The following is a 222,795-nucleotide window of genomic DNA, read 5'->3' on the forward strand; positions in this document are numbered from 1 at the left end:
GAGCAAAGCCCCGGGAGCAATCCCATGGGGCAGGGGCGAAATTCTCTGCTCAGGCACCAGGCAAACCTTCCATGTAGCAGTGGACAAGGAGCAGGTGTCCTTGCACATGCTAGGGGGGTGAAATGAGATCTTTAAGGTCCCTTCCAACACAAAGCACTCCATGATTCTATGATGGACAGCCCTGGGAATGATGCCCTTGAGCCAGCACTACCTCCATCCCCCTGCATCACAGCGAGGATGGAGCATCACTTCTGGCACAGGGAGAACAATGACAAAAACCAATTTACTTGCTGTTGAAGGATGCAGTGGCAGGGGAACACAGCCACCCTCATTACCATGGGGGCAGTGTCATGGGCTGCACTATGAGAACATTCAGGACACCCAGCTCAGCAGCCCTGCCTGACAGCTGAGCATGTGTGTGCCAGCACGGTCCAAGGGAGCGTAACGCATCTCCTCCCCAGCAATCCTCAAGGGCTCCACCAACAAATAATCGAGCTACAGAGATTTGACAAATTAACCTGTTAAACATTGCTGGCAAAGCCCAGCTTGTCTGAGACACCAGCAGGCAGCTCTCAGTGGGGCACCCAACCAGGGTAACGGAGCAAGGCCAGCACACACCAACTCAGAGCCTGGCTCCAGCCACCAGCATGTTTAAAAAAAAGGGTGTATAAACCACTGAGGCTGGGATTTGGTCAGGAGAGATGGGCTGAGCCCTCCTGCCACATGCACAGTGTACAGTGAAGGCTCTAGGTCCCCAAGAGAAAAGGACAGCAGGGACAGCTCCAGCCCAACAACCTGGCTCTGGATTCCAACACAAGCTGCTCAAGTGACAAGGTTGCTTTTTCTTTTGCTTTTAAATCCCTCTGGCAATCTGGCCTTCAAGTGCTCATCAATCCATTCAGGGCCGTCTCCCCCCCACCACATCACTGCTCTGCAAATTTGACTGAAATTGATATTTTCCTATCAGAAACATGAATTTTCAAACACACAGAACATTGGATTTGAAAGCTGACTTTTGTTGGGAAGGTGCCTGTCTCTTTGTTCACAAAAGGGCTCATTTTTCCTGGAAAAAGGCCCAGATTTTGAGTGAAAGATCAATAACATGCAGAAAACGGGTCCTTTTATTTAATTTTGCCATGATACTAGAAAGAAAAGAAAGAATCCAATGCTGAGACTGAATGATTTCAAAATATTTTGCATTTGTTTACCCCAGTGCCATGCTGGAGCATCTATTCAGAGGAACTCAGTGGGAAGGATGCAGCCTTTGGGGCTCCCCTAGAGCATCCCTTTATCACCTGCTGGTACCCCACTGGGACAGCATCCCTGGAACTGCTCCAGTCCATTTTTGGGGGTATTATTAGAGATTTAATTGCTGCTTCCTCTGCCCTGCCTTGTCCAAGGGGTTCTCTCACCACAATGTTCAAGGGTGACCTTCTGCCTACACTCATTATGAGCAAGGGTGAATCAAACTTAAAATTGCAATTACAGCCAGGGTGGGGGGAATAAAGGAAAAAAAAAAAAACTACACCACGAAGACACAGCATTCAAGATGCCGTGCAACAGTCATGACATGCTGCATCCTCCCCATCCATATGGGGGAAAACTAACACTTTGGCAAATTTATGAGGATGTGTGAAAGTGATTATATATTCCTGAAAATATCTCAAGTGGAACGGCCTACCTGGCATATTTTGTTAGTCATGAAACACGCTCCTTCCACCGACTGTAGTTTGTGGCTTTCCATCTGCTTAAATACTTTAAATACTGAAACTTTCTTCTTTTTTTTTTTCCCCCTGAGCTGAAATAGCATGCCAGCAGCAGAGTGCTGACTCAGGGGCACGGGATGAGGACATGCTCACCATCACCAAAGGGATGCAGGAGATGCCATGCCACAAGGGCAGGAGAGCAGAGGATTCACCACGTGGGTGGTAAGTCCTGCTGCCCCTGGCCAAGAAAAGCAAGAGGTCAGCTTGTGTTAATTAATTAACTGAATTAATTGAATTAGTGTCCAGCAAGGAAGCACCAAGAAAGAATATTATTTTGGGTCAAGTGTGGACATGAAAGGGAAAAGGTTAAAGGAAAGAAATGGCACTGGTTGGCCATTTTCATTTCATTTGGCCAAGAAAAAATGGGCAACAGTTGTAAAGGTTACAGGTCAGTGCTGCCAAGCCCAAATTTTAGCAAGATGGGGTTTATGGGCACTTTCTCCAGTGCAGTCAGCACCCTGATCCCCCCAGTTCTTGCTTTCATGGGGAGTGATGCCCCTTTTGTCCTGGCAGAGCTGGGGAAAAGGCTCCAAGGCATGAAGGGGATCCAGGGCTGCTTCTCTCCTGCCCTCTCCTGCTCTGTAGTTAAGAGTTGCTATTTTACAGCCCTGGCTGGAGTTTCTATGGCCACAGGGGCTGGAAGTGGGGTGGGCCTGCACAGGGATGCAGCCAGAGCTCAGCACTGGTGCAGAGAAACCCAGCCAAGACTCCCAGTACCAAAGGAGATGGCCAAGGGGCAGCCACAGCAGCAGAGGAACATCCCCTAAAAGCCCATTCCCACCAGGGAGGTGCCCTTAGATGTGCTTGAGGGTAGTGAGGCCCTGGCACAGGGTGCCCAGAGCAGCTGTGGCTGCCCCTGCATCCCTGGAAGTGTCCCAGGCCGCACAGGACAGGGCTTGGAGCACCCTGGGACAGTGAAAGGTGTCCCTGCCCATGGCAGGGGGTGGCACTGAATGAGCTTTGAGGTTCCTTCCAACCCAAACTGATTTTATGATTCTACTATTGTGTACCCTGGAAAAACTTGGAATATCAACACTGTGATTTATCCACAAAGGGATCATTTTGAGTCATTGAAGCAGTTATCTACTTGTTGCATGAAGCAATGGCAATTGTGCCCCTCAAAGCAACAGTGAACAGCACTCAGGGTGTAACTACAGTGCAACTTCTCTTTGCCTGATTACAGAGAATGATCCAAAAACAGGAGCACCTCGGCCCAATCACCTCCCCCTGGGCGTGCAGGCTGTGCAAGAGAAACCCAGGCACAGACACATATCAGCTGCAGCAGGGACATGGGGAATATGATGAGCATTTTCCCAAATGGCAGTGCTAAGCTGAATATTAGGTGATTTGTGGCAGATTTCTTCCAAGAGAAAATCTCTCCTACCATGGTGGTAAGGTTTTCACAGCTCATTTGGCTTTTCATTTGCTGAACGGCTTTGAGCTGTTCTCCCTTGCAGGGAGGACAAGGCCTCATCATTTGTGTTTTCTAACAGGTTTTTTTTTGTTGTTTTTTGGGGTTTTTTTTGTTTTTTTGTTGTGTTTTTTTTTTTTTTTGCCTAGGAGAAAACCATCTCTCTTCCTGCTCTCTGTGAGCCTAATTCTGCATCTCCAGCTGACATTCAAGGGTTTTGGAGTTACTCTCACTTTTCAGGGGGATAAATAATCTTGGAGGGCAGGGGTTTTTTTTCAAGGTTCAATACCCAGAGAAGGAGTTTCTCCTTCCAAATGCAGATAGTCCCTGAGAGAAATAATCCCATGGGAAATAATCCAGTACAAAGAGGGTTTATTGTATCTTTTCACAGAGTCTTTCTCACTAACAATTGATGAGTTCATAGGTACCAACATCCATTAGAGGGTTTATTTTATTTCTTGTTAGAAAATAAAAAAGGCAGAGCCTAAGAAGAGTAAAACCAGCCACAGAGACTGAAGACTGACAGGAGCTGCCTGGCAGACAGTGAGTGAAAATGCTCTGACAAGATGAAATGTTTTTTCTTTCATTGAAATCACTCCCTTTCCGAATGACTAATACACAGCTATCGCACCATGGATATTTCCAGAGTGATGAGATGTTTTTAAAATATCTCACTGTGCCTCAAAATATCTCACTCTGGCTCAATAGATCATCCAAAACACCACCCACGGAAATCATAAATAAATAGATACTATAGTGCTGTAAAAGAGCAGACTGGCCAGGGCCAGGGCAGCATCCTTCATCGGGCAATTCAATGAGGCCACTGAACCCCTCCCCTCGGCACGTGGCTCCTGCAGCCAGGCTTTGTGGAGGTGGAGACACTGAGCCCTTGCAAAGGGAGCTGGGCACCTCCTACTCTCCCAGCACCTCCACAAAGCTGTCCTGTACAGCTCCTTGATGACACAGATATCTCCTTCAATGAGCAAACTGGATATAAGAGCTACAGCGGACTCCATGGTCCACTCAACCGCCCACACTCAACAGCACAGCGGCCACCAAGCAGGCAGGTGACATTCCCTGGCACATGGGCCACCCCTGGAAATCCATGTGCCCTCCTGGAGACCCCCACTGCCTACACAACAATTTCAGACCTCAAGCTGCAGCAACCAGAAACACTCCCTCCTACTCCTGCCCCAAAACACATCACTCCCATCGGGAAAGGGACACCCACACCCTGGGCACAGCTGGCACTGGGTGACATGCTGCAGGGGGTGACTGCCAGCCCAGCAGCCTCCACACCACTCACCCTGCGTGGCAGGGACCAGCCCAGCACAGCACCCACTGCAGAGCCAGGAAATCCCCTTCTCCTGACAAAGGGATTGGACCGAGCCAGGAACCTCCTGCTCTCCTGACAAAGGGATTGAACCAAGACAGGATGCTCCTGCTCTCCTGACTCCAAGGGATTGAACCAAGCCAGGAAGCTCCTGCTCTCCTGACAAAGACTCCAAGGGATTGAGCCAAGCCAGGAAGCTCCTGCTCTCCTGACAAAGGGATTTAACCAAGCCTGGAAGCTCCTGCTCTCCTGACAAAGGCTCCAAGGGATTGCAAGGACTGAAGGGTTGCAAAGCTGCCCCCAGGCAGCTGATTTTTTACACATTTGGATGCACTTGCTCCAGGCTTGGAGAGGGAAAAAGGCAGCAAAATGGCAACAAGGAATCAAGGAGCAGGGTTGACTTGCCTTGCATGTGCTCCAACCATTCTGTGTGCAGAGAGGGCTCATCCCAGATCCCCATGCCATTGTCCTCACTGAAGGGAAGAGATCAGAGTCCATCCCAGGCTGGGATCCCAATACAAGGACAACTCTGCTTGGTAGCTCAAGCAAAACTTCCAGAGAGTTGGAGTGCAGACTTATTTTTGAAAGCTCCCTAACACAGCTTAGATCCAGCCCAAGGAGAGCTGTGACTCTCAAAACCTCAGCCCAGCCCCAGTTCACTCTGCAGAAGCTGAGTGTCCTTCTCTTCCCTAGGCATTACTCAGGCATCACTCTGTTTTGCTGATTGAAAGCAAAGAGAGCAAATCATTCTGAGGAACTAAAAATGGGCTCTTTTGCTTTTCTCAGCAAGATAAGAAAATGGTTCAGATCGCCCAGCCTGTGCTACTCCCGAGTTGTTTCCTCATTAGTGGCATTTACTGAAGTACATTTTGAAACTTTGGGTGATGAAGCAGCTTTTCAGAACAGGAGCTAGAATATATCCTTTGGAAACCACAGACAGTCTGATACTTGTAGTCTTCTTTCAAAAGGGCTGAAGCTACTTGTCCAGCACAGCAGGAACTGGTAGATTCCCTGGGTTCAAGGAAGAAAAACACTTTCCCACAGAAATTGTACATGGGAGCCCAGCAGCAATGCAACGTTCACAGAGCTCTGCCAGCTTCTGTGCTTCCTGTCAACCTCTGCTTGGTTTTTCCTTAAATTTTCCCTTCTTCCCACTGGGAACAGGCAGCACTGAGAAGCTGCAGAGAGATGACAGAGATGCTGCAAAGGCAGGAGGGAGAAAGACAAGGCCCTGCATTTCCAATGAAGATAGCTCCAACATCTGTCCTCAGCCACAAATGTATTCACCCGCACAGACACACTCATCAGATGAGGCTCTAAAATATTTACTGCCCAAATATCAATCCTCATAAAGCCAGGCAGCCATTTGGGCTTGGGGAGGGGGAAGGAGACGGGGTGGGTTGTCAATAATGTCATAACCACGGGCAATTTTATGTATCTCTGGAAATGGCCAAGGAACACGCAGCTTGACAGATGTGCAAACGGGTAATGCAGGCTCCCTAGTTATGAGCATGAGGATGTCAAGAGGAATAGATGAGCAGTAATTCAAAGTATATTGGGCTTAGAGAAGTACATGGGCACCATAATGAATGCGGGATGGGCACTGCGGTGGAGGGAGGGCTGAAGGAGGATGAGGAGGGAGCGGGGTGCTGGCCAAAGAATGCAGCCCCTGTGGTGCTCAAGAGTGACTGAAGGGACAGGGGACCAGGCTGGGCATTTGGTGGCCTGAGTCACACTGCCATAAGATGCTATTGCACCAAGGGATGTATCAGCCTGAGTGCTGCTGCCAGAGGCTGGACCAACCTCGAGGCTCCTTCTTCCTCCTTCACAGCTGCATCTCTACACAATCTTCTCTCACCATTGTGCCACCTTTCCTTTCCGTTGCTCTGAAACTCAAACTTTTAGCCAAATACCTATATTTGTCACCAAGAGTCAAAAAAACCCTCACCAAGGAACCAAATTATGTTTCAATTTTCATCTCAGCAGAACTACAGCTTTTTTTGCCTTCATCTCCAAAGCAGAAAACAAACCCGACACCGCAGCAAGGGCTGCCGCCGCCCCCGGCTCCCGCCTGCGAGGCGCAGGCTCCGCTCACACCTCTGACTGTGCCTCGGCCGGCATTTCCCCATCCCACTGCGGCGGGTTTTAAAAAGCAGCATCACACAGACGCGCACTGCGCCCCCGGCCGCACGCTCCCGCCCCAGAGCTGAATCGCAGCCGCACGACGCCACGGAGCCTGGCCGGCTTCCAGCCTGGGGGGCTGCAAAGAACGGAAAACCAGTTTAATAGGGATGGCATGCTGGGACACTCCTGCTCAGGTGTTTGGGGCAGCACGGTGCAAAGAGGACCATTACCGGTCCCAGCTGGCCTCACTTGGCCAGCCCAGAACAGCACACATGGACATCTCAGCTCCACTCGTTTTTCCGTAAGATTCGCCTCCTTCAGCACTTCTGGCAGTGAAATTCCCCCTCTCCCACGTCCTCCAATGCTCTTTGAAGGGACACAGTCATTGGCTGTGGCAGTGGAGCCACGCACACCCTTCCTCCCTCTCAGCTCCTGCGGAGAAGTTCATCATTTTTCCACACCCTGGTGCTTTTGGAGCTGGGGGGAATTACTCATGAAGGCAAGCAGGCACCCCACACACCAGCAATCACCATAAAGGTGGTTTTTCCTGTGGAAAAATCCATGAATCACTGTAAAAGTCAGTCAGGCTCAAATCAAGCCACACTACTCACCATTGTTTATTAAAAAGAATTAATCACCAATCTTTTTCTTGGCCGGTTTTATGAAATATTACTTATCCCAAGCATTCACTACTAAGTTGTAACAATATCCAGCTGCAAACATCCTCTGTGTGTGCTCTGGCAGCCTTCCCCATGGCTCATGGTCAAATGACCAATGACTGGAAAAGCTTGAATCCTGAAGGAATATTTCCTACAAGTTTCAGGCCCCAGATTTTCACTCTGGAGATGCACTGCTGGCACTGGCTGCTCCTGTGAATGCACTGCTCAGTGAAAAGTCCCACTGGAGCTGAAGAGCCCTGGGGTGTTGCAGCCCTGGGCAAGGGGTGACACCACGAGGAGGACAGGCAGAGCAGGAGCTGAGATACACACACAGAGCACAGGTTCTCTACCTTCCATAAAAAACACCCTCTGCCACCGTCCCAACCAAGCCACATGCAGGCAGGTACCAGGATGGGGAGGCAGGGGCTGGCATCACTCTGCATGGCACAGCAGCTCTGATACAGAGAGATAACCAAGCAGTAACAAATCCTTAATAAAAAAAAACTTCTTTTTCTTTCCAAAAAATGTCCTTGTTATAATTTCTTTCTCCTGGTGGCACCCTCCTGTGCACAAGAGCTTGGCCATGACATGGTGTAAGAGCAGGAAACTTCAATGCCCACAGTTGTGAGAGCAGAAAAGAGATAATTGCACTTCTTACAGCAGCACTAACTTATCTTGGGGAAACTTTCCCTGTTAATGAGGCCATTCTGTTCAGACATTCAGCAAGATTTGAGAGGGCTGCTGCTGCTGCCAGCCCATCGTGGGTGCAGGCAGAGGGCAGGCAGGGGTGAGAAAAGCAGCCCAGGAAACACCACCATGGTCCCAACCTCATCACTTTGCAGCTTACTGGAGCTCACTTTTCCTGACCTGGCTTTAATTTATTTCTCTTCAAAAACAACAAAAAATCTCACTACATCAGCTATTGTCTGCTCTGCCTCCTCTTGCCTTTGGCTACATGCTGGTTTCAAGGCATCTCCTGGCAGAGCTGCACCTGCCATCCAATCCTAGGCCTCTGCAAAGGATTTTCTTTCTGCATCGGTGCCCACACCCGTGCAGGTCCCGGGGAGGCCATGGCTGGCACTGCCAGGGGCAGCTGGGGACAGGCTCTGTGTTGATGAGTGCCAGCTGCTGAGCAGGATGCCTGGGCTGCAGCAGCTGGAGGCAGAGGTAGCGATTTGTGTACTCACCTGGAAAGGCAGACATCCTCTCATCCCTTGCAGAGCTGCTGAGAAACCAGCTCCTGGCTTTTTTCCTAGGAGTTTAACATCACCATACTCCAGCTACTAGGAGCAGATGCAAAATCCCCTCTCCCTTGAGTGCAGAAAACCCCACAGCAGGATCAGAGGTGAGACAGTCTGCAGAACAGCCAGCTTCCAGGAAAAATGCTTGGAAGGTGGCAGTTGCAGCCAGATGGGATTGCATCTCTTGTTGTGAAGGGAACCATGGGACAGTGCCTGCAGTGTGGCTCTGCTTTGGCACAGCCCAGGCTGAGCTGCCAGCACCAGCCTTGCTCCTCATTGGCATGCCAGGCACATGCCCCCAGTGGCATGGGGCTGCTCTTCCTGCAATCTGTGTACCAAGCAGCAGCACCAGGAAGGCTTGGAGAAGTACAGTGAGAGTGGAGAAAAGGAGGGAAGGGAAAGAAAACCACAGCTGAGCACAGCACCACAGCTAAGGCTGTAAAGCCAAGGCTGGCAGTGTTGCTCCAGTTGCCTGCATGACCTTGACAAGCTGCAGGGAGGAAGAGGAAAGCCTCCAGTGTCAGCTCTGTGTGCTAACAGGGATGGGGAAGTCAGGCAGGGGACAGAGGGGTGGGTGCCATTTGGAACAGAGCACACCAGATGGACCAGGCTGCTTTTACCTCTGTCTCAGCCCCAGAAAGGCAGCTCACAACCCACACCTTCTTTGGACAGTATTTTGTGGCTCTTGGGTTTGTTCCCATGGGAGCACATGTGTAGGAAGAGGTGAACACCTCCTGCCACTCCTCTGGGACCCAGCACAAGGCAGTAGGAGGGGGAGTAAGCTCTGCCTGTGCTCCCCAGAGGGAAGGACAGCCAGCCCTGTTCTGCCAGGCAGAAGATGCTACCAACACACAGGCAGGCCCCCGAGATCACAGCGTGTGTATCTTGAGAGCTCAGAATAAATATTTAAAGGTGGAGGGAAAAAAAATCTGCTTGTCTCTGTGAGCAAGTTCTCTGTCTTTGCTCTGGGATTTGAGACAGAGACAGAAGAATGACAAAGGAGACACAGGTTTCATCAAATCATGGGCACATCAGAAGCGATGGCTTTCAGATGCCAGCTTTGCTGCAAGACAAATTCTCTCCCAGCCAGATGCCTGACAACCCCGACAGCCCTCAGGGACTGCAGGTCTGTGTTCCCTCAGACACAGGGGCTGCAGTGAGCCCACCTTCTTACACCTCCCCACTCCAGCCAGGGATGGGAGCCAGGCTGTTCCCCAAATCCCTTTCCAAGCCAGTAAGAACTGGTCCTGACCTGTGGGGACATGTGACCCTCCTTGCCCTGTCCTGAGAGGATGCACAAGGTGATAAACTGCATCACAGTGTTGGACAAATGTTCCCAAATCCCTGTCCCCACAACAGAGCTCTGCCAGAGGAGCAAACCATGGCTCAGTTTTCTCAATTCCTCACATGAGCAATGACTGGGGGGAAGGATGGGAGGTGACAGCTCTGCTCAGCTCCCAACAGCCCTGTGCTGGGCCATCGCTCAGAGGCAGTGGCCAGAGCAGCCACAGAGAACGGGATGTTCTGTATCACAAGGCTGTCCTTAGGATGCTTTTATTTCCAGAGAGAGCTCATTAGTTCTGGTTGTGCAGGAGTTCAGGGTTTTTTTCTCCCTGTTACTAAGAGCTGGAAAACTCCACTGAATAACATCTCTGAGCACGGGTGGAACAAAGGCAGGGCATGGCAGGGAGAGGAGCAACTAAACCAGAGATAATCAAAGCTATTGCTGCAGCCTCACATCACTTACAATCTACATCTCCTTTGGATTTCCCAGCTGGACTGGTCTCTGCTTGCTCAGCCCCACTCACCATTGTGCCAGGGCTGCAGGGCTTGGCTCTGCTCAGCTCCAAGGGGGAAAAAGATGCAGAGGAGTTTTAGATAGCAGGCAACTGGGCTCAAGGCAGCCCACTGGATCAGATGGGCTGCCAGGAGCTAAAGGGACTTACAAATTCACTAGCAAGGAGGAAGGCTCTCTCAGGCACTGTCACAGGAGGGGTTTAACACAGGGATGCTCCAGCTGTGATGCCTTGCTGCCATCAGTGTGGAGCAGCCGCCTCCTTACCAAGCCCTGGCACTCCTCTCCCATCACCACAGGTTCAGCACATGCTGCAGGAGATGCAGCCAAGAAATCACATAGAAACAGCAGGAGATAAGCCACCTTCCCAGATATGATCACAGGCCCCATTATCTCCTTAACCCTTATGCATTCACTTATCCATCCCAGATCTATTCCTCCTTATCTAAATTCTCCTCCTGCTCATTCCCATCTCTCACCATGGTTGGTCTCTCCAGAAGCGAGGAGGCAGCAGGAGAGCCTGATGCCCCAGGCAGCCTCTCACCACAGCTAATGGGATAGGCTCTGATTGACTGGCCCCAGTGGTTGAAAGTTAATAAAATGTTAAAAGCAGCCCTATAAATCACCCATGCAGGAAGTGACCTGGACAGGAGGCCTAACGAGTTAGCAGAAGTTTTATTTAAAAACCATTTGTCTGAGAAGTGCAACACAAAGAGTCAAATAACTCTTAGGAAAACAGCAGTGATAGAGCTACTGGGAGGATTAGAGCTGGCTGGAGATTTACAGCCTGAGGATGTCAGTCTCCCCAGTGCTAACTGGCCTCTGCTTCCCAGCTGGAGCATCCCAGCTGATCCCAGCTCCAGGTAGGGAGCTCCCAAAGTGAACCAGGACAAGGCAGGTCACAGCTGTAACTCGTACTTTTAGCTCTCTGGGTCCACTGTGACTTTCTCACAGACCTCTCAAAACAGGAGTGTCATGCCCATGTTCATCCTGTGACAAGCTGGTAGCATCCTCATCTTCCTCCAGGCCTCAGCTCCTCTGCCCATGTGTGGGATCACACATGGAGAAACTGCTATTTTCATATGCTACTGCACACAGCTCACATCTCTGTTTGCATGTAGAAGCTTGAAAACAAGAGGCCCCAAAAATATCCAACTCCAAAACCACCCCAGAAACCAGTTTTTGGTTTCTAATCCCAATTTCCAGTCCTCTTCCATGAATACTGAATTTGTAGCCATTAGGAGGGCAGCTAGGCCACATCATCCTCAGCCCCTGCTCACTCCCCACAAGCTGAGCTCTACTTTTTTAACTTTAAAAAAACCCTACTGCCAAGTGCAAGGAACAGACAAGGGTGTTTCCCTGGGAGAGGGACTTGGTCCCCACCCAAATGCTCTGTCCCAGCCATTCCTTACTCTCCCATCACAGGAAGCCTCCAATACCCCAAAGACCTTTTACATCTGGGAAGAAAGGTGGCTTGTGCTTGGGAAGCCTCCAGAGCATCGTTAAGAGGAAAATTATACACAATTATCCTCAGGAGGTACATCAGGGAAGCAGAGGCAGTCACAAGGCACCAGTCCCACCCAAGCCTGGCTCCTTGCAGCAGCAGAGTAGTTTCTAAAACTATGAGCAAATTCCAATGGGATACAGTCTGCAAGGAACAGTCTTCACAAGCAGCTACCTCATCTTCAAAATCACCTTTTAATTGCAAGAGAAGTTCCTATCCCCAGGCCAGCACCTTTCCTCCCAGCAAAACAAGGGAGAGAGGAGTAGGTAGGAGATGCAACAACACAGCAACAACCTGATTTCACTTGAATTTGCCAAGTGAAATTTGGTTTCCTTTGCTTTTCACAGACATCCTTACCTGGGAGGGATGCAGGAGGCTGGGTGCAGGTGCAGCTGGTTCTCCTGGGAAGAGATGAGCACCTTCCAGGGGGCAGGGAAGCCTAAGAGTGCCGGGGGGCTGTGGCTGGGAGGCTGCTCTGGTGGCTCTGCGGGCACTGAGGGCAGCTCATGGCTCCAGGGCACAGGGGGCTGTGGGTGGGAAGGCACAGAAGGTCTCAGTCAGGAAACACACACCAAGCAAACCCAACCCCACAGAAAGGCTGACTTGAAAGTTAGGAAGGTGAAGAACTTAATATATTGATATTTTTCTGTATTGCTCCTATTTCCCCACCTCCCAATCATCAAGGAGAGGAAACCAGTGAGATCTGCTTGGATCTGGACACTGAGCAGATGTGGATACCTTAAGAGGTCCAGCACGGCCCAAGGGGCTCCTGCCAGGCACAGGGGGATTCTTGGGAGCACTTTCCCAGAGGGTGTGACATGCTTCCAGCATCACTAGTGGGGAAGGAGAGAAGGCACAAGCTCACCTGGGCAGCAGCCCTGGCCTGTGCTGATGCACACAACCATGAACATGCAAGGGAAGGACCCCCCAGCTCAACAGGCCCAGCCAAAGGGTCTCACAAGAAAAGGGGAGCTCTCTCCATTCCTCACAAGTCAAGGGGTTCCACTGGCACCTAGGAAAAGCTAAGAGAAAGCAGGTCCTTGACCCACCAATCTGTGACCACTCCTCCCAAATTCAAAACTGAAAGGGAAGCAAGACCCTTTGCTGATGCAGGTGGTACATCCAGCCATCCTCTAACCAGCTCCAGCTTCACATGCAGCACTCTCCTCTCCAGCAAGAGTTTGATTTAATACATTTATTTAGTGGTGAGGTCACCAAGGCAGAACTCACATCCTCTTTTTGCGTCTCAAACAGTTTTGAGCAGTCAGTGTTTAACAAATTAATAATAATGTGATGGCACCTTGAAAAATAGACTGTCCTGTCCTAAGAAAAGGGGCCACATTTCCCAATTACTCCAAAGGGCACTGCTTCAGACCTCACTGAGCAAATGGCATTTCGGTGCAGCCACCTTTTAATGGCAATGATGTGATCCTGCTACAGCTGCAGTCACACAACTGCTAGGGTTGAAAGGGACCCCTGGAGGTCACCTAGTCCAAGCTCCCTAATTAAAACAGACCCTTAAAAACTACTAAAAGCACTATTACACATCTCCCAAATGATGGTATTACTGAAAATACAATGAAAATAATCCCCACCCCACCACGAAGAAGGTGAACAATGCCAGGGTGGGTGGGCACAGCAGAGCAGAGCCCCCCGAGCCCACATGCCCCACCACTGTCCCCTGCAGCACTGGGGGCCCACTGGGACCCAGGACCAAACTGTGGGCCACAGGGCCAAACCCATCCCTGCCACCTCCTGCCTGCCCATCCACCAGTGACATCAAAGGCCACCACAGGGACCCTTCCCACACTCACCCCATGCCCCATGGAGGGAAAAGTGGCTGTGGGGGTGTGTCACAGACATCCTTTATGGAAAATCCTTTCCTTAGGATTTTTCCTCCTGAGAAGCTGAGAGGCCTCAGGAACAAAATGTAAACATTGATTATCTGCTGCTGTGGAATGCAACAGGTAGATCTGTGATTGGCCCATGTTGCATGTTTGTAATTAATGGCCAATCACAGCCCAGCTGGCTTGGACAGAGAGCCAAGCCACAAACCACTGTTATCATTCTTTGCTATTCTATTCTTAGCTAGCCATCTGATGAAACCTTTTCTTCAATTCTTTTAGTATGGTTTTAATGTAATATATATCATAAACATGGAGTCAGATCCTCGTCTCTTCCCTCGTCCAAAAACCCCTGTGAACGCCGTCACGGGTGCTTGCCCGTTCCCCCGTCCCACAGCCTGTGGGAGCTATGCTGACCTGTGGGTGCAGTGTCACCATGTCCCCATGCCCATGGGCTGGCCCTCACACCCACATGCACCATCCAGCATGGGGGGCAGGTGTATCCCATCTCCACGCTGCACAGTGTGAGGGTAGGGGACAAGAAGGGTGGAAGCAAGTTAAAAATACCTCTTAGCTCAGGTATTTTTTAGCAGCCATCCCCTACCCGAGGTCTGCCATCCTACCCCAAGTTGGCAGCTAAGCCCAGCATCTCTCTGTCATAAAAAGTATTCACGAGGTTTGCGGTGGAGGCTGGCAAATATTTGCCAAGGATTCTTCCAAATCTCCAAGCCCACCATGAGCTCGCTGCAAATTTGTTTGCTGATCGTGGTCCTTGGACTAATTTGCAAATGGAGAGCAAAAAAATGCAGCTGTACTGTGCAGGGGAAGATGAACAAGCAGGATCCTATTCCATGGGGAAGGCAACCCCACCGACTCTAACGAGGGCTCATTAATTAACACCTGCAGCACTGGTGCAACGCCCAGCTCCTGATGCTGATTGTGGCCAGGGAAGTGATGTCTCAGCAAAGGCAGCACCAGGGAATGGGAGGATGCTGCTGGGGATGGCAACAGCAGCACCTGCAGGCTGTAAGACCAGTGCTAGCCCCAGTCTGACCTGTCTGTGTGGCAAGTTGCAAAGAGGTGCTGGGAAAGCATCCTCTCCCCTTCCCTGCTCCCTCCCCAAAGCAGTCCCAATCAGAGTTTCTCCTGTGGCTTCGCCTCTGATTTTGGCACCTCACCAAGTTCCAGCCCAGGCCAAGCACATTGCTAATTAGCTGCACTAATTAATCATAGTTTCCATTGTTTATTCTTTTGTTCTCGCACAAAGGCCCATGCTGCCCAGTTTGGTGAGCTGCCATGGCATTCATGGAGCACCAGCACAGCTGGTGGAGCTGACCCCAGCCAATGTGGGTCACTGGCTGCTGGGCTCACTGCTGGAGACCAGAACAGAGCCCATCCCCGGTCCTGCTGGAAAGTGAGTGAAGAGCCAAAGCCATCAATTCTGGCCTGACACAGTACAAGATTCACAACCCCTCTCACTCTTCCAGCCTGGAATTGCTCATGTCAGAGCAGCTCAGACCACATTTCTGAAACTTCCAGGAGCCCAGGAGCTGCTGGTGGGTCATTTAGTCCATTCCTTCCTTTGGGAACTGGGATTTACTGTGCCTAAAGCATGCCCAGTCATCAAGCCTGGCCTCCAACATCTCCAGCAAAGCCAATTCTACAGCTTCCCTTGGCTTCCTGAGGCTGCTGCCACCACTGTCAGGACACAGTGTGGGCTGCAGTTCACTTGCCACCATCCTTGATCCCTCCTGCAGCCATCAGTGCCACAGCCCATTCCTCCTCTCTGCAGCCATGGGGATGGCTGCCTGGCTGCCACTCCATCAGATCCCCCCAGGAGACACCCCACACTTGCTCCCAGGAGTGGGCACAGCAGGCAGAGCTGGCACATAGCCCCAACACAGAGGCAGCCATCCATCCTGTGCCCAGCTAATCCCACCGAAATCCTGCCTTTGTGCTCATCACATCCACTGCCTGAGCATTAGGCACCCGCCGAGCCCGAGCTAATCTCCAGAAAGCTCCCTCACCCAGGGGGGTTCCCCTTCCCTTCCCTGGGCTGCCCTGGCACCCCAGAGGCACGGGGGGACAGGAGGACAGGCTGGCTGGGACTGCTTGCCAGCGCTGGCATGATGTGCTGGGAATGAACCCAACAACCACGCTGCTCGCTCCTTCTTGTCAGGGATTTTTTAACCAGGTATTCTTTGCAAAAAAAAAAAAAAAACCAAAAAAACACCAAGGGCGGGGGGGGGGGGGGGGGGGGGGGGAAGAACTGTTAGTCCAAAGGAGTCTGTGTTGTTAAACACAGAGAAATCCAAGTCTGAAGTCCAGCAGAGGCCAAGGTTTCTGGGCTTTGACACAGCTGACAAGCTAGAGCACAATGAGAAAATACGCACACAGAAATAGCCAGTCAGGATAAAGGATTTACTGCTCCTTTCACAGAAAACAAAAGAATAGGCTTAAACACTCCATTTAGGAGTGGTAAAAAAAAATAAAAGAAAGATAAAAACCAGATCTGCAGGAAGAATATTTGAGTCCAGGATTACCAGGAGGTGAAGGAAAACCAGATCCTGCCTGTCCTGGGTGCAGCAGGGCAGCAGCATCCCCAGGGACCCTCTGCCCAGGCCAGCAGCATCTTGCAGCGAGCACACACACAAAACACCAGGTCTCACCTCAGGGCCACACAGCCAGTTCTCTCCTGCCCTGGGTCAGAGCATCCCAGCACAGCCCACATTCCAGCTGTCATGCCAACATCTGCATGGTCTTGCCTCTGGAGCATTTCTCGTGGGCTGATTCTGGCTGTAGGATTGCCCTCTTCACTCAAATCCCTCTTCTCCAGGGTCTCCTTCCCCAGTGCCAACCACCCCAGCTAATGAGGCTGAGGCTCCCTGCCTTTCAGACTGGCTTTTCCATGACAGGAAGGCTCCAGGCTCTTGGCTGGCCTCCCTTCCATAAGGAAGTGATCCCAGAACACCTCTTGGGACCTCAGCTGAGGAGGCCTGATGGAAAGAGAGCTAGGGCTGGCAGGGGCTTTGGAAACAGCTTCCTCCCATCATCTCTCCAGGTGTGTCCTCATTGAAGAGGGAAGTTTTCAGTTCCCTCTAAGTTTCCTCTAACTTGTGATGAAAGAGAAACTCTTTGGAGAACAGACAAGAACCCAGTTTCCCTGATGAAAGCACTGCAGTGGGATTTTTTGGGTTTCTTTTCTTTTGAGTAGCATCAGCCAGAACAGAGCTTTGCAACCAGGCAGGCAGAAGGTCTTACCCTTTCCATGGCAGGAGCCTAAATCTCCCAGCTGGAGACCAGGACAGAAACCAACCCTGGTCCTGCTGGGAAGTGAATTAAAAGCCAAAGCCATCAATTCTGGCTCAAAACAGCATGAGATTCACAAACCCACTCACTCCATCAGCTTGGAATTGCTCATGCCAGAGCAGCTCAGACTGTCTGTGTGGAACTCCCAGGAGCCCAGGGGCTACTGGTGGGTTATTTAGTCCATTCCCCCTTTGGAAACTGGGATTTACTGTGCCTAAAGCACACACAATGGCTACGGTCAAGCCTGGCCTCCAACATCTCCAGCAAAGCCAATTCTACAACCTTCCTTGGCAGCTCACAAGCTGCTTAATTGCCCTGATAGTTATGCATTGAGGGTTTTTTTTGTAAAAAGCAGCTGATTTCTCAGCAGCAACAAATACTTGGGAAAGCTTTCTCTCTGGCAAACTCTCTCTATTGTTCATCTCTTTCACATAAAATGTTTCTAATGAAGAGGGAAAGCAGGATCTTGGCTTCTTTCAAAACAATCTGAAATATTATATTAAAAACATGCACTGAGTGTTGACATATTTAGCGCGTTGCTTTATAAAACAAATTGCCCGAGCTCATTCAGAGCTTGACACCATTCAGACAACACAGAAATACATGACTGGGAGGATACCACTGCAAGAAGTGCCACTCTGGGGAGCTGTGGAGCACCTTGGAGCAGCCAGACAGTCTTGACTCCATCCTAGTGAGAAGTGGAAGCCACCAGCATCATCATCCCCTAAGAGAGGGATGCACAAGCAGCACTCAACATGCTAATGCGACAACTAAAGCAGGTTTCAGACCATGAATCCTCCCCACACAAACCCTCAGCTCTTCATATAGGCATCTCCAAATATCCAAGGCTGGGAGGACATGGTATGTACAAGGCTCTCACAGCAATGGATCTGTGCTGTGGGAGCAAAGCTCAGTGTCTCCCTCAACACACCAAGCCAAATCCCTTGGAAGCAGGAAGCTGGCTGTGGTGGCTGGCCAGGTTTCTCAGCACACCTGGCATAGGCAGGGTCCCTACAGAGCCCCCTCCTCTCCTGCAGTGTCTTTGAAGTGCTCCAGGCTCTGCTGCAACAGGATTTTTCAGACATTAAACTGATGCTCAGAAAGCAAACAGACCTAGAGAAAGCTTTCATTACAAGGCTGGTTCATGTCCAAGAGCAGCCCAGGGGCCAGCTAAGGCAGTGGTGCTTTAACAGCCTCTCACCAGAGGCCAGTGTGAGCTATGGCTCCCTGTGGGCTCCCAGTGCATGCCAGCTCTGCACTCACTCTGCAGGAGCAGGGCAGGAGAAATGAGCAGGTTTTATGGCACATTGGCTCTCCTCCAGGGACCGAAAGCTTTGATGCTGACAAAGCCACTGCATCCTCTCTTGCTGTGAGGGTGCCCAGACAAGACATTTCTGGGTGCATCTGGAGATGCTGCTGGCCTCTGTAGGGACATGATAACCACCAGCATGATCCCTGCCTGCTGTGGGTGGTAGTCCTGGGGGATCACACCTTCTCCTCCAAGCAGGAGAACAGCACTTTAGGGGGTCTGAGCACAGGGCAGGGAACACTGCAGCCATAGTGTGTATAGAGCATGTTCAGGTTTGTTTACCTGTGACCATAACTCCACCTGCAGTGAGGGCAGCTGACACAAGGGCCTGGTTCACGTTGGTCCAGAACCAAAGACAACTGCTGCCCCATGCCAGAGTGACACTAAAACCCCCAAGCAGGGCACAGACCCTTGGAAAACCTGGTGTGCCTCAACCTCCTTTAACTCTGGACCCCAAGTCCTCCAGGAAGGTCCAGCAACTTCTCATGACTTCCACCATCTCCAGCCCCTCTTGGGTTTATCAGCACCAGTGAGTGGACAGGCTCCCTGCAGCGAGATCCACTGAGCACAAGGCACCACAGCAGATCAGAGAGACCTGGGGCTCCTCCTCATTTATATTCCCCTCCAGCCACAGCCTTCAACATGGCTGAGGAAGGCAAGGCAAGACAAGGCCTACAGAGAATGCCTAAAGATTATTTCTCTCGGATTCCAATTTATTTTCCATCATTAATGTCTTTGAAAGCCCAACACGTCCTGCAGACAGAAAGAGCATGTTAAATGTGCGCGTGGTGGAGCTGCAAAACCGCGGTGAACACGTACCTGGCACAGGTACCCATCCCACCAGGGAGATCAGCCCAGCCAAGGAAAGGGCTTTGCTGCCAGAGAGCGTTGCCCTTGCTCAGCAGAAGCTGTGGTAGAAGCCACTTTTTCCCCACAAAGAGATCCCCACCGTGCACCACTTGAGCCCAGAAAAGTGAGAGCTTCATTTGGGAAAGCAGAGGTACCACCAGCTCCAGTGGTGAGCATTGCACAGTGGCAGAGAGAAGGCAGAGCTGGGGGAGAGTGACTTGCATGAAGGATGAGAGGAGCTGGAGTCTTCTGTAATGGAGAGAAAATTGCTTTCGCCAACTATCTGCAGTTTTAAAGCAATTACATTTGGGGGGAAGCCGAGAGCATGTCTGAGCGCTCCGCGCGTGGCAGGCATGTTTTGAAATACAAGAACCAAGTCAGGAAAAAATAGAAAAAGAAAATGCCATTTAAAAAGAAATATTTGATGCAGTGGGCACTGAGAAGATAAAGTATTTATAACTCAGGGAGGGGATAGATACTGGAAGCAGCCAGACATGCCAGCAATGGGACAACTGAGAGGAGGTGGGGCAGCTTGCTCCTATCTGTGGTCCCTTTCCGCCTGAGAATGAGAAATCTTCCTTGGGAAGGATTTCCTCTGAAAACACAGCAGCTGAGTGCAGCCTGGTCCAGTAGAAATAAATAAAATTTGTTCTAATTGAAGCACTGCTCGCCCTCCGCTTCACCTGCTCGTGCAGTAGGGACGGTAACAAAAGTCACTGCAGTGACATCAGGGTCAGGTCTCCATGGGCTGGGAATGTGCTGCCCTCAGCCAAAACATGGAGCTGCCTTAATACTTCCCCTCACAGACCTGCAGGCTGACCCAAAACCCAGTAAGCACCCAGCAGCTACCGGTAAAAGCCTTTTCAGAACCAGAGGCAACAGCTTGATTTGGCCACAGATAAGAACCTCCTTCAAGCTGTACAAAATACTGCTGATCTTCCCTACAAGCCATCACCTTTCACTACCATCCTTCTCCTCTAATCTGCTGGAATTAGGAAGGATCCCGGGCCATAAGCACATCTCCTCTAATGACCAAGGTGGCAGGGCCCGAGCTGCCCTGATCCCCAGAGCTGCTGCACTGACTGCTGCCGGCACTGCTCAGACATCCAATTTATCAGGAGGCTGTCCCTTTTGCTTTCAGGCCACGCGCCTTCCCCTTGTCTTTATCTGCTCTGGGGACAAGTGTGGGAAGCGGAGAAGTGGCATCCAGGGCTGCTGGTGACAGTCCCTTTTCAAAGGATGTTGTTCAGCTGTTATTACCAACTCTCGCCAAGTGGAATTGAGACATGAAGTAGATTTGTGCCCAAGATAATGGCGTTTATTAGACAAGCTATTGAGGAGAAAACAAAAGCTAACAGTGGAGAGCCACTAAGAGCAACGCCTAAAGAGAATCCATCACGAATACAAAGAGAAGTGCTAATAGTTAGTGCTTCCCATCAATGATTTGAAACCTCAAGCAGTCCCTTAACGACTCCAGGAGAGTGAAGGTTAGTGTCACCCAGCAAGAGGTGACAAACAGCACCAAGGCATCCACGCCCTCAAACAAAGCAGCATCCAGCCCCTTCTGCTCTGGTCAGATGTGGCTGAGCATCTCTGCCCCAAGGTGGCAGCCCTCAGCTTGCCCATGACCCTTCTCCTCACCTGTATCAGCATCACATAACACCTACAGCCCCCCACATCCTGACCTCAGCAGGACGGCAAGGAAGGAGAATTCCATCTCTGCACACCCCTGCAGCAACCAGGCCCCTTTTGGTAAATCCCCCTGGGAAACACTTTGAAAATCATGGGTCCATCTGGATTTTCCTGTTGGAGACCATCCCCTTCTTTCCTCACCAAAGGAGACATGTTCCTGCAAAACCTTCCAATAAAAAAAATGCATTTTTAATGGGAATGAAAGTCTTCATAGGATCTTCACTGGCATGTTGGTTCACTGCCAGGCAGCCCAAACCCCTGGTGAGATTAGCTGGAGCCTGGCACAATGTTCACACCCTGAGGCACAGCTGAGATCTTTGGGAAAACGCAACAGAGATCATGGCTGCTAAACAACAGCTTGTCTGGGTCTTTGACAGATTTCTACTTTCCAATTTCCATCCCAGACAAACAATATAGGAAGCCCCCAAATCCCCAGCTTTGAGATCACCAATTGAGGCTAGCCCAAAGAGATCACCAATTTCACACTCTTCATCCCAACCCTCCTCTCCTTTGCTCAAGGGCTGGGCTGGGGCAGCAGCACAGGGTGATGTGGAGGAGGCTGAGCAAGGCAAGAGCGTGAGGGCATCCACGCAGCCCAGAAGCTGCTGAGAAATTTATTGCTTGTGACACGCTGTCAAAGCGAGGCACATCTCATTAGTCAGAACCAAAGCAAATGAGAGGGCTCCTCAGCCAATTAAAAATTAAATAAATAAGGAAGGGATGCTCCGTGGGGCTCACCACCTCCCCTTTGGCCCTGTTGGTGAGTGGGAAACCCAAGGCAAGATGTAACACAAGTCTGAGTCACAGCTTTGTCCCCTTCCAAGATGGTGAATTCCCTACTTCCAGCAAACAGCTGGGAGCAGCCAGTGACCACCACAGCCTTGCTGGATCTGGCACAGCCAGATGGAAAACAACAAGCTTGAGGAGCCACACCTGACACTCAGGGAGTTGGAAAAGGAAAGACTTCCTTTCACAGCCCCTGGAGCATTTTGTTTCCCAGCTCTTGAAACGGATCTCATTGACTCCTCTGAGTGTCATTCTCTGCTAAAAATTTCTATTTTTAACAGCTTTTCTTTTTTAAATGATGTGGTTTTCCTTTGAGGGTTAAGCTGAGCAGGCACATGACTTTTTTTTGTTGTTTTTTCTTTGGTTTTTCCTCCAAGATTTATCAGCCATTGGAGCAGAGGGCATTACAACTCTTCTCCAGCTTGATGGCAACAACAACCCTCTGGAGTGTCACACTGCCCTCCTCCACACCTCCTTGCAGCACCAAGGAGTGGGAGAGCCCATCCCAGACCCCCAAACAGAGGTGAAGGGACCATTTTGAGCAGGCACTACAGGGCAAAGTTCAGCTTCCCCATCATGAGCCAGATTGAAATTTTACAAGAGCACAGAGGTGCCTGTTGGCAGCAAACATCCCAGCTCACCACATTCCAAATGGGTGCTGGAGGAACCTGAGGGCTGCAGACAGACACATGGGTGTTGGATGGATTGGTGGGGGCACCTGAGCAGCAAACAGGGGAGGCACCCTGAGAAGAGCCCTCTCTCCTCCACCCATACAGGACCCAGCGAGGGAGGGAGCGAGCCTGAAGGATGCCATGCCCAGGAGAGACCCCAGCCCAGGTCAAACAGGCACACCCCCTCTTCCCACAGCACTCCCAAAATGTACCCCTTAAAAACAGCACAGACCTGAAACATGAGCCCAGCCGAGCAGCATTTCCCAAATCAAACAATAAGCAAGGAGCCGTTCCTTGCAGGTTTCCCTTACGCTGCAGGTCCAGATTAATCCCCACAGTAAACACAAAGGAAGAGAACCACCCTAAGGGGGATGCTGTCTGTTTAAAGGCACAAATGGATGGTAAAAGTAGACAAAGAAGCTGAGCAGAGGCATGGCAAGTTTGGGAGCAAGAAAGGAGTGGGGAGAAGCCCATGGGCTCCAGTGTGGGAAGGAAGAGCGATGGGAATTCTGCCAGCCATGCCCAGCAGATCCTAACCCCCGGAGCCATCCTCAGGGTCTGTCACCCTGGCAGGAGGGGGCACCATCCCAAAACATCCCAGCCCAAACAAGCTCTTCCCTCCTAACAGTCCCCAAGGCCAGGCAAGTTGGTTGGGGCTCTCAGGACACAGGCAGCAAAACAACACTTCCCCTTATGGAAAAGGGCCACAACCCTGGAACTAACCCCCTGTGCCCAGAGACTAATGCTGCACAAGGCTGGTTTAACAAGAAAAGGACATTTGAAGCTTAACAGCTCTTACCAGCAGATTCCCCCCTCTCATCCCACTGATGCTGCTTCCCATACGGCACACCCAGCTAATTAATTACAGAGCACAATCCAATCAGTCAGGCCATCCTATTGCAGTTAAAGGCATTTAAGAGATAATGCCATGAAACTCCAGATGGACTGGCCTGACCCCAGACTCTGACACCACTGGGGGCTCGGGCAATGATGTTGCTCCAGCTGATGCCCCAGGTCCAAACACCCTGGGAAAAAACCTTCAGCCTTGCAGTGCTCCCTGTGGGCTGGGCTTGAGAGTCCCTGCTGACTTTACCAAAGATGTGCTGTCCTGCTCCACTGGCACATTGCCCCAGGGCAATCTGGGCTCGCTGCTGCCCGTGGAGCACACACCAGCCTGGCTCAGCACAAGCACCAGTGACAGAGGTGTCACCTGCCCTACTTCTGGCTCTGAGTTTGCTTTCAGCGTGGCAGAAGGACAGATCTGAAGGCCAGATGCCAGCCCATCTTCTCCCCACTGCTGCTACACACACCCCACATAGTCAGCTTCAGCAGTGGCTGCCTCAGGGTATCATGCACCACTGATGTGCCAGGACAGCCTGATCCCATCACATCTCACCATGCACCATCCACCTCCCCACCACCCCAATACAGAGAGGATGGCCCCTGATCACCAGCAGCAGGGACTGGCCTCACTGGAGAGGGGCTTTGGTGGCAAATGGATATAGGAGAGTGGCTAAATTGATGGGATGCTGTACCACCAGCCCCTTTACTCTTCTCACTGTTGGCACTGATGTGCTGATCTGTAGATAAGATGTTCCCAGCTTTGCAGGGACAGCCTAAATTTCCTCCCTGGGCTAAAAGTGTGGGTGTTCTCCCTGCTCAGCACCTCAGTTATTGGTTGATGTTATCAGACCCCTTTGACAAAGGTGGGGGCTTACATTAGCTCAGCCCCTTTGGCCCTGAATGAGCCACTGTCCTTCACAGAGCCCCAGTAAGAGGTTCATTCAGTGGGTGTCCTCTGTTCCACGAGCAGCTTTGTTTCTCCATCACAGCCAGGTGAAGCCCAACCCCATCCACATATGGCTGGGATCCCTGCTGATTGCCAAGCTGCTCACTGAAAAGGTATTAAAGGAAAAACCCACGGTGCCAGGTCCTGATCATACTCCCAAGGACTCAGTGTGGTTATGCTGCTCCATGCCAGCTGTGTCCCAGCCCTGATGTTTGATGATGAAAGTGGCTGATTCTGTGATTTACTGATCCTACCCTTGGTTAGTTTTTCCTACCCAGAGTGAGGATAAGCCCTTGGATTTGCAGACATTTTGAGGATTGTGGTTTTAATTTTTTTTCCCCTTATTGTGTATGCAAGCTTCAAAAGCTCTTATGCCTTGATCCAAAGCCCAAAGTCAAGGCAGGGGATATATATCAAGTCTAGGTATGTTCCTGTCACAGGCAGCACCAAAAGATTGTTGGAGTTGAAATGAGTGAGGGTGCTGCTCTTACTTGGTCCAGCCCATCTCCCAGATGCTTGACCTCCAAGGAGAAGCAAGGAGGAGCCTCTGCTCCTCAGTCTCACCTGCAAAACGCCTTTGTCAGAGACTCAGGCACAGTTAACTAGGACAAAGGACAGAAAGCCTCCTCTCAGAGCTGCCCTCCCTCGAGCTAGCCAGATACCCAGCACTCCTGCATCAGGGCCAGCACCACACAGGTCACAGCACCAGGAGCATCCACAAGGTTTTCACCCAAGCAACAGCCAACAAGTTTCACTAATGCAGATTTGCAAAGGAGGGATGTGACTCTGGCTGAACTGGAGCATGGCTACAAGCAAATGGCAGCGTTCACCAAGCACAAGCATGAAGGGAATGATGCCAAAATGACATTTAATAATTGGGTCTTCCTGAAAACAGCATCTCAGCACAACTACAAAACTCACCAAGTTTACTGAATGTCCTCTCACAGTGTCAGAAAAAGACAGCAGCAATTAGCAAGGGGGGCTAGAACATGATTGCTGTAGATGAGAGAGGACCAACCCCAGACTTCTAATGCCAGCTTCTGTTTTGTGCTTTAGGAACTGCATGAGGGCTGGCTTGTTGCACCCAGCCCTGAAATGAAGTACAGCTAATTCATTATGTTGGACCCTAAAACAAAGAACCTAACTACAATAGCACAACACCATGACTTCACCAGAAAAATCAGGATACCACATCCCTTCCAAGGAGCCAGAAGAGATGGGAGCATGGTTTCTTTACAACATCTGTCCTGTGGTCCCCAGGGAATGAGCACAGAGAAAAGCTCAGCACATCTTGATAAAAAATAAAATTAAATAAAATTAAATGAAATAAGGCATCCTTCTTTCTTGTGCTGGAGTGTCCCACACCAGGCTGATTACAGGGTCTGGATATAAAGAGGTCCCATTTTGTGGTAGCAATATGGCCATTGTGGGATGCCACAGCTGGAGGAGGTTATGCGACGACAGCTACGGCCCAGGAGACAGCCCCAGAGTGCCCTGGTTCAGGAGCAATTCACTCGTTCTCAGCTCTTGGATGCCCCATAAAACAGGGCACATCTCCCAGTGGCCCTGCAAGGACTCTCATGGGAGCTCACTGAAAAGCTGAGAACCAAAGTGAGGCTGAAAACACATCAGCACCTCACAGGTCACAGGATTTGAGGACGTGCTACCAGCCTGGAGCACCCTCTCTGCTCCAAGCCCACAAAACAATGCACCAGAGAAAGTTCTTAGCCTTCAGCATCCATCTTCCCTTCCCACAGCTGCAGCAGCAGGATCACTGCTGGAGCCTGCACCGTCCCATTTTCTGTACCCTGATATGAACCCTTCCAATTAAACCACTGAACTGTTCCCAGCTCAGCCTCCCATGCATGAAAACGTCCTGTTATTTTGCACCTGCCAAGAGCTGTGTCCCAGCAGATCTATCTTGAACTGACACTTGAGGATAATTAAACCTCTCTCTCCTCCACTGGCAGCGCAGCAGATAAAAGGAGAGCCCTGGGGCCCTCGAGTCGCTGTTGTGGTGGGTTGCTCGTGTACAAGTCGTGGAACGTGAGATGAGACTCAGTTTCTCAATAGAGACATGGGCAAGAGAGCAGGGGCCCAGCTTGGCAATTTGCCCTAATTTAGCAGGGGAGCAAGATGTCAGAAGCACGCAGGCAGCTCCCCTAGCCGGGCGGATCCTCTGATGAGCAGAGAGCTGAAAACAAAGTGTCTGGCTGAGATCAAATGGAACCCCTGCTGTTGCTAAACCTGGGGTATCATCCCTCATGCAGCCAGCAGTCCCTAGGGACCCAGCTGTGATGTTCCAGGCACCCTTGGCATCTTCTCTAGCTTTAGTCCGAGCAAGGACTGGCTCCCATTGCCCCCACCAGCACCACTGGAAGCCAAGTGCCCCACAGCATCAGCCCGAAGTTGGCTGGTTTTGGGAGCTAGCGGCAAGATGGGAACCTGTCACCTCACACCACACTGTGCCTATCTCCTGCGCCAGCTGCCTGAGGTTGCTGGATGCATCCAACCTCAAAGCCGAGCTTCGATCGGGGTGGTTTTGAGGTTGGCACTGAGCATCTGCCGTTGCTCCGAGCTGGGCCTCCAGCCCCTCGGGGCATTGGGGGGACCCAGAGCACGGCCACCCTGTCTCTGCCCGCCCCACAGAGCCCTTCGCGCCGGGAGCGCCCTTCACTCCGCGGAGGGACCCTTCCCTCATCCCCGCCCCGCTGCGAGGGGATCCAGTCCCACTTGCCGAGTGATGCGCTGCAGAGCCGCAGGTCCCCGGGGACTATGGATGTCCCCCCCGGCTCCGGGAGGATGGATGGATGTTCTCCCCCCACCAAACCCCATGCCGGCGCCCCCGATCCCCTCCGCCGCCGTTACCTGCGCGGGCTGGGGCGGCGGCCGGGCGGGACGCGCCGCGCTGCAGCTGGGCTCGACTCCCCGGGGCTCGGCGCATCCTCCGCCGCTCGGGAGGGCTCGGCCGGGCTCCCTCGCCCCGCTCCCCGCCGCTCTCCGCCTTCCTCCACGTTCCTCTCCCGCTCACCCGCATACCCCGGGGCTGGCGGCTACTGCCGGGCTCCGCTCGCCGCCGCGGCGCCGCCACCTCCCGCAGCAGCCGCCGCCGAAGCGAGGCGCCGCGCCCCCCGTCCGCCCCCGCCTCCTCCCCGCTCTCGGCCCCGCGACTGCTTTAAAGGGAGAGCGCCTGCATTGAGGGAGCGCTGTCTGACATCCCCTCCAAGATGCACCGCACCCCCGTAGCTCTCCATCCCTCCCCGGGCGGCTGGGTGTGCCATGAGGCTGAGTCCCGACAGCCGGACCCAGTGATGGCCTTCGTTCCCCTGCAGAGCCCGTTTTAGTGAGCGCGTTCGTCCACTCATCCAGAAAATTCTTATCCCACGGGCTGAGTTTGCCTTACCCCTTCCCAGGGCTGCAGGGAGTGGAGCCACCAAGGGCTCGGCACAGCAGACCCTGTCCAGGAGAAAGCTGTGAACCCCTTTCCCAAAGCTGCCACCCTGCCACACTTCTGCTTCAGATATCATCGGATGTTTTCGTTTTCTCCTGCCAATATTATCCTTATTCAAGTGGGAGCCGAAGCTTGCAGGTCTGTGGGTTTTAATCAAAACTGGAATTCTCTTCACACAGTCACTTATCTCTGTTTGTCTTGCCGGAATGAAGCAAGGTGTTTTAGAGCATTTTGGGCTGTGAGTGCATCCCTGCCCCGAGCAATCTCCAGCTGCCACAGTGAGGGCAGGAGCCGGGGGCAGGAGCAGGCAGCCGGCTCAGGTGTCTAGAGCTGGGATCGGGGCGGTGGATTTGGGCTCTGCAGCATCCCACAGCCCTGATGCTCGCTGCTTTCCGCTTGGTGTTTTTCATCAGCGAGCACCATCTGTACCAGAGCCGGCAATTGTTATGACCTTTAAGGCTCCATCCAGTGGCCACTTCCTTCAGATGCTTTTGTGTCTTACTACGATCCCAGGCATGCTGCCAAACTCTAAACGCACAATGAAGGCAGGGAGCATCTTTCCTTCAGTTTCACAAAGGAGAAACATCACCAAAAACACCTGCCCAGATGCCAGGAGTGGGTCTAGAATTATTCCTGTTCCATTAATACAAGAGATGAGTGAGATAGGAAAGCACACCTGGTAGGAGGATTGTAAAATAATTAATGCATAATGTTAATAATGATCTTCTTATTCCAGCTCGGCTTATTACCACAAGCTTTGCTTGAGTCCACCATGATGTGCTGCATAAAGCAGATATCTCCTGAATCTGATTTCCTGTTTGGAGATGATCTCTAGCTGAGAAATTACCTGCTCTCAAAACTGATTAGAGTCCTCATCAACAGATTCTTCACCCATCCTTTAGGAAGGCCCTAGAATATACAGGGAATTGAGAATAATTTCATGCAGGAGGTAAAATCTGGAGTTGGTGGCTCAGCTGTGTGCCATTCCCAGTGAAAATCCAGACCAAGCAGTGATGGCAGCAGATTCCCAGCCCTAATCCAGGTGCTCTGAGCTGCCCTGTTTTGATCAGTGAAGGTTTTGCTCCTGTGCCATCTTCCAAACTGATAGAAGGTTTGCTGCCTCTGGTTCATTACCCCTTCCACCCCAAGCACTTTGGGGGGGCTGTCCCAAGTGCCAGGTGCCTGCCAGCCCCTGAACAGAGGCAGACTGGTGTCAGCAGGCCCTGCCCTCAGGACCAGTGTTCCCTGCCTTGGGACACTGGGACCTCTGAAGTTGCTGGCTGTGCACCATGCACCCAGTCACCCTGGAGAGAGCCAGGCATGCCAGGACACTGCTGGCTGCCCCCCAGAGATCCCTGCAGTTGCAGGCAGCTGGATTTCTGCTCCCTTCACATGGTGGTCCAGCTCCATTTGGAAAAGCAATGAGCTATTTTTCCTCCTCGGCTTCCCATGGTTAAAAACTGTCTCCTAATTTCCAGCCTACATTAGCCAGTTTAAGCCTTTTTGTTCTTGTGCCACAACAGTCTTTTAGCTTAAATAGTTCCTTTCTGTACCTGGTGTTTACTGGCTTGATATATTTATGGAGGGTAATCATATTCCTGTTTTGCCTTTCTTTGCTGGGCTAAACAAGCCAAGTGCTTTCAGCTTCATCTTACAAGACAGGCTCTCCATTCTGCCCCATGCTAATAGCCCTTCTCTGCACCACTCCCAGCATGAATTCATCCTGCTGCAAGATGGGCCATCATGGCTCTGTGCAACTCCCAGGGCTTGGCACAGCCACCAGCACCCATCCTGCCTACACTGGTGCCACCCCAAAGCAGCTCCAGGCATGGTGGTGCTGCACAGCTGCTGGCCTTCCCCCCACCAGACTGTCACCTGGATGAGGTGACACTGGCAGGAGGCACTGCCTTCTGCCTCAGGCTGGCAGCAGAAAGGCCAGGTGTTCCTGCACACTGAGGAGAGCTGGTTTCTCCCCTCTCTGCCACACTGCATTGGTGCACAGGTGCAGCTCTCTCACAGGGGCTTATAAACTTCCATAGCCTTAAAGGGAACTCACAGAGGACGCGCAGACTCATCCCCCTAAACGCAGGAGAGAGATGGTATCACCATGCTCTGATGGTCACTAATAACTTTACCTCTCCTGTGCTATTCTCAGCAGAGATAAACTTCCAGTGTCTGATGAGCCAGAACAGAAATATCCAATGGCTTTCTGTTCTTTTCTATTTTTGCTGCAAGCTGGTTAACCCTGAAATCCAATTACTGCTCATTATTCAGTGGAACTTGCCTCTTATCAAATGGACACACTGCAGGGCTGCTATGCTGACTCCTAGTGCTAATGGAGCCACAAATTACTCCTGCCACGCTCATGGACCCATAGGTGTGAGCCCGAGGGTACAGCACTCCACACACATGCAGAGCTCCTGCATGCTCACTCCTGCATTCCTTCCTGGGGCAGGCAGCCCATTGCTGCTGAGCACACCAGCTGTGGGATAATGGGATAACACACTCCCCAGAGCTGCACCTGGCTCCCAAGGTTGGTGAGGCATGGTCTTGCTGCAGTCACCCTGCCCAGCCACCCATGGGTGCCGAGGGCCAGTCCCAGTCCCTGCATGGGCTGAGCAGGCAGGGAGCAGCCTTTAAGCTCCAGGGGTTACGTGCACAGTGTGAAATGCCAGAGGCTGATCCAGGCACGCCTGCCTCGGATTAGCCTGGGAGGCTCCGAGTGCGGGAGTCTGGCTCCCTGCATTAGCACGGGAAGCGGGCGCGCAGCCAAGCCCGAACGCCGCCTAATTCGCATTCGGTGCTGAATTCAGCAGGTGGGGAAAAGGAAAAAAAAAGGCTTTGCAGTTTTCTTTGCTGATTAAAGTCATGGCACAGCAAGTTTCACCTACGTTCGTTATCTGGAGGGGAGGGAAGGGGATGTTCCCAGCAGCATCTGTTGTGATGCTCCCCATGCTCCCCCAGCACAGAGGAGGCAGCGGGCATAGATCAAACCTGCCTGTGACCCTCTGCTCCCGGGGCTGGATGCAGCCCCAGGGCCTGCATCAGTCTTCCTCCTCTGGCATGGTCTCAGGGACAGTTTCTCTGGTCAGCCTATCTTAAGCAGGTTCCACAATAGTCTCTTTTTCTTTCAGATGGTTGGTCAGTCCTTCTAAAAAACAGTTTAAGCTGATCCCCAGCAGAGAGAGATGATGGGAATGGCTAGGGACACTCCCACTGAGGAGTCCTGATGCCTGCCACACTTTCTGGCATTAAGCATCACTGGGTTGCTGGTGAGCCCTTACAAGCCCTGCCTGCTGCTCCCTCCCTCCCCACTTCTCCCTGCCTGCAATATCCACCCTCAAGTTTGTCTTTGACTGGACCAGTGAGCGATCCAGTGGGGATCCAGCCAGCCATGGGCACAGAGCAGCATCACAGCCTCATTACAGTGACACAAAGCCCTGGACCAGCGTTCACTTGCTCATCCTCACCACAGAGCTGCTGCTGTCGGCTCTTCCCTGCCTTCCCTGGCTGCAGCAGCCTTTTATTCATTGTGCTGGCCTCCCATGCCCTTCAGAGAGGTGCTCATGTGAAGTGCCATCCACTCACACCCGAGGCTTCGTGGCTGCTGGAGGATGGGAGCAGGGTGATGGATGCTTGGGCAGGATCATCCCCAGCCAAATTTCAGCTCCTGCACCCAGTCCTCTGCTTCCACTTCCTCCTGCCTTGTCAGCTCCAATTGTCCTTATTACAGCTGATTAATTCCCTGTGCCACTCTCCCAGTTGGTTAAAGGAATTAGCACCCTGGGAACGACACCAGGGATACCCAGCAGTGGTTTCCCCTCCATTGCAGGGAACAATGCTGGGCATCCACAAGAACAAAAGCCTTCAAGGTGGCAATCTGAGCTCCTGTGGGACACAGCAGGTCCTCTTGGTCCATGTCTGCTTCACAGTCTCCAGCCCTGGCTTAGCTTCCTCCTGCCCCAGCCAAAGGCAGAGCACCCCAGGGATCCGCCGGAGGGGGAAGGAGACAAAGAAACCAATGCAACTCAGTAAGTGAAAGATTAAACATAATGCCAAGTAAATTAATATACAAGAAGGGAAGGCAGGTTTTAAATTAACTCATTATACAGCCTGGTTTTCCAACCCATTTATTTATCCCATAGGTCCTGCAGCTTCATATGGAAAATGGCTTCTGCTTGAGTGCTATCAGAGCCCGAGCGCAGCACGATGTGGCTGCGCAGCGCTGCCCGAGGCTGGCAGGCGACACCTGAGCGTGCCCACAGCGATGTGCGGGGACGGGTAATTGCACATGCAAAACGTTCGGCTGTGACAGCAAACAGGACAATTGAGCAGAGAAATGGGAATCCATTTCCATGCACAATTACCTGGGGAAGGCTAAACCGTGGCTCCAGGAGGCAACAGAGATAGTCCCCCCCTTCTCCCCCTCCCAGAGCCACCTCCTCTCGGTGCTGCCTGTTTCCCTGGGGAGCAGGGCACTTCCATCCTCCCAGGAACCGGGGGATGCTGTGCCGAGCTGGATGAGCCCGGTGCTTATTACTGGGTTAGTCTGATTATGGAGCAGACAGCTTATTGAACAAGCTGTTCTTTGGGGTGGATTTTCTGGGAAAAGGGGCAGGGAAGGAAGTGAATAGTCTGAGCCTCTTTGTTTGGGAAGTGGCTGCGATCAGGCAAAGCTTTTCTACAGCATCTCTCTTATTCAGGAATTGCTGTTCCCAGGTCTTACTGATGAGCTGGAGCTGCCTCTTAATAGAGGAGAATAAATAAAAGGGCAAGGGGAAAAAAGAAAAAGCCCAGACCTCATTCTCTTCCCAGTGACTCCTCTTGAGCTGGCAAACAAAAGCCAAGCTGCATGGCAGGATGCTGGGAGCTCAGGAGAGGTGGCTGGTGCTGGAGGCAGATGCAGGTTTCCTGGGGTCTCTGCGGGCCAGGGGCAAGGTCTGGTGCTGGCTCTGCCACGGGGAGCAGCAGGGGCCAGGCCAGCAGCCAGCTGGCAGCCTGGCTTTGTCCCCACTCCTGCCTGCTGGCTTTGCTGCACTACAATTCCCAGCAGCCTGCAGGAATTGTACGCCTTTGCCTTGGAAAGCAGCATCTGAGCAGGTCAGGATAATGCACTTGAGGGGCACAGGCTCAGCGCTGACTGATGGAGGTGGAAACAGGCTGTGACACAGCACCAGGGGTTTTTGAGGGCAGGAACAGGGCCTGGGGACACAGTTATTCCCCAGCAGCACTGCAGTGGGCAGGGCAGGACTGAGGGCAGGGTGACAGGATCACCCCTTGCACATTCCCACCTCCTCCCAGGATGAGGGTGATGCTCTGTTTCACCCTCCAGCAAGAAGGATCTGCTGTCCTACTGCCTGGACAGGGAGAGGAGATGGTCCCAGATAACCCAGAAAAGGCTTCTCCTGGTCCAGTCTGGGGTCCACCTCTGTGTCCAGGCTGAAGCAAACCCATCTCTCCAAGCACTCTGAGGGCTTTTGAGTCCTAGATTCACATGGGAAATCCTGGAAGGAGGCAGCCTCCAAGCCCCCTCTGCATGTGCCTCTAATTATCACACCTTCAGCTCCAGGAGCACCAGTCCTACTTTACCCCATTCATAATTCAGCCTGACATAGCCCAGCAAAAATCAATTCACTCTTATAAGAAAGTGCCAAGGCAAATTATTTCCCAAAGCCTTCGACAAGGCTTTCTTCTCTCCCAACAACTGTATCTTTGGTGTTGAGTCCTAAATTACAGATTAACCCTTTAATTTCTTACAGTTTGCCAGGGAGCACAGCCAGACAGGTGACTAATGAAGCCCTCAGCAAGAGCACCTTGTCACCTTGCTGGCCCATCTATTAGAGGATGGGCCCATATAGCTGCGAGTCCATTCATTTGTCCTTCCCTAATTCATCCCTCCAGACACGCTATCAGCTGTACAACCCTTGCCATATGACCTTGGCAGGGAAGCAAGTGAAGCAAGGACTGCCTCAATTCCTAGAGAGGCTGCTCAGGCACATGGGTCTCTGGAGATCCCTGTCTGGCCTTCCCCAAGGCAGTTTGTGGCCATTAGAGGTTCTCCTTTTTCCTTTTCACAATGTCCCAGTAAAGTCACCATAAGGGAAAATCCAGCTTGGCATCCCTGCTGCCTTGAAAGCCACAGGCCAGGGTCCAGTCCTGATGCGCCCTGCAGCCTCCCCAGGTGAGATCCCTGGCAGTACCCACCAGCTCCTGAGCAGACCTGGCAAGAAAATACCAGAATGCTAAAAAGCCTTCAAATCTGCTCAATGAAAAGGCTTTCCCCAGCCTTGGACCACAAAGGTTAGAAATCAGAGAGAGCCCATGAAAGAGCAAATCTAATAAAGGGAGTTTTAATCAGAGCCAAGAGAAGGGGGTGAGAGAATGGATCAGAGTTGTAAACTGGCTGAAAATCAGTCCCTTCGTTATCACAAACACATCATTGGAACTTAATAGTATTTGACATCTCATTAATTTAAACCAGGAGTCTGGGGAATAGAGAGAGAAAAAGAAAGAACATTATTAATTTTAAAGACCTCCTCCTGTAAGGGCTCACATTGAAAAAGAAAAGAAAAATGTCAGAGGAAAATTGTTTCTTTATGTTTTTCCTCAATTTCCTGCCCTGTCTTTTTTCCTATAGCTTGGAAGAGGTTGATAGGCATGGAGAACTCTGGCCGAGGCTTCGCTTGTCCTCCCCACCCCAAGGGGGGAATGTTGAAAGGCCAGCCCAGCTCTGGGTTCCCATGGGGTGGATGTGGGGTGGGATATGGAGTGCACATGGCACAGCCAGGTGTCCCTAGAGCCACCTGGCTATAAACCAGCAAGAGCCACATGCTGTGAGTCATTCATGGACAGGCTCACACAGCCTCGGCATGCTGCCCGACAACGTCCGTCTGTCCTGCATGCACCGCTGGGAGAGGAGCTGAGGACCAAAATAGCCATCCCTAAATCCAAGAGCATCCTCAGAGGCTGCAGTGAGGGGGATATCTGCTCCCTGCTCCCCTGCCAATGAGGAGCGGAAGGCAGAGCTGCCAAAACTAAAACGATTTAGGACACCGGCTCTATTGTAAGGGCAGATGGAAGGCGCTGGGGCTGCACTTGAAAAGGCAGATCTGAAAGGATGGAATTAAAGGGACTTTGGAGAAAGAGAGGCTTTCTGCTAAAGCTGATGTGCTGCTCTGCAGATAAGGCTCCACAGGTGGAGTGGCAGGCACTCTTTGGATCTAATTGGGAAAGGGAAAAACCCACCTCAACTGTCCCCAGATGCCTCTGGCAGCAGGAAGGTGGCTTCCCTTGCTCCTCCAGCTCCCACTGCCAACTTTTTAAAAAGCACTTCTGCATCTTGCCCTGGTATTTCAAGAGAATTCAATAATCTTAGGCAATTATTTCAAAGGATTTTTGAAATTGTCCTATTTTTTCCCCTTTCAGTGTGGCTGCACATCACAATGCCCGAGAAGGCCCGGCTGCCTGCGGGGTGGCCAATTTAGCTCCATGGGTTTTGACTGCTTTCTCAAGTCCCACTATTGATTTTCTGCTGGGTCCAACTGAGAATTCGGCTTATTATAAAAATCACAACTGGGGCAGAGCAATGTAGCTGGTGCTGCCTCTAGATGAGGCTTCCACCTTCCCTGACAGTGGGTCCTGCTGCCCTGCAGGCCCTGTGCTTGTAGGGCTGATGGAGTGATGTGGCCTGTTGATAAAGGAGAGACATTTCCCTGGCTTCCCCAGCATGCCCAGGGTTTGCTCTGTGCTGGCAAATACCTGTTTCCTGTCTCATGCCCTGTTTAACAGCATTCACTCTCACCTGTTTCCTCCACAGACAGTTTTAAGTCCTCAATTTCTCTCTTCAGCCAAGGACTTCATTCGCTCTCAATGAAGCTGGTGGTTTCAAGAGCTGGGCCAGGTGACTTGCCTTAAGGCAGATGTTCAGTGTTACTCAGCCAGCTGAAAATGGGGAAATAATAGGAAAAACAATGACTTCCATGCTGAGCTGCTTGTACTGGCTCCCAACCTCACCATCTCATGCCCAGAGGACACCCCAGTGCCACCATCTCCCCCCAGCTAACTGAGTTTTACTCCTCATTGCTATTCAACATGCCCTGGAAGGGGTAAGAAGGCATCAGAAATGCTGAAGCCACCCCACAATGGCTTTGGCTTTTGTTCCCTGTTATTGCAGCCTCCTGACAGAGCAGGAGCACAGAGGGGATATTTATGAGCCCTACCAGCAGTGGGCTCAGCTCTGGGCTGTGTTTAAAGCATCTCTGTGTTTTCCCAGCTTTAACCATCTCCCAGATATTTACAGCATTTGACAGCTGGAGACAGAGTCAGGCTAAAGTGCTCATCTGCTTCCATGAACGGCCTTGCACCTCAGGGGGATATTGTTAGGGGATACTGGAGGAGAGGGGAGGGCAGCTCCTGGATGGAAATATGGACATTTCTCTAGCACAGCAGGTCCCTCTCCCCAAATTCTCCAAGTGAGCATGGCCAGGAGGAGCTGGGAAGAGGCATATTATACCAGTGTGAGGGACCCCCTGGTCCCTGGCTTCAAGCATAGGGGCCAGGCTGGCTGGGGTTTAGCAGGTTCCCTCTTGCCTTCCCTCTGCTTCCCATCCCAGCTACAGATCCGCCTCGTTTTTCTCTCTCTCCCACACCCCCTTTATCTCCTGTTTATTTTTCTTCACTGCTTTTGCATCCTATTCATCTGCCTTTCTTTCCATCCCATCTCCCCCATCCTGAAAGGCTTGTCAGGAGAAGAAAGAGCAAGCCCAGCTTCTCCCAGCTCTATTTGCCAAATAAGGCCTAGAGTCAGGTTTTATTCAACAAAAGGAGAATGAACTGAATGCAAGTAGGCCAGAAGAAGCGCCTGTGGATAAAAAGGATGACGGCAAAGAGAAGGATGAGCGCGGCAGAGGCAGAGCATCCCCTTGGGGTTCTGGGCACAAGCTTATTGCCAGAGCCCAGGTCCAGTGCTGGGGCAGCCCTCGGCCGCTGTGCTCGTTAGTGGTGCTAAAACAGCGTGACAAATACGGGAGTGTCACAGGAGGTTGGGGAGCCAGTCAGGTGCCTAATGAGCTGGGATAGGGCGTCGTTATCTGAAGCCAAAGCAGTGTTTTCTTTCCCCCCATTGGCTATAATGCAATTAGAGAGGCAGCAGCTATTGGGAGCGGCAGCAGCAGATGTGGGGGAGCAAGGAGGGAGAGAAAAGCTGTGGAAACCCCTCCTGCTCCACGCCATGGTGTGGGAAGCACAGCCTGAAAAGGAAGAGAAACTGCAAGTCCAGCCAGAGGATGGTCTGTCTCATCAGGCCCCCAAGGACATAGAGCATCAAACCCCACAAACAACCTGAGGACAAACTCAGCTCAGCCCTAACCTGCAGCACATCTGCCCAGACTCTCTGTCCCTAAATCTCACCTCTTCTGGTGCCTCCCTTCCCAGCCAGGGGCATCTCTTGGTGCTGGGGATGCATCTGCCCTCAGTCAGCATTGGGCACGGACGGGGCTTTGCCTTGCCTGATGGCAAACCCTTCTCCATGCCCTGCGGGCTGCAAGGCATCCCCCACCTCCCTCCAGCCTTCCTCAGTGATGCTAAGGTCCCTTTCAGAGCCCTTATAACACTCATGGGGCTCCTTGAGGGATCCAGGGGGGATATAAGGCCAGCTCCTCTCAGTCTGCACCCCCTCCTTCAAGCCCAGGCTTTCAGGGTTCTTTCTGCATACAGTTCACTCAAGCAGGCTCAAGGCAGCTGAATCAAAAGCAACTCGAAATACATTTTTGCAGCCTTTCTGGAAAAATAGCCTTTAAAGAGGGGCCTGGCCCCATGCCCAGGGAAGTTAACTTCAATTGACTCGGCTGCATTTCGCTCCAGGCCCACTCTGATTTTTCTGGAGCGCCTTGTAATATCAAAGTGCTACTGCGAGGAAATTAAATCCACTGCACTTAGCACCAGTGTAAGCTCTTTCCTCCATGCCACACTCTTACACAGGCACCAGAGTATCTTTACCATCACCTACCTCAGCCTGCATCACTGCAAACACACATCCCACAGCATCTGCTGGATCAGGTACACAGCTCTCCTCCCAGGAATTTGCAGGTTATGGCTCCTGGCTTCACGTCATTCGCCAGGCTTGCTCCCGAGATGGCAAGAAAAGAGACCCACAGCAGAAACACTACTGCATAGAGCTTGGTGTTGGGATTTAGGATTTTTTCTTGTGTTTCTTTCTCTCATGGAATTTCATCCCATCTGTCGCTAAGAAACCAAAACGACCAGTACTTATGAGAGACCAAAGAAGTTGCCAAGGGAAGAGTGCGGCTGGCTACTCTCTTATCTGAGGGGTTTCTCTTGGAGGGGCAGAGAAACTTCGAGATCTGTCCGGGGGAAGTGCATTGGGTGCAGATCCCTGAGATCTGTCTGGGGAAGTGTACTGGGTGCAGCTCCTCGCTCTCTCTCCTGTCCCTCGGCTCCGTCTCCTGCTGCCTTTGCCACCGGGAGCGAAGCTGTGCTTGTGGAAGCGGCTGTGGCAGCGGGGCCTTACCAACACCCGACCCCAGGAAAAAAGGGCCCTTCACCATCTGCTCGGGTGCCTCAGGGCAAGCCCCGGAACCCCGGGGCCCTTTCCCCTCAGGGGAGCCTCTCCCGGCAGTGTTCGGGAGCCGGACCCCGTCATTTCTCTGTCACTGCTCCGGGTTTTTGCTACACTGTAACCGCACACCCCGTGCCTCCCGGCACAACTGCTCAGTTTCTGCCGCCTCTTGCTCGCTGCCGGCTGAGCTGCCGCGCCGTTCCTGCCGTTTCTGCCCCAGCCCGGCCCGGCCGCGCCATCGCCCCGTGAGGGAGACGCGCACAGCGCCCCCTGCCGGCGCGGGGAGCCCCGCCCGCCTGCCCGGCCGGGAGCCCGCAGCGCCCCCTGCGGCCGGGCCGGGAACTGCAGCGCTGGCCGGGCCGGGCGGGGCCGGGAAAGGGAAAGGGAAAGGGAAAGGGAAAGGGAAAGGGAAAGGGAAAGGGAAAGGGAAAGGGCCAGCACTACTGCCCTGGGACAGACACAGCGGGAAAGGGCCAGCACTGCTTCTCCAGCTTTGTGTTCCCATCTTCCCCATTCTTAAAGCCAGCTCTGCCCAAAAGCCCCAAAGTTACGATAATTCAGAGGGAAGGGGGTCATATTCTCTATTCCAAGGGAGGTTCCCACCTGTCTTTCAAACCAAGACACTTGTACATTATATAACTCCCCATGTGTATCATACCTTCTCCCATCAGTACTCTGCAATGGGAGCCTTTGCGCTTCCTTTAACTTAAACTCTAATTTAGCCAAATAAGCAGGACTTATTTGAGGCTGCTGAATTCCTGTGGCTTTTTCCCATTCCCACTCTCATTTGCTGTTCCTGGCCATCACCAACTAACTGGCCCCTTTAGCTTGATTTTCTGGGGGAAAATACAAGCCTAGAGCCCTCATAAGAAGACTGGCATGTGATGCAGTTTTCAGATAGTTGGAGCAGTGGGGCTGGGGAGTCTGGGATGCTCTTGGGGAGTGGGTACTGACCCACTGGATGTGCATCACCCATTAAGGAAGGGGCTGCATGACCAACAGCCTGTTCTCCCAGGGGAACCTGGTGTTTCCTTTTCCACAGCTGGAGAAGCTGCCTGGCCAACTCTCTGCCTTGCCTGAAATGTAGCACTTCTTAAAACAAAGGCATTTGGCCTTAAATCCCCTTTTACTCCTCCTCGAGACCAGCTTTGCTCTGGGAGCTGGGTGTGCTCAGCAGCAAACCCACGTACAAGGAAAGCACATCAGCTCCTGGTGGGAAAGTGAATTATTGAAGCCAAGGGAAGCTGTGACGAAGCAATCAGGGTGGACTGCCGTATGCTCCCAGTGAATTATTCAAAGCCTGGTTTTAAAGCAATTCCTGAAATAAAGATGACAGAGAAATGGGGGTGAAGGGAAAAAGCACTGTAAAGGGCCACTGTGATGCCTCCCTAGGTGTGGGGACCAGGCTGTCCCCTCCACAGGGTGCTGCTGCCTGGTAGAGATGGGCACACACACAAAAATACACCCTGGATGTATCTTTTAATGCTCTTTTATCCTAAAGTCAGACAATTTAGTCTGCATGGGCCGGTTTAACCCCACTGGCAGGAGAGCCAGGCAAAGAAAAGTCCCTGCTTCAGAGGACATCCTGTGAATTTATTTGATTTCAACAGACCTGAAAGCACAAGAGCTAGAGGAGACGTGCGGTGCAGGGAATGGGGAAAACCAGGCTGAACTGCCTCGAAGGCTCCTAAAGAAAGCCAAACCACAAAGGAAAACAAGAAGGAAAGAGAAAATACTTTATTACATCTGTTTGAAGTGAGGAAGATACGGGAATGAGCAAACACTGAACTGTTTTGCTTCTGCTCACAAATGAACACACCACTGAGCCTAATGGGATTTTAGATTAAAAGTTTTAACAAAAAAATAACAACCACCTCCACAAATAGAGTTTTATAAGGTCAAATAATAGATGCAGGGGAGTAAAAACCACTGCCAGTGTTTTACCTCCTTCTGCAGGGATCCTTCTCCCAGCCTGAACCCCTGTCTTCAGGTGTCCTCCTCTAATTCCTGTGTTTATTCATTCAGTGGTTGCATTTGCTGCTGAGGATGGCTGGGGAATAATCCTCTGGCATCCTCTTTTGGCTGCCTTTTCCAGGCAGGGTTTTACAAGTAGTTTGGCTCCCATGAGCCAAGGCCACCTTTGGGGAGCAGCCGGGCTGGGGACAGGCAGCAGAGATGGCCTGGGTGACAACGGGATGCTCCAGAGGGAAAGGCACTTGCCCACAGGGTTTCCTGTCAGGATCTCTAGCTGGTCAGAGTGACCCCAAGAAAAGTTGGAAAGTCTCTTTTCCCAGCCCGACGCTTGAAGAAGGAGTCAGGGCTCTTCATTTCTCGATCTCAAGGTTGTTTAATGTATCTTATCTATAAAATTCTTTCTCCTGCCCTGCCGAGGTCCATCCAGCAGGGCAGTTCCAGACCCTCTGCCTGCCCCCAGGGTAGTGTTATGTCTTTATACTAAAAACTACATGTATAATATTTACAATTACTTTCCAATACCTATCACCTACATTAGATAGTGAGCTTCTACACTAAACCAATCTAAAAGTGCCAGCATCGCAGCAGAAGATGGAGGCCAAGAAGAAGAAGAAAAAGGCTGGACATGCCCATTCTCCATCTTGCCTCTTGAACCCACATACCAAAAACCCCAAAATCTACTTTTCCACCCCATGATAACTTCACTATTATTCTACCTAAACTGTTGTGGCTTGCTGATCTTCATATAAGGTTAGTAACTTGCTCCACGGGTCATAATCAAGCCCACAGGTGTTTTGGGCTCTGTGCCAGGGCCTCTGAGCCTCCTGGCAGGGGTCCTGGCTGTCCTGGACAGCCAGAGGGATGCCCTGGGTTCCCACAGTTTCCCATCACTCTTGGGGTTTCTCCAGCAATGCAGGGCTCCAGTCTGCCTTGCCATCAGTCAGGGGATCACTCCCCAACACCCGGGAGGGTTCTGACACACACTAACACCCCCTTTGCTAATAGAACAACATCCATTCCACACACAGCCCGGCCCTTTACCCACCTATTTCTGCTGGGCACCAGATGCACGTGCCCATGACTCATTTTTGGAGGTGTCAGGTACTTTCAGCAACAACCGACTTCAAGGACATCGGGGGGTTGCAGCACCCTTGAAAAATTAGGCAACTTCTGCACGCCTAAATAGATGCTTAATGACAGACACTTGTGGGTGAGCTGTTGGCAGCAGCCCAGGCCCGCGGTGAATCAGACAGAGCCAGGGAGGGTGATGGGTTTATCCCGGGAGCTCTTCCCTGCTGTGCCTGCCCGGGACAGCGTGTCCCGCATCCCACAGCGAGGGGAAGGGCTCTGCAGAGCACATCCCGCACTCCCCAGAGTGGGATCACACAAAGAGAGATCGCAAAAAGAGGGATCATGCAAAGAGCGGGATCACGCAAAGATGGATCACACAAAGAGCGGGATCACGCAAAAAGGGATCATAGAAAGAGGGATCACACAAAGGGCAGGATCATACAAAGAGGGGGATCGCGCAAAGAGGGATCACACAAAGAGGGGGATCGCACACAAAGAATGGGATCACGCAAAGAGCGGGATCGCACACAGAGAGCGGGATCGCACACAGAGAGCGGGATCGCACACAGAGAGCGGGATCGCACACAGAGAGCGGGATCGCACAGCGCCATCCTGCCGAGGGGGGTGCAAGGAGCATCCCGGATCCGTCCCCAGCCCCGCGTGGGTCGTGCCAGGGAGCGGATCCTCTCCAGCAGCCCCCCGGACCACCGGCGGATTGAGAAGCATCGTTGGCCTCTCCAGCGCTCTCAGTCCCCCTTCTTCCCCGCTGATTGCAATCAACACCTCATTCATACGCCTCTGTTTACCAGTTTTCCGGGAGGTATCATGCTAATGAAGGGAGCCAGGCAATCAAGCAGCAGAAGTGGGGAAAAGAAGGAGGAAGAAAGAAAGGGCTGCTGCCGCTGATAAAAGAGGGGAATGGGCCAGGCAAGGTAGGGAGAACACAATGGGGTTCACTCTGCCCCACAGCCAGCCCTGCATCCCTTTCAAAGTGCAGCTGTGAGGAGAGAGATGCCATTACCTGTTGGGCAACATCTGCAGCACCCTCAGGAGAGGTGCTGAGGTAGCTGGGTACCACACTGAGGAAGATGAGGATGCTGGCCACAGCACTGCAAGGAAAGTTTACAGCTCCTGGAAAGTTCAGCTCAACCTCTGGAGTGCGCAGTGCTGAGCCCGGGCTCATGGGCTGTGCTCTGCAATAATATTTGCCCCAGGAATTACAGAAGTGTGTACAAGCAAGGGCTCCATGCAGGTAATAGAGGTCAAATTGAGTGCCAGGTCCTTCAGGACACCCTCTTGGCTGCCTGGAGGTGGCATCACGAAAGCCTGTGCTGGGCTTACCAGTCCTACTCACCTGGTACAATGTTGAGATGGGTAGGAAAGTTCACTCCCTTCTCACTAAGATACAGAATAAAGGGTATGATCCTCTGCCCACAATGCTACTCTGGCAGTGAGCCTGAAGCCCCCTTGGCCCAGGGGATGCCCAGGCAGCATCTCCATCTAGCACAGAGGCTGGAGAGCAGCAGGTCCATGCAGGCAGAGCTGGCAGCAGCAGGGCGGTTTGGGGCTGGATGGAGAGGCCAGAGGAGTGACAGGCAGGGCTGTGTCCCCGCCATGTCCCCATGCCTTCAGCTGTCTGATTCATGCAGGCCAGGAGTGACAGCCTTGCCAGACAGGGCAGCTCTGAGCTGGCAGCTCCTGGAGCCCCTTCCCAGCTCCAGTGTGCTCACCCATCACTCAGCAGGGAGGACAGGCACAGGCAGGGCAGGACTGACCCCCAGAGCCACCGTGTCCCTGTCCCACAGGGTTTGGTGCTGAGAGGTGTTGAAATTACCCTTAGGGCGTCTCTCCCATAACAGCACAGCAGCCACAAAGGATTGTCCCGCAGGGTTTGCAGACCCCGCGCTGCCCATAAAATGCTCTTTACAGCCTGTTCCTGTCCCTCCGGCGAGGCTGGGCGAGGCTGAGTGCCCTGGGGCAGATGGAGACAGGCTCTCCATCATCACCTCCCGCTGCCTGCTGGAGCGAAGCTGCCACGGGTCAGCTGCCCATTCCCTGCCTGCTGCCTCCCTTCTGCCAGGACTACACGTTTAGGGAGGATTTTTGAGGCAAGGCCCTATTTTTCAGAGCAGAAAGCTCCTCGGGGCAGGGTTTCCAGCGCTGGTGGACTGGAAGAAGGGACCCGAGGGCGGTGCTGAGGCTGTGCAGCTGAGGCCATCTCCCTGCCAGGAAGCCGAGCAGAAAGGATGGCTTACAGGTGGCAATCGGGCAACAAATAACACGGCGGAAGACAGCCGTGATTCCAGCCAGATGGAGAAACAGCAACAAACAATCTGTCTCCGGCAGAGGGGCCCGGCAGCCCAGCCAGCACAGAGAGGGGAGCAGCCTTGAGGAGAGGGGAGCACCCTGGCAGGCACCCGGCTGGGTTTGGAGCCCACCGGGACTTTGAGACCTCCCCACCCCACTCTGATCCCGGGATACCCCCCCTTTTCCCGCAGTTTGAGGCACCCAGAGCTGCCTGTGCTCCCCCCTTGCCTGCTAAGCCCCAGGCGCAGCTGATTGATGAATGGGCTCTCGGCATGATTGATCTCATTGACAGTGTGAAACATGGTGATTACCTGGTGCTGGCAGATTTTCCTAAGTGTAGCTCACGCAGCTACAGGACGTTTGTGCCATTATCATTATTAACTCCATTGTTAACGACTAATCTGTGCAAAGATTTGGCCTGGCCTCTTTGAAACACAGGAGGCGGCTGTTGTGCTCATGCTGGAGATGGACCCTGCAGGAGGAAAGGGGATTTTTTATCCATTTAATTTTTTTTTTTTTCTTTTCGGAGTCTATGTATAGAGGTGAGCATCCCCCGGGCATTCCTGCTCTCTCCCGTGTCCCTTCAGCCCTGGGGGCTCAACATTTCTGGGTGCTGATGACAAGGTATTTCAGGAGCTCTGCCCCATCCACTCCCATTAAAATCCACCGCAGGTCTCAGCTTTCCCTGAGAGAAAAAAAAAAAAACCTCCAAACCTCTTTTTAAAATGTTTTCTTCCCAAATATCTACCATTTGCCAAACCTAAATTTCAGCCCAGAAACTTAACCACAATAAATGAGCCTTTTGCTTGCAGACCCCCCTGGAGCACAGTCGGCGTTTCCTCCTTTGAAGGCAGCAGTCAGCTGAGACCTAATCAACATCTTTCCAAAGAGGGAAGAAAAAAATATAAATAAACCCTGCACCAAGGCGTTGTGGCTGATGCTCAAGTCAGGGGATCATTTAGGGGATGATTTATTGAATAGCAAACAGGTAAAAGGGAGATTGGGCTAAGGGGGGGACAGGCACAACAAAACAGGAGGGATTTAGCAACAAGGTAAAAATAGCCTAAAAATACGGCAAATGAGGAAATAGTGACAGTTGCCATCCCCACAAGGATGAGTTAAAAGCCTGGCTGGTGTAACTCAGCAGAGAGCCCGGGAAGCCAATGGAGCTGCAGTAATTTACAATAACTGCTAGTTTGGCTCAATTTAAATAGCTCCACTTTATGAATACCAGGAATACGTGTGCGAAAGAGGAGAGGAGAGTTGGGAAGGTTTTATTTACACTGCAGCTTAGAAGCTGCTTAAACTGATTTGGAAGCAGGTGAATAATTAATTGCATCTTTAAGGAATCGAGCTGTTAATAATACTCCCCACAGTGGCAGTTTATAAATGTTCCTGTCAGGGTGGAACATGGAGCATCGCAGAGGGAAGGTGGTGAGGGGAGGAAAAGCCTCGAGGAAAATCTTCCCCCCACTCCCCTGCCTGCAAAATGAATTAAAGTTGCCATTTTTTCTGCCATCCAGCTGTTTCTGACACCTGGATGTCAAATCAATATTATAATGACAGCACTATAGCAAAAAAAAATATTTGTAAAAAAGGAAATTTTTTAAAAAGTCCTATTACTACATGGAAAATATCTGTATTGCCTCCCACTCTCCAGGGTACAGCCTGTTAATTGGGCACAAAGGGTAGGATCTGCCTGGAGCCTGCAGAACCCATTAGGGAAGCAGCTGCTAATGTTATGATGGAATTGGTTAAACAGGTTCTGCAAGGGGAAGAGGGTCCTCAGCAGGGCAGGGGTTGGTCCCTCCTTCTGGAAAGCCCAGGACCTTCTGTTGCATTCCATCCATCCATCCATCCATCCATCCATCCATCCATCCATCCATCCATCCATCCATCCATCCATCCATCCAGGAGGTGCTTGCAGAAGGAGGATGGATGAGCAAACAGGTGCCTCCACAGCATTTTGCCCAGTGAATCTCCCCCAGCCAAGAGAATCCAAAGTTGCACCAGCCAGCACAGCCAGGGCTAAAGGATTAAACCAGCACAAACCTCCAGAGCCAGGAGTTCTGGGAAGAATCTAAATGCTTACACTCCAGCACAGAAATGTAATAAGGAGTTGGGAAGGGAAAGCTGGGAGAAAAGCTGTTTGCCTCAGGGAATCTTAGGCTGGGAGAATGATTTGGTCATGGAAAATGGTGCAAGCAGCCACAGCAGGGCTGGATGGGGACATCACCAAGCACCCCCAGCCCTGGGGTGGCATCAGCCCCTCCATTCCCACCCAGGATGGGAGCAAGAATATCCAAGGTTTTGCTCCTGCTCTCTTTTGGTGTTTTCTTGCCTCTTTATTCCAGCTGGGGACAAACCCATCACCCACCTCTCCCTTTGTCCCAGGGCCTGTGGGCAGGGGAGGGGGTGGCAAGGGGATCTCCCTTGCTGATGCTCCCAGCCCACCTCTGAGGTGGGAAATCAGCACCTGCAGAGCCCTGTCTCATTTTCCATGATTAATCAGTTTGCTTGAGAGCAGCAGGACTCCCACCCTCATCCATCCCCCCCGACAGCCACGTGTGAAGCCTGACGTTAATCAGATAAATTCCTTTGCAGGAGCACCAACAATTTTTCTAAAGCACAGTCTCCCTGGAGCTACTAATAATTACTCCAGATCCAGACATTAAAGCAGCACCAAAAAAAAATGTTTTTAATTAAAAAATTAATTTTTCTGACAGACCCACTGATGCTAAACTTGGAACAGCACAGCATCCATCAGGAGGGAAAGGAGAGGGATGGCAATGACCTGCTCACAAGCCTCTGCTGGGAAAGGGCAAGGGAGAAGATTTGCATCCCTCAGGGCTTTGGAGGAGCTATCCCATCTCCAAATGCCCTGTAAAGTCCCTGCTGTGTTGAACACATCTCAAACGGGGCAGAGTTAAGATGATGCCCAGCTCAGTATTGCACCTTTCCCAGGAAACACCTCTGTGCTGCTGGCAGAAGGAGCCAGGAAAGGGCTGCATTTCCAAGCATCATCTCCCCAAACCTCTGGCAATGACACCCCACTGGCAGGACACCCTCAGCCTCACCAGGTACAGGAAGAACCCTACAGAATCATCTCCTTCCCTGAAGGCACCTGAACAGTCCAGCCAGGCTGGATTCATTATCCCTGGGCTGGGAAGGGAAAGGAGAGGAAAGAATGGAAATAAAACATATCATCCATGGAAAAAAACCTCCATTACCTCAAAGGGTTTTTGATGGGGAGAAAAAGGTTCCGTTTGGGAAGCCAAACTGAGATGCACCACAGTAATACAGTGTTAAAAAAAAACCTGGGATGATGCTCTGACAAGATCCATCCCAATTCCTGGGGCTACAGCCCCGAATTTTCCTGACTAACCACAGCAATGCTTGAGCTCTCCTTCCCTCTGGCCGCCTCTCATCCAGGGGGTGAAGCTCAGACTATAATGAACCTCTTCCCTTGCCCTTCCCAGCACCAAGGTTTGCAGTGAGGGTAATGAACATCCCTGTCCTGCAGGGTTTGGGGCTGGCTCACACCAGCCTGGCGGAGCAGCGCGCCGCTAACAAAAGAGGCTTTATTGCGGCAGGATGAAAGGCAGGATGGATCCAGGCAGGGGCTGGATTAATTGGATATGGGAAAATACCTAAATATATACATGGAGGGAGAAGCAACGAGGTGCTCCTGCAGGACTAGGTTCAGGAAAAGCCAAATTGATGCACTTAGATAAAGACGCTGAGAGCTGCAAGTGGTGCTGCCAGATTTCTGCAAAAGAGGGAAGGGCAAAAAAGTGCTCAAAACTGCTTAAAATATCCCCTGTACCCTCCCAAGGCATCATGGCAGGGGAAGAATACTCACCTCCAGTGATGAGCCTGGGGCTCTGGCAGGACCTTCCCTCCTCCTGGCCCAAGAACCCACTAATGAATTCAATGAAGTCAGTGCAGGAGATCTGGGGAACACAAAAGGTTGAATGAATTTGAGTTGCTTAACCCAGAGAAGAGAGTGTCAAGGGCAAAACTGAGTCTGCAAATGCAGCTGGTGATGGCTGCAAGGTGGGAAGAGAGAAAGCTGTTCCCTGCCTCCAGTGTGAGGAGGAGAAGAAGGGACAGGTTAGATGCTACCAATCCTCTTCCCAGCTGCACTGGGGAGGATCTGGGCAGCCCAGGTCCCAGCCAAGGGTAGTTTTTATGGAGGAAAGCTGCAATTTTTGCAGTTCCCAAGGCAGGTGGAACGCTGGTGTGCTGTGGGTAATTACACCAGTACATCTTCCCACAGCATCCCACAGCCAAACACAGCAGCTTGGCCTCTGTCAGAGCAGGGAATGCGGAAGAGGAATAGGACTTGATTTTCCATCAGCTCACCAAGCAGGTGAGAAAATAACCTGCAGAGCCACTGCCCCTCATGTACAGCGAGCAGAGATTAACAGGGATTTATCTCAGCACTGCCCCTGATAAGCAGCCCCCTCTCTGGCCTGCAGAGATGCTGGGTGCCGGGGAAAAGGGAGGAAGGCAAACACCTGTGGGACCTTGAGAACCACAAATCACTGTTTTTCGCCTCTCACTGAGGATAATTCAGTGGCTAGAGCTCTTTTGGAGATCTCAAACCCATCTCTGCCTTCCTGTGTCTCACTTCTGCCTTATTATGGTGCATTTTCCTCTTTTTCCCTCAAAAAAGGCAAGAAAAACCCCAACCCAACCCTTCAGCTTTTCTGTGATGAGGCAAGAATGTTTCTGCTCACCTGAAAGCCTTCAAAATCAATACATAACTTACCTGTAATAATCCCACACTTCAGAAAATTGCTTCAAATCACATCTATTTGGGGGAGACAGTAATTCAGACTGGCTTCCCCCAGGAATTTCTCCTCTGGAGGTGCATGGCTCAGTCCTGGGAGCAGCAGGTGGATGGAGCAGGTACATAAACACCCCTGGAGAGCAGCCTGGCCCTGGGTCTCACCCACCTCACAGCTGGCCATGCCTCTCCTGGCTGCAGCCCCAGCTGAATTCCAGGCCTCCATCACTTCTCAACACTTTTTTTTTTTCCCTCTGGGTTCTTGAAATTAAATGCTGCTGATTTATTTTGCAGAAAACCCTGCAACCTGCTGGTACGTTCTCTGCCGGCTGTGACCTCATCCCCCAGTGATTGGATTTTGGAGTAAATTAATAGAACCAGTTCATTAATTAATTGCAACTAACTTGTGCGGTGAACTGGACCCATCTCTCATGTTCCCAGGCTGCCCAGGAGCTGCTCCAGATTCCAGCTCAGGAAGCACTTACTGTGTTTTAATTTCAGCTGAGTGCTTTGGATGATCACTTCCCCGCGTTCCAGCTGTTAGCAAAGAGCAAACCTTAAATTAACCCCCTTCTCAGCTCCTGCATCCCACCCCCCAAAATAAAGGGGGATCCCTGAAAACAGCATCCCCAAAGCTCCTACAGCCAAGGATAATGCTGAACATCTACATGCTGTTGCAGACAGGAGCTGGCAGCAAGTGAATGCTCCAGCGAAATCTCTAAACACTGCACATATATTTTGGGTTTATTTGCTGGGCTTACCACCGAATCTTATTTGCTGGCGAGGTTTGGGTTGGGTTTTTTTTTGGTTTTTTTTTTTTTTCTTTCCTTCTTTCTCCCTGGGACAACTTAATAAATCTTTGAAATCATCAAAAAGAAATGCAGCTTCAACACTTAGAGAGCACGGTTAAGTTACTTCCTGGCAATATAAACTAAGGCTGTAAAGTCAAACATTTCCATGCCATAACACAAGGTAAAAATGAGGGTTCGGGAACAGGAGGAGCAGGAACAGCCCAACAAGGGAAAAATGAGGGTTTGGGAACAGAAGGAGCAGGAAGAGCACAATGAGGTAAAAATGAGGGTTTGGGAACAGAAGGAGCAGCCCAACCTCAGCTCTGCCCTCACCCGGGGCTGGACAAACCTGGAATGCTCACGGCTGGCTGGAGGTGGTGACAGGGATGTCACTGTCCCCTCCACCCCAGCTTTTTCCATGTTCCCCTCCTGCCACATGCAGAATTTCAGCTGTTCTGCTTTTGGGGCTGCCCTTGCACAACCCCAAAGCAGGGTGGGACTGCCGCGATCAATCTCACCTGCACCGAGGCAGGGACAGAGTGAATGACCCGGGGGTGCCACCTCCTCCCCGCTCTCTCTCTCCATCTCCTAGCAATGCTTTGTGCAGTTGGCAGAGATGGGGGAACCCCTCTGGAGCCCCGAGGGAGGAGCCTGGTGGCACTCACGGGCTGCAGGACCAGGCTGGGATGCCGGCAGGACCCAGCCAGGACCACGGCAGGATGGAGACAGGCAGGACCAGGGAGGGATGCAGGCAGCATTTCCATGGCAACACAACAAAAAAGCAGCAGGGCCACAGCTCCCAGAGGAGAAAGGGGTCAGGAGAAACTTTGTTGCCATGGAGGGCACAGGGACACCAGTGCTCCAGCACCGGGGATGAGCTGAGGTTCCCACCCCAGAGCGTGTCACCCACCAGCATCTCGGGGTGCAGGTCCTGGTGCTGGGGTCCCTCGCCCTTTCCCAGTGCCAGGGTAATTGTGATGCAGAGAGCTGAGGCTGTAGCGTGCCCTTGATTTACTCTCTCCAGCCTCCTGCTTTCTAAATCTCTCTTTATTAGTATCACCACACAGCAGAGTGCAATTAGCAGTATATTAGCAATAAAAAAGCAGCCAGAGCCAGAAGTACTGCAGGTTATGGCTGCAAATCCTGCCTCTGATGGGGTGGCTGTGGACACAAACCCTTCCTGTGACCCCAGCCCAGGCTGCCATGCCATCCATCCCCACAGAGCAGGGGAACCCAGCACCCTGCAGCAGCTCATCCCCCCTCTCCAGAGCTTTTATGGGTGCTGCAGCAGAGCTGACACTAGTCCTGGCCACATTTAACAATTTATATTGATTACCCTGTCAGCTCATTTGAATAATTAAAACCAGATGGAGTCCTTTTAAGCATTTAAGGGAACAGCACCAGGAGCATCCCCGGAGCTGTGTGGTTTTGGCAGATGGGTGCAGGGGAAGCTGGGCAGCTTTTGCTGTCAAACCTTCCTCTGGGTGACATCTGCCACGCTGTGTGGCACCTCCCATGCCCCTGCTGTTGGGGATGGGGTGGTGGAATCAGCACAGCTCCCACCCCCGGGCAGATTGGTGGGAATAATTGCTCTTGTACACTGCTACCGTTCCTTAAATAAACAGCATTAAAGCTGCCAGCCAGCCACAAGCCTGATTAACAGCAGCAAATAAACGAAGGCAGTGCCAACAGCCCAACGTTCCAGTGTGTGTGGGGAAGGGGGGGGCCCAGCATCCAGCCCCACCTTGGCATCCTGACCCCCAGCTCCTGCTCCAAACCTCACCCCCCTGCACAGCTCTCACACCAGGCCCTTTGCCAGGCACCTCTGGCTCCTTAAAATGGATGGGTGATGCCAGCTCAACTCTGGTTACTTGTTATTCCATCGTCTTTTCAAAGGGAGTAAAATATTCCTGGCGTGGTGCTGGTTATGCACTCCTGCCATCAGGCAGGGATGAGTTATTTTACAGAAAGAAGCATAGATTAATACGTCAAATGAAAATGAACTATCGGCAGAATGAGATGAAAACGCAATGGCCGGTGACAGGGAGAAAAAGAGGAGAAGAAAGAAAGCCAGGCTTCTTGGGAGGACAGGAACATTAAAAGCTGAGGAATTGATCAGCATTGGTGAAGTTGGATGGAGCTCGAACACCCTGCACAGGGCAGGGAGCTTTTCCTCCTGCCCAGAGCAGAGCTCCACACCCTCACTGGGGTTTGTCTGGAGACCTGGTCCCACCATCCCCACCCCTGCCCCGAGGTTAAGGGCATGTCCCAGGGGCAGGGGAGCAGTTGGACTGCTTGGAGCAGCTCTCCTCTTGCAGCACAGCACCCCTGCCCCTGGATCTGCTCAAAGCCTCATGCTTCAGGCTGCTTTGGAGCTCCTGGCCCAGCTGCAGAAGGTGACCCTGTCAGAGGGCATCCATCCCACCACCAAACACATGCCCCCTTTTCCCCAGAACCACCCTGCTCTTGGCTGCCCCTCACTGCACCATCCAGCCCTGCCATGATTTCCCAACCACCAGAGATAAACACCACTCCAAAATATTTTTCCAAGGGGGAATGGGTGTGCTCCAGGAGTGCGTCACAGGTACCTCACAATTTACAGGTGTTTATTGTCTGGGACAAGCACTTGAGCTGAGCTGGTTTTATTTAGACATTCTTCCAGTTCCTGGAAATAGCTATTTATGTGTCCAAGTGTTTTGACATGGTTAGGTGCCTGGGTTTTGATGGATCAAACCATGAGCAGCAGGCTGGCAGGTCTCTGTTTCCTTTCCTCCCTGCAGATTCCCGTGCTCAGGTATCAGGGTGGGAATGGGGAGCCCCTCTGCTGGGCAAAGTCCAGCAGCCTCCCTTGCTCTCCAGCTCCTCAGCATGGAGAAGAGGCCAGAAAGATCCCTTTTCCTGCCTGCTGCCTCTGTCAGAGACAAGAATTAATTTCATTTCCCTGCCTTTGTGACTGCCTGGGGAATTTTTCAGCTCCCTCCACCACGGGGTCGACTTGATTTAAGGGGGGAAGAGGGCTATACTCAGTTTCACATGTGCTAATATTGCAGATGGGATATCACCCCGAGCATCAAACACACTGCCACAGGAATATTTGCAGAGCTGCTTCTCCATTCCCCAGTCCCTGGGGTGCCACAGTCCCCTCCAGCAGCCCTGGAGTGGGCAGGGCCCAGCCTGACCATCAATCCCACAGGCCTGGAGCCTGTGGGAGCTTGCACAGCAGAAGAAGGGATGGTTCCCTCCAAAAACCCACCAGTAATTTGGGTTCTCCTGCTCTCTGGGACTTTCAGAGCTCATGGGACCCTTCCAGAGCCACAGAGGTTGGTTCACCCACACCATAGCACCAGCAAGAAGACAGAGAGGCTGCTGCTGCCAGCCAGAGGAAGAGGAGCAGACTGTGCCATCCCCATGGGACAGCTGATGCCACTCAGAGCCACCTGAGGGCTCCAGCCCATGGAGACGCAGCGTGCCTGGGCAAGCAGCATCCCCCAGCCCAGCACAGGCCACCCCTGCCCTGTCCTTGCCTGCCCAAGGGTGGCAGGGCTGTAAATGCTCTTGGTGGAGGGGCCTGCCATGAATCACTCTGGATTTACAGCTGAGCTGCAGGAAAGGGAATTATATAACTCTCAGGAGACAGGCTGGTGTGGAACGAACATCCATCAAGCACGAATTCTGGGTTATTTACCACTGCTGGATCTTGCCAAGGGAAACACCCCCTGGGCTGGACAGCCTGGGGGTGGATTCAGCCATGGGGACTGCTCAGCAGGTGAAAAGTTTCTGTCCTGCTTCCAGATGAATCTGGGGTGTTTAGTCCCCCCTCTGCCCACGGGATGAGCCCAGGGCCCTGCAGAGGATGGGTCTCAGCTCGGCACAGCCCCATCTGGATCACGGATCCTGGAGCCAGAGGAGTCTGGCAGCAGTGCCAAGCAACCCTTTTTATGAGCAGCGCTTAATTATTCACCCTTTTAAAACGTTTTGCATCATAAACCTGGGATGAAGCAGGGGAAGGTGATTGCTGCGCCGCTCGCTCTCCCCTGCTGCAGGCCAGGGCTGTGTGCTGGCACGGGGGCACAGCCTGGGGACCCCATCTGAGCCAGCACCCAGCCCTGGTGACACCTGCAGGGTCACTTTGTACTGAATAAAGACCCGTACAGGGAGAATTAGGGAGGTGAGATGTGCCACACATCATCAAACCCTTGTGTCCTCAACACCAACAGCCTTAAATGAAGGCATGGGAAGGGGGCAGGAGACACCCCCCAAAGCACAGCCAGGTGGCCACAGGGGTCCCTGTGCTACACAGGTGCCATCTTTCCAGACACAGGCTGTATTCTGTTCTCCCTAGCTCCTGGCCATGCCAGGCTGTCGATCCCACCTTTGGGGAGCATCACTTTTCTGCTTGGCTGGTTTAGGAGCAAGGCAGTGTGATGGCCCAAGAGCTAAACTAAACCTTTGTCACATAATAGCCCCCTAATTGTGCCCTGTTATATCCCTTGAACTTAAGGGAAGTGTTTCCTTAGCCAGAGGAGGATCTGAGCTTTACTTTGAAGGTAAGACTTGCAAATCCCAGGAAACCTGAGCACCTTGCTCTAGTGGAAGGTGTCCCTGCAGGGGGATTGGAGCTGGGTGATCTTTAAAGCCCCTGCCAACCCAAAGCAATCTGAAATTCTATGATGTGAGCCATCACAACGAGCTTCTCGGTCTCCTCAGCCCTTGCAGAGAGAAAAACAGATTTGATCTGCCCAAATGCTGGCTTTTTAGGAGGGATTTTGGATCCTCTCCCAACCTGGGAACTTTCTATCAGTTCTTTGCCATTTTCCTTAAATTGGCAGTAAAAATTGAGGGAGACTAAAAGTCTGTGATTTGTACTTTGCACATGGGGAGCGGAACAATCTTTTGTTCATTTACTGTGACAACTGCAGCTCAGATTTAATTATTTACGATAATGTTCCAAGGCGCATTAGGGAATGTTCTCCGAGCTCATAAAAAATAACGCCTTGGTGCTGAGTGGCACCTAGCTACAGGCTCTGCTACTGCACTGGGGAGGCACGTGCAGCTCCAGGGATGGAGCACAACCCTCTGCTCACACCTCCCTGAGCCACCCAAGCCATTCCCATGTCACCTTCTGTCTTGGTTTGGAAAGGCAGGTGTCTGCTAAGGAAGGCAGGAGCCTCCCCTGAAATGGAGAATGTGAACCCTCCCCACCCCTCTCAATTGGTATAAATTTTAAATTAAGGGGGTCTCAGGCAAAAATATGGGAGCAGGAAACAACAGTTATTTAATAGGGAAAGGAAAAAAAATAAAAGGATAAAATAAACAGTGCAGTACACTAGAACAACACTGACAGAGTCAGAGCCCAGCCTGACACCCTGTTGGTCAGCGTGTTGGTGGCAGTCCCACTGGAATTGTGGCTGCAGCCCTCCTGCAGTGTCAGGGGTGGTTCTGGTGGAGCAGGGATCTGTAGAGCAGGATGCATTCTTCCTCTGAAGATCCAGTGGAAGGAGAGGCAGCTGCTGCTCCTCCGGGGAATCCCGTGCAGAAAGCCGTGCTGGTGTCTCAAAACCTCTGGATTATATCTGGGTAGCAATGCTTGGCTCCTCCCTCTGGGCTCACATCTCCCAATGGGATGTTATAGTTCTTATCAGCCATGCAGTGACATTCAATAGTCTGTTATCAGCAATGTCCCGTCCCAGGGAGGTGTGAATGTGGTCACTCAGAGATAAGACAAACTGCCCACTTGACAAAGATAATCTGCCATGCAGATGGTAATGGAAAACATCTTGCATTGCAATCTTCAACACACTCCCCACCCAGAGTCCAGGACAGGATCACTCCACCAGCCCCCTGAGCTGCTGCAGCCTCTGCACCAGCTCTCTCCAGCAGCCCCAGCTCCCCTGGCTGTGTCCGTGGGTGTATTTTTATTCCCCTCTGTCACAGACATCTTTTATGAAATATCCTTTCCTTAGGATTTTTCCTCCTGAGAAGCTGAGAGGCCTCAGGGACAAAATGTAAACAATGGTTATCTGCTGCTGTGGAATGCAACAATTGGATCTGTGATTGGCCCATGTTGGATGTTTGTAATTAATGGCCAATCACAGCTGGCTCAGACAGAGAGCCAAGCCACAAACATTTCTTATCATTCTTTCCTATTCTATTCTAAGCTAGCCTTCTGATGAAACCTTTTCTTCTATTCTTTTAGTATAGTTTTAATGTAATATATATAATAAAATAATAAATCAAGCCTTCTGGAACATGGAGTCAGATCCTCACCTCTTCCTCAGTCCGAAAACCCCTGTGAACACGGTGACACTCCTCTCCTGAAATACAGCCTGGAAACTCCCATTCCCTCCTGAACCTCTCCTGAAATACAGCCTGGAAACTCCCATTCCCTCCTGAACCCTCCCTTGGTTCCTGTTTTCTCTTTGTCCTTGTCTAAACACTCCCTGCCCCACCTCAGTCTGTCTTCCAGCACTTTTTGCCATGTCCTTCTCCATTAGTCACAGGAATCAGGGGAGACAGTTGGTATTTCATTATTAAATGTCTCACATCCAATATATAGATCATTATTCTCCTCTGATTAGCAGCTCCACTTCCATCAGTTCAGAATAGTTATGGGGTTTTTTCCCTTCCCATCTTCAAGGAGCAGCACAGTTTCTCCTAAGATCTGTTATAATCAAAAGATTAGAGCTCTGGAAATGTCCTCTGCATACACAGGAAGATTTTTTCCTTCTCTCCCTCTCTCAGAGCGAGCGTGCTTTGAAACTCTGGCTCCAGGCTCCACGATACTGCCTGTACCTGACCTGGTTTAATTTTAGTCTTGCCCAAATCTGCCACCAGCTCATTTAGCTGCAGCACTGAGAGCTCTCTATGGAGCTGGCCACAGGTCAGCTCACATACTTTTATTACAATTGCAGAGCCCAAGCATATCCTGCAGCTCTGGGTGTTGGACACCTTCCCTGTGAGGGCTGCAAACTCCCTCTTCTCCAGCCAGCCAGCACTACTGGGCACAGCTCCTCTCTTCTCACACTACAGGTGTCAACATCAGGCTTCACATCATATCCACAGCCTCAAAGGCTGCACAGAAAATCAGGGGTGGATGCTGCCTTTTGGGACATTTCCAGCATTTCTGACAGGGCAAGCAGTGCCCTGGAAAGCGCTGACCCAGCTGCCCAGTTACAGCCATGATGGGCCAAGCAAGATGTAAGAGCATGAAAATTCCAATGAATATTCATTTCAAAACTTGCTCAAATATTCCCAAGGTAAATGTGGCTCTGTGTTAACTTCACTCTGCACACTGAGCACATTGGCATTGCAGACAGAAAGCTGCACAACCAGATAAAAACAGGTTTGGGGTTCTCTCACCAGGGCAGGACAGTTTTAGGTCCCCCAGGATTGCAGTGCCCTGCAGCTCTCCCTGCTCATGTGCTGAAGGAACATCTTCCCCCAGGCACAGCTCAGCCAGGCCTGGGGCAGCAGGTCCCAGCAGGCTCAGAGCAGAGGGCAATTCCCTTTCAGCCTGCATTTTTCCAGAGGTGTGGAAAAAGCCCCCTCTGAAGAGAGCCACGGAAATGCTCTCTCAGGACGTTCAGCTCAATTAGCTCTGCTGGCCTCAGAGCCAGGGCTGCAGCTCCGTCTCACAGGTCACAGGAACAGGGCAGCACAATTAGCCAGGGAAGTCCAGAGCAGTGAATCCCAGTGGGAGGCAGATCTTCCCCCAATAACCCAACCACTCGAGCTCCTCCTTCAGTCACAGCTCCTCCTCCACTGAGTCTCTGGATTTTCAAACCCTGGTTTGCCCCACTCTGCTGACACCCCTTCCATCCATTCCCATTCCTCACACCCTGCAGCTCTTCCCAGGCCATAACTGGGATGATTTGCAGACGTATCTGTCCTCCAGCTCATCTTTCCATCCCCTCCAAAACACAAGTCCTGCTCCTGTGGATGCATCCATCACCTCTGTGTGCTGCTCTGGCACTGACATCCCTGGGAGGGGACAAGTTTGCATCTCCAACAGCTCCTCCAATGTTTGTACCCGGCTCCATCCCTGCCTGGCTGCCTCTCCCCCGTTCCAGGAGGTCTCCAGGAGCTGTGCGAGGTGTGGGTGCAACCGGGATCCCAAATCACTGTGTCACAGCCGGGGACCTCCAAGCACCACCTTGGGACCGACTGGCCCCGGTGACATCCCAGGCAGCTCCGCACAGCGCCAGGAATGGGGATGAGGATGGCAGGGAGGGGCACAGCACAGCGGCACCTTTGTGTTGATGTTGATTCCCTTTCACGACCGGGACAGGGCTGCTGGGGTTTGTTCCTTGAGCTTCATCCGCAGCATCAGCCTCATCACATGCCTGAGACAGCAGGAGGATGGCAAAGCTCACGTACAGCCAGCAGCAGCCAAAGATTTCTGTGTTACAGAGCATCTTAAAAACTTTTTAACCCATAGCATATTGCTAAAGCTTACAGACAGTTGTTTTAACCAATTACTAAAAGTACACACACACACCCGCCTCACACAATACTTGCTGGCCTTCTTTCCATTAACAATACACAACACTCATTATTAAGCTTAAAACCTTCTCTCTTAAAACTGAGATTATGAGTGTGTAGTTTAAATAAAAGTGTGTCATATCATACAGAAAACTTAGAGTTTAAAGTTTTAGAATATGGTACTATATATAAAACTAAGAAATTTTAAGGCAGTGACTAGCGACTAATTTCTTCTTCAGAGTTTAAGCAGTGTTTTATAATTAAACAGAAAAGTCTACATTACAAAACACAAAAGATTAGTTATTGAGTTAAAACGGAGTAATTTAAATATAATTTCTTAATTAAATAGTTTAACCTTAAAAAACCTTTTAAAAACAATTAATCATTTTATACCTTACTAGTAAAATACTACGAAACTCACAGCTTACAAGTCTGTGATATAAATAAAAATAATAAACACCTAAATCTAAACACAAAATGTCAACACTTCAAACACTTCAATCCCAACCTTAACAAAAACAAAACAAAGAGAGAACCAGCATTTAGTGGTGCCCCAGTGCAAATTTCTGCCCTCACTCAGTGCTGGAAACCAATCCCTTCCATGCTCTTCATTCCCATAAATCACAGCCCCTCACTTTCCACCTGTAAATCTGGGGAGCAGCACCTTGTGCTCCATGGGTTAAAAGACACCATGAACTGTTTGGGATGGTGGTTGGGCCTCTCCGTCCCGTGCCAGAGGGTTACCCTGGCTCTCCCCACATCCTGTGAGCACCAGGATGAACCAGCACTGAAAAAACAACACCCAGCCAGGAGGGATTTGAGGAGGGGCCGGGCCTGAGCCGCCCCCAGCCCTCCCTCCACCCTGTAGCTGAGGATGCTGCAGCTCTTTCCTCATCCCACTCCTTGTTCAGTGGCTTGTTCTGCTCTGGGCTCAGAGGGTATTTCAGCCATCTCAGTGCTTCTAATCTCTTCGGGAACATTGCTGAGAAACACAATTTCAAGCCTCCCAAGATGTGACATGACTTGTAATTTGAGGCAGAGGTGAGAGCCTACCACCCAAGGGACAGAAAACAAACTGCCTCTGCAGGATTCTGCTCCCTGTGCTGCTCCCCTTTTCAACTGAGCCCCAAAACCCGGGGCTGGGGTCTCTGGGCAGCATCTTGTGGGAGCACTCCCCAAACTGGGGCAGGGGCTGCCCACACCAGCGCCAGGTAATTCTGGAACATTCCACCCCAGGTCCCAGTGCTCTGGTGGGTGATGCTGAAACAAGAGGAGAAATAACAATGGGGCCAAAACAAGGGGAGGCAGAGGAGTGGAAAAAAATCTGGCATTAAATCTCAGCACCAGCAAAGCCAGTAGAGCATCCCAAATTTCACTCTTTAAAAAACCAAAAGGAAATCTATTATTGATTTTGCCAGGGAACACAGAGATTCTGCAGATCGATGTTCGAGTGCTGGCAGGACCCGTCCATGGATCTGCAAACCCTCAAGCCCCCCATGAGGGCCTGGCTGGCAAAGGCATGGGAAGGAAATGAGTGGGATGGAGCCGGCCATGCTGGCACATGTGCCTTTGTTTCACATCACAGGAGGAGATAATAACCACCTGTGATCCTGTAAATTTTGATTTACACTCCAGCATCCCAAGCAATGCTCTGTTCGTGGCTCAGGTGTTAATTGGGAGATTCCTCCTCGTTTGTGAATGCAGCAGCTCCCCAGCTTCTTGGCTGGGTGATGGTTTCATTATCATTTCCTATATGTTAGCTTTAAATCCCCAATAATCCCACACGACTGGAGCCCATTCCAAGTGAGCAGTGAAATCCAATTTAGGATCCTATTCTCTCAGACTGTGTAACCAGAGCCCGCTTCATGCAGGCACAAAAATCCAATTCAGCTTCTTTGCCTCTCAACAGCTGCCCCCATGAGACTTCTCCAGATGAAAAAAGCATAAACACAAAATCCCACAAGCCACACTGGGAGGTCTGAGCCCCTCTGGGAAGGCAGGCACTGGGGGAGGGGGTGTGGGGCTGCTCCTGCATCCCTGCCTGCCCCCAGAGCATCCTGCAGGATGTTCTCTCACATCATCCCCAGCTCCACCTCCAGGCACTTTCCAGGTAACCCTTCTCCCATACAGCCTATTCCCAAAGCAGTTTAGTCCTCTCAGGCTTCTCAGCCATTCTCATTTAATTTCCATTAGCTCCCATAACACTCACAAGTCACTCCAGTGCCGGATATTTAAAGATTGCCCAAATTCAGTGACTTACCTTGTGTCAGTGCCAGGCTGAGGATGTTCCCTACATCCCAGGGCTAGAGCAATGCTGGAAAATCAGGGTTGGGAGTCAGTGATAGCACTCCCAAAACCAGAATTTGGGCAAGACTGAGTTTTCAGTAGGACTGAATTTCCAGTTTCCTGAATTGTCTTTTCAAGGTACTGGATTTCAGACACTTTCTTCTAGAAACGATAGGAAAAGGCTTTGTCACCCAAAAGGGCTGCTGTCCTCACTGCAGAGACAGAGGTGGCCAGGAAGGGCTGCAAGGAAAGAATGGGAGCCAAACTCACCCCAGCAGAAATCCTGACTGGATTCAGTCATCAAGCTTTGCTTCACTTTAGATGCAGCACAGCAAACTCACATTTCCTAGGCAAAAAGTCTTTTGAACCAACTCTTCAGTGTTTTGGATGCTTACAAATCACAGGAATGGACGTTTTGGAGCACTTCTGGATGCCTGCTTTCAAACTGGGGAGATTTATAGAACCTGACCTTCCCCACACACTCTGACAAAGGAGCAGTTCCAACAACCACATCCCAAAGCTACTCCAAAAATCCATCCTCACAGCCTCCCTGCTCTCTCCTGCTTTCTTTACAGCTGCCTCAGCCTTTCTTCCTCCTCCAGCTTGAGTTCTTCTTCTTGTAGTTAATTCTCCCAGGGTCTGGCTTCTCTGGGGATCATCTGCACCCACATGGAGATTTCTTGATCCTTTCTCCACACCCATCCTGGCAGCCTTGGCTTTCACAGGAAAGTCTTCTGGTATGTCCCTGGCCCTTCTAACAAGCTAGAAAATAAAAATAATGGTTACCTGTACAGGAATTAAATTTTATATGCCTCCCTAAGAGCCTGTGGAATGAGCAAAGTCAGCAACAAGGGGAAATTTTCATCCATTTAAGGAGATGGGGTGAGGAGAGGGGTGCATGACTTTGGGGAAGTAGGTACAGCTCCTTAGCAGGGGGTTCTGATGGGGTAAGAGAGGCTGGGAACGTGCATGGGGTCAGGTGGAAAGGCTCAGAGGATGTAGGAGTCGGGGGGAAGAGGGACATTGACTGGAGGTGAGGAATGGTGAGGAATGGCTGAGGAGGTGATGGAATGGCTGAAGCACACCCATGCCTCAGGGATGGGGCTCTTCTCTCACCTTAAGCACTTTTACCCCATTTCCTTCTCCAACTAGTCAGTCTTTGGTGGCTCTTGTCCCATTTCTGTAATTTTTCCTTCCCTATCTCCATCTGCAGTGTGACCGGGGTGCACTCCAGTGCACACAGCCGGGGGTTCACCAAGAGCACATCAAATGGAAACACCACAGAGGATGTTTTGTGTGGATTTTCCAGTGAAACAGCTCTATTTGTGCCATGTCAGTGGATGACAGCTTTCCAGGGGCTCAGTGCAGCTGCTGGTGGGCTGCAGGAACTGAGCTGCCAGTCTCCTTGACATTTTTGGTATGCCTGGAGAGCAGCTCTCCCGCATCCCATGGGCACCACCTGAGGTCTCAGCGAGGCTCCATGCATCTCCAGTCCCACCAGCTCCTCCCCACACACAGCACATCCATGGTCCCACCAGTATTTGGAGCTCAAAGAGGCTCCAGACAGCTCAAGATATTTTTCATGGGTAAATAGACCCTTTTTCCTCCGTGTCATTGGCTCAGCTCCAGCCCAGGGTCAATGGAGACAGAAAGTCATTGCCAGCTGATGAATTCATGCAAGGGAATAAGGCATTGCTCTCACTCTAGTTATGGGGAGACAGATGTCCACGTTGCAGCTGCTCCTGTCACACCACTGCTAACCAGGCCAGAAAATTCCCTTCCCACCAAGAAAAGTCAAATACCCACAAGGGGATTATTTCTGGAGGAACCTTCTCCACTGCCTTGTGCCTTCACAGCAAAAAGCCAGTGGCTGGTTCCTTCCCACCAGCACATGGCCTGGATCCTCCACATTGCCAGTTTTTATTGGGAATCAGGCAGGGAATGTTCACAGAAACCCTGCTTGGTTAAGGGAGAAACTTATCCCCAGGACCTTCTCTCTGACTCTTTCCACAGGTACTGCATTCACAGGAAAATGTCACAGCTGGCCCTCATCCTCCTTCCTGCCATCTACAAACTGCTGCTCACATTCATGGACTGAAACAGCTCACAGGAACTCTGACATCTCACCCTCCAGGAGGAACAGGCAATGACCGAAGCAGAAACCACCCTGTAAGCACCTCCCTCTCATGTCAGTGAGGGGGGACACCAGAGAGTGCCCACATGCAGCTGAAGAGGCAGTTTCTGCCCCAAAAAGGCAGTTTCTGCCCCAAAAGCTCCACCTTTGACCCCTGGATTTATGGGGTGGATTTAGTGGGTCCTTGGAGCAGCAGCCCAGGTGCTCTGGGGGGGAAAAGGGAAGGGAGCCAGGCAAGAAGGCAGCAGGAGATGGGCAAGGGGAGGCTGCTATCACACAGAGCAAGGGGGCACAACACAGGGCTGTCCTTGGGGACACTCTTTGCTCCCTGGAGGACACAGCCAGGGGGACAAATCCTGGCAGCAACCAGCCCTCGTTACTATGGCGATTGGTGCTGCCTTCAAACACATCCCAGTGCCACCAGCTGGCTTGGTGGGCGAGCAGACAGCGAGGGATGCTCCAGGCAGCCCAGCCCTCCCTGCTGGGCACAGGCAGAGCAGAGCCCCCCGGGACACAGCCTGGGGGTTCCAGCTGACGAGCAGGTTTAATTGAATGTTTCTCTCTTTATGTTGCTCTTTCCAGCAAATAAAACCAGGGCAGGATAAAAATATATGGTGCTTAAAGGGGACACTGCCAAGGAATTTTTATCTGTTTTAATTTGCATTTTACTCGCCGTTTGTTTGCAGCACTGTGGCTGCAAAATCGCATTTTTTTAAATTTTTTTATTGTCTTTCCTGAGTTTTTTGTCATGTTTCCAGCTGGCAAATAGTGACTGAGGCCTCTTGTCCCACTGCTGTCCCCCAGGCTGCTCCCACCCAGAGAGAGGTGCAGGTAACCCTGCAGACCAAGCAGGGTGATGCTGTTTGTCCCAGCCTTGTTGTTATTATAGCTTCATTTATACCCTGGCTCCTGGAATTAACAACTGGAAGGAGGATATTAGCCTTTGGATAAAACCCCAACGCTTGAGAGATCCCAGCTATTCTGCCCTGTAAATTTTGATAGAATTTATTGCTCTCTGCTGCGTCAGGACCTGAAGGTGGAAATCCAAGGCTCTGGTTTTGTTCTCAGGACAAACTAACACCAAGCCAGAAACAGTCCAGCTAGAATTCCCCACAACCTCTACTTAGAGCTCCAGGACAAGCCCAATTTCCCTCCTCCCTGCCCGGGCCCTGCTAATTTCCCCAGCTGCCGTGATAAATGGCTGTGCCTGCACAGTGACATCTTTCTAATCTGCTCCAAGACAGATGGGTTCCTCTGCTGGGAGAGAAATCCCACGGCTAAACCTGGCTGGGAGGGAAACCACAGCACTGGAAGCTGGAGCAGTGTGAAGGGGGGGAGTGCTGGGGTGGTGCCATGGCAGCTTTCTCTGCTTATTTATCCTCACATTAGGTGAGAAGGAATAAGAGCTTTGGGGGCTTCAGGCACCATGAGCTTTGATGGGGATGGACAGAGGGAGTATGAGCATCTTGCCTGGCCAGGTCAGTGCACCTGGAGCAACCACCACCTTCCCAGGTAAGGAAACACCTTCATCTTCCTCTGAGCAGCAGGTGAAGCAGCAGCCAGGGCTTTCCAGGGTCAGGGCTTGGTGCTGCTGCTGTTCTGGTGTGCTTGCAGATATGTGTTTGGAAAGGGAGCACCAGCACACCTTCCCAGGTTTAGGATAGCAGAGATGGGCAACAATGGGCCAAATAGCAGCAAGGTGAGACTCTCCCAAATTAGCACCAGTGCTAGACCAGGAGCAGGGAATCAGTCCCCAGCGTGTCCCCACCTGAGTGAGACCACAGCCCGAGCTGGCAGTGGGGTCTGCACAGTCCCTGGGGTCCCAGCCCCCCGGAGCATCCTATCCTGAACTCCGAGAGCATCCATCCCTCCACCCCTCCATCCTTTCCTCCATCCATCACTGCATCCCTCCCTCCCGTCGCCGGCCGGGCGAGCGCGGAGCGCTGGTGCCATCTCCTGGTGCCACCTCCTGGGCTGCCCTGCCCGCTGCCGGAGGGACCCGCACCCACCACAGCCCCGTTCCCCGGGACACCGAGGCACCCTGAGCACACCCTGGCTGTCACACCCGGCCGAGCAGCGCCGCCCCAGCCTTCCTCCTGCAGGCAGCACCCGCATCTTCCTCAGCTCCCAGTGCCAACCCAGCCGCCAGAGCCTGCCCTGGCTTGGTGAGCGAGAGCATTTCTTCAGACACTGTCCTTGTCACAGCGAGTGATGGGACAAGGGGCAGGGTTAGATGGGACATTAGGGAGAAATTCCTCCCCGTGAGGGTGGCCAGACCCTGGCACAGGTTGTCCAGAGAAGTTGTGGCTGCCTCACAAAAAAGGCCAAAATTGGGTTGGAGCAACTTGGGATAGTGGAAGGTGTCCCTGCCCATGGCAGGAGTTGGATGAGCTTTAAATTTGCTAGATTGCCTTTTTAAAGTCCCTTTAAAAATAAAGTCCCCCCATTGCTAGATAACCTTTTTTAAGTCCCTTCCAACCCAAACCCCTCTACAGTTCCACTATCACAAGGTGCCCAAGACCAAGCCCAGCCCTGCCACAGCCTAGTTAGATCCTGAGAGCTCACTGGATACACAAAATCAGCCCGAGCAGCCAGCACAGCTCACCACTGCTCTCTCCAGCCCCTTCTCAAGCCCTTACAGAATTCCTCACTCACACAGTGGGGCATTAGTGCCTTGAGAACACATCAGTCAATATCTACCTAGTGTTAAAAGCTGGCTCCTCTGTCTGACAAGCCCTGGAGAAGATGGTGAGCCTGCTGCCTCCAAATCACAGCTCAGTTCCTCTTCCAAGGCATCCTAAATCCCAGCTAAAAATAAATGGGCTGTATTGATTTCCTTTTTAAAACTAATGCTGGGGAGTGATGTGTTCTGTGCTCAAGGAAGAGCAAAAGGCATTAGTCACACAGTCACAGCCCTCCAAACCCCCCACAGGTGTAAATAAAACTCACCTCACATCAAACCCCTCCACAGGGTGTGGGGGAGCAGCAGCAGAGCTGTGGGGCTGGTCCAGAGGGCTTGTCCCAGGCTCCAACACTGCTCCAAGCCCCAGCAGGTGACTTTTCAGGCACTTAAAACCCCATTCCTGGTCAGAGGCTATTGAGGTACTGTCCTGGTGGCGACACTGCAAAGTAGCACCAAATGAAGGGACAGGAGAGGTTTACTCACTGTGCTGGTGACACATCCTCATCCTCTGAGGGGAACGGACTCCCCAAAACTGGGGAAGGGGTGCAGACCCTCTATCCAGGCCCAGTATCTACCCAGGGCCACAGCACAGCTGTGAAGAGAAGGAGCAAAAGCTGAAGGCACCTGAATTTAAGGGCAGCCAGGGTGGAGGGTGTGGTGAGAGCCCAGGTGCATCTTGTCAGGACAATCAGCACCCCCTGCCCAGCTGGATGTGTCCTTAAATTAACAGCACCACAAGGGCCAAGTCGGGTTTGTGGGTGGTTGTAGACATGAAACAGGCTCTGGACTGTGCTTCTCCCACCTAATGCAGAGGGAGGCAGCATTCCCAATTTCCCTGCAGCATTCTCTTCCTCCTTGACTCCATCCCAAGCACGTCAGAAGCACCAAACAACCCCTGTGACATCCCACTCTACTCCCCTGGGTGAGCCCAGCACATCTGCCCAGCTGTTCCCAGCCACAGACACCAGGTTCACATCACTTTTGCCCCAAGTCCCCCTGCTCCCGGGGAAAGGGGTGCCTGGCCAGGGCTGCAGTCCTGCCACCTCGGGCCAGCCCCACCCTCCACCTCCAGCTAGGGCACTGCTCCAGCCAGGTCACATCCCAGGGCTTTGTTTCCTTTCCTCTTCTAATCCCTGCAGCACATGGGAAGGCAGATGCTGAGAAGCCAAATCCCAGCAGCATTCATGAATGTGCTCTCTGCTGCCAGCGCCGGATGGGATATTCCTTCCAGAGGAGGAGAGGAATGGGATATTCCTTCCAGGGGCCGAGAGGAATGGGATGTTCCTTCCAGGAGAGGAATGGGATATTCCTTCCAGGAGAGGAGAGAAATGGGATATTCCTTCCAGGAGCTCGCTGCTCTCCTCCCTCTGCTTCCCCAGCTGCTGCTGGTGGGTGGCACAGGGGAGCCAGGCCCTGGCACAAGGCCCAGCCAGGGTGCAGGGTGTAGCTTTGGGGGGAAAAGGCAAGTGGAGGAGCTGGGCTCTGCTGTATTGAAGGGTGCACAGGCAGCCTCTGCCCTGCAGGTGAATGTTGGCATTCCAGGGAAATTGTTGCCAGGGGTGGCTTTGCCCATGCCAAGCAAACACAGCTGTCCATGGGAAGGGCTGTCCCATGGAAAGGGCTCCCAGCTCACCAGCCCTCACAGGGCTCAGATGCAGTGGGTGAGGTGGGGTTCCCGTGACAGATGGGGTGCCCGAGAGGTGCCCATGTGAGCAGGGTGCCCGCAGGCATGGCAGGGCTCTGGGTGGGGGGCTGCAGCTGTGGACCCCCTGGGCAGCCCTCCCCACCTCCCTCTGTACCGGCTGCCCTGGAAACACATCCCAAATAAAGCTGGGCTGGGATAAATAACTGCGTCCGGAGGCCGGCGGGTCAGCCAGCACCGGCAGCAGCAGCAGGAGGAGGAGGAGGAGGGGAGCAGCCAGAAGGGATGGGAGCAGTGGCTGCCTCGAGCACCGGCCCCAGGACTGCAGGAGAAGGAAAGAATTAAATTTTTCTTATTTTTTTTCCATCCTCCAAGTCTCCCCAAGCCTCCAGCCCCCCACGGTGGGCACTCACCAAAGGGCAAGGGCATCCCCCATGCCTGCAAATGGAGCTGGCACTGGAGCTGGGGTTGGAGCTGCCTTGGGGGGAAGGACGAGGGTCCCTGAGCAGAACCAGGCTGCCAGCCCTGCCCGGAGGGCAAAGACACCGCTCAGCCCTGGCCCTGCCCCTCTGCTCGCAGCCAGATGTTGGCTGGGAAAGGGAAAAACAAATCCCCCGCTGCTGCCGGCGGGCCTGGCTGAGGGACGGAAATGTGCTGGCCAGATGTGGGGCACGGGGCTGGGCTCGGGGCTCGCCGAGGGGGTGGCAGCAGCTGCCTGGGGCAGGACTCACTGGGGATGTTCCAGGAAGTTTCCAGCAGAACTTGTGATTTCCTTGTTGGAGGGGAGGAATATAAAAATTTAAATATTTTAAAATGTAAATATTTTAACATTTAAATATTTTGAATATAAAAATGTAAAAAGCAGTGGAAGTTTTCCTCTGTGTTTGCTGTGGACAGATTTGGACAGATATTTTCCCACCAGCCTCCTGCCTGTGGAGTGGACCCTGAGCATCCTTGAGGGGGAGGATACTCAGGTTGCTTGGAACCATTTCCCTGCTCAAGCCTGATGCTCCCATGGCAAAGGGTGATTCATTCCCAGTGGCCCAATGAGCAAAGCAAACCTGAGGACAGAGAGCCTGAAGTAGAGCCAGGGATGCCTGTTGGTGGGCTGGAGGTAGTCCTGGTGTTTTGGGGATTGTCCTGGTGGTTTGGGGATTGTCCTGGTGAGTTGGAGGTGGTTCTGGTGGGTTGGAGATGGTCCTGGTAGGTGGGAGAGGAATGGATGTGCACAGCCCACCTGTTGCTCATGGCATGATGGGGACAGCAGGGATTGAACTCCACCCTGAAGGCTAAAGCCCTGCACCCCCCTCTTCCTTCATCAGGCCCTAAGAGGGGCAAGGAGAGGGGACTGATGAGCACAGACAGAGAGAAAAGCCTCCCAAAGCCCTCAGCAGACCCTAAGATAAAGAGCAGGAAAGGAAAAACTTTGCAAAATTGAATCTGCTCAAATCAGCCGGCATGGCTAATATGAAACCCCCAGACTAAACAGAATTAGCTAATGAACTTACCGAGCCCCTGGCAATTACTCAGAAAAAGTTACTGAAAAAACAGCGCATCCCAGGTTTATTTAATGTCTTTATTAATGATCTGAAAGCAAAAGTAAACAACAAATTAATTATGTTTGCAGATGACTGTACGCTGGAAGGTGTTGCAAATGCTGCCAAAGACGGCAAAGTCACGCTGAGGGCCCTGGAGGGGTTAGAATTAACCCAGCAGGAAACAAGGCACATGTCATCCATCAGCCAAGCGTGGCACGGGGGGAAAAGGGCCTGAAACCCAGGCTTCCATGAGGAAGGAGGGGTGTGCTGCACCAGAGCCAAGGAGGAGGATGGGAGCACCTTTGGATAGGGTTGGAAAGATGGGGCATGAGCAGGGAGCCAGGCTGGGGGGATGCTGAGTGTCCAAAGGGTGGTGGCCTTGTCCTAAATCAGCTTTGCGACAGGAGGAGAAGCTGGAAAGTTCTTTCCCAGTGTTGTGCTAGCACAGCTGGAGTGCTGTGAGCCCTGAGGGCCAAAGGTCAGCATGGCTGCCAGCTGAGAGAGGTGTGAGGTCTGCAGGAACACGGCCAGGGTGGGTAACAGCAGCTTTGGGACCATCAGAGTCACTGATCTGGGTCTGCGTGCGCACCAGGAACTGGCTTTGCTCCCCCAGAAGTGCCGAGGGATCTGTGGAGATTAGCCCAGTGGGTTGGAGCACGGCGCTAATAGCACCAGGCTTTGATCCCTGCACGGGCCGCTCACTGAACAGTCGGATTCGATGATCCTCGTGGGTCGCTTCCAAGCCAGAGTATTTTGGGACTGTGACATCCTGCTCAGCCCTGAGCAGGCGGTGCCTCCGGAGCCGCCCCTCGCACCCCACGTCGGGCTCTGTCCCGCTCCTCCCTCCGTGGCCGGCGGGAACAAGGCTGCTTTCAGGAGCGGGTGTGGGTGGCGAGGGCCTCTAGCTCTTTAAGAGGGGAAAAATTGGGGTTGTAATCTGAGCGAACTTCTCCTTTCTGACAGGCGGGAGAAGTTGCAGGTCCCTCCCTCGCTCCGCTTTATTAAATATAGTAGTAGCGGGAGCCCGGGCTGGAGCAGGCGCCGGCCGAGGCGGTGCCGTCCCGCAGCCCCGGGGACGCGATGGGTGCCCGCGGTGGCATCGCCACCCCCACTCTGCTGCTGCTGCTGCTGCTGGCCGGCCACCCCCGGCCCCTCAGCGCGGGACCCCCTGCCGGAGGTGAGTCCTGTCCCCAAACCGAGAGTGACAATCCTTGGGGATAATCCTGCTCCTGGGAGAGCCGGGGAGGCAGCGGACACGGGTGACCCATGCGGGCTGTCCCTCTCGGGTGGCGGTGCAGTCGCCAGGCTAGCAGCAGCGCTGTGTTTTGGGGCAGGGCGTGTGGGCGAGCGGGGGCTGGAGAGGAGCGGCTCGCAGGGCGGGGGGAGCCTCGCTGGGCGCTTCCCACAGAGGGCACGGTGTGTATGTGCCCCGTGCTCCGTGTGGGACACGGCTCGGAGCAGCACGGTGTGTGTGTGCTCCGTGTGTGTGTGTGTGCTCCGTGTGTGTGTGTGTGCTCCGTGTGGGCTGTGTGTGTGCCCCGTGCTCTGTGTGTGTGTGCTCCGTGTGTGTGTGTGCTCCGTGTGTGTGTGTGCTCCGTGTGGGCTGTGTGTGTGCCCCGTGCTCTGTGTGTGTGTGCTCCGTGTGTGTGCGTGTGCCCCGTGCTCCGTGTGGGCCGTGTGTGTGTGTGTGTGTGTGTGTGTGTGCTCCGCGTGTGTGTGTGCCCCGTGCTCTGTGTGTGTGTGTGCCCCGTGCTCCGTGTGGGACGCGGCTCGCAGCGGCCGCGCTCGGCGCCAGGGGCAGCCGGCCGGGGAAAGGCACCGAGGCTGCCCCGCCAAGCCCGGCGCCACCGGGAGGGAGCTCGCCAGCCCTCCGTGCCCATGTTTGGCCCTGCCACGGGAGCGCCTGCGAGGGCAGCCCCTGTGCAGCCCGGCAGCGGGGGCGGCTGTGTCCCCGCCCGGGCCGCCCGTCAGTGAGTGGCTCACCTCTCCCATCAGCACAGCCCCTGAAGGGTCGTAGGACCACAGGGCTGGGGCTGAGGGTCCCCCCGTGGTGGCACAGGGCTGGCAGCTCCGGCGGGACAGAGGTGTGGGATTTATACCCAGTTTTCTCCGTAGAACAGCCAGGTTTGCACACCCAGCTCTCGTCACGGCCGTGTGTCCAGCCTGAGCATGCTGCCAGCCGTGCCACAGCCCTGCTCCTCCCGGCCTCAGCAGGCTCCACGGCTCTGGACAGGCTCTGTCCCACTGGGTCTGACCCTCCAAGCTGTGCCTGGGCTCTGACTGGTCACTGCATCAGCAGCATCTACAGCTTTGAACTTGAAGGGCATTTAAAAAGCACTTTTGTGTCCCTAACTCACCCCAAAAATGATGTATCATTTCACTGAGGAGTGTCTCTTCCCCAAACTTCCCCCCAGGGAGCAGGACTCTGACCAGCAGAGAGGCAGGAGCTTGCTCTCAGCAGTTCCCAAAGGAATTACTGAAAACCTCCAGCCTTTTGCTTCCTAACCAACTTCTGCATCCAAGCCTGTTTCAGTGCAAGGAGGAGGATGGTCCCAGAGCCCAGCCTTGTGGCCCTCAGCACCTGCAGGGCTGCTGTTGGTCTCCTGCTGTCCCCATTCCCTCCCAGAGAGCAGCTGGCCTCTGGGACATGCTCCTTTCATTACCTTAGGCCTTGTTCTTTCTATTTTTTGTCATGCACCAAAATAGGAGGGTGCCTGGCAAGCTGAGTGGAAAAAGAATCCCTTTTGTTAATGAACAAAGTGGTCTCCTTCCTCCCAGCCCTGACCTTTCCATCCCGGGATGGGATTTCCCCACATGGATCTGTTGCTTGTGCAGTGTCCAGGGTGGGTCTGAGGGCTGCCCTGGCAGTCCCAAATTTTTTCATGGGGCTGGAGAAACCCCAAAAAAAACCCAAAATCCCCATGGCTTTCAGTGAGAGCCCCAGACTGACATCCCTAGGTGACTCGCCCATGGCTCTGGGGATCAGTGGGCACCTCCCTGGTCAACACGTGGGGCTGGGGAGGAAAAGGGGGTTTACCCTCATGTTCAAATGCTGGTGACTGTCTCTGCATTGGGCTGGAACAGATGTGCCAGCTGTGACCCTGGGCCTGGGCAGCAGCTTCCCACCAGCTCCTGCAGCTGAGAACATCCCTGCTGAGCCCAGCAGTGCTCATTCCAGCTGTTCCCATGGGCTGCCCACTGTGGAACATCCCCTGTTCCCATCAGGGGAAGCCATGAGCAGCATGCTGAGTATAGGGCTGAGGTTTTTGGGGTGAAGCCTGTGTTTTGTGTTCCCTCCAAGCTCAGGTTCAGGAACCCAGGCCTTCCTGCCCAGCCCAGCATGGGAAAAGTCATCATCCACTTCATCAAATACAGGATTATACCAAAAAGAAAAAACACTCATAAAACTTGTCCTTTTGACATCAGAGTGTGAAGCTTTATAAACTGTTTTTCGACAGCCTGGCTCCCCTCTGATCCTCAGTGAGTTTACCCACAGGCTGGGCTCCCCTTTCCCCAAAATCCCTGTTAGTGGAGGTTTGGAGTGAGGGAGAGAATTGGATGTGTGGACTCCCCATGAGCAGCGTTCACCCCAAGATTTCAGCAAGTGGTGCCAAAAATGTGACACCCTCCAAAGTTTAGGCAGACCCCAAGGCAGTGATGGGGTCCTGGGGAGGCAGGAGGGATCCTGGCATATCCAGGATCCTGCCCATGGACAGGGAGCAGTGTCTGGGACACCCTGGGGTGTCCATCCAGGATCCCTTCTGCTCTCTCCGCGTTCCTCAGCTCCACGGAGCCACCTTGGCTCTTCCTTTCCTCCACTTTTGGAAATCTGACTGATTTATTCAAACTTTCTTTTTTATGGCCGCGCCACATGTTTTAAGGTCATAGCTCAAAGCAGCTGGAAAAGTTTCCAGCTGATGGGAAAGAACAGGAAAAATGCTGAAAAGGGGGGAGAACACAAACTGGTATCGTGGGAATCGGGGAGGAATATTCTTGTCTCACTCTTATATTTAGCAACAGAGAGCTGTGGGCAAAAATATAGTAAGTACATTCCTGCAGGATTGCAGGATAGGGTTAAGCTCACCCCGAGGAGCTCATGTCAGGTTGAAGGCTGGACAGGAACAGGGCCTGGGAGGGGGAGCCTGCGTGCCTAAATAAAGCTCCAAGCACAGACTGTTCACAGCAGGCCCTGGCCCAGCCCAGCCTCGGCTCCCCGGGGCTGCTCCCCGGCCCTTTCCAGGTGCTGGGCTCGCTTTGTCTCCTTTTTGGGAAAGCTGAGTGTGAGCATCACCCCCAGCCTTCAGCTGGGACACTCCTGGAAACTCCTGTGCCCTTCCCAGCTCTCACCTGGGCGTCCCAAGCCTCATTTGCCACCAGCCCCTTCAGCATCTGCATCTCCAAACCCTTGAGACACAGAGAGATGAGGTGCCCACCAGAGCTCCCTCAGTCCCAAACCAGCCCTTCTGAGCTGTATCCATCGTGCCCTGTGTTTGGTTGGACACTGCCATGCTGCACTGGCATGGGAAACTCCTCAGACCTTTCCTGAGGTAAATAGACCAAAAAAAGGGAGGTCGAGTTTACCAATGTAATATACTGGTTATATATATAATATGTATATATGTATTAAAAATAGATTACCAATATAAAAATATATTGGTTGTATATATTATATATATAATATATATATATATATATATATATATATTTAAAAATATATTACCAATACAATATATTGACCAATACAGCAGAATGTTGTTAGGTATTGTTATATGAGGATAATTTATCATTTTTAGTCTGTTGTATTGACAGAATATTAATATATTCCATGAAGCATATCCCCAATATGTTCTATGAAGTCAGAGAACCTTTCACAAAGCCTTTTGCAAAGCAAAGCTGAGAGTCAGGGCAGCACTGGGATCTGCAAAGCCAGGCTAAAATCCATAGGAGCAGGGCTGCTGCAGCTCTTCCCAACCCCAGGACAGGGAACATGCATTTGCTGCCTGGTTTGTCAGCATTGCCTGTCCTTTACCCTCAGGACAGACCAAACAGGGCCTCTCAGCTGGCATCAGGGTGGGGTGGGGGATGTTTGTGCCCTGGGCTGTGGATGCAGGAGGGTGACAAATGCCCATTTTCCATCCCCGTTCCCCGGGTGTGCCGCCCATGGCTCCAGGCAGTGCCTCTGGGAGCTGCCCTGTGCCCAGGGACTGCCCTGGCTGCCTGACAGCCCCGAGAAGGGTTCCAAAAACTGCTGGGAGTGGAGAGAGTGATGGGGCAAACACGGTTTGGAGGTGGCCAGGCCCATCACGTGCCTCCCAGACAGGGAGACAGAGAAGCAACACTGGATCCATCACCATGACTCACTGGCTGGGGAAAGAGCTGTGAGTCAGCTGGGGATGGCCCTGTGAATCCCTGCTGCTACTTTTGCCCAAGTCTTGGCTTTCTGGAAGTTGTTTTTCCTCTGTGCTGCAGGCAGGCGAGGCATGGGAGGGTTTGGAGCCACCAAGAGCTCGTGGTGCCATCCCCAGCCGTGTTGATGGGTGCTCCCCATCCTCGACCACCTCACAGCCCTGGCGTGGTGCAGCCCTGGCAGAGAGAGGGGCGGGCAGCAGGAATTTCCCATTCCCTTTCCCAGCCTCTGGTTAACTGAGCTTCAGAAGGGCTTCAAGGTTTTCAACATCCCATCCCACAGAAATTTCTGAGCCCACCAGGGTCATTTCCTCTGGGAGCTTGGGAGAAGAGAGGGAAGTCTTGGCCCGAGGTGGATGTGGCTGAGAAAGCCCTGCAGCCCTGGGAGGGGATGTGAGCACCGGCCTCCACACCCCCACAGCCCCCCAGCCAGGCCTCCCCCCGGGCTACAAATAGAGCAGGCATTTATTTTCTCTATAAACATCACCCCAGAGGGTGTTTCTCATGGATGGAAAAGTCAGGGATAGCAGGAGTGGGGAGGGGGACCTCTGGAAGGGTGGGGGAAGAGAGGACTGGACAGGACAGGAGAGGACCAAGCTTTCAGCTCTAGAAGGAGCGGGGAAAAAGAAAATACTCATTTTCTTTGCAGACAGTTTAGCATGTCAGCCCCAGAGGAGCAAAAAATGTCCTCTCTTTCCCCCATCTCTGTCCGTGGAGACACTTTTCTCTGCCCCTCACAGCATTCAGGATCACCTAAAGCTCATCCTGGCCATGGTCCCTGGTGCACTGTGGGGTGCAGGGTGCTGTGGGTGCTGCCTTACCAGCACAACTAAAGCTGAATAACCCAAATTTACACATTTTACACCGCAATTGCACGTTTTGCCATCCCTCTTGACACATTTCCCCATCCCTGCATGCTGCAGTTAAGGCAAGCAGGTATCTTCTGGCGAGGTTTCAAGGCTCCTGCTCGTGCTCATTCTTCCCCCGCAATTTTGGCTGATAACTCCCCCCATCCTGGCGCGTCGGGAGCCACTTGACACCAGCGGGGCTGGGAACCATCAGAGCCGGGCGGCTGGAGCCGGCCCCTGTGCCGCGGGCTGTTTGTTGACAGCAGGCAGGATCTCTCCGGTAACACCGAGCTGCTCCAGGCTGTCTGTGAGCATCCCTGGCCCGGCTGCTCCCGTACCCCCGCCAGCTCCTTCCCTCACTGAGCTTGGGAACAGCCACTGGCAGGGATGGGGTTCAGGGATCTGCAGGTGGGATGTGCACCAGGGGCTGGCTGGGATTGTCCCCTCCTGTGCCACCACATGCTCTTCCTCAGCTCTGCAAGCTTCTCCTCAGCTGGATGGGGTGAGGAGCACGGTGGCAGCGGGTGCCAGGATGGGCAGGGTGGGGCTGGAAGACCTGCCAGCCTGTGAGACAGGGGAAGAGGGCTTGGGAGAGAGAAAAAAGACAGAAAGAAATAGAACAAAACCCGACTTCGAATGGTTTGGAAACCACGTCCTCTGGGGCTGATACAATATTTCCAGGCCAACTTCTCCTGGCAGCGGGAGCCTGAGCGAGCCTGAGTCACGCTGCAGGGGACGGCACAAAAGCCCCATTGAGCCTCCTGCTTCCCCAAATCCTCCCACTTTCTCCCCCCGCTTCACTTCCCAGGGCAAACACTCCAAACTCTGCTTCCAGCTTGGGCTGATTCCTTCAGTCCCTCCGGAGCCATTGAGTCACTCATCGTTAAAAGCTCTGCATCCCTGCTCTGCTGCTGCCAGGCTTTGGGGGCACAGCTCTTCCCCAAAGCACTGTGACCTTTGTGGGGGGTTTCAGGCTGGCTCCCAGCTCCTGGCCCTCCCCTCCATGGCTCTGCATCTGGCTGAGCAGGAGAGCTCAGGAAATACCATCAGCTTTAGGGCTGTGCTTGAATCATCGTAAAACCATGCTGGATAAGCGATGGAGCTCTGGAGCTCTAGCCAAGCCTCCTGGACCCTGCTTTATGGCCTCCCTGCTGTATCACAGCTCCTAAGGATGGGGAAGGCAGGCAGGAGCAGGCACAGGCGCTGGGCAGGGGTTGGGAGCTGGCAGGACACGGGAAGGTACAAGCAGCCCCCTCCCAGACAGCACAGAATTAGCAGGGGGCATGTTCTCATGTTTTCATGTTTTCCCCTGACCCCAGAGTCCGTGGGCTGTGAAAAGGCTGTTTTTTCCCCAAAGCTGTCAGGCTGGGGAAGGCGAGCGCAGAGCAGCTGGCCAGGGAACGGGGAAGAGGAACTGAAGGAATAAACACAGGAGGAGGGGTTCAAAGCAGCGTGGTGCAGCCAGAGGCCACCCGGGTGGGATGGGGGCAAAGCAAAGCACCCTGGCCAGGACTCTCCTCCCACGCCCAAAGCAAGGGTGATGGCACTTGTGGTGGTCGGCAGCCCTGGGAAGGTGACCAGAGCTGGGAAGGTGACCAGCCATGGCTTTCCTGGTGGTTTTGTGGGTGCTGCTTTCCAGCAATCTCTGCTGGCCAGCACTCCTGGAAAGCAGCGGCCCCTGGGAGCCCCGCCGTGAGGAAGGGCCAGATGGAGGGGGAGGCGAGAACCAGAGCACTGATTCCCATTGCTGGGGCTGGAAAAGCACGCACAGCCCTGGCTCAGGATGTGGGAGCAGCCATCCCTGGAATCACTGGGACTGGGAATAAAAGGAAAAGTCCTTCTTGGTGCCAGGAGCTGTCACAGCAGGGATGGATCTGTGCCTGTGACTACCCATCCCATAAATCTTGAGGCAGAACCCCAGTCTTTCCTGGGGCAGGCACAAGGGGACTGTGGTGTGATCCCTGCCGGGTTTGAATGCCCTTGCTGCAGACTAAACCCAGCTCATCTCCATTGCACTGGGATCTCTTTGCTGTGGAGACCCAGGTGGGTGCTCAGCTCGGGTCTCAGGGCATGTCTGAAGGCAGCAGCCCCCCATTTGTCCCCCCAGCAGAGCCCCAGCCAAAGCTGCGCACTACGGTGTTTGCCTTAACCTCCTCGCAGGCTGCTCATTTCCTTCCCTGGCCATAAATAAAACCACACCATAAAACGAAGGGAATGTGGAGCATAATGAAGCCTTTCTCCAAAAGCCCGTTGGATCCCTTCCTCCCGTGGCCCCTCCACCCTGTGTGGGGACGGGGCACAGCCCAGCTCCAGCTCTGGGGGGCTGCAGGTCCCATTGGGCATCAGAGCCCCAGGATGGGGACAAGGGAGCCGAGCCCCCAGGACCACCCACGGTGCTGGTCCTGCCCACCCAGCGGGATGGGAGCCTTGAGCTCACACTGCGGGGGGAACAGGAGGGGACCGAGCTGCTGAGCAGCATCCCCAGCGCTGGGCAGCCACCCCTGAGCCCTTCCAGTGCTGTTCACATGGCCCAGCTCCTCTGCTGTTGGCATTGCCCTGAACCCCTCGGGTATTTTCACCCCCCGAATCTCTCCCATGTTCACATCCCCCGAATCTCTCCGGGGTTCACATCCCCCCAATCTCTCCAGTACTCACATCCCACAGCCCCTCCGCCCTTTGCACAGCCGATGGACGTGCAGCACAATGAGGCTGGCAGTGGGTGACCTCACTACCTTAAAAGTCACACAAATTAAAAAAACCATCCCCAAACAACTCAGAGAACCTCCAAACCAGCTCCGTGGTTGAGGCTGTGGAGAAGGATGGCAGCAGGCTGCCCAGTGGCGGCCCGGCAGCGGGCACAGCCCAGGGGCCGCCTGTTGGCACAGGGGAATGGCAGGAAGGAGGGCAGCCGGCGGGCAGGGCCGCACCAGCGGCCGCACAAGCCCGGGGCTGTTCGGGCAACAAGGAGCTTTCACTGCCCGGCTGTTTTTCCACCGCTGGAAAAGCGGTGTGGCCGGGATGGGAAGCGGCTGCGAACACAGGGAGCCTTTCAGGGGGGCGCGTGCGTCTGCACGGGGCTCTCCTGGCACCGCTGCGCTCATTAAAGAGCTGCTTTAATGAATTCCAGTCGCCTCCCTGCAAACACAGCTGGTCCTGGCCCCCACCTGCCCCACCGCAGCCTGAATGGAGCCTTGTTGAGCATCCAGCCCCCGGCTCCACACCCGATCCTCGGGCAGGCTTTGCTCCGCTCCTTCCTCCTCAGCCTCGGTGTCCTGCCGTGGCCAGAGCGATGGGGACCCTGCAGCCCCTCAGCTGTACCCCGAGCTGCTCCTCTTGCCCCCCAGAATGCTGTCCTAGGATGCCCCAGGCTGGGGTGGGAGCCTTGGGCAGGGCAGCAGCCCCTCACTAGCCCCGTGCCCTCCATACACCCAGGACTGTCCCTGCTGCACAAACCCTCCGTGCCCAGGGCCGCTCCTCTCTGCGCTGAGCTTTCCCAGCTCTTCCCTTCGCCTGGGCCTGGACTTGGCGCCTTCAGCCTCCTACGTGCAGGGAAGGAGCTGGGAGAAGTTTCTGTGCTGTGATGCGTGTTAAAAACACAAAGGAGAGCCCAAAACAGCCTCGCTGAGCCCCAAACACTCGGAGAGCCTCCTGAGCGGATGGGGATCCTCCCCAGGCTCTGCTCCTGCTCCCCCAGGCAGAAAATTCCCTGAGCACCAAAGAAGCCGCTGCTGGAGAGGCCAGACCAGCCGTGTTTTCAGCTGGAGAGCAGGGGAAGAGGGCCAGAGCTCCCGGGGCCGGCGCGTGGCTGGAGGCCGCTGGGGCAGGCCCGGCTCGCACGGAGGCCTCGCTGTTTGCAGGCCCAGAACAGGGGCCTTGCTCCCAGAGCCCTCTTAGAGCTCTTGGCTCATCTCCTTGTTTTATTCCGTACAAAAAAAAAGAAAAAAAACCACCTCAAACCCAAGTGACACTGCAGTCTATAATCTGCTGGCTGCTGGCTGGCTGCTCGGAAACTGTGACGGAGGAGGCTGCTCTCGCCTCCTCGTCAACGCCTTTCAATCGGCTTGGCAAGGCACCCATGCTGATTTCCTGTGGGACGCAGCAAGATGGGAATGTCAATTGTTTTTATCCGGGGTGAGTGGGACATCTGGGGTGTCCACTCCAACCCGTGGCCAGGATTTGGGGAACTCTTGCTCCCCATGGCAGGAGAGGAGGGGTCCCCTTGGGCATCTGCATCCAGGGATGAGGGGCACAACACTCCTGCGGTATGATGGTGGCAGCCTTTGATGACTTGAGATAGGTGCTTTTGGGGCATGGGAACTCATCCTCATGGGATGATCCCAGCAGCTCACCTGAGCCTGCCCAGGATGGGGGTGGGTGCCTGGAAGTCCCTGCTTGCTTCAGGTGATGGACCAGGATGGGGCACCCTGTCCCATGGAGGCTCCTGCAGAGCAAAATGCATTTCCAAAAAAAAAAACCCAAAAATCCATGTTTTCTGCGTCTTTTCCAAAGTGGAGGGCAAGGAAGAGGGGAGATAGAGGTGAGAAGCTGCAGGTCCCTTGTGAAAGTGAAATGTCACAGGCTAAGTGGTTTCACATCCTGGCTGGGCTGATGAGGGAGGAGGAGAGTGGCCCTGAAATAAAGCAGGAATTTGGGAGGACAAACAACAGTAACTGCCTCTGCTGCTGGAGAAAAATTTCAGCGCCTCCTGGATCCAGGCAAGGGTCCTTCCTCCTCCCCAACAAACAGCACCACTCCCCTAGGCATCCGCACCTCTGGGAGGTTTTTATTATTAGAATTTTATGAGAGAACAAGGAAAACATTTCTGGCAGCTTTGGTGGAGTGCAGGCAGGACAAAATGTGCTGGCTGCAGGAGCTGGTGCCCCCTGGCACACTGGAAAACAAACTGGCCTTGCTGGAGCAACCCCAAACCCTCATCCCCAGCACCCACAGCGAGACACTGCCCAGCCCCTGGCGGGCATGGGAGCTGCTGGTGAGTCCAGCCCAGCCAAGCTTTCCCTCCCTGTGAGAGCAGCCACTCAGTACCCATCTGAAAAACATTTTTGAATTAGGGGAAGCCACTAAAATGTAGCAAAATCCCAGTGGGAGCTGGAGCATGGAGCATGCTCAGGGAAGCTCATTGGGAGGCAGCACATAACGTCCATGGATGTCTCTGGGGACCACGTGTGCCTGTGGTTGTGCAAGGAGGGACAGGAACATTCCCTTTTCCACTGTGCCACGTCACTCCTGGTCACCAAGCCCCAGGACAAGGCGGTGCTGAGAGCCCCAGCACCCACCACCACCCTTGGCCGCTGGGCAAGGCTGGTTTTGCTGGACCATGGGAAGGAGGGAGAAGGTCAGGGAAGGACAGAGCCCTGCAGAGAACAGAACAGCTCCTCTGAGTCACTGGCTGCGCTGGAGAGGACAAGGAAGCCAAAGTGCCCCATGCCAGCAGCAGGCACCCTGACAGCCTTGCCCTGGGCTGGGCAAAGGGCTCGGTCTTGCAGCAAAGGCCAAATATTTCCATGGTGCCATTTCCTCCCTGTCCAGAACGGGTGGGGTGATGGTCCTTTGCAACACCCACGTCATCCTCCCAGACCACAGGGGAAAACTGAGGCACTTTCTTCTGCTGCCAGTGGCAGGAAATGATTTTTTTGTGGTGTCCCGGACAAGGAGGTCTCCCCATTCCCAAAGGGCTCAGGAAAGCTTCCCCCAGGCACTGCAGGGCTCAGCTCTGAAGAAAATGGGAAAAGTTAAATCAGAGTGTTCCGACTCTGTCTCTGCCACTCCAACTTTTGCCATCACCTCTACAGATGGTCCCCTTCCAAATGCCTCAGTGACTGTGGCTGTCCTGCAGGGTTGGGTTTTCACTTAGTGCACCACCCTGTGAGCAAAGCCTGCATTGCCCATTCCCAGCCTGGTCATCCCACAGAAACTTGGGTAAGAGGAAAATGCATCCAGGGAAACAATTTTAAGAACAGATGTGGGTGTTTATACCCAGACCTCACTGTGCAGAAGATTGGTGTCACCCCAGCATCCAACATCCATCCCTGCCTCCTCCAAAAAAGATCAGGGGCTGGGACCCTGAAAACCAAATTCCTGTTCTAGTTCAGCAAGACAGATCTGGGACCCCAAACCAAAGTGTAGTTCACCCACTGGGTGGATCTGATAAGTGCTCTAGGAAAGCACAGCAGGAAAGCTTCACACATATAAACTCCAGCAGAGCCTGTGACTACATATGGACTGAAAATGTGCATTTGCCCCCGTCCCTGACATATCCTCCCCAAACATTTCCAGCTTACAGGGCTGCAGTGTTTATGCTTAAGCACAGAGCTTTGCCACAGCCAAGCAGGATGGGTGGCTGCAGGCCCCAGCCACACACATTTGACATGTGTGAGATGCACATGCATGCATTGAGTCAGCTAAAAACTAAAAGCGCTCTAAAATTAAGCCTGGCCACTCCCTGTACTCTTAATCCTGCACTCTCCTGCCTCTGCCCTGTGACACAGTCTGTCATTTCATGACCACATGCCATTGAGCTGAGTCCTCCAGGGCTGATGCACACTGGGTGTTGAACGTGTTCCAGCTGCATCTCCAGGCACCCACTTTGAGCTGAGGTTTCCATCCACTGTCACATCCACCTATGGATCACTGACACTCCTGTTTATTCCTCCTGCACTGAGGAGAAACACAGTTCCTTTAATCAGAAGGTACTGAGGCCCTGCCACAGGTTGCCCAGAGAAGCTCTGGCTGCCCCATCCCTGGAGGTGTCCAAGGCCAGGTTGGACAGGGCTTGGAGCAACCTGGGACAGTGGAAAATTTCTGCGTCTTTTCCAAAGTGGAGGGCAAGGAAGAGGGGAGATAGAGGTGAGAAGCTGCAGGTCCCTTGTGAAAGTGAAATGTCATAGGCCTTAGCAGGGGACTTGGACTAGATGAGCTTTAAGTTTCCTTCCAACCCAAGCCCATTCTAGGATATCTTTAGGAAAATCAGAAAAACAGACTCTCCCGCAAGGGCCTTTTTAGGCTGCTGGACTCCAGCAACCTGTCAGACGGCAAACAAGGGAAGGGCTGATGGATGGGCTCCATAACCACAGCACCCACCTGGACGGGGCTTGCAGGAGGTGTCCTTCCCTGCCTGACCTTTCTCCCTTCTCTCCCCAGCCTCTTTCTTCGGGGACAGCTTCGTGGAGATGCCGCTGTCGGACGCGTCGCGCGCGGTGCGGCTGCGGCTGCAGCTGTTCACCAGCCAGGGCAACGGGCTGCTCTTCCTGGCTGCCGGCCAGCCCGACCACCTCCTGCTCCAGCTGCGAGCCGGCCGCCTGCAGGTCAGCACCCCCCTCTCCATGGGCTGGGGGCTCTGTCATGGCTCAAAGTGTACATATATGGGAGTGTGATTTCACAGAATCACAGAATGATGAGGTTGGAAGGGACCTCTAAGATCATCGGGTCCAACCTGTGCCCTAACACCTCACCTAGACTATAGCACCAAGTGCCATGTCCAGTCTTTTTTTAAACACATCCAGAGATGGTGATTCTACCACCTCCTTGGGAAGAGCATTCAAGTACTTTATTATTCTTCTGCTGAATTTTTTTCCTAATATCCAACCTATCCCTTCCCTGATGTAGCTGGAGACTGTGTCCTCCTCACTTCATCCAGTGAGAGGATGAAGGGGCAGCCCAGCTGCCAGGACCCCTGACAGGGAGCTCCAAGAGGAGAGTGGACACAGTCTTGGAAGATTTGGTTAAATACAGAGAACCAGGCTCCATCTGGGGAAGCTGCTGACCCACTGCCTGGGTGATGCTGGGGGTGATCAAAGGGACACCCCGACACTGGCACCCCGAGTGCATTGCGTGGTCAGACACAGTGCACAGCACCCTCAGTGTGAGGAGGTGAGACACAGAGGATCCAGGGGAAAAAAAGAGATCTCCCTTGTCCCAGCTGGAACATGGGAAGCAATCAAGACAGAGCAATAAAATTCCCTGTTGTGGTTATGGTATTGGCATCCACCATGAAGGAAAAAGAGCAGGGAGCATCCGAGGCACACATCCTGCCTCTCCTGCAGCCTGGGCTGGGCTACCAATCACATTAAACCAAAGCAAAAGAGCCAGAGAGCCACTGGCCAGAGGTGTCCCTAATGCAGGCCATGTGTCTCACCAGCTAAACCTCTACTTAGGCAGGCTCCAGGCTGCTGCCCACGAGGAGCAAAGCCTGCTATTTTCCCTGCCAGTTCCCAGGGAAAGGGCTGGAAGCAGCCCAGGTTGCAAGGATGGAGGGCAGTGGGCAAGACAGGGCAGGGAAGGAGGAGCCAGCATCTGGCAGGGCTGCTCTGTGAGGGGAGAGGAAAAGCCCAGCTGTGGGACTGGGAGATGGAGGAGCCCAGCCCTGAGACTCGGTTTTGCTGAGAATGAGTGAAAAATTAGAGAAATTCAGAGAGCAGGATGAAGAAGGCAGGCCCATGGGGAGGATGAAGGAGGAGCACATCCAGAGGTGGAGGGGTGAACCAAGGGACCAAAACCCTTGCGAGCACCTGGGTGTGGGTCCATGCAGGTGCTACTGGAAGGTGGAGAGGTCCCGCTTGAGCTGAGGATTTTGTGTCTTTCCCTGCAGGCCAGGCTGCAGTTGGGCTCGGAGGAGGTGACCTTGCAGTCCCCAGCAGGGCTACAGCTTGATAACCTGGCAGTGCACGACGTGGAGCTGCTGGTGGAAGATGGCAGGATGACACTGACCATCGATGGCCTCTTCAACAGCTCTGCAGACATCGCAGGGCCAGCGAGGGAGCTGGACATCCAGCACGGCCTCTATGCCGGCGGGACGGGCAGGCTGGACCTGCCCTACCTTGCCCAGGCCAGCCCTCCCTTCAGGGGGTGCCTTCACTCGGTGACATTCAACGGCCTGGATGTCCTCTCCCATCTGTCTGCTGATGGCAGCTCCAAGACCTTCCACCATGTCCAGGAAGGGTGCAGCACACAGTTCTCTGCAGAGCCTGAGGAGCCATTCGGCTTCCCGGGGCCACACTCCTACATTGCATTCCCCACGTGGGACGCAAGGCAGGAGGCGACCATCGAGTTTGTGATAACGACGAGCATCACCCAGGCACCCCTCATCTACCACGCAGGGCTGGAGAATGACTTCTTCTACCTGGAGATCTCCAATGGGCGCCTGCGAGGGTTTGTGGAGAAGGGGAACGGCGTCATCGTCCTGCACAACAACGTCTTCATCAGCGACGAGCAGCAACACTACGTCAAGGTCCACACAGACATCCACAAGTTTGAGATACTGATCGATTACTATGCTTCATCCACGTCCAACCGGGGCATCAACAACTACCTGGACCTTCAGGGAAACCTCTTCATTGGAGGTATGGATGAAAAAGCTTTGCAGAGGCTGAGGGAGCACCATCTTTCTTTCATCTCGTTGTGGACCATGACCAACCACTCGTTTGTTGGCTGCTTGGAGGACCTCCGGATAAACATGCAGAGGAGGAGCCTGCAGGATGCTGTGATCACAAAGGACATCACAGTAGGCTGTGGGAAGCAGGACCACTACTGGGACTATGAGGAGGTGTATGAGCAGGATGAGGCATCCACTTCCCCACCTCCAAATGGCTTTTCTGGAGCACCAGGCCTGGTGGTGGAGCCATGCCGGCCCGACAGCAGCTTCCCACCCGCCTTTGCCAACATCAGCAGGCTGCTGCACGTCAGCCCCCTCATCGTCTCCGAAGGGGGCATGGCCTACCTGGAGTGGAAACACGCCCAGCCTACGGTAGACTTGAGCCTGGCCAACATCCGTCAGTCCCAAATCCTCTTCAGCATCACCAGTGACCCCAGGCACGGCCAGCTGGAGCTGGACATTCCCGGGTCCAGGAGCAGAAGGAAGTTCACCCTGTTAGACATTGTGAATCGGAAAGTCAGGTACATCCACGATGGCTCCGAAGGGCCCATGGACCAGCTGATGCTGGAGGTGACAGTGACCACCCAGCAAGGGGTCCCAGAGTGCCTGCGGCAGGGGCAGGTGTACCTGCTGCCCATCATGATCAACCCTGTCAACGATGCCCCACAGGTGATCTTCCCCCATGGGAACCACATGACAATCCTGAAGCACACACGGAAACACCTGACCACCGACATCCTGCAGGTCCTGGATGATGACTCGTCCTGCGATGACCTCGAGTTCCAGCTGCACAGTCAGCAGATGGAGGAGGGCTATGTGGAGCTAGACTTCCACCCTGGAGTGCCCATTGAAGAGTTCTCCTGCAGGGACCTGGAAGCTGGCAACGTGGTCTATGTGCACCAGGGTGGGACAAACATACAGCTCACCTTGCAGGTGAGTGATGGCGCCGTGCCAAGCCCCATTGCCACCCTGAGGATCCTGGCCATTGATCCTGAGATCCGCCTGCTCAATAACACCGGCCTCTCCCTCTCCCAAGGAGGGGCTGCACGCATCACCACAGCCAACCTGTCTGTGGAGACCAACGCCGTGGAACAACGGGTCTCCATCCTGTACATCCTCACGGAGCCTCTGAAGTATGGTGAGGTCCAGAAGCAAGGGAGCATGGGAGGGGAATGGAAAAAAGTCGAGTCCTTCCACCAACAAGACCTGGAGCAAGGGCGCATCCAGTATTTTAGCACAGACCCGGAGCACCGTCTGGAAGACAGCGTGGAGGAGGTGAGATTCAAAGTCCAGGTGGGGCAGAAGGTCTTGCCAAACAACACCTTCCTCATAAGGATTAAAAGAGCTACCATTAAGATGAGGACCATGGCTCCCCTCCAGATGAAGAATAAGCGGCACAGAAATATCACCAGCAAGGAGCTGGAGGCAATGCTGGAAGATCCAAACTCTGCCCCAGTTCCCTTCCACTACATGATCATCCAGGCTCCCAAAAAGGGAAACCTGGAGCTGCTTGGCAACAGGCTGACTGAAGGTTTTGGATTTACTGAAGAGGACCTGCAGGACAACCGCCTGAGCTACAGCGTGACCATCAGGAACTCCCAGCAAGCTGAGGACTTCTTCCAGTTCCGCGTCCATGCTGGTGAGCAGCACTCGCCCGTCTACACCTACAGAATCAGCATTGGTGGGGACCCCGATGCACCAAATTTGACCAACGTGCTGCTGACCGTGCCGGAAGGCGGACAGGCCGTCATCTCCAAGGATCACTTGTTTGTGCAGAGCGTGAACAGCATGGACTACGTCTATGAGGTGATTGAGGGGCCAGCGCACGGGAGGCTGGCCTGGGCTGCGTCCCACGGCTGGGCCTCCCTGGAGGAGATCACCGAGTTCACCAACGACGACATCCTGCAGCGCCGGCTGCTGTACCAGCACGATGACTCTGAGACGCTGGAGGACGACATCCCCTTCGTAGCCATCAGGCAGGGCGAGGGCAGTGCTGGGTCTGAGGCCGAGGAGGTGAGGGGCGTGTTCAGGGTCTCCATCCAGCCCGTCAATGACCACAGCCCTGTCCGGGCGGTGAACAGAGTCTTCAACGTGGTGCGCAATGGGCAGCACCTGCTGACCACTGACCACATCGCCTTCACTGACAAGGACTCTGGCTTCTCCGACGCGCAGCTGGTGCTGACCAGGAAGGACATCTTGTTCGGCAGCATTGTGTCTGTCGATGACAGGCGCCACCAGGTCTATCGGTTCACACAGGATGACTTGAGGAAGAAGAAGATCCTCTTTGTCCATTCCGGCGCTGACCGGGGCTGGATCCAGCTGCAGGTCTCGGATGGCCTCCACCAAACCACAGCCCTCCTGGAAGTGCAGGCATCTGACCCCTACATCAGAATAGTCAACAACACTGGTCTGGTCATCCACCAGGGCACCCAGGGGAGCATTGACTCCTCTGTCCTCAGCCTGGAGACCAACATGGACATCAGGTCAGATGAAGAGATACGGTTCCTAATAACCACGCCCCCAAGGTGGGGGACTATACTGAGAGGGGAGCAGCCAGTCATGGCCTTCTCCCAGAGGGACCTGCTGGCTGGAGAGATCTCCTACCACCACAACGGGAGCAGGAACACCCGGGATGAGCTCCAGTTCACTGTAGAAGCAAATGAGGTGGCAGTGGAGGACACACTGGCCATCAGCGTGTTCTTGGAGACCCACCCCAGCCCCCTGAGCATAGTTAACCACAAGGAGATCTATGTTTTCCAGGGGGAAGCATCTGGGATCAAGGAGGAGGACTTAATGGTGAGTATCCCCTTCTCTAGTCATTCCCCATGCCTGTATGACTTCCGTGGCCACCAAACCAGGATGGCCACCCCCAGTACTCCATTTTACTCCCACCTGCTCAGAGCCAAGGCCTTTGTCAGGCTTTGCCCGGGGGGCAAAGAGAGAGGGCTTCAGGCATGGCCTCAGTAAGGTGGTTCTTGCAGTCCATCCCACAGCAAAGCTTTGAGGGATGGATTGCACAGCAGGTGGGCTGTGGGGCAGCCCAGCCTCAGTTTCCAGCCCTCCCACTCATGCCTCATCTCCCCACACTCCCAGGTTACCCATGAAGAGATACCTTCCCAAGACATAGTCTACCTGGTGAGCAGGCCCCCAGCCTCCGGCTTCCTGGCAATGCTTCAGCACAGTCAGGACATGAATGAGCAGCCCAGCCTGGACCCCATCCAGTCCTTCACCCAGGAGGACATCAACAATGGCAGAGTCCTCTACCTCCACTCCAAGCCCAGCAAGGAGCGTGACCAGTTTGTCCTGGACATCACCGCCCGCGGCGCAGACCCTCTGGAGGGGGTGGTGGTCAGCCTGGTTGTGCTGCCCATCACCGTCCCCTTGGATGTCCATAACATCACAGTGCCAGGAGGTGGCTCTGCCATCATCTCCTCGAGCATCCTCCGCATTCCCAACGCCCACTACCCAGCTCTCGTCCTGGAGTTCAGGGTGTTGGAGCCCCCCCGGTTTGGCACCCTCCTGAGCAGCCAGCGGCCCGAGCAGGGCAGGCTGCACAGCTTCACCTGGAGCGAGGTACAGCACCCACCTGCCCACCAGGCTGCTTTCCCAGGGGTTTGGGGACAGCTTGGGGTGGCCTCCAGCCCCCAGCCACACTAGGAGGTTGGGGTGGGCTGCAGGAGTCCTCTCCCCATCGGAAGGGATGGAGGTATTTGGGGTGGGGGGTTTGCTCTGCAGCCTCAGATACGGGATAAGGGATACGGGGTGGGGATGCAGGCAGAGCACCCATGCTGGGCTCCAATTCTGCTTCCCACAGAGAACCCACAGAGTTATTACCCCTGAGCTTGTAGTGGGTTGCCATCATCCTCCCGGGACGGTTCAGGGTCACCTCCCCAGAGGGGCCGGTGGGCTGTGTCCTCCGTGGAGGATCACCTGGCCCTCGCCCCGCAGGTGGAGAACCAGCAGATCCAGTACAGGCAGGATGGTCGCGGATCCCTCAGTGACAGTTTCACCATCCTGGCCAACGCCTCCGAGGTGTCCCGGCAGAGCCATGCCCGCACTGTGTTCATCACCATCCTGCCCCGCAGCACCAGGGCGCCCCGGCTGAAGGTCAACGCCGGTTTGCAGGTGAGGCTGAGAGGCCGCGGGGAGGGAACCGGCGTGGAGACCGCGCTCGGCAGAGCCGGGCTGCCGCCCAGAGGCGGACCGCCGGGAATGGCAATGGCAATGGGAAGGGAGGAGCGTTTCCCGCCGGGGCGAGGCTCTGGAGGAGGCGGAGAACGAGCGGGGCTCGCCCCCAGCTGGTGCGGGGAGCGGCCGCGAGGTGGGAGCATCGCCCCGCGCTCCCGGCGCTGCCACGGCGGCAGCGGCAGCGCCTCCGCAGCCCTGCCCGCCCGCGGGATAATCCCCGGCAGCTCCCGGAGCAGCCTGCCCGCCTTTCACCAACACAGGCTGGGATTGCTCACTCAGTCATCCGGGCAGCTCTCACACCTCTCTTTTCGTCCATCCCAGGCAGAAGGGAAGAGGTCTCAGCTGCTGCTGAACTCCCACCTTCTGCTTCCAACCCCTCCCTGTCCCATTCGGGGTCGCTAATGCAAAATTCCAGCAAAGAATTTAGTAGGGAACACAATCATGCCTCCCCCCACCGCCCTGCACTCATTTTCACTATCCCAGATCTGGGATTTCTCAGACTGGCAGCTGGAAAGCAATCTACTCCCTGGGGATCATCACACAGCTGCCTTGGGAAGGGTTCTGGGAGCCTGGACTCTGGAGAAGATGCCCCAGGGGAAGGGGCTGCCCTGCCTGGCCCCAGAGACAGCCATTCTGAGGGATACCAGCAAAGTTTGGGAGGTACCCAGGCCCCAGCTCTGTGCCTGCCCCAGTTTTCCCCCTCCAGCCCAGGAAGCTTCTGACCAAATCCCTTTGGTAGACCTGCTTCACCTGGGCCAAAATTCAGGGAGAAGTTGACCCCTCAGCTGCTGGGCCCATGCCAGCTCCTTTTCCCCACTCCAAACATCCAGTGTAAGCATGGCCTTCCCTTCCCCCCAGCCATCATGCTAAGAATAAGGGTGAAAAGACAGAAAAACCTCCTAAAATTGAACTCTGAGGCAGCAACATGTCTGCCTTTCCTTGGGAATCCCTTAGCACCCTGGGAAGAGTGACCACAGCTGCCCAGAGGAGCTCTGGAGCAGGGAAAAGCTTCCTTCCCCCAACGGGAATGATGGGAGAGGCCCGGCCCTGCCGTGTTTGTGCTCTGCTGAGGGATGACTTCAGTGTTTAAAGGTCAGGCCAGGCCCGGGAGAGGGATTGCACAAAGGTTTCCAGGGATGCCGAAGGACAACAGGCTGGGTCTAGACCCCAAAGTGGAGCCCCTTGGGAAGGAGCAGCAGTTTTTGGGCTGGATCTGAAGGAAGGATGGCTGGGTGCCACCGAGGCAGAGGCTTCCACCACCCTGGAGCAGCCGGCCACGCTCCCCGGGAGCGGAGGCGACACGGAGGCTGAGCAAACACAAAGAGCCCAGAGTGAGCGAGCACAGAGCCAGGGGAAGGCTTTAATAATGCAGAGAGAATGAGGAGCAGGGAGAAATGGGTCAGCTCCTGCAGTGCAGGCTCCGGGCTGGGAGCAGAGCTGCTCCAGCTGTTCAAACTGTCCCTTCCCAGGGGACAGCGGTGCCCCAGGGCTGCCATCCCTCCTGCTTTGCCCACAGGGAGTTTGTTATGGCTCCAAGCCCCCAGTGTGACTGCAGTTCCAGCTGCTGTGGGTGCTGGGGAGAGGAAGCAGCCCAAAGAGCTCAGTGAGGCTCCTGTCCCGGCTGTGTGTCCAGCAGCACTTCCCCCACCCTGCCTCTCCAAAGCTGTGTTTTCCAGCCTGCCTCTGCCATCCCGTGGGGACTGCTGAGGGATTCAATTTCTCTGTCGGCACCCACACCCACTCAAGCAATGTTTTGGGTTAGGCCAGCTGAAAACAGCAGAAAAGAGCTCATCCAGCAGAGCACCTCCTCCAGCGCCTGCCTGGGTGTTGTCCTGCAGATTCCCGAGATGCAGATTTCCAAGGTCCCAGCCCCATTATGCTGTGGGATGCTGCACATGCCACCCCTCCACCCCACACGGGCCCTGGCACAGCTCCATCCATGCACCCCATGATTTCCAGGCATCCTGAGGGCAAAGGGCAGCTCTGGGCTGTGTGGGCAGGACTTGTTTGGCAGCACAACATTCATCCCTGTGGTCTGCCAAGATGGGGATGTGGCACAGGGTCACGAGCAGGGAAAATCGTTGCCTCCAGCTGGAGATGGGAGATGCCAAGGTTTTTGGGGTGGCAATGTTCCCACGTGAGGGTCAGCACCACTGGATGGGAGGAAGTGGTCCTGGGAAATTCCTCAGTGGCTCTGAACTCAGCCACATATTTGTCATTCCTGGAGGGTTTGCTGGGACAGCGGGCCTTGCTGCAGCTTTGTGAGGGGGCGGTGGGATGGAAACTGGGACACTGGGATGGGAGCAGGAGTGAGCAGAAACACCCAGTCAGGGAGAGACAGGGCTGCTTGTGGTCACTGTGTGCCCAGCAGCAGCTTGTGCACCCCACTAAAACCCCTTCCTTGCAAAGCAAGGTCCCAAAGGCACAGCCCCTGCCCCAGGGCACCGTGCCCTCTTCCATTTCCAGGACCTGGGGAAACTGAGGCACACTTGCCCTCCAGCAGACCCAGCTGTGTGGCACGTGCTGGCAAACACGGCAGCGCTGACGCAGGGCTGGGCAGAGGCCAGAGGCTGGAGGCGTCCCCAGGAGGCAGACAAGGCGCCCTTGTTGGGCTGGGATGTGCTCTGGCACCCAGCAGAGCGCTCTGAGCTGGGATGGGAAGGAGGGGAGAGGTGCCGGGGGTCTGGCAGGGGGATCTCAGCCTCTCCCTGTCCCCCAGCTGCGGGAAGGGGCCACGGCTGTCCTCAGCCCCCACATCCTGAGTGCCGAGGATGAGGACTCCCCAGCAGAGGAGGTGACCTACTCCATCCAGCCCCCGGCCAACGGGAAGGTCGTGCTGCGGTCAGCGCCCGGCACGGAGCTCCAGAGGTTCACCCAGGCCCAGATAGACAACGGCCTCGTCCTCTTCGTGCACCAAGGTAGGGCAGCACTGAGTGCCCCAGGCCCCTGCACCACCCCAGGGTGGTGGGGACACTGTGCCACCACAGGGGATGCCAACCCCATCCCAAAAAATTCCTGATGGGTTAATGGGGAGCTGCATCTCCTCTGGCCCCACAAATGCCCAGGTCTGTGCTTTCCACAGGACCCCTGGATGGTGGCTTTGCCTTCGATCTGTGGGATGGTGAGAACCTATCTCCTGGGCACTTCTTCCTCATCAGGGCCCAGAGAGAGCCTGTCATCAGCCTGGCCAGGAAGCAGAGCCTCACTGTGTGCCCAGGTGGGTACCAGCACATTCTCCATCCTCATCCAGTTCCAATGGGGCCCCCTTGGGACTCCCGCCCTTGCCCAAGCACTGCTGAGATGCCCCTGGCAGAGGTTGCCGGTGGGTGGCAAGGTGACTGGTTAAAATCCATAGTGGATGTGTTTTCCAGGTGCCCTGCAGCCTATCACCAGCCAGAACCTGCAGGCAGTGAGCAACAGCCCCACCAGCTCCACCGCTCTGTACTACAGCATTGAGCAAGCCCCACGCCTGGGCAGGCTGACCACCTCACAGGGGGAGGAAATCAGGAACTTCACCCAAGCCCAGGTGAGATTTCAATTCCTCCAGCCCCCCAGAACCCCAAACACAGCCCTTCATCACCCCCCACCACACATGGGGGTCCCAGTATGAGCCCCACCACAGGCCCCTGATCCCAGGCAGGAGGCAGCACAAGGTTCCAGCCGTGCTGTGACTTTCCCAGCTCTGCCACCAGCTGCTAAGAGGGATTAAGAGCTGCTGCCTCAGCCTTGGATTTAGCACTGGGGGAGGCTGAGGGAGCTATAATCCCTTTTCCTAGGCCATCTCCCGGCTGCAGAGCCAGCCAGCGTGGCTGCTGCTGAAGGGAAGAGCCAAGCATGATTTTTTCACCCCTGCTCTGGAAAAACCCTTCTCCTGAGGGGCCAAATTTTGCAGGGTCTAGCAAGGGTCTTATTTTATTCCATCACTCAGAGACACATAGGTTTACCCTCCCTGGAAGCTCCTCTGTGCTGTGCTCACCCTCAGAGGATGCTGAGCAACCTCAACCATTCCTCTGAGCCTAAATTCCCCTAATTGCTGGGAGAAACATCACAGAGTCACAGAAGAGTTTGGGTTGGAAGGGAGATTAAAGGTCACCTTGTTCCCCCCCACAGACAGGGTCACCTTTTACTAGTTTGCTCCAAGCCCTGTCCAACCTGGCTTTGAACACTTCCAGGGATGGGGCAGCCACAATTTCACATCCTGGTCAAGAAACACCATGAGCTCTCCATGGTCACTACTGTGCCATGGCTAGTGAAAATCCCCATTTCTTACCTAATGACAGCTTAGTTACTCCATCCCAGAGTCAAGGGTTTATGTAAATTTTCAGGTGGACAGCGAGCTGATTTTCTACCAGCACGAGATGCCAGGCCAGCCCTTCTGGCTGGCCCAAGATGCCATCCGCTTCCGTGTGGTCACTCCCACGACCATCTCTGATTCTTTCATCCTCCTCGTCCTGATCTCCTTCGAGGAGAATTGTCCCCAGCGCCTGACTCAGCTTTGGAAAAACACAGGTAAGGGTAGGATGAGGAAGCATGGGATAAACCAGCTCTTCAGGAGGGCTTGTTTGTCTGAAGAAGACAAATGTGCTGTTCAACATCTAAAACTGCATCCAATTCCTTCTTCCATCGCTGCAACAAACCCTGACCAACTTTCATTCATTGATTCTTACTCCTTTTCTCTCCAGGTCTGCAGCTCACAAGGGCTCAGCAGGCTGAGATTGACACCTCGGTGTTGGATGCCTCCAACCTCCTGAGCAGAATCCTGGTCCCTGAGCGGGCTGGATATGATGTTGTCTTCCTGGTGACAGAGCCACCAGCTCATGGACAGCTCCTGGTGGCCGGTGTGCCCCTGGAGCAGTCACGGCCATTCTTCCTGCAGTCAGACCTGGCAGCGAGGCGTTTGGTGTACGCCCATGGTGGGGACAGCGTCTCCAAAGACCACTTCACTTTCAGGGCGTGGCTCCAGCCCCAGGAGCAGCGGTCTGTCCGTCCTCCACAGGATGGGGTGGTCATCTCTGAAGCATTCAACATAACAGTGGCCGGCAGCCCCGCGGCACCACGGGTGGTGAAGCGGCAAGGGGCGCTGCAGGTGCCGCCAGGCTCCGTGGTCACCTTGTCACAGGAGTACCTGGATGTGGCAGATCCGCTGGTGTCCCCACAGGAGATGGTGTACAGCGTCCTCCAGAGACCCCTCTCTGGCCACGTGGCCAGTGCCCACGACCCCCGGGAGCCCATCAGCCGCTTCACCCAGGCGGATGTCAACGCTGGCCGCGTGGTGTTCGTTGCCACTGGGAGCCCTGCCCCAGGCTCCTTAGCCCTGAGCCTCTCCAGTGGCCACCACCCACCCATCCAGACCTCACTGGAGATCGAGGTGCTGCCTGTCCTGAGCACCACTGCCAGCCCATCACTGCTGGAGGTGCCCCAAGACCTGAACAGGGCCCCCGTGTTCCAGCATCACCTGCTGGGTGCCGCACCACGAGGGGCAGGGAATGTCCTGTACAGGATCACCAGGGAGCCCAGGTTTGGACAGCTGCAAGTCAACCAAAAGCCATCACGGGGCTTCTCACAGAAGCAGCTGGATCGTGGGGAGGTGACGTTCACCTTCAGTGACCTCAGGTCCCCTCAGGATGACTTCCAGTTCGTTGCCATTTCGCGGGCCGGGAACAGGAGCGGGGTGGTGAACGTGACCGTCCGAGCTGCGGTGAAGACCCGAGCGGGCAGCCTGTGGCCCCGAGGCACCACAGCCCTCCTGGACACCAGTGTCCTCGATGCCAGTGAGCTGGCCAACCACACCAAGAGCGTGCCAGTCTTCAAGGTCCGCAGGGCGCCCCATGCCAGCCGTCTTGTGAGGGTACCCAGGGATCCAGGACAGCCCACATCCCCCATCGAAACCTTCAGCCAGAGCGAGCTGGAGCAGGGGCTGGTGGGGCTGGAGGTGCTGGATGCTGGGGACACCCAACAACCCCTGCAGAGGGACAGCTTTGTCTTCGAGCTGGTGGCTGATGGCGTGCCACCAGCGCTGGCATCCCTGGAGTATGGCATCGAGCCCTACAATGCCTCCAAATCCTACGGTGTCACCTTGCTGACAGTCCCACTGGCACCCTCACCCCCAGTGCCCCGTGGCACAGCACGGAGCAGCCCCAATGCCAGTGAGCTAGGCATGTTCCCCACTCCCTGGCTGGCCCCCAGTGCCACCACTAGTCCCAGCCCCGGGGCAGGGGGCACCTTCCTCAGCTTCATTGAGGCCAACATGTTCAGCGTCATCATCCCCATTTGCCTCATCTTCCTCCTGCTGGCCCTCATCCTGCCCCTTCTCTTCTACCTGCACAAGCGCAACAAGACGGGGAAGCACCACGTGCAGGGCACCCCCAGCGCCAAGGCCAAGAACGGCGCCGTGCCAGACCACGAGACCTTCCGGAGGACAGAGCCCGGCCAAAGCATCCCCCTAACAACTGTCACCACCCTGGAGGGCAAGGGCACGGGCCCCCCGCCCCCTGGCACGGGCTCTGGGGCACCTCCGGACCCCGAGCTCCTGCAGTACTGCCGGACTTCCAACCCCCCCCTGAAAAACAACCAGTACTGGGTGTGAAGGGCTCAGCTGCGACCACCGGGGCACCCAGCCCCTCCTGCAGCACCACCAGCCACCTCCTCCCGGCTCTCCTCCTCCTCCTCCCTGGGAGCTGGAATCCCACACATGCAGGAGGGCCTGGGGATGCAGGGGCTGCTGCTCCAGCCCACCTTGTAGCCCCACATCTCCTTTGGGCAGGGGAGGGGGGCACTGCATAAGCAACTGGGGACAGGCAAAATTCCTGAGCATCGCTGGGAATTGCTGACTTTGGGTGCTCATTTGGGCCACCTGATGGAGGCCACAGTGCTGGGGGGCACCTGATGACACTGGTCCCCACAGAGCCACCCAGGCTGGTCCAGTGGTGGCTGCTCTGAAGGCAGCACAGTCACCACAGGGGTGCTTTTCACAGCTCCTGGTAAGAGATGGAGGATGAGGAGCAGCTTGCGCTGAGTCAGGCTGGGGATGAAGCTGCCCAAATTCCCCAGGGCTAGGCGAGACACTGAGACACTGAGACACTGGAGCAGAGGCTCAGAAAATATTCTGTGGCCAATGCCAGGGGAATTTAGGAGTCCCTGCCCACTTGGAAAAACACCCGCCTCGCTCTTTCTCTACTTGCCGTGTGCTGCATGAAGCCAATTGCACCGAGCCCTGGGGGGGTTGCACAACAGGTAGGACTTGGCAGGGAGGGATGGCTGGAGCTCACCTGGGCAGTGTGAAACCAGAGAGGAGAGCAGAGAAGCGGAGCCAGCACGGTTTTCCACTGTATACTCCAGTATGGCAGAAGTAAACAGAATAAAGTGCCTTTTCCGAGGTGCATCACTGTTTTCCTAAGCTGTCTCCTTTGCCCGGCCTGTTTTAAGCTGCTGAGCAACATTTGGAGGTAATGGACCATATTCTGGGCTCTTGCTCAAATTTTCCCCAGCCTGGAGTCTTAAAAACTTAAATAGAAACTGTCTGAGGGAGGGCAGAGGAAAAACTGAGCGCTGAGCTCAGGAGGGGACCCAACAATAATACCCAGTGCTGCTGCAGCTGGGAATCTCATCACAGGGCACATCCTGCTCACACACGTCTGGTGGGAAGCCAACATGAGCCCCCAGGGACCAGGGGGGACCACTTGCACCCCTCTCACCCAAGATAAAATCCAGCCCGTGATCCCTCCCTAAACAGTGACCCTGTGTGGTCCCACTCCAGGGCTGCAGCAGAGCTGGGTGTTTGCCTGGATCATGCCAGCAGTTTTCCTGGCCAGGTTTATGGTGCCAGACCTTTGCTGAGCAGTAAATCACACCTGCCCTGCTTCAGCTGGTGCTGGCACATCTCATGGGCACCCAAAGCCATGAGGGTGCAGGCAGGCTCCCCGTGTCCCCACAGGACAGGGCACGGTGGAAATCTGGCACCTCTGAGCCTGTTTGGCCAAAGGGGGAGGCTGAGGGATGTCTGCTCCCCACCTCCAAAACTCTCTCCTGCCTCATCTAGAGGGAAAAACAAGGTTTCCTTCTGCTCAGAGGCAAATTACTCCCTCTCCCCTGTGTGAAATAGGGTCAGGGTGACCGTGCTGCCCAGGCCATCACTGGGGGATTGCCAGGGCTGTGCTGCTCCCAAGGGCTGGGACAACCTCTGCCATTGACTCCAGATCACAGCTCTGCACCTCCCCATCTCATTCAAACACACGTTTTCATTCTCTTCCCTATTTCCATCCCCACAGTGAGGGATGGGGGCTGCGTCCACCTCCATCCACCAAGGGGTGTGTTTTCCTTCCCAGCGATTCTCGCCTCGTGCCCAGGGATTAAACAGAAGGAACGTGGCCTATTTTGTAAGGAACACTGAAAGCAAACCAGGTTATTTTTAAGGCTTGTGGTTGTATTCCTGCTGCTGGGAAACATCCCCTTCCTGAGGTCAGGGGAGGACAGGCAGTAACCTGGAAAAAGGACAGCAGCTCTCCAGGGCCAAGCTCTGCTGGCAAAGTTTAAATCCTCAGAACTGAAGGATTGGGTTATTCCAGGTTTGCAGGATCAGATGCTGCTTCTGTGCTGCCACCCCACCACCTGAGGAAGGGCTAAGGGCCCAGGAGGGCTCCTGCCTGGACATGAAACACAAACCACAGCCCAATCAATCTCAGAAGTTTCCTGGCCAGGCCCTTCCCTGCCAAGCTGGCCATAAAGCTGGCAGAGGTTCAGGGAAGATCATGGCATGGTTTGGGTTGGAAGGGGCCTTAAAGGTCATCTTGTTCCACCCTCCTTCCATGGGCAGAGACACCTTCCACTCTCCCAGGTTGCTCCAAGCCTCATTTAACGTGGCCTGAACACTTCCAGGGATGGGGCACCCAAAGCTTCTATGGGCACTCTGTGCCAGGGCTCAGCACCCTCACAGGGAACAATTTCTTCCCAATATTCCATCTATCCCTGCCCTCTGCAGTGGGAAGCCATTCACCCCCCGTCCTGTCACTCCAGGACCTTGTCCAAAGTCCCTCTCCAGGTCCCTTGGAGCCTGTTTTGGCCTTTGGAAGGGCTCTAAGATCTCCCTGGAGCCTTCTCCTCTCCAGGTGAACACCCCCAGTGCTCCCAGCCTGTCCCCAGAGTCCTGGGAGAGCATCTGGGGAAGAAGGAAGGGGACCATAACCCCAGGGCCATCCCACCTGTGACAGGCTGGGTCCAACACCTCTGCTGGGTGAGGAACACCAGCAGCTGGTCTCAGGTCAGGTTTCAGCAGGATCTGGAGGCACTGGGGCTCACAGGTAGAGATGGACACAGAGCAGGAGGGGAGGCTGTCACAGCTCGGGTGACTGAACCAGTTTCCAGGCACCTATTCAAATGCAAACAAAGAATTCACCCGGGGCAGGATGGATCCTTTGGCTTTGAAACCCCTCCGGGGAGCTTTAGACATGCAAATGCAGGGGTTCAACAAAGGTGGGACTCCATTCCCAGCCCGGCTTCAGGAGACTGGGACCCAGGGAAGCATCACACGCCTCCAAAATCCCCACTGCTCTGGGCCACAGCAGCTGCAGGAGCTTGGAACAGCATTGTCCACACTTCTGGGAGTGAGCACAGAAGCCCCCTGAGCTCACAGCAACGCCACTCTGTTTTGGGGAGGCATGGTCCCAGGGCTCCAGCCTCCCTGTCCCAATCCCAAAACCTCCCTGGCAGCTCTCAGCAGCCCAGGAGATGCTCTGGATTTCACCAGGAGCCAGGAGCAGCATCCCAGGGTGCCTCAGGGGGCACAGGGCTGAGGGCAGATGATGAGGACAGTCTCCTGGGAGGGCAGGAGGACACCAAGGCAGGTGAGGGGGGGGTCAGATCCTCCTAGGAGCTGTTTGATGAGGAAAGCTCAGAGCCAGGGCCGAGCTGACAGCTGCCTGGTGTGACAGGGCTCAGTACCTCCAGTGGGCTCCAGGCCAAGCCCAGTGCCCCGGGATGCCGGAGCCCTCCCTGCCTGCTACGTGCCTGTCTGATCGGGGCCAGCCGTGCCCACAGCCGGCAGAACAGGCTCGGCTGGCAGCGAGCCCGGCACGGCGGGATGGAGCCCCGGGGAAGAGCTGGAACGTCACCCTGGGAGCACCTCAAACAAACGCACACAGGGCCGCTGCTGGCCCCGGGAGCCTGGCATCTGTCCCACCACCTGCCCATGGGAGATAAAGCACGCGGATTTACACTGCAGGGCCGCAGGAGATCCCCAGCTCCCAGGGAACGAGCACCCAGCCACCAGAAAGCATCCCTGTGCCTGCCATGGCTCCCCAGGCCAGCTGCGATTTAAATTTCAGACAAATTGAGCCTGACCTCTGTTTCCACACCCAGCAACTGCAAGGCAGACAGACAATGACGGAGGGATAACCACAGCCCAGAGCCTGGGCTCCCCACCCCTCCTGCACAAACAACACACCCGGAGACACAGCTCCGTGGCACTGCAGGACTGAGCTCCCTACGCCCAGCACCTTCCCAGGACTGCAGAGAGGGAATCCGGGCAGGCACAGAGGGCTGGGACAGGGTCTGACCTCACCTGACCTGGCTGTGCCTAGCAGGGGGAACCTGAGGTTCATTCACACTCATGGGAGGAGCTGGCTTGGGTCATACCCCCATTAGAGCTGGTTTCCAGCTTATTCCCTAAAACAGACAGCACTGATCCACCATAATTTCCCTGGGCTGGGAGCAGGAGGGAGCTTTATTATATCCACAGCCAAGAGAATACAGGGGTGCTCAAGGCAACCAGCTGCTGCTTGTATATTTGCCTGGAGGAGCCAACTCAGGGTCATGCTTCGGAAATATTTGAGAAGCACAGCAATTAAAAGATTGGAGCTGGCAGAATGAGCTGTCTCCCTCTGCCCTGATCCACGCCTGTGTCCACCCACCCGCATCCGCCCGGAATCACTCCTCTGGGCGGGAGGGGTGGCACGGTGGGGGTGGCACTGAAACTCCGCTTGGCTCCATGCCCCGAGCTGCTGCTGACCCCGACGGGCAGGCAGGGCTGTGCTGCTGACCCCGACGGGCAGGCAGGGCTTCTCCCCGCTCCCCCGGGGGTGCTCCCCGCTCCCCGTTGGCGGCTGTGCCTCTCCAGCCCCGTGGCAGCGCGGTGTGCACAGCAAGCCCCATCCTGCCCGCCGCAGCAGCAGCTGCACCCTGCGCTCCCCTCGCTGGGAGGAGCTGGGTTGGGTCACCGCGCTCCTTTGGCGGCTGATCCCGAATCGTTGAGCACTGCTGGGTGGATCCGTGTGGCTGACAGCGCTCTGATCAGCAGCTCTGCTTGCCCCAGCGTTCCCATCCTCTGCCCTCCAGCTGTTTGGCTGATGCTGCCCACCCTGGAGCATCTTGGTGAGCTCGGGATACAAACACAGGAGGTACCTACAGCCTGATAACCTGGCCCATGCACAAACCCTGGGCTCCCAGAGCTCAGAACGAGGATGCCAGGTTTTCTTCCCATGGTGGAGAGAGCCCAAAGAGAAGCAGCAAGACAGGAGCTCCGGGAAGCCTCACATAGGAAGGGAGGCAGGCACAGGCTCTGGTGCTGGCTGCAGCGCTCTCCAGGCAGGATGCTCCAGCCACCACCACTGCTGCCACCTCCCAGTCCTGCTGTCAGCACTGATGGGACTCACACAGGGCCTCAGCCTCGGCTTTCCCACGCAGGAGCTGCCTTGGGAAGTGGGAGGAGGAAACGGATCTGCTCCGTGTCCCCGGTGCTTCCTCTCAGCCCTCCATGCCCTGGTTTTTTTTCTCTTGTGAGAGCAGAGAACAGCCAGTGTCACAGATAACAGAGGCTGTGACAGACACTGCTGGGACATGTGAAGCACTGTGCACAGCCCCAGACTCCTCCCCACCACCATCCTGCACCTGGGACAGCCACCAAAATGCTCGGGGCTGGGTCTATCCTCCAACCCAGGGCATGTTTGCAGGATGCTGTCGGAAGTATGGGGGGCAGCAGCAGGATGCTCAGCCTCCCCATCTGGCCAAGGCAGACTCTGAAATGCCCACCATGGGCAGTGAAGGCCCAGCTGCCTACTGCCAGGTGGGAAAAGGCAGGAATGCTAATGGAATACAGGTTCTAGCCAATGGATTTGCTGTGTCCTGGGAGTGTGACCCAGACATGAGGGTACAGAGTGGGTGGATGGTGGAGCAGGGAGATCTTCATGGATGCTGAAGGATCACAGAGAGCACCTTTGGGGAAACTGAGGCACAGCCTTCCAAAGGGGTGCATGCAGCCCACAGGAACCTTATCCCATCCCTGTCCCCATGACAGGACACCAGAGCAGAGGATGAACTCCTGGGGTGCTGGGACATCTCCCTGCTCCAGCTGCACAGCCCAGCTCCAGGACATCCCAGGGACCGAGTTCCCACAGGGCTCCCCAGGCAGGGGATGCCCTTGCTCAGGCAGTCCAGGGGAGCTGGGATGTTGGCTCAGCTCTGGAGGCCGCCTGCAGTGCCAGAGGCTGGCTGCCAGCCCGGGGACGGCGGTGGCAGGCTCAGCCCCAGTGCCATTGTGCTCCAGAGGGAGCGGGGCTGGGGGAAGGGACACGTTGTGGCCTCAGCGTGGGGCCAAGGCCACCGTGGTCACCCAGAGCAGGGCCAGCAGGGCTGGGGACACGTCACTCCTGCAGGATTAGCACAGGGTCAGACACCATTCCCACGGCTGCTGAGCTGGGATGGGGATGGGATGAGGAGGGAATGGGGTGAGATGGTGCCAAGGAAGGATCTGGTCAGGTGAGGAAGAGGATGGGGTGGGATGGGGCTGGGGCAGGATGGGACCAGGCTGGGACAGGGCCAAGGTGGAACACGGCCAGGGTAGGATGGAATTGCAGTAGGATGGGATTGGCATAGGATGGGGCCAGAGTGGGATGGGACTGGGATGGAAATGGAGAGGGATGGTGCCATGTAGGGATGCAGCCTGGCTGGGATGGGACTAGAGTGGAACAGGGCCAGGCTAGGATGTGGCCAGGCTAAAACAGGGTTGGGATGGGATGGGATTGGGGGGGGATGGGATTGGGATGGGGTGGGATGGGGATGGGATGGGATTGGGATGGGATTGGGTTAGGGTGGGATGGTACCAGAACGTGCTGGGAATGGGGCAGAATGGAGCCAAGTCAGGATGTGGTGAGGGTGGGATGAGGCTGGGCTAGGATGGGACTGATGTGGGATGGGGCCACGGTGAAGGGGCCTGCCCTGGCTGTGGGATGCAGGAGGAAGCACGTCCTGCCTGGATGGAGGCTGTGAGCAGGGCTGTACCTCAGAGTGCTTGTCCTGCAGCCTGGGGCCAGGGAGGGCTCGGGAGGATGGAGCACAGCCCGCAGCATTCCCAGCGTCGCTGTTAGTTTAACAATACCCCGCTGGCCTGCATGCCGGGGCTAATTTTATCCCTGGAGGCAGGCCAAGGCGGCCCTAACTTTCCTCGCTGTGATTTATCCCAGCCATTTCCCTTCAAAAACAAGGCCCCCGTGCCAGCCCTGCTGTCTCCAGGCAGCAGCACACTGTCCCAGCCAGGGCAGAGAGGGGCAGGATCTGCCCCTTGGGGGGCTGTTTAGAGAGCACGAGGGGGGTTGCTGTGGGAACCCCTCCTAGGGTCATTCCCCCCACAGCACGGGGATGTTTAAAGCTGACTGGAAGCCAGGGGATGCTCAGGCAGAACCTTCCCTGGGATCCTGGAGCAGCTCTATTTTCCACAGACATCTCTGGGAAGGAGGTGGGTGTTTTTTCTACCAATGATTTTATTGAAAAGGCTGTGGGGCTATTTTTTCCCTTTTTTTCCTTTTTTCTCCCTTTTCCCAGTCAGCAGCCATACTTGAGAAAGAGCTTTCTCTTTGCCTCTGTGCATCTAGTTAAAAACTGATCAGTAAAAATGCTGCAGAAAAATGGAAAATATTGAAAACATCTTGTGACAAACAAACAAAAAAAAAATCTCTTCCAAATAAAGATCTCTTTTCCTCTCTCTTATTTTTTTTCCATCAGAAAAGCTTTTAGTGTGCAAAATGTCGACCGCTTGGATTTCTCCTCCCAGCGGGCTGGGATGCACCCACCCCTGCTCCAGGAGAGTGGGCTTCAGAAAGCTAAAAATCACTGGACAGACACCCCAGCACCGTTACCTCCCCACCTGTCCCTCTAGTGATCTCCTCATACTCCTGCCAGACCCGTGGCAGGGTGGGAGATCGCCAGGGAAAGAAAGAAAGGAAGAGGTGGCACGGCCAGCCCGCGGGCAAGCCCTTCCCTGCCAGCGCGGGAAGGGGGAGCAGCCCAGAGTCATTTGGTCACTAGCGTGGTGAGTTCCAGCCCGTGCGAGGAGCCCCGGGGGCTGCGGGCAGGGCGGGATGAGGGTTAGAGGTTGTCGTACATGCGCAGCGTCTTCTCCAGCTGCTGGCTGACGCGCTGGTAGAAGACGATCTGCTGCCTCAGGTAGGACTGCATCATCCTCTTGAAGTCGGCCACGCGGCGCTCGTGGAAGTGGTTCATCTCGGCCTGCAGGGCGAAGCCCACCACGCGGCAGCGCTTGCGGATCCCGTCCGCCTCCTCCTGGTCCATCCTGCCCTCGTCGCTCATCCGCTGGCTCTCCTTCACCTTGGCGAAGGCGCCTGCCGGGGCAGGACAGCGTCAGGGGATGGGTGCGACCCTCGGGCCCTTCCCTGGGCAGCCCTGCTTGAGCCCATGGCCCCCCGTGCTGGGGCACCAGCCTGGCCCCAAAGAAGAGGCACAGACCTGCCCCATGGCAGGGAGGGAGCTGCCTGCATCTCCCCCTGCCCATCAAACCCTTCCCTCTCCTCCTGGATGGCAAAGACCAGGAGCATTTCCCCTCTTTTTCCCTCTTGACTCTGGCATCCCCAGCTCCCTTTCCATCCTGGGCAATCAGCCTCATGTATAGCCGGTTTTGGGGGTCTGGGCTCCTGAGTGCTGTGACTCAAGGCTTGGGGTGCAAAGCTGACATGGGGCAGTGTTAGCACAGTGAAGCAGCCCAGCCAAGGCTGCCCTCCAAATATTCCATGCCATTTCATGAACAGGGGTCGGGAGCAGCCCTGGGAGACCTCATGAATAGGGGTCAGGAGCAGCCCTGGGAGACCCCAGCCCAAGGAAGCAGTGAACCAGGATGTGGCAAGGGCACGTGGTGCTGTCTGGAGGTCAGCTGGGAAAGCATCTCCCACTCCCAGAGGCAGCTGATGCTCTGACACCAGTTTTTCCCTCTCCTTCCATGTTTTTTTACAGCTCGGTTTCGAAAGAATCCTGCCTGGCTCCAGCCCTGCATTCCTCCCCCTCATTAGCACAGAGGCTAAAAAACTAAAAACAGGATCTGGCCCGCTCTGGGCTCTCTTCCCTTCTCCCTGCCCCTTGCCGGGAGCACCAGACCCGGGGTTACAGCGCTCCCGCTGCGCCAGCCCTGCTCCCAGAGGGGAGGAGGAGGAGGAGGAGGAAGAAGCAAAGTTTGGAGGCCAAATCCTGCCTTCCGCTGTGCCCACGCGGCCTCGCTTCCGGACAGGATCCAGCCCCTCTCCATGGGTAAACAACACTCAGAGGAAAGGCAGGGAAGCTGCCCGGGCAGGACTGAATCCTCCCTGCGCCCTTTGCCTTCCCAGCCTCCCCCAGGGATGCCGAGTGATGCACAGACATCCCTGCATGCTGGACACAAACAGCCCTGGCTTCACCCTGGGGAAAACCTGTCCTGCACACTCTGGGGACACTGGTGTGGGTGTCCCCTCCCTGCTGCGGGCAGCTGGGCGGGGAGGAGTGTGTGTGGACTTTGGCCCCACACCCACAGTGCTGGCTGCCTGGGTGCAAAGGGACACCGAGCCCTGCCTGCCTGCTGCCTGCCCCAGGGAGAGAACAACTGACACTTCTCCCCCCCTCTGATCCCACCAAATCCAGGGAACCAGGACAAACGGGACGCGGGGAGCTCTGATGCCCTGGGGGTGCTAACCCCCTTCTGCTGGGCTTGGAGGTGCAGGGATATACTCTTGAAAAGGACAACCCTGGTTGTCCCCAGAGGTTCAGTGTGTCCCCTATCCCACTGCCCTGCCCCCTTGGGCCCTCTGACCAACCCAAGCCCATGTCCAGCCATGTCCCAGCCCTGGGGGAGCAAGCTCTGGTATTCCTGCTGGCCACCCATTCTCTGCCTTGGCAGAAAGGGAGGATGAGGGGGGACAAGTGGCAGTGGGTGGGGATGCACAAGAGGTGCAGGGCAGGTCACCTCAGACCCAACAGCAGCAGTGCTGGCTCCTGCTCACAGTCTGGGGGAAGTGACATCCATGCTGACGACCCCAGCAGTGCTTTGGGTAGCACCAGCAGCAATTACAGAGTCCACAGGATCACTGGGGCAGACTCTGGACCCAACAGCCCTAGCAGACTCTGCCAGGCTGGGCTGACTGGAGGGCTGTGCCAGTGGGGACCACACCGTGCCCCTAAGAGGCATAGGCAGTGGTTCCCATCCCCATTCCCATCCCTATTCCCCATTCCCTTCAAGGCCCAACAGAGGCCTCATTGCATCCCCATCCCACTTGCAGTACCATTCCCACTCACATGGGACCATTCCTGGGGAGAAGAATGCCCCCTTACCTTTCTGCAGGTGGATGATGTCTGGGAAGTTGGAGAGGAGACCTTGGTACAAGGAGAGAGTGTCCAGCATGAGGAACAGGTCGTTCTTGGGCTGCTCAGCAAACATCTCCCCCACAGTCTCGTACGTCTTGCCCGTGTGGGAGATGGCGTTGTTGAGGGCATCCAAGCTGTAGGGAGGGTCCATGTGGAAGGAGTGGCTGATGGCCTGGAAGGCATTGCCCAGCTTCTGGAACTCCTTCCGGAAGCCCCCCACGTGCTTGCGCACCAGCTCCGACGCCACGTTGGTCAGCTGCAGCACGCTGTCATCCATCTTCTTGCTGAAGGCCTTGAAGGCATCCACGCGGTCCTCCACATCCTGCAGGTCCTGGTGCTCCGTGGGAATCTGGATGGTGAGGAGGAAACTGGCGCCCACCATCTCGTCCTTCTCCGCCCGGCGTTTGCCCAGCTTCCACTGCTTCTCGTCGCGGCAGCAGAGGAAGTGCTGGAAGCCCTCATACTGGGAGAGCACGGGGTGGCTGGTCATGTGCTCCATCCAGAGGATCAGCCGCCGCTTGCGCTTCTCGATGAAGTCCTCCTCGAAGCGGCCGGTGGCCTGCTTCTCGGGCAGGTGCGGCACCGAGATCACCGTGAACTTGTGCAGCAGGCGGTTGTAGAGCCAGTCGAAGTGCTTGTAGCGCCGGTACACGGGAGAGTTGAAGTTGCTGGGCGTCAGCTTGTAGGAGATGTAGCTCTTGATGCCCTTGAACTTGGTTTGCTTGGTGGGGTCCTCCACAGAGCAGATGAACGGGTGGGGGTTGGCCCTCCACTGCGGGCCTCTGGAGCCCATCTCGATGCAGTAGGTCTCGGCGATCTTGGACATCAGGGGCACGTCGCCCAGGATGAAGGCTTCCACCCCGGAGCGGACGAAGCAGGAGAAGCGGTTGAGGTTTCTGCCCACCACGCTGCCCCTCTTGGAGGAGCTCATGCTGTCCTGCCTCTCCAGGGCCGGCTTGGGCCGGTAGCCGGCATGCTGGTGGTGCCCATAGGCCGCCGGGCACGGCAGGCTGGGCGAGGGGTGCCCGTTGGTGCCCGGCGCGCTCCGCGGCTCCTCCACCACCGTGCACGCGTCGTCCCAGTCATCCCAATCGTCATCATCATCGTCCTCAAAACTGCCCTGGTAGGAGATGCCGGGGTTGGGGGATGCCGAGTACAAGGAGGAATCGTGCCCGGGGGAGCCGGCCGGGCTGCTGGAATAGTCCGTGTAGTTGGAGCCCGAGCGGGAGCGGAGGATCTCGACGTAGGAAGCGGGGAAGAGGCCGGTCTCCCCACGGCTGTTTTGGCCCTGTAACCACCCGTCTAGGGAGTTCTCGCTGAAGATGACGAGCTCCTCGTTCTCCTGGATGCTGATCTCCTCTTTGTTTTCGCTCTGGAAGTTGTAAAGCGCTCTGGCTTTCAACGCCATGGCCGGTCCCGGCTCGGGAAGAGGGGGGGGAGCCAGAGGAACGCAACCCCCCCGGCCAAAACACCCCCCCGATCCCGGCAATACCGCGGGCTAGCGCGGCTCCGGGATCACCACCACGCGCTGTGGGAAATGGCTTGGCCGCTTTCCCAGGAAAATAATAATAATTAAAAAAAAAAAAAAAAAAAAAAAAAAAAAAAAAAAAAAGGTGGAGAAGAAATCCCTTACGAGGTGACGCCAATGTCCCTATGTCCAAGTGACCCCCCGTGATCCCGGCGCCCCGGTTAAAAAGAACATTCCCCGTTTAAAAACGGCATTCCCTGGATGAAAACAAGATCCCCGGTCACGCGAGCGGCGTTCCCCTGGCTCCTCCGGGATGCGGATCCCGGCCGGCCCGAGAGCCGGGCTCTGCCATGTCCGCGCAGGGTTTATCTCCCTGGGAGGCTGATCCCGAGCTTTCACTCTCCGGGAGGAAAACCCCCGGCTGCCAACGAGGAAATAAATCCGAAGCGATTTTTCTCGGGGCTCCTGTGGGTCAAACACACTAAATTTCCCGTCGGTGGGTGCTGGGAGAGCGCCGGGCGCGACCCCAAACCCTGCCCAACCTCCCGGTGATCCCGGGATTTTGCAATTCCTTTCCGGGCCGACTTTCCCGATGGTTGGTGGGGTCTGGTTTTTCCCTGAAATCCGTAAATCTCACGCAGGACGGAGGCGGCGCCGGCGGTGGTGCCCGTGTCGGTGTCGGGGCCGCTCCTGCCGCCACCGGCTATGACGGGGCAGCGCCGGGGCCGCTCCCGTTGCCGAAGGGGTGGCGGAGCCGGCCGCCAGCCTCCCGTGACGCAGGGCAGCGCTCCCCGCTCCGCCGCCCGGTTCGCGGCGGGGAGCGGCCCGGCCCGGCCCGGCCAGCCGCACGCTGCCCTCTGCAGGCAGCCGGCGCCGGGGGCACGACTCCCCGCCCGCGGGGGCTGCGGCTGCTCCCGCGTCCCTGCCGGGTTGTGCCCCTCACCAGTGCCCGGTCCCAGCCCGCAGCGCCCCGTGCCGGTGCCCGGTTGCGGGGGAAACTGAGGCACGGGGAGACGGGCTGAGGGGGGCGCGGGGCCTCCGCGCCAGGCGGGGGCGCTGCGGGCGGCGCGGGCGGAAGCGCGGCGGGCGGGCCGCGGGGTTGCCATGGAGGAGCTGAGCGCGGCGCTGGCGGCGGGCGTGGGGCTGGCGGGGCCCTGCAGCCCGGCCGCGCCGCACCCCCGTCTGGCCGCCTACAAACCCCGCGGGGGCCCCGGGCAGGCCGAGCGCCGGCAGCGCCTCCTCCGCATCCAGAGAGAGTGAGCGCGGCGGCGGGCGGGATGGGAGCCGCCGGGAGGGGAGCGCGGGGCGCGCTGGGCCGGCCCGGAGCCGCCTGAGGGGAGCGGCACGGGCCGCGTGTGCCGTGCGGGACCTCACACCCCGCGGGTTGTTTGCTCGACCCCAGGAGGCGGCTGGACTACGTGAACCATGCCAGGAGGCTGGCGGAGGACGACTGGGCCGGGGTGGAGAGCGAGGACGAGGACAAGGAAGGGGAAGATGCGGAGGAAGAGGCGATGGACGTGGATGCTGGTAAAAAGCTGCCCAAGCGCTACGCCAATCAGGTGAGGAGCCAGCTGTGTCCCTGTGGCGGGGTGTGGCTGTGGGGCAGGGATGTGGAGTGTTTTGAGCCAACGGTGATGGCCATTTGCGGGCTCAGAGGAGTGTGTCCTGCTCGGCTTGGTGCTCAGAAAGAAATTGTGCTTAGCTCGCCTCCAAAACACATGGAGGTGGGATGTGCTTTAGAATCACTTAGATTTAAAAGGTCTCGAAGGTCAGTGATTCCAGCCATTAATTCTGCGTCGCTGTGTTCCCCACTTTAGGAGATTTCAGCTCAGCCAGCAGCATGAGTACCCTGTTAGGCAGTATTCAGCTAAAGATTTCTGTTTCCCTGTGTTTGGAAAGGAAAAAAAAGGGCAAACTCAGCTGGATTTTATCAGCCTGGGTGCTGTATTGGTTCTAGATAACACACAGCCACTTAGGCAGCCTCTGAAGGGGTCAGCTTGTCCAGGCTCTTTACTCCTGAGGTTTTGGAATCTCTAAGCCCTGCTGTGTTTTTAAACCCCAAGGTGTGGGATGCCCAGTGTGAGCCCTGTGCTGTGGTCTGAAGCTCAGTCAGCAGCTGGGAAGCAAGAGGAAGGCTTGGGGAAGAATGTGTTAGGCAGGTTGGACTTCATTAGAGGGAAGGGACAGAGCCCTTTGGGGGGTGACAAGCAGTGCCAGCTGCCCTTAAAACACCCAGTGTCAAAGCAAAGCCAAAGCCTCCTTGCTCTACCCTTGAGCTGTTTGTTGTCCTTAACTTCAGGAGAGGTGTTACTGACTGGTTCTTCTCCCTGGGCTCCCTGTAGCTGATGCTGTCGGAGTGGCTGGTGGATGTGCCCTCAGATCTGGAGCAGGAGTGGGTTGTGGTGGTGTGTCCCGTCGGGAAAAGGGCTCTTGTCGTGGCCTCCAGGGTAAGTGGGCTTCCAGCAGCTGCTGAAGGATGTCTACCCATTCACAGCCAACACAAAACTGGCTTGACTGTGTTTTTTCTCTCCTTTTTTCCTCACAGGGCACAACAGCAGCTTACACCAAGAGTGGCTTCTGTGTCAACAGGTTCCCATCCCTGCTGCCGGGGGGAAACCGGCACAACTCAACCAGTGACAAAGGTACAGGTGTGAGGAGGGTCTGGATGGAGAGAGGGGAACTGCCTGGGAGTTTGTGTGTGCTCACAGACCCAGTGCTGCTCCTCCAGCTCCCCCAGGTTCCACGGCTGTGCCCCTTTTCTGTGCTGGGGGTGCTCAGCTTCAGGCCAGTTTCTGTGTCTCTGGAGATAACTAGATGGGAGCAATATCAGATGCCTTTATGCTAGATAAGCATGTAGAATACCTGAATGGTTTGGGTTGGAAGAGACCTTAAAGCTCATCTTGTTCCACTGCCCTGCCAAGGACAGGGAACCTTCCTCTAAAACAGGGTGCTCCAAACCCTGTCCAACCTGGCCTTGGATACTTCCATGGATCGGGCAGCCACAGCTGCTCTGGGCAACCTTTGCCAGGCACTCAGCACCTTCACAGGAAAGAATTTCTTCCTAACATCTAATCTGAAATTGCCCTTATCCAGTTTAAAACCATTGCCTCATGTCCTGCCACATCTTTTAATAAACTTCCTGTTTGACTGACACTCTTAAACCCTGACATCTTCTCTGTCCTTTAACAGACACCTTTGTATGGTGTCATCTTCCTCAATATGTCTTGGAATTTTATTTTTTTTTTGCCCCAAAAAGAGAGGCTTATTGTCTGGCAAATGCCATTTTCTGAAACATGCCCTTGCTTGTTGTGCCTCTGACTGGTCCCTTTGCAGCCTGGTGGGATCCTCAAGCTCAATGCTTTTTGTGGCTGCAGTTTGTGCTGGCAGGAGGGGATCCCACAGTCCCACATCAGGGCAGGATTAATGTCAGAGAGCTGGGACCTGGTGTTGGCCAGCTGGCTTGGGCAGTGCCAGGAGCAGGTGTGGACCTCCCTGTGTTTGTGTGTGCAGTGTACAGCATCCTGGACTGCATCTACAACGAGGCCAAGCAGACCTACTACATCCTGGACGTGATGTGCTGGAGAGGACACCCTGTTTATGACTGCCAGGTACTGACCCTGCCCTCCCTGCTGTTCCCTGAGCTGCTTTGCTCCAGCACTGTGTGAAGCTCACTCTGCTAAAGGCAGAAATTTCTCCTAAGCACAGCTTTAGAGCTGCTGGATAAGGGGGGGGGCAGCAGGGTTTGGGGTGCTGTTTCTGCAGATTAAGTCAGTTTGTAAATCTCCCAGGTGAGGGCAGAGGAACAAATGTGGTCAGCAAACACTGCCAGGTGATGTGTGGTGAATGGTGAATGGTCACTAACTCTGCCTCCTTTCACAGACTGACTTCAGATTCTTCTGGCTCTCCTCAAAACTCCAAGAAGAGGAAGGGCTGGGAGAGAAAAGCAGGATTAATCCAGTAAGTCCTTTTGTTCTGAGGAGGAGGCTGAGGGGGGGTAAGCTCTCCTGTTCAGCAGGCTTCAGCAGTTTCTTTCACAAGTGGAAGCTTTTTTTCCTTTCCCCTCACAGATCAGGCTTCAAAGTGTAGATCTGATGAAATGGGATGCCGTGGTCAGGATGTAAATAGAACCACTGCATATTGTAAATGAGTTTAGTGGGGTTTTTTCCCCCCCATCCAAAGTGCTGAGGGAGATCACACTGCAGGGTATCAGCTAACTTCCATGCTGTTTTTAGCTTTCCCTTGTAATGGAATGGAAAGCCAGTGTGGTTTCTTCAGGAGCTGTATTGGTTGGCAGCCTGACTACAATGGGGTTTATTCTGGCAGTCTTGTGGGTTTGTAAAGCTTTAAGCCTTCCCTCTGTTTAAACTGATCATTGAAGTTGTCAGGATGAATGCTGGCTTGCCACTCAGAGTCCCTGCTGAGCCAGAATAAAAAGTCTTCCTTTGAAGGCTTACACATGGGGGTCAGACCTAGAGTCCACAGCAGCTTGGAACATGAATTTTGGGTACAGACATGAGAGATTTGTCTGCTCAAACATGGCCAAGCAGAACAGCTCCTGTGAGCTGAGCATCTCGGTGATAAATGGAGCTGACTGCAGTGAGGGTGTCTGTGTTCAGAGAACATCCTGTCCTGACTCCCAACAGGAATATCCAGAAGATAACTACCTAATGGAGGGGGGGGTCGTTTCAGCTTTCATTTCCTGGGTGGAAAGATTGGCTTGGCTGAGGCAGCAGCCTGGAGCAGACATCTGTCTGCTTTGCATCCTGCCCGGAGGTCATCCTTTTCTATTTTGGTTAGAAGAGCCATCTCTGGGTCAGGTCTCCTGAAAAGTCCTTCCTGCAGTCTTAGGTGCTTGGGAAAAAAGGTATCAGGAATGTGGGAGCTGTTCCTCACCCTTTCCCTCTTATGTCACGTCCTGCACCAGAGGAATCCTTCCTCTTTAGCTGCCTACACACCAGTGCTGGATTCAGGAACTTGTTCACGTGTAGATCAGGGAATTTTGACTTCTAACCCTCTCTTACTCTTCCAGTACAAATTTGTGGGCCTGCAGAACTTCCCCTGCTCCTCGGACAGCCTGTGTGAGCTGCTGGCTACAGACTTTCCCTTTGAGGTGAGAACACTCAGGTGGGGGCCTGGACTCTCTTCCAGTGCTGGGAGAGAGTGCGTCCCCTCTCCTTGGGAATTTGCTCTCCTGAGGCTGCAGAGAGTTTGCCAAGTTGCTGTTTGCTGTGTGTGAGATGGATGCCTCTGTGCCCATGTTTGATCTGTTGCCTTGTCACACACCTCACTCAACCACACAAACGAGCAAGAGTTAAACCATGGCACTCCCTGGGTTTGTGCTGCCCTTGCTGCAGTTGGCTGTGTCTGAAAGAGCCTCTTGGGGTGAGAGACCACTCAGGCTGCCTCCACAGCAGCACAACTCAGGTTCACATAGCAGTGTGATGGACAGCTGACCTTTTTAGGGCCAAAACTGGTACTGACCACTACCCTGGGTGGGCTTGTGTGCATCTCCTTGGTGTTGGTGCTTCCAACAAGGCAGCTGGCTGTTTTGTGGGGAGGAAGGACAAGGGTGATGGTGAGATCCCAATGTTTCTAGGGGGTTTGGGTGTTCATGATGGGTGCCTGAGGTGTACTGGAGCTGGGGGCAGTTGGCTGTGACAGAAATCACTGAACAGTGTTGTTTACAAAGCAGAACACCTGTGTTTGCTTCATCAGCTTTAAAAGTAGAATTATACAATATTGAGTGGAAAGGGACCTGCTAGTAGCTCAAATTCCAGCTCTGGCCCTGCACAGGACAGCTCCAAGAATCCCACCCTGGGCCTGAGAGTGTTGTCCAAAGGCTCCCTGAGCTCTGGCAAGCTTGGGGCTAATGGCTGCTGCTCTGGAGAGCCTATTCCAGTGCCTGACCATCCCCGGGGGGAAGATATTTCCTATATCCACCCTAAACTTCCCCTCCCACAGCTGTTGTGCTGTTCTGACCTTTGTGGGAGGGCAGGACAGGAACAGCCACGTGCCACCCAGCTCAGTTCTGTGTTGTTGTGAGCAGTGAGTCTCAGCCCCTTGTGGAATCAGCTCTGGCTGCTTTTGCCTGCCCTGGCTGATTGTCACTCCCAGGGAAGGGGATGGAGGAGGCAGTGGCATTCTGACCTGGTGACAGTGACAACATCTGTGAGCCAGAGCTCCTCCAGTGGCTGCAGCTGTTCCTGGGAGTGCCCAGCTCAGCCCTACGTCAGGAACAGCTTCCACAGAGATTTCTTGTCCCACAAAGCCAAAAGCCACATTGATGTGACAGTGTCTCTCATGGTCTCCCATCCTGAGTTAGCCATTAAAATAGGTGTAGGTTTAAGTTAAGGGCACTAACTTGGCTACGAGGGATGACTTTGCTTTCTGCTTGTGAAAGCCAGGACAGTCATCAGAGCAAGTTGGAAAGTCCCAACCCCTCGCTGGTCTTGCCAGACCCTGCTCTGAACATGGATTGAAGAGTCTTCCCAGCTTTCTTTCAGCTGGCTTGCTCAATAATAAATGCTCCTCTGTAATACAGTTGTTCCTGGCTTTCCTGAGTAAAGTCTTCATCCCCTCCTGAGGCATCTGCTCCCGTGAGGAAAGGCTGAGGAGCATTTGCCCACTGCAGTCAGAGCAGCAAACCTCTGGGCTACAAAGGAGGCCATTGCAAAACTCTGGAGCAGGAGATGGAGCTGAACAGGCTCCAGCTGTGTAATCCAGCTGTGATTTGCCCCCCCAAACCCTCTGCTGTATCAGGGAGTGACTCCGAGAAGCAAAACGTGGTGTACGTTGGCTCAAAGCAGCCCCAACAGTGCAGGAACCTTGGTGCTTTTTCCAGGAAGAAGGGAGCTGTGGGTCTGTGTGGTGTGCCACAAGAGGGAGCCCAAAAATCCCCAAAAACACCTTCTACCACGGGCACAGAACGGAGTAAACTTTGCAGGAGGCAAAATACATCCTGACTATGGGTGGAGGGTAACAGAGGTGGGTCTTAGGTGTGGACCCAGCATCTTTTGATGCTGACAGGGATCCTGTGTGTGTGGTGGCCACAGACGAGGTCAGTCCTTTCAGATCTGGGTCTTCTTCAGAGTTAATCTGTAACCTTAGAGCCAGGGCCTGATCCACTCTGTTCAGTGGACTCTTATTCCCTGGAATTCACTAGATTTTGGATCAGTTGGCTGGCTCTGAATTTCAAGTGGTTTTTGGAGTGGATCTTAAGAGCTGCTGTCTCTCACAGATCTGTGTAAAACCATGCTTTCCATGAAGGCAGGGCAGCCAAAGCCTCTGAGAAACCCTGATGCTTAGGAATGGGAGGACTATTAGGCACCTAAAATCTGGAAAGCATGGCTGTGGAATGTTAAATCCTGCCAGGCCAGTCTCTCCTCAGGTTCAGGCCTTCAGGGACAGCGTCAGTCCTCATTCTGATGTGGCCATTGTCACTGTGGTGACTTGGCCAACAAATGAAATAAATGGGAAGGAATATAGGAGTAAATATAGGGAACCTGACCTGTCTCCACCAGGCTGAATGCTCTGGCTTGGGGAAGGTATTTGGAGTGGTCTGGAAGGCCTTCCAGGCTCTGATCTGTACCAAAACATTCCTGTGGGTACCGGAGAATCCCCGTTGCTCATCGAGTGCCACGCACCCACAGGAATGGGCTGGATGTACTGGAGTGCTGCAGAATCTGATTCCTGCCAGGAGGCAGGGTGGGGGAAAACTTTAACTTTATATGTCCAGAGGGGTTGCACAAGCTCATCATGATGTTTACTGTTCTGGTTTTATGTTTTCCTAGCACAGAAATCCCCCTTTTTCTGGGATTATTTTGCAAGATGTTAACAGTGACTGAAAATTATGGACAGAATAGTGCCAGAAGCTTTACCCTCTCTGCCAGAGGTTAGCATCTGTGGAGCAGAAGTGGACATATGCTGCTTTGTGCTCAGCCAGTGTTTCTGTTCTGGAGTCTGTAGGATCGGGGAGGGGTCTGGGAGCAGTTCATCCTGAGGTGGGCTCTTGTTCTCCCCTTTTCTGCCCACTCAGCCACTCTTCCTCATAGCCAAATGGCCTTTTAAGAGCTTGTGAAGCTGAGCTAAGAGGAGCACCACCTCCAGCATTAGTCAGCCTGACAGCAGGATCCAACCTCGCAGAGCACACCCCTGGGAAGCGTGGGAAGAGGGGGGATGAGAATCCCTGAGCACGGTGAGGAAGTGGGGGAAACGTCAGCCAGCTGCAGCACTGCAGAGTGTGGAAATAGTAGCACAAGAGTTAGGGCCTAAACCTTTAAAGTCCTGAGTGCCCTTAACTGTCACTGATTGCTAGGAGAAGTTCTCTCCTGGGAAACGTTAAGAATTTTTTTGGCATAAGCCAGCTGAAAGAGCTGTTAGGAATCAGGGCTCCTTGGCGTCACACGCTCGGGCTAATTACTTTCCAAATGTATTATTTAAAATAGCCCTAATCCAGTAAAGTGGGCTGCCTTATTCAGAGACTCTCTGGCTTTTCTGCAGAATGGGATGAAAGCATCCAGACGACGTTGCTCTGTACCGACACCAAGCTGGACTCATTTGCCTTTGACAATTTAAAGCCATCTGGGAGTCGCTGATCTTTCAGGGCAGCAGCTCTGCAGGTTTCTCCTTTCCCTTCCGCTATTTATTGCACTGCTTGAGGAAAAATGATCCAGCTGGTGGTTTTGGCCTGCAAAGAGAGAGCAGAGCCATTGTCTGGTGCCTGGTCATTCACCTGCAGGAATGACCTCAGCTCTGCCCTTTCATTCATTGTCTCTCTTGCCTGCAGGTTGATGGGCTGCTCTTCTACCACAAGCAGACCCACTACACCCCGGGCAGCACCCCGCTGGTGGGCTGGCTGCGGCCCTACATGGTCCCTGAGATCCTGGGGCTCACCGTGCCCACCACTGAGCTCACAGCCAAGCCCGACTACGCTGGGAGGCAGCTCCAGCAGATCATTGAGAGCAAGAGGAGCAAAAAGCTGGCGGGGGAAAAGGGCCAGGCAGCCACGAGGAATGGACACTACGAGCTGGAACACTTGTCCACCCCTCAGCCAGAAAAGTCTCTGGAGGGCCGGGATGGAGCAGTGAGCCAGATGGAGAGTTGAGCTGCTGGGACAGCCCAGCTGGGCAGAGAGCAGGGAAAAACTCCCTGCTCCTCACTGTGCCTCGTGCTCCTGAGAGGGCAGGGCAATAATGATAGGATGGCTTTGTTTAAAGGGCATGACAGTGGAATATCTTGCCCCAGGTGCTGCTGGATATTTTGTATTTGTTGTTACTATGTACCTATATACTCTTTGCCAGGACTTCTGTGAGGCCTTAACAGTCTGGTTCTTCACTAAAGCAGTCATGTGTTGGGAAATTATCTGTCCCCATAGCACAGGGATACAGTTCAGCTCCTGACCCCGCTTCTGTTAGAGTCTTGGCAAAACTCCAGCATAGGAACAGTGCTTGGACCTCTGAGGTGCAGCTGCTGCTTGTGACCCTTGCAGCAGCCCCACCTTCCCAGCCCTGGAAATTGGGGCTTCTCAGCCTTTGATCCAGCTGTTTTCTGAGGCCTTTCCAATGAAAGTTGTTACTAACAAAAAGTTTGCAGTGATCTGCTGTAAATGCAACGGCTGGACTTTCCACACCCACGCGTTCTTGGGGAAAATCTAAATTTCCCTGCGTTGCAGCAGGACCTGCTTTGGAGCAGGGCTTTGTGCAGCGTGAGCACGGCAGAAGCCTCTCTCTCCTTGAGGCTTTTCTCCCCAGTGGGGGGAGGAAGGAATGGGTTCTCTCTGAAAAACGCTACCATTGATCGTGCCAAATAAAAGGTTTCTCAGAAAGACAAATTCTTGAGCGTCTTCCTGCTACCTAAGGGTGGATGCGTGCTGTGCCTCCCAAATAGGGATTGAAAAATTGGTTCCAGTGCTGACGGGAGCAGAGGAAACGCTTGTGTGGGTTGAATTCTCTGCACATCGAGGTACTTCAGTCTCTTGTCCTGTCTTTCTCATCCCCAAGCCCAACCCCACCTTTTAAGCACCGGCTGCTCCCCCTCCCTGGTTTTGGGGGGATGAAATGGGGTTCTCACTGTCCCCATGTTGGTTTCCAGAGAGGGATGAAAAGGAAGGAGATGAAATACCAAGCTCACGGCAGTGTTGGGGACTCTCCTCCCAGCTCTCTATGGAAATTCCCCTGGAGGAGATACTGAGAGTGGGGATGGCCACCTGCAGATAGCGGGTGCACTTGTATCCTGCCCTTGCACCCCCCGTTTTTCCCAGAAAGAGCCTGGTTTCTGTGCCAAGCGTGTGGGCTGTGTGCGACCATCTGGCCGTGCAGCGCTATTGATGATAGCAGCGGGCAGCAGGACCCGGCCTGGCTGTGGGAGGGGGCTGCCCTCCCTCCCCTCCCCTTCCCCGCCAGGGAAGTGGCACCCTGGCCCCACGGTGTTAGAGCTGTCGCTTTCTAACAGCTGCTTCAGTTACTGGTTTCGGTATCTTTAACTTATGAAGCAGCTGACCCAGGGAAAGAGGATGAGCACCTGGACTGCCTTAGCCTCCCAATCCCTCAAAGGTTCCCACCTTCAGCCTCCCTGGCTGGCAGACGTCTGCAGGGAGAGCGCTGAGCAGGATACAGCATCCAGCCTCCTGTCAGCACAGTTTTCCTTCCATCAGGCAATTAAACCCGGAGGTGGGCATCTGGATGGAAGATTTGTGCATCCCTTAGGGCAGAGAAAGCTGCAGCTCAGGTTACTGCCCTCCAGCAGCTTTCCAAGGTCCTCCAGGAGGGAAGGAGAGGAAATACAGCCGAAAAGGGGCTGTGTGCGCTGATGGAGGAGAGCAAGAGGGAAGCGACTGCAGCTTCCCGCCGGCTCCAGATGATGCCTCATAGTTTCCCTTTTAAAAGCATGAGCTGGGCTGGAGAAATAAATATTTGCGTTACAATTCCTGTTGGGAACGAGAGGCTGTTTTTGGAGGGAGGGTGTCAAACGGAAGTCGCAGGAGCCAGCACAGTTTGGTGCCGTGACTATTCTGTTTGCTGGGTGCGATCCCACTCCCAGCAGGAGCAGGCAGCGGCTCCGCTGGAGGGGTCACCCCACCGGGGGCTGAAATCTGGCCTGGGGCAGGAGAGCTGAGCAGGCAGATCGACCAGGAGCCTGGAGCCCTCATCCAGCCGGGGCTCTCAGCCCCTTCCCTCTGCCCTGCTTCCATTTTCTCCCAGTTAGGTGCAGAGGCTCCGGCTGTAGGCACGCTGCCAGCACAGTGCTCCTCGGCTGAACAAAATGTCCCCTTGTCCCAGGGCCTGGCTTTTTGGAGCGACCGCTGCTGCGCTTGCCGGGATCCCCGCTCCTTCCCGGAGGAGCTTCGGGACTCTCCGTCCAGGCGCTGACACCTGCGCTCGGCTGGGAAATGCAATTTAAGGACCGTAGAGGAGGGAGTGCAAAGAGACGCCTGGAAACCCCGGACTCGCGCTCGTGGGGGGAAGGCTGGAATCCCGGCAAGGGAGAAAGCTGTGCCGGGAATTTTATCCAGTAACAGCAAGGGAGGATGCGGCTGCCGGGAATTTTATACAGCACCAGCAAAGGGAGGAGGATGCTGCCACCATTTTAGCGGCGGCGCTCCCGCCTGCCGCGGCCGGAACCGGGGCTGGGGGAGCCGCCGCGGAGCCGGGGGGGCTCCGGGCCCCTCCGGCCCCATCCCGGCTGCTGTCCCCCGCTCCCCCCCCCGCCGGGGAGCGCTTCCTGTCCCCCGCCCGCCCTGCGGGGTCGGCCGAGCCGCGGGGAGGGGACGGGGAGGAGGGACCGGGGGCTGCGGGCGCTTCCTGCCGCCGCCCCCGCCGGGGCAGAGCGGAGCGGGGCGGGAGCTCGGCTCGGCCCGGCCCAGCCGAGCGGCGCTCCCGGGCCGAGCCAAACTTCCCGGGGGGCTCGCACCAACACACGCACACGCTTACATAGATATTTAATTTAATTTTTTTGTTCCCCCGTTTTATTTTAATTTTCTCGGCACTTTCGGCGGGGCCCCCGGGGCGGAGCCGCCCTCGCCGCCGGGAGGGGCCGGTGCCCGCAGCGCCGGGGATGGGCTCCGCCGGGGCGTCCTCCGCCTAGAGCAGCCCGGCTCGGCTCGGCCCGGCCCGGCCCGGCGCGGCGGCAGCATGGCCGCGGAGCTCAGCGCCGAGGAGGAGCAGGTAGGTCCCGCCGGGCTCCTCTTCCCCGGGTCGGGCTGGGCAGGACCCCGGGGGCTCCTTCCCCACACCACTCCTTTCCCATCGTTATTTGGCTAGCCCGGGTTGCCAGGCTGGTTTTTCTCCCAGCCAGGCGATTCTCCCGATGGGAACCCCCCACATCCCCACGCAGCCCCCCGTCCATCCATGCCAAACCCGCAGGCTCCCAACCCACGCAGCGCCCACCCTGCAACCCCCATCCACGCACCCCCCCAGCCTTCTCGCTCCCCAGGAGCTCTCGCAAGGCCCCCGCCGTGGGTGCTGGGGCGTGGGTCCCGCATCCCCAGGGCAGCGTGGCCCCCAGGCAAGGCTCCCTGCCGTGGGGATGGTGCGTGGGGATGGGGATGGATGGATGGATGGATAGATGGATGGATAGATGGATGGATGCGTGTGCACGCGCTTCCCACGCCCCAGGCCTCCCGTGACGTCCCGGCTTCCTCCGCCGGCCTTGCGTCACCGCGGGAGGATGTTGCTGGGCTCGGGGAACGGGGCCCTGGAGCCGGCCCGGCCGCCTCGGGTGGCCGCAGCCATCCCTGCCCGTCCCCTCCTTTGTCCTCTCTCCGCCAGGCTTGCCCGCCCGCGGCCGCTGGGCTTCCCCGTGCATGGGGATGTGGAGCCTGGCAGCGGGGCTGGGCGAGCTGCCGGCATCCCTCTGCCCCCTCGGGCTGTCACACTGGCCACGTTGGTGGCGCTGGGCACTGCACAGCAAAAAGTCCCGTTTTCCTTCCAAAATGGTCGGGTTTCCAGTTGGTTGGCTGGTTGGTTTTCTCCTTTAAAAATGCTTCGTTTCTACAGGGAGGTTTAGGAGGGCTGGGATGGAGATGCCGAGTCCCAAAACCTCCATGGAAGTGCCCCTCCTGCAGCCTGCGGTGGTGCTCAGCAAATGCAGAGCTACCAGGCTGTTTCCTCCTGGGAGCAGCACTGCTCTCTCCAGGGTGATCAAATCCCAAGGAATGGGGAGTGTCCTTGGAGTGTCCAAGGAGGGAGTGTCCTCTGTCCCCACAGGTGCCTGAGATTTGCGTTTCTCCTGTGTCATGGAGGGGGCAAAGCTTCTAGAAATAGAGGTTTTGGAGATCCTTCACCGGCAGGGAAGGCTGGTTTGCAGTGGGAGCAGCATCTCAGGGGAGGGATCTGAGATGTCTGGTTTGTTTGGGAATATTGGATGGAGAAGGTGAAGAGATGTTTGCAATAGTGGCTCCACATTTGGGTCATCAGCTTGGTGTGGGGAAGGCTGCCTTCCGTGCTGCCCTCGGTGGCCTGGAAGCCAAAATAACAAAGTTTCCTTCTTTTCATGGGTAAGTTGTGGTTTGGGCTGGAACATGCCCTTCCTGCCATCCCTTCATCAAGATTCCTCCACTCTCCCCTGTTACCAACAGCAAGCCAGGGGGAAATTCACCCGTCTCCTCTTAGGCCAGCCTTGGGACATCTCTTCTACTGGCTCTCTGCAGCTCCCTCCCTGGCCTATCCCCAAGGAGCCAAACCAATTTTCCTTGAAGGTTTTCAGCCCAGCTGCAGTTTCCACAGCTTTATCCCCCACTTCCCCATGCTGAAGAAGGAGGGCAGGTTTGCTGCCTGGGGGAGGAGGGCTGGGAGAACCCCTGGATTCCAGCAGCAGTGGCTTTGTCACCACCCTGCTCCAGCGCAGCGGGGACGGGGATGACGCCAGCACTCCAAAGACCAGCATTGTTCCAAACGCCTGGCCACGGACAGTTTCACTCCCAGTGCTACAGAGGCAGGACTTCTTACTGCAGCTCTGGGTCACAGGCTTTGTTTTTGGCACGTGGAGCGATCCCTGCTCCGCTGGGATTGACATGTGTATAAATCCATTTGGGATTGGGGCTGGGAATGGTGATGAGACCCAGTGGAGCACAAAGGGGGCAGAGCTATGGCTGGCATTGATGCTCAGCTCTGTAATGCCTGGCTCCCTGCTGTTGAATGGCAGCACTGGTAAGTTTGGAATTTGGTTGTGTTCCCAGGGAAAGCTGGAATTCATGGCTGAGCTGCCCTGCAAAGATAGTGCTTGTTCTTGTGCATCTTCCCCTTGCAAAAGCCCATCACCCCTCGTGACAGCTGCTGGAAATGGGATTGTGTGAAGTGTGCCGGGTTAGGTGTTGAGGAAGAAGACCTGAACTGCAGGCTGCATGCTCTCCTCATTGCCATCATGCCCTCTGGGCCTCTCTTCCCGTCATCTGGGGACTCCCTTCCCGTTATTTTGGAGTATCATTGCCAGCTCAGGCTGTGGTGTCAGCTCTGGTCTTTGTCCAAGGGAAGTAAGTGGGATTTGTACCTGGCTCTCACTCCCACACCTTGCCTGTGCTGGGGAAGGATCTTCTTCACTTATTTTGGGTTTGCATCTGCTGCCCTGGATTTTGAGCAACTGGGTGCCACAGGGGATGCCCTGGCAAAGCAGAGGTGTGCCCAGGATATATTGATAGGATATGTTTACAGATATGGATGTGGGGATGTGTGCTATGTTAAGGCTGAAGATGGTTCCTGTAGTATTGCCCCATTTATTATCCTGTGGTGCTTGCCTGGCTGCTTTGTGTGACTCTGGGACCACATTAGGGATCTCCTGGCTGCAGAGTGTGGGGAGAGACCCCGGGATGAGCCGGGCTCCTGGGGCCCATCCCATGAGAGGGGCTCGCTGTCCCTGCCGAGCCTCGCGCCGCCGATAAACCCCGGCCCTTCGCTTCCTCCTGTCGGAAGTCATTAACACCGACAAGCTTTTCTGGCTCAATAGCTCCCAGTAACTCTGAATAGTTCCCAGTAACTCCGTGCCTGACATCCTACACCGCCGCCTGGCTGCCTCCCTCCCTCCCGGAGCCAGCCTTCAGCACTGCCCTCCCTCCTCCACCTCCTTGCTCACCATCCTCCGCTCTGGGAGCCTGGAAGCTGCATTATTTGGCGTGTGCCTGGGTGGGAGGAAGGCATTTTGGTGTCTCCTTCCATTGAGCAGGATGCTGTGGAAGACTGGGCTGCACTGCCCTGTCTCCCCTGGGGGACAGGGGATCAATCCGCGGCAGAAGGCAAAGCTGTGTCCTGGGACCCTCCTGGTGTTCCATGTATGTGTGAAACTGGTGTTACTGGGCAAGCTGGTCGAAGTATCAGCCCTCCAATGTCACTGCCTGTGTTCCCTCAGCCGAGTTCACTGCCCCATGGTGGAGCTGCAGCCCCAGGAGGCCACTGCCACTGTGCTGGGGATGCTGTGTCTGAATGGGAGTTTGTTGCCTGTAAAATCCTCCTTTTGCTCCCCCTCTCCCTTCCATAAGTGTCCCCCAGCCTCCAGGCCATTTTTCTCACTCCTTGCTCCCTTTCTGCCACTGCCCTCACCCCTTTTGTTGTGGAGCTCCCTGCTTCACCCCGAGAAGCTGCTGGGTCTGTTGAGGATTGTAGCTCCAACAATGACCAGGGATGCTCCTTGGCCACTTCTCCTCCTTCTCCTCTTCCTCTCACCCTGTCTCACTGCATGCCCCTGATCTCTCCCACAGGCCACCAAGCAGTTCCTGGAGGAGATCAACAAGTGGACAGGCCAGTACAATGTGTCCCCGCTCTCCTGGAATGTGGCTGTCAAGTTCCTCATGGCCCGCAAGTTCGACGTCCTGCGGGCCATCGAGCTCTTCCACTCCTACCGGGTGAGTGAGATGGGAACCCCCCCATCTGAGGGCTTCCTGCTCCCTGGGACCACCCTCCCCCTCCTCCTTTTTCTTTCTCTCTCTCCCTTACAAGTTTTATCCAGCTGGAAAATCCTTTTTCAGCCAAGGCGGGTTGCCATGGAGATCTCACCGATCCCGATCCCTTCCCGTGCTCTGGGAGCAGCTCATGGGGTGCCCTCCTGCCTGGTGTGTGCTGCCCACAGAGCATTTCCCTATGTGTTAAGGATATACATCCATGATTGCCTTTTCCAACCTGGTGTTGCAAAGCTGCTCCTTCTGTTACTGGGGGGTGTGCTGGAAGATGATCCCATGGAGCAGAGGTTCCCTGGGACAGCTGGGTGGGCTGTGCCTGTGCCCCCTGTGCCCGCTGTCACTGCCCTCTGTGCCACAGGAGACGCGGCTGAAGGAGGGGATTGTGAAGCTGAAGCCGCACGAGGAGCCACTGCGCTCGGAGCTGCTCAGTGGGAAATTCACCATTCTGGTAGGTGGGGTGTCCCCCAGGGAGCTCCCCCAGCTGGGGGGCTTCTCCCAGCTCTGTTCCATGGGGATGCTGCGGGAACCTGACCCTGTTTCCTTGGCAGAGCGTGCGGGACCCCTCGGGAGCCTCCATCGCCCTGTTCACAGCCAAGCTGCACCACCCCAGCAAGAGCGTGCAGCACGTGGTGCTCCAGGCACTCTTCTACCTGCTGGACCGAGCTGTGGAGAGGTGAGCCTGCCTCTGCAGGGCTACCCTGTCTCATACTGAAGGGTCCCAGGGAGATCACTGCTCCCCATGGCTTGAAATTCCCTGCTTTGAGCTCTAGCCAGCCCTCCTTTTACGGAGCTGTTCAGCAGGGGAGCAAAATCCCCCAAGCCCTGAGCCAGGCTCTTTGCTGCCTTGCCCTGTCCACGCCCTGGGTTCAGTTTAGCAAAGTCCTGGATTCCTGCAGGCTCTGGCTGGGGAAGAGGCAGCCCCACCATCGGCGAGACGTAACGTGAGCCCTGCCAAAAATATAAACCCAGGACATTCCCCTGCCATTTATCCTGCTGGGCTCTTTCTGTTTTTGACCTTACCCATCACGAGTGATGCTGCTGAGGCAGGCTTAAGGCACGAGTCTGGCTTAAATGAGGGTTGTAGGAAGAGATGGTGAAGCAGCTGGGAAGTGCAGAAGCAAGGTTTGGGTCTGTGAGTCCTTCTGGAAGCATGGGAAGGGATTTTTGGTGGTCAGTATGGGGCAGAGCTGCTGATGCAGGGGCCAGGTGGTTGCATGTTGTGGGATTGATGTTGTTCTTTTCCTCCTCTCAGCTTTGAGACACAAAGGAATGGGCTGGTATTCATCTACGACATGGCAGGGTCACAGTACACCAACTTCGAGCTGGACCTCAGCAAGAAGATCCTCAACCTGCTCAAGGTGGTACCTGGGGGTTAATTGATATCTGAGGACAGTGTGTGGGCCACTCACTCACCAAGAACCCAAAGTCCTGTGGTTTTGGCATCAGTTTGCCCCCCAGACCACGCTGACCACGTCTCAGCCAGCAGCACCAGCTGCAGGACCTCGGGAGGCACTGGGAGCTTTCCAGGCTGCACCCGGCTGCGGCTGCGGTGTGGCGCGGGCGGGAGGGATCAGCTGTCCTCAGGCTGGATTCCTCTCACAGCTGCTGGCAGCACTTTTGGGAAAACAGATGCAAATTATTTTTTAATCGTGCTGGCATTTGGTGCCTCCTCCCTTCTCCGGAAAAAAATCAATAAGAGTAAATACTGGCCAGGGTGTGTTCTTTGCATAATCCCAGTTCCCAGTCTTCACCTCTCCCTGTGGAGCCAAACCCTCTGCTTACCTAATTCCAAGGAAGTAATTTGGTTCCTTATCAAGTCATAAAAGCAAGCACAGCTGCGAGCGTGTGAGGCACACTTCAGATGTGGCATTGCCCTCATGGGTTCCTGTGCTGGCTGTCACCTCTGCTGGGATATGTCCCCTGCCACAGCAGAGTGGGTCTGACCCCCTCTTCACGCCCACAGGGTGCCTTCCCAGCTCGGCTGAAGAAGGTTTTCATCGTGGGAGCACCCATGTGGTTCCGTGTGCCCTACTCCATCATCAGCCTGCTACTGAAGGAGAAGCTGCGGGAGCGGGTGAGTGGGGACCCTCCTGGCATGGGACTCTCCTGGCACAGGAGCCTCAGCAGGCAGGGCTGAGGCTGCTTTCCCTTCGTGCCAGGGTGGTGAAAGCAGCTTGTGCCATTCAGCCCCATCTGCTGGAAGCTGCCGAGCACCAGACCTTTGGCATCCCTGTTCCATCCCTGGCGAATCCTCTCCAGCCTTCTTGGAGTCACCCCCGCCTGTCCCCTTCCTCTCACAGGTGCAGATGGTGAAGATGTCGGAGCTGAAGGATCACCTGCCCCGGGAGTGCCTCCCTGAGTACCTCGGGGGGTCCCTCAAGCTGGACCCTCTGAGCTGGAACTGCCGGTTCCTGCCCCAGCAGAACGGGCACCCCGACCCCCTGGACGAGCTCATCCTGGTGCCGCTGGCGGCCCCCAAAGATAACGGCTCCGTCCACGTCCCCGGGCCCAAGTCTGTCACCCTGCAGGAGCTGCTGGACCACGTCAGCCACAAGCAGAAACGTGGCATCTATGAGGAGTATGAAGACATTCGGCGCAGGAGCCCAGCCGGCACCTTCGCCTGCTCTTTGTGAGTTGTGGGAGGGAGCCGGGTGCCCCTCTCACCCCAAAAAGCTGTGTGCCCCCTCATCCCACCATGCTTCTGCTGCTGGGTGGGGTTTATTGGCCTCTTCATGGTGTGGTGCTTTGGGTTAGCAACACAGAACCCCGGCCTAGGGATGGTGGGAGCCCCCTTTGTGGGTCCTGCAGCCTCTGGGAATAAGGGGGAGCTGCAGAGGACAGCAGGGACCAGGACCTGGCCGGGACTCTGCTTCCCGAGGCTTTGGCCAGGTGATGGCAGCAGAGCCCAGGCTACGGGCCCCAGAGGCTTGCACAGAGGGAGGGATGCTGCCTTTGCCTTGCCTGGAATCCATCCCTGCTTCCCTCTCCAGGGCACCCTACAACCAGGACAAGAACCGGTACGGGGACGTGCCCTGCCTGGACCAAACCCGTGTCAAGCTGGCAAAGCCATACAGCCGCCCGGAGGTGAGCCAGCCCAGGAGGGAACCCCACAGTCCTGTGGGAAGCTGGCACAGCTGTCCCAGGGGTCTGGAGGCCTTCTCTCACCCATGCTTTTCTCCCTGCAGCTGACTGACTACATCAATGCGAGCTTCATGGATGGCTACAAGCAGAGGAATGCTTACATTGGCACTCAGGGTATGGCTGAGCCAGCAAGGGGATGTTCTGCTCCTGGTGCAGCCGTGGGTTCCACCTCTCTGCCCAGTGTCAGCTGCTGGCCATGGGGGACATCCCAGGAGCTGGGCACTGCCCAGCAGGTCCCCCTTCTCCCAGGGTGTATTTACTCCTCCCTGGGTGTATTTATTCCTCTATCAGTTTCCAGCTAGTGGACTGAAGTTTTTCCTTCTCCCCTTGGAAGAGAGCAAGGGGATTCGTCTCCATCCATGATAGCAGCCCTCTCCCTGCCCCTATCCCAGCTCTGGATTTGCCCCATCTGCCCAGGGATGGGCAGAGAGGCAGGATCAGTGCTGAGCCATAGGGACACTGGTGCTGGAGGTGACAGTCAGTGACAGCTCCTGGCTGTTCATGGAGCCACACCTGGGTCAGCCCCTGCAGGAAGGGGCTGTGGTTCCCTGGGGGGGTGAGGGGGGGCTGGTGGCTGCTGCTGGCCAAGGGGTTGCCCAGATCCATGAGGTTTTGGGCTGATGTGTGGCTTTCCCTGCAGGGCCTCTGGAAAACACCTATGGTGACTTCTGGCGCATGGTGTGGGAGCAGAATGTCCTGGTGATCGTGATGACAACCCGGTGAGCGCTCATGGAGGGACACAACCCCCTTTTTCTGTGCCAAATGAGCATTTTTGGTGTGGGATAAGCAGTGCTGGGCTCGGGGCAGTGATCCTGCAGCAGTGGTGCCAGCCAGAGCCCCACAGAAATGGGACATGGGGTCAAGGACAGACTGTTTGGTCCCTGTGGGATCCCCAAAGGACCAAGGCTGGGTGGCATGGGAGGTGTCTCAGGCAGGACAAGGAGGACATTACCAGCTTGTCGTTGTCATGTTCCCAGGCTGGAGGAGGGAGGCAGGAGGAAGTGCGGCCAGTACTGGCCCCTGGAAAAGGATTTCCAGGCGTGCTTTGGGGCCCTGACCATCACCAACCTGGGCGTAGAGAACCTCAACCATTACAAGAAGACCATCCTGGAGATCCACAGCTCAGAGGTGCGTGGGCACAGCTGCCTGGTGGAGGAATGGCATGGGGGCACCAGGGGTCAGGGGAGGAAAGAGAGTCTAAAGCCCTTGCTTTCTCCAGACCAGGGAGCGGCGGCTGGTGTCCCACTTCCAGTACCTGAGCTGGCCAGATTATGGTGTCCCCTCTTCCGCTGCCACTCTCATTGACTTTCTGGGGGCCGTGAAGCAGCAGCAGAGAGTGGCTGTCAGCGCCCTGGGACCTCGCTTCAAGGGCCACCCCGGGGGACCCCCAGTCGTGGTGCACTGCAGCGCTGGCATTGGCAGGACAGGTAATGGGTGTGGGGGAGGTTTGGGGATGGTGGGGTGACAAGTGCAGCTTCCCTGGGGCATTTCCATCCTGGGGACCCACTGTCTCTGTCTCTCTGGGAGCCTCTCAGGATCCCCAGCCAGTCCCGAGTCGGCAGACACCGGGGGGCAACCCTGACACCACAGACAGCAGGGAGACACTCTCTGTGCCCCGAGGGTACTGAGGGCACCTTTGCAGCACAAGAGACACCAGAGACATCGGTAGAAGATAAAGGGCCGTCTCTTAGCAGGGGTTACTCCAAGGTTTTATTCAGGGGCTCTGGGGAGCTCCTGCACCTTAGGGGGCCTCCTGCTGAGAGCCCCAGGAGATGTGCCAAGGTTACAGTTAAAGGGAGGTGGATGCTGAAAGTAGATAACATTTTACTAACCAATAAGTGACACTAAGGGATGGATACTGGGGATAGACATTTAGGACAGCATATGGGGCAAGGCTTGGGGGGCTGAACCCTGGCCTCTGGCTGATCACTCGGCGACCTGGACCAAAGCTTCTAGATGGAGGGGATGAGATGCTGAGTGATTGACAGAGAGCCAGGCTGGGGATTTGGGGATGGTCTCACCCAGGGAGAGGGATTACACAGGTAAAGGGAGGGGGGTACAGTCTGGGATAAACCATTTGGGAAAAATATGGGGATACAAAACAAAACTACTTCAAAGTATTACAGAGTATAAAAACACACTACAACAACCCTGAGACATGTCCTCAGGACCTCCCACAACCATCAGACGTGGGAGAAGTCCCCAGATGCCCTGAGGAGATCAGTGTGGGGCTGAGCACCAGCACTCCAGTTCTCACAAGGGGCGGTGATGGTGCCATTCGGTGTCTGATGCCATCCCATCACCGTTCCTAGGTACCTTCTGCGCGCTGGACATCTGCCTGTCACAGCTGCAGGACGTGGGCACGCTGAACATCTACCAGACAGTGCTGCGCATGCGGAGCCAGCGCGCCTTCAGCATCCAGACCCCCGAGCAGTATTACTTCTGCTACACGGCCATCCTGGAGCACGCCCAGCGCGAGGGGCTGCTGCTCTCCAACCACAGCCGGGCCGCCCAGGAGAGGAGCTCGCCGGGGCACTGAGAGCCTCCGCCTCCCTCGGACGCCGCTGCCCATCCTCGGGGGCTGCCCCGCCGGGACTCAGCAGGGCCGGAGCGCCTCGGCTGTCAGCACTGCTATGGAACTGTGCCTTATTCAACCCAAACGGTGGCTGCCACTTTGCCGGCACGGGAAGGGGCTCAGACTCCTCCCCGTCGTGTTTCGGTTGGGTTTGGATGGTTGGGGAGGTGGTTTGTCTTCTCTTCGAGTTGTTGGGTTTTTTAATTTTGTTTTCGTTTTTTTATGTTGATGTTGGGACCACCTAAGATGCACCTAGAGAGGGGCTTTGCAAAGTCCTATGAAATGTATTCCCAGTCCTGGGGCTGAGGAAGAGGCGCGTGCTTCGGCCTCACCTGACGCTCCATGTGTGTGTCTGTATGTATGTGTGTATATAATATACCCCCGCTGTGACCCCCCCGGCTATTATATAGATACATATATACAACCTCCCCTGTAGCAGCTCCCAAGGGTCCCCGCTGTCCTGCCACCTCACTGCTGTGATCTCTGGAGCGGTGAGTTTGGTCCTGGCTCTGTCTTGTCTCCCCCCTTGCCCTTATTTCCCCTCATGGGCAGCGTTGGGACCCAGTACCCACTCCTGTGCCCATCCCGCTGGAGGCACAAGGATACCCGATGGTGTCCCCCCTGTTTCTTTGTCTCATCCTCCCCACGGAGAGAGATAGCAGCAGTGCTCCTGGGAGGATCTGGAGGATTGGGTTGTCTGGGGATGCTGAGCTGGCAGGCATCCCCTGCCCTTGGGTGCCGCTGAGGGAGTCACTAGGTACGAGGTGACAGGGTGACAGGGTGACGGGGCTGTGGGGACCGACTGGCTCTCCAGGTTGCCCGGCTTTCCCAAGCTGCCCCTGGGAACCCGCAGGCCCAGCCCTGCCTTGAGTCATGGGCTGGGAAAGCGCTGAGCAAGAGTAAACCCCAAACCCTGGAGAGGCACCGAGCCTCTGCCCCAGCCCCGCCACTGCCTGGGCCTCCCCAACTTTATACTGTAATAAGCTCTTTGAATGTGTATATTCTTATTTTTTTATAATCTTGGGGAAGGGGGGCGCGGGGTTTGGGAGGTTTTGTTTTGTTTTCTTTTGGGGGTTTTTTTTTGTGTTTGGTTTTTTTTTTTTTTTTTTTTGTATTTAACATTAACTTGATCCAAGCCAGAGCCAGAAGTATTTGTAAATGTTCCTATTTTGCTCTCAGAGAAACCTTTTTGTTGTTGTTACTTTTTTGGGAGTTGTTTTGTTTTTATTTGTATTGATATATAAATATACCACCAGTGACAAGTCCTCTTTGCTGTCGTGGGGGCATTGGGAAGGACAGAAGGAGAGAATTCAGGGCTTTGCATGGGCTGTGATCTCTAAAAACCAGCTGGCCCCATCCCTGGCTACACGTGGACTTTGAGGAGCACAGGGCTGTGTTTTGGGCTTCTTCTGGCCTGGGTGAGGCTGAGGCAGAGATAACCAGGCTGCAGGAAGCTTTCCTGGGCAGGCAGGATAGTGTCAGGAGGGAAGGCAGCACAATGAGCTGGCGTAGCTAGGGGGGCACAAGCCACCCTGCTCCAAGCTCCTGCCTCTTTTCCCAGGGCCTTGACAAGCCTCAGGATATCAGGCTCCTGTCTGGCCATGGGATCTGCCTGCTGCTGTCTTTTGCTGCAGGATTTGGGGGTGCAGGCATGGCCTCTGTGCTTCTGGATCCCCTCTGAGATGGCATGTAGGGCAGAAAAATTAGGGGGAACTCCTGGGCTGTACCAGTGCCCTCAGGTGCAAGCAATGCCAGTCCTGGAGCAGCAGCAGCAGCCTGAGGCTTAGGGATGAGGGAATAAAAAAGGCAGCTTGTGCAAATGAAGCCCTAGAGCCAGCCAGAGAGCTCGTGCCCCAGAGCAGGGCAGCTGGCGGGTGTGAAGAGCAGCACCTGTGTTTGTTCAGCTGGAGCCTACAAAAGTGAGGGATGCCAGTGTCTTTCTAGGACTAGCACAGGGAGAAGCTTTCCCCTGTGCTCTGGGGGTGGACTGGCGTGGCTGTGCCAAACTGAGGTCGGACACAAGCACTGGAAGGCTGGAACAGAACCAGAGGCAGCAGGGAATCTGTCTGGAAGGGCTGCATGTCTCAGGGCATAGTGCACTGGAGGGAGAGAAGTGGGTGTTGGGAGCACCCCTGGAGCTGTGCACAACCTGCCTGAGAGTGATTCTGGTTCAGCTGCAGTGTCCCATCCTTCCAGGTACCATTTTCCACCCAGCTGTCTCCTGGAGCAGCATCAGCCCAGGCAGTGTGATCTGCTCCTCTGGCTCAGGCTGCCCCAGAGTTTCCCTCCAGGCTCCCATTCCCTCTGAAGGAAGGCTCCTGGGGCCCTCCCTCCTCACTGCCAAACTTTTTCACCCAGATGGGATTTCTTCTCTGCACACGTGCAGGAGGGGAGTGTTGGCAGTTCATTGTTAATCCTGTGCTGTCAGCAGCAGCTCTCTGTGGCTCAGCGGGGCTTTTGGCAAAGTGTTGGATCCAGATCAGAAAGCTGCAGGTGATGCCAAGTGTCCCACGTGGCCCCACGCATGTGCCCAGCCCATGTCTGTGAAATCCCAACCAAGCCTGCTCTGTGCACACAGTAAAGGTGGCTGTGTCTTCTAGGTCAATCCCACAGGATGTGGGCACAGAGAACCAAAAGGTTTCCAAGACTCACGTGCTGGCTATCTGATAGGAATAACCAGAGAAGAGGGAGGGAGATAACCAACTCTGGCTCTGCATGGGAACAGCTCGGATATGCTGCTCCCTTCGAGGAGGGATGAAGAGCCCATCTGTGCTGGAGGCGGAGGAAAAGGTTGTAAACCTTTTCTATGGGAAAACAACCCAAACATTCACCCTCCCTTACTATTTCCAGGGCTGTGTTTCTTCTCAAAGCCAGCATTTTCAGTCCTCTTGCACAACATGATGTTTTGTTCCATCCATTCCTTCTGTGCCAACAGGTCCTGCTCAGCAGTAGAAACAAGGATTTCTCTGGAAATGGTCACTTCACCCAGACAGCCAAAAGTTACTGGAAAGAAAAACTTTGTATTGTTTGGAGAGCGGTGGGAAATACGGGCTGTTGAATGCAAGCAGCCTGGTGCCTGAAGGATCTCCCCTTCCCTGGAGTGGCCCAGAGATGGGGATTAGCCACCACGGGCAAAAGTTAACAACACAGAACGAAATCCAAAGTTCTGCAGGAGTTTGGAAACGGGGATTTAGAGGCATTGCAGGGCAATCCTAAAGCGGCGCTGCCATCGCTGTGCCCACCTGTCTCATTTGGCTTTCTTGGCTGCGCGCACGCCTCGCTAATGACGATTACTTTAGTGCTTGTAATTTTGTACCCTGGGAGTTTGGAAAGAGCCTGGCTCCAGAGCGCTTCATTTCCCAGCCCTTCTGCTTCCTTGCCTCCGGTTTCCAAGGCTCAGGCTCGATCTCCAGCGGCACCGCAGTCCGTGCAGGCTCAAACCCCCGTGTCGAAAGCCCTTCCAGGGGTTAAACCGAGCTGCAGCTCCCAGACACAGAGAGAGAGGAGAGAGCTCCTCTGCTTGTCCCGGCACCACCCCGCTGCCTGCGCCTGCAACGCTCTCCCGCTCTGAGGAAGGGAAGAACAGCTGCAAAGAAAACAAAAAAAAAATAACTAGGAGATTTGGACCTTGTTTGAGTAAAGGTGCTTGTAACACACATTTTAACACAAGTGTGGAACATGTGTGTTTGTATTTCACCCTTTCGCGAGCACGCTCTAGATGCCCAGACGAGAACTAACGCGGGCCAGGCCTGGCTGCTGCAGCCTCCGTCTGGGGAGCCCAGCAGCGCACTCCACAACTTTCCAAAGGGAGAGGAACACGGTGATCGCAGGCATCAACCCCCACGTCCACCTCGTGTTCTAGCGGAGGGGAAGGCCGGCTGCCGCCGCGGGGGCACCGGCTGGCCCGGCTCCCTCCCGCCCTCCGCCGCCGGGAGAGGCCTGTCCCTCACACCCCCCTCCCTCCCTCCCTCCCGCCGTGGGCGGTGCGGCCGTGACGATCGGCACCGCGGGGCCAATCCGCCCCGGGGGGAGTTCCCCCTCCATTCAGGGCTGCTCGCCTGCGCGTTGAGGGTAGGTAACAGCTGCTTCCCCCACACGCACTTTCCCAGTTTCGCCCCCCTTCACGGGAATCGCTTCCCAAGGGCCGGGCGGGCGGCCGGGCGGGAACCTGAGGGAAAAGCGGGGGGGGTGGGAGGGGAGGGAGGCGCGCGCGCGCTCCGGATCCCGCCGGCGGGAAGCGCGCGACGGGCGGGGGGGGGGAGGCGAGTGACTGAGTGTGTGTGTGCGGGGGGGGGGGAGGGAGGGAGGGGGCCATTGCCGCGGCGGCCACGCCCCCTTCCTGGCACGCCATTGGCTGTGGCTGCTGAAGGCACCGCCCCCCGCGGCGCGCACCGCCCACGGCCCCCCTCCTCCTCCTCCTCGGTGCGTGCGTGCGTGAGTGTGAGCGTGTGCGAGTGTGCGGGGCGTGTGCGGGAGCGAGTGTGTGTGTGCGCCCTGTGCCCCCCGCCCGCACGTGTAACCGACCCGCCCCACGTGGGGCGCCGCCATCCCGGAAGTGAAGGGGTCGGGGACAAAAGGCAGCGCCGCGCCGCCCCCGGGCTCGGGCCCCACCGCCGAGCCCCCCCCTCCACTCTCGCCGCCGAACCGGTTGGCACCGGTGCCCGGGGCCGGGGGGAGGACGGCGGGGGGAGCCGCTGGCGCGGGCCGCGGCCGCGATGTAAACATTCCACAAAAGGGCTCCCCAGAGAGGGGGGCGTGGTCTCGCCGGTGGCGGGCGGGGCCAATTCGCCGCGTGGGTGGGCTTCTCGCCGTGACGGCGGCGCGGCCCCGCTCGGCAATTGGCCGGCGCTTTGGTATCGCAGCCAATAGGGCGGTGGGGGAGGCGGGACGGGGGCGGGGCGCGCTGCTTATACGGACATTTTTCTTCGGCGGTCGCTCCCCCCCCTCCTCTCCTCCCTCCCTTCCTCTCCACATCCCCTTCCTGGGGGCCGCGGCCAATAGGGGTGGGCCGGGTGGGCGGGGCCAGCGCTCCCATTGGCCGAGACGGTGACGGGCGCGCGTCTCAGCCAACGGGCGCTCGGGGCTCCCCCCCTGCGCGAGGAGGGGCGGGATTTCCCGGGGAACAGAGAAGCGGGCAGCGCTCCGCCGCGGCGGCCGACAGACGGTTACTCCATCTTACCCCCCCCGCCGAGCCCCCCACCCCCGCCTGGGCACCGGCGCCGCCCCCGCCCGCCCCCCCCCTCCGGGAGGAGGGGCGCGGGGACCCCCCCTTCTCACTGCGCCGGGGACAGCCCGCCCCCGCCGCCCGCCCGGGAGGTGCCCGCCACCCCCGGACCCTGAGGGAGACCCGGCCGCTGCCAGGAGCCGCTTCGAGGTAAGGAAGAGCGGGACGGCGGGGACGGGAGGCCGCCGGGCCCGGGGCCGGCCCCCTCCGGCGATCCGTAGGGGGCGGGGCCCGGCGCCGGTGCGGCGGCGGCGCGGGGTTGGTGGGGGGGGCCGGCCGGTGCCCGCGGCGCGGCTCCCCGGGGAGCCCCGGCCCGCGCGGGCGGCCGCGCGTCCTCCCGCCCCGCCCCGCCCCGCCGGGGTGTCCCGGCCCCGGCATGGCGGGAGCGGCGGGCGGAGCGTGCGGCGGCCGCTGGGCGCGCTACGAGCCGGGCGCCGCCTCCTCCCCCCGCCCCTCCGCCCGCCCTCCGCCCGGTGCCGCTCCCGGGCTGCGGCGGGACCGCCCCCGGCAGCGCTCGCCCGCATTGCACGGCCCCGGTACCGGCCGCGCCGCGCGCCGCGGCTCCCGCCCGCCCGGGGGGCGTTCCGAGAGGTGGGCGGGCGGCGCGGAGCTCTCCGGTGCCGGTGCTCGCCCAACTTGCCGGCGGAGTTGCCATGAAGGCGCTGTGCCGGTGCCGGTGCCCGCGCTTCCGGGCTGGCCGGGGTTCCCCCGTGGCTCTCGCCGCTCTCCCGCTCCGCAGCGCGGCTCTCCGGAAGGACCTGTTGGAGCGGCACCGGCGCGGAAACCCGAGAGCTCCCCGTGCACCCGTTAATTTATCTGCGATTTCAATAGCGAGCCGGAGCCCTCTGTGCGTCCTCCCGTGCTCTGAACTTGGCACATGCTTACATCGGTATTTCATCCATTTTTTTAAATTCTTCAGGCCGTTGTACATCCCTACAAACTACTTTAGGGTTGGTTTTTTTTGATAGCAGGAGGCTGGTGGAGTTCAGGTAGCTTTAAAAGTATGACTGTGCTTTATAGCTGCTTAACTAAATTCTGTTTTTTCTGCCTCTTCCTGGCCTGGGTTCAGGCCCATTCTGAATTTTAACAGTCATTTGTGTGAATAGCACACGTGCTCAGATACAAGTTACATCCCTGAAGAAACTTATTTATTTGGACCACTGAAATGGGGCAAAATAAGTTGTGTCAGCTCTGTTTTAAACTCATTATCAAAGGCAGCTCCAGCTGTCTGATTTTCAGTCTCCCACGCTGTCCAGAGGAACCTAAACCTGGTCTGTGTGTTAAAGTGTAGCTTAAGGCTGACATAACACCTCATGTTTCTTTTAACTTGCCGCTTTTAGTTGTGCTATAAGGTGCAGGCTCAGTAAACAAGTGGGAAATGCCCAACTTAATTCAGTACAGCTCAGCTGTATCTGTACTGGCCATTTTCCACTCCTGACTTGTAATTATTTTAAAAAATACACTTTCAGAAAAGTAAGCATTACTATATAGGATCAACTGTACAGTGTAGTATTTTAAATTAAAATGGCGTTTTATTTTAATACACTCATTTTAAAGCATCTGTAAAACTTTCTTCATCACATAAAGTGCCTTGGCAGCCTGGTGTCAGCCTGTGCTGGATCTCCAAGAGTAGAAAACCCCTTTTTAGGGTCTTTTTTTTTTCCCCTGCTGAGATGAAGTTAGCAGTTTTTCACATGGGTACGCTCTTTGCAAAAGGAAATCGTGCTTTCTCCCCCCCAGAGTCTCTTCTCCTCATCCCTCCCACCTTCTGCTTCGGCAGAAGACACATGCTCTCAGCATGAATTAGTCTGAGACGCTGCAACGTAGTCGTTCATCCAGAAAAACAGCACTAATTTGCTCAAGTTTGGGGAGAGTCAGGCTGTTTTTGTGAGCAGTGTGGGGAAGGGGGATGCTCTCCCCCTGGCCCCAGCCTGGCTTGCTGGGGGAGCCCTCTGCTCAGGCTCCTGGCACGTGTGGGGCTGGGAGCATCGTGTTGGAATTGGCAGGCGGATCATTTACGTTTCCAGGATTTATGAATCGTTTTCTGTCCAGATTGCTGTTCTGGACTTCTCCAGCGCTGGAAAGCTTTTATGGCTGTTGGAGCTGGAGCAGAAAAGAGCCCCATAATAGCTGTCACTTCAGCCTGGGCTGTGCTTTTGGGACCAGGCTACTTTTTTCCAACCCTGCTGGGGTCTTGTCTTTTTTCATTTGGTTAAATAAAAGGATTCTGATCATTCCCTCTGTGCATGGGGTAGGTGCAGTTAGGAAACAGGGCAGAACAGTGCTCTGAGCTCCTCTGAGCGTGTTTTGGATCGTGTCTGTGGTGGAGTTTGGCACCTGGGCCACTTTTTGGCTAAGCAGGGATCAATGCCTCACCAACTTGTTCCTCATCTGGACGAGTGGGGTTTGTTTGTGTCCCATCTGCCTCTTGGTGAGCGCTGGCACAATGTCACCCTGCAGAAAACTCTCCCAAAGCTTCAGGTCGTGCTTTTCCAGCACCTTTTTCTAAGGATGCTTCTCATTTCATTGTGGAACGATGCTCTGATCCCAGATGTGCCTTTCTGTATTGTGGCCAAGGGGTTATCCCCGTGCTGCAGGGCTGTGTGGCACCGTGAAAACAAAGTGTAGCAGTGACTGCTGAACAAGCTGGGTCATGTTCTGGAAGTCGTGTGGCTGGGTTAGCAGCACTGCTGGAACCTGAGCTGGCTCCTTTCAGTAGGCACTGCTGTGCACACCTCCATAATCCCGTGTGGGATGTGTCCTGCAGGACATCCGTGACTGTTCCGGGAGCAGAGCTGACACACTTGCTGCTCCCTACTTTTGAGTCCTCTCTCCCTCAAAGAAAACCTTTTAAAAAACCCTCACGTGTGTTAAACAAGTCCTCTGCAGCTCTGCCGTTTCCCTGCAGTTTCTCAGAGGGATCCAAATCCTCTCCAGTGGATTTTTACAGCTTGTTGGTGGAGCTGGTGTTTATCCACAGGTGTGCTGCGTTTCCAACAGGTGTTGAGGCACTGCACCTTCCCAATTTGCTTTCTTCTTAATCCCTCTTTGGCTTTTTCTTTTAACTCTACCAGCTGATCTCCAATGCCTGAAGACCCTGCTTATCTTGTGGGAAAACCTGCAGTAGAGATAATGGAGATTTTTGGGATATTTTGTGGTAAAAAGCTGGGGAGCAGAGCTGCCACCAATGAGGCGGCTTTGTGAGGGTGCCTCTGTTGCTCCCATGGAGCAGTGAGCAGGCAGGAGGAGAGCCCTGCAGTGCTCCTCCAGCTATATCCAGCCTTGTCCCCTCTTTGTTCCTTCTCCTTCTGTGTCAGTACTGCCATTCCTCTGCTTTCCTCAGCAGAGGGGAAGGGATGTGCTCCACTTGCCCTTATCTGTCCCACCAGCTCATGTGGGGCAGATGGATGGGGAAACCCCCTGATGAAGCTGGTGAGGTAAAATTCCATAATTCTAGCATTGTTACTGAGATACAACATAGCTTTTCCTTTAATTTTTCCTGTGCTTTACCAGCTGAAGATCCTGTGTGTGTCTGCCTGATGCATCCTACCTGTGGCACGGAGCTGGGAGGTGGCACAGGTGGGAAGGTCCAGGGATGTGTTCCCTTTTCCTGCAAAAAAAACCCTCAAAAAGCCTAAAAACTAAAAACCTCAGGGGAAAATAACCCCAATAATTTTCATCCTCCCCTAGACAGAATGAAGTGTGCTCCTTTTAAGGAGTTAAAAGGGAATTTGGGTAGAAATGCTGCTGGGGAATTCAATTCTTGACTTGGTCTGCTCAGGTGGAGCTAAGATCTCCTGCATACATCCTGTTGATGCTTTTAACAAAGGAAAGTACCTGAATTTTGTGACTTACTTTCAGTCCCTGCTGTATTTTGAGGGCTTTTCAACCCTCAAATTAAGGTTGCAGATGTTGCAGCTTGAATTGGGGCTCTCTCAATCTGCACTTCAAAGTCCATGAGGGGATGCCAGAGATGTGTGCTGCATTTCTGAGATGATGCATAAGCATAGTATTGTTTGTAATGTGGAGGGAAAACTCTTGCTACAAGTCTTTGATGTTGTGTGCTTATTCTCAAAATACCTTTCCCTTAGCTGGGCTTTGCCATCATTAAGGAGAAATCAGTTGTTACTGAGGGTGGAAGTGGGTGGAATTGCCCCTTAGAGCAGCGTGCTTTGCTAAATCAGTTCAAAATGACATGTCTAGTCCTGGGTTTCTCTCATTGTTCCTTCCTCAGCTTTTTTTTGGTGGGCTGTAGGAGGAGAGGGACTTTCTGCAGGACAGATTTCTCCAGCTTTGAACAGAGGAGATTGGTGGGAGATGCCAGGTGAAGATCAGCAGGACTTCAGTGAGGAAATGAATGCACTTTGGGACCATCCAGCACCATGTCTCCTCCTGCAGGATGCAGACCAGTCACTGCTGTGGTGCTGGTCTGCTTTCCTCTCTCTCTCTAGTTTGGGTGGTGGTGGATGCAGAGTTACCATCACCAGTCTCTGTCTGGGCACAGCAGAGCTTTGATGCCATCTCTCTGCTAGGATTTTATTAAATCAATTAGCAGCCTTCATTAAGGGCTGGTTTGCTGTGAGACACTCTTATTCAGTGGGTTGCAGACCCTTGGTGTTAGTTAAATGGAGAAATTGATTGCTGCTATTGACTATTACCTATATATTGACTGTATATATATCTATATACACACCCTTAGATAATACAGAATTTCACAGCTGAAGCAGCTCCAGTGCTTGAATAAAAGCAGAGTCTAAGCTTAGTTGGTGAAGGTGAGGGGAATTCAGAAGGAAGATGAACATACATGAGCTTTAGTTTTTGCTTTACAGAAGTTTCAATTAACTTACAATTAAATTACAGAAGTTTCAACCATAGAATAAACTAGATTTTTGGAAAATTGTACACTTGGCCTGCAAGAATTGGGAGCTTCAAAAACTGATGTTCACGCTGCTGGTGTGTGTGTGGTGATGGATCCTTGGTGCTGTCATGATTCCTGTGGCCTCACAGGCCAAGAATTGTGGTGTCTTCACAGGGAAAAGTCTTCTCAGACAGCCTGAGGTGGCATTTTAATCCTCATAAGGGCACATGAGCCTTGCAGCCATCCTCTGCCCTCAAACAGCCTCTGCTGCAGGGGCTGGTGAGTGCATCTGGAGGGCTGAGTGTGGAGTGATGCTCTGGGAAGTGAGTCCCAGGGGTGGGACACTGAGCAGCCACCACACCACGTGGATCTGCACACAATATTGGAAGGATGAGGGCAGAACCAGCCTGGGAGGGCAGAGGTGAGTGGCAGGGCTGGCTGGGGGAGCAGGGTTCAGAGCAGGAGGGTTTCCAAGTAGGTGAGTAGCTTGTAAATAGCTGCCACCAAGGCTTTGCCCAGACTTTAGTCATGCATTCAGCCATTGTCATGCAAAATCCTGGCCAGCTCTGCTGTGGGTGGATGGGGTGAGGCCAGATTTACTCAGTTTAGTCCCAGCCTTATTAGCATAAAACTCTGGTTTTGCAAAGAGAAATGTGGCCTGTGCCTGAGAGGGATATCTCCATGAGGGGAGTAGCTCCATGTTAACCTTCCTGGCTCTTCATTTATCAGCAGAGACTGGTTGAAAAGCCAACCAGTGCAGCACCATTAGAGAAGTGAGCTCCTGGAGTGTGTTCCTCTGCTTGCTGAGTGTGTGTGTGGGGTTCCAGGCTTACTCATGGTTTGTAACTTGCAATTAAGATGCAGTTGATGAGCTTTTCCCCTTTACTTTGAACAAGGAGTCCTCCTCTGCTTCCTGTCTGTGACCTGCCAGGTGATTTGGGGACCTCTTGAGAGGTTTAAACTTGGAGAGTAACTTCAGAAATAAATTAAGTCATCTTCCTTGTTGTCCTGCCCTCTCCAAGTGAAAGGAGGGACTAATAGGGAAAGTTTATATTGGATAGGGGGAAGAAATTTTTTCCTGTTGAGGATGGGGAGGTCCTGGCACAGGGTGCCCAGAGCAGTTGTCGCTGCCTCATCCCTGGAAGTGTCCAAGGCCAGGTTGGACAGGGCTTGGAGTACCCTGGGATAGTGGAAGGTGTCCCTGCCCATGGCAGAGACTGGAATGAAATGATCTCTAGGGTCCCTTCCAAAACAAATTTTTCCAAATTTTCCATGTTTTATGTCATGGAGAAGAAAATTTGCACCTTTGTCCTGCTGATTCCATATTTGATGTGAGATCTCAGTGAATGGTCTTTGGGTTATTTGATTAGTGACAGGTTTAGACTGTGCAGAGCTGTCCTGACTTGGTAGATGGGGATTGGCTCAGTTGGCTGTTACCATTATTCTGTGGGAATGTTGTTCCCTCTCATTTATCCATGTGCTTGCCTTAGCAATGATTGTGTCTTTACTGCACTGAACTGAAGAGGGCTTGCTTTGGAGAGATCCTGAGTCTAAAGAGGGTGGTTTCACTGTTTTCTGTCCTTCCAACATCTTACCAGGCTGCCTGTGCTTTTGATAAACAGCAGATAACATCTCAAGGATGGCAATAACTATCAATGGACAGAAAACAGCACTGGGATTTGCTTGCAGTGAAGAGTGCTGGGGTGACTGGTTCAATCCAACAGAGCCAGGAATTCATGGCTCCTTTTGGAGTGGGACAGTGGCAGAATGACCTGTTGGATTTGAAGTGAAATCAAGTTGCAGAAAAGCAACTTGGGGTTGGGCAGGAACATGAAAAGAAATACAGGGGAGTAAATGAGGGAGCTGCTGACCTGTGCTCCCTGGCAGACAGGCAGGAATCCAGCTTCTGAGTGGGGCCAGGGTGCTGGCAGCACCACAGGTGTGGCATGTGGTACCCAAAATACTCCTAGGTATTTCCCTAAAGTTACGCATGAAATACACACGTATTAAATACACACACGTATTAAATGCTTTGGGGCTTTGTAAGCAGCTTCAAACTGTGATTCTGCATTCTGCTTTTTTCCCATGTTTTAAAGCATCTCTCGCAGCTCTCATCCTACCTGGACTGTCCAAGAGGGTTTTTTTTTTCTGTTGTCAGTACAAACAGTGTGTAGGTAACACATCCTTCCTTCCCTAGCCTGTTGTGTTCAAGCACTGCATTCACGAGCTTTGCATCAGTCAGGGTCTGTGTGCTAGCAACATCCTTTAGGATCTCTCACAGCTGTGATCCTACCTGGACTGACCAACAGGATTTTTTTTTCTGTTGTCAGTACGAACAGTGTGTAGGTAACACATCCTTCTCCAGCCTGTTGTGTTCAAACACTGTGTTCACGAGCTCTGCATCGCTCGGGATCTGTGTGTTAGCAACATCCTTTAGGTGAGACTGAAGAAATCCTTACCTTTCAAGTTCCTACAACAATAAGGCTGTACTTTTTGTGCTGGGATACGGTTGCATGTTTTATGCTGAAAGCTAAATCTTTAATTCCATTTTCCCTTTACAAGACACAAGCACCGGAACGGACAGAAACTCACCGTGCCTGGTCACGGTGATCTCTGCAGGACAGGAGCGCTGGATCAATTTCCCTGTGTGCTTTCCCCAGGTTTTGAGGTGCTTCCCGAGCATGAGTTCAGCATGAAGCGGCGATTGGACGAGCAGGAGTCTCCCGTGTATGCGTCGCAGCAGAGACGTATCACCAGCAGCACCGAGGCTTTCCCGCACCAGCACCGCGTGCTCGCCCCGGCCCCGCCGGTCTATGAGGCCGTGTCCGACACCATGCAGTCAGCCACGGGCATCCAGTACTCTGTAACTCCCAGCTACCAGGTGTGTGTGCTCAGCCCTTAGCTCCATGGACAGTCAGCACTGTGTTGTAGCACCACAGAGTTCCGTATTTAACACAAAGTTTTGTTTTGGTAACCGGGATTTTCTTTAAAAAATGGACAATGTGTGTCTCGTTGTCAGTACTTGCTTTGTTGGCTTCATTCATGAACCAACATGGTGTGACTTAGCTTTCTTGAACATGGTTCTCTCAGACCAAGGTCTCTGAATCAGACTGGTTTGTGGAGGGTTTTTCCTCTGTTTTTCTGTTTTTCAGCAGGAAAAGGTTTGCTGTTGTAAAAGACGTATGGTATCTTGGGTGATCTTAAGCTTAACGGACTAGATCAGCATTTAGATTGAAGACTTTCAGGAAAATTGAAATGTTTCGTAAAACATTACCCCAGAGTCTTTAGGTGGCACTCTTCCCTCTCTTGCCTCCTTTACAAGGAGCTGGCAGGTGGGAACAGGGAAAAAAAGAATCTTTTTAAGAGTACACTGGAGATAGCCTTTTCCTTCTCTTTCACTGACAGCTATTTGTGGCATATTTGTCTCTGCCACATTTCTGGTATGTTCAATCTTCCACACTTGTGTTGCTGGTGAGCTGCTCTCCCTGTCCAGTGCCTGATTTTACACACAGCTTCATCCTTGCTTCTGCAGAAAGGATATTCACACTGATAGTGGCAGCCACTGAGCTGAAGAGCTGCAGGCAGACCCTTTGTAAGAGGGTGTGTTGATACTGGCAGTCCTTCCTAAAAAGAACTTAGATGGGCCAGCAGGGAAACCTTATTTTGTCCATGAAGATTGAATTAAGTATGTCCCATCTAAAAGAGGCTTGGATGGAAAACTGGGTTTGTGAAAATGATTTTCCAAATTGAAATTTTCCTGGTTTATGGTATGAAGAAGTCCTGAAAGTGCATGGTTTCTGTTCTTTCCCTGGTTTTCTAGGGGAAATACCAAGCTGGGTTTTGAGCTTGGTATTTCCCCTAGAGCCTGCTGATGCCAGAGAGCCACAATTTGAGTTTTAGTACCCAAACTGAATTATCAAGACTGTCAATTCATTCATTCAGATTATTACTTGTGACATATCGGGAAAGGAGAGAACCGTGGCTCTTGCCAGATGAAAAATTCCATTTTACCCTCCTTTTCCAGGTCTTTGTGTCAGGGGATGTGCAGGACAGGCAGTGAGTGTGCAGGCTGGGGACAACCTGTGTTTGGCACGTGTCTGCAGGGAGGGTGGGATGAGAGTTGTCTGGATTTGGTCAAGCAAAGCTGTTAGCAGTCATGGTTAAAGCTCAAACCAGCTGCCTTCTGCTTCCTTGACTGTCCTGCAGTGTCTGGGGAGCTGGGAGGCCGTGCCTGATGTGCTGTTTGCCTTGGCAGGTGTCGGCCGTGCCGCAGAGCTCGGGCAGCCACGGGCCGGCCATCGCCGCCGTGCACAGCGGCCACCACCACCCCGCGCCCGTGCAGCCCCACGGCAGCCAGGTGGTGCAGAGCCACACACACCCCACGCCCCCAGCCGTGCCTGTGCAGGGCCAGCAGCAGTTCCAGAGGCTCAAGGTAACATCAGAAGCTGCCTGATGTCAGCCATCCTCTCCCAAAATTCCTTCTGTGGCCAGGTCCCTTTTTCTGTCCATTTTTAACTCCCTTTTCCTTTTCCCCCCCTTTTCCTTTTCCCCCCCTTTTCCTTTTCCCCCCCTTTTCCTTTCCCCCCCCTTTTCCTTTCCCCCCCCTTTTCCTTTTCCCCCCCCTTTTCCTTTTCCCCCCCTTTTCCTTTTCCCCCCCTTTTCCTTTTCCCCCCCTTTTCCTTTTCCCCCCCTTTTCCTTTTCCCCCCTTTTCCTTTTCCCCCCCTTTCCTTTTTTTTCCCCCCTTTCCTTTCCCATGTTTGGGAGTCTATTAAACACAGAAATGGACTTCTCTTTCTGCTGAAGCCCTGTTGTCTCACATAGCCATAATAAAAAGAAATTGGACTGGCCAGGAAAAGATTTGTGGCAGGGAGGGAAAGGAGGAATGTATTGCTTAAGAGTATTTGGATGAATGGGTTAAATTACCAAAACATTTGGTGCTTTTCTGAACACATGGCATATGTGGGTGGTTGTGTGGGAGTAATTTGGGAGTAAGGAAGGCTCTATTCTCAGATTATGTGCTGTAAAGCCCTTAAACAAAGAGAAAAGTCCACCAAAAATAACCCCTTTAAGTTGCTACATTTGGAGAAGGCACATACATACAAATTGATGCCTGTTTCAGCTTCTTCCAAATACGGTGTGAGTCTTTTCCAGTTTTGGTGGAAACCACCATTCCTTTTGCTGAATGTGGGAAACTTCATTTCTACAAACCTCTGAAAACCAGTTTCAAAAAGAGTGCTTCTTCCTCACAGTGAAATCCATGGAAAGTCCTGTGCTGATGCAAGGTTGGGGCTATACATGAGCTTTTCTTCCATTGTGTAATTTCAGACCCAAGAGGGGTCCCATGTGCAGCTCTTGCAGCTGCTGAGTGCTTGGCCAGGCTGCTGGAGGCTCAGGGACCCAGAACTCTCTGTTTGGGCCAGGAATCTTCTTCCTGCACCTCTGAAAATTGGCTGTTGGTACACAAATCATGAACCTCTTGCTGTTTGAGGTGTAAAACAATTTGCCACCCACAGTTGCCATTTTCAAAGCCCTTCTATGTTGAACTGAAATGTCTGGCTTTTTGAGAGAAGTGCAAGCGTGTACCTGGCAGACATCTACTACACTGAATATGTCATTTCCACTTTCTGCTTATTCTTAGAGTTCCATAATAATTTCCACATATGAATGCAGGAAAAATACTCAGTCTAGTTCTGTTTATCCTAGCAGTCACTTCAGTGATGGTAGATTTGGAGCATGTTGGGTTTTGAGTTTTTTTTTTCATTCTGAGTAATTCTGCTGATCTGTGTTGCTTTTTTTTTTTTTTTCCTTTTTGGCTTTTTTTTTTTTTTTTTTGGTACAGTTTTATCTTGTGGGCCAGGAGTGGGGAGTGAGTACTTCTTATTCAAACAGTGCTGGTAGTACACAAACCAGGCTCATGAGCTTTTTGCTCCTTAATTCCCTGCCCAGGCTCAGGGCTAACAGCTGTGTTTTCAAATGCTGAGTGTTTTACAGAACAATGGGAGGTGAAATCAAATCTTCTCTGCTAATATGACCTGTCTGTTCTGTCTCCAGGTGGAGGATGCATTGTCTTACCTTGACCAGGTGAAGCTACAGTTTGGTAGTCAGCCACAGGTCTACAATGACTTCTTGGATATTATGAAGGAATTTAAATCTCAAAGGTAACAAGCTGCATTTGCTTCTTCCTTCCAGAGTGTGTGTGGACATGGGAGCACAGGGCAGGAGCTGAATTCTGTCCTTTGTATACAGAACAACACACCTGGAAAATGATGTAAAAGCAGTTGTGTCCTTTATTTTCTGAAAATGAAATGCATCCCTTCATTTATACTAAATCTCTGCCTAGAGTGGGAGTTCACAAGTTCAGCCTTGACAGCTGATTCATCTGGTTGTCTGCCCATTAATAATGGTCAGACTTGGGACTGGATCTCATGGATATAAAGCCCTGTCTGGGCTGATAAAATAATGCTAATGTCACTCTTGAGTTCAGCAGTCTGTAGGATTCATTTTTGCATTGTTTTATGTGTTAGAGGTGATAAGGGGAAGGAAAAGTGTACTGGAAGATTGCTGTGTGGAGAACTTTGTCCCAGTGCAAGGTGCCAGGGGACAGTGACATTGTGATCTTATTCCTCGCCCAGCATCGACACTCCGGGCGTGATCAGCCGTGTGTCGCAGCTCTTCAAGGGCCACCCTGACCTCATCATGGGCTTCAACACCTTCCTGCCACCTGGCTACAAGATTGAGGTGCAGACCAATGACATGGTGAACGTGACCACCCCGGGGCAGGTTCACCAGATCCCCACGCACGGGCTGCAGCCCCAGCCGCAGCCGCAGCCGCCGCATCCGTCGCAGCCTTCGGCGCAGTCGACCCCGACACCAGCACAGCCAGCACCACAGCCCACACCTGCCAAAATCAGCAAGGTGAGGGGCTCTGGGTGACCTGCTCTGAGAGCACAGAGACCCTGCTGCCTCCAGCTGAAGCTGGTGTGCAGCTAGAGGGTGAAAAATTAACTCCCAGCTGCTTTCCCACAGTATTCGTGAACCTTCATGTGTTCCCCTTCTGCTGCTGGATTCATTTCTCGTTTTCAAACTTGAAGAAGTTAATGTGACAGCAATTCAAATAAGCTTTCCAAAACATTAAGGGTTTGGAGAAGCCTTGTTGCTGGCAGTGGGGAGCTGAAAGACAGTCAGACATCTGGTAAATGGCACACACATTATTCAAGAAGTGATCCAGCAACCTAGGGAAAAGGTTCCTAGTTAAAGCACTGGGCACACACTATCTGCCTGCTTTTGTGTGTGTTGTCTTAGACCTAAAGTCCCAAAAAATTGCCCATAAAACAGAGGTTGTGATAAAGATGTTCTCTTTGGTGTGGAAGTGTGTGAGTAATTTCAAATGCTTGAGGCAATTAAGCCTTTAGGAAACCTTCATTTGTTATTTGGTGGCTTCTGCATTGCTTGAAGTCTTGTTTTCAGATTGAATGTTTTTTGTAGAGGGGTCTGGTTCAGCTGTCAGCTGGAAGGGTTCAGGAGTTATTGGCAACATCTAAAGTGCAAGAGTTTAGCAGAATTACCATGGTGTTGCCTGTAGGTATTGGTTGTGTTTGTCCAAAACAGAGACCTTTGAGTAACAAAGGAAATTTGACTCTGGTTTAGATATAATCCAGATTCTACTGTCCAAAAAATTTATTTTGTGTGAAACAGAACAGGATAATAGACATTCAAGGAGATTACTCCAGATGAAATTTCATGTATTTTAGCCTCGAAGTGCAAAAAGATTTCAGAGCCTTAGGGAGGGGATCTCCAAAGTTTCCAGGGTTAATCCCTAAACTGTTAGATAACAATTGCCTGGAAAAGCTAAAGGAAGAGGTAACATGCAGTTAAAAAGCAGCAGGGTTTAAAATGTGGCAGTTAGCTGATCTCTGGGCAAACATTGTTGGGACATGCAACTTCCTGCTCAGAAATGGCAAACAAAAACATGCTGAAAGATTTGCTAAAAGATTTGCCAAGCTGGACACTGCAGATCATTCCAGAATGAACTTGCCTGTGCTAGATTTCAGGGATTTTTTTCTGAAGAGGTACATGCTCTCAGTAAAGATGTAGCAGTCTCCTTAACACCATAGGATAAGTGATTTTCTCCCTATCACACCTGCAAAGTGTTGAACTGTCCTTGCTGAAGCTTTAAAATGAGCCTGAGGGACAGGCTAGACAATGAGGTAAGATGTCCCTACCAGGCAGGTAAAGGCAGGACAGGATATTGTAACACGATATTTATGCCCATCCTAAGACAGTTATTTAAATTCTCAGTCCTGAAAACTCATGTTTTAAATTTCAAAACTCATATTAAACAGAGGGGAATAAGTACTTCCATTTCCATTTCAAATGCCACCTCAAAACTAAATTTTCACCTGGCTGTTCAATGTCCATCGAGAGTATTCAAAATAATTACTCACTGCCTGCTTTTTGTCTGAAGAAACTCATGTTTTCCTTTGCTATTGCCTCCATTCATCCCACAATTGTTGACTAGTGCCAAAGTGACTGGCTGTGTGGGAGCCAGCTATATCTATGCATCTTGTCTCTGTTAAGTTTTTGAGGTAGTTTGTGTCTCTTGTCAGGTTTCAGTCCAAAGCAGTTAGCAAGGAAAATAATAACTGCTTGAATGGCCCAGGTATTTTGTCTTGGTGATGTGGTTTAGTCTTTGCTGGCCCAGTAAATATTTATCTATTTTTATTTATTTATTGATTTATCCGTAAGTGGATTAAAATTGCTTTATCCTGACCATGAGGGGGGTCTGCTGCATCCTAACAGAGCCTGTGTTCCCCTCAGCCATCACAGTTGCAGTTTAATCTCTGCTAGCCCGCTAAATATTTATCTATTTTTATTTATTGATTTATTTATACCTAAGTGGGTTAAAGTTGCTTTATCCTGACCATGAGGGGGATCCGCTGCTTCCTAACAGAGCCTGTGTTCCCCTCAGCCATCGCAGCTGCAGGCCCACACTCCTGCCAGCCAGCAGACGCCGCCGATCCCGCCGTACGCGTCGCCGCGCTCGCCGCCGGTGCAGCCGCACACGCCCGTGACAATCTCCCTGGGCACCACACCGTCCCTGCAGAACAATCAGCCCGTGGAGTTCAACCACGCCATCAACTACGTCAACAAGATCAAAAACCGCTTCCAGGGACAGCCAGACATCTACAAAGCCTTCCTGGAGATTCTCCATACGTATCAGGTGAGTGTTGGAAATGTGAGTTTGTGTCTGTGTATGGTTCTTCCTCTTGCTTTGCTTTGAGGGCTCTCCAAAACCTGCATTTGGGTCTTCTGCTGTACTAGCAGTGGCCGGCAGGTAATCATGGACTGGTTTGGATTGGAAGGGGCCTTAAAGATCGTCTAGTCCAACCCTTTGCCATAGGCAGGGGCACCTTCTGCTAGGTCAGGTTGCTCCAAGCCCTGCCCAGCTGGTCTTGAAGTCTGCTTGAACTAAGCAGAAGTCTGGCAAGTTAAAAAGATTACATAGCAGGATGAAGTAATAGATCTCAATCCATCATCTTTATTTGGAAGTCTCTGCAATACTTGTTTAGAAACTGGGTTTGGCGTTTTTCTATGAGCACGTGTCAGGATGAGGCAATGTGGCTGTAGCTCTATGTTAAAAGCAAAAAAAAAACCACTTCCTTGGTCAGTGTCTTACTGTTCCAGGGCCAGTTGGGCATTTAGGATGCATTTGTAGTGTATATATATACTTAGAATATATGAGTCATACCATTAATATATATAGCTTTATAAAAGAAGCTGAGACCTTTGCTGTTCCATTATTCCCATTGTTTTTTCTTTGCCACTTGAATAGTTTGTGCATCCTTTCTTCTGACACCTCTCCTCTTTCCTCTGGCAGAAAGAGCAGCGTAATGCCAAGGAGGCAGGAGGGAACTACACACCAGCCCTGACAGAGCAGGAGGTCTATGCCCAGGTGGCTCGCCTCTTCAAGAACCAGGAGGATCTGCTCTCAGAATTCGGGCAGTTCCTGCCTGATGCCAACAGCTCTGTGGTGAGTACCCTTGGAGACAGGGTGAAATACCTAGTGCAGACTGTTCTGTATGAAGCCAGTGTTCATAAAAATGAGCTTTTGCTCTAGCTTTCCTGGGGTGTAGGAAGGAGATCAGGGGGGTAGACTGTGTTTTCTGGCTACAACTTGTCTCTTAAATAACTTTTATTTTAAATGCAATTCCTTTGCCTAAGAAGGCTCTTCTAAGTTAGGGCTGTAACTGCAGTAAAATCCATTGATCATCTAGAGCTATGAGCTTTGGGGTCCCCAGCACAGGAAAGACATGGATCTGTCAGAGCAAGTCCAGAGGCCACCAGAATGATCAGAGGGATGAAGCACATCTCCTGTGACCAAAGGCTGAGAGAATTAGGATTGTTCTCCCTGGAAAAGAGAAGGCTCGGGGTCACCTAATTGTGGCCTTCCAGTATCTGAAGAGAGCCTCAAAAAAAGATGGAGAGAGACTCTTTACAAGAATATTGAGTGGCAGGACAAGGGGGAATGGCTTCAAACTGAAAGAGAGTAGATTTAGATTAGATAATAGAAAAAAATTCTTCCCTGTGAGGGTGGTGAGACAGGGTGGCAGAGGCTACCCTGAGGAGCTATGGCTGCCCCATCCCTGGAGGTGTTCAAGGGCAGGTCGAATGGAACTCTGAGCAACTTGAGTAGTGAGAGGTGTCCCTGGCCATGGCATGGCGTTGGAACTGAATGACCTTAAAGGTCCCTTCCAACCCAACCCATTCAGTGACATTTTGTGTGGAACATAGCCCTTAATGGTCTTATGGGTTTGTCTCTGAACAAGCTGTTGAGCAAGACAACTGCAGAGAAAGTGGAATCAGTCAGGAATGACCACGGGGGCACAGTGAAGAAGCCACAGCTCAACAACAAGCAGCAGAGACCCAACCAGAATGGCTGCCAGATCCGACGGCACTCGGGCACCGGAGCCACCCCTCCGGTGAAGGTAAGAGCCTGGGCTGCTCCTTCAGGATGTGTCTTCCAAGTCCTTGTGGTTTTTGTGGCACAGGCTGCAGCTTGAGAACATGGAAAATAGTGTTTGTCTTTAAACCTTTCAGAAGTCCTTGTTTCCAAGCACAAGTGTTGGCCTCTGATTTTTGCGAACTGATGGTGGTATCTGTTCCTGAGGGTGGGACATAGTTACTTTAATGGCTTGGGGAAACAGAGTTTTCATCACTTTCTAATAAAGATGTAGTTTTAATAGCAGTGTTTAATGAGGGGGAGTGATGGAGTGTGGCGACAAAAGTCTCAGTAATGCCACAGAATAAATTTGCCCAATATTTGTAGCAAGTGTTCCTAAGGCACGTAGGAAAAGATGAGCTGAAAAGGTGTGCCTGAAAGCTTTGTTGTAGTAGAACTTGGAGGAGATGCAGTAGAATCATGTTTGCTCATCTTTCCTGTGATGAAGCTTTTAATGCAATGATAAATGATTACTCTCTCAGCAGAGTTTGCCCTTTTCAAATGACACATGATTTGTGAGAGCAGCAAGACTTTGTAGTGCAACAAAAATTGTCCTGTGGCCAGGTGGCCTCGTGTTTGTGCATGAGGGATAAATTTGCCTGATTTTTTTGAAGCCAGTATATCTTCCTTTGTCATGAGAAGCATTAGCAGGCATAATTGTACCATTTAAGTCCCCTTCTGCCCTTTCTCCTCCTCTTCAAATCGAGGGCACCAAAATAAAGCACGTTTTGGAAGCACCTTTCAGCCTTTCTGAGAATGGGGAAAATAAAACATCTTTCAGTAGAATGTAAGAGAGAAAAAAATTGTCATTCTGGGGAGATATAAGACTTGCAAAACTGGATGAGTGATAGGAGAATCATCTATTCTGGCAGTTTTCCAAACTAGTTATCAAAGTAAGATACGCTGTAGTGTGATTGAAACAATCAGCTAGTTACAGGAAAGGGTGAAACAATGTATTACAGATATGTGGAATGCCATGCTACTTATTAACATTCAGTAAATTAACTTGTAGCACATGCTTTAATAGACTTTTCTTCTTTAAAAAGCCACCTTTCCTTTAATGGGAAGCACATGCTGAGGTCAGGGAGCTGGCACTCACCTATGATAAATAATCAAATTATCCCAACTTGTTGAACACACCTTTTATTTTTAATTGTCTAATTACCTTTCTTTTTTTTTTTTTTCTTTTTTTTTTTTTTTTGATAACAGAAGAAACCAAAGCTGCTTGGTTTGAAAGACCAGTCTTTGGCAGAAGCCAGCAAACATGGTGTGGGGACAGAATCTCTCTTCTTTGAGAAGGTGAGAGGCAGGATGCAGATGTTGCATGTCCTTGATGTATGTCCTTCCTATGTACACATCTGGATTTTTATCACAGTGAAGTGTGAGATTTACACCACCCTGATAACATTTCTCAGCTTAACCTCAGATGTGTCCTGCGACCTCTAAGTCAGATACATTGATTTTTTTAAAATTGATGACATTTTTTACATGTGTCTTTTCCCCAAAACTCCTTCTCCAGCTTTCCACCTGCTGCTGCTGGGCAATTTGTTTAAAGGGAATGGGATTATTTTCTTGTAGCCCACACTCCAAGTGGTTTTCCCCTTTATAAGATCCCCCTACAGCTGATGATGTGTCTTGCTGTGTTGGCACAGCTTGTACCCATCTACAGCCAGCTGGCTGCAGGGGGGGAGCTCAGTTTACAAAGCACCTGATTCATGTTTACATTGGGTTGGGTTTTTTTAGTTTCCCCTCAGAGATTAATCTAATTAATTGCACAATTGCTACCTGTTGCTGGTTTAGCACACAGATCGAGTGAAAGGAGATATGGGATGTTTCCAAGTGGTACCTTGGTGTCTTCTCTGAGATGTCCATACAGGGCCTTATAGCTCAGAGGGGAGTATGGGATGAAGTTAAAACCATCTTTTAAGCAATATTCACGCACTGATGACAGTCTTGGTTGCTCCCTGCTGATCTGGTGAATTCTGCAGCGTGATGGGAACCAGCTAATGGTAACTGGGAACCAATTTATTGCTTGGAGGATGTGTAGGTGTTAACATGAGTAAACCTAGGAATCCCTGCTGTGGAATTATAGCCATAATGATGAATAACTTAACAGTGATAGATTTCAGTCTGATGTGTAGATCCTGCTGTTCTTGTGGGAAAGGTGGTGGTGTTGGGATGAATAGTTTGGCTTTCTCATTTTGTGAAGGTCGGGGTTACAAGAAGGAGGATTACAGAGGTCACAGAAGAAGGATTGTCTGTGACAATCCAAGCTGGAAGGAGGGAGAGGCTGGAGAGGTGTTACCCAGGGCATGGGTCTCATATCCCCCACTCCCTGCTTGAAATACTATATGAAGTTTAAAAGCAGCCTAGGTGGGTTTGTGGTGCTGCAGTTGTAACTGATGTTGTCCAGTGATTCCAGTGCTTTGTGATCCAGCTGTTAGAGGGTTCTCTGAAGGATTTAGTTCTTCACTTGCAGCTCCTCTCTTAGAGTAATGCCCCAGTGCTGACATTGCAGGGGATCCCAGCATGGGGGTGGCTCCAGCAGTACCAGTTTGTCTGGCCCTGTGTACAGGGCGAGTTCTCTCTGTTAAACTCAAAGATTTATGTGCCTTGGTGGGAAACACAGTGTCAAACCCAGGTCTCCTGGACCTCCCCATGCTGAGTGTCACCCTGACAGCTCCTCTTCTCTTGTCTCTCTGGCTCAGGTCCGCAAAGCTCTGCGCAGCACCGAGGCGTACGAGAACTTCCTGCGCTGCCTGGTCATCTTCAACCAGGAGGTGATCTCCAGGGCTGAGCTCGTGCAGCTGGTCTCTCCATTCCTGGGGTAAGTGCAGCCCCTTTCCTGGTCTGTTTCTCTTGTGGAGCGAGGAAAGAAACATTCACCTTCATGGTCTTCTGCACTGCCCTTTCCTGTTCCTTATCCCAGAGAGATTCCCAGCTGTGTCCTGACAGGCAGCGTGCAGGAGCAGCACAGGTGTTGCTTGCTATGTGCCTTCCCTTTCCAGTAGGGCAAACAAAATTATTAGCAGCCTGTTTTATTGCAGTTTGTTGCTCTGGAATCATTCTCAAATTATGTCATTTGAGAAAAGATCAACTGTCTAATTACACAGGGAAACGTCCCCCCAAAAAAGCAGAGTGCTGATATAAGCTCACTAAAGTTTCCAAAAAGCAGCTGAATTCTGTCACAAAACCAAAAATGTTAAGAGGAACTCTGTACTTTAAATCATGGTAATCATAATTCCTGTAAGTAATCTGTACTTATAGGAATTTATGATTTTCATGATTGTCAGCAGTGTATAAAACAGCTCTATTAATTGCTTAAAACCAACAGATATCCTCTCATCTACTTTGGGCAGCAGGATTTCAGTGTTTCTTTTATCTGGGCACTGAATTCCTGGTTCCAAGGGAGAAGGCAGTAGCAACATAAATTGGGTTCAGGACCCCATTACAGTAGCTACTGTGCAGAGAAACTGCCCTAAGGAGCTTCCACTCTCTCTGTAGGTCCACTGGAATTAGCCAGGCATCAGCAGGATGCCTGACTTTAGGTAAAAAAGGTGCAATATTTGACAGGAAAATTCTGTACTTTTCCCATCTACTGCCTGTGCTGCTAACTACAGGGAAAGATAAAATACAGGGGGGTTTTTATTCTGGGGTTGGACATTGTCTTTTGCCATATAACAAAAAAGCATTTAATAACTAGTGATTCAATTAGTAACAGGTTCAGTTCATCCTGTTGCTGGAGCTTTGCATGAAATAAGAGGATGTGAACAAATGCTGTATTTTAGACAAATAAATTTTTCAGGAAATTCTGCAAACAGGCAAACTTGGGCCTTGCAGGCAAAGGTTTCTCTGTGATTCATGCTGCTCTGTGAAGTCTGGTTGAAGCAATTGCTTGGCACTGAAACCTTTTGTGTAGTTACAGAATTGCCTTTGGGTTTCTTCTTGCTGCCTCTGGAAAGGAAAGGTCTGGTTTAACATTCAAACCATTGGGAAACAACGAGGAGCCTGGCCTGAGTTCTGTACCAGGGTGGTTTGGGAGACCCAGATGTGACTGTGCCATGAGTGCTGTCCCTGTAGCAAAAGCTGTGACAGCTGCTCCTTGCTGGTCACTAATCCTAAAGCACCTTAGCTGCACCAGGAGAGCAATCCCCACCTGATCAACAGCAGGTGCTTGTGTCCCATTTTTGTTCAGGCTCTGTGGGAGTGGGGTTGAGCAGAGAGGGTCTTCTCACCAGATTGATAATTTAGAGGATTCTCTGTAGTAATCAATCCTAGCCTCAGCTTCACAGCTCAGCACTGTTTGCATTCTGTTTAGCTCATTTTTCACTTTGTTCCTTTTATTTTAGGAAATTCCCAGAACTGTTCACTTGGTTTAAAAACTTCCTGGGATATAAGGAGTCTGTTCACATGGAGACATATCCCAAGGAACGGGCTACTGAGGGGATTGCCATGGAGATTGACTATGCCTCCTGCAAGAGGCTGGGCTCCAGCTACAGAGCCTTGCCCAAGAGCTACCAGCAGCCCAAGTGCACGGGGAGGACTCCACTGTGTAAAGAGGTAAGGCAGGGGCTGTGCCACACAGCAAGGCTCTTCCCAGCCTTTTTAGAGCAAAACAGAGCAGGATGGGGGATTTTGTTTGTATCCCTGTGTTGGAAAGGTTCCTGGGGGTGGTGGGCATGGGGCTGGGGTCAGGCAGCTGCTTTCCCAGCACTGATGCATGCTGCTCCTGCAGCCAGGCATGTGTGGGCACACCATCCTGGCTCAGGATCACCACTGTGCGTGTGGCAGCCCCAGGGGAGCACAGCTCAGGAATTCCTGGTGGCACTCCCATAAACATCTGGATCATAGCCAGAAGTTATTGCACAGGCTGAGGTGTCAGTCTAGGAACTGGGTTATGCTGGGAGTTGTGGTAGCCACGTGGCTGTGATGGTTGGCATCAGCTCTTCTGCAGAAGTTTGTGAAAGGTTTGCATAGAGTGTTGGGAGGCAGCTGGAGAAAAACCTACTGAATAGTTATGATGGTTAATTACTGACATACCTAATGCTCCTACATCTTGTTTATGATGTGTTATGTGGTATGACCTGTGAAAGGAACATTAAGATTGCAAACTTAAGTAGGAGATGACAGAACTGGTTTTCTGTGTGATCTTAATGTGATCTCAGAGGTCCTTTACAAGGTAGTATGTAATTCAGGATTATTGCCACCTTTTTACCTAAATTCTCACTTAGTCTGCTTTCAGAGTTGTCTCTAGGCCAACTTTAAAAGAAAATCATGTTTTCTGTAGACAGATTCTCCCACGTATTCCCTCAGATGCATCTCTCTTTCTCCCTGAAATGCTGAATTTTTAATCCATGTCTTGACACGTCTCTCAAAAGCTTCTTGTGTGATGCAGTTACAAACTTTTCTCCTGTGAGAATCTAATGACTCAGTTGTTCAGGCTTTGAGTTTATGGAAACTGGATCTGGTTTTCAAGACTACTTGCCAAAATTACTGTTTCTATGCCTTTGGCCTCTTTGAGGTGGTTGTTGGGTTGTTTGTTTGCTTGCTTTTTAATATTTTGCTCCTATATTGAAAGCTGCAGGTGCTGAGCTGTTTTGTCAGGAAAGGTGATGCTGGGGTATGGTTTTATACTTCCAATTAGCCTTATTTGGAGGCAGCAACTGTGTCCTGTCTAACAGTCAGGTCTGCTGTGGTGACTATACAGTGTTGATGGTGAATCACACATGGGGAACCAGCTGGTTGCAGCTGACTAATCCAAAGTAGCAGAAAAAGCTCCTTTCACCTTTGTTTTCCCCCTTTCCATAAGGTTTTTCCTCACAGCTCCAGCCTATGAATTTTTCAGGCTGCCTGGCTGTTTGGCTTCTGGCTGTTTGGGGTTGCTCTGTGAATGCTGGGCTTTGGAAGGCACACACACTTTTTCCAGCTGGAAATTAGATTGCCCCATCAGTAGACTGTTCTTGAAGTTGGCCAGGTGTGATCCCCTTCAACACTGACCACAACTCTTGTTCTCTCTCTGCCTCCCTCAAAGGTTTTGAATGACACCTGGGTCTCCTTCCCATCCTGGTCTGAAGATTCCACATTTGTGAGCTCCAAGAAGACCCAATATGAAGAGCACATCTACAGGTGTGAGGACGAGCGTTTTGAGGTAAATTGCCTTTCCTTGGTTCATGTCTCAGAAAGCTCTGTTCTGTGAACAGTTAATGAGTTTGATGTAATGATACCTTTAATTCTGCATCTTTTATTGTGTCTGCCACCTGGTCTTGGCATAAAAGTTTGTTTTCTCTTCATGCAAGAAGCAGTGGCTGCATAACCACTAAGCTGCCACACCTGCCCCTCACCTTTTGTGTGGAGAATTTAGTTCACCCTGCTCTACATGAAGTTGTTGAATGGACAAGCATGGAATTGCTGCATCTTTTCTTCCCCCACATAGTACATGAGAACATGCATTCCCCTGTAATCATCTGCAAAGCAATATGTTCAGGATTTTAAATGACATTTTGACTGGAAATGGAAGTTAGCTGGGCAGTTACCTGAATCTGCACAGATTTGGCACGTCCTTTTGTAGAGTAACTGTCAATTGTGTTCTATTCCCAGCTGGAAGATGTAATTTCCGAACTGTATCATTCTGGTAGCCTTTAAATTCTTCCACAGTATTATTTAGGTAGCAGATGAAATGTAATTGGGTTATTTTAGAGCAGCTGAACACCAAAGTGCTCGAGTACACCTTGTTAAACAGGCGCAGCTTCTTGATTCGTGTCACTTGAATGTTTGCCTCCGTCAAGTATCATGTTTTGTCTATTCAAACGCTGCGGCTAATGGCACTGTTCTCTCCAGCTGGATGTTGTCTTGGAGACCAACCTGGCAACCATCCGCGTTCTCGAGGCAATCCAGAAGAAGCTGTCACGCTTGTCTGCGGAGGAGCAGGCCAAATTCCGGCTGGACAACACCCTGGGGGGCACCTCGGAGGTGATCCACCGCAAGGCTCTCCAGAGGATATACGCTGACAAAGCAGCGGACATCATCGATGGGCTGCGCAAGAACCCCTCTGTGGCTGTGCCCATCGTGCTGAAAAGGTACTGATTGCCCCAGCACCCTGCCCCAGGCTCCCCTCACAAGGGTGATGCACTCTATGCCCTCCAAATTTACGGAAACGTGGCTGAGTGTGCCCTCCACAAGGCTGTGAATTTACCCCAAAAGGTTGTTGTGACTGTGTTCATAGGGGTTCTTGGATGAGGGAAGAGACGAAGATCTGACTCCGTGTTTCAAAAGGCTTGATTTATTATTTTATTTTATATATTGCATTAAAACTATACTAAAAGAATAGAAGAAAAGGATATCATCAGAAGGCTAGCTAAGAATAGAATTGGAAAGAATGATAACAAAAGCTTCTGTCTCGGACAGAGAGTCCGAGCCAGCTGACTGTGATTGGCCATTAATTAGAAACAACTCTATGAGACCAATCACAGATCCACTTGTTGCATTCCACAGCAGCAGATAATCAATGTTTACTTTTTTTCCTGAGGCCTCTCAGCTTCTCAGGAGGAAAAATCTTAAGGAAAGGGTTTTCCATAAAAATTGTCTGCAACAGGTTGTGGCTGCCCAACCCCTGGAAGTGTTCAAGGCCGGGCAGGGCTTGGAGCAACATGGTCCAGTGGGAAGTGTCCCTGTCCATGGCAGGGGGTGGAATAGGATGATCTGCAAGGTCCCTTCCGAACCAAGCCATTCCATGATTCTATTCTTGTGTGAAACTAAAAAATTCATTTATATTCTGGACAGTTGGTTATTCCAAAATAATCACCCAGAGGGAATTGCCCTCCTCAAGCAAAATCCTTACAGCTCAGCTGGAAGGATATAGAGCTCTTGTTGTCTCCTGTTGAGCTTTTTTCTTCCCTGGTGTCAGCACTGTGTGTAAGATAAGGGAACTGTTGTCCTAGGGGTAACTGTGATCCCTTTCCAAATCCTATGGGTGTGTGTGCCCAGATCCTGCTGTCTCTGCTATGCTCAGATTCCCAGTCCTGTTTCTGTTGTCAGCCTCCCCTTCCTCAGTTAAAAGGAAGTGGGTGCTGCAACTCCTTGGGGAAGGTCGAGGGGATGTGTAAGCAGCACATGCTGTTTTATCTCTGTGGGGCTCTTGGTCCTGTGTTTTGGAGTTCTGGGGCTGGGCAGAGCAGCCTTCCCAGGATGCCTGCAAGGTCCCAGTTTCCCTACCCTTCTTCAGCTGAATCAGGGGTGCTTTGCTTGGGATGCTGAGTCAAGGTTCAGGAATGCATTCCCAGGATACTCAGGTGTCCATGCTTTGTTTGGTTGTCCAAACTAAGCTGCCCTCATTCCACAGGTGGAGCTTTCTGGGGATTTCTGAGAGACCAGGGCCGTTTTTGCCTTCCCTGTCCCTTTATTCCCTCTCCTAGGGTTACTTTGTTTCTGCATGGTTTTACCTAAATGTGAAAGGATCCCAGAGTGGTTTCTCCAGAAAGGTGTGTTGAGGGGGCACCTCCTGGAAAGCTCCTTTCTGTGGGATCTTTGATCCATGCCCATTTCATTGGGAGTTCAGCTCTTGTCTACACTCACTAAGAACCACAAGCTGAGGTTTTTCTTATATGCTCACCTCTTAGCTCACCTTTGTTTTCTTGATCCAAGGTTAAAGATGAAAGAGGAAGAGTGGCGAGAAGCCCAGAGAGGATTTAATAAAGTCTGGCGAGAGCAGAATGAGAAGTATTACCTGAAATCCTTGGACCACCAGGGCATCAACTTCAAGCAGAATGATACCAAGGTCCTAAGGTCAAAGAGTCTCCTCAATGAGATTGAAAGCATCTATGATGAGGTGAGATGGTCACCAGTAGTTTCCTTCCCTCGAGCTTATGCATTTTGCTAGTCCAGTTTCGGCTCCTCTTCCTCACAGCTTGATGAGGGAGGAAATCTGTTTCTAGCAGGCTCTTGGGTGGTGGAGAGGGATTGTTTAGGCTGATTTTTATGCTGTTTCTTCTTTGCAGAGGCAAGAACAGGCTTCAGAAGACAATGCTGGAGTCCCCACAGGCCCACACCTCTCACTAGCCTATGAAGACAAGCAGATTCTGGAAGATGCTGCCTCTCTCATCATCCACCACGTGAAGCGGCAGACAGGAATCCAGAAAGAGGACAAGTACAAAATCAAGCAGATCATGTATCACTTCATTCCAGACCTGCTGTTTGCTCAGCGAGGTGAACTCTCAGATGTGGAAGAGGAAGAAGAGGAAGAAATGGATGTGGATGAAGCCACTGGGGCTGCAAAAAAGCACAACGGTGTTGGGGGCAGCCCTCCCAAAACCAAGCTGATGTTCAACAACACGACAGCCCAGAAGCTGCGGGGCATGGATGAGGTCTACAACCTCTTCTACGTGAACAGCAACTGGTACATCTTCATGAGGCTGCACCAGATCCTGTGCTTGCGGCTGCTGCGGATCTGCACCCAGGCCGAGCGGCAGATCGAGGAGGAGACGCGGGAACGGGAGTGGGAGAGGGAAGTGCTGGGCATAAAGCGAGACAAGAGTGACAGTCCTGCCATCCAGCTGCGACTCAAGGAGCCCAGTGAGTGACTTCTGCTGGGAGGCTGGGGGAAAATGGTGTTTCTGTGTGAGGGTGTTCACAGGGGTTCTTGGATGAGGGAAGAGACGAGAATGCTGACTTTATGTTTTAGAAGGTTTGATTTATTATTTTATGATATATATTACATTAAAACTGTACTAAAAGAATAGAAGAAAAGGTTCTCATCAGAAGGCCAGCTAAGAATAGAAAAGAAAGGAATGATAACAAAGGTTTGTGGATCAGGCTCTGTGTCTAAGCTGGGCTGAGATTGGCCATTAATTACAAACAACCACATGAGACCAATCACAGATCTACCTGTTGCATTCTACAGCAGCAGATAATCATTGTTTACATTTTGTTCTTGAGGCTTCTCAGGAGGAAAAATCTTAAGGAAAGGATTTTTCATAAAAGTTGTCTGCGACATTTCTGTTTGTAGTGTGCTGACAGGGTGTTTGGTGTCTTCAGACACGTGACAGCAGTGAGCCTTTAACATGGGCTCTCTTTTATTATCCCTGGGAAGATGGGGAAACATAGGACTTGCACTAGCAGAAGGATAATAAGCAGTAGTTATTTCATTGTTGTACACTTGTGTATTCTTAAGTTCCCTAAGTAAAACCTTTCAGAAATAAATTGCTCATGGAGGAGGCTAGAGCTAGAAAGCAAAATATTGTGAAAATACCTGTGGCCATAAAAGGTATGGTTTTATGTACAAAGATTTATGTCCATAAAGGACAAGTTCAAGTAACTCTTCAGCTTATGTGGGTCACCTGAGGACCTAAAATCCCAGCAGCCCTTCCTGGGGGTGGTGTTTCCATGTGTCCCCTTCTCTCCTGCTGCAGTGGACATTGATGTTGAGGATTATTACCCGGCCTTCCTGGACATGGTGCGCAACCTGCTGGACGGGAACATGGACTCGTCGCAGTACGAGGACTCGCTGCGCGAGATGTTCACCATCCACGCCTACATCGCCTTCACCATGGACAAGCTGATCCAGAGCATTGTCAGACAGGTGCCTGCAGCACGCCCTGGGGGCTGGGTGGGGTGGGGCAGGGACAGCAGGCAGGCTGTTTGCTCCAGGCTCACATTGGAGGCAGTGTTGTATGCCCACATGGGGAATTTCAGCTAAATTCAAGGTATTTCTTCACCCAGCTCTCTGACCCTCATAGTAAAGAAGTGATAGAGAGTGATTTTTGATCTGTTTGAATTATTGAGAATATCCTCTTTAAAGTTTTCCATATCTTTTAGGATGTAAGTATTCAAAGCATGTCCAGAGCTAATCTTGCTTTAGCTTTGAAAAAAAAAAAAAAACAAAGAAATTACATCTAAATAGTTCCTTTCCTTTCCATCAGTGCTGTAGGAGTGCATGCTTTTTCTAAAAACCTTTTGTCTCTTTTATCTGGCTGCTGGAGTAGCTCATTTTGGCTGTTAAACTCCAGTCCTTTTATTGGGTTGGTAGGAAGAATGCGTGAGCAAGGGAAAAATTCTTGTGCCTTTTTGTAGCATAAAGAACAAAAACAGACACAAGGGGCTGGAAGTGGAATAGCTTGAAAGGGCTTTCCTCTTTCAGAAGGGTAGAGCTGCTCTTCAGAAGCCCTTCAGTCCAGAGATTAACTGAATTCAGAAGACAGTTGGGAGACCTTTGATTTTTACACTTACACAAAATATGGATTTGATCTTAAACCTCCCACCCCTCTTCTCAGACACAGCAGCAGCCTCTTGGTGAGGAGGGGACACGCTGTGTCATGGAGCTCTGGCCCTTCCTCCCCTGCTGCTGATCAGAATGTTCTCTGTGTGTAGTTTTTCTCTGAGTACTTGTGCTTTGTCACCTGCTAATTTCTCTAAAGATCTTGTAAGCTTTTCACATAGCAGCAGAGATCATCTGCAAGTGGAAGAAGCTAAGGGATTTTTTTTTTGCTTGAGCTCAATTCCATTGTCGCACCCTTACTTTATTCTATTCTGATGGGGGTGTAGCAGCCTCCCTGACAAACCCCTTGTCCCTGTTGCTCCTGCTTGCAGCTGCAGCACATCGTGAGCGATGAGATCTGTGTGCAGGTGACAGACCTGTACCTGTCAGAGAACAGCAACGGGGCCACCGGAGGGCTCCTGGCGTCCCAGTCCTCCCGCACGCTCCTGGAGGCCGCCTACCAGCGCAAAGCCGAGCAGCTCATGTCCGAGGAGAACTGCTTCAAGGTAAAGCCAGGCTCTGAATGCAGTGCAAAACCAATAGGAGCTGAGGGGGTGCCTTTGAAGGAGGGAGAGACACTGGTCTTTTGAAAAAGAGCCTTGTTTAGGCACCCAAAAATGAAGAAAATTAACTCCGTCCCAGCCAAAACCAGCGCACGTGCAGCCAGCTTTTGGAACATAGGTTAATGCTTCTGTAAGGGCCCCTCAGACATGAAGTTTCAAGGAGGAATATATTTCCTGGAACAGCAATGAATATCCCCTGTGCTTTACAGCAGCTTTGGGCTGTATCATACTGACTGCTTGGCTGCCCCCGCTTTGATTTGTTAGCTCAAACTCTCCTGTTTCTCTGGTGTCTCAGTTTTGTCGACTGTTGGGAGATCTGCCACTGCTCACTGGGCATTAAATCACTGCTGCCTGCATACATTGCTAATAAACCTGTGCTAATCAAATCCATACTTCCTTTGCTGAAGAGGCAGGAAGTGGTCAGGCCCTTTCTGAGCCAGAGAAGTACTTTGGATAAAAGCCTGAGTGTATAATATCTCTTCCTGTGCCCACAAACTTAATTTGAGAGCCCAAGAAGGCCCCAAAACTACCAACTTGCTTCATTGTCCCTTTGCCCCAGTGAGAAGTGAAGGTGTCTGTTTCTATTTCATACCTCCTCTTGCTGAAGTTCCTTCTGCTTTTTCTTTGTAGCTGATGTTCATTCAGAGCAGAGGTCAAGTTCAGTTAACCATTGAGCTGCTGGACACAGAAGAGGAAAACTCAGATGACCCTGTGGAAGCAGAGGTAAGGGCAGCTTGTCCAGAGAGCTGACTGCGATGGCCAAGGTTGAGTGTCCAGCTGAGTGATGGTGTGGTCCATTAGCACAAGACAAAGAAACATCAAGGATGTGCCTTAAAGCTTCCATTGATGTGAGCAGGCAAATCCTTCTTGGTTTATTTCATATTAGAAAATACTCAAAGCCACATAAAGAACCATTGTACCTGCCTTTTTGGGCATAAGGTGCACAGAAGCCTTCAGAAGGCATGTTGTGTTCTGACTTCCAGCTTAGCCTCCTCAAGCCCTACAGTTGTTTGGTGGGAGGGCAGTGGCTGATGTGTGCTCTGTGCTTGCTTCCAGCGCTGGTCTGACTACGTGGAGCGGTACGTCAACTCCGACTCTACCTCCCCCGAGCTTCGCGAGCACCTGGCCCAGAAACCCGTCTTCCTGCCCAGGTGAGTGGCCAGCCTGTGCTGGGAAAGGCCCTTGGAGCTCCTCTCATTCCACCCCCCGCCATGTGCACACACCTCCCATAGACCCTGTCCAGCCTGGCCTAAGCTGAGCTTACACCCAGGGGTGGGTGAGTGCTAATCCCAAGAGGGGTTCTCTGGTTTGCAGGAATCTGAGGCGGATCCGCAAGTGTCAGCGTGGTCGGGAGCAGCAGGAGAAGGAAGGGAAGGAGGGAAACAGTAAGAAGTCCGTGGAGAACATAGAGACCCTGGACAAGATGGAGTGTAAATTCAAGCTGAACTCCTATAAGATGGTGTACGTGATCAAATCAGAGGATTACATGTATAGGAGGACTGCGCTGCTGCGAGCTCAGCAGGTAGGAGCCAGCCAGAGAACGGGCTGGGCTGCTGGTGTTTCCTGGGACCCAGGGGAAGGGAGGAGGCATTGCCTTTCCAGCTGTTTGGGAAGCTGTAAAGGTTTGGGTTTGTCCAAAATGAAAACAGCCTGTGACTCCAGATGGGTGAAATTTTGGAGGATTGCACTGGAGGAAACTGATCTGGTCATCTGGATGCTTTGACACACTCCTTTTTTCATCTTATGGGAATATTTCCATCCACTTCTGTCATGTATTTAGGTTTATAAAACAACTGTTTACCATGTTTCTTGCTGATGAGATACAGGTAGTTGCTTTAGTTCATTAGTTGTAAAGTAATTCTCTTAAACTTTGCATCCACGTCAGATGAGAGCATTTTATTGCAGCATAGTGATACTGATACATGCTGATACTGAGGATTTTGATTGAATTCCATCTATCTCATTCAACTGGCACGAACCTCAAGGAAATGTAAGCTTATAAGCAGGATACTGTGTGCCAGTGCTCTTTACAGAGAATCTGAGCATAAGTTCTTGAAGTGTTAAATATGTAGTGTGCAGCTTATCCCTTGGTTACTGGAATAAACTGAGGAAGCTGTAGAAGATACATTGGATTTTGGAAACAAAGCTATTGGATTTAGCAGTTAACGCCCAAAGCAGTTCAGTCTCTGGGAGAAGAACAAACAAATAATAAAATCTGTAAGTTTTAATCTGGAGGTTTAATTATATTGGCTGTTTTTAATTGTGACTGTAGCCATGGCTTTATACCATCTGTCCTGCATTTTACATTCCTTAGGCAGATGCTCTTACCCAAAAAAGTGCACACTTCTTCCTCTCCTGATGTTTCTGTTAAGTCAGAGCTTCTTGAGCCTGTTAGACCTGGCCTGGGTCTTAATTCTCTGTAGCAATTGTGTCCCCATTATGTGTAACACATGTTGAACTATTTGTTTCCTGGGACTGTGGCCCTCTTGAGGGGCTCTGGACAGACTCTGAGGGCTGGAAAGAGCAGGATTGCCTGGTCCTGGGTGCTAGCAGAGGAAGGTAATGCAGAAGGGACTCACTATATTTCTGACCTCATTTTACCACGTATTTGCTTGGAGAGGAGACTGGGCGAGCCTTCATCAGAGCTTTCCCTCTGTTGCTAGTCCAGTGCCTGCATTACAAATTCCCTGTGTGTTTGATCCCCTTGCCTGTGTCACCCAGTAGCCAGGCTTGGTGTAATCTGGAGTTTGGGGGCCAGAGCTGCCTTTTCCTAACACCTCTCCCTGTCTCTGCAGTCCCACGAAAGGGTGAGCAAGAGGCTGCACCAGCGGTTCCAGGCCTGGGTGGACAAATGGACCAAGGAGCACGTGCCCCGCGAAATGGCAGCCGAGACAAACAAGTGGCTCATGGGTGAAGGCTTGGAGGGCTTGGTGCCCTGCACCACCACCTGTGACACAGAGACCCTGCACTTTGTCAGCATCAACAAGTACCGCGTCAAATACGGCACGATATTCAAGACACCCTAGGAGTGCCCCGGGGCGAGGAAGAGCCCGGGGGATGTGTGTGTGTGTGCGCGCAGCCAGGGAAGGAGGGAGATGCCTTTCTCCCCTCACTGTGCATCTCCGTCACATGGCCACTTGACTAGTGCGTGGCTGGTGCAGCCTGTCCCGCTGGGGACGTGGATCTCTGCCCGGGGCCGTGGGCTGCCGGCCCTTTGTGGGCAGGAAGGACCCTTCTCTGAACTGAGCCATCCCAGAGAAACACCACGAGCTCGTACACACCAGCAGCGTTGAGGCTTTGACTCCCCGGAGGCCCCGAGCGGCGAGGGAGGGGAACAGGATGCTCTCCACCACCGGCCTGCTGGGATGTGTCCCCAAAATCCCCAGGTGCCTGGACTGCTGGGATGTGTCCCTGAAGTCCCCAGGTGCCTGGACTGCTGGGATGTGTCCCTAAAGTCCCCAGGTCACCACTGGATGGATTCCCCTTTCCCGGCAGGCTCCGGCGCGGGCCGGGGCAGCGCAGCCCGGGTTCTTCTCGCTCCCTCCCCTCCCTCCCAGGCTGGACTCACCCTGTGCAGATCGGTCTGTCCTTTCTAGTGCCAGTGGAACTGTTTTATTTTTATTTTGGGTTTTTGGTTTTGTTTTTTTTGTTGTTTGTTTTTTTTTTTTTTTTTTGTACCTGCTTGTTTACTAGTCTCTCCTAGTGCCATGCACCAGCTTTTCACACACACGTACGTACACACACACAGCAGAGAACAACACGATTTTAACATGTTCCCCTCCTTTTTTGTAAATAAATGTACAAATTGTCAATTTTTTTGGGTTTTTTTTTTTGTTTTGTTTTTTTTTCTTTTTTAATTAAAGGAATTATGCTTGATGTGCTAGCATAACTGTACTAGCTTCTTGTGTACCATAGTACCAGGTGGCTTGAGAATTAGTACCGACAGACAGACCGATGGAGACATTTATTACACTTTTTACCAAAGGGAGTTATCATTGTAGTGCTTTTGTGTGGAAACTTTTTTCTCCTTTTTTTGTAAATAAAAAAAATAATGTCTTTGTTCTTAACTGGAGGAAGACACTCGCTCACCCACAGCCGTGTTCCTGGTCTGAGGCACTGTTGCAGCATGCAGGTTTTGGGGTGGGAGAGGGGAGGGGGGAAGAGGGAGGTGTAATCCAACCCCTTTTCTAAGGCTGGCAAGAGGAAACAGCAGAAGCAGCATGTGCACTTGGGGGTTAAACAACTGAGGTATAAGCAGCCTGAAAGAAATATAAATATAGAGTATATAATTTTAATTTTTTTTAATGTTTGGCTTTTTTCCTGGTGGGTAATTTTTATCCACCTTGTCTTCCAGCTCCAAGGATGTTTGCTTTTGGGAAGTGTTGCTGAGCAACTCAGCTGGGGCTGATTGTGCTGATGTATTTTTCCCTTTCTGTCTTGGAGAAAACATCATGGGAAATACCAAGCCAGTACTCGACAGAGCTGCTGTGTGTGTGTGTGTGGGCAAGAGAAGGAGGAGGGACTGAGGGGGGGCTTGGTGCATTTCACTCCAGAAATCCACATATGGGATATATATTTTTTTAAGCAGAGAAATTTAACGCTGGCAGATATTTAAAACACGGGGGAAGATTCTGAATTTAAAAATAAAGAAGTCAGCACAGACTTTGTAAGCCGCGACAGCCACCACTGCACCGTGCCTCCTCAAACGGAGGTGGCTTTCCTAGCAAAAATCCCTGCTGCCAGTGCTGCACACCTGGAGTGGCTTCCATCGTCCCTGGACTCACTGTGCAGGTTCACAGAATCATAGAACACACACTTTGCTAGCAATAAATCACCTGCGTCCTTTCTCCTTGCTGTAACCAGGCAGGAAGGGGCTCTCATGTGTCCTCTTCCATTCCAAAGGTATCATGCACGCTCCCCTATTACTTCCCCCCTTTTTTTATTCTGGTGTATGCTCAAGGTGATGTGGGAGGGAAAATCTTTGGTGATTAAGACTTCTGGCCAGCTTGGAAGTACCAGCTGCTGCTGCTTGGTGGGTCCTATGCCTGCACGTCATTGAGCCAAGGGGGCTGGTGCAGGTCCCTGGGACACACCATGGGGAGACCTCTGCCTCTGGTGCTCCATCTGACACCCCAGCTCTGCTCCCAGCCTGTACAATAGCAGAGGTTTGCTTTTTTTTCCAATTTTCTTTTTATTTGATCTTGCTTTTTGTATTCTGTAATGTGATCCCCGGCTCTGGGCGGGCTCGGCCGCGCCTGCGCCGAGCCGGGCGGGGCGGGGGCTCGGCCGCTGCCATGGCCGCGATCAAGCACCGGCGCACGGCGCTGGAGCGAGTGGAGAAGTTCCTGTCCGACTCCTACTTCACCGACTGCAACCTGCGGGGCAGGTGGGCGGCGCGGGGACTCTCCGGGACACTCTCGGGGCGCTCCGCTGGGTCCCCGCGGGCTGGGGACGCTGCCCCGGGCGCTGCCGGCCGTGGGTGCGGGGCTCGGGGGGCTCAGTGGTCTCACGCTGAGGGGACAAATCTCACACACACACACTCTCCTTAGTGGGCATAGAGCGCTGTCCTGGGGCTCCACGGCACAGCCCCGCAGCCCCCTGCCCTCCCCTGGCCGCCCAGGCCCTTTATTCCCCAGCCATCTGTTAATATTATTGAGGGTGATGGGTGCTGGCAGGGCGATTCAGCCGAGCTGTGAAAGCTCTCTGTCCCTGGGCTTGTCCGAGCGGGACTGATCTTGTTCATGTGCCCGTCTCGGACCGCAGGCTTTTCGGGGATCGCTGTCCCCCGGCATCGCTGTCCTGCCTCCAGACCCCGCGGCGCATCCCGTACCAGGAGGCTGTGGCGCAGCAATTCGGGCCGGCGCAAGTGGGAGAATCCTTCGGGCCCACGTGAGTAGCAGGTTTCGGTGGTGCTGTGCCCCTGGTGGGGTCGGAGCTCGTGTCTCAGAGGTGTTTGTGTGGGTGGGTGCTCACAAGCTCTCCCTGGTGAAGGCTTGAGTTGATCTTCCCTGCTGAGTGCTTGGAGGTGGCTGCTCAGAAGCCCTAAGGGAGATTTCATGAGGGAACTCACAAGTTTCTTGCTGGTTTTTGCTGATAGCTCCTTGTGACCGTGGTTGTGTCTCTGACGCTTCTTGGGGGGATGTGTTTGCTTGTCAAGTTTGGGAGGAGATTCTTAACCCAGCAGTGGGCAGACAAGATGCCACTGCCGGTTTCTCTGGGGTTCCAGAAAGGCACAGGTTAAATCAGGTGTGTATGTGGACAGGCAGCATCCTGTGTGTGAATCCCATCAAACTCGTGGGCTGTCCCCTCTCTGGTTTTTCCATGGAGGGCTCTGAGGGAGCGTGCTGTCCCTCGGGAGAAGGTCACACAGTGGACTGAGGTTGCTGCCTGCTCTCTTCCAGGTGGGAGACGTGCTGGTTTAAGGTGGAGCTGAGCATCCCCCCGGCGTGGGCAGGGCGGGAAGTGCACTTCGTCTGGGAGAGTGACGGGGAGGGCATGGTGTGGCGAGATGCCCAGCCCGTCCAGGTATGGAGACACGGATCAGAGGTGTGCCAGTGCCCTGCTGTGTACACAGGGTGACCTTTGGAATCCATATCGTGGTTTGTGCAGGGCTCTGTTCCTGTTCCTGTGCCAACAATTATCCCACAGTGTGTGGGACCAGCCCCTCTGGACTTTGGGGTATCTTATCCTGCCCATCCAGCCTGCTGTCATGGACTTCTGCTGAATGTGCCATCTCCCTGTGCAGGGATTGACCAAGGAAGGTGAGAAGACCAGCTACATCCTGACAAGAAGCCTGAAAGAGTCAGAGCCCCACAGGTGGGTGATCAGGCATGCCAGAGCCCCCCGCTGCTGGGAGACCTTGGTGTTGCTGGAAGCCAAGGGGCTGAGGACACACACACGTCCTTGTCTGTGTCCTGGTGCTTGTGACTGCTCCCTGATGGTTTCCTCATGTCCCCACAGCCTGACACTGTACGTGGAGCTGGCCTGCAATGGGCTCTTTGGAGCTGGCAAGGGCAGCATGATCGCCCCTCCAGACCCGGACAGGAGGGTTACCCTGAGCAAGGCTGAGCTGGTTGTCTTCAACAGAGATGTCTATGAACTGCTGGTGGATCTGGAAATACTGCTGGACATGGCTCAGGTCTGGGAGCTCTTCTTCCCTTTTTCACCTTTTCCTCAGCTTCACTGCTTCTTCTCCTGCTGCTGTTCTATGGCCTGAGACCTTGGAGGAGAAAATGTTTGCTGCTTCTGCAATTTAGCACAATTGACACTGTCTAGGCTTGATGATCCTTGTGGGTCCCTTCCAACTCAGGATATTCTAGAGTTGGAGAAAACTGAATTGAGAGAAGCCAATAGGTGTTTTTTCATCTGCTTTCTGCTCCAAAGCAGGCTATGTTTACCACAGTCCCCTGGAATGGGCATATGTGGAACCTGGATTGGGAAGGCATGTGAGAAAAGGCCAAAGGCTGTGTTTGTGAAGCAGAGACATGGTGTTTACCTGTTATGACTGCCTGAGATAGATGTTGAAAGAAGGTAGCAGGTTCTCCTGGAGACAGGTAACATCTGAGCTGATACAGTGGCCAGAGTCATGCTTTTATCCCTCTCAACCCCAGCTCCTCGGGGAGGAGAACCAGAGGAGTTTCCAGGCACTCTACACTGCCAACCAGATGGTCAACGTGTGTGATGTTACAGACCCCTCCACCTTCCCTGCTGCACGGGACCAGGCTGCAGCCATCTTCAGCCAGAGGAACGGCGAGAGCCAGCACACCATCCATGCCATGGGACACTGCCACATTGACTCTGGTGAGAGCAGCAGCGCTCCCTCTCCTCTCACTGGAGGCCAGGGTGTGCTGCCCAAGGGGAGAACAGGCTGCCCTTGGGCTCCAGGCACACCTTGAGAGCAGGGAATGGGCCCTGTGTGCTGCCACATTGCTGGTTTGTCACTGGGGCAGTGAGGAGTATGAGTCTGGCTGGCTGAGCCCTTTGGAACACTGATGGGACTGGGGATGAGGGGTGAATTACAGCCTGCTGTCTTACACCTGTTGGGCTTCACCCCTCAATTTCCCATCCCAGGAGGGGTTTCAGAGAGGCTCCAGCTCCGTGAGGAGCTTGTGTTAGGTGATAACCATGGCTGCCTGTCCCTGCAGCCTGGCTGTGGCCCTATGAGGAGACCATCCGTAAGTGTGCCCGGAGCTGGGTCACCGTGGTGCATCTGATGGAGCACAATCCAGAGCTCACCTTTGCCTGCTCCCAGGTGAGGGATCTCCCTCTGGACACCTCTCCTCTGCTCCTGGCATGTTGCTTCTCCAGCAAAGAAGATGGGGGGATGTAACTGGGTTGAGGCTGTTTGGGGTCTGGGCTCTTCAAGGAGACAAGGGCAATTGTTAGTGGATATAAAGTTGTTTATTGCATGAATACATCAGTCTTGAAGGCAGAGAGTTCAAGGTGTTAAAAGTCCATGCTAAAGTATTAAAACCCATGCTAAAAGCTTTCTGGCATAGAGTCTCAGGCAAGAGCTGCAGCTGCAACAGCTGCTCTCTGGTGTAGGGAAGTCCCAGGCTTCGTGCAGGAACAGCAGCAGCAGGGACCACGGCCTTCCTTCTTTCTTCTTTCTTCTTTCTTCTTTCTTCTTTCTTCTTTCTTCTTTCTTCTTTCTTCTTTCTTCTTTCTTCTTTCTTCTTTCTTCTTTCTCCTTTCTTCTTTCTTCTTTCTTCTTTCTTCTTTCTTCTTTCTTCTTTCTTCTTTCTCCTTTCTTTCTTTTTTCTTTATTCTTCTTTCTTTTCTTCTTTCTTCTTCCTTCTTATCTTCTTCTTCTTGTTCCTTTTAATACAGGGGGACTCTTATACACAAAACTACCAATCTAAGCTAAAAGCATGATTCTAAAACATTCTTTCTAAACCAATCTAAACTTCATTCTAATCTGCGAAAGTAGTATGAAAGTAGTGTCAGCTCTTACCTAAAAAACTAGGTATATAATATTGTCTATATACACAGATACACTATCTGTTTTCTTACTTATAATTTACATGTATAAGTTTATCATCTATTCATGTGAATAGTTCTATCTATTTACACATATAGTTCTGTCTGTTCTAGAGATGCAGTCAAAGTTCTGCTGTGTTTTTGATATGTCTGGAGCTAAGTTACTGAACTTTAAACTAGGCCTTAGGGCCTTTACTAGCTAACACAGTTTCTTAAGGTACTTAAAATATATTTCTACTTTCTTAAAACTGTAACTTACACTTGCACTTAAACCTACACTTCTGCTTCGTATCTATGTGGCTTAATACATCTTAATTTCTCCAAAGGCTTTAATTCAGCCGCTGCATTCATGTGTCTCTCTGAGGAGCTCAGAGAGGCTTGCAATCCCACAAGTGACGAGCCAGAAGTGCTGCAGGGGGCAGGGCAGGCTGTGGGGAGCTGGGGCTGACCCCTGTGCCCTGGCAGGCTCAGCAGTTCCAGTGGGTGCGGAGCTGCTACCCCGGGCTCTACGCGCGCATTCAGCACTTGGCGGCCAAGGGACAGTTCATCCCTGTGGGGGGCACCTGGGTGGAAATGGTGAGTAGCACGGTGAGCCTGGCTTGGCACACCCTCCTTGTGCCACCCTCTGGGACCAGGGGGGAGCAGAGCCTTTGCTGAGCCTGTCTGCTTGGTGGTGGTCTCCAGGCCTAGGAGCAGCAGCTGTCTGAAGCGTCCAGCCTGGCAAAAGTACAGTGCTCCTATGGAGGTCTTACAAGATCTCTCCTTCCCTCTGCCTGGCTTTCCTCATGGCCTCCCTGTGCCTTCCCCAGGATGGGAACCTGCCCAGCGGGGAGTCCATGGTGAGGCAGTTTCTCCAGGGCCAGAGGTTCTTCCAGGAGCAGTTTGGCCGGATCTGCACAGAGGTACTTGTTCTTTTCCATCACACCCTCCTCACCCACCGTGTCCTTGCAGCCCTTGCTCTTTGTGGGGCTGGGCTGACCTGTGTGTGTCTCTCCCTGTGCTCCTGTGCCCCAGTTCTGGCTGCCAGACACGTTTGGGTACTCGGCCCAGCTGCCCCAGCTGATGCGTGGCTCTGGGATCCGGCGCTTCCTCACGCAGAAGCTCAGCTGGAACCTGGTGAACTCCTTCCCGGTGAGCTCTGCTGCCTTCTCCTCAGGGGATGGACACTGTGGGTGCTGGAGTCTTCTGCAGGGCTGGACCTGTTGGTTCCACAGCTCCTCAGTTCAGCTAACACAGGCTCTGCTTCCAGGAGCCGCTAGGTTTTGGTGGCAGGGATGTCCTGTCAGGCTTCAGGAGAGAGGAAGGACATGATTAGAGATGTCTAATCTCTAATCCAGCCAGGCCCCTGGCCTAGATATTCCTTCTGCTTCCAGATGGGAAGCTGTGAGTTGTGTGCAGATCCAACGGACAGCAATCCAGCCCCTGCCCTGGTGGCATTCCCTGTTCTTGTCCTCTCCTTGCACTGATCCATCAGGGCATCCTGCACCTCCCTGGAGAGAAAGTGAAGGCCCACTTTGAACCCTGAGGAGGCTCTGCCATGCCCTTATGCACCACAATTTTCCTTTCTCTCCCCTCCAGCACCACACCTTTTTCTGGGAAGGCATTGACGGTTCCCAGGTCCTGACCCATTTCCCCCCTGGTGACTCCTATGGGATGCAGGGGCGAGTGGCAGAGGTGAGTGAGGTGCCAGACCTGCATGAGAAGGGCAGTGCCAGCCCTCTGAGGGGCTCTGGGAGAGTGGGGGGGAGCAGGATACCTGGCAGCATTGTTGGACAAAGGCTGTTGGGGTGCCTGATGTGCCTGTGCCTGATTTAGGCACTTTGGGCTGGGGAAGAAGAGCAAAACTGGGCTTTGCACCCTAAAGACTGACCTGGCTTTCTTGTATGGAGCTGTGGGAGCTGGGGCTGGGTGCCAGGGGATTGCAGCTGCCCAAAAATCCCTCCAGGTGCTGAAAACAGTGAAGAACAACAAGGACAAAGGCCGTGTGAACCACAGCGCATTCCTCTTCGGCTTTGGGGATGGAGGAGGAGGCCCCACGCAGAAGATGCTGGACAGGATGAAGAGAATGAGAGACACAGATGGGCTGCCCAGGTGAGAGGAGTGCTCCCACCCTCTCTCCTGGCAGGGGCATTTGCTCTGAGCCAGGTCTGGTGTTCAGCAGTGCCAAAGAAAGGGAGAAGGACAGGGAGATGGGCAAGCAGAAGGCTGGGAAGGATTCTCAGGGCATGGAATCTCTCCATCATCAAGAGCTGTAAGAAGAGGTCCACAGGGCAGCCATGGACTGCTTGTGAGCCCTCAGGAGAGCTGTGGGGTGAAGGGCCAGCCCAGCAGCTGTGCCTGGGGAATGTCACAGGAGAGGGGTAGGAGAAGGGAGAGGGGAATACTTTGTATGGTTGTGCTGCAGATTTTGAGGCCTGACACCTTTCCAGCCCAGATGCACTCTTAGCTTCTCCCCAGGCTTCTCCCCAGCTTCTCCCCAGCTCATCACTGTCTGTGTGTCTGTCCCACAGGGTGCAGATCTCCACTCCAGACCAGCTCTTTTCTGTCTTGGAGAAGGAATCATCCCAGCTGTGCACCTGGGTGGGAGAGCTCTTCCTCGAGCTGCACAATGGCACCTACACCACTCAGGCCCAGGTGAGGGTCCCATCCCAGGCAAGGGGGCCAAGCACACTCACAACACCTGCAAGCAGCCAACCCTGCTGCCCTGGAGCAGGGATTCTGCTGCTGGTATGAGAGATCCATCCCAGCTACCCACCTCCTGAGCATCTCCCTTCTGTCCTTACCAGATAAAGAAGGGCAATCGAGAGTGTGAGCGGATTCTGCATGACGTGGAAGTGCTCAGCAGCCTGGCTGTGGCTCAGGACTCAGCGTTCCAGTACCCTGCCAGCCACCTCCAGCAGCTCTGGAGGTGAGTGAGGGAGGGAGCACTGCTGGTGCTGGGGCAGAGCTCAGTGCTGAGCACTGTGTGTGCACAGCCCCTGCTGCAAATTTTCCTACCTGGAAAGAATTTGCTGCTCTGCTTGATTCTCCTGCTGAAAGATAACTCCAAACCCTCACTGCTCTGCTGTCTGGAAGCTTCATTTCCTACCAAAGCTTCTTCCTCCCCAGTTCTGGCTTGTTTGAGCTTGTGCAACAAGGTATCTCATAGCCCTGAGGGGTAAAAACAAATATCTCTTACTGCCCGTGGTTGTGGTTTACTGACAGCTGACGGGCCCTAACATGAAGGGATTTAAAGGATGCTGTGGAAAAAATCCTTTTCTCTCAAGTGCTGGGTAATGGGGGAATAAGGAACAGTTATTAAGATTGTCTGTCTTGCAAACAGGGCTCTTGTTTGAGAGAAGAGCTTGTTCTAAGCCAGCACAAATCCGGCGCTCTGTGCCACTTTCTTCCCTGGTTTCTGCTCTCTGTTTTAGGTTACTGCTGCTCAACCAGTTCCACGATGTCCTGCCAGGCAGCTGCATCCAGCTGGTGGTTGAGGATGCCCTGCAATACTACACAGGTGAGCAGGGAGTTTGGCTGGGAGGGCGCTCACCTGTGGCAGCAGCTGCTGCCTGGTGGGGCTGGGGAGGCTCCAGCCCTGGGCTGCCAGGGCCAGCTCAGCAGGCATGTCTGAAATGGTGTTAAATTAGCAGCCAGGGGATTGAGAACCATCCCAATTTATTGCCTTTTCTGCTTGCTGCTGGCATGCCAGGATAGGCCCCCAGCAAGGTTTGTTTCTGCCTGCCCAGGGGTGCTTGCAGGAGCTTCGGTAACCGGAATTTTCCAGCCGAGCTGGCACAGCTCATTGTAATCTTGTAACAACAAAGTTCGGAATAATTATACACTTGAATCGCTAATAGATAATAGCAATTAATGATAATTAGCAATTGTAGCTTGGAAGGAGATGAAGTGTGTGTACATTTGCATGGAGAGTGCCAGAAGCTCTCTCAGAGCCAACTGAGGCCCTTCTGTTGCCCAGAGATCCGCAGGGCTGGTGCTCAGCTGCAGGAGGAGGCTGTGCAGTGCCTGTGCAGGGATCTGCTGCAGCCCCAGGCCTGCAGCACCCACAGCTCCCTCGTGTTGAACACCTTGGCCTGGGAACGCACCGAGGTGATCGCCAGCCCTGGACCAGGTGGAACAGAGACTTTGGGTATGTCTGACCTGGAGTTCCTAACAGGGAAATGCTCTGCCTTTCCCTCCCCTGGGGAGGCTTTTATTGACTGTTCAGCTTGTTCTTTGGACAACTTGAAAGGGAATAAAGTGCTCTGAAGTATGCATGAGGAAGAGGAGGGTATGGGAGGAGGCGGTAGATCTGACATGACAGCAGCAGGGCAGCAGTGGTGTCACTTAGGGTTCAGTCTGGGGTGAGTGTTGGAGCAGAACTGTCACAGACATCTTTTATGGGAACTCCTTTCCTTGGGATTTTTCTTCCTGAGGAGCTGAGAGGCCTCAGGAACAAAATGTAAACATTGATTATCTGCTGCTGTGGAATGCAACAGGTGCATCTGTGATTGGTCTCATGTTGGATGTTTGTAATTAATGGCCAATCACAGTCAGCTGGCTTGGACAGAGAGCCAAGCCACAAACCTTTCTTATCATTCCTTCTTATTCTATTCTAAGCTAGCCTTCTGAGGAAATCCTTTCTTCCATTCTTTTAGTATAGTTTTAATGTAATATATATCATAAAATAACAAATCAAGCCTTCTGAAACATGGAGTCAGATCCTCATCTCTTCCCTCAGCCTGAGACCCCTGTGAACACGGTCACACAGAACCTCTTTTCTTTCCAGCTCTGGTGACAGTCCCCAGCATGGGCTATGCCCTGGTGCAGGAGCCATTTGTGCCTCCTCAGCCTGTGGCAGTGAGGAAACAGGTAAGCACAAGGCAGATTTCCTCAGGTTCCCCACATCAGAGGTTGTTTGAGTGGAAATCAGGGTTAGGGTTGAAAGGAGGAGAAATCTCAGGAATCCACATGTTAAATTTGCTTTGGAGGCACAGCTCCCACAGGTGTGGGTGTGTGACACCTGTTTCTGGCCTTTTCCCAAGGAGGATGGCTCCATTACCATGGAGAATGGGGTCATTGCTGTCTGCCTGGACACGATGGGGCGCCTGACCTCGCTTCAGCTGCTGGACTCAGGGAGGTCTGTGTCACCCAGTTCCTGGCCCTGAGCTCCTCAAACCTCTCCCAGGACTTCTCACTGTGCACCTTTCTCCACTGCCAGTCTTTCTGATGCTGCTGTTCCCCTGTTCCACTTTCTTTCAGAGAGTCAGTCCCAGATGGCTGCTATGCCAACCAGTTTGCACTCTTTGATGATGTTCCCCTCTACTGGGATGCCTGGGATGTGATGGATTATCACTTGCAAACCAGGTAGAGGAGCAGTGCATGCAGCACCTGGATTTTGGGTTTGCCCTGAGATTCCTGCCTCCCTGTCAGTCCTAGCTGTGAGAGAGAAGTGAGTGCCTGCTGCATTGGGATTGGGATCTACCAGGCTGAGACTCTCTCTGCCTTCCTTCCTCTCTCTAGGAAGCCAGTGACCACACTGCTGAAGCCTCTGGAAATCACCCTGGCTGGGGGCCTGCGGGGAAGTGTGAGCTTCTCCCTGCAGGTGGGGAAAAGCAGCACCTTAACCCAGGAGATCATCCTGGATGCCATGTGCCCCTACCTCCGCTTCCTGACCCAGGTTTGGCCCGTGGCTGCTGTGTGACACTGACACCCTGTGCAGCTGGGAGCTGGGGAGCTGCACCTTGGGCCTGAATTATATCCCCCCTCGCTGTATTCTTCCCTGGAGTCCCCTGCTTGAGCAAGCAGCCCAAGGCTGGGGTCCCAAGGGCCAGGGGTGGAGGTGGGACCCACCAGTTGATCCGTGTTGAGACTCTGGTGTGATTTTGTTGTAGCTGGCATGCACTGGCTGCTGCACACCAGGACATGAGAAATGCAGTGTTTGCCTGTCAGTCCCCCATGGTGACATCCTTCCACTGCCACGTTTAGGTGGAGTGGAAGGAGGCCCACAAGTTCCTGAAGGTGGAGTTCCCCGTGCAGGTGCGGAGCACGAACGCCACCTACGAGATCCAGTTTGGGCACCTGCAGCGGCCGACGCACTGGAACACGTCCTGGGACTGGGCTCGCTTCGAGGTGAGAGGGAGCTGCTCTGCTCCTGGGGCTGCTCCTGCTGCAGGCAGTGCCCCTGTGTGCTGAACATCCCTTGTGCCTGCTCAGGTGTGGGCTCACAAGTGGCTGGATCTCTCTGAGCACGGCTTTGGGGTGGCTCTGCTGAACGACTGCAAGTACGGAGCATCGGCCCACAGGAACGTGCTCAGCCTCTCCCTGTGAGTGAGGGGCGGGTGGCTGAGGGGGGCTGCTGGGGCACTCTGCCTTCTGAGGGGTCCCTTGGAAATCAAGGCAACACCTGCTCCTAAATGACCTCAGTTATAACAAGGAAATAGCCTGGTGGGTGGCTGTTTTCTGGGAATTATTTTAGTCAGTTAGAACTAATTCCTGTGAACTGTGCTCAAAGATAATTGAGGAAAGATCAGACTTATATTTGTAGCAGGTAGCTTTTCTGTTGCTGACCAGGAAGGGAGGCTTAAGGAGAGGAAAGGAACAGGAGTGTTAATGTTAGGGTGCATACAAAGCTAAAACAAAATGCCTACTTCAGTTTGACTTAGTGAGCTGCAATTTTCACGGATGACACTCCAGTTTTTTAGCTTCTAGAGCTGTCCAGGGTCTGTTTGCTGTTGTGTGTTTGCTTCCACATCAGGGCCCAGCTCAAGGTAGCACGGGAAGCAGCAGTGTTGTCACAGTGTTCTGGGTGACACTGGGTGCTGCCAAGGCACCAGTCTCACTACCCTCACCTTGCCTTAGGCTGAGAGCACCCAAGTCCCCTGATGCCACAGCAGATATTGGGCACCACCAGTTCACCTACGCTGTGATGCCTCACCAGGGTGAGTGACAGAGCTGGGCCCTGTGGGGACATGCAGGGTGGCAGCTGCTCCAGTGAGCCTTGGGGTGAGAGTGCCCCTGGCTGTGTGTGTACAGACACTGACCACAGAGAGTTCTTGTGCTGCAGGCTCCTTCCAGGAGGCCGGTGTGATTCAGCAAGCCTACAACTTGAATTTCCCCCTCCACGTGGTGCCAGCCAGCTGTGCCCAGTGCCCAGCCTGGAGTGCCTTCTCTGTCAGCTCACCTGCCATCGTGCTGGAGGCTGTCAAGCAGGCAGGTGCTGGGGTACAGGAGGGCAGAGGGGCTGAGGAGCTGTTGTTGAGCAGGGTTTGCTCTTTGGTGGTCAGGCTCAGCTGGGCACAGCAGCCTGTGCTGGAGGGGCTGTGCCTGTCTCATCTGTCTGATCTCATGTGTCTGAACTCCCCCAAGGCTGAGGACAGGCCTGAGGCTGTGGTGGTTCGTCTCTACGAGGCCCACGGCAGCACAGTCACTGCCTGGCTCCAGACCCCCCTCCCCGTGAAGGAGGCGATGCTGTGAGTGCAGGCAGGAGGGCTGGGGGTGTGTGGGGATGGAGATCAGTCCTTCAGCCTTGTGCTTTGTCCCCAGCTGTGACCTCCTGGAGCGTCCCCTTGCGCAGGGCCACCTGCCCCTGGAGAAGCAGGGCCTGAGGCTTTCCTTCACACCCTTCCGTGTGCTCTCCGTGCTCCTGGTCTGGAGCCACTGACCCCAAACATCGCCCCTTACTGGGGCTGCAGCCACCTGGACCAGCCCTGGGAGCTCAAATCACAGGCTGAGCTGTTCCCCATGCCAAGAGCTGTGCAAGGCAGCAGCTCCAGGGCAGGGCACTGTCCCTCTGTCCTGCACCCAAGTGTTGGAGAGCAGGGATTGAACAACCCTGCTCCTCAGGGAAGGAGGGCAGCTGCCCACTGCCCGACCAGAGTGGGTGGTCTTGAGTGAGTTCTGAGCTCATTTAAGTGTGGACAAAGGTGCAGATAGGCTGGTGGCCCCTGCTTCTGCTGTAGAGGTTTGGGGACCAGCAGCTTCTACAGTGACTCCTGTGTCACAGCCTTCATCTTGTCCAGCAGTGTGTAAAAACACACTCCACTCCTTCCCTTCTCCCCCTGCCTGCCCCTTGCACTGCCCTTGCAGAAGAAGAAACACAAAAAAAAAAAAAAAATCAAGAGAATTACATAAAAACAAGCTCCAGCCTGTTTTCTTAACCTGTTTCCAGGTAACTGCACTGACCTGCCTCCTCCCAGGTGTTTGCTGTAGTTGCTCTTTTAGTGTCTGCCTGAGCAGGACCTCACTCCTGGCACTGGGGAGGCTGAACTGACCTTTATTTTGGGGGGGATGAGGCAGAAGGGAAGCCTGCTCCAGCCCCTGTGGAGAAGAGGCTGGGCACAGAGGGATTTATCCTTTGCATGAAAAGGCATGCACGATGATTTCTACACAAAATACTTTATTAGTCAGCTAAAAACAGTGATTTGGTCAGCAGCCAGAAAGGGAGGAGGGAGAGGGAAGAGTCAGAGTCCAGTACAACACATAGACCTGACCCTTTTTTTCCCTGAAATGCCTGTGGACAGCAGGAAAAGCCCCATCACCAGGCTCAGCTTCTCCCTCCCACACTGGCAGCATGGCACAGCAGCAAGTAAATGTGAGCACAGGCAGGGAACAGCTCCATTTTCACTAGCACTAACCCTGGTCCGTGGCCAGGCCCTGCCTGAGCTCCTCTTGGCCCCTCAGGAGGTGGCAGCAGGTGACACTCACACGGCAAGGGCTGCACCTGGAGAACAGAAGGAAATGAGGAGTCAGAGGGCAAAGGGGTATCCAGCTCTGCCCCATGGGCTCCTCTCCTTGCCCTCCATCCCTTTACCACCAGGCAGCTCTCCCAGAGCCCCCAGGGGTGCACAAAGGCACTGCCAGGCTCACCTGTGCCCCTGCGAGCGGATGCGCGGCGGCTTCTCCTGACACTCTGAGGCACCTCAGGCGAGGCTGGGGCAGCACTCACTGTCCTCCTCCCACGAGCACGGCCCTTCCTTGGCCTGCCAGCCTGCTCCTCCTGCTCTTCCTTCACTTCCTTCTCCTCCTGCTCTTCCTTCACTTCCTTTGGGGGTTTCGCTGCAGCCCTGCGGCGCTGCTTCGGGGCACGGGGGGTGACCTGGGTGAGTGTCAGAGCTGGAGATGACCAAGGTGGGCAACTCCATGTGGGATCATCACCATGAACAGGGCAGGGGCAGCAGGACAGCCAGACACAGCCACAAAGCTGCTCACCTTGGGGCTCAGTGCCTCGGGCTCTGCCTTCAGCTCTGGGCTCTTCTTGCAGGGCGCCTTGCTGGGTCTCTGCCCTGCACCAGAGGATGTGGGGTGAGGAGAGGGTGAGGCAGGGCCTGGAACAGCATCCCACTTGCAGGGATGCTGCTCTGAGTGAGGATGAAAAACCAGCTGCCCCCAGGCAGGTTTGGATGCTGGTAAGAAGCCTTGGGGACAAATGGCTTCTGTCCCCTGGTGCCAACGGCTGTCACAGGAGTGTCAGCACCCCAGAGAGAATGGCTTTGCTCCTGCCTGTGCCCCTGTGCTGCACAGCAAGAACAGGCTTTCCTAGGAGCCCTCCTGGAGCAGGTCCCACAGGAAGGGGAGAGGAAACTCACCTTTGGGAGCCATGGGGCCAGGCTCTCCCTGTAAGGAAGGCACAGAGCATTGGCTGGGGTGCAGTCATTCTGCAGGCAGCAGCAGCAGAATCCCTGACCCTTCTCCATCCTCCAGCCACTACAGTAACAGGGAAACAGCCACATTTCCCTGGGAAAACAGGAGAGTTGGGCTTGCTCTGCCTGCCCTTTGCCTTGGGGACTCTGCCATCGTTCCCTGTACCTGCAAGGCCCCAAGCACAGGGCCCAGGAGGGAAGAACAGGGCTGTCAGACCACCCAAACACCCCCTCTTCCCTCCATCTGCTGCAGATTGCCCACCATCCATTAGCTGGCTGCCCACCACAAAGGAGGTCCTTGTCACCCCCCATGCCCAGGAGCTGGATGGAGAGGGAGACCCCCAGGCACACAGAGCAATGGGAGTCTCAGCAAGCAGAAAACAAGCCAGTGTCCCCTTGGAGGAGTGGTTTGGGGGCTCCCAGGCTCCTACCTGGAACCATATGGTCCTGCCACTGCGGTCTCGCAGGGAGCTCATGCCGGGCACCAAGTAACACTGCAGCCAGTTCTTAAAGTTGGAGTAATTATCTGGGTGCTCGGGGTCCAGGAGCTGCTTCTCTGGGAGGGCAGACAGGGAAAGGAGAGAATCAGAGCAGAAGCTGTGATCACCATGTCAGGGTGGCCCCCCAGACCTCCTGATGCTGAGCATGCCAAGCCCTGCCCTCCCTGCCAGCCCCGTCCCCTCACCTGCCATGATCACCTCCATGGGCACGCTGTGGCACAGCTCCAGCAGATCTGGGTTCTCCTGCCTCAGCTTCACCTTCTTGCTCAGTGTCAGGGAAGGATCCTGCAGGCATGGAGAAGGGCACAGAAGTCACCTGCCAGCTGCCTCTGCTTCCTCAGCTTCTCTCCTCCCGTCCTCTTCCCCATCTCTTGCCCTCCAGAGGATGAGCTCTCCACACACAATAGCCCTGAGCTCACCACACAGTAGCCTTCCAGCTTAGCTACAAAGTCATGAAAGAGGGCTAACACACAGAAACACCAGCAGCAGGTCGTGTAGTTTGTTCTCAGGCTTAAAATAGCCACTTCCTCTCCCCTGAGGCCACAAGATCAGCCTTGGGCTTTACTGCAGCCTTCCCCTTGGGGATTTTAAGCTTGCAAGGTGTTTGTTTCCCTCTCCTCTTCCTCTCCACCCACCCCAAAAACACTTGTAGACTTCCTTAGGGCAGGAAGCTCATGAAGGGCCACGGGCAACCAAACCTCTGCCTTTGGCATCTGTCTGGAAACCTGCTGCTTTCTGAGCCTGTGAAAGCACCTGGTGCTCCCCACCTTCTTCCTCCTCTCCTGCTCCTGCTCCTTCAGGGCCTCCAGCACGGTCCGAGCTTTTTCAAAGGGAGGGATCTTCAACCTGAGAGAGTTATACAAAGGAGGTCCTTGTCACCCCTTTTCTTCAACAAAAGAAAACAATGTAAGCAACAGTAGTAGAAGCTGCTGTTGTCCATAACAATCTATTATTTTGAGGGACACGTTTTCACGATAGGTTTCAATGTCTAGTTGGTATATTTCATTTCAATTCCACGTTTAGGAAAAATGCATTCCCTCAACTCCCACCCACTTCCTGTACCCCTCTACTGCAGTTTCCTTGTTCTTTGCCCTGATGGCTCTTTCTAACTCTAGCTACATTTAATTCCTACACTCAGGAGTGGGAAACTTAGTCCTTCTCACACAACTACAGCATGGCATAGAGTTGAGGCATGTTTTAAGTAAAAGACAAGAGTGGTAAACAAATTTTCATAAGGAGCAGATTGTCTAGTAGAACTTACACAGTTTCTATGAATTAGGCTATAAACCCCAAAACTATATAATACTATGTAGTGGGTGCTCAACCCACCTTACCTGTACAGGATCTCAGCACGCAGGTAATTCCCAATTCCATTGAAATACTTCTGGTTTAAGAGCACCTCACAGATGGGCTTGTCAAAAGCCCTGTCCTCCAGGTTCTTCAGCACATTCTCCCTGCAAGCGAGCACGGGCCATCAAGAAGAGTCACCCGGCCATGTTTGTGCAGGGAAAGCGGCCAAACCCGAGCGGGGGCGTTCCCAGGGGGCTCACCTGAACGCCTGGTACTCGGACACCACGCACGGCCCGCGCTCCGGCTGCCAGGCGTCCCCCAGGCGCCAGGACCCGAAGCGCCGGGGATCCACGAAGCAGAGGGCGCGGGGGGGGCTCTCCCGGGTCAGGAAGCGCAGGTGGGCATGGCGGGGCAGCTCGGCGGCGAGACACAGCCGGAACGAGCCCGACATGCCGAAGCGGAACACCAGGTCCTGCGCGGGGGGACCGGCGGCGGGGTCCAGCGCGCTCAGCGTCAGCCGCAGCTCCTTGCCCCGGGCGACGGCCGAGATGCCGTAGGCCTCGCTGCGGAAGGGCACCTCGGGGCCGCGCCCCACGGCCGAGCGCTCCACGCCGCCCGCGAACACCAGCGCTCCGCAGGCCCCGTTGATGAAGCGCCCGGCCAGGTGCAGCTCCGGGCACTCGGGCATGGTGGCGGCCGCACGGCACGGCCCGAGCCCGCCGCCACCGCCGGGGCACGGCCCGCCCCCATTGGCTGCGCGGGGCGCGGGGAGCGCTCCCATTGGCTGCGGCGCGGGCGGTGCGCGCTCCCATTGGCTGCGCGCTGATCCCGGAGGTCGGTGCCCTGCCGGGGCGGTCCCGCCGCGGGCGGAGGTTGCACAACGCGGGGCGACACAGCGGGACACGGCTCAGCTTTGTCACCGAGACTTTATTGGAGCTGCCCCGAGGAGCCTCGGGAGCCCGGAGGGAAGGGAAACGTCCTGCTCTGCAGCCAGGAGCACCAATCTGGACTCCCAGCTCAGTGTCGCAGCCTCCCGCCGTGGCCGGGGTCTTTTCCTGGCTCCTCAGAGAAGGGTGTTCATCAGCGCCTGGGCCTGCTTCAGCTCTGCAGAGAGATGTGGAGATGTAGGGGAGCTGCTGGTACTGCAGCATCCCTTCCAGCATGCCTCCCACAGCAATTCCCCCCGCAGGATCCCCCACGGAGGTCCCCGCTGCCACCCCTCGTAGTGCCTCACCTGCCAGCAGCACCCAGAACTTGTTGGCCGAGAGCGTCACAGGGACAGCCGTCATCTTCTCACACCCTCTGTCGCGCACGTTGAAGGTGAGGTGCACCACGGGCTCATTGACCTCCTGCAGCTCGCTGGAGCTCAGGGTGTAATCCACCCGCCAGCGCACCGAGCCCAGCTGGCTCACTAGGGTGGGCAGTGGCATGGTGTCAGCAGCCCGGCTCTCTCCCGCAGGGTGACCCCAAACCCCCAGCACCCCACTCACATCGCAGGCTGCAGGCCCTGAGCCTGTCCTGGAGGGGGCTCTGCTTCTCCTCATAGGAACGGCACAACCCGCTGGCATGCTCTGCTCGTCAGGGGACACAAGGGGAAAACCCCTTTGCTCACACCGACCTGCGGCTGCCAAACCCCCCAAAGCACCCCAGGGACCGACGGCACGGATGGGAGGTGATGGGGACAGCACAGCAGCCAGCCTGCCCTCCATCTGGGTGGGAACTGCCACCCTCAGGGTTTTCCCTACCTTTGGGCAGTCCCAGCTGCTGCAGCTCGCTTGACAGAGACTCACTGTCTACATTGTGCTTGGCTGCACTGGAGAGGATGAAGCCGAGGACAGCAATGGTCGCCTTCACATCCCCTGACTCTGCAGACAGGAGGGAGGGCGAGCTCTGTCACCTTGGGAAGGCAGCCCCAGATCCATTGCTGCCCATCCCTGCAGCGTGGCTCCATCGGGGGATCCTGGTAAGGACAGCAGTGCTCACCTAACTTTGCATCTGAGGTCAGCTTCAGGATCTTGTCATACTGTGGGAGAGCAGAGCATACGGTGAGCACCAGCTAACACACTCACTACCAGCGTTAACACTGACAAGTCTTACCTAAACATTAATAATAATAAAACTTACTATGCATATTAGTACTACTAGTAGAGGCCAGTAGCGTTCTTAACGCTGAGGCTTGCATGAAGAACACGAGATTAATTAACGTTGCTGATTATGCCATTGTAGCGTTGGCCTCCACTGCGGTACCCCACACTTACCTCGATGGGCTCCCCCAGCAGGTCCCGCAGCACCTGGGCGCAGATCAGCTTCAGCTTCACGGAGGACTGCGGGGGAGAAGGAGGGTGAACGGCGGGCCCGCAGCAGGCGGGGAGCAGGCGGGGGACACGGGGGACACGGGGGACACGGGGGACACTTAACTATTTTGGCCAGGGTGCTGATCTCGGCCAGCACCCAGTCGGGACAGTCCAGGTCCCCGCAGAAGCGGAAGCGCTGCGGGAGAACAGGCGGTCAGAGCCGGCAGCGGGCTCCGCACGCCCTCCCCGCTCCCCGCCGCCCAACCCCTCCCCACCATGTCGCCGCCGCTCCCCGGTCCGCGCTGCTACGGCAGAGTCGCCCTTCCGACCCGGAACCACTCCCGGGCCCCTGCCCGCTACGCCCCTCCCAGCCGGGGCGCTCCGGTAGGGGCTCTGCGGGGCCTTTTGGCCGGGACTCGGCAGGAGAGCGGCCGGAGGAGGGGACGGGGGTCCCGGAGCGGCACCCGAGGCGCCCCCGGCCCGTCCAGCAGCGCAGGCCCCGCCCCACCGGCACCTCTCGCTCCCACGGGCCGCCCCTCACAGCGCTCCGCCCGCCAATCCCCGCCCTGTCCAATTACAGCCGCCAATCCAAGCCCGCCTTTCTCCGCTCTGTCCAATCACAGCCGCCCTTTCTGTCCGGACGCGGTCCCGCCCAGCCCAGCCCGCGCAGGCGCAGTCCGACCCAGCCCGGCCCCTCATACCGCCCTGAGGGCAGCGGAGGCGCCGCCTCAGACCCGCACTCGCGTTCGCACCCGCGGCCGCAGAGCCGGAGAGGAAATGTGGCGTTCGGAGCCAGGGCTGAAGCTTCACAGGCCTCGACCTGAAATAAAGATCCTGTTCTGGTGCACGAGCAACTGCACCTGGCCGCAGGGGAACCCAGGCAATCCCTTTGAACCGAGAATGCGCACATATCACTGGCCTGTGAGCTGGGCAGAGTTATGACCTTTATCCCCTCCTGTCTGTAAGAGCAGGACATTCAAAGCCCCTATGAAAGGGGGTGCACTTCAATAGATGTTGGCTATTGCTGCATGAACCTCGGTGTGTGTATGTCACATTCCTGTCTCCACCATCAGTGACAGTCTGCTGTTTGAACTTAAACCCATCCTGTCCCTGGGGACTTGTTTACTTCTCTCTTCTAACAAGCTAGGCTGGCTGAGTTGGTGTCTGTTAGGCCAAATTTCCTGTGCAGCTCTAGGCCAGCTGTAGCTGTCACAGCTCCCCCTTTCTGTTCTAAAACATGCAAGGTGTTCTCTGTCATCCCTCTGCAAGGGCCCTTTGCACACAGGATGGCAGGACAGAGTGGTGACACAGATGAATCTGCTCAACTCAACAAGCCTAGATTCTCTCAGCCGGTGATGTTGTTACAATGAAGTTGTAACATTCATTCCCAGGAGCTGTCAGGCGGAATCACAAACAATACAAACTTTCAAATTGGCATGCCCCAGGCTTATAACTGGGAGGTTACAAACTTATAACTTAACTCTATGAACTGGAAACATTTTAACTTTAGAACTGTGAGAAGATAACATGGAAAACAACCTCTCAAGTTCAGGTTTTGACTTTTAAATATATAAAATACTCAAGACCTCATTTTATAAAATCTTTGCGTCGTTTGAATAGGTAAAATCCTTAAACTGTCACTTCAGAAGGTCCCAAATCTCCGTGTAAGAGGTGTAGAAGTTGTTAAAATCACTGGTCCATGATATCTGCTGAGGGACCATCAGGAGGATGCAGTCTCTGGTCCCCAGCAGGACGTAGGGCAGGGCAGACACACCTGGCTGGTGTCCATCCTGTTCTGATGTCTGTGGAAATGCACCCATATCCACATCCCCATGGACCTTCCCTCCTGTTTGTGAGAATGTCTTTTGTCATTGCTTTAGGTGATTGGGCATCACCTGATGACTGTAATGATAGGAAATGGGTTAAGATTACTGGGTTTTGGGATTGTTCTGGTCCTCTTAAGTGATTCAGTGTGTAAGCAGCTTTTGCTACTCTGCTCTGTGGGTATTTTCACTTCCATGAGATGAACTGCACAATGGAACTTGCATTACATTGTGCAGCTTTTCAGTCCAAGAGTCCTTAATCTCTGGAGCCATCAGGATAATGGATTTAAAGCATTTTCTACATGATTAAATGTCGTAGCAGGCAGAGGTGGTAGAGTGCTGCGACCTTCCCAGAGAAGCATCTCTAAAAACAGGTCCTGGGTGCACAGGCATATCGTGCTCTCGTCCAGTGATTTCAGCTCTTGGGTGATTTCAGCCACGAGCAACACAGAAGAAAAGGAGAGAATCTTTGTATGGGGTTCCAAAGAGGGTCTTTATTGAGCTCCTACCCCCAAAGGGTCCAGGGATTAAGAACTCTCCCAGGCAATGAGAGCAGGGTTTATAAAGGGATACTGAGGGGCAGGGCAGAACATCAGAACGAATTAAATGAGGGCACAGGGGTGGAACAAAGGGGAAGGGCAAATGGGATACACAGAGCCAACATGCAACAATGCATTCTGAGGGAAGCTTTTTTCCTCACCATGACTAGGGAGGTTGTTGCTTAAGGGTTGTCCCTCCAAGGGAGTATGGTAAGCTTCTCCTCAGTTTACCAGCCTCCACAATTAAACATATGAAGGAAAAGTCTTGAAGTTTCGGTAATTTACTATACAAAACTTATACAAAATAACTATACAAAAACTTATAAAGATCTAATGCAAAGATTAGCTTCTAAGTGTAAAAAAATAAATCTTCTTAAATTAAACATGAAGGGGAAAGGAAATACAGACTGACTTATGTTCTCCAAAAGGAAGGTGTCAGAATGCCCTTTGGTAATGGAATTTCCTCTGCCTGTAGACATTTCTGCACAAAAGTCTTCAAACGTGACAAACAGCCCATCTGGCCCGAGCTGGTCACAGCTTCAATTCTTGGGATATAGAATTTCTGGATGAAGAGCATTATTTTCCAGAACTGAATCCCATACTGCCTCATCAGAGCATTGCCACACACCTCCAGGAAATCCAGAAGCAGCACAGCTGTCACATCTGCCAGAGGCTCCAGATTCAACATCTGCGCAAGCCAGCGCCATCCATAGCTCAGACCGTGAGGATGAGCCCCTTGTCTGCTTCCATAAGGCCAGCGGAGCTGAATGATGGCAGCGTAGAGACGAATCATTCCTGACATCCTTTTAAGAAAATGATCTGCTTCTTCCACTTTAGAATCATGAACTTCATATCCAAGCATCCTCTGATACTCTTCCATAGAAGTGCCTTCTTTCCGAGCGGGGTAAAATGGCACAGAATATGGGCACTTTTTGTGCAGATGAGCTAAAAAGATGTCTCCAACTCGAGGGTGTAATTCCCAGATTCCTGAGAGCACTGCAGCAATTGGGAAAGCTGAATAGTGGTGAAAAGATACTTCTCCTTCCCCATGTCTCACAAACTTCTCTGCAAGTTTGTAACAAACAAATTCCAGCCCCTGTGGATGCTGAGTCACCCACACCGTTTGGCCTTCAGTCTGAACAGGCTTCCCAGACAGCAGGTTATTGATCTTATCAAACACCTCTCTCAGCTGAGAGCCTGATGTGCTAGAGATCTGGCTCACAGGGATTGTAGCTGCTTTCTGCAGGTTTGTCTTTATCTTCTTCACCTCAGTGTCGCCTCTGCAGTTTCCAATATCACTGAAAGCAGCAACACATTGCTCAGCAGCATCCTGAAGCTGCCAGTACCACTGCATGATGCTTCCTTCTGTTTCAACTTGAAGTCCTTCCTTCTCCTGCTTTCCCCACGACTGCTGTGCAGGGACAGAAGTCTGCCACATCATCTGCTCTCTTTTCTCTATCTCTTTCTGGTTTTGTTTCTTTTCCTCTTCATATTTCCTCTTTCTTCCTTCTAGAGCTGCAGTGATTTCCTGCTGCATGCTGGATATCACCCCTCTCATCTCCTGCAGGGCTTGTTCAGAGCTGGCCACACCTGCTGGATCTGGGAGCCCCCTCTTGCTCGTGGTGCGGATGAGCCCTGACACCCGTGCACAGATCTGGTTGCCACGATTGCTGCACACAGACAGATCCATTCTGGGCAAATCTTTGTGCCTGGAGCTGGGATCAATCTGCTGGTTCAGCTGCAGCAGTTCCTCCTGGATGGAGTAAAGGCGGTGCAGTCTCTCCTGGCCCTCTTTCCTGCGCAGAAGCTCCAGCTCTTCCTGGTGTTGCCTCTGCTGCTCTGCCTCACGCAATTTTAGGTTCAATATCTTTGCTCTACGTCGGTGTTCTTCCTTCAACTTCTCTTGCTGCCTCTGAGCCTCCTTTGAGGTCTTCTCCATTACTTCTTGCAGCTCTTGGAATTCCTGATGCCGCTTCAGCTCCCTCAGTTCATCAAAGTGCTTCAGCTGCCCACTGGCCTGGGCATAGGCTGCCCTCACCATCTGCTCCAGCTTCTCCTGCCGCTGTCTCAGCCTCTCCCTTGCTTTCAGCCTGTGCATCTCTTCATACATCCGAATGCAGTCTTCGACTTTTGCAGCTTTAGATGACAGAACTGCTGGAGCAACTTCTTGGTTTATTTCCAGGAGACTAAGATGATCGTTTTCCTTTTGCCCAGTAGGATTGGGCAGAACTGTTGGTAATGCGGCAATGGTGACGATATTTTGTGTCTCTGCTGAGGGATGATGGCTCTGGTTCTCTCTCGTATCCTTTGCTGGTAGACAATCCAAAGCAATCTTCTGCTCCAATGGTGGCAGTGCAGTCACAGCAGTGACTGCTGAGGGATTCCCTGATCTGCTGTTTTTTCCAGGGATTTCTGGTGATGTATTTCCCAGGCCTGTCCCTGAGTTGCAGCGATGGTTGGACTCACCCCATGGCAGTTGGGCAGAAAGTGCAGTCTCAGAGCTGGACCAATGGGCTCTGGGAGGAGGCAGTACTGGCATGTGTGCTGTATCCGGGCATGTGTGTGTCCCTGGTGCATGCTGCTGGAATGACTGCACAGGCATAACTGGAACAGCTCTAAGGTGCTTTGACTCTGCGAGAGCTGGGAGTCCCTGCAGCGCAGCAGCAGAGCCAGCACAGCTAGGCTTGGTCACAGAGTGCTCATTTGCCATTGTGGCACAGCCAGGCTCGGTGGCAGGCAGCCCTCTGCAGCAGCCATGTGCTCCACAGCAGCCATTTACCCTGCAGTGGCCGAGCATTGCCTGGCAGCAGGCAGAGGAGGCTCCACAGCAGCTTGCCATTTCACAGCAGGTGGTTGTGGTCTCGGTGGTCTTGGCTGAAGCAGCAGGACACAGAGGAAAGGCAGGGCAGCCTGTGGTGGCTCCAAAGGCTGGTGCAGCAGGGTACAGAGAAGAGGCAGAGCCCAGGGTGGCTGCAGGACACCTGTGTAACTCAGCTTGGGAGTGCAGGCTGTCTCCACTGCTTTGTTCAGTGTCGGTGCGCTCTACCAGCATCTCATCCCTGTGCAGGTTGACCCCACGGCTCTGTGCCATGGTGGGATGATTGGCTGGCACATTGTCCCTGCCCTGGGCAGTGGCATGGCCCCAGGCAGCCACAGGGCACTCTGCAGACAGGTCACCCCCTCCTGGGGAGACTCCCTGGCACCACGTGGGGGATGCTCCGCCCGTTCTCCTCCCCTGCCCGCCCAGTGCCATCCCCTGCAGCAACCTCATGTCTCGCTCACTCTCTAACTGTTTTATCAGGTCCAGGATGAGCCTCCAGGGTTTGACAACATTGATGGCAGTTTCATCAGCTGTGGCAGCTGCTGCAAGTATGTATCTGCCAGCCCAATCCCATGTGTTTAAGTCCAAGGCTGCCTCTTCGGACACGTCCAGTCCATGACTCCCACACCACTTTAGTAAGGCCAGTAAAGCCTGTTTATCATATTTAATCCCTCTTCTTGTTAAAATAAGAGTCCATACCTGGAGTGTAGGGTCTTCTGGCACTGATGCCCACGCTCCCATTTATCTCAGTGGTGTCTGTAAATCACAAAGGTGTTTGGATCCACGTGGCTTTCCCTGCTGTTCCTTGCCACACTCTCCACTTCAGGCAGAGCGCTCCACTGCCTGCAGTGCTCTCTGCCCACCCGCAGCTTCCTCTGCTGCCCGCCGCTCTGTCTTGGCTAGAAAGACTGGTGTCTGCTTCCAGAAGGCAAGATCCTGCAGAAGAAGGGAGTTTTCCTCTGAAGATCTACTGGTGAAGTAGAAGGGTCTGGTCTTCCTCTGGGAATCCAGTGGAAAAGGCTGCCTGTGATGTTTGAAGTCTCAGATTATATCCTGGAAGCAATGCTTGGCTCCTCCCCCTGGGTGGAGCGTCTCACAATGGGAAGATGGAATTTTATCAGTCAGGCAGTGACACTCAATGGCCCATTAACAGAAGATATCTCCAGGAGGGAGGATGGGTCATGGAAGAGATAAAGAACACTGCCCCACCTGGTTTTAACAGATGGTAATAGAATACATCTGGTTACATCTTGCATTGCAATCTAAGACAAGGTCCCTTCTGCCCATGGCTTTCTCTACTGCCCACAGCTCTGTGGTGTCCTTCAGCTGCCAGCAGCTCTTTCCACTGCCCGCAGCTTCTCACAGCCCACCCAGGTGCCTGGCAGCAATCTCCACTGCCCTGTCTCTCTGCAACACTGCAGCAGCTTGTTATCCTCACACAGGACACCAAATGTTGCTTGGGTCTTGGAGACAGGAATGCTACAGGCACACATAGTGCTCATGCAGCAAGAGCCAAGGGTTATTGTCTGAATGGTCTTTTTATAGGGGTTTCAAATCCCTTGTTCATATAAACATGGTTGGCTAAAGATCTTAACTCTGTCCAGCTCACTAGCCAAGGATAGGAGAGCATCCATGATTTAAAACAATTGGCTCAGATCCCCTGTTTGAGCTTAAGTCCAGACTATCATTAGTACACTTGGGGACTTGTTTAATCCTATCTTCTAATGAGCTAGGCTAGTCAAGTTGGTGTCTATTAGGCCAAATTATCTGTGTAGCTTTAGACTAGCTACAGCAGTCACACCCTGCACCCAGGGAGGAGGAACAGCAGCCCAGCCCCTCAGGACACCCCCCATGGGGGACCAGGACAAGGAGATGCCTGCAAGGTCATGGATCCAGCCAAGGAGCTCATCTGCCCTTCTCCATCAGGTCTGGAAGGGCTGGAGCACCTGAGGGACACCAAGGCTTTGTCATCCTCCCCACCAATGCCTGTGATCCACAACGTCTTCAGCCTGGCACCTTACCAGGAGTACCTGGAGAAGGCCAAGGGCACAGACCCCATCCTGTTCTGCAGGAAGCACCTGTGGGAGCACTCCTCACCCCAAAGCACGGCTGGCAGCCAGGAGCCTGCTGCCCTCAGAGACGTCTCGGTGGTGCCCAGCCTGAGGTCGGGCAGTGATGCAGTGCAGAGCCAAGGGGAAAGCTGTTACAGGAGCGTCCCTAAAAAGCCAAAGCCTGTGCCCCAAGAGCTGGAGTCTCAGGAGGGCAGCCCTGACAGGGTGGGCACCAAGGAGTCACCGCCTAAGGACATGGTGCTGGACCTTAGCTTCAAGAAGAGACTGGTGGAAGCTGGGGACACACAGAGACCCCCTGGCTGTGCGGAGGGGCCACTGGAGCGAGAGGATGAGGAGGAGAAAGAAGCTGGAGGAGGGAAGGTGGGGTTGGGAGAGGGGGCATAGCCCCGGGGGCCTGAGGCAGACTCAGGGGACAGGAGCAGCTTCCAGAGCTCAGCCAACTTCATGTTGGTGTGCAGTTTTTAGTGTTTGGTTTTTATTGCTTTTCCCCTCCTCTTTTTCAACCACAAGTGTATTTTGGGGGAGAATAGAGCTGCAGAGGTGCAGGGTGGTGCTGTGATGGGTCTGTAGGTCTTCCACTGCCACTGCTAGCCAGTCATGCCAGAGTTAAGAATCTAATCCCTATGGATGCGATATGGTACAGCAGGCTTGGTTCACAGCCACAGGATGGTGCCACAGAGTTTTCCCTTCCCTTGTTGGCTGCAGTGGCAGTGCAGGGCAGCTCAGCCCCCCACGTTTTGGGGTGGTGCCTGCCCATCACTTGGAACATTTAATTGCTGTTCATTTAAGAGACCTGATGTAGATATGGGGCCACATGTAGACCTCCCCCCACCCTGCCCTGGTGCAGCTCTGTTCCTTTTTTTGAGTGTTGGAAGGATGTCAGCGCAGCAAGCCAGGACCACGTAATAAGTGACATAGACTCTCAAGATATTCACAGAAGACTAATAATCTTTATTAAGAAACCCATTATTTTTATAACCTACTTCGTTACAGGTGGAACTAATTGGTCCTTTAATTAAAACACCATCACCATTGAGTAGGTAAAGAAACCACCCTTTGGTAAAGGGTTAAACAAAAGGTGAACAAATCTCCATAACACATTCCACATGTTCCCAACATCAGGTGCAGCAAGATAAGAATTGTTTCAAATTCTTTCTCTCCAGCTCCCTAAAGCTTCTGGGGCCAATTCTGGGAAAACTTATCTAGCTTCTCTGTCTCTCTGACCAGGGAGCTGCTACCACAGAAGGAGGCTTTATTTCACTAAATGTAAAGAAACTAAAACAAGGATTACTGAGAAACTATGAATGTTTGTTTTAAAACAGAATCCAGCTGTTTCCCCTCCCTTGTTCGAATAAACAGTATAGCCAAACTAAAACACTGAATCATGAACATCCCAGCATCTGTTACATCTTAAGACAATCATTATATACAGCAGGAAAGCTTTTAACAGATCAAGCTTGAGGTACCTAAAAATCTAAAGCTGTAGGAGGGGGGGCTACACTCTTATCCTTAGATGCCTGGCAGTGGGGAATCAACAAAGTCAGAGAACTTGCTAAAGAAGAATTAATTCACTTATGAAATGTTTCCAGGTGGCCTCCATGTCTTCTCTCTCCCTGGCTAGCTGTCCTGTGTAGAAGAATTAGTGTGTGCATACTAGAGTTGTGAACTGCTGTGTTACACCACCATCCTCCTGTACACCCAATATTAAAAATCCTTTTTGATAAAATCCAAGTTTGCAGTCCATTTCCCTCCCTCCCAAGGAGCACATTCAGTCCTTCCTCCTCTTTTTGCTTTGAAGCTCATGTTCCTTAGGGCAGCTGCTGTCTGATGGCCGTTTAGAACCACCGTGTTGCTTGGCTTCTTCCAGAAACGTGTCCAAACCAAATGGATCCTCCTCAAATTGCACTGGTCCATCTCTGCTCCTGCCACTGCTGTTACGATCCAAGTTAGAAAACCCTTTGTCAGGAACAAACTTGTTGGTCTTTATTCAAGCCTCTAGATCATCCCCATATATATCCTTACCCATATTTTTACTTGGCCTGTAGATGTTTTGGGCCATATCCTTGCCACTTCTCCATGGCTGGTCATAAACATTATAGATGTCATCCTCTCCTCCAGCAAAGCCACTGTCCATCCCCTTGCTCTGGTTGAACAGCCTCTGGTCATATTGGATTTCGTTGGATGGCCTGCGGTTGGGCATCCCCAGGGCAATAACTTCACTGATATCTCTGTTCTCATTTCTCTGCAGCTTTGACCTTTTATCAGGAGCTGCCCGGGAGAGATTTCTGTCGTGCTGTCTCTCTTTGCGCTGGTCATGTCTGATCTCATCTCTTGCTCGAGCTTCTCCATCCTCTTTTTCAACACGGGCTTTGATCCCTGCTCTTCTCTACCCGGCTTTCTGAGCCATTTCTCTGAGCTTTTCCTCATGTTTCTCTTTTTCTTTCTGAGCCATCTTCCTCTCCACCTGGGCTCGCATCTCCACTGCCTCACGAGCCTTTCTGTCAGCAATATAGAGCGCCTCAGCAAGTTTGGCAAAGTTCTCATTAATATGAACAGTCTGCAATCCTCTGCCATCTGCAGCCAGACGCTTATCCAAGGGAACGGTGTAACCCTTCACATTTTTCCAGTTTGAAATGCACGGAGGGATTTTCCACTCTTGCTGCTCTTTCACAGTCATCTTTCTACTCGGAGAGTGCATTACAGGTGCTGGAGGAGACGGTGGTCCTCGCGGAATCTTCTTGTTGCTTTTGAATCTTGGAGGCTCCAGAGGGTCCTTTTGCATTTCCATCACCCGGATAACTCTCTGCCTTGCTCCAGAGTTGAATGCAGCTCCTTGCTGAGATGGCGTGTACCGAATGTACTGTGCAGGAGCTGCCTTCTCTGCAGCTCCAACTGGCATGGCTGCTGCAACTTTCTGGGAGATTAATTTCTCCAAGGCTTCTCTTGTCTTCTTTGTTATCTCTCTAACTGTGTTCTCATCTGGTCTTTGCAGTTCAGGATGATCCACATTCATGATCTCTTTTGGCACAAGATCTGTGTACTTGCTATAAATAACCTTGTCCTTTGACTGCCCTTGTCCAGCAATTGCATCGTATTTTATTTTTCCTTCTGCATCCACCTGAAGAGCCAAAGCATTGGAAATTTTCTTCTTTTGGCCCATATCCAATGGATATTGGGCCACATGAATTTCTGGGAAGGCACCCCCATCTCCAAAATCCTCTAGGGCCTGTGGTATCCCTCCTTTCCGGTAACCATATGGGGGAGGTTCCCTTTGTGAGGAGACCAGAGCAGTCTGCCTGGATCTCTGAGCTCTGCTCTTTCTTCTAGTTCTAGCTGATCCTGGGACAAATGGGTTGGAGCTGGTAAAAAAATGGTGAGTACCATCTTGACCACGTACACCGTCCGCTCTGCCCCACGCCCAGCCCGCAGCTCTCCTCTTCTTCCAAGATTATCTGCAGCAATTAGTTGAAAGTTCTTAACTAAGTCCTATAACCTTGAATTTTATCTGCAGTAGTTCTTTAAAGTTGAGGAATTATTAGCTCACCAAAAAAAATTTTGCTGCTCAAGCAAAGTCAGAGTACAACCTGACACCCTGTGGGTCAGGGTGGTGGCTGCAGCCCTCCAGCAGTGCCAGCTGTGGTTCTGTGTAAGCAGTGATCCTGCAGAATCAGGGAGTTTTCCTCTGAAGGCCCACTGGTGAAGTAGAAGGGTCTGATCTTCCTCTGGGAAACCAGTGGGAGAGGAAAGTTTCTCCTCTGGGAATGCAGTGGGCAAAGGCTGCTGTGGAGTTTGAAGTCCCAGATTGTATCCAGGTAGGAATGCTTGGCTCCTCCCCTGGGCAGAGCATCTCACAATGGGATGATGGAATTTTATCAGTTGGGCAGTGACAATGGCTCATTAACAGAAGATATCTCCCTGGTGGGAGGATGAGTCATGGAAGAGATAAAGAACCCTGCCCCACCTGGTTTTAACAGATGGTAATAGAATACATCTGGTTACATCTTGCATTGCAATCTAAGACTGTTAAATATTTTCTACATTGTAAGATATATAGTTGTTTTCTTTTAAGAGGTAAGACAAATCCAACTGAAAGAGCTGTGATGGAACACTGATAAACACCTGTTTGTGGATAAAAAACATACAGTGTGTTCACCTTTGATTTTGTCTAAGATTCTACTGCTTGTTACAATCTTTGTTCCAATTGCTGGCTTGTCTTCCAGAGATAACACAGTAAGAGTCAGTGATGATTTTATATTATGGCTGTTATTGATTATAAGCTGTGTTAGCATTTTCCTTTATTTTCCTGTCATAGGTATATGACTGTTTAGAAAGGCATTATCTCAACTTCCTCAGAGGTTTATGGCTGATATATTGATTACACGATGTGAATTTTCCAATTCAATAATAGGCATTATTCATAAGATGTTATTAGTGTATTTATGCTTTAACATCTCTTTGTGTAATTATCTAAAAGACGTGTCATTTCAGGATCCTTCTTCTTTGTTCTCTAGCTGTTTATGCATCTCTTAGATCAGGTTAGCTCTCTGGCTGGTCCCTGCACTGGCTCTATGGTTTGACCCAATGCTGTCTCATAATTTTAAGCATTTTTCAGAGTTCCGAGAAAAGACATCTGAGCTTTGTTGAAAGCCTCCAAACTGCTAGTCTTGTGGTTTTTCCCAGTTATTATTACAGAAGTACTCCAGCAGTTTGCTGTGTTTGAAGCATCTCTATCCTGAAGGAAACTTCAGAGTGATGCCAGAGCTAGGTGGTTTGATTAGTCTTTAACCCCAAGGCCTTTACTCATAACTGCTAGTTTTAGGAGCCTTGTTTTAAAATGTGTTTAGGGAATTCCCTCCCAATTGGAGCCTGGGTGGTGGCATGGTTTGGGTCTAACTGGATGGGGAATTTGCCAATAAACCCAGATGTCTTCTGCATCAAAACTAGATTCAAGTCACTTTAACTTGGCAATTTGACCCTTTATATGTTACAGCTGAACCTATTTCTAGAGTGAGCTTGGGAATTATTATCCAGAAATAATTATCCAATCCCTCACTAAATTGAGGTTTGTCAGTTGTTTGCAGACTCTGGGATTCCTAATCACCCAATTTCACATGTGGCATGGATCTCTGAGAATTTGGGCCATCCCTGTTTCCATCCAATGACCTCACATACCATCTCTTTTCTTTGATTTGCTTCCCCATAAAGTCATGCTTTAGGTTCAGCAGAGATGAGCTACACAACTGATCCCCTGGTGACAGGGAGAGGTGGCATTTAAAGATCACCTGCTGCCACAAACCCTACAGCTTCCCTGGTTTTAAACACAGCAGCCCTCCAAAATGACCTTGGGTTTGCTCCAAGAGACCAGAGAACCCCTCTCCACACCTCAAATCATCGGGCAATCCCCCAAATTATCCAATAGAGCCAAAACAAAGATGGTTTCTTGGTCTCAGGAGCTGTTTGGAGGGGAGTGGGAGATGGATGGGTTAAAAATTTGCTTTTTTACCTCCCCAACACACCTCTCAGAGCTGCAGAGGACCAAGCCCAGCTCGCAGGCACCAGTCAGAGCAGCAGCACCTGGCTGGGGTGGTACTGGGAGCCAAGGAGGGATGTCAGTTCAACACCACCCCCACAGCAGACACACATCCTTCACAGCTGGGTTTCACGGTCTACAAACAGTTTATTTAACATACAAAATTCACAAAATGATTCCTTAACACACCTGAGTCTGCATTCTGCTCAGGGAGCACCTGGCAGCTGCTGTCACAAGGTCAGGGAGAGCTTCTCAGCATCTCCTTCCCACACACAGCCCCTCTCCAGGCTCCCCCCAGCTGCAGATTCTGCTTCTCTCCTCAGGCAGAAGTGCTTTGCCACTCAAAGTGACCATCCTCAGAGTCCTGCAGGGGAGAGGGAAGAAGTCACTTGAAACCCCTCCAGTGAAGGCAGGAGTGAGGGTCCCGGCCCTCCAGCTCCCCACAGGGTTCTCCAGCCCCAGAGATCCTCACCAGCTAACAGGAGAACCTGTGAGCTGCAGAAACACCAGCTCCCAGGCACAGAAGATAATCCAAGGGATGCAAAGGCCACTCACCTCTGTCCAGAAGCCCTGGTTATCCATTTCCAACGTCTGCACCCCCACTTCAGGGTCTCTCCTGTCCCAAAGGGCTTCTACAGCCTGCCAGCCGAGCCTCCTGGTGCCCAGGCACTGGGGAGGAGAGCACAGGCACTGCAGCCCCAGCAGCCCCACAGAGCCCCCCAGCCCAGCCCAGCAGACAGAACCAGCCCTCACCACGAGCACGATGGGCACAGCCACGATGCAGAGGCCACCGATGACCACCAAGGCCACTCCATAGGCTGGGAATCCTGGCTGGGGCCTGGGAGGATCCAGAGTGTCCTCTGGAGCAGAACAGAGCATTGAGAGCCTGGAGCAGCTGCTCTGCCCCACAGGCTGCCAGCCACCCACTGCCCCAGGATGAACACAGGGGATTTAAGAACTCCCGTTCCACCCCCTCCATGCCTTCTCCTCCCATCCCACAGCAGCCTGCAGCACAAGGTCCCCAACCCCAATGCCCCAGGCCATGCAGAGGGCACAACTGCCACTAAATGTCACTGCCTGCTCAGCTCAGCAGCCAAGACACCTGAGCCTCTCCTCACACAGGGGATCAGGATGGGGTCAGCTGTGGATCCACCCTGCTCCCAGTGCAGGTGCGGAGCTTGGAATCTGGATGTGGCACTTGGGGATATGGTTGGTTTAGGGGTGACTGTGGTGGTGCTCAATTAATGGTTGGACTAGATGTTCTTAAAGGTCTCCTGCAAATTTGATGATCCCGTGATTCTGTAACCCTTTGCTCTGGAGCTTTGTTATCCCCTGCCCACTGGGTGAAAAAATCCTTATATTGATGCTGAAATAATTGCTGTCCCTAAAGGCTTAAAGACACACCTCTTTATCTCCAAAGACAACAAACCTACAACAACTCTAAAACAGCCACCATGAAGGCTCACAAGATAGTCCTCATCTACTTAGAATGACAAATCTCTTTTGTCAGTGATTTCTGTACCCACGGATATCACCTTGACAGTGAAAACCAGAAAACATTCTTCAATCATCATGTCAGTCATTTTCCCAGGTACCCAGGTGCCAGAGGGGAGCTTACCTCCCACAGCCAGAGAGAATGGATCCACGTGGATGTCAGAGCCAGCCAGAGCCTGGTTTGGCCCCACCGAGCGCACGAGGGTCTTCAGCACCTGCATGCTGGTTGGAGCAGGGTGCTGGAAGATCATGTTCCCATGGCAGAGCAAGGAGCCAGGCCTGCAGACAGGGTTGGGAACAGCTCCAGCACCTGCCAGGCCCACCATGACCCCACGGAGGGATGGGTGGGCACTCCCAGCCTCCTCCCAGAGGGTTTTGCTCAGCAGGAAGAGATCTGTGCACTCAGGGAGCCCTGGGATGGAAGGGACATCCCTGGAGGTCCAGCAAGTCACCACAGCTGCAATGGCTTAATGCTTGACCTCAGCTTCCTCTGCAGATCCTTCTGCAGCCAAAAATGTGCAGCTGTGAGCCATGACCTGCTGGCTGATGTCTGAAGGGAGCCCTCCCTGCCCCACAGAACCCCTGCTCCCACTCACAGGAATTCCTTGATGATGGCTGTCAGGAAGGATGGGTAATCCCTCAGGGCTCTGGCCACCTGGAAGAAAGGGTGTGCTCAGCTCTCTGTCAGCTTTTGGGGCACTTTGGACACCCCAAAGCAGCCCCTCTCCCTCCCTTATCACCCCACTGGGAGGACCACAACCCCACCAGCCCCATTCCTACCACATCACCAAGTTCCCTGGAGAGATTGTGGTGCTCTTCAGAGAGAGGATCCTGAAGCTTCTGGCTGAAGGGTCTGTTGGTGACGACAAAGGACAGAGGGTACACGAGCAGACCCAGCTTGGACCCTGAAGGAGCAAGAAACAAGCCCTGGCTGAGCACATTTGGAGCGACTCTGCCCACAGCACACACAGGGACCATCCTTACCCTCCACCGAGATGGAGCTCAGGTCCTTGGAGAGGTCTGAGAGTGCAGTCAGGGCTTCCAGAACCTCCTCAACGTCAGCATGGACAACTGTGTCTAGGTAGAGGTCTCCAGTGATCTCCGTGAGCCCACCCAGGTTCCTGAGGGGAGACAAGAGCTCTGAGCAAGGCAGGAGGGTTGGGACCCAGCCCCAGCACCTTCACTGGAGGTTTTCTCCTGAGAGCCCACAGAAGGGGCTCAATTCCAGTTTGCTCCAGCTGCACATCCCCTGCCAGCTTTTCCCCTCCCCTCCATCCTTGCAGCACAGCTGATGAGCTGCAGAGGGCACAGGAGAGAGTGAAGACAATGAAATTAAGAGGTTGGCATAGGAATAGCTACACCCCATACCTGAGCTGGGAGATGGTGAAATTCCTCACGTTGTAGAGGCCACTGACAGATGCAGTAATCTGGGCAGGGAGAAGACAACAGTTCACACCTTTCCCTGTTTAGCACAGGTTAATCCAGCATCTCCCTTTGGAAGAGCCCCCAGGGCTTGGCATACCTCTTGGACCAGCTTGTCCAGCAGGTCCATCCTGTCCACCCCAAGCTGGGAGCCAGTGAGGGAGATGGACAGCTTCTCTGGGTCCAGGTTCTCCAGGCTGAAGCCTAAGGGAGTTGGGAAAAGCTACACTCAGACCTGTTCCTGCAGCTTCCTTGGGAGGTAGTGCTCAGCCCAGAGCTCACCCACGGCCACACAGCACAGGCAGAAAGCAGCAGGGCAGCTGAGTGAGGAGGGATCCCTTTGCATGTGGGAAGGGGTCAGGATGCACCATTTACCAGCAGAGCTGGGGCAAAGAGGGGAGGCCAGGGAGCTGAGCAGAAGCCCTGGCCCACACAGATCCAGCTGCTACAGATGTGCCCTCCACCACCCTCCACATCCTTACAGTGGCTTTACACAGGGATGTTCAGTGAAGGAAAAGCCTGGAACCCAAACTGCATGGGTATTGGCTTGGAGAGAGGCACAAGGAGGGCACCTGGCAGCAGCAGCAGCCCTGCAGTGGGAAGACCTTCAGCACTCACCAGCAGACTGGACGGACTGGGGCTCCAGCTGCCAGCTGAAGATGTTCCTCCCCTTGCTTGCCTCTGTGACCACGGTGCGGATCAGGTGGGAGTTGGTGGGAGCAGGAGCATCCCCCCGGAACAGAACCTCCCCTCTCACCACCACGGAGCCGTTCCTGCAGGGACAGGACACAGTGGGCAGCGCAGCTACTGCTTTTTTATTTTTTCCAGGTGCATTTATCCAGGAATTCAGACAGGGATCCCTCGGGATGGTAACACCAGGGAGGGAGTGAAGCCCCTCAATGCTCCTGTCTGGAGCATTTTCTGGGCAAACCCTTCCCTCCAAGCCCAAGCTGCAACAGCTTGGAAAAAAACAGAGACCACTGCTTCTTCCAGCAGGGTCCATCTTTATTGCACACACTCCAATATTTATGTTTCTAGCATGGGAAAGATTGAAGAAAATCTCATTAATGTGTAAGGGCAAAGACAAAATAGCTTGCACCACCAAACACTCATTAAAGCACACAAGGTTTCGGCCCTTATCAGCCGTTCACTCCAGCATCCACCTCGCAGCCTTCTGGGAGCCAAAGAAAAACCATTCACAGCGGTGTTTATGGCTGCAGCCATTCCGCTGGAATGCGCTTCTCCCAAGGGAACACAGCATCTATCAAAGCGTAACAAGTTGCTCTCCTACTCAGGACTCTCCTTAAGGCCAGGGTGGCCACCAGAGGCCACTGCTGCTGCAAACCCCAGCGCTCCTGCAGCTGCACACTCACTTGAACTCGAGGACATTCGCCTGCAGGAAGCTCTCATAGCTGGACAGCATCCGGTTGAGCTGGAAGGAAGAAGCACCCGGTAACTAATTGAGGAGGATTTCCAAGCTCCCCCATGTGAAGGGGAATTGCAGGAGCAGGTGGGCAGTAAATAACAAATAGAGGGAAGCCAGCTCAGGCTGCCCAGGGGAGTGCCAGCCCTCTGGGAATGCTGGGGATGAGCTGGGACACCCAGAGCAGCCACCCCCATCCTGGGAGGGAATACCCCAGCAATAATGCCCTGTGCCAGGGCCCTGCAGGCTGCCAGGGCTGAGGGGAGCCCAGTCCCAGGTCTAACCAAGCTCCAGTGAAGCAGTTCCAGGGCTTTGCCACCCTCACCATGGTCAGGTGGGCACCCAACCAGCTAAGGGCTGGTGCAGCACTCAGGCTGCTCCCCCCATCAGAGCCTGGCACCACCCCACAGTGCCAAACGTGTCCCAGGCACCCCCAGCACCCACCACGAGTGTCACATCTCCCTCCAGCCGCCGGTAGCTCAGGGAATTCCTGCTGCCCAGGGCCGGGGCGTAGGCGATGCCCAGCAGCCGGAATTGCAGGGGCAGCACGTGCACAGGCTGGGCGGGCAAGGGCAGGCCACAGGGATGGCATACACGGCGTGTTGTCCCTCTAGAGCCAGGTGTGCCCGTTGTCATCAGCTCAGCTGGGCTGGAGGCCGCTCTGGTGGCTGCAGGGAGCTGCTCCGAGGCTGCGGAGGAGTTCTGAGAAGCGCTGGAGCCACTGGGCACAGCATGGGCATGGAGGGTCAGTGCTGCGGGCACAGCCAGGCTCTGGGAGCTGGGCAGGGAGCTGGCTGCATAGCCAGCCCCAGGAGAGCACAGCAGGCAGGATGGAGACGTCACAGTGCTGCTGGTGGCAGTAAGGTGCACAGCTGGCTCTGTGGAGCTGGGGGCAGGCACAGAGCCTGGGCTGGCAGGGCTGGGCCCTGGAGCTCCTGCTGGAGTGGGAACAGGTCCCACTGCTGCTGTCCTGGGCTGGCTGGGCCTGGGTTCTCCTGTCACAAACGTCTGTCCAAGCTCTGGGGTGACACCAGGGGCTGTGGAGCCCATCCCAGTCACGGTGGGACCTGCAGGGCTGGCAGCCCTGGGCTGTGCAGGGGGACAAGGCCACTCACTCTGTGTCCCCAGGGTGACAGCAGGAGCCCCAGATGCCTCCATGGGAAGGGAAGAAGCCAGCAGGTGCTGATGGTGGGCACCAGGAGCTGCTGCAGTGGCAGGAAGTGATACCAGGACAGCATCCAGGAGTCCAGACCCAGTTCCTGGAGCAGCTGCCCCAGGCAGGGCAGTGCCAGCAGTGCCCCAGAGCCCCTCTGGTGCCAGGGCAGGGGACACCCCCAGCGTGCCAGGGCTCAGCTGGGCCCAGCTGGGTGTCCCCTGTGCTGGCAGAGCAGAGGCCACCACCTGCTCTGCTGGGCTGGGGCTCCAGGAGCCAGCACCCATTGGTGCCCATGTGGAGACATCGGGCGGCACCTGAGACCCCACAGCTGCTCCTCGGAATGGCACCAGTTGGGTGGGTGGCACCTGAGTCACTGCAGCCCCTGCAGAGGGGCCAGCAGCAGCTGTGGGGAGGGCAGGAGGGTGCAGCCACAGCTGGGAGGTGGCAGGGACACCAGCAGCTGTCTCAATCCCAGCTCTGGGGGTGGCCTCAGAGTCTCTCTGTGGGCTCTGGGGCTCTGCTGTGCCCGCTGGCTGCCCCAGGCCACCAGCTGCACTCACTGCTGGCATCTGTGTGGCATCACCTGGTCTTGCTCTGTGGAGGCCACCCCGAGCAAGGTGACCCCAGGAGCCAGGGCTGGGGACACCCTCAGGCTGGAAGGGCTGAGCTGAGGCAGCAGGCATCCCTTTGCCAGGCCATGGTGTGGGGGACAGTGTGACAGCCATTGCTGTGCCCAGCCTGAGCCCTTCCCTGTCCCCAGAGCCAGGCTGCCCCTGCAGGGAGGTCCTAGGTGTCTGTGTCCCCAGGCTCTGTCCCTCAGCAGTCACAACTCCCTGGATCCCTTGGACGCAGCCCGAGGAGAGCAGGTCCCCACAGGCTGTCCCCAGAGTGTCACCCGCCCCTGGCTGGGAGGCTGCTGAGCCCGGGGGAGCCCAGGTGACAGCAGCCAGAGCAGCCAGGCCGTAGGGGACAGCAGTGGCACACGCACACACGGCCAGCAGCAGGAGGGCTCTGCAGCACCGGCTGGGGGCAGCAGGACAGGGCGCTGTGCCCGCAGCCCCTCCCCGCTCAGCGCGGGGCATCGTTCCTGCCGCAGGGGGCTCCCGGTGCTCCGACCCCTCCGCTCCTCTGGGAGAGCCCACGGCGAGAGCTCAGCTGTGGAGAGGGACAGGAGGGGATTCAGGGTGACTCCCTGCACTCCCACATCCCAGTGTCCAGCCCATTCCCAAGCTTCCCATTAAAACCCCTCCCTTATCGCCAGCAGGCTCCCAGCTCAGGAAAGGCTGAGCCAAGCCTCAGCACCTCCTGGGAAGCTCCCAGGGTTGTAACAGCCCTGGGCTCAGACATTCCTTCATTCCCTGCCCCAAACACCCTCCTCATCCCCAGAAACCTCCCCAGGCTTCCCAGCACCCCTCACCTGGCAGCAGCCCAAGAGGAGAGAGCACCAAGGCCCAGCCAGGCCCTGGCTTTTATCTGCTTTCCCAGGGGAGGAGGTGGCTCTGTCCCAGCTGCTCCCAATTAACACAAACTCATCGGAGCTCCCCCAGGTGCAGCTGGAGGGGTCTCAGCTTCCCTCTGCTCCTCATGGAGCTCTCAGCAGCAGCAGGGGGTGGGCCTGTCCCTCCAGGCAGGGTGATCCCCAAACCCTGTTGATGCTCCCCAAAACTCCCTGTTTGTGGGGCTGTGGCAGTGTTCACCTCCTGGACTCCACCAGCTGTGGATTGCAGCACTTGGCTTTGGGATCAGGCGGATTCTGTGCCTGATGGAGGCTCACAAGGGCGAAGAGTCTCGTGGGTCAGCCCAGGCTGCATCCCTGAGCACCCCAGACTCTCCTGCCCCGTTTCTGATGCTCAGACATCCACCAGCAGCCTCTTCCCAGGCTGTCACCTGTGGGGTTAGCGGAGGCTGGGATGTGTTCCTGTGGTGGCATCCTGGACACTGGATCCAGCCCCCAGGGATGGCACAGAGGGGCTGGGCACAGCACTTGTGGATTGCTGCAGGGAGAAGAGGACAAGAGCATGGGGTGGGGGATCTGGGGACCCCCCAGCCCCAGGAAGGTCCCGTTGTGCCCAAGCTGGGAAGCAGAGACAGAAGCAGGGCAGGTCTGGAAACAAGCCAAACTCCTTTAAACCAGGTGAGGTGAGGCAACTCTTCATATTCTTACAAAAAAAATTAAATAAAGGAAAGGAACTTTCTTCCCTGGAACCTTATATATGTACAAAACCAACATTATTAACAAACACTGCTTTCCAAATCACTGTGCACAGGCATGGAGTGGTGGGGGGGAGTGAGGAGAACAGCAGCACCTCCCTCACACCCACAGCCACCCCATCCCCATGGAAAACCAGGAAGGCACCCACAGAAATCCCCCAGTAGCAAACACACCGTTTGGCAAAAAAAAGTACAGTTTGGGTAGGGTCATTTCTACCCACCCCCCACCCCAAAATAAATATTCCCTGTAGTGAAATAAAAAATTAGAATAACCCTTGTTTTGTTCTCCCTGTGCCCTGCAGCAGCTTGAAGAACACCTGAGCAATGAGTTTTTAAGGCCTCTGCTGTGTACCCTGCTGCAGCCCCCCAGGGTGAGGGGCTGTCCATTGGTCCTGGCATGCCCACATCCCTCCTGGCATGCCCATAACCCTTGGAGATGAAAGGATCCCTCCTGCCAAGCTCTGGCAGCATCATTCCCCTCTGTGCCCCTTCAGTCTCCACCAAGGTGGTCCCTAAATGTGCATCTCCCATGTTCTCCTTTGGGACAGGATCTGGGACATGAAGTGATTTCGTTTTCTTTAACAGTCTCTTTAAGAGTTTCTTGCAGCCTTTTAGTTTAAATAAAAAGACATGTATAAATTATTGTATTTCAAGAAAAAACCAACCCAAAACACATGACCTGAAGGCAGCAGCTCCTTATAAAGGTTAATCCAGAACGTTTGTAAAATGTCTTCATTTATGACAAAACCAACTTAGTCCTGGGACTATGGAAGTCATGATTCCCTTGCCCCTGCTGTTGTGCCAGGTCTTGGTGTTACTTTAAAGGTTAAAATCACAGACGAAGGGGATGTTTATTGGGAAAGGCATGGATAAAGCAGGAGGGGGATTCAGAGGAGAGAGGAGGAGGTGGGATGTCATCCCTGCAGTCCCTTTTTCCAAGGCTGGGGACGGTGCTGTGGCCATTTCCATGCTCCTCTTGCTCCAGCTCCACTGGAACTCCAGCCATTCCCTCTCAGCTCCCCAGGGCAATCACAGATGGAGGCGGGAGATGCACTGAGAGATGATCCATTCAAAGAAAAGCAGCTCCAGCTGCCGTGAGGGGCTCGAGCCCATGCCTGCGGGCCCAGATAACCTACCAGCAGCAACTCTGTGTGTGTCCCTGGAGCACCCTGAGCTGCTGTCCACCCTGAGCAGCACCCCAGAGGGTCCCTGCCAAGGTATCAGCATCCTGGATGATCCTGATGCCGGTGGGACCTGAGCACCTGCCTGCAGGGCTGCTGGTGGTGTCGGCACCCTCAGCTCTGGGGACTCAGGACCTTCCCATTCCTGTCATCGTTTGGCTGTTGCCCTTGGCACATTCCTCAGTGCCCCTTTTTCCTTGATCTCTCTGTGGCTGTTGCTTTTCCACCAGTGCCTCCAGGCCAGGGCTACCTGGGAGAGAGGAAGGAGTGGTTAGGGAGGGCACACCTCCACATCCTGAATATTCCCAGCTCCAGCCCAGCCCCAGGAACAGAGCCACCCCAGCCAGCTCCAGCTGCTCATCATCACATGAAATCCACATACATACCCCTCAACAAAATGACAAACAAAACCCACAAATTCCTAAAAAAACACTTGGGAAGAGGAGTTAATTACTTGGAAGGCTGCTGGCCAGTCTCTGAGCTTGAATCTGAAAGAAATAAAGGTGCTGTTAATGGCCTTGAGCAGCAACAAAAGGTTATCTGGACACAGCAGTGAAGTCATCAGCTGGATGGGACAGCCATGGGTGACAGGTCTGACACTGTGCCCTTGGATGGGCAGCGGTGGCATGGAACTGTCTGAAACCTCCTTGACATGCCCAGGATGAGTTTTCTCCCTTCCAGCTCAAACTTTCCCCCTCTACAACCCACGGAGGGAAATCTGGGCAGAACCCTCAGCAGGACAGGGATGCTGAGGCACCTTTGGATGCTCCCCAAGAACAGCAGCACCTGGAGGGCAGGTGCAGCTGGAACATCCCAGGGACCCATCCCCAGGAGATGCCAGGCTACCTACCGAGCTGCTGCTGGATGGAGCTGTGCCAGTGGAGGTTGAGCAGGTCGGGGTAGATTTCAGGAAGCCACTTGATGGCCAGGAGCTTCAGCATGCGGGAGGTGCAGCTCTTCAGCTCCAGCTCCCTGAGGTGCCTCTCCTCCGAGAGCGTGGTGGGACGCAGCTCCACCTTGTGCTTCTGCAGCACTTGGTCCACGAAGCTCCCGGGCAGCTTTGGGAAGAGCTTCTCCTTCACCACGTGGATGGGGATGAAGATGGCTCCCGCCCGGACCACGTGCGGGAAAGGGCAAGCGGACATGAAGGTCCTCAGCTGGGAGAGCAGCTTGGTGAGGAGCGCGGCCACGTCCTGGAAAGCCAGCCAGATCTCCTTGCCATTGCTGGGCTTCTGAGCATTGGGAGCCTTGGAGGCCTCTTTGGGGCTGGGCAGGGATTTGGGCATCTCCCCCAGCTCTTCTGCCAGCTCAGCCTTCTTCAGCCACTGCCGCAGGAGCTCCGGGGAGGAGCGGGACACCGAGCCGGAGATGGTGTCACACAGCAAGGTGTGCAGGCTGCTGAAGTACTGCCCCGAGGGGGTCCCTGAGGGGATCCCAACCTTCTTCACCACCAGCACCTTCTCCTCCTCTGGAGTTGGGGGGGCTTTGGGAAGCACAGTCTGGGGAGGGTTTGGGGCTTGGACGACGTTGAGCTGGGGGCTCGGCGGTGGGAACGGGGGGTTGCTGGATGGAGAGGAGGCTGGAGGAGCTGGAGTGGGGGTGCTGCTGGGGGGGCTGGGCTGGGGGGCTTGAGAGCTGCCATCCTGCTGGGGGGGCTCCGTGCTGCCCAGGAGGGAGGGCTGCAGCTTGTATTTTTGGAACATGAAGTTGGCTGAGCTCTGGAAGCTGCTCCTGTCCCCTGAGTCTGCCTCAGGCACCTGGGGCTGCGCCCTCTCTCCCAACCCCACCTTCCCTCCTCCAGCTTCTTTCTCCTTCTCATCCTCTCGCTCCAGTGGCCCCTCCGCACAGCCAGGGGGTCTCTGTGTGTCCCCAGCTTCCACCAGTCTCTTCTTGAAGCTAAGGTCCAGCACCATGTCCTTAGGCGGTGACTCCTTGGTGCCCACCCTGTCAGGGCTGCCCTCCTGAGACTCCAGCTCTTGGGGCACAGGCTTTGGCTTTTTAGGGACGCTCCTGTAACAGCTTTCCCCTTGGCTCTGCACTGCATCACTGCCCGACCTCAGGCTGGGCACCACCGAGACGTCTCTGAGGGCAGCAGGCTCCTGGCTGCCAGCCGTGCTTTGGGGTGAGGAGTGCTCCCACAGGTGCTTCCTGCAGAACAGGATGGGGTCTGTGCCCTTGGCCTTCTCCAGGTACTCCTGGTAAGGTGCCAGGCTGAAGACGTTGTGGATCACAGGCATTGGTGGGGAGGATGACAAAGCCTTGGTGTCCCTCACGTGCTCCAGCCCTTCCAGACCTGATGGAGAAGGGCAGATGAACTCCTTGGCTGGATCCATGACCTTGCAGGCATCTCCTTGTCCTGGTCCCCCATGGGGGGTGTCCTGAGGGGCTGGGCTGCTGTTCCTCCTCCCTGGGTACAGGGGCTCCTCCTCCCCTTGCGTGGGTTTCTCCCAGCTCCCTCCTCTCTCAGGAAATGTCTCAGTGAGTCCAGCAGAGCCCCCAGAAAGCCTCTCTGGGGCACAGACAGGCTGGAAAGCGCTGCTGTGCCTCGGTGCTGCTCCCCACTGCGGGCTGCCCGCCCTGTGCTGCCCACAGCCCGGCTCCGTGCCGGGAAAGGAGCCCTGGAACACGGATGCACTGCCCGGGCTGAGGGCAAACCCCGGGTACCCGCTGTTCCTGGGCACCTCGGCATCCCTGGCTGCCTCAGCATCCCTGAGTGCCACCCCCAGCCTGGCACCCGCTGGCCTCGGCACGTAGGGCTCCAAGGGGCTGGGAAAGTAACTCCTGGGCTCCTGGGGCTTGAGGTAGGTGCTGGGAAAGGGCTCCCTGCTCCCCATGTAGCCAAAGCTGGGCAGGGCACTGGGCTCCCCCACAGTGGGAGCTGGGGTGTGGTGGAGGGGGCCAGATCTGTGGGGTGACAGTGGGTAGGGGGGAGGTGGGAAGCACATTGCTGACCTCTCCTGGATCACTGGGCTGCTGTCAGGTGGCTGGAGCTTGGGCCAGGGCTCCAGGCTGAGGCTGGGGATCTCCGGCATCTTCTTCTGGCTCTGGGCAGAGGGACAACTTGCTTCCAGGAACGGGGTGCTGGGGGGTGGCCCATACTTATCAAAGGTGAGGCAGTAGTGGGGTAAGGCAGCGGGGGAGCTCAGCTGCTCCCTGGAAGGCAGGGCCAGGCTGGAGGGCAGCGGCAGGAGGCTGTGCTCAGCACCAGGACCACTCTTGTGGGGCTCGCTGGGGTGCAGAGGGTGGGTGGCAGGAGGCAGGGCCCAGTTTGCCTCCCCTGGTCGCTGCTGCAGGCTCTCTGCTTGTGCTCCCAGCAGCAGAGCCATCCTGGGAGCCAGGAAGGAGGCGGGGGCTCCGTACACAGGCCTGGGGACTGCCAGAGGAGCTGCCTTCTTCACCACTACCGGCTTCTTCACCGGCAAGGGGCACCTGGGACTGTCCAGCTTCTTCCTGGCCATAAGCAGCTCCTGGCTCCGGCTGTCCTTGCTCTTCTGGGTGTCTGGGGGCTGCAGCCTGGTGCTCAGGCTCTCTGGGGGGTACAGCAGCAGGCCCAGCAGTGGCCCCTCGGCCAGCACGGGCTGGCTCAGAGCACCAGGGCCATAGTGCAGGTAAGCAGGTGTGGGGTTCCAGCCAGCCGGGGGCTGCTCGGGGCCCTCGGGGCTCTGCAGAGGGCAGGCAAAGTAGGAGCCCTTGTAGCTGAAATGGTTTCCAGAGCCAGGGTGGGGCACGGGGCTGGATGTGCCAGGGATTTTGCCGGGCAGGCAGCTGGGGGCGGGCGCCAGACGAGGCAGCTTCTTGAGAACCACGGGGCCTGCAGACTGCGAGTACCGTTTGGAGGCCATTTATACCTCGGTGCTGCTGTCCCCACGGGAGAGGTGAGCTGGCCTGCCTGCAAAAGAGAGAGAACGAGCCATGAGCAAGGCAAGTCCCCACAGCCAGCAGCCTGTGATGGCACAGGGTGCCAGAGGGCTACAAGCCATCCCAGAAGGTGAAAGTGTGGTGGCTAACAGCTGCTCTGGAGGCCTCACAGTCATAGATCACCCCAATTATACCTTGACCAGTCGAGGCCGTTGGGGAACCAGTGTAGACCGTTAGGGAGGCAGAGAGCTATTGGCCACTGAGCTGGGGGGTAACTGAATTCACCCAGTCAGGACCAACCACACAGGGCTTCTGAATCTATATAAAGGTGCCACCATCCGCTGGTACAAGCAGAGGTCATGATTTCACTGATCTCAGAGTGCTAAGGACACACAGCAGGGGACCTTCAGTTTAATCACAGCAGCGCACCTTTACTGAGGGCCAACAACAATTATGCCACAGAGAGAGATACAAAGAAAACAAAGTAAAGGGGAGAGAGAGAGAAGTGAGGGTATTGCTACCAACAGAGGGACAAAGTCCTCATGGTCCAGCCAATAGATTCATCTTCATTCCGTGGGGAATCATCAAAGTTACCTCAGAAAGTTACTCTTTATAGTCTTTGTCTAAAGCGAGTGGCATCTGGCCAAGAGGTGGGGAAATTCATGGGCTATTGTGGAGAGGCCTGTTGCTCCATGAAGCAGGTGTAAGAGTACAGAGCAAGCTGCTCCGTGCCAGTCCCTGCCCAAAGCAGTGTACCGTGGCAGCACAGCATGCAGACCTGCAAACAATCACTTGGCAAGCATCCACCCCAACCTGCCAGCACTCCAGTCGGGGTCTTCCGGGTCTCTGTCCTTGTGAGGGTTGTGAGGCAAATGATGGAACATGGGGATGCAAGTATCATTATTGGAGGAGAAGGCTGTTGTATAGGTATGGACCCTCTTTTCATGCAAACTGAGATAAAATATTATGAACAGGCTCTACAAGCCTCGCTGTCGTGGTGTAAGAGGCATGGACTGGGCACAAGCACGGAAGCTGCTTTTAGTGTATGTGGTAAATAGGTATGATTCGTGCTGACAAAATTGAAACAGTAATCAATGTTGATACAGTAATTAATATTTGGAAATAATAAAACAGTTAAAAGGTGTAATGCCAAGAAAGAAAGGGAGAGGAAGGGTTCCACAACCCCCCCTTTCCTGCAGATGTTCAAGGTGGGAAAAAGCAGGAGATAACAGCTACTAAAAATTACCAGAAAGAAAGTAAAATCTGGTTGGGTCCCGGGAAAATGTTAATTATATGAGATTCATTGCTTTGATGCTTAAATATTATATTATGTTAGTTTTGGCTTACATTATACTAGCTTGGTGCACATGTGTAACCCGAAGGTGAATTAAAGGACATGGAGGAAGAGGAGAGGTCTTCATCAATGACGACCTCCAAAAAGTGGTGCGACCACCTAAAAGAGTGGTGGAGCACACATGGTAAAGGTGGTGATGAGGGCGGAGGTAGAAGTGTGATGAATCCAAAATGGGAAGAGATGGCATTGATACACGGCATAAAAGGGGGGATTTTTGCTTGACAAGCTTGTACATGAGGTGGCAAGGGTCCCAGAACCCCGTGCTCCATACCCCATGCAGTTTTTTTTTTTTTGCTTATGTGCTATTATTGGAACCAAATTATCCCTTATTTTAACCAAATTATATTGTCAATAATTCAAGTGTATCTGATTTTATATATTTTCTAAGCTATTCAATTAAAATTGCTACTACCTCTAATATTGTTTGGGTTTTTTTGATGATGGGATAATTGGGCAAATATAACAGGGACATATCAAAAGCAGAAGCATGATAGTTTTTAAAGTTTAACAGTTTATAAGCAAGTCAAATGCAATTTTCTTTGTTAGTGTAACTATGAATGTGAATAGTGTGCAGCATACCACCCTGAGAAGCCGTGCTTGATGGCTCTGGGACATGCTTGAAAAATCCTTTTTGATGGTACATGGGATACACAACAAGTGGTAAGGCCAGACTTATCAAGATGGATGCAGAGCCTCATCCAACCCAAGCTTATTATTTGTGTCAATTATTTTGGACATTGTGCAGTGTCTGTCACCCTGTCTGCAAAGGGCCCTGCAGAAGACAACAAACATTGCCTTTGTATTTAAAAACAGAAAGGGGGAACTGTGGTGGCTAACAGCTGGCCTGGAGGCCCCACAGTCATAGATAACCCCAATTATAACTTGAGGTCATTGGGGAACCAGTCTGGGCCATTAGAGATGCAGTTAGCTATTGGCCAGTGAGCTGGGTGGTAACTAAATTCAGCCCATCAGGCCCAACTGTGTGGGCTTTCTGAAAATACATAAAGGGAACTGCAATTAAAAAAAATTTTCCTGTTGCCACATGAACCTCGAGTGTGGTGTCATGTGTCAGTGTCAGCTGCGATATAAGGGTAACCCAGGTTCTTGTTAATTGATCCCTTGGGGCTGATTAGAGTGAAACAATGCTGATTAAATGGTGTTTATAAATATATATATATATATACATATATAGAAATATCAAGTTTATTTTAGAACAATTTAGTTGCAGTGGTGCCGTTTTGCTTATTATCTACTCTAATAAAGCAATATAAAAACACAAAAATAACACTTCAAAAATGCCTAAGGAAAAGAGAAGGTAGGAAAGGGTAAGAGCAGAAAGATCCCATCACCCATGGATCTTCCAACAAGATTGGGAGGTTGCAATTGCACGGTGATGATGTACCTGGGGTGAGGAAAGGGCAAGAAGCACAAAGTTCCAGGGGGTAATAAAATGCTCAGGCTCAGTGGGAACAGCCAGGTACCTCCCTTGGGGCAGGGAGTTTTACTGGGATGATGTAATGCTGCGGATCACGGGACACCTATCTGCGTATTTGTTTGCCTGTGACACAACTGCTTGTAGGTGCATTATGGCCCATCAGAGGGGATGAATACCTACAGGCTAACCACGGCACTTGGCAGGATTTGTCTCTTATCAGCCTCTCCCCTTATCTTGTCCAACAGGTACCTGCAGCCTGGGCTGGGGGTGTGCCCCTCTGCACTCGGGCACTTGCTGCAAATGCTCCATTGTTTGAGGCATTAACCATGAACATTCCAGCCTCACACACCACCCCCGACTCAAACATTCCATCGGTTCTCTTCTGCTGCTGCTCGCTCCAAATCTCACACCGTGGTGGCTTTCAATGTAATGGGACAGGTGGTCATGTAACATTCTCTTCTATTACTTTGTCCAAATCTCCTGTTAATATCTCTGAAAAATGTAGCCTCACCATCATAAATTCCAAACCTTCTGAGGCAGAACATGGAAGGTTAGTACATATCTTTTTTGTTCCAAATATGCATTAATCCTTGCACAAACTCCCACACTAAGTTTGGCTGGAACAAAATTATACTTTGGTAATATACTTCTGTAATAAAATAAACTCAAATAAAAAATATACTTCTGTAATAAACTAAACTAAACTAAAATAAAATAAATATACTTGTTATAAAATAAACTTTTGCCACTTTTTTTTTTTTCAAGTAAAAAGAGTAAATAAACTTACCAAAAATGAAACTAACAATGTATAAAAGTTGTTTGACTAATATTTGGTCTCCAAATGAGTTACTTTTGATGAAAACACAAATAAAACATCTATAGATATAATAATGTCTGATAATCTTAGCACAACTTTTAGTGCATCAGGCAGGGCTCAGATCAACACAGGGAATCTCTGCACATCTGAGTCCATTTCCACAGGGGAATGTCACTGCAGGTCCAACACCTGTGTGTGCAGCGTTAACTGGAGATGCAGAGTCTGCTGTACAATTCTACAGTGTGGCCAGTCCTGAGGGCTTTAATTGTGCAGGGATCTCCCCTTTCCACAGGATCCGGCCCTCCCTGCCGGTGGGGGCACTCCTGGGAGGCTGGTGGGGCATTTCTCCATTCATCCATCTCCTTGGAAATGCCCTGGAAAGCTCTGGCTGCTTTGGTTCCACAGCTCAAGGAGCATCTGTTGCAGGCAGCAGGAGCAAAGCTGGGTCAGCTCGGGTGAGGAGCCAGCAGAGACAGACCCAGAGTGCCCAAAATTCCCATCCCCGGCATCACCTTGTAAAGTAATGTGAGGTTTTTACGCCCAGGCAGCAGCTCAGCCTCTCCCTCAGGGGATTTGGGGCTGCTGTGGGGTGGGGCTGGCCCGAAGGGACAGGAGGTGGGTGCCAGCAGGTGGAGCTGGCAGCCTGTCCCAGCACAGCCCTGCGTCCTGAGAGGCCCAAGTGTCCTCTGAACATCAGCTGGCAACACCCAACGTCTCCTGAGCATCCCACAGCCCCAAGAGCAGCACTGGACCATCAGCCAGCATCCCTCAGCATCACCTGAGCATCCTGCACATCACCCAAGCAGACCCAGGACAAACCTGAGCCTCACTCAGCACTCTCCCAGCATGGCCAAATGTCACCCCTGTCACACAGCACGGCCCAGCACCCCCAAGCCCAGGGATGGACTCCCTGCAGTAGGATCTCCTCCATTTTGGGGTGGTTTTCTCCTTTTGTTGCAGCATTAGCAGGGAAGCCGAGGAGGAAATGGAGGAAGAGCACGTGGAGATAAGATAAAAGCCACATCAACAGCAGAGGAAACAGGGCAGATATGGAGGGAGACTTGTGGGGGAGATAAGGGAGAGAGCCATTGGTGCTGCTGCAGCTTTGCCAGGAGGGGCCCCAGCTCAGCCCAGAACAGCACAGCCGAGGCTGTGTTGGAAAAGAAATGAAATTTAGCAAAATGTTTAATTATAGTTCAGTTATGAGTTGTGTGTGAATTGGTTTGTTAAAAGCAGTTTTGTAGCCGTTGATAGTGTGGTGTTGGGTTTTGTGTGTAACCTAGCAGGTAGTCTTAGGGATTTAATAAATATTTAAACTAGCGTAGGAAAGTAAGAATGCTAACCTGTCTGGAGGCAGCATACAATGCTCTAAGAATAAGATAAGCAGAAGATTTATAATTTTGTTTGTGAACTAAGGAATGTATCACAAGGGGTCTGTGGCTAGGCAAGGGGAACTGTTTCTTGGAGACCTTGTTATGAATCGCATGTATAAAAAGGAAGCGCCCATACGTGAAATTGGGGGCTCGGGCTTGGGACGTTAGTCCACCGGCTCCCCGGGCCCTTAATAAAGCACCCACAAAACTTATCCGAGTTTTGTGTCATTTATCAATCGGGCAACAGCTGCACCCCTCACTGAGCCCTCCTGGTGGGATTCTCATGCAAGCTCCAACAATTGATCCCTTCCCAGGAAGGACACTGCTCCCCTGGATCCCCTGGAAACCCCCACGGGAGCCACAGTGCTTTCCTCCCTGCCTGCACCCTTGGCAGCAGCTCCCCCACACCATTTCCAACAGCTTTAGCCTCAGGATAAATCCTTGGGGTCATTCCCAAGATGTGCAGGGCCAATTCAATTTCCAGCACTTAGATCCAGGGAAAACAGCTCCCTTCAAATGGAAACAAGCTTGAAGAAAAGCCCAGGCTGGGTTCTTTTCCTTCCAAAAGGGATCTCTTGGGAGGGTGGTGTTTAAATCCATCTCCCTGGGAGATGCTGCATGGGAGGGCCATGCAGGCGTGGGATCCTTTCCCAGCTGGGACGATGTTAGGGGAGGACAAGCTGGGACAGAAATCCAGGATCTTGTGAGTCCCGATGTTTCCCCACTGCTGCTTCCCTTTCCCAAAGCCCCTGGGATCTGCAACTCCCCTCGGTGGGGACATTGTGACACCGCTGTCACCACGGGATCGAGTGACGCCACCGGGCAACATGCAGCCGCCCTGTTCCACCCAGCTCCGAGTTAAAATCTGCCTGGAGGGCTGCAGGGCAGCACGAGGGATCCCAGTGCAGGAATTGTCTGATAGGGCTGAGCTCATGAACCAAATTCGGGACAGGGGCTCCCTCTCTCCATGAAATCCACAGCGACTTTGCCCAACCTGTGCCATCCCCACACCTGTGCCAGGACAGGAAAAAACTGCTCTGCTTTTGCTGCCACCATCAGCCTTTTCCCTCGGGGACTGTCCCAGCCAGGGGGAAGGAGAGGGACACGTGGGAATCAGCGCTGGGGGCGATGCTTGAAGAACCCCAACACATGCAGCCAGTAATTCCGAAACCCTACAGCTGAGAAAAGCGGCGGGTGCAACAAACACAACCCCCTATTCCTCTTTTTTAGTGTTCTTTTCCCTTTTTCCCCCTCTTCCCTCTTCTCAGGGCTTTTTCCCACACGGGGCCGTTTGCCCGGGAGGGAGTAAAAGTAAAACCAAGCTCAGAGTGAACACGTGTCCGCAGCAGCGAAACCTCCCTGATAAGCACCGGGGGGAGCCTTATCTGCCGCGCTTTGGTTGTCCAAAGGACACGGGAGGGCTCCCTCTCCCCCCCGGCCTGCCAAGGCCGTGGGGAACACCTCACACATCCCTTTTTGCCCCGATAGCCGCCAGCAATGCGCCCGCGGGTGTTATCAGCGGAATTTCCTGCCTGGGATGCGATGCCCGGAGCGGGAGCCTCTCTCCGCACTCTCCCGCCTCCTCCACCGCCACGTGATGCCAAAAGCAGCCGCCAGCTCCCGGCCGAGCCGCAGGAATCGAGCAATAAAAGCTCCTGGAGCCGCTGGCACCCGGCAAGCCCAGCCCCCCGAGGGGCTGCGGCACGGGGGGGGCCCGGGCTCTCCCCGCACTCCAGCGGGAAGGAGGCGGATTCCCCCGGCCGCCTGCAATCCCGGTTTCACAACCTCGGGGATTTTGGGATCCTGCCCTGGAGGTCACCGTTCCCATGGCCGGCGGGCTCGGATGAGCTCACCGGCATCGCTCCCCCAAACTTCGGGCATTTGAGAGAACAAGCAAGCGGCCTCAGCCCCCCCTCATTCCACATCTTGTCCCTTTTCCACAAAGTTTGCAGCTCCCCAGCTTCTCCCAGCCGGAGCCTTCCCGTGAACCAAGCCCGCTGCTTTTTAAGGCAGTATCCCTCTGGAATGCATGCACCAAGCCACGGCTGGTCGATTCAAGCTGAAATCTCCCCTTTTCCCCAAGGAATGCTCACTTTTGTTTAAAAACCCCAGAACTTCACGGGGCAATGAGCAGTCACCAGAAGTGCTCAGCGACTGCGTCCCCTTCTGCTTGGGGAATTAAAACCCCTCCAAAAGGCATCGATGCCATCCCGGCCCATCGATGTCACTCACATCCAAGGCTGGCCACGGTCACGGCTGGGACCTCCTCGGTGCTGGCAGGCGCTTGCCAGGACACGAGGTGTGGATGTGGCAGGGCTGCGTGGCCGTGGCCGTCCTTGTGTCCCCTCCGCACGGCCACGGCCACCGCATCAGGGTGGCCAACACTCCGGCGAGCCCCACAGAAACCTCTGGCAGGAGCTTGAGCGCACTCACGCTGCGAATCAGCCGCATGATCCAAAGTGTCCATAAATGGGTAAAATCCCGGGATGCGGAGCTCACAACCCGTTTTTCCTCGCACGGCCCGAGGAGAAGCAGCCGATCCCGAGGAAGGCGTGCAGGGCTCCCTCCTGCCCGAGGGTTTCAGCCGCGGGGGGAGCCCAGGGCAGGCGCGGCGCTGGCTGGGGGTCCCCCCGCCCCGCTGCCCCCGCATCGCTGCGCGGCTCCTGCGGGACGCGCATCCCTCCGGGCCCGCACTCACCTGCGGCTGCGGCGCGGGGCCTCCCCCGGCGCATCGCTACGGGCTCGCCTGGGGGCTCGGCGCGCACGGGGAACGGGGGGCGCTGCCCCGCTCGGCCGGCAGCCCGCCTTGTGCGGAGGAAGTGGGAGGAGGAGGAGGAGAAGGAGGAGGAGGAGGGCTGGGTGTGCGTGTGGGCCGGCCGGAGGAGGGGAGGGGACGGGACGGGACAGCAGAGGACAGCCCAGCCACATGTGCGCTTGAGCTGGGCTGCGCTCGGAGCGGGGTCTCTCGGGACGGGGACACCCACGGAGGGGTCCCCGTTACACAGAGCCCCCCATTATAGAGGAGGCGCCGCATGGAGAGCCCACGGTGTGCAGGGGAGCGTTATTAAGAGCAGCCCTCATTTTACGGTGACTCATGAAGGGGACCCCCATTTTGTGGAGCCCCCAGTGAAAGGGGCCACCATTTCAGGCAGTCCCCATTAGGAACTACCCTCACACTAAGAGGCGACCCCATTAGGGAGGAGCAACCTTACGGGCACTCTCCTTACAAGCAGCCCCCATTAGGGAGGGACCCCTGAAGGACCCCTCACTTACAGGCAGTGCCCATTAGGGATGTGCCCCCAATTACAGGAATCCCATAAGAGAGGAGCCGCATGGAGGGGACCCCCGGTGCGGGTGTCCCGGCTCACGGGAGGTGATGCGGCTGTGGGACATCGAGGGGATCGGTAATAACTCCGTGCCGCCCAATCCAGTTTAGGGGCTCCACGGCTGCCTGAGTAACAAATGGTTCAAAAACGCGCGCACAGCTCACCCTGACAGCAAAGACCTCCATATGTAACATTTTTCTGATGAATTGGCGCCGCTCAATAAAGGCGTGAATCATCTTGAGCCATGAGCGCACCTTAGGCGGAGAAACCCGCCCTGTATCCGGGTGTGCTTCTTAGACCTCCACCAGTGTTAAGGAGTTTTATTTCCCAATTTACCGGCAGTCCCCACGAAGAGGACCCCCCATTTCAGCCCGTGCATTGTGGGGGTTCCTGTGAAACAGGAGCTCCTTTACAGAGCACAGAGGAGCCTTCCCGGGATGCGGCCGGAGGTCCGGCTCTGGCCGCACACAACTCCCTGTGCTCACAAAAATTCGCTTTCCCATTCCGTCTGCAGAGCCAGCGATCCGCTGGCAGCCTGGGGTGGGCTGGGGATGGCTTCTGAGCCCCCTCAGAGTCACTCCCCGCCCCAAAGCACAGCCCCTCCTCCTGCATTTAACCCCTGCCAGCCCCAAGCCTTAACACGGAGCGTTTATCTAAGGAGTCGCGTCTGGAAAAGTCCATGCAAACATTCCCAGACTAATCATTAACCCTCATAAAAGGCACGTAAATATGATTAACCCAGTGACACAGATCCTGGGAGACTGTGTGTTACCCAAGGCCGTGGAGTGAAGCAGTGGCAGAAGCTCAGCTCCCTCAGGCAGTAAGAAATGAAGATTTCAAAGTGAAAAAAGAAATAATTCCCCTTTTTCATGACTTCATGGAACAAAGACCAAGAAAGCAGGGTTTAAATTCTCCTTTCCTTGGCCTCACAAGCATTATTTTCAACTTACAGATTTAATTTATAGCAGTTTTGTGGCAGCAGCAAAGAAAACAAGGATCTGGGAGGAGCAGGGGTGGAATTCCCAGTCCCTTGGCTCCAAAGTTTACACACACTGCTTTGTCTGGAGCTCATCGATCAGGCGCTGCCATTAATATTCTCTTTGGTAATGCAATTAGAGGATGGTTATTGCATTCGATTATGAAATGTTATATATTAGTGTGCCGCACAGAACAGTTAATATATATTGAAACAAGCAAATGGGTGCATAATACAGGTTGTTATTTAGAGTTATGGGCATTAAAACTATCAGTGTTAATTTTGACCTAACTGAACAGAATTACAATTCCCTCAGAATGGCAGATAATCCCTTCAAGCTTGACTTGGCTCATACATTTACATAACTTTACTCAAGAAACACCTTTCCTCATACTGGTTTGGCCACATCCCTGCTGCCAGGCATCCAGCTGGACTCTGAAAGCTAAATTTCAACAACATTTTCTCAATCTTACATTTCTCTGGTGCAGAGAGGGGAGTTTCTACCTGCTGTCCCAGCAAATACCTGCTGTTTTGTTCTTTCTCCTGTGAATTTCCTTCTCTTAGCTCCCTGTGTGGTTCATCTCTGCCTTGGCAACTCAGACGATCTGAGCTGCTCTTTGCTGAGGCATCAAACCTGCTGGAACAGGAGACACCAACTTTAAAAAAATCCTCATGATTTAACTTTAATTGTTTTATTTTTTTATATTAATTTTTAAAGACTTGGGAGTTTGTCTTTGGGGGAAAGGTGGGTGGTGATTCCCACTCAGGGCATGGCCATTCCCACCCTTTCTGCCCCTCCAGCCATCAGCATCCTCTCTGTTTGGTACCCAGTGATGGGAGCAGCCCCAGAATCCCCAAAGGCTTGCTGGGGAGGTGAGGATTTGACTGATTCATTCAAATTTTGGCCGTGTGGTTTTCAATTCTCTTTTTGAGGCTTCTCAGCATCTCTGTTCAATCTGTTGTTTTCTGGGCTGTGGCTCCCCCTCAGTGCTCAGGAAACCTGCAGTGCTCACATTGTCACTGCCTGCAGGGTCCCCAAATTCCGTGTCCCTGTGGGACACCCATCCTGGGGTTCACCCTGGCAGACACAGGGATGTGGGGGCTCCAGGTGGGATTTTGGGCATCCAGGCAGCACTTGGAGTTCATTGCTGCTCCACAGCCACCCCACTCCTCCCATTCCCCAAAAAGGGTCGGTTCTTGTCCCAGATTTTGCTCCCCAATTTGTCCTGGTGCTAATTCAACCCCCCAGAAGGATTTAACCCCCTCTAGGAGGACAGAACCCAGAGTGATGGAGAAAGGTGGGTGTCCCCAGCTCAGAGACCTGTGGCAGATCTGTCCAGGAACATCTACCTTTATTCATTTTCCCTCTTTTTTTTCCTCTCTTCTCTTTGATTTGCTTCCCCATAAAGTCATGTTTTAGGTTCAGGAGAGATGAGCTACACAACTGATGCCCTGGTGACAGGGAGGGGTGGCATTTAAAAGTCACCTGCTGCCACAAACCCCACGGCTTCCCTGGTTTTAAACACAGCAGCCCTCCAAAATGACTTTGGGTTTGCTCCAAAGGACCAGAGAACCCCTCTCCACACCTCAAATCATCGGGCAATCCCCCAAATTATGCAACAGAGCCAAGACAGGGATGGTTTCTTTGGCTCAGGAGCCATTTGGAAGGGAGTGGGAGATGGATGGGGCCCTCCTCTACAGATGAAACACATCCCATAAACGGAATGAAGGCAAATCTCCTTGGTCCCCCAAAAAAATCCCAAAATTCCATCCCACCAGAAGGAATTTGGGACACCAGCATCTGTTGCTCTGTCCAAGAGGACAAGAGGGAGCTTTATCCCACCCCACCATCCCCAGGGCTCCTGCCAGGGACTTCCCAGCCTCGTTAGCAGCTCTTGCCTTGGAGACATCCTTGGTGGCAGCAGCACCCCTGATGAGGCTCTAATTAGCGAGCTAATTGGAATAAGAGAGCTGTAGAGACAGTCCCAATGCACAGCCTGCTGCAGGAGAGGGACAGAGGAAAACAGGGATGAAGGGATGGAGAGGTGGGGGGAAGATTAGGGAGGATTATAGGGAGGGCTCCCAAGAGCTGTCATTGTGGTTAAATTTAAAGTACAATTATTGTGAAGAGAGTGATCCAGGTTTCCTCATCCCACTCATTTCTTCTGGAGCCAAGAGGGAGTTGAGGCCTTGGAAGCTGCCAGCTCCTTCCAAACCTCCAAATAACTGCTGGCAGTGAGACAAGGAGACCCAAATATCCTCTGAAATGCCCACTTGCACATCTTTCCCTGTCCTTGAGGTCAGATCCCACACTTTAAGAATTTTTTGGGGTGGGTCTTTACAGCTTCTCCCACCCCTCTTTGCTCTGTATCTCTTTCTGTGGGAGATATTCTCCTTCTATTCTCTCCTCTCTTCTAAAATCCCCTTTTAGGCTGAACTAGGAGAAAATTAAGTCTGGAACTGGATGATTTTTAAAGTCCCTTACAACCAAAACCCTTCTATGATTCCAAGAAAATATGGCATGGGTTGCTCATCCAACATTTTTCCAGCTTTATCTCCTTCAAAACTTTGATTTGGAACCTGCCAGGGTCTACAGTTATTGGTAAATAAATAAAAATCCCAAGTTACTCTGCTTGCTGACCCAGGAAAGCAATAAAGACAAGGCCCAGCAACACAGAGATGCAGGTACCTCATTATCTCTAGATAATTATCCATAGGTAATGAGATACCCATGCTCCAGCAAGAGCAGAGTGGGAATAAATCCCCAAGAGACGTGACAGATCATCACAATCCCACCCAGAATCATGGAATCGAGCAGACCCCACCAGCCAAGAGGGTTTTTCTCTGCTAAATCATTCCCTCAGCAAGCTGCTCTCCAAGGAACACTGAAAACAAAACTAATCCTGTTCTCCCAGGAGGAGGAATCCAAAAATAACCCTGTGGATGAATGAGCAGCACAAAGCCAAGTGCTGAGGCTTGGGTTGAGTTTGGGAGCTGAAAGCTTTCCAGCTCCATGTTTCCACTTGAATTACTGCCCGGGCATTCACACGCCGTTCCTGCACTTCATTACAAAAAAGCCGCGGTGTTTCTTTTTGCTTTTGTTTCCCAGTACGGGACGTGAAATCCTGCAAAACCCTGGGGGAGGATGCAGGGAGGGAGAAGCTCCTTGGAGCAGCCTGCAGGCTGATGGAACCCATCCAAAGCTGAGGAAAGTCACTTGTGTATTGGGACATGGGCCTGGAGTCCACGGCTCCAGCGCTGAATTCCTGGCTGGACTCGCTGAGCTTGGCACGTTTGGATGCTCCTCTGTGGGAAGCCCTGGCATGGTGGCAGCACTGGGGATGCTCCTGATGTGCTCCCTGCTCTCTCAGCACTGGGGTGGCTCACCTGCTCCCTGCCTGCAGGAAGGAAACACCTCCAAACCCAAGGATGGACACCCATGGAACACCCAGGCCAGTCCCACGGCACAGTTTCTCATGAGCATCCTGGGGCATGAGAGAAGACCTTCAGCAGGAATCTCACACCCAGGAGCAGAGATTCCTGGGCTGGGATTCCCCTGTGAGCCCCACCTCCACATCCTGTCCTTCCAGGGGGAAGCAGCCCCCCATCTGGGTTTGTTCCTTGGGCACCTCCAGGGACACCCCAGCACTCCTGGTTCAGAGGAGGAGAGCAGCCAGGGCAGGGAAACCACCGTGCTCAGTGCTGTGTGCTGAGGAATAGCCCTGTGGCCTTGGGAAAGCCTTGGGTGTGGTGACAGCCGACTCAGGGAAGCTCTGGCCAGCAGCAGCTGTGCAGTCCCTGTCACAGAACACCGGGAGGAGCACCAGGAGGAGGCAGCCCCGTGCCCAAACACCCCTCACCTCCCTGGGCTCCCAAACGAAGCCGAGTCCCTCTGTGGGGACGGCAGCAGTGCCCGTGTTTGGGGAGCTTGCCTCAGTGGCAAAGCTGGGATTGGGGTGCCATCCCTACTGCCCTGGCTGCTGGCAGGGATCCCCACATCCCCAGGGATCCTTCCAGAGGCTCTGGAGCCCTGGCTCTCAGGGATCTGCATCCTAATAAGCACCATGATGTAACTCTGAGTAAGTCTTGCAAGGGATCAGCCTGAGGAAGCTGCCATTTCTTACCTTTTTTTTTTTTTTTTTACCCTCCCTTTGTTTCTGTTCTGGTTGAGGTCACCCAGTCTGACCTCAGCAACTCATGCACCTTCTTCCCCTTCTCTTCCCATCTGTGGCCTTATTTCCAAAGAGAATCCCTGTGTCTGTGCCAGCACAGATGCTGCTGCCTGTACCTAAAGCTCTGGAATGATTAATTAATTTATTTCTGCATGATTCCCAGTGTGGGAATGGCTGGAGGTCTCTGTAACATCTCTGGACTCTGTCTCCAGCAGTTATCTCTGATGTCCATGTGTTTGGTGTTCCTGCAGGCTATCGACCCATCAGCTGCTTCCCACACATCCAGTGCCCACAAGCCTCCCACAGATCCATCAAGATGTTCCAAAAGTCTTTAAAACAGTTTTTGTTCTCTCCTAGCTGGGGTAAGGAGGAGGTTCACCTCTCCAGGGTGTTTGCATGGCATTGCTGCAGTATCTCCTGCATTCCTTTACCCTGTGTGGGAGGACAGGCATGGAATTGTGAGCAATTTGACCATTTTATTCCCTCTCCTGCCTGCAGAAACCACTGTCAATCCTGGAAACCCTTCAGTCTTCTGCAAGACTGGCCCTGGGCTGGCTCAGTGCTGCTCTGCAGGCTGCTCTCTTCCCTCTAGGGGATGTTCCAGGGTGGTCTCTCCTCTTCCTCTAGGCACTGGTGGGGAACAACACACCAAGATGGATGAAGGTTTTCCACAGAGAAGAGCCAAGCCCCTCTGGGAACGCCAAGGACCAAAGTGTCAGGATCCAATGGGACTCTTGATTGCAGTGGTAGCCACCAAAGCCCTGGAGCTCAGAGGCTTTTGCTGTGCCAGCAGGGAGGTCCCTTTCCTGTGGGATTGTCTCTTCGTCCTCCCAGCTGGTGCTGAGTCTCTCAACTGGGTTCTTCCCAGTTGGCTCCACTTCCCCCTTGTCACAGAGAGCCATGAGTGTTGCTCAGCAACAAAA

General features: G+C 53.6%; 12 protein-coding genes and 1 pseudogene across 13 annotated transcripts; 5 read left to right on the forward strand and 8 right to left on the reverse strand.

The window, feature by feature from the left end:
* The first annotated feature begins 68,888 nt into the window (after positions 1-68,888).
* CSPG4 (chondroitin sulfate proteoglycan 4) lies at positions 68,889-94,980 on the forward strand. Its single transcript, XM_059481853.1, has 10 exons — positions 68,889-68,985; positions 81,221-81,384; positions 82,668-86,246; positions 86,544-87,023; positions 87,399-87,575; positions 90,358-90,556; positions 90,721-90,855; positions 91,010-91,164; positions 91,964-92,147; positions 92,321-94,980. The coding sequence occupies exons 1-10, from the start codon at positions 68,889-68,891 to the stop codon at positions 94,222-94,224; spliced, it is 7,074 nt and encodes a 2,357-aa protein (XP_059337836.1). The 3' UTR covers positions 94,225-94,980.
* A 6,394-nt stretch (positions 94,981-101,374) lies between these two features.
* On the reverse strand, positions 101,375-105,774 carry SNX33 (sorting nexin 33). The gene is made up of 2 exons (XM_059482571.1): positions 104,214-105,774; positions 101,375-102,244 (listed from the first exon to the last, which is right to left on the reverse strand). The coding sequence occupies exons 1-2, from the start codon at positions 105,652-105,654 to the stop codon at positions 101,991-101,993; spliced, it is 1,695 nt and encodes a 564-aa protein (XP_059338554.1). The 5' UTR covers positions 105,655-105,774; the 3' UTR covers positions 101,375-101,990.
* Positions 105,775-106,807: 1,033 nt separating this feature from the next.
* SNUPN (snurportin 1) lies at positions 106,808-115,543 on the forward strand. Its single transcript, XM_059482162.1, has 8 exons — positions 106,808-106,970; positions 107,117-107,273; positions 108,057-108,161; positions 108,260-108,356; positions 109,225-109,322; positions 109,594-109,671; positions 110,744-110,824; positions 114,500-115,543. Exons 1-8 carry the CDS (start codon positions 106,819-106,821, stop codon positions 114,815-114,817), a joined length of 1,086 nt encoding a protein of 361 aa, XP_059338145.1. The 5' UTR covers positions 106,808-106,818; the 3' UTR covers positions 114,818-115,543.
* Positions 115,544-117,535: 1,992 nt separating this feature from the next.
* Positions 117,536-128,564, forward strand: PTPN9 (protein tyrosine phosphatase non-receptor type 9). The gene is made up of 13 exons (XM_059482130.1): positions 117,536-117,875; positions 121,400-121,543; positions 121,956-122,045; positions 122,146-122,270; positions 122,850-122,955; positions 123,561-123,671; positions 123,898-124,226; positions 124,588-124,681; positions 124,783-124,852; positions 125,379-125,457; positions 125,716-125,866; positions 125,958-126,165; positions 127,051-128,564. The coding sequence occupies exons 1-13, from the start codon at positions 117,843-117,845 to the stop codon at positions 127,275-127,277; spliced, it is 1,767 nt and encodes a 588-aa protein (XP_059338113.1). The 5' UTR covers positions 117,536-117,842; the 3' UTR covers positions 127,278-128,564.
* Positions 128,565-131,146: 2,582 nt separating this feature from the next.
* On the reverse strand, positions 131,147-132,915 carry LOC132079333 (basic proline-rich protein-like). The gene is made up of 3 exons (XM_059481854.1): positions 132,493-132,915; positions 131,415-132,404; positions 131,147-131,371 (listed from the first exon to the last, which is right to left on the reverse strand). The coding sequence occupies exons 1-3, from the start codon at positions 132,913-132,915 to the stop codon at positions 131,147-131,149; spliced, it is 1,638 nt and encodes a 545-aa protein (XP_059337837.1).
* A 7,145-nt stretch (positions 132,916-140,060) lies between these two features.
* On the forward strand, positions 140,061-164,285 carry SIN3A (SIN3 transcription regulator family member A). Its single transcript, XM_059482090.1, has 20 exons — positions 140,061-140,276; positions 141,651-141,827; positions 143,448-143,554; positions 144,029-144,311; positions 146,365-146,616; positions 147,274-147,426; positions 148,223-148,381; positions 149,605-149,694; positions 151,104-151,222; positions 152,745-152,955; positions 154,427-154,543; positions 155,233-155,471; positions 157,036-157,219; positions 157,389-157,962; positions 158,799-158,968; positions 159,976-160,149; positions 160,837-160,929; positions 161,263-161,357; positions 161,521-161,728; positions 163,002-164,285. The coding sequence occupies exons 1-20, from the start codon at positions 140,088-140,090 to the stop codon at positions 163,230-163,232; spliced, it is 3,825 nt and encodes a 1,274-aa protein (XP_059338073.1). The 5' UTR covers positions 140,061-140,087; the 3' UTR covers positions 163,233-164,285.
* Positions 164,286-165,476: 1,191 nt separating this feature from the next.
* On the forward strand, positions 165,477-177,303 carry MAN2C1 (mannosidase alpha class 2C member 1). The gene is made up of 26 exons (XM_059482110.1): positions 165,477-165,592; positions 165,970-166,095; positions 166,608-166,731; positions 166,952-167,022; positions 167,167-167,344; positions 167,817-168,006; positions 168,351-168,457; positions 169,651-169,761; positions 169,995-170,087; positions 170,200-170,316; positions 170,764-170,859; positions 171,131-171,276; positions 171,696-171,819; positions 171,972-172,093; positions 172,599-172,684; positions 173,144-173,314; positions 173,954-174,036; positions 174,210-174,304; positions 174,427-174,531; positions 174,688-174,844; positions 175,153-175,296; positions 175,381-175,490; positions 176,026-176,105; positions 176,231-176,376; positions 176,533-176,636; positions 176,710-177,303. The coding sequence occupies exons 1-26, from the start codon at positions 165,501-165,503 to the stop codon at positions 176,825-176,827; spliced, it is 3,096 nt and encodes a 1,031-aa protein (XP_059338093.1). The 5' UTR covers positions 165,477-165,500; the 3' UTR covers positions 176,828-177,303.
* A 242-nt stretch (positions 177,304-177,545) lies between these two features.
* Positions 177,546-181,298, reverse strand: NEIL1 (nei like DNA glycosylase 1). Of its 2 annotated transcripts, XM_059482300.1 has the most exons (9): positions 180,856-181,298; positions 180,640-180,759; positions 180,073-180,151; positions 179,491-179,590; positions 179,237-179,361; positions 178,752-178,779; positions 178,375-178,448; positions 178,033-178,261; positions 177,546-177,886 (listed from the first exon to the last, which is right to left on the reverse strand). In XM_059482300.1, the coding sequence occupies exons 1-9, from the start codon at positions 181,281-181,283 to the stop codon at positions 177,867-177,869; spliced, it is 1,203 nt and encodes a 400-aa protein (XP_059338283.1). In that variant the 5' UTR covers positions 181,284-181,298; the 3' UTR covers positions 177,546-177,866. The 2 variants fall into 2 exon arrangements, with proteins under 2 accessions (XP_059338283.1, XP_059338284.1); XM_059482301.1 differs by lacking the exon at positions 177,546-177,886 and having other exon boundaries at positions 178,216-178,278; positions 180,856-181,283.
* A 204-nt stretch (positions 181,299-181,502) lies between these two features.
* Positions 181,503-183,404, reverse strand: COMMD4 (COMM domain containing 4). The gene is made up of 8 exons (XM_059482249.1): positions 183,165-183,404; positions 183,014-183,085; positions 182,854-182,919; positions 182,579-182,618; positions 182,341-182,460; positions 182,086-182,166; positions 181,830-182,006; positions 181,503-181,699 (listed from the first exon to the last, which is right to left on the reverse strand). The coding sequence occupies exons 1-8, from the start codon at positions 183,165-183,167 to the stop codon at positions 181,659-181,661; spliced, it is 600 nt and encodes a 199-aa protein (XP_059338232.1). The 5' UTR covers positions 183,168-183,404; the 3' UTR covers positions 181,503-181,658.
* A 2,259-nt stretch (positions 183,405-185,663) lies between these two features.
* On the reverse strand, positions 185,664-188,342 carry LOC132079334 (mRNA export factor GLE1-like). Its single transcript, XM_059481855.1, has 2 exons — positions 188,088-188,342; positions 185,664-187,586 (listed from the first exon to the last, which is right to left on the reverse strand). The coding sequence occupies exons 1-2, from the start codon at positions 188,340-188,342 to the stop codon at positions 185,664-185,666; spliced, it is 2,178 nt and encodes a 725-aa protein (XP_059337838.1).
* A 3,570-nt stretch (positions 188,343-191,912) lies between these two features.
* On the reverse strand, positions 191,913-193,549 carry LOC132079618 (SNW domain-containing protein 1-like; annotated as a pseudogene).
* Positions 193,550-195,801: 2,252 nt separating this feature from the next.
* On the reverse strand, positions 195,802-202,692 carry LOC132079584 (uncharacterized). Its single transcript, XM_059482289.1, has 13 exons — positions 202,587-202,692; positions 200,458-202,324; positions 199,964-200,022; positions 199,209-199,363; positions 198,691-198,794; positions 198,537-198,595; positions 198,153-198,289; positions 197,949-198,073; positions 197,765-197,823; positions 197,293-197,447; positions 196,428-196,534; positions 196,230-196,343; positions 195,802-196,038 (listed from the first exon to the last, which is right to left on the reverse strand). The coding sequence occupies exons 2-13, from the start codon at positions 202,249-202,251 to the stop codon at positions 195,994-195,996; spliced, it is 2,913 nt and encodes a 970-aa protein (XP_059338272.1). The 5' UTR covers positions 202,252-202,324; positions 202,587-202,692; the 3' UTR covers positions 195,802-195,993.
* A 150-nt stretch (positions 202,693-202,842) lies between these two features.
* C14H15orf39 (chromosome 14 C15orf39 homolog) lies at positions 202,843-216,205 on the reverse strand. The gene is made up of 4 exons (XM_059482228.1): positions 216,097-216,205; positions 205,412-208,450; positions 205,016-205,049; positions 202,843-204,811 (listed from the first exon to the last, which is right to left on the reverse strand). The coding sequence occupies exons 2-4, from the start codon at positions 208,401-208,403 to the stop codon at positions 204,808-204,810; spliced, it is 3,030 nt and encodes a 1,009-aa protein (XP_059338211.1). The 5' UTR covers positions 208,404-208,450; positions 216,097-216,205; the 3' UTR covers positions 202,843-204,807.
* Between the last annotated feature and the right edge of the window lie 6,590 nt (positions 216,206-222,795).

The sequence above is a fragment of the Ammospiza nelsoni genome, chromosome 14, assembly GCF_027579445.1.
Source record: "Ammospiza nelsoni isolate bAmmNel1 chromosome 14, bAmmNel1.pri, whole genome shotgun sequence".
NCBI classification, from domain to species: domain Eukaryota; kingdom Metazoa; phylum Chordata; class Aves; order Passeriformes; family Passerellidae; genus Ammospiza; species Ammospiza nelsoni.

Bases quoted from the DNA above. Each gene is read 5' to 3' on its own strand.
- NEIL1 (XM_059482300.1), bottom strand. From the start codon at position 181,283: ATGCCCGAGTGCCCGGAGCTGCACCTGGCCGGGCGCTTCATCAACGGG. The intron at 179,591-180,072 runs GTGGGGAGCACC...CCATGCCTGCAG, and splicing joins AGCAGGAGAGGAGGAAGAAG to GATCCTTCCCTGACACTGAG. The intron at 179,362-179,490 runs GTGAGGGGACGG...CTGCCCTCCCAG, and splicing joins CATGGAGGTGATCATGGCAG to AGAAGCAGCTCCTGGACCCC.
- SNUPN (XM_059482162.1), top strand. From the start codon at position 106,819: ATGGAGGAGCTGAGCGCGGCGCTGGCGGCGGGCGTGGGGCTGGCGGGG. The intron at 108,162-108,259 runs GTAAGTGGGCTT...TTTTCCTCACAG, and splicing joins CTCTTGTCGTGGCCTCCAGG to GGCACAACAGCAGCTTACAC. The intron at 109,323-109,593 runs GTACTGACCCTG...CTCCTTTCACAG, and splicing joins ACCCTGTTTATGACTGCCAG to ACTGACTTCAGATTCTTCTG.
- SNX33 (XM_059482571.1), bottom strand. From the start codon at position 105,654: ATGGCGTTGAAAGCCAGAGCGCTTTACAACTTCCAGAGCGAAAACAAA. The intron at 102,245-104,213 runs GTAAGGGGGCAT...CTGCCCCGGCAG, and splicing joins CATCATCCACCTGCAGAAAG to GCGCCTTCGCCAAGGTGAAG.
- C14H15orf39 (XM_059482228.1), bottom strand. From the start codon at position 208,403: ATGGCCTCCAAACGGTACTCGCAGTCTGCAGGCCCCGTGGTTCTCAAG. The intron at 205,050-205,411 runs GTAGGTAGCCTG...TATTTCTTTCAG, and splicing joins CTCCATCCAGCAGCAGCTCG to ATTCAAGCTCAGAGACTGGC.
- LOC132079333 (XM_059481854.1), bottom strand. From the start codon at position 132,915: ATGCCGGGGCCGGGACACCCCGGCGGGGCGGGGCGGGGCGGGAGGACG. The intron at 132,405-132,492 runs GTAAGATGGAGT...CTCCTCGCGCAG, and splicing joins TGGGGGGCTCGGCGGGGGGG to GGGGGGAGCCCCGAGCGCCC. The intron at 131,372-131,414 runs GTGCGTGTGGGG...CTCAACGCGCAG, and splicing joins AGGGGGGCGAAACTGGGAAA to GCGAGCAGCCCTGAATGGAG.
- LOC132079334 (XM_059481855.1), bottom strand. From the start codon at position 188,342: ATGGCACAGAGCCGTGGGGTCAACCTGCACAGGGATGAGATGCTGGTA. The intron at 187,587-188,087 runs GCAAGCTGCTGT...CCATTGGAGCAG, and splicing joins CAACCACCTGCTGTGAAATG to AAGATTGCTTTGGATTGTCT.
- LOC132079584 (XM_059482289.1), bottom strand. From the start codon at position 202,251: ATGCCCCGCGCTGAGCGGGGAGGGGCTGCGGGCACAGCGCCCTGTCCT. The intron at 199,364-199,963 runs GTGAGTGTGCAG...CTGTCCCTGCAG, and splicing joins GCGAATGTCCTCGAGTTCAA to GAACGGCTCCGTGGTGGTGA. The intron at 198,795-199,208 runs GTGAGTGCTGAA...CAACTCCCTTAG, and splicing joins CCAGTCCGTCCAGTCTGCTG to GCTTCAGCCTGGAGAACCTG.
- SIN3A (XM_059482090.1), top strand. From the start codon at position 140,088: ATGAAGCGGCGATTGGACGAGCAGGAGTCTCCCGTGTATGCGTCGCAG. The intron at 151,223-152,744 runs GTAAGTGCAGCC...CTTTTATTTTAG, and splicing joins CTGGTCTCTCCATTCCTGGG to GAAATTCCCAGAACTGTTCA. The intron at 155,472-157,035 runs GTACTGATTGCC...TCTTGATCCAAG, and splicing joins GTGCCCATCGTGCTGAAAAG to GTTAAAGATGAAAGAGGAAG.
- CSPG4 (XM_059481853.1), top strand. From the start codon at position 68,889: ATGGGTGCCCGCGGTGGCATCGCCACCCCCACTCTGCTGCTGCTGCTG. The intron at 86,247-86,543 runs GTGAGTATCCCC...CCACACTCCCAG, and splicing joins TCAAGGAGGAGGACTTAATG to GTTACCCATGAAGAGATACC. The intron at 87,576-90,357 runs GTGAGGCTGAGA...CCTGTCCCCCAG, and splicing joins AGGTCAACGCCGGTTTGCAG to CTGCGGGAAGGGGCCACGGC.
- PTPN9 (XM_059482130.1), top strand. From the start codon at position 117,843: ATGGCCGCGGAGCTCAGCGCCGAGGAGGAGCAG. The intron at 117,876-121,399 runs GTAGGTCCCGCC...TCTCTCCCACAG, and splicing joins TCAGCGCCGAGGAGGAGCAG to GCCACCAAGCAGTTCCTGGA. The intron at 125,458-125,715 runs GTGAGCGCTCAT...TCATGTTCCCAG, and splicing joins GTGATCGTGATGACAACCCG to GCTGGAGGAGGGAGGCAGGA.
- COMMD4 (XM_059482249.1), bottom strand. The intron at 182,920-183,013 runs GTTAAGTGTCCC...TCTCCCCCGCAG, and splicing joins TCAGCACCCTGGCCAAAATA to TCCTCCGTGAAGCTGAAGCT. The intron at 182,619-182,853 runs GTAAGTGTGGGG...GCTCTCCCACAG, and splicing joins TGCTGGGGGAGCCCATCGAG to TATGACAAGATCCTGAAGCT.
- MAN2C1 (XM_059482110.1), top strand. From the start codon at position 165,501: ATGGCCGCGATCAAGCACCGGCGCACGGCGCTGGAGCGAGTGGAGAAG. The intron at 168,458-169,650 runs GTGAGGGATCTC...GTGCCCTGGCAG, and splicing joins TCACCTTTGCCTGCTCCCAG to GCTCAGCAGTTCCAGTGGGT. The intron at 169,762-169,994 runs GTGAGTAGCACG...TGCCTTCCCCAG, and splicing joins GGGGCACCTGGGTGGAAATG to GATGGGAACCTGCCCAGCGG.